This window comes from Anser cygnoides, chromosome 6 (assembly GCF_040182565.1).
Source record: "Anser cygnoides isolate HZ-2024a breed goose chromosome 6, Taihu_goose_T2T_genome, whole genome shotgun sequence".
Classification (NCBI taxonomy): domain Eukaryota; kingdom Metazoa; phylum Chordata; class Aves; order Anseriformes; family Anatidae; genus Anser; species Anser cygnoides.
Genome location: NC_089878.1, coordinates 30862202 through 31100844, shown reverse-complemented (window position 1 = coordinate 31100844; position 238643 = coordinate 30862202). Strand labels below are relative to the sequence as shown.

The 238643-nt window shown below is 44.6% G+C and overlaps 4 protein-coding genes and 1 long non-coding RNA gene across 16 annotated transcripts; 1 reads left to right on the top strand and 4 right to left on the bottom strand.

Moving 5' to 3' along the window:
- Nucleotides 1-8898: 8898 nt before the first annotated feature.
- On the bottom strand, nucleotides 8899-12280 carry RPL37A (ribosomal protein L37a). Its single transcript, XM_048046980.2, has 4 exons — nucleotides 12125-12280; nucleotides 11549-11677; nucleotides 10287-10369; nucleotides 8899-9050 (listed from the first exon to the last, which is right to left on the bottom strand). Exons 1-4 carry the CDS (start codon nucleotides 12125-12127, stop codon nucleotides 8987-8989), a joined length of 279 nt encoding a protein of 92 aa, XP_047902937.1. The 5' UTR covers nucleotides 12128-12280; the 3' UTR covers nucleotides 8899-8986.
- On the bottom strand, nucleotides 11549-51774 carry SMARCAL1 (SWI/SNF related, matrix associated, actin dependent regulator of chromatin, subfamily a like 1). 3 transcript variants are annotated; one of them, XM_048046978.2, is made up of 19 exons: nucleotides 51650-51774; nucleotides 49855-50812; nucleotides 49116-49166; nucleotides 47151-47411; nucleotides 46943-46993; nucleotides 43010-43193; nucleotides 41829-41979; nucleotides 38860-39018; nucleotides 37168-37233; nucleotides 29235-29375; nucleotides 24150-24368; nucleotides 23262-23332; nucleotides 20930-21032; nucleotides 19659-19841; nucleotides 19101-19201; nucleotides 17640-17736; nucleotides 13141-17167; nucleotides 12475-12547; nucleotides 11549-11677 (listed from the first exon to the last, which is right to left on the bottom strand). In XM_048046978.2, exons 2-17 carry the CDS (start codon nucleotides 50723-50725, stop codon nucleotides 16955-16957), a joined length of 2922 nt encoding a protein of 973 aa, XP_047902935.2. In that variant the 5' UTR covers nucleotides 50726-50812; nucleotides 51650-51774; the 3' UTR covers nucleotides 11549-11677; nucleotides 12475-12547; nucleotides 13141-16954. The 3 variants fall into 3 exon arrangements, with proteins under 3 accessions (XP_047902935.2, XP_047902936.2, XP_066855263.1); XM_048046979.2 differs by lacking the exon at nucleotides 51650-51774 and adding an exon at nucleotides 51417-51436; XM_066999162.1 differs by lacking the exons at nucleotides 11549-11677; nucleotides 12475-12547; nucleotides 13141-17167; ... (1 more) ...; nucleotides 19101-19201; nucleotides 19659-19841 and adding an exon at nucleotides 19866-20702.
- An 18737-nt stretch (nucleotides 51775-70511) lies between these two features.
- On the top strand, nucleotides 70512-158688 carry MARCHF4 (membrane associated ring-CH-type finger 4). Of its 2 annotated transcripts, none has more exons than XM_013196678.3 (4): nucleotides 70512-70962; nucleotides 129489-129644; nucleotides 137895-138087; nucleotides 157552-158688. In XM_013196678.3, the coding sequence occupies exons 1-4, from the start codon at nucleotides 70516-70518 to the stop codon at nucleotides 157911-157913; spliced, it is 1158 nt and encodes a 385-aa protein (XP_013052132.3). In that variant the 5' UTR covers nucleotides 70512-70515; the 3' UTR covers nucleotides 157914-158688. The 2 variants fall into 2 exon arrangements, with proteins under 2 accessions (XP_013052132.3, XP_047902942.2); XM_048046985.2 differs by having other exon boundaries at nucleotides 129489-129650.
- Nucleotides 110098-118810, bottom strand: LOC106045924 (uncharacterized). Of its 5 annotated transcripts, XR_010832259.1 has the most exons (4): nucleotides 118540-118810; nucleotides 116116-116246; nucleotides 114268-115985; nucleotides 110098-112658 (listed from the first exon to the last, which is right to left on the bottom strand). It is a non-coding gene; the product is annotated as an uncharacterized lncRNA (long non-coding RNA). The 5 variants fall into 5 exon arrangements; XR_010832262.1 differs by lacking the exon at nucleotides 110098-112658 and having other exon boundaries at nucleotides 113001-115151; nucleotides 118540-118806; XR_010832261.1 differs by lacking the exon at nucleotides 110098-112658 and having other exon boundaries at nucleotides 113001-115507; nucleotides 118540-118804.
- Nucleotides 158689-183606: 24918 nt separating the features above from the next.
- XRCC5 (X-ray repair cross complementing 5) lies at nucleotides 183607-238428 on the bottom strand. 5 transcript variants are annotated; one of them, XR_010832149.1, is made up of 22 exons: nucleotides 238266-238418; nucleotides 234188-234301; nucleotides 233424-233607; nucleotides 233011-233059; nucleotides 231626-231748; nucleotides 230852-231040; nucleotides 228211-228325; nucleotides 226399-226537; nucleotides 224312-224424; nucleotides 220797-220859; nucleotides 219982-220119; nucleotides 218605-218695; nucleotides 217228-217361; nucleotides 212561-212757; nucleotides 208279-208372; nucleotides 206762-206831; nucleotides 200386-200495; nucleotides 199802-199898; nucleotides 197702-197769; nucleotides 192971-193042; nucleotides 191779-192152; nucleotides 183607-190665 (listed from the first exon to the last, which is right to left on the bottom strand). XR_010832149.1 is itself a non-coding variant. In XM_013196692.3 (21 exons), exons 1-21 carry the CDS (start codon nucleotides 238302-238304, stop codon nucleotides 192138-192140), a joined length of 2214 nt encoding a protein of 737 aa, XP_013052146.2. In that variant the 5' UTR covers nucleotides 238305-238418; the 3' UTR covers nucleotides 190714-192137. The 5 variants fall into 5 exon arrangements, 4 of the variants coding, with proteins under 4 accessions (XP_013052146.2, XP_013052148.2, XP_013052145.2 ...); XM_013196692.3 differs by lacking the exon at nucleotides 183607-190665 and having other exon boundaries at nucleotides 190714-192152; XM_013196694.3 differs by lacking the exons at nucleotides 183607-190665; nucleotides 238266-238418 and adding an exon at nucleotides 235990-236049 and having other exon boundaries at nucleotides 190714-192152.
- Between the last annotated feature and the right edge of the window lie 215 nt (nucleotides 238429-238643).

The window sequence follows — 238643 nt, the reverse complement described above, 5'->3', positions numbered from 1 at the left end:
TTGGTTAGCCATAATGATGATGTGTACCCTACAAAATCAGAAGGCCATACTTGGTTTAGAGTGCTCCTGCGTGCCAAATCCTGAGTGGTTTCAGGGCTGTCATTTGGAGGCGGACCTCATCTGTCCCATGGTCATGTTGACTGTTCAAACTAATACCGAGTTTTAGGTACTAGTTTTAAAACTGGTACCTAAAACTCAGTACCTACTGAGCCAAGAGCACATCTAGAAAGCCTGGTTATCACCATGGTAAGGATACTACACCAGGAAACCAACCTTTGACAGATCTCTCTCTCCTACCTTCACTCGCCCCTACGTACTTGGCTTCTCCAGTGGCAGTTAGGTCAGAAAGGAGGAGGTAGACCATCTTTCTTTGGCCCTACATTATCCCGGGACTGTCAGCTCTGCAAATCATGTGCTCTGCACCCTCAGAGCCCTTCCTTGCTCAAAGGACATGTGGCTGGGGGAACAAGGGGGTGGTTCACTCTCCTTTCTGCATGTAAAACTCCTCATGCAGCTTCCTGCGAACCCAGAGCTTCAACCTCACGCTTGGGTCCCTCATCCTTCTACCCCCCATAACAATTCATATTTCTGTATGCCTGGAAGCGCTAGCCAAGACCAAGGGCATGGGCTTGCAAGTGGCAAGAAAAAGCTGCCGTGGGTCCCCTAGACACAGCGGCCGATCACCGCCACTCCACTGCTTGCTGAAAAAACAGAGCAGCAGGATGATACAACCCATCACATAGACCCTGTCTGGGTCAGCAGGAACAGCCAGTGCTCAGTCCCTGCCCCGAGAATCAGAAAGCCTCAGTAGTCCAGACCGAGAAACATCCCCAGGGAATCCGCTCCACTGGTTAATCACCATCGCTCTTAAAAATTAATAACAAAACAATAATAGTAGACAGCTGTGCTTTTCATGCCTTTTATAGCAACGTTCCCACAGCACAGTGAGGGACATCATTTGGGGTTCACAAACAACTTTTGGGCTGCATTTGGGCCTTCTTCTCTTTTTCCACGGCCTACCTCTCACCTGCTGGACTCTGCTGACCAGAAGGCAGCCAGCCTGCCACTTCCACTGCAATAAAATCAACCAGACAGCAGAAAAGCACACGCACACGCAGCAAGCTTGGTCCTAGCCTGAGTGAAGCTTAGCATTCCTTCACATTCTGGGTTGTGGAAAGAGTTGTTCAAACCAGGCTCATAGCAACCTTTTAGACGTCGTACTCTGAGTTATGTAAAATATTTTCCCTGCTTTGGTAGTTGGCAAACTTTGTTTTATAAGACAAATGGAATTTATTAATGCAAAATATTTATCAAGTCTTTGTATTTTTTTTCCAAGGGAGTGGAGAGGTTGACCAGGAGTCTTTCATCTTTGTTGGCTTCTGAATGTTAAAAATGCAGCTGATTTAGAGCAAGACCACAAGCCAGAGTCTCTTTCATTTCCACATAATCCCTTTTTCTGCAAGCGATAGCAAGCTCTCCCTTTGAGAAACATGTCGTCTTCCTGCGGTGACGGCGGGGAACACTCATGACACGTATTCTCAAAAGCTTGGGTGATCTCCATCATCCAGGTGAGCAACAGAGGTAAAAGACAGACAGCAGGCAGGTTCCTCTGTGCTCAGCCCTCCAAAGATGAGCAAAGTGAGATGTTCTATGCCTCGAGGACCTCGCATCCCCCAGGAGACTGTGCATAAGGTGGGAACACAGAAGAAAGGGGGAGTAGCAAAAAAAGGGAGGACAGCACGTTGGCCAAACGAAGTAGTCTGATCCCCACTTACAACCACCCTGACCACCAATGTCTACCCTTCTGAAATAAAAAAAAAAGTAAGGCAACTGGCAGCTCTACCACCATGTCTACTGCCTTGGAGTCTGCAAGCGAGCAATGTTAAATAACCCATCTCTGCCTAAGGCCCACATTGTAAAAGGCACCATCATCTTAAGCTGCCAAGCGTTGCTTCCAGGATAATCAGATCACAAAGCACTTTCTTTAGGCTTCCATATCTGCCTGATGGTTTATCATCCACCTTTTCTTTGACTGTTTTCTTCATTTTGATAGGCACCAGCATAGTCTTCACTGGAGGTTCATAAGGACTACCATGGCATATGTAACATTTTTGTCAGAGATGGGTCCACTTTGGAATAAACATCTCTGCTTGCTATAGGAACTTGTATTTATTTTCTTCTTTTTCTTCATGCACAAAGAATAACAGTTTCAGCACGCTAAGGTTAAAATCAGTTGTTTAATGCCTGGATTATTTATTTGTTCCTCTTCTTCCCTTTCATGACTTGGGTCTGCTCTGCAATTAAGGTTTTAAATGTTCCTTTTAATCTCAAGTTCAATCCATTACAGTAAAAACATTTTCAAATCCAACAGCTTGAATGGAAACAGACATAGTTGTTAGAGACCGGGTTCCTATCTTCAGGCAATCAATGTGGCCCCACAGCTGGGATCACAGAATCAGAGAACGGCTGAGGTTGGAAGGGACCTCAGGAGGCCATCTCATCCAAACCCTGCTCAAGCAGGGGCATCTAGAGCAGATTTCCCAGGACTGCGTCCATGTGGCTTTTGAAGATCTCCAAGGAGGAGCCTCCACAGCCTCTATGAGCAACCTGTGCTAGTGCTTCATCACCTGCCCAGCAAAGTGCTTCCTGGTGCTTAGACAGCACTTCTTGTGTTCCCGTTTGTGCACATTGTGTCTGGTAAATAATGGGATATCAGAGAATCCTGCTCTGTATCAAATCTTCTCCCTTCAAAGGTGAGGCCCAGTAGTAGGTGGTGGCTCAGAAGAACTTTATTGAGCAAAAAAGCCAATGGCCCTCTTAGTTCACCACTTAGCATCTCCTGTGAAATAATATTTATTTGGAAGAGTTGGGTCTTCTCTTCACACTTTCAAAGAACTGGAGCTGTTCCAAAAATGCCTGAAGGGGAGAACAAAGCAGTGACTTGAAGGACATTTGTCTCAGGGTGGCCAGGCCTGCAGAATACAATGTTCCTCTTACAATATTAGACTTAATCAAAGAAATGGAGAGAGGTCACAGAGCAAATTCCTGACTCCAAATTCACGAGTTATAAATAAGTATTCCCTGGTGTGGACAGAGGTCCCTTCGGAAAAGCCCAGTGAGTCAAGGCTGAAAATATTCCATTTTGGTGAACAAAATACAAAAGAGAAGTCATCGTTAACAAGAGAGCCAGAGGATCCATGAGAGGCAGTCCTCTTCATGCCAGGTAAACAGGAATGTTTACCCATGTTGCAGGAATGGGCCCAAATCAGAAAGCTCCAAGCAGAGAGAGCACGGAAAAGAAGCAACCGAGTGCAAAAGGGGGAAGTCACCACCTGGCCTGGACCACCCTTCCAGTCGTCTCATATATGGTGTCTTCTGTGCCAAGGTCTGTTCTTGGCTGTCCACCCTCTGCCCACCTGGCTGTGACAGGATGGACACAGGCTCTGTGGCCCCACTACTCAGCCTCCTCTGCAGCAGCTTCCCCACATCCCCTTCTTGCCATGCTCTTGCCATGAAGAGTAGGACTCTGAACATAGGGGTGTCTAACATCTTCATCCTGAGCAGAAACACACGGTCCCGAAGTATATCCATCAGATGTCTGAAGGCCAGAAGAGGACATCCGAAGCAGAGCAAATTCCAGGGCATCTTTTACATCATTCACATTTCAAAAGCGCAGCCCAAAGCCTCTGCTGGTGCAACCTAGCAAGGACGTGCCTCTAATTGCACAAAAATAAGAAACCCAGGCCAGCTCTCCCTGCACCACCACAGGGGCAAGGGGCAGCCGTGACAGTGCGCGCCACAGCAGAGCTGGGGAGGAGGCCGGCTCTGGTTTGCCTTTCCTGCTGAGAAATCAGGTGCATCCCTCGGGTTGCTGCGTGCTGCCAGCAGAGCCCTAGAGGTGCAGCCGGGTCTGAATATGCTTCTCCTTAGCTGTGCACAGGGAAGCTCAGGAGCTTTCCCAGTGATGCTGCTCATGCTCTAGGTCAGGAGAGGAACAGGGATGCATAGCAGAAGGTGATCGATACAGGACAAGAGAAGAAAAAGAGGTGGGTAAAGCTCAAGAGGAAGCCAACCCTTTGGTTTTCCAAATGCTGCTGCAAGACTGGCCCAGGTAGAGCTCAAAGGAATTTTGTGGCCTGACACTGATGGGCGCCAGAGCCCGAGGAGGTTTCTTTTAGGCAGACATTGGGGTTTGGGCGATGCTGTGCTGGCTTCTCCCCCTTTTCTTTGCTTTTGTAGTTTGAGGTGTCGTAGCAGCACTGCCCTTTGCTTGGGCAGAGGGAGATGCTCAGGCAAGGCCTGAAGCTCTGTGCTGCGGCTCTGGGCATCAGCCCGGCTGCAGGCACCAGCTCCAGCACCGCTTCTGCACCAGTAATGCACACTGGGGGGAACAAAGAGGGAGCAGGCAAGCTCTTTCACTTGCTAATAGGCTACTGAAATAAAGACATCAAATTTATGATTGCCATGCAAGGATATGGTCCGGCTTGCTAAAATCAGAGGGAAAAGCAAGACGGGGCAAGGGAGAAGAGGAAATGGATTGGGTTTTTCAGATGCACCCCAAAACCCACACAACTCATAGGAGCCCCAGGAGGCTGAGCAGGGCAGTGACACCAAGCTGCTGAACACCCAAAAAGAGTTTTTCTCAGCTCTGGTTAGAGAAACCCTTTCTTGCAGAGCTGCCACTGTTCATATGCTTGGAGCAACACTGTACAGAAAGGAGAAGGGCTGGTTTTTGGGGGGATGGGAGGGGGGAGCACAAACCCCGTGCTGGGAAAGCCACACCGATGAGCTTGTTAACATTTGAAGAGACTGCCTGGCGTGATTCCTTACACAGATCCCTGCCAAGAATTTGCAAGAGGAAAGTATATTTAGCAATCCAAGGCATGCCAAAGCCTTGTCAAGAGAAAAAAACACTTTGAATATGTGGAATAGCAATTAGACATTTTCTAAGCAGCCATTTTCAAAACGCATCCAGGCATCTAATAAGGGCACCTGAGGCATATCCACAACCCCGCCACACTCCATGCCTCAAAAGACATCCGCTAAGGATCGAATACACAGAGCAAGGGCACGTTACCGATGGCAACTGCCCACTTGCAGAGCACTGGGGCTGGTCCTAAGCTTGCGATCCTCCGCCACCCTGAGCCACTGCGTGTTATTTCATAGCATCCTTTGAGGAATCATTTCTCCTGAAGCTGTGAGCCACGCTGCACAGCCAGGGAACAGAGAGGTGCTGCCTGCCCAATTTGGTGAGAGCTGTGCCGCCAGCGCTATGACGCTTTGTGTCCCCAAAGGGAGCTGGTGAACCTCCAGGTGAGACGAGCAGCAGCTGGGAGCTGGGACAACACGTAAAAGCAGGTGGTGGCTTGCAGCCCGCTACAGCGGCCCTCACATCATACCCCAGCCCTGGTTGATTCTCCCGTTGGCCAATGTGCTGAGCTGTAAAACCAGCAACAAACTTCATCGCTAAGCTCCTTTCTTGCTAGGGAGAGACCTAGATATGTCTTCCAGGACAGGGCATGTCTGCCCCAGGAAGGTCACTCACCTGCACTCGTTGCTCCTGATTCTGGAGCAGCTGCTGTGAGTCTCCCTGGGGTGCAGCACGGAGAGAGAGACTTGGAGGAGCTCAGGAAGACAACGGGCACCTCTTGATCTCACACAGGGATGAAGGCAGCCAAGCACGCAGTGAAGCCACGACCTTTGCTGTTCATGGAAATGAGAAATCACACCAGGACGCGCTCCATAAAAATGGTGCCCATCACTTTTAGCTGCCATGCTCTCACACAAAGCCAAAAGGGAATGCCTGCCTGCGGGCTGAGTTCATCCCAGCTCCGAGTCACAGCTCGCAGGAGGGGTCACCAACACCTGTGGCTGAGGCTTATCATCCCCATGATTACCAGTCTCTAATGTGCGATACAATGCCGCAACATCCTCCTAGGACATGCAGATGGTTTCGGCAGAGCAGCTTCAGAAGCTCCTGCCCGTTGACCACACACCCCCCTTCGCAGCCTCCCCACTCCCGTTATCCCTCCTCTTGGCGCAGAGCCCAGCTTCGGTCCAAAATCCTCACCCGGCTCTGTGCGAGGAGGGCGTGAAAAGCACGGGGCCGAGCAGCTCGGGGGGGGGGGCGGACAGGTGAGCAGGGCCCCCCCCGAGGCGGGCAGGGAAGGGGGGGACGGGACGGAGGCAGGCGCAGCCCCCAGCCGCAGCGCGGCAGTGGCGCCCGCTGGCCGCTCGCAGCATCGCCCCGACCGCCGCAGCCCTCGGCTCCGTGCTCCCGGCTTCTGGCTCTCGACTTCTTGCCCTCGCCACCTTCTTCCCTGCCCTCACGTCGAGGAAAGGCGCTGAGGCGGCAGCCCGGAGGCTCAGCGGCACGGAAAGTTCCTGCTCCGGGGACTAGGAGAGAGCCACGGAGCTCCCGGGAGGCAGGACCTGCTCAAACGCCAAACCCCATCCTGACCTTGGCTTCCTATTTTCTTCCGCCCTCCGCACATACGAATCCCCAAGGGAATTGAGAGTTCTGTCAGCAGGAATAGACATCCCCTTTGGTAAGCTACCTGTGTCATCACATAGGGAGATCCAGGTAGTGAAGATGTATCCCCTGCACCTGCTATTGAGTGGCTATTTCATGTCAGGTGGGAAGGCTTTAATCAAAAGCACGTGCTTTAATCACGGTCTGGGCATTGATGAAGAGAGCACAGGCAGAAGGCAGTTGGTTGTGGCGCTGGTTGTGGCAGGAGCATCCCCACCAGCCTGCCCCTTCGTGCTGACGGTAGGGGCAGAGGAACTGCCCAAGAGCACAGGACGTGTCTAAGCCGGGGAGAGGCTGTTCCACAGGCTGCACAGTACCTTTCTGCAGCAGAGGCACAGCAGTGACTTCCCTGAGCTGAGCCACAGCCATCGCCCCCCATCAGTGCAGGCTTCCGTGGAGTTTTGCTGCAGCAGAAGCGTCTCATGCAGGCCATGGTAGAGTTTTGTGCCTCTTCCACACCCTCACAGGGAAGGAACAGAAAAGCAGCATTTCCCCCTCTTCTCAAACCCGCTGCCCACAGTGCCTCCCTGTGGAAACAGCCGCAGAGCAACCCCAGCCCCTCAGAGCCCCTCGGCGGGGCAGCGCTGTGCACCCACAGCAGGTAACCTCTCCCCACACACACCCCGCCTGTTATCAACGAAGGCTTTCATGTGATGAAGATGCAAACCAAGTCATCAGCGCACACCCATGGTTTCATCACAGTTTTCTGAGAAAAGGACTCACATTTTAAACGAAGACACCTTAAGCGTAATGGAAAGTGTCTTTATTTTGATGCAAGTTAAACCACGTTGTCCTTGCTTGCTCTCCCCAAATGCTGCGAGGCATAGCAGCGTGCAAGCCTCCCCCATGGGAACGGAGACGGCTCACACGAAAAGAAAATTCGAGCTTGGAGGTGGCATCCCTAAGAGCTGGTTGGCACAGACCAGGACCAGCAGCAGCAGCACCCAGGGCAATGAGCCTGACTCAACTGACCCAGAGAAAGCTGCTGCAGACACGTTGTGCAGAAAAGCAGCAGCAGAAATGAGTGCACCTGAGCTTTCTTAAACCCCCAGGGTTCCTTCGTAATCCTGCTACAAGATACACGAGAAGAATGGCAATGGCTTTCATCTCACATGTACAAAAATAAGCCATTTGCTCTGAGGGGGAGTCACCCATTGTCACCTCCATTTCAGCACTGGGTATCGAAACACATGATTTTCCTTTAGTAGGGGAAGCTACAGCACTGAACTTTAAAAAAAACACAGAGGAAACAGGTTCAGGGATGCCAAATTCAAACTTCTGAGTCGCATGAAGACTTTTTGCAGCTTGAGAAAGTGCTCCTATGTAAGTCCTCTTCTGAATACAACTTTCAGAGACTTCGGGCTCGTTAATGACATTGTCTTACTGCCCAAATACATTTAAAGCTTAAGTTGGAGCAAGAGGACTCAAATATTCCTTACTATTTTTCTTTCAGCCGTTATCAAGGTTATTACCAAGACCTGTATTTTCTGATGTGTACTGTGAAGGACAAGAGAAGTGCTGCAGTGACCAAAAAGCCCAGACAAAACCAAGCTCATAATCCTGAACTAAATCAAAACTCACCTGACAAATCAACTGTAAAAAAAAAAAAATGTTCCAGTATCCCAAGCTTGATCATCTGAAGAGATGATTTGGAAGCAATCATTAGCCTAAACAGTGGCTTTTCCTCCAAAATTGATGGTCCCAGGAGTTGGCTCAACATGAAAAAGCATTGTTGCAATCTAGAATGGACTCAGGAACCTGAACACACAGAGATGAGAGCCCTGCCAGAACTAGGGAGAGCAAACCAATCACAGCATTTGTGTGCGCTGCTCCCGAGATCCGCACACAGCAGCAAACACCACGGGCTGAGGTAAGCCATCATCTGCAGCTGGCTCTGGGAATCAGCAGCACCAGCCAGCAGCAGAGGATGGCAGCTGCTCTTCATTCATTTCAGTCTCTGCCCCCAAGCCACGATGCTCTTTTCTCTCCCTGCAGCACATGCACAGCTCTCCCAAGTCCTCCTCAAAGACCAACAGGAGAAGGCAGGCTGATGTTCCGCTTCCTCTCCTCTCCCTTTCCATCTGCCCGCTCCTCCACTCGTGTATTTGCTCTGTGCTATTCCTCTAGGCACCGACACCAAGGGCACATCAAGATGTGCCAGGCCTAAGTTCTCCTCGCTTTCACCTCAGCGCATTCAAGCAACAGAACCGGAGTATGCAATTAAATGGAATAGAAAATTGTTTTTTTAATGGCTTAACCAGTAATAAGAGCTTTTCCACTACTGGATAGAAATACGAACGCTTCCATAGTTATACCAATAAATACAATGCAGCAAGACAGCACCTTCCATAGAAAGATGAACATGATTCCACTCCACATCACCTTTTATTATTAAAGGGACAGATCTTGACAGTGGAGAAAAGCATGTTTCAGAAGGAGAGCAGGATGTAGCATCTACTGGTCCTTCAGTTCTTTCAGCCTTCTGATCGCAGATTTGACTGTCACTGCAGAGGTGGTGCTGAAAGAAGAAGCAGAGTCATTTGCACGCTGCAGCACAACAACCCGCACCAGTTATTTTTTGGACAAAGCACTAATCACTTCAAATAGTTCTCGCCCGACTGCATTGTCAACAGGAGGCTACCTCCACGCTGATTTTCCTGACAACAAAGCGTAGGCCCGTGCCTACAGAAGCGCACGCAGCTTCACAGCTCCATCTCAATCCAAATTATCCAGTCATCCGTCAACTACGCGCGCAAGAGCGTGGGCTGAGTCCTAGCGACTGTCGTGTGGGGTAACCGCGTCCCCTACCAGAACAGGAGGGGGCAAGGGGAGTAAAGACAGGGGGCACGCAAGGGCATCATCACAATAAAAACTGTAATGATTCAAGTATTTTAGGAAAAAAAAAAAAGGAAATTTTCTTTGGAGTAAACCTGATTTCAACTATTGCACCTGTTTCTCTGAACTGGAAAGGCTACTGGAGTAACTACAAAAAGTGCTGCTTAAACTTCAAAATAAGAGGTAAGAGTGTCTTTCCAGAACTACGCTCTTTCTACAGCCAAAAGAACCAAGGGAGGAAAAATACTCCCCAGATCAAAGACAATAATGTATTACAGGCTGTCAAAGATTATTATTATTATTATTTTTTAGAATAGATTGGAAGGAGAGCTGTCAGGTCTCAGCCATGCAGCCTATTCCACCCAGAGAACAGCTGAATGGATCAGCCTTCACCTCTGCTCCTTTCCTTCCAACATCACCAGACAACCGGCCCACTCAGAATACTTCGTACACGCAAGAATGATCGTTTGCATCTCCAGTAAGCGATGTTACTACAGCAGAGCCACAAGAGAGACTGCTTAGAAACAAACGTTTGCTTCCCCATTTGCAGATGTTTGGATTTCTTTATTTCAAGTTTGGGAAAAGATTCAGAGATTGCTTTAAAAAAAAAAAAAAACAAAACACTGCTTCGATAAAGTCCAGAGAGATTATGAAATTTTGGGAGGATATACCAAAAACAGCAGTAACTTCATGGCTGAAATGCAGTATTGGCAACAGCTGCACAACAGATACTGAAAAGAACAGCAAGTGCTTCGCAGTCTGATCAAATTTTATCAACAAAATTGAGAAAAAAACACATCACTAATTCAGTACAGATCTACTTAACGGTTAGCAGATTATAGTTAAATAAATTCTTTTTTTTAAAAATCCCTCAGTTATATGAAAATGAACACCAATAGAAACTTCTTTATTGCCTTACTTGTAAGTCCAGGCACCACCAGCAACTGTCTTCATGCAGGATCCACAGTGCCAGATACCAACAGCCTTCCTCTTCATTTTGGTCTGTAACAAAAGAGAAAAAATATGCACTCTCCAACAGCTGTAAAACCCACAAGACCTCGTGCTGCCATCCTAACAGCCAACTTCAGGTGAGTAGTGCAGCATCACACCACAGCGCTGCCTATAACGCTGTGCTAGAACACACAAGGGTCAGAGGTTTTCATCCCGATTCCTCAAGACAGAGTCCATCCAAAATATTTTTTTATTCGGGTATGGAATAGAAAGGGGTTATTTCTAAATGCACCATCAAAAATTCAGCTTTTCAAAGGAGAAAAAAATATTAAGGAGTTATAACTGGTAATAACAATTGATATTTTCACCTGGTATTATGACCAACATAGCACTGCTATTATGTGCCCTTTATGAACATCCCAGGATTGCTCTGAACCAGCTGCCCTTTGAACGGCACCTAAGGAGCAGGCGCTTAACTCTCTTCACCTGGGGAAGTCGCCATCATCTTGCAAAGATGACAATGGGTTTGCCTAGACCTACATCAGACTTCGCTATTCAGATGGAGATACCAATGTTCCCACTTCGCATATGAAAGCCATAAAGTATAAAAAGCAGATAGGAAATTTTACAGTTTTCTAGCCAAAGATACCTACTTTACAGGTATCAATAGTCTGGGCAAAGAACAAGCTGCTGGGCCTCTCAAGCTGTAAAAGCCAAATTCAAGTGAATTGTGCTCACACACATGAACGATTAAGACTCCTTATCAGTAATCATTCCCCATCCAGAGCTATAAAATATACACAGATATAAGTAACCAAGTTCAGTCGAAGTTGTAAGCAGGAAGAGTGAGGTCCCTTCCTCCCCAGGTATGCTGTAAAGTTCATGAAGGAGAAAATAAATAAAAAAAAAAGCCCAAGTCATGCCTTAATTATCAGGATAACAGATGCATTTTGTAAATTCTGCCAGGTCTTTTTATCAGATACACAGTCTGGCAATATTACCATCCTCTGTAATGAAATAAAGATTTGTTTCCATTTAACTACCAACCCCGCATTCACCTGAAATGCCTACTAAGTCCTTTTATTTTATAAAGTAACCTGATGTTCACAAAAAACTATTTATTTTCCTTAAGCTAGTCAAGCAGAAAAAATCCGGAAGCAATACGTTTCAATTCTAACATCAATAACGGGACAATTTTTAAGTACAGCCGCAGGAACCAAGGTGCCTCACCTTGCCGCAGAAGGAGCAGGTATACTTGGCGTGCTGGCTAATTTCAATCTTCTTCACCATCTTCCTGAGGGACGCACCGTACCGGGTACCATATTTACCCACAATCCCCACCTTCTTGGTGCGCTTTGCCTGTCGGGGAGGCAGAAACCACAGGATCAGGTCCAGGCTTACCCAGCTCACCGCCTGCCTCAGCGGCTCCTCTCACAAACGACACCCAAAGCGCTCAGCAGTCCCAACCACCGCGAGTCCCAGCGACCGAATCACCTCGTACCACCGCGGATACGGCGTTGTTTGGTTAAATCTCTGTGGCTTACGCTGCCACAACCCCCCCGACTCCCCCAGGGCCAGGGCCAGGGCCGCCCACCCCGGCCTATCTGGGAGCCGTGCACCGCCAGCCCCGGGCCCGGCCTCCCCCCCCCCGAGGCCTCCGCTCGCTGCTCCCCCAGCGCCTCCCCGCCCGGAGCCCGCCCCCCGCCCTCATCGTTCCCCGCGCCATCCTCTGGCCGCGCCCCGCGGCCCCAGCGCGTCGGATGGCGGCGGATGGCTGCGGATGGCAGCGGCCCCGTCCCCGCTCACCATCTTCCTGCCCGGCGCCGCCGCGGAGAGAGAGAGAGAGAGACGCAGGGCGCATGCGCGGGGTGAAGCGGCGCCGCCGGAAGTGGGGAGCGAGGGCAAGGAGGCCGGGCCCGGCGGCGGGCTTGTCTGCACCGCGTGGGGGTGTGAACTCTATGGTGTCCCCTCCTGAGGGGGCTCGGGGCGGCCGGGCCCCGGTGAGGGGTACCCCGTAGCGCCCCTGCGAGGAGCCCAGATTTGGGTTAAAAATGGGGTGCAGCAGCCCCGGCCGGACGGGGTGGGAGGGCTGGGGGTCACCTTCACCCCACAGAGGGCACAAAGGCAGCAGAGGCGCGGCGCTCGTCGCCACCCACCTCAGTTAGTGTCGTTATTTCACAAAAACAAGCAGCAGGTAGCCGTCGGAATAAAGAGGATCAGCAAGCTAAACTGCAGGTGTAGAAGGAAAAAAAATCAAGGAGAACAAATTCTGACCTTAAGACAGAGCAGCCCTAAAAAGCAGAGATTTCAAGACACCCAGGTCGCATGCCCATACACCTGTGATTCCTTCACGCGCCACCCCAAATCGGTATAAATGGCCCCAAACCTCGCTGCAGGTGGAGGGGGGGTCCCCAAACCCCAGCAGTGTCCCCCCAGCTCCACGAGACACCCACGCTGCCCGCACCGAAGCACAAAGCGCACAGCCCAGCGCAGGGAGGGATTTCTCAGCAGCCGTACGCAACGCAAACGCAGCCCGCTGCTGATCTGCGCTGCTCCTAACAGGATTAACCACCCATTAACCTCCATTAGGAAATATAATCTGGTTAGCCTGAGAGCTTTTTAATGCTCCAAGCCAGCTGCAATTCCTCACAGCCCCGAGGAGGGAGCCCAGGCGGCTGAGCCCACCTGCCGAAACCATGCCCAGGCACTTTTTGCAGGTGCATTTCTCCGCCTGCCCCCCGCCGTAGGGCTGGAGGCACAGAGGTGCAGGTGGTGCCTCTGCTGAGGGGTGAGTGCTTTGTTCTGGCAGTTTGAACACTCACATTTTTAATTCCCTTTCTCCCGTGCTGAGATCCCCGTTTGTCCCCGCATACTCTCCTCCAGTTTGCACGAGCCTTCCTGGGCAGCGGTGGGACACAGCGGTGCTCCAGATGAGGGCTCAGCGGGGCTTTAGGCAACAGCGTTTATATCTCCCTCTGCTGAGTCAAAGTCTCATTCAACACATCCTAGGAATATATTTACCCTTTTCAGAACCTCATCATAATGATGACTCACGGGATACATCTTCAGTACCAATGTATTAAAAAATATATATATAATAAAAAGTTCCTTTTGCTGCTTTGTGACTGTTTGGTTAGAAAATAAAAACAAAAGACAGCACACCCAGGACTGAAGACCGAGGACTGCTCTCTAGTCTGTATTTACAGAGTTAAGGGTGGCTGTGACAATACAGTCCACAGTCATATCCTTCACCTACAGTTATTACAGACAGCTCTGCCAACAACAAAATGCAACCCTCTCACACTACAGCCTCTTCCAGCACTGCCAAAATAAACGCATATTTCCAAGTGACTGGGAAATGGATGGGTGCAGACAGGCCGGCAGAGCTCCCAGAGCTTTGCCTTGTCAGCCTACCACCTTGCCTCTTCGGCACGTCCCAGGCTGTACAGCTTCACATACTGATGTAGTAGTTCAAACTGCTCCTTTTCATTGCGCAAGTACCCGTTGTCTCTCGTTGGGCATCCTTCCTGAAAATGTCACCCCAGTAACATGCTCCAAGTTCCAAGCTCAGCTCCACTGCAGTAGCAGAAAGGCTGCAGTTGTGAGGCTGAATCTGGAAGGGCTTTCAGTCTATCCAAATACACACAAAGTTATCAGATAATTGTGGTTGCTCTAGTAGTGTCTCTTCCTTGTCTGGAAGAGTGGTCAGCATGTTTGTCACTTCCATTTGTACTGACAGCACGAAGACGTTTGGCTACATTAGGTCAGGCAGGAAACAGTCTTCCCAAGGAAATACAGAAAACAAAACAAGCGGTAAGAACCATAGAAGACATCCTACTGAAAAGGTGAAGGCTGTAGGCCCAGAGGAAGCCCCAGGTTTCACAGACCTTGCCATGTTTCATTCCATCTACATTACTGGGATTTAAAAATCAAGGCTATAGTGTCTTTGATGGGCAAATGTAAGAGTCCCTAAAGTACTGCACACTCCTGAGCCTGCCTGTAGGTCTCACTGGCAACCTGCATACTACCTTGTACAGATTCTCATCAGCAAGCCTTGGAGGTCCTGTCGAAGCCTCCTGGCAGCATCCCAACCACCTCCTCATCATATTAATGACAGACTAATGGTATAATTGGGCTAAGGCACGCACAATTTTTCCAATCCCTTGATGTAACGACTAAAAGCACTTCGCTTCAAGATTCTTCTCCCTTTTTTCATCTAGTACAGTTAAAGTCAATCTCAAGTGTACTTGAAGAGCCTTTGTAACTCTACAGCAATCCAGCTGAGATTTTATGGGTCCTAACAAAGAAAGAGTGCACCTAGCATTCTTCTAACAGGGCTGGGACTTATCAATATATGGGTAAGATAAATTGAGTTTATGAGAAGCAGAATTCTCCAAGGGTACTCTCAGATTTCAGAAAAATACTGTTTTGAAGTAGCTATAGCTTTACGAGGAGGAAGAGAATTACTCCTATAGGAGATGACATTATGGGTACACAAATAATGTCTTCCATTTGTTTTTCAGCAGGCAGATGGCAACATTTCTCACCCCTTACTCAGAACTACCTTCTCTGCAAGTAGAAAGATCATGTGTCCTAGAAACAGATTAAATACTCCACATTCAAGAAGGAAGCCATTTAAAAGTGTTTAGAAGTGTGTATTTATCTCCTGGCCAACTGTTGGCACAAGAGAAATGATGTTTAGCTCCCACTCTCAAATCCAGAGACAAAACACTTCCCACAGCTGGCCAGTCACACGATCTCTGGTCCTATGCCTCTTCACTTGTACGCACATCAAAGCACCTTTTGCAGTCATGAATGAAAAGCGAATCTCTACCCAGCACAATTGCAAACACAGCCTGTAGGGCATTTCCATGACGACACTTGCTGAAAACGGGATAATCGAACCCTTTGAAGCAGGAAAAAAAATATCACACTTACTATCAGCTTGATCTTGTAGCACAACCCTTTTTGTCCTCAACCACGGAAGAGAGGGCTTTTGGCCACTGTCTGCTATCCATCTGTACACAGTCAAGCATGCTGCCTGCACAGCACATTAGCTCCTGGCCTCCAGAAGCTAAATGTAAGCCTTTAGTTTGCTATTTCCCCACCGTTGTCCCACAGATTATGGCTGTAAAATATATCTAACTGGTACCTCTGACATTTTATCTTCTCCTGAACTCCCTGGTCACATTTGTACAACACTAGCTCGTTTCCAAGTATCTTCCAGTATTACGATCAGAACTGGGAAAGACATGAATCTCTTGATTACGTTACGCTGCACTGGCAACAATATTCACACACAAAAAGACAACCATGCAGCAATGCCTGAAAAGACAAGTCGTGATAAACGGAAATTTGCCTTTATACCAAGCCCGCATTAAAAATGGCCTCTAGAATTTTTGTTGAGCCATCACAAACCAAAAGTATCACCACGTCAAGCAACAGTGCTGCTTTTGGCAGTCTCAATGTAACCTGCACAGAGCTGTAAGAGGAGTGAATAACAGGTCCTAACCACCCTGAATATCTCGGGCATTAGCTGTTGAGTCACCTCTAAGCAAAGTATCCTGGGAGCTTCCCTTTTGAAAGCTAATGTGTTTTGGAAGGCACAAAACAGAGCATCGCCAGACAAACCAAACCTTTTGGCCACTGTAAATTTAAAAAAAAATCCACCACACTAATATCCCCACTACATCATGTACTTTTCAAACTCAAGAACCAAATGGGAGACGAAATTGTAAAACAGAAAAGGCACCGGAAACTTGGGAAACGTGAGTTAAAACAACTTTTTATTTAAGCAATTCAACCCAGAATCAGCTTCCTACAAAAACAGAACAAAAGTCTGCACGTCCTCCTCTCCTCACTCATCTGTGGAAATGAGTCTCGAGTCTTAAAGAAAACACACACACACACGTTCCCCTGAGCAACCAGTCTTAATCCCTGACAGCGAGTGCAGGCTTCACTCTCCACTGAAATGAGGATGTGCCGTGGAGTAGGTCCTAAGATGCAGAGGACGAGGCCAGAGATCAGAGTGTTCATGCAGACTTGTGCCTAACAGGCAACACACGCTAGCAGGCAGTTACACTACTTGGTTTCAAGCTATCAACTGCTCTGCAGAGACACAAAATCTGGGTCTCTCCCTCTCCCCCACCTCCAAAAAACGTTAAGATCTGTCTAGATCCCAGTTTCTTTTCTCCTCACTACTCAAGTGAATACCAGAGACAGTTCGTGAGGGCCTGTGAAGTAACTCCTAAAAATACAGTCTAAGCTTCTTGGAGACGGAAGGCTCCGCAGTTGCTCGGGCACTAGTTTTCAGAACAGCTCTGCAATGTGGACAGCCAACAGTTACCTGCTTTATAAATGAAACGGCTATGGAAGATGACTTACTAAAACAAAGCAGCATGCTACTTGCCCATGGCCACTCAGTCATCAGCAGAGGCAGGACTGCAAGACCCGCAGGCTGCCACATACGCACTACTCATCCGTCATGCTGTCAGACTGCCTTCTCATCCTTTGAGATGAAACACGCTAGAGATACAAAAAACAGTCTTTTATTTCTGAAAATTCAAATATAATACTTGATTCCTTTTGTTTTTTTTTTATATTAAAAAAACTGCTAGCCACCTTCTCTTTTTTTTTTTATGTTACACTTTCAAAAAACTCCTCAATACGCCGCTTTTTGGGGGAACTCACTGAACACCCCTCTTCTTTTGTGTCTTGAAAGGCACTGCCGGAGTCAAACTCACAGCAAGCATCAGCTGCTTCCAAAAGCAAAAGTTCATCATCGTCATCTCTGCAATCAGAGAAGGTCCTCTGGAAAAGTTCATAGATGGTCTTCTGCTTTGGATCTGGCTGAGAAATTAGAACAGGCAGAGTCTGTATATGCATTGTCACATACAATGAAAGTAAGCAACAATCAAAGGGCAGTCCCATGGCCCTAGATACCTCACAGCTTTACCAGCCCATAAAGAATTCAAGCCCAAAGGGGATACGGCTATACTTGGGTGCTGGAATGCAGTAGGACTTCAGACCTGGCTGAATCTGAACTCTATACAAAGTCACATGCCATTACTTCTCATCAACAAAAGGCAGATATGCAAGAGGCTGTGATGTCTTTAATGAGAAGGAAAGCAGGGTTGGGAACTCTCTGGAAAGTCCAAGTCAAGTTATCGATCCAGGGAGGAGCTGGAGCATCTGACCTCTGACATTAAAGGCAGAACAGGTGCAAGGTCAGACTGCCAGTCACCTGCAAATCTAGAAATACACAATCCAAAATGCATTCAGCCTCTCCCAGGGACCTCTGCCATTCCCTCAGGTCAGTTACCTTAGGATAGTAATTGGTGGATTCAGCTGTACTGGAAAAGTTCGTTTCCGAAAGACCAGCTTCCCCCAGCACTTTTATTTTCTCTTGAATCATTGGCCTAGGAGAGAAACAGATATTATTGAAAGGAAGAAAATAACATGCCAAATTCCATGATCCATTGGGAAAGACACTGTCATTTACTATGTGTAGATGAAAAAAAAAATATAACAGGGTATAAAGATGGCTTTTCTACCAAAGTTCATTAGCTCCTTAACCTGCCCTAGTATTGTTTATGACGATTGTATACTGTTTTGGGATATCAATCAATCTAAGGAAGCATCGATCCAATTTAAACGAGAAACAAGAAGAGGATGTGATTTCAGGCTATAAATATTTGGAAGGGTCGCGTATCCAAGAGAGAAAGTAGTTGACTGTGGCAACACTAACGGTATGAAGTCAGAACAAGAAGATGCAGGTAAAGGGAGCAGTAATAGCCTGTTGTCCAAGGCAAGCAGTGGTAATCCTCATCAACAGACGCATCAGAATTTCTGGGGTACCTCCCAACGTACTGCAGGAGGAATAATCCATCACTGGCCCATGAGGTCTAGTGAGGTCCCAACTGCACCTCCACACTGGACACTTTGAAAGAGGCAAAGGCCACAGCACAACAACACGTTTACCAAATAGCCTTGTCTTTTTGTTCTTTTTCTTGCTTTTAAAACGGATGCTACTGTCCTTATTTGAAGAGCCATACTTCCCTCCAGTTAAGCATTAACGACTGCCTGGACAGCATTTCACAAATAAAGGCAGAATTACTGTCATTAAATTTCCGTGAAACGTGGGCGACACATTAGTTTCCAGATCCCTTCATTGTAGGGTTATAATTATTTGCCATCATGATATTCTGGGAACTGCACAAGTTCACTTACTCCATTCGCTCCTTTAAATGAGGTAATAAAGAAGTAATTTTGGACTTTAAATGAACCAGCTGGTAGATTATTTCTTTTCATCATTTGCAGGTCAGTTCCCTCGCAGCATTAAGGATTCCCCAGATCCTCCATTCCCCCAGGATGTCAGATTCTCCAGCCACAAGGACTGCTGCACACTGATAGCTCTTACTGCAGCCCACAAGGCTCAGACCCCATTTCCCCAGAGCTGGGTCAGTAGCACTTCTTTAATCCATCAAAGGGCTCACTGAAGAGCCAAGAGGAAAGCAACAGTGCAGTCCTCCTCTACAGCTCCCTGTCCAAGCACTCAAATGGACAGATTGCTCAGTGACTACTTTCCTTCCTCCTCGCTTATCACCCACTTAATTATATCCACTGTGGCCAGGCCATGTCACCCACTCACAACTGGTTGGCAATTGCTGCTCCTCCCCTTGCAGGCAGTGGAGATCAGCACTAACATTAAGCAACTTACATCACGTGTGACAGACCGAAAACAGGCAGTAGGAGAATCAAAGCGTCTCCCTCCACTTCCTACCATAAGAAGTCATCTGCTGTGCCTCTAGCCACCAGGTAGTGGACGTTAACAGAGCTGGTCTGTCCAATTCGATGTGCCCGATCTTCTGCTTGCATCAAAACCTTTATGTAAAAAAACATGACAAAGACAATTAATTGAGAGCTGCAATGTCTAAGAAATAACAAAAATGCTAGAGAACATATGTGGCTGTGATTAAGGGAAATAGATAATCAAGCTAGGAAAAAATCTACGCTCTTTGCTTGGAAACGAAACTGGGGGGTCAGCATTGATGATGGCCCCGTTCAGATCTTGGCTGGGTGAGGGGAGCTGTTGAGAGCTTTGTCAGGTTAAGAAACAGCATGTTTCCCTTTCACAGTCTTCTCCAGCCGGCAAGCAGTATAACCAGCCACGCTGACTGGTTACAAGCCCAGGCAGCTGGTGGTGCACTGACAACAAGCCACCAGAGAGAGAAAGAGAAGAACCCCAGCAGAAATCCCCTGCCCATCACATCTCCTCCCAAGAGCCAACATTTCTGCTCTCCAGGCAGCATCCAGCCCCTGACACTTCCAGGATACGTACCCCTGGATTCCAGAAGAGCTCTGCAAACACCACCAGGTCCGCAGCAGACAATGTCAGGCCCATGTTTGCGGCAGTGAGGGACAGAACGGCCACCGCCTGCTTCTCTGACAACTGGAACTTCTGGCACAGAGACTGCCGCTCAGCTGAAGACGTGGAGCCATCAATGCGGATATATTCAACACGCTGAGAAAAGGCAGAGAAAGAAGATAGTACTTAGCAGCCTTGTGTCCCCTTTCCTGTCTTCTCCTTCCATATTTTAGTGGATTCCGTTTCCCTTCCCCATGCCAGAACCAAGAAAGTTAAAAATGTAACTCTTGTCTTTTTAAAACCTTTCACCATTTTAAGGCACAGTGTGTCATGTACTTCCCCTCTGTCAACAACATCTGCCTTGCTCCTCTGTCCATTGCTCCCACACTGATCCTGAGCAACAGGAAGGACAGCAACCAGCTGGCAACTCAGGTACAGTGGAAAGGGAAGCAGCTTAACAAAAAGCAGAATATTATCTGCACGCTGATTTTACAACCTTTCCAGCCTCAAGTCTTCCTCTGTTTACAATAGAGGGAGATGGGATCTTACATATCGCAGTTGTTCCTCAGGAGAGGCATGATAAACTTGGATGATGCAGGACTGTAATTCTTCATGGTCAAACCTCCTTGCTTTGCTGGACAATGCTGCCACAGAGGCAAAGTCACCATTGCCACTGTGTTTATAGTTTGAAATATTAACTTAACCCATCCTTCACACTGCCCCAACGTGACCCAGAAGTCTTTAGTAACATCCACAGAAACCTGTCGTGAATAATGAGCGAAACACTTTTGAAGTCAGTGACAACTGCTCAGGTATAGCAGGTCCCCTTACAGTATGCCAGTTCAAAACCACAAGAGACCATAGACTCAAAGGAAAGAAGCCAAAGCTGGGCTTGGGTTGTTACCTTCTCCATCTCTGAGGAAAGCCAGGAGGAAAAAGTAGAGAGAGCCACACACCGTAACACTCCTCCAGGAATTCACAAGCTCCAGGGCGGATGATGGAGATCAGTAAAGAACACTGAATACAACAAAAGCCATTCAGCTAATACGAAGTGCATCCCGTGCTGCACTCCCCCTGACAGCTCAGCTCCCTTGGTGAAGGGCACATTCAGAAGCACAGCAAGTAGAAATCATCTCTGCCCCTAACTTTAATAAACTAGCTGACCAGCCATAACTCTGGGGAGCTCTTAAGCAGCTGTGAAGCTGGAATAGTGATAAAGTTGAGAAAACTCAGTCGTTACTTACTTTCTTCTCCAGCTCTTCAACTATTGCATCCAGCACTATCTTGTGATGAGCAAACACCAGGAATTTATCTTTTCCACTTTCTAGTAACTCCAAGATGTATTCTCTATATGAAAGAGGAAAAAAAAATGAATTATGTGCTGAGAGAATACAGACTTTGCCCAAAACAGATTTTAAAGAAACTTTTCATCCTACAAAAACTAGGAAATAGGTTAGCATAAAACATTGCAGTAAAATGCAAGTAGCAAGTCAAGTCTCCTACAGATTGAAAAAGATATAACACGAAAATCCACTCATTTTTCTTCATCCCAGCTGGACAGCTGCCTACATTTGTACTTGTATATCACTGAGAATCAATTTATTGTCTCCTACCTGAATCATGACACCCCAAACCAAGGAACAGGAATTGCCTGTGCTTTTTGACTAGTCCATCCACCCCTTCTGGATTTCTGACTTTTGCATGATCACGATACATTAAACTAATCTGTACACAGTGTTTACTTAGGATTGTTTTCATTTTAGAACAATAGGTGTCTAAATGCTTGCATCAGGGTATTGTAAAAACGTTTTTCTTGTAAGGGTTCATATTAATATTTACTACAGCTTAACAACCTATACACATCAGCTATTTCCAGGAACCATCCGTATGCATATAGGCTAAGGACAAACGAAAGGCAACTAGATTCATTTCAAATCCAGTTAAACAGTGTTAATTAAAATCAAAACGTCTGGCATTTGCCATGGACTAATCACATGCATACCAGCTGAGTACCAAACACATGTCTATCTAGTAACTTGTGATACAACTAGGTCAACTATAAACTAGAGCTTGAAAAACATCTAAAATCCTAAAATTTGTAAGTAAATGCAGCAACAGCCTTCAGAGTAGATTATAAAAATGCCTTCTTTTCTTTGGAATGGCAAGGTTGTTGCACGACCAGGAATACCAAGTTCTTTGCTAAATACAACACAGCTTAGGCCAGCAGCAACTGGCAGACAACACCAAGCAGGATTTCCAGCACCATATTAAGATGGATCAATGCTTTGCAGCCAGCTCCCTGGATTCTGTGATGTTCAGACCCCAATTACAGAACATAATTTAAGAAAGAAATCTCGGAGTGGGATTGCTGGGTTTTAAAGTAAAACAAATATCAAAGTGAACATTCAGTGTAGCAAGCAGATGCCAACAAATTCCAATTATTTTATAGCTCACCCCCATATATCCAGTTACAAAGTGGTTAGTCATTTCGGTGACTCCGCAGAGCGGCAATGGAAACTGTCATCAAGGGTAAGGAAGGGGAGGTGCTAATGTTCATAGGACAGCACCATTAGCTAGAGGGAACTGTACATTAGCACCTTGTAATATCTGATACTTTAAATGCTACTAAACCCTAGAAAAAAGTGGACTAGCTCCTACTCCTCAGTGACTGCAGAGTCAAGTAAACAACACTTTATGGTTTTATATTCAGTTCACACTTGCAACTGAATATAAAAGGAAGAAACTCTACTAACTGTTCACTAACACAAAAGGAAGAAAGTCCTCTACAGAAACGAGAGCTGTGACTCTGAAGTGCAGTTCTGTGCCAAACAGACGGATTTTGCAGCAAGGTCTGAGATTGTGAAATCAGCGCACATTAGCTGGTCCTTGCATTCAGAGGGCTGTGGAAAAGTAAACTGTTTTCATGTTATTAGCATGCTTATTAAAAAGTCATGTTAAATGGCCTAAAGCAATTCCTTTGCAGTCCCGGCAGAAAGGGTAAGGATGAAACAGCATGGAAAGTCACAGAAGGAAATCATTCCTATGGAAGACAGTTAAAAGCATATCTATGAGAGAACTTTTGCTACTGAGGTCCCATGTGAGCTCTGTGGAAGAGCCAACTCCAGTAGTGGCTGTGACACCCTTAGAGAACAATATAACTAAAGCTCAGACCATCTCATAAGCTTTTTGGCTCAGGGCTCTTGCTGCAGTACTACTGCAGTATTTGTTTTCTCAAATTCTGTTGATACTTTTAGTTTCATTACTCCACCCCTCCTTAAATTGAAATAGGGTCTGGAGCGGGGAGCTTGATCCAAGTCCCAAACACCAAGTAATTTCAGACAGTTCAAATGACACAGTTTAGAACCATATCTGGAATGAAATCAGAAGACTTGTTCAGCCCAGGAATTCTGAGAGAAGAAAATGTTTAGTGCATTGTAATTAAAATCAATTTTTTTTAAGCTGGCTTGAGGCTATGCTTCATGTCCCTGCACTGTTATCTCTAAGGCACCATTTTCCTGTTCTCAGCGGAAAAACACATTTTACTAGGCAAGAATGAAGCAGTGACATGCAGCTTACACGACTGAGTGGATTTTAGCTTCTGCTGTTCTGTTGTAGAAGAGGAGGAGAGCTTCTTTCTCCTGTTGTTTCTGCAGAGGGAAAGAAAAATAAATTTGAGTCCAAGAAATGGCTTTTCTACCGTCTTGCTTACAGATTTGGAATGTCTGTTGCTGCCCATATACACTTTGCTAGCAAAAAAAAAAATCAGCCTAAAAACATGAAACAAAAGGGGATTGGAGGGGGAAGTCTACACAACACTGGGCATGGCAGATACTCACACTCCTACTTCTGACACCTCCATTCCTATCTCCCACTCAACTCCTACAAGTTGAATGACAAGCATAACACAAATGCAGTTTTAGTTGATAAAGCATTTCCCAACTAAAATGGCAAGGAAAAACTCCCAGGTTATTACAGAACTGTATTAAAAATCTAGGCATCTAGAAAATGCTTTTGCCATCCATAGAAGAAAAAATTGCAAAAATCCAGTCTTCACATTTTTGGCTACTGCTGTACTCTGCAACTCAGCTTCAACAAGGCTGTGTTTGTACACGGAATGGAATTATAAGGCACGACAGAAGAGTAAATAGAGTCAAAAGAGGTACATAAGGCAATTACAGGGGACTAACAAGAAGAAAGAGAGAATAAATGGTATTTGACACAAAGGGATAAAGCAGACCACTTAAAAGGAAAAAAAAAAGCAGATCTGTTTTGAGTTGTTTAAAACTGCCTTGAAGAGTCTTCCACTGTGCCATCGCATGGGGTGTGGCTCTGACTTTCCTTGGAACACAGGACACTGTTTTTCCACTGATGTTTTTAATTTGATTTAACAAAAAACATCTCCTAATCTGAAAAATAAAGGCACCTGAAATACCAACGCTGCATCATGAAAATAGTTTGACTTACATTTCCATATCCTTTGGCCATCTTCTTTGCTTCAACTGCCAAGGCAGCTTTGGTCTTTGCATTAATGCCTTCAGGAGACACCACAACCATTTTGCGTTGCTTTGCTGGAAGCTGGGAAAGCACATCTGATTTAAGACGTCGTATCATGATGGATTCTTCCAGTAAAATTTTCAGTTCAGCTAAATTGGATGATCCAGAGTAGTCCCAACCCCACAGCATCTGGGAAAGACCAAAGCAGTTATCAGCGTCAAACTTAGAACAGACTGGCCCTCCTGGTCTGCAGGTGATTCAACAATGGAATAAACTTCCAGGGAAAATGGATAAAGAGAGAACTCAGTGATCAGTAGGACGAGAGATTTGGTAAAATCGGTGGTAAAATAGAAGGGTACAAACCCACCCAACAAGAGAAGGCTACTTATCAAATTCTTTTTCTCCTATCTAGAAGTATTCAGGGAGGTGCAGGAAAGAGGCCTACAGAAAAAGGTAGAGATGCTTACCACAGCCCTGTGCCCTGGTATTCATCCTTACCCAGCAAGGTGTTTCTGCTCTCCACCTGTAGCTTTGGGCAGGCCTGCAGAACTCACTGCAGTTCTGCGCACATGGATGTACCTCAGCTCTACGCTGAAAGACAAGCATCTGTAGCAGCATGAGGGCAGGCATCCTTAATGCAAATGCCTTCACAGAGATGTTACACTCATCTGACACACCTAGTAAATGTTGAGGCAAAATTGCCTGCTTTCCACCATGACCCGTCTCTTCATCTGCTTCCTGCCATACTCAGGTTCTGCCATCATCATCTTTGGCTCAGACTCAAGCAGATCATAAATAAATGTTGGTCTAAAATACATCATTCAAAGCATTGTCTCCTCAAAGTATTATCACTTCTAAGCTCCTCTAAACAAACCCTTCGTTTTTTCCACCTTGAAGCACTTGCCTCTGAACCTGCCCTGTTCTCCAACATCCTGCGCACGGACAATATTTAACTGTTCAATTAACCCCAGCTCATCACTTCTCCTCCTGGTAACCCCACAGCCTAGTGTTTGTTCTCTGGGAAAGAACAGCTAAGCCAGCAGCCAGTACACTTCCCAATTCTTGAAATCTCTCTCAACAACCTGGTTTTGGACAGGAGACCAATAATGTTTTTAAAATGACTTAAAGGATAAAGAGCAATCTTTTCGCTGAAGTTTCACAACTAATATATGAAATACAGCTACTATAATAGTGAAAGCCAAGTGGGGGGAAAATCTTTGTCACAGCTCTAACTCCAAGTCTTGGTAGCAGCATTACCAAAAAAAAACAAGTTCTGATCTTCAAACAATCCAAAGCAAGCAGCCCCTATACATTTATACCTATACACTCCTTGATGGCCTATAACAGAAATGTGGGGAGCCTCAGCACGAACCCCTCTGATCTGCTGCTCTGCTCTCATTGTACCACCTTAATTGCTAAAATAAATTTAACTGGAAGAAAAAAAAAAATCTGTATTTCCTTTATCCGCCTTCCCCAAGAGAAGCTTGCTACAACATGGAATTTGAAGTAAAATAGGAAAAGGCTCTCAAGTATTCACCGCACCCTCTATCCTTCTGTAGACTGGAGGAGACCAAAAAAATAAATCTTACCAGACACATGGTTAACCACTTCACTGACTGTCTGAACGGATAGTGCTTTGATGGAACAGGGATGAGAACGTGCTATGAGACAGAACGAGGAGGAATCAAACAGGTCACAGGCAATTAAGACCACTATGATATCTGGAAGCGAATAGTCCTACTTCACGCTGAGACTTAACAGGACAATCTGCAATTCTATGGCCATATTGTAGTGCTGTGAACCATCAACTAACTACAGTTTCTGGCACCTATGGTCATCATTAAAACTCATTTGACTTAATCTATTCCTACATAATGATGGTGCCTTCTGATTATCTGTAGTTGGTTCATTAAAGCTAGAAATAATTCAAAACCCTGATACAAAGCCAGACTGGGTCCCATACAGTAGAGAATTTGGCTCTGAAAACAGCACAGCGGCGTATAGCTAGAGGTAATAAACCCACCTGGATCTAAGCCAAGCCCTCAAGAAGCCAATGTGGGTATTACTGCTCTGCTTCCCTGAAACCACGAGTGCAATGCAGGTCCCTCAGGTCCACGAAAAGCTGCCTCAAGTCTAGCTGGGTTTATTAGCTTTAGGCATGTGCTGCATGAAAGCTGACAGGGCTGAGCCCCAGTCTCTTTGCCCCCTTTCCTGCCTATCTTCAGGCTTCGGACTCAGCAGAGCAGACGTGCCGAACCAGGAAGGACCTGGTGCTGCACCCGATTTGATAAGCTCCCTGGTCACACTGCTCAGCGCTCTGGCAGGGAAGGAGCAGGAACCAACGCTGAGCAGGCTGCTGAGCAAGACCAGCTATGGGACCTGGACACCTTCCGCAGGCTCATTCTACTCACGCAACCCACGTTATTCCACTTTCCCTTTCCCTACCAGACAAGCGACACGTATATTTTGCAGCCGCGTAGCACAATTCATTTCAGAAGAGTAACATCACTGTGACTGAAAGAGCAGGGCAGAAACGTAGCCAATACCCTATCTATTGTCATATTGAAGTATATCCAGGCAGAATCCCAGCAGCGTGTTCTTTTAAGGTGACCGCGTTGCTGGAACAACTTGCAAACAAGGAAACATACTAGTTCTGTACTGCATCTAGGTAACGAGAATTATTTCTTGGAATTATTAAAATATATTTTAGCATGCGCTATGATGAAAAAAAGAGAGAGAGAAAAAAGGACAATTATTTTGCCAAAATACACATCTGGCTTTGATCCATAATGTTCCAGAACAAATGCATCCAACTGTGATTTTCTTACCAAAGTGTTACAGCATCTAACATGAGTCAGTAAACTTATTACAGTGTTCGCAGAAGCTGCCAAACTCTTACAAATTCAGAGCATGTGCTGAGATAGAAATTATTTAATATTTGCCAACATCACCCAGTTTGAAAAATGAATTCACAGCATGTATTTTGGGAAACAGACGAGCTATTTTGTAAATAAGCAGGTGACATTTCACTTGCTGCATTTTTAAGAGTATAGATGCTGGGAGGTTGAATTGCAAAATGATAAACTTTTATTTTATATCCTTCCTAATCACATCTGCCAGATATCTGCAATTTTCTGTCATGAAATCTATTCTCTTCAAACAGAAAGTTGTCAGGTTTTGGTTTTAAATTGAACGGTTCAGCTTTGTCAATTTTTCATTAATCTTCTAATGCAACCAGATTTATAATTAATACCAAAATATTTTTACAGAGTACCTTTCATCCTGACAGATCTCCAAAAGCTTTGCAAAACCTCTCTGGTTTTGTGCCACTCCACCCCACTTACAACGCAGCCACTTTCAGGACAGAAGGAAAAACCTATTTGAATAATGCCAGCAAAAGTACCACAACAGTTCTTCAGAGAGCTTGTAACTCTTAACACAATCCCAGGTTAGAGCTGCAAAAACAAACATGAGGGACACGCTGCAATCATGAGGGGAACACTACAATCATCAAAACACCTTTTAGTTTACTCAGAGCTGAGTGGATTTACAGCAACCTAATACGCAGCAGTCCTACTTTTAACTTCAAATACTACCCACATCTCTTCATTTCCAGCAGTCCCACTTCTGGTCTAAATAAGCAAATTCCTTCTAGGTTCACTGTATCATTTACTGCCATTAACTGTAGCAGAGGTCCCAGGTGAGCACTGAGAAGACCAGTAATGTTCAACTGTCTAGCAGAGGTGGGTCAAACAGGAAAACAAAATTGTACTAGAAACCCTGCAGAGGCTTTGAAGGGGAGCTGATACAGACTGTGACCTCCATGCTGAGTTTCATTGTAGGCTGAAAACTCATTTATACAGAATACATTGGTACAACCTGGATCGTGCAGAACAATTTTATTTCTTTTATCCAATTCCACATCTTACCTGAGGTCCATATGCCTTGTAATTGAAGCAACAGCAAGTCATGCAGAACTTTACCCTCAAAGGGTTTATGAAACTCCAAACCTATTTACACTCACAATTCACCCTCCCTTTTACTGGAGAAAACCAACAAGATTAAACTGCATCTTTTCATTTCCCTCTGAAAAGCACACTGGACACTGCTCAGACAGGAATCTCTCAGCAAAGATAATGAAACTCAGTAGAAATTGCAGCCTTCTCCCTCCCATCCAACTCCTACTATGGATGGAGGAATTAGAAGTTCCAATCCTCTGCCATGAAAGCAGAGCTTTGCTAACATGAATGCTGTTATGTTCTCATACTCTCTCTCTATGTATATGAAGTTGGTTTGGGTTGGAAGGGACCATAAAGATCATATGTAATTCCAACTCCCCTGCTATGGACAGCGACACCTCCCACTACACCAGGTTGTTCAAAGCCCCATCCAGCCTGGCCTTGAACACTTCCAGGGATAAGAGAAGTACTCTTAGAAGTACTCCTACAAGAGGAGAACGCTTCCAGGTAAGAGAAATTAATTTATTTCCAAGGTTTGCTGGGCACCACATCCATTTCCTGAATTGGAAGAGGCGGAATACAGACTGTAAGTAATTTTTTACCTAGCTGGAGGCAAGAAATCTAAAATCCTAAGCAACAGAGGCCTCACATTGTTAAAACAGTCACTAAACCAGACCAGAGACTGTTTTTTAATCAAATAGCCCAATCCTAGAGCTGCTTAGAAGGCCCACAGCCACTCTGCCCATTTAAAGCTGTCGGCAAGTTCTTGTCAGAACAGCTCCTTTCCCTACACTATGGCCAAGTCTGTTTTTAGCTTTTTATTTCCGTGCCCTTCCAGGGCAGATTTTGACAAGAAGCTTTACTGCCTCCATATCTCAGGCCCACGATTTATTTGCAGCACCTACCGTTTCTAAGGTTGAGAGCTTTCAAAATATTACTTTGGAGTACGACCTTCTCAAGAAGAGCACATAATATCATAGAGGGAAAGGAGGGAAAGAAGAAAAGCACTCTACTTCAGTTTAAGAAAATAAAACAATAAAATAAAATGCTGCCTGAAGAGTCCCACTGTCACTTCGCCAGCGCCCCACCGAAGTACCTTCTTTGCATCACAGTAGCGGAGCCCGAAGGTGTGGAACTGCGGGAAGAAGTCTGGCTGGACAGCGGCGATCTGCGTGTAGAGCTCCATAGGCCGGGACATGGCAGGGGTTCCCGAAAGTAAGATCACTCTCCTGGCCGCCTGGGAAAGCAAAGTGGAACATCCCCTATCATACAGCTCAGAACAGAGGAAGCACCTGCTAAGAAGTCATCCCCGGCCCCAAAAGACAAGCCCAGAGCCATCGTTCAGTCACCCTAAATGGAAGGGCGTTTCACCTTCCAAAGACTCTTCTGGCCTTGCTGTCTGAAGGCACTGAAGGCTTAACGCTTCCAGGAAGCAGGACAACCTGCAACATTTCTTATTCATCACCCACATGCTGGAAGGGAAGGGGACATCAATTTTTATGACAGTACTTTCCGAATTGGCATTTACGCACAAGGCACGTTGATACCTGACGCCTGGCACAACATTTCATTTGGCACCAGACGCCACAGGAGCGTGACATACACCCCTCTCAGGTACATCCTCACCTCCAGAATAAATCCTCTTGTAATAAACCTGCCACAGCAAGCCATAAACAGACCATCTTGCTCACAAAAGCAGAAGGCATCTAGGGAAGCAGGATTTTTCATTCTTTTTTTTTTTCTTTTTAAGTTCTACTAGCAAGAAGAGATGGATGATGCTGCCTGAAGAAAGGTCAGAAGATGTCTATCTAGCAGCCATGGCAAAAGTCACATAAGAATACTGTAAAAAAACAACAAAAAGCTTTGTATCTGATACGGGAGGGGGGTAAGCAAACCAAAAAAACCCACAAATTATCTAAAGTATGTGCTCCCAAAATTGAGGGAAAATTACACCACAAACAAATGCCTCCAAGATCCATTTCTAGCCTCTTATGTCCAGTATTATCTAATTCTATTATTAGACGTGAGAGATGAATTTCTACTGCTGTAAATTCACATATAGTAGTTAAATTACAAATGCCCTGTAATTTCCTGCATGGTTTAAAGCGGGTTCATTAAAATAACAAAGGGATTCTTGAGTGACATCTGTACCAACAGCTCATTCACATTTAAATGAAAAAGAAAATGAAATTCTTTTATCGTTTCACCGAGATCTACCAGTCACCCAAATCTATTCAGCTGATTCATCCACTCGCCAACCAAATCTGGTGGAAAAAGTTCACAGATCAGCTACCGGAAATTAATTTCAGGACTCTATCAGATATATATATATATATATATAGGTTGTAATGAAGGTGGGACTTGCCTTCCCCCTCCATCCCTATTAAACATATCCGAAGGAAATGAAGTCACCAAAAGGATCAGACAATTCCCACAAACATTTTAAAAAAGCAGGATATTTACCAAACTAAATAAGAGGAGGTGTCTAACCTTTAGACGTGTCAGAAGGTAAGTGTTAGTTTACACAAGACAAAGGTCCCTGCTCTACTCAAAGGAGGTAGGGGTGAGAGAACCCAAAGATTTCAGACCCCATGAGGCAACAAAGTGATAAAACAGAAATTGGGTCAGTTTTCAAAATGAAAGTGACAGCGGAGGACAGCCAAGCAAAACCTAGACAATACCCAGCGCTTTGCAGAAGCCTTTGAGGAGTTAACTGACACCACACTGAGAAATATTCTGTAACACATGACAAGCCAGTCCCACATTTTCAGGAATACACCAAACAAAAACTTTTTCCTCCTGGAAAGCTTGCAGAAATGAACATATCGAGGTCAAGACAGAATGGGAGTGAACAGCACTGCTGGGACACTTCCAAACAACGTGCATTCAAAACAGACCCAGGACATACTAAATGTAACATAAAATCAACTGTGTTGAAAGGTCTTACACTATTCCCAAGGTTCCCCCTCCTTGGAGGGCACTCCTCAGGAGCGATGGAAGACAAGGTTGGAACACTAATTCCCCAGTAGTTCAAACAGCTGGGCTTCTTGCTCCTTCTCCAATCCCAAAATAGGTACCGGAAGAGGGAATTATAAAGTTACAGGTTATCTGATTTTTAAACTTGTCCAACTGCTGCTTTTGCGTGCAAGGTATTTTTGAACAGAAATACTGTCCAGCCACTGGAAGTGCTTACTAAGGGTTGTGATACCTAATCCATAATCAACCATTTTAAAAATCAAGATAAGTAAACAAACAAAAAACACCAAGAACAACTACCAACAACAAAAAAAAAAGAAACAAGAGAGGTACTACCTAAGCAACAGCTGCTAAGAACGTGCAGAAATTAATTCCAGAAGTAGAACATAGGTGGTCTGACTCATTATCCCAATAATTCCCTTCAGTTTTAAAATCCATGATAGAAGAAGCCTAAGAGAGGGAAAAAAAATCCTAGGCAGAAAAGGTTTCAAGCATTTAAGACTTACTTAAATTCTGGATGCAACAAATGGCTTTGATTCACATTTCTTTTGCTACTGGCAACTCATTTTGAATAGATGCCAACAAAGATTTGCTCCTGTAGAGAAGTCTCTGCCGATCACTGCTTATTCTTGTTTTCTGATGAGCCTTCTGTGGTGTCAAAAGTGAGTGCTTGCCCTCTTTCTTACAAGGTCTATCAGGACAATATGGATCAACAGCACAGAAAATACGAGCGCAGTGAGCAGCAAGGATTTTCCAGCAAAAACAGAACTGTCAGCAATTGATACGTTTCTCCATTGACACTTCAGCTACCTGTTTGCATTTAGGTATGAAGATAAATCTTTGACAGAAGCCCTCCTCTCTCTCGTGTCCCTGTAACTATTCTTACAGCTACTTTGTTATGAAACTGTTTAAAGGAACTCTGACAATGACTTGAAAAGGTGACACCTCTTCTGTAGCCCTCTTTTACCGAGTAACCTAAGATGATTGTGGCATTACAGCATTACACTTGCACACACACAAAACACCAGCAAGAATTAATTCCGCAGCCGTGATAACATTTACAAAAAATTACTTTCGAAAGTCAAAGGATAATTTATTAACCCTGATGGCACTTTCAAAACCCAGCACCCAACTGACTGGAAGGGGAGTGATTAGGGGATGTTGGGGAGCGTTGTGCCACAAAGACGTAAGTGAACATGCGAAGAGCCTCATTAACATACAATGACTGTCTCTGTTTTAAATGAATTTCACAGCATGAGCTCTGCCATATGCTAACAGGCTGACACGCCTTTTTTTTTTTTTTTTTAAAAAAAATATGGCTGGTTCTGGCTGCACAATTACTCGTGTCCCCAATTTTTGCTTACTTTGTCATTTTGAACTGCTTAGCATAAGAATGCATTATCCTGTGAAATGAAAAATCTGAGAGTGGCCATAATGTAATAGGGATAATACATAAAATAGAAGATTTGATAAAGGGAAAGGGCTGCAGCTGTTTTGGGGAGTCTATTTCTGTACTTGGGTCAGATAGCGCTCTGCATTTCATAAGATGATCCTAGAGTGGTCATTCCAAAAATACATATGCCTTTCCCTATTCTTAAGTGACACCCAGAAAGAGAATGTGTGTCAAATAGTGACAAATGACTATGACTGAAGCAAATTACACTACCTCCCTACTTCGAGATAGAAGGAAAATCGGAAGGTGAGAACAGATCTGGAGATGCCTCCACAGCTTCTCTGATCTCAAGATGAAGTTCTTCTTCTCAGCAGGTGACAACAAGGAAATGCTTTTTTATCCAGTCCACATGGATTTGTAATGCTTGAAGAGAGCAGCTATTTATTTCCTCCAGGAAGATTTTTCTGTTCCCTCCTCACCTTCTACCTTCAGCATTGATCTAATTCTCTTTATTATTGTTAGGCATCTCTTTATTAAAACAAGCACAGAGTATCATATTCCAGCTACACAATGCATTTGGACTTCCGTAATAGAAACAAAGACCTTTAACCCTCCCCAGATCAGGATGTGTATCATGCTCTCAATCTGAGCAGCAGCTCAATATGAACAATTGCATGAGTAATATTACCCAAATGTTGTGGGGGGAACGCATACGGAGAACAACACAAATAAGCCCATTTTATGCCACTGGAATCTTTGATTAAATACGACTATACGTTTCTCAGTTTCTAATGCTGTTCTTCACTAAAAACTTACTGTCATGCCTCAAAAAAAAACCCAAAAACTCATCCATATTCCAGTGGAACCTTCCCCAGTTTCCATTGCTTTCTGATACTCCATGCAATTGCAGAACAAAAACAACACAGCACTTTGGCTGGTTGAAGGATGTAGAATCCTTTTCACCCAAGTTCCCAAGAGATCCCTCTGCAGATCAGTGAAAAACTTCCATTTTGTTGTTTCTTCTTTCTCTACTTCCCTTAGGGCTTTGGTGTTTTATGGATATTGGTAGCACGTATACTCCCTCTTCAATCCTCATGTCTCTGGGCCATTGTGATCTTGAAAGGAACATAAAATGCATACAAAAGATGTAACACTATGGGAGGCAGACGTAGGACAGAGGTAAAGGGAACAAGTATTGACAGCAAGCCCAGGAGAACTTAGTCCAAAGCATGAGACTAAGGAAGAGAGCAAGGTGAGAGGCAGGCCCTGCTACTGCTTGCCTACTGTCCTCAGGCAAAAAGCTTTCCTGTATCTCCATCAGAGTAGCAACTAAGTATGTCATAAACGATACCGAATACTACACAAAGGTTTGCTTGGTGGGTTTTGTTGTTGTTGTTTGCTTTTTTAAATATTTTTAAAATGTCTAGAAGTCCCCCATTGACAGACTTAGGCCGCATGTTTAATACATGGCTCTGCTTGACAATTCCATACCATGCTTACCCTACAACATATTCAACAGAGCAGGGAAAGAAATTATAACTGAGTGGTTAAAAATACCACTTCATTTTGAAAAATAATCAATGTCAGATATTAGAAGTAAAATGAGACTTTAAATGCTGTAACCATGGGTTAAATATTTCAAAGGTAGAGATTCAGCTTGGCTGTCTAACAAGGCAGATTCAAAATTAATACCCAAGGTAAGGCATCTTTATTATGAATGTATTGATTTAATCTGGTTATTGTGCAGTTCTGTCTAAACTCCCACAACAATTTTTATATTTTACTTGTTATTCAAATGGAGAAGTCACAGGAACAGATTCTACCAAGATGAAAGTGTCCTGGTTCCAGTTAGGACAGAGTTAAGTAGCTCATAGTAGCTGGTAGGGTGCTATGTTTTGGATTAGGATGAGAAGAGCGCTGATAACATGCTGATGTTTTAATTGTTGCAGAGCAGTGTTTACACCAGGCCAAGGACTTTTCGGCTTCTTGCTCTGTCCTGCCAGCGAGCAGGCTGGGGGTGCAGCAGGAGCTGGGAGGGGACAGACCCAGGACAGCTGACCCAAACTGGCCAAAGGGGTATTCCATACCATCTGACGTCATGCTAAACAATATATAGGGGTGGCTGGCCAGGGTGGGGGGGCCGGCTGCTCGGGAATAGGCTGGGCATCGGTCAGCGGGTGGTGAGCAATTGCATTGTGCATCACTTGTTTTCTTACACATTATTATTGTTAATACTATTACCATTATCACTATTATTATTATTATTGTTATTATTATTTTCCTGTCTTAATAAACTGTCTTTATCTCAACTCACAGGCTTCACTTTCCCGTTTCTCTCCCCCATCCCAGAGAGGGAGGGGGGAGGGTGAGCGAATGGCTGTGTGGTGTTTAGCTGCCAGCCGGGTTAAACCACAACAGAAAGGAATTCATTAAGAACCAATAGAAGGGACAGACACATTTCAGGCACAGAAATGTTTTAATTTAGATCCGTCCAGTGTCATTAGGGACTCATAAATCTTTGTAGCAAGTAAGGACAAAGGATCACATTTGTTTGTTTCTTTTCTGTCCCCAAAATTCAGCTCAAGGCTAAGCTTTCATGCTTAAGGATGTTGAGGACCTCATAGAAAATAAAGGTAACTAAGAATTTAAGAAATTTTAGAGTAGTATGCTGCCAACAAAAGTTAGATTACCTAGAAGGTAGACAAGGCATGAGCTGACTCCTCAGGCTCTTGTTACAGCACTGGTATGGCTTTGAACTGAGCCCTTAAGGTAGGGACTGATGTACAAGGCGCACTGTGCCTCTAAATGGCTTGCTTATGGATACAGCTTTTTGGGTCTCTTCTAAGAGACTCACTACTGCTCCTTTTAAATGTCAGGAAAGCAGGAGCAAGAATATTATCCTTAGTTCTCAAACTTCTAGCAACAGTAAACTGCAGCAACTTCATCAATTCCTCTAATGCAACAATTTTGAAGTATCGTGTAAGATACCGAAAATAATCCCGTTTTTACCCCATTGACTATTTACTATACAAGACAACAGGATAGCTTTTAAATCCAGTATTCAGGTCATGAAGGCTTGTCATATCTTGGTTGTTCTTTCAAATAAAACGTTGCTGTCATGTGCTGTGCCAGTAGCGAGTACAGCATCACTCACTGGTAGTTGAGGACAAAGCTGCCAAATGGACTAGTTTTAGAGCAGAACACACGTTGGAAAGCAAGGAGGGCAGAGGAATGGCTATTACAGCAAATACTCACTCCAGAAGTTGTAGTCAGCAAATAGGAAAATGCAATTTATGCGAACACCTAGCAAGAAGTGCTCTCTAAAGGTTCTGGTCCTTTCTTACTGTATGCTGTTCATGGGTGAGAAAGTGCATGATGAGAACATGAAACTCGTAACGCTTTCAAAAGGGTAAAATTCAGCTTTAAGAGCACCAGCTCTCAGCGCTGTAAGGCCAGTGATGTGATAGCATAAAACTATACATTCTCAGTAAGATCATACAGACAATTAGCCATCATTTAACAGGTACCATCTTTCATATCTTATAGCCTGCAAATAATTTTGATGAGCTGATCCTTGCAAAGCTACAAGTAGGAAAGGATGAGAAAACTTTCTGAGCATTCTACAATGAGGTAAAAATTGTTATTTTTCCATCATTTTCAGACATAAAACTTAACTACTGTACTTAAAACTGCTCGTAAAATTGGACCTCCTACTTAGGTTCCAAACATTAAAAGCCTCAAGTGATTTGAAAGCTAAGAGAAGACAAGAGTCAGGCCTATAGAGAGAATGATGAAATTACCCAAGTACAACCACCTTTAGCCTGCCATTAAAAATCTTGCATATAAAAGTTGGTTGCTGTAAAGCCATCACAGATCAAACCTTCTCTTTATACACACTTACAGATAGCTGTTGAAAAAGAACTGCATTTATCTTGTTCTAACGTACAGACTGCAGTGCCTAGAAACTACGGGTAACTTTAATCTCCTAGAGGCTACCAGGGACAATTTGATTCTTTGATTCAACAATAACAGGCAGATATTAAAATTTACATTTCTCCTGCTATCACATACTTCAATATTCCTTCCCTTCTGTGGGCCACTTGTCTTGCTAACCTCCCATTCTGCTGTTTCCTGCTGGTTAAATGCAAAGAACTAGTAGGAGTGCTCTTATATGCCAGCCACACAAATACATTGGAAGCTTGCAGTAACAAAGCACAGGTCAAAACTAAAGCCAAGGACAGGACCTAGGTAACATCATTTTGATATACAGCAGCAATTTGAGTGCCAAGTAGTACGTGATTATGATTTTACACTAAACAAGCTGCATTGATAAGGCTATATTCTTTCTACTCTCTACTAATATATTCGGTAAATTTTGACATTCCCTTTTTCCCCATCACCATAAAACATATCGGTGTCAGTACCACAATTAGATCAAGGGAGTTTCTGAAGTTCTTTCGTTAGGTTTTACCATCTAACATTTGTATTGAGATTAGTGGCTAAGATAGAGACAAATTTTGCTCTTGAATCAACAGTTACTTGGACATCCACTGGTGCAACAGCAGAATTCAGCTGCTGGCTCCTAAACTGGTATAAAGAGCAGCACATGTTTTGGGAGCCTGGCCTTAGCTGCCGGATGTTTAGCACACACCATACGTACCTTGAGTAGAGGCATGGCAGCTCGACATCGTGCAGTTTTTACGTTCTTTAGGTAATGAGATTCATCCTGAAACAGAACAGGCACTGAAATGAAGACAGCTCTGACCCACAGTCCAACTGCACGATAAAGAACAAATTCCCAATATTCTCAGCTATCTAAAATATTACAAGCTTATCCTCCCAGAGGAAATTTCAAGCACTGGGATAGTCGCATCAAATTCTAAACATGAAGACAGCATGTGGAGTAGCAGGCTTCCCACGTTCAAACCCACAGTTGCACGCAAATGGAATGGAAATCAAACCTTAAAGCCACGAATTTCAAATGATCCCAGGCAAGTGACCAGAGGCGGATGGAAAGGGGAGGAGAAAGAGGAACATCATCTCCACCACTGATGCTCATTTGCCCCTGCGTGTCCTTTAAATGCAGCAAACATGGGAGGCCTACAGAGTGATACTTCCCTAACTGAAGGGTTAATGAAAACAACAAGGAAAAAAAGAAATCTAATTAGGATCCAACTGCTCTGCTGATAGGGCTCACCAGGTGGATAATAGCCTCCTACTTGAGACATCACCCCCAAACAGGCTTCATTTCTTCTGCTATAGCAAAGCAGAACCTGGACACAAAATCTAATCGGCACCCTCCAAGGTACATTCTCATCTCTCCATGTCTGGATGAGCAAGCAACCATGCGTGTAAAGACAATACAACTGCTTAGCCTCCCAGGCACAGTCCTCTCCCTCCTGATTAACAAATAAGCTACATTATTGGCCCCAGTCAGCAAAAGAATATCGGGAGTAAAAGCAGGGAAGCTCAGCACTCAGTAGAACTCCTAGCGTCTGTAAAAACTTACACAGTGTCCGTATCTGAACACATAAACACACAGAAAGAACATTTGCCAGCTCAGGGCTGGTAAAAGGTTCCAGTATAGTAGCCCTAGAGCCTGAGTCCCTTTCCTGAAAACAGCAGCCCAAATAAGATAACAATCTGCATTTCCACCCTGAGAGTGGCTTGGGGGGAAAAGGGAAAAAAAAAAATTAAAAAAATCAATTCTCTCATGAGCAGCTTGGTCTCCAATCACCTCCCCCCTCCCACCCCCCCCCCATCAACTCCCATATTCCCATCTGATGCTGAGAAACAAAAGGTCTGTTATGTTCCAAGGTTTATAATTTTGGGGACAGGTGCACCTGTTAACTGAAAGCTAGCCTGAGAACACGAAACACAGGAAGCTTTGTAGACACTTTTGGTCTTTATTTATCCAAGCTGGATTTGAAACACTACGTGTTTTGAATTTTTACTAACTGGAATCTAGAAAAATGCCTTTTACCATGACTCCTAGAAAGGTGGAAAAAACGGATTTCAAACTAATTTACAAAAGCAAAGATACTTGTGACCGAAGAAAGCTTAATGCACGCTGTCAGTGGAACCCAAACAAGGGGAGGTTTTTTGATGCTTTACCCACAATGAAACCAAAGATGTACCTTAACCATTAAAACAGAAAATACAGCCTCAGAAATCAAAAAAGTTTCATAAAATCCTACTGCTTTTGCTCATGAGGAGAGCTGTGATCACAGCCACGATTACAAGATAGTTTCAGTCCTAAAAAAGCTCTGCCTCACACTTCTCTGCAGTACCACACAAAGGATACACGACTTGCAACGTATAATTAACTTCAGAATTCCGGTGTACTACTTACAATAATGACTACTTGGAAAGCGCTCTTGAGTTGTTTGTCCATCTTGCTAAGGAGATCAAAGCTGATGATGTTAATCAAGCTTCCTGTTAGGTTGTCTTTGCCAGTCACGATGACGTTCGTGCTACCTGGACTCAAGGATGGAAGCCACCTGTGAAACGCCTGGAGGAGAAGAGAGAGTAATTTCATTCTGGTGCTCACATCCCCTGTCAGGATCACAAAACCCATCACAAATTATAACATGAATGCTTCAAACAAGGACCCACCCCACCCACCATCGGACACGAGCTGAGGGAACAGAAAGGGCCACCAGCATTCCCATGGCAGCACTGCTAGTAATGGGAACATCAAGAATGGCACCCGGGCTGTAAGGCCGAATCCACCTTCCACAGCCAGGAAGGCTCAAAATTGATTTATTCTTGCTCCTCACTGAAAACAAAGTATGATCTGCAATAGAAATGGGTGCGACCTCCTGACGATATTACTTGCTATGTTCACAGACAGAGAATGCAACGAACGCTATCGACAGGCAAGTGTCTAGTTCTCCCAACTCAACAGGAAACTTAGGCTGTGAAGCACAAACTTCTGAGAGGTAAACATCTCTTACTACAGTAATGTTTACTCCACAATGACAATAAAGTATAACACATCCAGATCAACAAAAACTCTTCTACTAGCCCTGCTTCTTAAAAAGTATACCAGAAAATAAAAAAAAAACAAAAATACAACAACAACAAAACAGAAAGAAAAGATCAAGCCAACACCACACCAGCTGCTCTATGACAGCAAATGAACTTCATGTGGTAATAGTCGCTCAAAACAACCTCTTGAAATGCTCCATACCCCATAAGGAAGACATCCTTCTGCAAACCCATCTGTTAGGTACTGAGCACCCGCCCCTTCCCTTGTAAACCTGACCCCAGGGACACCAATCTCCCTGCAACATTTGAGTCCTGATGACCTTGCTCTGCAGAGGACTGGCTGGGGCTCCAGTAATCAGGATCTGGTCCCTACAGAAATGTTTTCGAGCAGTGGTGATGGGAAACATCTCTGCCTCCAGGCCCTTCACTTGCGGAAATCCCCCGAGCCTCATTCTTCTCCTCCATTCAGCAACTACATGTTGCAGTCAGAGGAGTCAAATACCAACAGCATGTGAGAAACTAACAACTGGCTACCACGCACCACCTATAAGCACCACAAACAAAATATGCCGCCACATGGGTGAGGTTAGATTCCAACCAAAAAACGCGTGGCTGATGCGACACAGAATTGAGCCAAAGGCTGAAGCAGTGGGAAGGTATCTCGAAGCTCCTACTGTACTGTTCTCTCCTTTTGTAAAGGTCACTTGCCTCATTCACACCATAAAAGCGATCCTATACTTGATGCTGAACTTTGCCTGTAAGAAGTACTTTGAAATTCCCTGAACAGAAGATCTGAATCTTAATTGAAAAAAAAAAAAAAAAATGATGCTGAACTCCAAATGCATGCCTGCAGCACTTCTCACCGAAGAGTAACTTGCACCTTCTTGCTAGCTTCCTATTGCACCTTAAAATATTAAGGCACTCAATGCCAAGAGCCCAGATAATCTAAAAATAAATCCTGCAGCTCTGAGATGAAGACAATTTCTGGCAATTCAGCTCCAGAGGCACAACAAGAGCTTCCATGTTAAACACATCTGTGCGGAAGTGAACTGAGAAGGTTACAGACCGTAACAAACTTCACCTTCTTCCACCTTCTGCAATGCATTTTCCTTGGACTCAGGTATTTCACACACTCAAAGCAACACAGACAATTTTAAAGCAAACATCCTAGCAAATATCTCCCACAGTGGCCTCCTGAGGAGTCACGAGGGCATAGGCAGAGGAAATCAAGCACTCAAGAAGAAAACCTTTATACTGCTTAAATCTCCTGGAGCAGGATGTAGGAGTTTAGCTGCAGGTACCAAGTACTTCAAGAACCCAGGCCCCAGAACGCTCCCAGTGTCTCCAACAGGAGCCCTGAATCCAGGTTAGGTGTTGAATCACAAGTCCACAGGCCTTTGAAGTAAGTCCTTTTCTTTCCCATCTGAAACACGATGAGCATTACTCCCTCGTTCAGATCTTTTTTTCTTTGCCACCCAGTGTTTTGTTGCACTACTGGATGTGAAAACACGAGCCGAGATGCTCTAACGACCAAATTACAGAACAAGAAGAACAAAAAGAAAATGCAAGTAAATCCCCACCTTCATTTCTCATCAATGAAGCATCACAGGGAAGACTAAACTCCCATCCTCTCCGACTCAGACATAAAATTACCAACCTAAAACATCTGGCTTACATTTTTCTCCCGCAATGAGCATCTCACTAGCCTGTGGCAACCAAAGAGCCTCAGTCATGACAGTGATTTCTTCCAACAAATCACACTTCCCAACCACATGAGCTTCGCTGAGCTTCTGTTTAACAGTGATAAAGGGCTCAGAGGACTTAGCATCATACAGTGGACATGCTAAAAAACATATTAGGATAAATATTTGGTGATGATGATAATGGGACCTCTTGAAAAGAAGGAAGAATAACAAGAAGCTCAGCATCTAAGTCCTGTTATAAAGGAATTGAATACAACAGACAGTTGCTTCAATGCAACTATCATCTTCGGCACTAGTGAGTAAAATGCCTCCTTGGAGCTGGCTGACTTGCAGAAACAAAGTTAACAAAGGCTCACAGGACATATTTTCTCTAGATCTCCATCTTTTCAATAGATCAGCTGGACTGCAAAAACAATATCAGCCAGTAAAAGAAAGCAGGCTTGTATCATATGGCCAATGCCAATGCCAAGCAATTTCCCCCATCTTAAGTTTCTAAACAAGTACAGATTTTACTTTCTTACCCTTAAAATACATCATCTTAAAATTTTAACTTGTACAGGCTGCAACACCGAATAACCACCACACATGCCCTCTACTGGCCATCTACGTAATGTTAAACTCACAGTACCTCTGCCCACGTAAACCTCACAGAAGAAGGAGTCACCACCAGCAGGGGCCATTCCTTTCGGTAATAGGCAGCGATGCAGATCGCCTGGATAGTCTTGCCCAAGCCCATGTCATCCGCAAGAAGTACACGGCCATTTCGGAAAATTCCAAAACTGGGGGAAATAAGAGTCAAGAAATGGGTTACCGTCTCTCCTGGTGTCCAAGATGAGCACAACTCAACAACTGTCTATATCAGATGGGAAGCACTTTCTAGAAAAATTGAGGAAAAAAACAGAAAAAAATCCTTCTGCAGAGTGTGGACAACACTACAGTGAGCATCAACTGCAGTAAATATCTTTAGCCTGCTGCATGGTACCCAATAAACTGCAGGTGTTTTGTAGGATAAGCCTACAACGTGAATTGCCTGGAAGTAATCTGGGTTCTTCAGTAAACCTGGATCTTCTCAATTAGTTTCAACATAAGTAAGCAGCTCACAAAATTCTTCTCCCAAAGCTTGGATGGTTCAGCCCAGACCTTAGAGACGTTGATTTCATGCAAGAAGTAGATGTAAGACCTTACAATTATTTAAAGCACGTTTTCCATGCTATTATTCATGTTCTGTCTGGGCTAAGAAAATATTAACAACAATGCCATTTAAATAGCAGTAAATACAGACTTTCCTGGGTTGCATCTTGAATTCAGCAACTCATGGCTGTATACAGCACAGAGAGGGACATTTAAAAGGTTCTCTCTACATACAGTTAGTCATTCCAAGCCTTTCATGACCAGAGTCCCATTTCCTGGCACTTTCCATGTACATTAGTATTTGGAGGGAAAAAAAAAAGTCACTTGGGTAAAAAAAATGACCTTACAGAAAAATCATATGACAATTAGGCACATATTGAATCGTGGGAGAGAGATCAGAGATGTACCATTTGAACAGTTCTCTAAGACTAGCAAAATGATATTTTTGTCCTGACTCATGATGAAGAATTCTAGCTAGAAACGAACAGATGTGTCATTCAAAAAAAAAAAAATCAAACAAAACAAACCACACCAAACAACCAAGAGCCCAGAGTGCGACAACCCAAGACTCTGGAGAAATGTGGAGCCCTCTGTGGAAGAGAATGTGGCCTGGGCACCAATATAAAGCATACAATTCCAGGCAAGGACCAGCTTTAACAGCATGCAAAAAGGACCTACTTCACACCTTCCCGCTGAAAGGGCATGAGGCTTGTCACAATTTTAGAGTCCACTACTGAGAGGTCAGCATCGGGAAAGTCTGTCGCTGGTGACGTGGAGCTCTGTATTTGAGCAGCGAAGGTCTGTACTACTGCCTCGGGAAGTGGCTCCATTTGTACAGACGCGAGGCTCTGGAACATTCTCACTGCAAAGAGCAGAGCAGTTTATTATCAGACGAGGTGACATACACGTGACTTACATTATTGACACGAGAGGACATCCCTTGACCTCATCTACAACATTATTTCCTACCCTGAAACAGCTCAAGAAAGCACTGCATCATGCGCAGGTGTTGGCCTGGCCTCTTCCCTGAAGTCTATTTCAGCACCACAAGATGAATCACATCCCCTCCCCTTGTATTTAGACTTGATTATAAAAAACTGAAAGTCTGATGCCATCATTCAGAGATGATTGCTACTAATACAGCTGGAGCTGGATTATTCACATTGAGGGCAGTTTAGGGCACATTTTACTCAGGAATAAAAGTATGGATTGCAACAAAAGAGCTCTTGAAGCCTAGAAAGCAAGAGCACCTTGATCCTGACCTTGGGATTCTGCATTACATTTCTCTGAGGTCTCTACCACCCCTGAGTACACGATCAGGAGTGACCTGAGACAGTTAAAGAAGGCCATATGAATCCTCAGCTTTGAAAACTCTTCTCCTCTTACCCAAATTCACACAGGTTCAGCTCTGACTAAAATGCACATCACCCCGCTTTCAGCATATTTGGGTAAGAAAACGGGGCAGTGCCTCAAGACTCAGAGACCCTATCCTTGCACCACGCTGTCAGTGGCACTCGGCCAGCCGTCCTTTAGGGGCCAACAGCAACTCCCTGCTCAGCCGGCGCGCACCGTTCACCAGGACAGAAGTAGTCTGCAGGCCAGAACCAGCCCACAGGCAGCCACCTGAATCCCTCAATGCTACTCACGTTTGACTCACGAGGCCCCTTTCACAGCCTCCCTGTCCCATCCCAAAAGGAGAAAAGTATGTCTTTTTAATCCAGCTGTGAGTTTCTATGAAAATAAATACTGGTCTCAAACATGCAGTGAGTGGGGACCAGGAAATCAGGCTCAGTAATCAATCTTTGGCCACTGACTGAGAAACAAGACACCTGTACACTAGGAGCACAAAGGCATGTGCACGGATCCTTTCCTGTGAGGAGCCACTTTTACTTAGTGGTTTGTACAGGAAGTCAGGAAGACAGAAAAACAACCCTGTTTGCAAAAATGACCAGTGCTATGCACACTGAAATAAGAACTCACTACACCAGTAGCAAATGCACCTCCAGAACCCTGTCAGGTTTCTCATTTCAGTTATCTCCAAGAGGAAAGCAGCATTATGGACCCCTGCCACACGAAGGGGGAAAGCAATTCGAAGGAATATACATATGAAAAGATTTCCATTTGTGGTTGGGCAATGGCCAAACTTTCTAAACTCTCCAGTTTAATTTATACTTCTTCAATAGCAGGAACTCTCTCCGCCCGAAGTAGAGCACAAGCTTGTTATTACACTCACAGACTGAGCTACGTGTTAGCATAATTGCTACAATTTGCTCACTGATAATTCTGTTGCTATTGTTCTGTACATGAGCTGGGAGAGTGATTAAGATATATCTGCCACCAGCATGATTCATCCAACAGACACTTTTTACTGAAGTGACCTTTATATAAAAAGATGACTGAGCAACTAGGCAAAGAGACATTAACCTCTACAAACAGTTCCAAACTAACAGATATCACTGCTGGAAATGGCAACCAGCCTTTAAAAAACCTTTTTTTTTTTTTTTTCCCTGACGTAGGTAAATGAACAGGCACAAAGCTAATGCTGTTCCTCAGAAAAGCACATGCTACAGGAAGCCTCAAATGCCCTCACAAACGGCACTGCCCAAGAACATCTCTGGAGGTTTTGGGTTCAGGTTTTGGTTTTGCTTTCTTTAAATCTGTGGTATTCTGGATCCTTCATGCAATGTGTAAACCTGCCAGCGTAGCAAAGAGAGTGACAGACTGGGAGATGATGCATTTGTTCTCACTACCTAGCTCCTGCTACAGGATCAGGCCCTTTGCACATACAAAAGATCTAGCAAGCTGCGTGAGATCATCAGCTCTCACTGCAATCCAAGTCTGTGAACATTCCAGTCCTGGAGTTTCAGAGCCTCCAACCAGGCGCACACAACTGTTTTCATGATCTGCCATTCCTACAAGGCCTCACCATGTAGCTTCCAGCCCTACAACCATTACTAACACTCCGAAGGCATGCATCATAGACACAGAGAGAGAGTCATTAAGCACGCTTCAGTGTCCCATGGAAGCATGGGCCTGCACTGGAAGAAAAACTACATGGAGCATTCCAGCTCTGAAATGCTCAGCCCTACACAACACGCTTTCTAAGGATGAGTGCAGAGCACCTCGCTTATTATCTTTCTGAAGCCTACCCCAATCAAATTCCACAGCCACATACCCTCCCGTAAGTACCAAGGCAAACACAGCAGGCCAACTGGAATGATAAATAACAATTATAATACTTAGGACTTGCACAATGCTATTCATCTCAAAGCACTCTATAAACTTCACTAAACATAAAAAAAAACAACTAAGAAGCAGATGTGCTAGGAACATGCTGCTTAGACGGAATTGTTGTGCAGAGTGGCATCCATTAAAAAACAACAACAAAACCCACAACGACAGAGTTCTGCATTTCAGTTCAGCCAGTCACAGTTCCACCAGCATGGCATTGGTGTACTAAGGCGGGAGTCTACCAGTCAACTTCTGCCAAGAAATGAACGCTGTAGCAATACCGTGTTCTTTGATTCCACTTGAGAGAAGAATAAATGATGTTCTTGAGAAGATTTTTTTGGTAAGCTGTCTTTTAAGCATCTATCAACTAACACTGAAGCATTCTAGTAGGATATGAAATTCTGCATCAAGACGACTACTTCGAGCAGATCTGCACACTTCTGCAAGAGAAACAAGCAGCTCTTCTTGTTTGGCCAACAGTAAATACAGCTACGGGAGAAAGCTGAATTCCAACCTGCCTTGTACATCAGCTGGAAACCTAACATCGTGTGACATCTACAAAGACATTATTATTAACAGGAAAACGTATGCTGAACAAAACCAGCTAGAGTCAACACCCAGACTGTGCCCACACATGAACTGTTGTTACAGAAATCATCAGCTGACTTGAAAACCCAGTGCTCTGACCTGAAAGACAAAATTTGCCGAGTGTGAAACAAAACAGCACGACCCTGTGCACACTACTGGAATATTGTAGCTAACTAAGAGGAAGAACTGGAAGTAAAACAGCCTGGTAAGCTTTGCTCTGTGCTCTTTTCTGAGGAAGGGGTGGCTGTGCCCAGTTTACAAATTGATACGTGCACAAGAGGGAGCAAAACATCAGGGGCAGGCTGGCGCTGAGGATTAGAGGAGCACACCTAAAAAGAGTCTGTAAGACAGAATTCCTGTGAGGACAAGAAGGCCTAGCAGCCACCATGCCTACCTGTTCAAATATGGCAGGAGAAGAGAGGAATCTGTTCTCCTGCAGCTCCTCAGAGTTCAAGTAGAGCTGCTGTACATAATAAGCAGGAAGATTTTTGTGACGGCAAATACAGACATATCCTCTAAGGAGCTGTACAGAAATTCAGCACAGAATCTTATAGAACAGGGCCACCCTCCCAGCGGGCTGCCATGAATAATATACATATATGAAGTGTTGAGTCTGGGGGGAAAAAAAAAAAAAGTCTGACGAAAGGGGAAGATACCCATTTCGTGGTTCGTTAGCCATTCATCTCCCCAGAGCGGAAAGGCTCAGTCCAAGAAATGAAGTTACAATTCATTTGCCACCCCTGAAAATAGCCTTAGCCAGAAAAAAAAAAAAAAAAAAAAACTGCAACTCACTCAGTTTGGGATAGTCCTCCAGCAAGAAATTCCACTTTCTGGTCTTCGCATCTGCAATAGTTATAACAAACACTGTCACAACTCTTAAAATAGACTGAATTCTCTGTCCATAATAACATAGCTATCCATCCATGCCTCTTCATTTCAGAATTGAATCTACAGCACTCCAAAAGCGGCCCAAACAATATCAAAATAATAACAGACTCACCGTAATTTCTAGAATTCATCTGTTTGAACACTCCAATAACTTCTGCAGAATACCCAATATCAACCTCAAACCGGAAGCGAGAGATCAGCACACACTTCCCTTTGACGAGGGCTGAGGGTTTCTTCCAGTTCTTGCACATCTTCACGAGGGCCATCACATCAACCCCACCGTCACTGAAACGAGAGCCTGATGCCAAGCCAACCACATTTTCTCCTTCCAGTGGTGCCAGAATCACTGAAGAAAGTCGATTTGCTGCTTCCACTAGGAAGAAAAAACATCAGATAACACAGAAAGAACAAAGGACACAGATAAACTAGATGCACAGGATGCTTTGGAAAAAGGATGACAAGCAAGCCAGACACCTTCGCATTGAAAGGGAATGATTATGCCTTGCTTTAACTTGCAGGGACGAAGAATAGAGAGAGTGGTGGCACAGAGCGTGCAGCAGGGGCAGGGGGAGCATGTGAGAATAGGGGAACTAAGGCCCGTCCAGTATTGTCGCTGTGTTAGGCTTCTGCTATCAACAGTCCCAAAATGTGGCTCACTAGGCCAGTGCAGGCAAGCTGCAGAACTGCACTGAGCAGTAAATCGCACAGTCACTACCCAGTATTTTCACTTAAGAAGCTGAAGGGACAGGGGTATGGTGATCAATATGGATGTGCAGGGAAAGGCTGGAAGGTGCTTCTGCAAACAGCAAAGGAGAAAGATCTAAGCACATCTGCCTCATGTCTCACGTGGACCTCTGATATGCAACCTCATCTAGTAGGAATGCCCTATACTCGTAATACTCTAGGAAGGAATCTAGTCCAAAACCTCAAATCTCCTCTGTTACAATTTAAGTCCATCACCCTTTATTCTAACACATCTTGCAGCTAGACTTGTACTTCCCCCAGCCATCTGGGCTCCTATCTTACTGATTACTAGCAACCACCGCTGTCATGATGCCAGGGCATGGGGAGAGAAGGGACATATCAATTTTCCAGCTGTTAGTCAAAGACCACGGCTAACAACGCTAACTAACGGCACATTTTCCCCTCTGTCTCTCTGCCAATCTATACCCATATGTTGTCTTTATTGTTATAGCTGAACTGTGATGGTTTAAGGAAAAAAAAAGCCCGACGTGACATGATTTAAAAAAAAAAAAAATTCCCTTCATTTGCAAGCTTCTTGGTGCAGAGACTCTGCTCTCATCTGTGCTTGACAAACTTCAAGTAAACCAGCAGCACTTAAATAATGAATGTGTGGCAACCCACATGGGAAGCTAAAATACCAGCACTCATCTGTGGGTTTTTCAAAGTGCTCAACACAGGCCCAATTCTGTTCCCACTGAAATCAATAGTGATTTATCACTGGCTTCAATACAACGTGCTTTTGAAAAGCTTACCTGAACTGTTTGCCTCTGTCATCTCTCAATCTTTCCAGAACAAAATGACAGTAGAGAAAAAGATAAAATCATTCTTGCTATGTCAAAAAAGGCAACTTCATTTTCAGCCTCACTCAGAGCTTTAAAGAACTGCATTTTTTCCTTTTCTGACACCCAAAATTAACAGGAAAAAAGGTAAAAAAAATATATGTTTAAGAAGAAAATACTTGAATAGACCTAGAAATTAAGCGTTAGCCAGAGGAACATGCTCAGGTCTCCATACAGACTCATATGAAGTATCCACACAGCAGATATTTTCCCTATGATATGGCTTGTTGACTCCTAAGCAATTCAGCAAGTGCAGGATTAAGTCCATGCTTGGCATTTATACTACCTCAAAAATCAAGTTATTTCTAATATACTACACCATGTCAGAAAAATGTTATGGGCTAGAAGTCTAAAAGACAGGCATTATGTTTGAGTAGCACTGTTTCTTTTATGACTCCAGACAATAACAAAGCTAAATAACAATTATGGAAAGGTTGCAGGGGGGATGTTAAGACTTAGATCTTTTTTTATCATTCAACAGTCCATTTACTTACTGAAACTGATGTAATCTTCCAGGCTGAAATTCCATTTTTTCATAGTAGGATCTAAAATAGGGCAGAATATGAGTCATTTAGGGTAGAATAAAGCGGTGCTATAAAACGTTCATGCCAGGCAAGATAGAATTCATTCTACTCATGCAAACTTCTTGATACACATCTGAAAAACAGCACGCACAGGCTTACAGCTACCTGACACCAAAAAAAAGCCATAGGGCACATCAATACTAAAGCAAGAAGAATGCATCAATCATTCACAGGCAGCAGCAACATATGGGGGGAAACAAAAGTAGAACGTAACAAATAAAGGCAGGGAGAAAAGATCAGAAGCAAGCTGAAAAGGTGGAAACTCCACTACTCTCAATAACCCAGTTAACAGAGCCAGCCCATCAACTCTGAACTACAGCTGAAGTGACCCATTTTCCCATACTAATTCATGGATAACTTCTCTTCCTTCATTCCCAAAAGGCTCTGACGACCAACACGAAACTTATTAGAGCACTGTTCATAAAGCAAAAATTCTGATTTCCTGGCTAAATCCAAGCTCAAGATATTTACACCCAGAAATTCTTTCCAATTTCAGCTGTCTTTACTTTCGCAATCCCCCATTAATACCACACATTCCACCCCAACAGCAGCTGCACTAAGGGCACACAGCTACTGCGATTCCAGCTGATATTGAAACTTCGATCGATCCAACATAAAACAGATATAACAGCAAACAATCAATTCTTACCATAGCTTTTGCTTGGTATTTTCTTAAACACAGCAATGAGTTCAGCATTATACCCTATTTCAACCAGGAAACGGTCTTCCCCATATTTCACACATTTTCCTTTTGTAACGTTATTCGCCTTCTTGTGAGAGGCAGCTTCAAAACTAGAGCCTGCACCAGCAGAGCTGGTCAGCTTCTGCACCTTACCACTGGCCTGAAAGGCACCACCTCCCCCCTGGCTTTCTGTTGGTCTGCCTCTGTTTATCAGTGTTTCTGAATCACTCGGGGTGGCGCTGCTCGGCGCTGAAACATATTTTATGGCAGATTTGCTCCAACTTTGTAAATCTTTAATACCATCAGGGTGCCCGTTATCAATTAATTTAGGATGAGATGGTTCTGCAGGGTTTTTGGAAGCTGGGTAGCATGTGGGCTGCTGGAATGTACCATGATTAATTAAAGCCTGTTGTCCATGTTTCTGACCATCAGCATCCAAGTTTTGTTGATGGGAATAACTCAAGGAATTTGGGATCGTTGTAGGGAACTGCTTAATGCCACTTGCTTGCTTCGAGTCCTCTGAACAATTCTTTTGTTGCTCTCCATGTGAACCAGCCATCTGTTGGTTTGCAGAGTAATGATTATAATTTTTCTGAAGATAGCTCTTCTGCTCCACAGGACTGTTTGGATTCTGTTGGCCTTGGCTAATGAACCTGACATGACTGTTTTCTTGCTTCAAGTTTCCCCAATTGCCTGGACTCTGTTCTTTTACCTGAGGTCCAGCAACCCCCACCTGTCCACCTCTCTGTGCTGCTAGCCTCTCTGCTCTCCTAGCCAAAGCCTTCTGGCGGTTCTCTTCGATTCTTTTCTTTTGCTCTTCTGTAAGGCCTGATGACATCTTCAGCAATTCAGACAAACCTGAATCAAAACCGCATCAGTATTTAATCACAGAGGCACCTGCTTCTTTACAGGAGTGGAGGCCAGCCTACATAAGAAAACAGCAAAGAGAAACAGGAAGTTTCAACCCTGTCCCCAACAAAATTCTTATCGTACTGACAGCTCAGTATTATTTGTGGTTAGATATTACTGTAGCTGCTCCTACACAAAAATCTAGCTGTCAGACCAATGCTGAACCAGTATCAGTGAGCAAACGCTGATAACCACCGCTAGGGCTTTCCATACTAGTCCCACATAGACAAGAGGTATGGAAAAACGAGAAAACCTCCATTTCCTAACAGCTCTGAGCACCCTCCTCTGCAAGCCCTAGCAGTCACCAGTCCTGATAAAACTGCCAAGCATGGGGATAGCCTGCGAAGACAAATGCAGGCAAAGCAGCAAGCCTCTGTGAGGTCTTACGCAGGAAGCGTTTTATATTTCTGGTACCTAACAACAACGATGGGACTACACCCCATCTTCCCCGCCCGTCTTCCAGTTCTTGTGCATCTCACGGCGCGGAGCAGATACAAACTGAGCTGCAAAGCGGGGAGGCAGCTCCTGCCTTGAGAAAGGCCCATCCGCAGCCCAAGGGCTTTCTGCCGGCTGCACCAGGCTCCCACCACACGCCCCCTCACGCCCTGAGCCTTGCCCACCTCCTGCAGCGCCTGGCCAGGGGCTTTCTTCACCCTCTGCACAAAACGAGGCTCACTCCTTGCTCCCCCCCCTACAAGCTGGGGGTCGCCCCGACCCCCTCGAGGCCCGGCTGCCGCCCCACGGGGAGCCACCCCCGCGGCACTCCTCCATCCCCACAGCGGCCCCGCACTGCCCCGCTGCCTCCCCGCACCCGCAGGCCGCGGCCCTGCCCTCCCAGTGCCCGCACACCCACCGGCGGGCAGAGGCCGGCCGCGGCGCCAAAGGCCGCGCAGCCATGCGGACTACAACTCCCAGGAGCCCCCGCGCTCGCCGCCCAGCGGCACCAGAGAGCGAGAGGCAAGCGGCACGCCGGGAACTGAAATTAGGCGCGGGCCGCTGGGCACGCTGGGAAATGGAGTCTTCCCAGCCCGGCGCCATTTTAGGGGCGCTGGTGGGGTTCGCTGTTGGAGTAGGGACTGAAGGAGGCGTTAGTCATGCTCTCTGTCTCTGTCCTCTGCCCACATGCGGGGTGTGGGGTTCTTGCTGCCAGCCATGGGCTGGGGCTTTGTCCCCTAGTAGCACCCAGCAGGGCTCTCTTACCAGCTGCCTCGTGGGCCTGGTGCACTGAGGCACATGCCTGTTAAACGGCTGCAGAATTATAAATAGAAGTAATGCATGGGAAACAGTGATGCTACCTTCATAATAATGTAATTAGTCATATTTGCATTAAAGTTCTGAATAAAAGTGTTTCCCTGGGTTTTTATTATACACGGGGTGTAATCATACACACAAAGCCATACCTCCTGGACAGCTGTAATCCTTTCATGTGTGACCAGAGTGGCATTGGGGAAAAAAGGCGAGGAAACAGTCCTGGGAAGCGCTGTGACCCCCTTCCATCTCACGCTGTCACTGCCCTTCCCAGCAGCAGGTCTGGAGCTGCCATCCCTGTCCCCAAATGCCATTTTCTCTCACCCAACAGATCCCTCGGTTGGGGACACAGAAGCCAGCTGGCTGTTTCACAGTTTATTTATTCATTCTTCTCTCTGCTAGTTAATTAAAAAAGGTTATCCTTAAATTGCTTCCTGATTAAGCAGCAGTGACTGTCATTAGTCAGGAGCTCGTCAGCCTGAGAAAAACAAGGCAGGCGGTGAGAGCGAGGTGCGACCTAACATACAGCACAGCCCTGGGAGTGCTGTTAGTCACCACGTGTACACACAGACCCTTGAAAACACACACCTTTTTTTTTTTTTAATGGAACTGAGGATATTCAGGTCCAGGGTTTTGTCTCAGCTTCTCTTAGGAAGCAGGAAAATCTGTAAAAGTTGAATGTTTCTCCAGACTGCAGCACTGCATAGCATGGAGTGCAAGAAAAGGGTGCTCAGCCCCATTGTCTCCTCTCAAATCCTTTCTGTTTACTCTTTTCCCCCCTGCAAGCCAGCAGATTCCTGCTGGCTGTGTAGCAGAGAGAGAACAGAATGGATGAGAGACCTTTTTGTTCCTTCTTGTTACACTTTTAACTGCCCAAAGCTAAACCAAATCCCAGTGCCACATATTGGCAAGAGTGAGGACACACACAGAGCATAAGCCTGCAAGTATTTCCAGCCACCTTCTCCCTTCCAGTAGCTATACAATTCCAGGTCTCAGGTGATGGCTCCTTATACTGTAGGAGATTAGGGGGAAAAAATACACTTGGGAAAAGTGGAGAAAAGCTGTTATTGGGGTCTGTCCGCAGCTCATGAGAACAATAAGAGCAGAGCATTGTTTGCAGAAAGGAGAAGAGCTCTTGGGTTGCACGGTCAGGCAGACACACAGACAGACGTTAAAGCATTTGCTCCATATGGCACAACTTCAGCAAGGCACGAGGAACAGCTCAACCATGCAGAAAACAGGCCTACAAAATGAGAGGCTGTTTGCGAGCAGTTTGCTGGTAGCACTCCAGGTGTCCTTTCAGTCAGAACATGCTTCCAGCAGTGGCTTGGACTCACCCTCCATACACTGGGTCAGGGAGCAGGGATGCAGTAAGAAAATCCTGTGAGGACTGGTGGGTTAGCACACCGCAGCTCTGCTGGGGAAGAAATGGTTTGCTCGCTTCTGAAGAAGCAATCCCATCAGGAAAATATAAGGGACCCAAGCCCCTGGAGCTGTTCTGGAATCTTACAGATCATCCTCTGAGTGTTTTTGAGCTGTTCGTGGAGATCCTACCGCTGAATGTCCTGCTGAGCATGTCCGCTCTGCTCCACTTCTTTTCCAACACACCTTAATGGTTCTCCACATGGGCAGAGCTGTCCACCTTCTTCCTACAGTCTCTGCTGAGGCTGAACCGCACAGAGATCCACTGTGTGCAAGACGATCCAGGAGGTGATTGGAAAAGTTCAGCCCACGTGGATGGCCCTTGGATGCCCCAGCTTCTCAGAGGTGTTTGGAAGCCCACACTCAAGCTCGGAAACACCATGTCCAAACATGATAGTCTTCAAAAAGCTGGGAAGAGCTTCTAGTTGCTCCTTTTAAAAGAAATTAATTCCATGCCCATGAACGTTATCAGCTCCTTCCCAGCTAAAACCAGCCAAGTGACTGGATTGGGGACACGCAGGTCAGCTCTTCAGGGAAGGTCTTAGGGCAAGAGAGGCAGAGAAAGGCCCCTGGACTTGTAGAATTTCTTCTGGTTGGGGAAACCATTTTGTCTGGTTTGTCTGCTCTTAGCATCTGACCAGAACACTTTCTACAGCACCTGTCCTCTGGAGGCTGAGGGGATGCGTTTGGGGTCTTCAGCAGGCCCTCAGCTTCCTAGTGGGGTACCGGAGACCCAGGTTCGGAGTGCCAGAGGGTGCTCGGCCTGGTGCTTAGGTTTTGGGCTGGACTTGGGCACAGTAGCTGCCCCCACACCCACCTATACCAGTTCTCCTAGGGTTTCTGTTGTTAGACAGCTGTTGATCCCCTGTGTTTTCCCTCTGCTGCTGTACATAAAGCACCGTAGCTTGCCCATTTGACAGCCCAGCTGCTACCACAAGTTGACTCTGAATCAAGCAATTTCCCTGAGCATCTCTGTATCACCAAAGACAAAAATTTGAGTTTGCTGAATCCAGCTGCCATTAAAACCTTGATGAAATATTTCCAGAGGCTTTTCTGTGAGCTTTTCTAGCATGCAAAGGTTGCTCCCCTCCTCTGACTGCTAGCTCAGTGAAGACCACTTCTTTTTCCCCGCTCTTTGGCCACCCAGTACAAGGAAAATTAGTCGCCGTCCACTCTTTTGAAGCAGCCTCTTTTATCTATGCAGCTTGTTCTTCCCTGGCACGCTGAAGCCTTTCTGCTCTTGTTTATAGTACAGCCCCTCCAACAGATTGCAGGGTCTCTTTTCTGCCTTCTGTCCTTCTTGGCTGGATTCCTTTCCACAGCTCCAGTCCAGAGCAATGGTCTGCACAGCACATGGCCTCCACTTTGCTGCCAGGCCACTGCCACACTCACATGGCTGCTGCAGGGCTGAGACGGCTCTTGATCTTTTATGTGATACAGCCCAGGTGTGGGGGACATTTCATTGGCACTCAGAACAAAGATTTAAAAGAGGAAAAAAAAAAAAAAAAGAGGAAAAAATCCTACATAAAGATGCAAACAGTGTTTCCAAACCTACTGTGTTGCCAGCGCTTAACACAAGATGAGCTGTGATCCTGCTCAGGGAGGCACCGGCAATGTGGACTCTCTGATGTCCTATAGTATACTTGAGCTCAGGCCAGAGCATGTCCCTCTGCCCTACACAACTGCCTTATTTTTTTTCTTTATTTTTATTTTTTCCCCCAGACGCTGAACAGATCTTTATCATGGTGAAACACAGCTGAACTGGCAGAAAGGTGCAAATGTAGAAGGGGAGACCCATGTGCACACAGAGAGTTTAATTGCATAAGCTTTATTTCCTTAGGAAACCAAGCTAAAGAAACAAAAGTTGCATTCCCAGTTCTATTCTGGAGCTTAAATTACTGGCCTGGTTTTCAAGCTCAGAATAAGCAGCTAATCCTATCGCCTTAGTATTGATGTGAGGCCAACTTTTGAGATCCTGTTTGTTAAAGCTAACTGCAGTTCTCTGCCTTTTCTCTTCCTGGTGCACAACAGACCCAGAGATACAGAGAAATCCTTTAAGCAGAATCATCAGAGGTCATTAATGGTAAATAATTAACTACCAATGTAATATTAATGGTCCTTTGCCCTTGCACAAGAGCAGCACATCTCCCTGGAAGATCTCAAAGCACATTTCAGACCAAGAGGACTTGGCGAAGAGGTTCTGAACTTCTTTGGGATGCAAAGTCTGATGCCAAAGGGGTTTCCAAGAGAGACCCAGGGTTGTAGCACACTAGAGACTTTCCTAATATCCCTGATCTTACAGTGGATTCTGGTTCTGTTTACCCACATCTGCTGTGGCTTAGGAGCAACATATCACCACTGATTTACTGAGGGACATGGACTCAGCACAGGACTCTCTGCTACCTTAGTCTTCACTCAACCAATGATGCAAGAAGGTTGCTCTCAGCTTAGAAACCTCCATGAATGCTATGCATGGAAAGTGAGCCAGAATCTGGCCTTGGCAAACTGCACACTTAAGGACACACTTAACCTGAAGTGTGTAATTAAGCTTGTTATTAAGCCTCCCCCTTCAACAGAGATGATTTTCCTTTATATTGGGAGTCTCATCTGCTACAGACGGGGGGAGTCACAAAGTGATTTGTTTGTTATATTTTGTATAGCAGCCTGATCTAAAAAGAACTTGCTATCAGCTGCAGTATTTTGCTACCAGCTTGTCTCAGTGACTTCCACTGGGCTCCTTGGGATGGCAATTATTGCACAACAGAAAGTGCTCTTGAAGTGTCAGGGCAGCATGCTCACAAGGTGCTGCTGCAGTCTCTGCCTGGGTGGTGCTATACATCTCTCATTATAAATAGCAAGGGTTGTGGGCACTGGGAATGCACACGCCTTTATTTGTGGGGGTATTTCCCCATTTTGAACACAGTAAGAGTCGTGATAGCCAGATCCTGAGAAACAGCTACAAAGGTTCTGCTTAAAAGAATGTGACTACAGAAAGCAGATGCTCATCAAGTTAAATAAGGAATTTAATTAGCCTGCATTTTATCTTGTTTTCAGCAATATGATGACAAATCGCATCTTAATAAAATAACATTAGGGAGCAGCACAATTCCAGTGCTTCAGGAAATGAGAAGCAGTATAAGTTATAGGTCTGTTCCCACTGAAGAAGGCATTCTCATTCAGAAATCTGACATGATGTTAAGATGGATAATGTTTTAGCAAAATGGTCCTCTGGCATTTAGAAAGATTTACAGCCACTTCCAGCTTTAAAAGGCTGAATGTAGGGTGATAGGGGAGAAAGAAGTGGCATGAAGAACTTAAGGGACTGGTAGGGCAATTAATATTTTTTTATTCCTCTAGGAATGGAGGAATATGGCACAGGCATGCAGGGTTTCTCACAGGTAAATAAAAAGAGTTGTCCTTTCCTTTTTGGGGCTATAACTAGACATTGATATTGTACACTGTACAATGAGCAGCAGTTTTAGTTTTGTCATGTAGTCAGTATGTCCACATTCAATTACAAGCTCACGTTTGATCGAGGAAATCAGTTTTGTGTAACATCATTAGCATAAGACTCACTCTGGGAAAGGTTCGTGAAGGATCTATAGAAATTTCATTCAGGTCATGGCTTGAAGGCTGCAAAAGTTTGTCTAAGCTCAGCTGTAACTTCTGGGACACAGCAAACTAGCATTATTTGGAATATTTCTGTCAAGTAAAAAGGGTTACAAAATGCAAGAGTTACAACAATTAAAGATGATGACAATTAGTTTCATTATAAGAATACAGGAATTATGCATCCCATTCAGCATGGTTGCCTAACGAGTCCTTTCTTTTGTCTCTACCAGGGAGCAGATGCATGTTTTAAGTAATAGCTTGTGGGATTAGGTTTTTAATTGTCCACTATGAAATGCACTGTTTGATCCTGTGTGATATCTCGAGGCAATAGATTTCACTTCCTGATCATGTGTTGTGACAACATTTATTCCTGGTGGTCCATTTGACATTTTCCATCTTTCAGATTCTCTGGATGCTCCATAGATCTTGTACTAGGAAAGGAAGAGAGTGCACGTGTTGTCTGATTAGATCATGTCCTGTGAGGGTACACATATACACAGTCAGTCCATGCATTAAGTTTATATATGTATGCAAATTTGTGCATATATAAATACATATATATATATTTATTAATAGGGTCATTTTACGGTTTCTTGACTTAATCTGTTAATCTGAGTTTATGCTGCTCTTGCTGATGACGGAAATCCTTCAGAGGTCATTGATGAATTGGGAGTCTTCTGCCAGTAACTTCTTGGCCTGAATTTGGGTTAGGTTGATGAGGTCCGCAAGCCCTTGCTCTCTGACAGCTGTTCACTGATATATGTGAAATGAGTTTATGATTCTTGACACAGTTCCTAGAAAACAGATATTCATGCTGCAAAAGACACCTTTGTTATTTAGCCCCTCACCAACACTGACTGGAGGGATGTTGACGACTCTGCTCATTGGTGTTGGGCAGCCTTGTATCAGATAACTGCATAAATATGGGTTGGGAGCAGGCCTCATCCTTTAACAGGCACCAAATTCCTTTTAAAATGGTCTTGCAGGAGCTAGATTTAAGACTGAGAGTGAAATGGTAAGATTTTCCCTTCTGTCTGTCAGTGGAAAAGTTTTTGAAATGTATTGACCTGGAAAATCCAAGCTCAGAAGCAGCAGCTGGGTTTTCAGCAAGTCCCTTGCTTCTCTCCCTGTTGTCCATCTGGATTCATTATAACACAGAGAAATCAAGCATTGCCTCAGAGGTCAAGTAAAGTTTGGAAATAGCCATCATTTCCATACAATTCTGCCAGGGTGGGTGGTGCTGCCCCATGCTTTGAGAACAGTACTTGCCAGATACGAAGAAGGGCTCAAGTCTGTAAGGAGTGGTGGGGTGGACTTTTCTCATTTGCAGAATTAGACCTTAAGCCCTCCTGGAGCAAATTGTGAAGCAATGCACAAATCAAGTCAAGATGCTGACAGTGACTGCATCACAGCACAATATCATGCTGATAGAATTTGAGGCTAAAAGCACTGACATTCATGTCTAGCGATGTCTAATACATCATATGGTTGTAAAGCGACAACTGAGTCCTGGAGGACAAAGACTCACCCCCTGAAATGCCCTGCCAATGTTTTCTACTCCACAAGAAAGTTAAAGATCAAGTCTTGAAAATCATTTGATGGAGTCTGAACTTGATCTCTTAACGGCAAAACAGGTAGTTCCCTCCACATTTGCACGTGCTGTCAGGTTTTATTTACGGTCATGACACCATGTGGTATTAATGATCCCCATGGATGCAACCAACTTTTTTATAGATTTTCCAAACTTTCACTAGTTACTTAATTGGTGCACAGTAATATAATAGATGGAATGTGTTCCTATAGGACACTCATAGTTCAGACAAGCACCAGACTATTTGCAAACAGAATTAAAAACAAACAGGAGAAACATTTTCTGTTGTCTCTGCTTCATCCCCAATTTCAGCAACAAAGCTGATATATTGCCATGTACTGATCCCACTACCTGGGATTTGTCCAGGTTGAGAACTTATTAGTGCTCATTTGAGGGAAGGGAGAGAGAGAGAGAACACAGCTTGCATAAATCAGATTAAAGTATTGACAACTCCTAGGCAATGCTCATTCCAGGAACAGGCTCACTACGTGATAACGCCACTGCTATAAAAGTAGTGCATTTTGAATGCATGCCACTTTGCAAATACCTGCTGGGTCATGAGTTCCTGAGGCTTACTTCCTAGAAGAAAAAACGGGCTTCCTGGAGAAGACAAATACTCTAGATGAAGATTATCTGAATGATTTAATAGGTGAGGGACTCAACAGCAACTGGACCTTGCTTTGCCTGTAGCTGATAGTTCAGACTCATTTTGGGTCAGAGAACATTAGAAATTGTTACAGTTGTTATAGACTACATGAAAAAAGAAGGTCTCGCCCTGGGCGAGGTACACAAAAGATTCCAGTACATACCATGATTAGCTTCAGCTGGCACATTAAGCAGGAAGGGCACGGTTAAATGCAAGCCTAGAAGAGCAAACTCCCGTCTCTCTTCTCAGTGTGGTTGCTGGATGTCAGGACCATGAAATATTAATAGTCAGTGTATGTTAAGTGTCCCCCTTTCTGCCTGGTCCACAGACAATGTGCATCCGTCTCTGCTTTCAGCCACAGAGCTCGGCTCAAGCTGCAGGCGCTGGTGCTTTTCGCCTGGGAGCCCTCGATGCACTCGGCAGCACAGCAGCTTTGCCACTGGTGTTTAGTCTGGGCTTGGCAGATGGCTCCAGCTTTGTGACTACCACTCTGGCATCTTGCATCAGCACTGAAAACACTCTGTTAATTTTAATTTACATTCGTTTATTCTTTTTTTCCCACAAAGCAGAACACCAGCAAAGTGTTGGAGGTAGTGTGACATGACCAGAGCAGTGATGGAGAGCAGGGTGGTGTGAAGGAACCAGGAGAGCTACAACTGAATGTGGAGAGTGGCTCTTCCCAGTATCCCATCCCCTTTCCCTCTCCCTCCTTCACACACACAAACAGGAACACAGGAATTTGAGCAGTGGCAGCTGGGAAAAGAAAATAGATAAATAAAAGAGTCAGGAGGACGGATTGGTTTGCACTTGGTCTCCTCTCATCTCTCTGCACATATCTGCTGGTATGTAAAGATCACACAACCGAAGGACTTAGCACTGACCCAGAAAAGTTTTACCACTTAAAATAAAAATGAATCAAGAAAATCCAAAAATATAGGGAAGGGGTGGTCATGGAAGAGAACAAAAGGAGATTGATTTTTGTTTCCATGCACATCAGGACTTGGGATTTCATCGGGACAGCAATTTTGTAAGAGCGCCTATTGCCAGTGCCACTGCTGGAGCAGCTTGGCCTCAGAGAAAAGACACCAGATGGGAGGGTTCTGCAGCTGAGATCCCCCATGGTTTTAATCTTTATCAGCCTAAATGAGGGCACCTCAAAGGACATCAGAGCTGGACAGGGGCAAGCTCAGCAGCAGAATCCCAACACGTGAAGGATCCAGACAAAGACACACCATTTCCCTCTGCGAGCTCCCCCTATATCACGCACCCAAACCAGACCAGGGAGGAAGATGTACCTCAGGGTACTCTGGGCCAGTTCTGCTGTAGTTTTTCCGATTTTCCAATAAGCTCAGTGCCCGGAGGAAACTCCTCTGCACGGAACCTGAGCAGAGTCCAGCTGCTGCACCAGGGCAGGGTGACGGCTGGGAGCAGGGGAAACAACAGCCACCAGTTTCTCCAGCAGGGCCACAGCAGCCTCGAGCGCTGGTCCCCCCTCCTCCAGGGGTACGTGGGGAGATGTCAGGGCCATCTGTGGGCTGCTGGGGCTGCTCTCCAGGTCCCTAGGCATGGCATGGGAGCCTTGCCCATGGCCACAAGCAGGTGCAGGGCTGGAGAGGGGTGATGCTTAAATTTGGCCTTGCCTTCTGCATGGAAACCTTAATTTTCAGAACATGCTGGAAACTTTTTTCCTACAGCACTCTCTATCCTCCAGGGCATCCTTTCCTACTCTCATTGCTAGTTTCTACACAAATGCAGGATCTTTGGTGCTTAGTCACTCCACCGTTCCTGCTGTTTATTTCCTCCGACGGGCGTAATTCTCCGCTCGGGAGGCCTCTGCGAGTTGCTGTGGAGGAGCCATGGGCCATTGTCATCCTGTTTCCAGGGGGCAATAAACAGCAGCAGTCAAACTTCCATGTAACAAAGATCGTGTGGTTATTCAGCTGTAAAAAAAAAAAGAGGGAAGAAAAGCAGATATATATTGTGCATGGGTTTATTTGCACATCACGGAAAGATGTGCCAATTGCTCTCAGAGGAGAACCTTGCTATGAGGTAAAATAGGTCCCTACGTAGCACTTTGCTGCTGACTCAAATGAGTTTTGTTTTTTTTTTTTTTCTCTCTCTGCCTCAGTTTCTCTATAGAAATCAAAGGGTTTGTAGGTCTCCCCACATAGCTTAAGTGCTTTCAGGGCCAGGTGCTCAGTCATGCCCAGTCAGAAAGGCAGGGATGTGACTTTGCGGGTGACACGGGGAGGGAAGTGTTTCTCAGGGCAACAGCATGTGTTTTCTCCCTCATCTTGAATGAGACCAAGTGTCTGTCTGGGAGGAAGACCCAAAGAAACTACATTAGTCTTAAAGTGAAAGAGGCTGGTATTGGAGCCAGACAGCCACCACAGTGACCTGCATCTGACCTGAGGGATAAAAACCCACCAACTGAGACAGCTAAAGCCCCTTAGGAAAGAAAATCCTCTTCAACGGCAGGGCAGTGCTGCCTGCACGGAGGCACTGGCTCAGAAGGAAGCACTTTTGAGGGGCTGAGAGACTGAATACCTCAGTCCTGTGTGGCCAAGGCATCAACTGCTGCATGACCCCTAGGGCCCAAGCGGATTTCCAGCCCATCAGGAGGGAAGGTTCAGGCCTCTGCTCAGCACCTTCCCAGAGGTGTTCTGGCAACATTTATCCCTAAAATGCTCCCCCGGCCATGAAGTGTAATTATAAAACCCCTTAACTACATTAAACTTTACTCTAAATCAATTAATTATCTCAGCAAGAAAATGTATATGGTTTTGAAATCTCTCTTTAATTAACACTAAGTCCGTTTGGGAGTGGTAAATCTGGGCCATCACTTGGAGGTAACATTTTGTCGCTTGACGTGCTCCTGAAGACCTGGCAGAATGTGTGAATGCTGTGTCTGGGCCACATGCAGGGCCGAGACCCCTCCTTTCACAGTGAGGTTTCCATGCTGATGTACTCTTGTGGAGTCCCTCCTTAGAAATGTAAGGGTCAAAATTCAACTCCTGCTTCCACTGGTGTAAATCCATTAACTTTCCCCACTCACTGCTCTCTCATGTTTCTCTGCTTTCATCTCCAGCAGCACTCCATCTCCAACAGCCCTGTCTTTAAATCCACAGTCCTCTTATCCCTACCTTATCTCTTCCTGATGGAGCCCTCAGTGCTTTCATTGACACTTGTCCTTTGTGCAAAGGTGTGGGAGAAATCACCAGGGTGAGTGATACCAGCCTGTGAAATCATCACACACTTATTAGTGACAGTTCTGAGCTTTCCTGTATTTCTGGTGCACGTTGGAGCATATTCAGGGCAAAGCAGGGAGGCAACACAGTACCTTGGCAGGCTGTGGGTTAGCCCAGTATTTAGTACCTGGCATTTCCAAGCAGATCTGGAAACCTACTGACTGCTCCCGCTGTGAAAATGAGGTAGATTGGTGCATGCAGTGGGTGCTTCTTCTGCACTGGAAAAAACTAGCATGTCCTCCTACAATATTCTCCACTGTGTGCCTTTCTCTGACCTCCAGTGTCTCCCCCCTTCTCAAGACCCTATATGCAATAAGGTCACTTAGGGGAGACCTAAAACAGTCCCCATGTCTGGATCTTGGCCTCTGCCAACACAGAAACTCATCTGCTATTGATGAAACTAATAAGATTATCTGGCTTGTAAGTGACTTCGCTGCCTTGCATTTATGCAGCATACATGCATTTGCCTGCTGATCCAGAAACAAGCTGCTCTAGCTGAGGAAGTTATCTGGGCAGCCTAAGATGTTAAATCCTAAGATATGGATTTGTAAGACCTTGGGGAAACGGTGTCTGATGTTCAACCTGTTCATTGTACTGAGGCAGAGCTGCAGCTCAAGAGGGGTCCTGCCTCAGTACAGGATTCGTCTCCAGGACATCCCAGCACCGTGTCACCACGTGTGACACTTCGGTGCCAGGAATGGGTGCTTCCATCTGCCCACCTGATTGTGCAGGGCGCAGAGGGACCCCCCATGGGAGAGATGCTGGGGAGCAGGCTGCGTCCCAGACCTGGATGTAAATTTTACATCCAGCGGTTCTCCAGCATCCTGTGGGGAAGCAAACATGTAGCGCCATGCAAAGCAGTTCCCCTTTTTTGGTGGGAAGCTGAGACATCAGCAGGCTGGATGAGGCCTCTCCTCCTAGCCAAGCAGCAGTCGAGCTCTGGCTGCTTCCTCCAGGAGAGAGGCTCTGACCAGCAGAAATCCCCTGAGCCCCTGGCAGAGGTGAGACCTCAGGATTAAGCTTTGCTCTGTTCTTCCCCAGTGCACCTGGGGCTGGGGCTTCTTCAAGCTGTGGAGTGCAAACGGCCCAACAGCTTCTTCAGTTTCTCCCCAAAGGTTAAAGCCTCTCTGAGATGGATCTTTTGCTGAAAGACCCTCCTGAGGATAGACATTCAGTCTTCCCATACAAAGTTGCTTCTATTTCCTTAAGCTGAGTACGGCAGTTTTGTGCCACAGTAAAATCGTGATGATCCTGTGGGGAATATCCTCAGTGTTACTGTGATCGCGAATCCCAGTAGCTGAGCAAGCATCTGATGACATGCTAGAACCTATCAGTTCACCTTAATTTGGGGAGCACCATGTATCTCTCAGGATCAGTCCCTAATGGACCTGTTTAACAACATTATTTTCTCTCTTAATCCCATGACAGACAAGCGAGAGCTAGTTCTAGGACTGTTGCATGTCACCAAAATAACTGATACATCTGAGAATGCAATTAGAGACTTGCAACAAATTTGAGTTGACTCAGGAGAGAGAGTAGTTGGAATACCCAAGGGACTTGTGATTCCTGTGATTATATGCTTTCTCTCTTTTTTTCTCCTTTTTTTTTTTAATGTCTAAAATTCCAGGTCCCTTTAGGTTTGGGATTTCATGACAATCAGTGCATTCCTAGATAGTTAAAACCACCCAGCATCCGGCTAAATGCCTTCTGAAGCTATCCTGAAATGCAGCATCTATTGCAACTGCTCTGTTCAAGTTCTGACTAGTCATCCACAGGGACAAGAAATTCCCTTGGTAGTTGTTACCGTAGGACTTGATACCAGGAAAGCCCCGTGCTTGCTGTTGCCTAGTCCTGAAGAGTAGTGCTCTGCCTTTTGCAGGTTTGAATTTGAAATCCTAAAGGAGGAAAAGTGGGGTCTGTCCCCATCAGCCTTTGTGTTGTGTCCTCACATACTCGTGCACTATGACTAGCCTCAAGACTGCTTGCAGAGGAAACAAAGACCTAAACCCAAGGAAAACGAGATGTGCAGTTGTGCTTCTTTGCTTGGGCTCCTATTGCAGGGCACGGCTGATGTAAAAATAAATAAATAAATAAAATTCCTCCTCTTCCCACAGCAGAGAGCAAGCTGCTGTGGAAGTAGAAAAATTTGCTGTGTATCAGCTCAGAGGCAGACCACGATCCTCACAGGAAGAGAACAAATGCAAGTTCAGTCACTGCCTGGGGAGAAAGCAACAGCACAGGGACTCTCCGAGAGCAGAGTGCCATGCTTTTTGCTGCAGCCCAAGGCAGCAGAGAGACCAAGGCACAGCACTCCAGAAATTATTTCTGATCTCCTTTGCGAAGATCATTCCAATCAATACATGGATTATTTCTGGATGCTTGGAGGATGCATAACCCCCCGCCTGCTGAGCTCTGCTTCCCAGCAGCAGCATCCTTTGCGTCGGCATATTTGCAACTGCCCAGCAAGAAAGAAAGACCAAAGAAAATGTGACAGAGCCCCCTCCAGCCCCCATCTGTATCTGCCCACAAGCTTCGTCAACTGAGTTATGGTAATTACATCACTTGAGATCTATTTAATATCTCCATCTAGGAAAAAGAACCGGGAAGTCTGGCTGTGACAAGCAATCAGAGGGTACTCAGCTGATGAGCAGCTCCCCATCACTGAGAGAGCAGTAGGAACCTTCGATGGATTGGGTTTAAGTAATGGTGTGCCAGAGGGATGGGGCCCACACCACGGCAATCAAAGCTCCCCTGCACCATTAAGGAGCTGTAAGTGGAGCAGGAAGCGCAGTGCAGCTATTGACCGAGTAGGTGGGCATGAAAATGGGTTTAGGTAACTGTTTGCTTCCCGAGAGATGGAAAACACAAAGGGATGTTTCTCTGGCAGCTCTCTGATCCTGGCTGTCCACATCAGCATTTGTACTGTTTGTCTCTCACGTAGTCACACACGATGACTGGTGTGCTGTGTTCAGGCTGTAACGCTGCAGTCCACACAGAGTTTTCCTGCTTGCATTTGCCCTCTCAGTCTCTGCCATTTTTTTTTTTTTAATCTCTGACCTGACAACATTAAAACAAACAAACAAACCAAAAAAAATTTCCGATACGATTTGATATCAGACTGCCACACAGGCAGATAACTATCGCTGCTTGTTCCAGCCACCCTCTTCCTTCCTTTCTCCACCCCTCTGCACTGAGCAATGACTCGCACGGAGAGGTAAGGAGAACACATAACCAGCGACACGTCTTTTTTCCGTGATGGGACAGTAGCTAAGGGCCAATGGGCCCACGCTCTGCTCCAGAAGATAAGAGTTGGGATATCTGCCGTGAGACCAACCTGCAGCCTGACCCCCAAACTCATCCTGGCATGGGATCTGTAGCAAACTCACCTCCAGGTCTGTGCTGAGTTGCCCGGGTGTCTCCGCTCCTGGAGAGCACCAGGTCTGCACAGAGACCACCTCGTAACACGGCCTTGAGAGCGCACGGTGTGGATGTGGCAGCAGATGTGGTGCTGAGGCCCGGCCTGGATGGGTGTTTGATGGGTGCATCCCCTTTCCCAAGCCCTCTGCCCTATGCAGCTTAGAGGATGAAAATACACTATGGGTTATTTATGCTACTGCTGTTATTAGCAATAATTAAGGGGGAAAGAGAGAGTATCATGCCAGGGTCCTGGCCTAATTTGAAGGAAGGAAGGAAGAAAAGCATAGGAGAGGTCTCATTGAAGGGAAGATCTGTCAGTGACACAGAGAGCTAAAGGTCTGCAAAAGCTGTCTGGGCCACGCTTCTCAGTGCTCCGCAATGCCCTGACCTACTCGAGAGTTACATGGCCAGAGGGGGACGCTCACCCCAGCAGTCCTCACTGTCTGGTTCCTCTTCATCAGCTACAGAGCACGATCATTTCTCATTCCCAGACTTTGCAGAGCTCAGACGTCTCAGACTTTTGTTCTTTCTGTACCCGAGGACGGCAGGCTACTCTGTGCCAGCACTCGTGCCCCCTCCCAGCGTTACCCTCACAACTATTGGCGGGCTCAAGAGACACAGGGTCAAAACTCCCAGAGACAGGTTCTTTTGCAAGAGGAGAAGGTGTTGCCTATTTTCTGCTCCACGTTGCTTTACGTGGAGCAAAGTTAGGCAGCCTGCATTGGCCCCCTGCTCTTCTGGGATCTCACCAAGGAGGCTCGGGCCAGCTCCTTCTGGTGCGAGCATTCTGAGCAAGGCACCTCCATCCATATCAAAGGACCTGAATGCAGCATCCAAGTGTGAAAACATTGGCCACTGTCCCATTTACTGAAAGGAATAATAGTACCCACTCACCTCTGGGAAGCATATGGAGCACCTCCGATTTATTATTTGTTTTATTTATTTTGTCACATTTATCAGCCATTCAACTCTCTGGGCACACAGCCCATACATTAAAACCCTGAGTATAATACAAAGATCTCCTCCATCCTGAGCACATCCTTTCTGAAAAACCAGGCATGGGCAGGAGGGAAGGATGAAAGATGCTTTGCACATGCAAAGGATGACAACAATATATTTGCCTCAGATTCTGCTTATTGATGGAACCACTCTGAAAACGCTAGCGACATCAGGACAATAGGATGAGGGTAAAAACAAGTGGGAGGGGGGGATGGATGGAAAGCCATGCTGGAGGTTGGGCACCGAGACAGCCTCTAGCCAGCCTGTCTCATGCTCAGGAAGTTCCTAAAATGCTCTTTCCATTATTATTCCTCTAATGACCCCATTAGACACATGTGAAATTCTGAGAAGCCTTAAATATGTTGTAGAGATCCACACTGGCGAATCTGCCCAGCTTTTCTGAGAAACAGCAAGCTGCAATGAGGAATGTTTTAACATTGCAGCATCCCGATGTGTAATTTATTTGCTGGAAATTAATTGCATGTGCTGGTTTCATTTTCCTGTAGCGAATAATCAGTTTTGCTCCCTTTTTAATTAGGTAGCAACGTAGATTCCTCTGCTGATCATGGCACAGCGGTTTTTGCATGTCTCATCTTATACTAAAGGAGATTTCAAATCATTGTCTAGGGCCCAACGCAACTTTTGAGTGGGATCAGATTCTCCGTCAGCTGCACCTCCTGGGTCGCCACTGGTGAAGACCCGAAGCATGCCCCAGCTTGAGAATCCAGCCTGGGTTTTGGTGACCCTTACACCCTGCCAATTAGGAGTTTGAAGAAACTCTGTGGAGAAACCAGACGAAGGAGCCTGCAGTTCCAGTGGTGTTGACGTGACGTCAGGCCCAGGCCCCGCTCTGCTCCACCAAAAAGCGTGTCCCGTCTGGAGGCTGTCCGCTGGCCCACGAGCCGAGGCACTGCACTGATGCTCGCAGGACCTCATAGCCTAGAAGCCTTCAGATCACCTGTGCCGTTAATAGGTTTGGTCCACAGCACACCCGGCACCTCTGTCAGCTCTTCCAGCTGGAGCAGCAGCACAGAGTGCCGTCGGCAGCCTCGTGTTCGGCAGCCGGACGGGGCCGTGCGGGCACACACGGAGCACGTGAAGGCTGAGAAAGCCTCCTCTGCTGGCGTGTGCAGGGGAAAGCTTAATGGACTCCAGCAGCTGCTACTTAAAATGTTCGAATGGGCCGAGGAGAGTAAAAACTATCAGCTCCGGCTGCCCTTGGTTGCTTCCAGCAAATGTCGAATTAAGCGGCAGCGGTCAGCTGGATTTAGCTTCCGTCGGGGTACAAGGCACCCGCACTCCTGAAATATTCTCTCCTGAAGCAAAACAAACCTACCGGCGAACAAGCGCTGCCGGGGCGAAACGAAAACTATCGCTCATCATCGCTGCCAAACCGTGAGATCCTCGGCAACTAATTAACCTGCAAGGGGCAAGTTAGTTAGCGGGGATTCCTGCTGCCTGCCGGGGGCCTGCCGGGCGGCCCCCAACCCCGGGGGCACCCCCGAACGCCCGATTTCCTCATCCCCTGCGGCTCCCGGGGGCGAGCGGCCCGCGTGCCCCGCTGCCTCCCGGTGGCGCCGGCGGGAGCGCGCAGCGCGGGGGCGCGCCCAGGCGCCGTGCCCGCGCCCGGCGGAGCTGTCCGCGGCTCGTGGTGCTGAAGCCGCAGCGGCCGCCCAGCCCCTGCCTCCGCCCCCCCGCTTTCCTCCCCGGCGGGGGCTCCTGCAGCCAGCCCGGGGCATCAAAGGCTGGGGAGGGCCCCGGTCCTCCCTTTGATTCTTTCCCCCCCCCCCTTCCTCATCGTCACCCCGCCTTTTCGCTTTTTTTTTTTTTTTTAAAAAAAAAAAAGCCGGGGGAGGGAGGAGAGCGCGGCCACGTTCCACCCCTCCCTTCCTGCGAATCCCCGCTTGCACTGCAAACAATCTGCCTTCCCCATTGCATCCAAGGGAGATAGCAACAGCAACATCATCACCGCAAGCCGGATGGGAGAGCGGAGAGGAGGCTGCTGAGGGAGGAAGGCACACACGCACACGCCGGCTCGATGTTGCCGAAGCGGTAGGAGCCGCACGAAAAATAAGCCATGCTGCCCCGTGTGTCTGGCGCATTGTGCTCCATCAGAGCCTTTTAGGAGGAAGAAGAGAATTATCTGCTCCGATTTTTTATTTTTTTTTTCCTGCCAGCGAGAGTGCGACAGACTTGCGATGGTTGAATGTCAATGCCTGTGAGAGAGAACAACAGTCAGAGGAGGAGGAGGACAGAAGGGGAGGAAAATGAAGGTGGGGACGGTGGTGGAGAGAAAGAAGGAGCCTCGTCCAATGCATCAAAAGGAGGTCCCTGCAATCGCCGATAGAGCCCTGGCCGCCTTGCCATCCACAATGGTCTGTACAAGCTGCCAATGCGTTTGATGACGTTCCTGTTTTGTGAAAGGAGGAAAGGAAACGTGACCATGTAAGATCCACGTTTCTCCGGTCAATTACATGCGAAGAATAGATCCGATTTCGACGGGTTTTTCGGTCCAGGATGGTAACAGCTTAGGGAATAATACAGCCGCCTTCCCTCACCAATTTTGCTCTGATTATTTTTGGTGTGGTCCAGACAGCTGCTGGAAGAGAGAAGGTCAGAATATATAAATAAATATAAAAATATATATGATATATATAATATATATTATATATATATAATATATTTATCTCAGTACCTCTGGGATTAAGATCATTGAATGCTAATTATTTCTTTCAGGACTTTTAATATTTACAATGAAATCTTTTAAAGGCAACGGTAAAATCTGAAGCCAGCTGGGAGTACAGTGTTGGAAACGTAGGGTGTTTTCCCACAAACAATGTGAAGGTCTTTTTGTCAAAGAGGCAATTTTGATAATAACGACAACTACCAGTTTTGCATTTTGCTAGCCAGACTGGCTGCTATTTTGTCTGGGTGCACACCGGGTCTCGCGTGATCGAGTTTGATTTTTTTTATTTGCAAAAAAAAAAAAGAAGAAGAAAAAGGAAAATTACTTGAGATGCCAAATACTGTCGACAGAACCACGGCCTCCCTCTTCCCCACACCCACCGGAGACGCGGACCCTTCTTTTTTCCAGGCTTAGGAGTTGCCGGAGCAGAGCCGGGGCTGTCTCCCGGGAGCGCCGCACCCCGCGGTGCCCGCCGCCGCCCCTCGCCCCCGGACCCTTGGGCGTGGGAGCTGCCTGGGCGCCCCCCGCCGCTGCCAAACAAACTTGAGGAATCCACCCCGCCGGAGGGGGAGGGCGATAAAAATCCCCCGGGAGCCTGGAGTCGGTCGGTTTCTTTCTTTCTTTATTTTTTTTTTTATTATTATTCCTACCGCTGTTGCTAGCCTCGCACGGTTGCTGCCGGGGATTTTCCCCCCTCCCCGCCCTCCGGCCCCTCTTTTGTCGTCTCCCAACCTGCGAGCGCATCCCCCCCCCGCGGCACTGAGACCCCAGCAGAGCCCCCCGACCTCGGGGCTCCCGGCTCCTGCCCTTTCTTTTCCCCCCCCCGTCTCCTCCGGCCCAGGAAAGGCACATGTTAATACCACCCGGCGCTCTCCTTTTCTGCTACTGCTGCTGCGGGCTCCTCCGTCCGAGACAGATGTTGCGAAACCAAGGCCTCCTCAAGTGCCGCTGCCGCATGCTCTTCAATGACCTGAAGGTCTTCCTGCTGCGGAGACCCCCCGCCCCTCCGCCGCCCTCGCCGCCGCCGCCGCTCCCCATGCCCGGCGGCGCAGAGGCGGGGGCCGGCGGCACCGCTCCGCCCGGGGGGCGCGGGGCCGGCTGGCGGGGGGCGGCGGGCAGCCCGGGAGCCGAGGAGTGGGGGAGCCCCGCCGGGGAGCCCCCGGCCTCCCTGCCCAGCAGCACCTCTTCGGATGACTTCGGCAAGGGCAAGGCCGAGGACCGCTACTCGCTGGGCAGCAGCGTCGACAGCGGCATCCGCACCCCGCTCTGTAGGATCTGCTTCCAGGGGCCCGAGCAGGTGAGGCCGCGTAGGGCGGTGGGTTGGGGTCGGGGTTAGGGCGCCGGGTGGGTTCTTCAAGGGAGCGTGGGGCGGGGGAAGGCTACGTGGCCCCCTCGCTGCAGCCCGTCCCCAGTCTCAGGGCCGTGGCGGGGACTCGCGGACTCGGTGTTGGGGGCTCTTTGTCCCCAGGTGGGGCCCTGGACGTGACGATCCCAGGAATGATGCGAAGGTTGTGTTTAACGTGCTGTTTGCTTTGAAAAATGTGACTTGGGTCTGTATAAACACGTGGCGGGAGGCAAGCCCGCCTCAGCAGCAGTGCCTGGGAATGGCCAGCAAGAGCTCTGCAGGTTGGCCAACGCTGCCATGCTCCCAGCTGCACTACCTGGGGGAGGAAACTGCTGGCCGCAAGTGTGCCTGTGGAGCTGCAGCCTGGAAATGCCCCTTGGTACAGCCCGAGGTTGGGCCGGGGAAGTTTCCTTCCACCAAACAGGAGAATGACACAAATGCAACCTCACCATAACATTAGGTGCCAACCTGGGGCGTTATTCTCCCCATTTAATGACAGTTACAAGAGGTTCGTGTATTTTCAGGCTGGCAGTAATATACACAGCAACATTTGTGCTTAACGTGTCACAACTGCAGGCAGCAGGGAAGGCTGCAGACCTCTGCGTGCAGGATCAAGCCCGGATAATATGCAGATAACCCTTATTGCCCAGGGTAGCTCTGTTACCTCTGGTGGTAAGGGATCCTTGCACGAGCATGGGCTGTGAGGTTGGACTTGGCTGACACCCAGTCCCATTTTAGGCACGGATCCTGGCACAGAAGGTAATGCCTTGAGACCTTGAGCAAAACAGGCTTCGCTCCAAGTCTTCTTTCCCCTTGGTGGACCTGTGTGCTCTGCTAAGGAAAGCCAGCACACAACTTACAGGGGCCACACTTGGGCACACGTCCTGCCAGTCCTGAGGGCAATGCCCACGTCTGCTGGGCAGTCATCGTGTTTTCCGTTGTGCCAGCCCAAGGATGGGAGGGAGATTAGGGAAAGTGGGGAGTGGGCTCACATTCATCTTTGGAAGAAGCAGGGCCAGCCACCGACTCATCCTAACACCCCGAGGTCTCGCCCATCAGAGCTAGGTGCTCAGTGGACTGTAGCCTTCTCTAAGCTTCTGCAGCTGACCGATAGCTGTGAGAGATGGTTTCCACCATAGGCTTTTAGATGTGGGTAGGGGAAATCATTCTTTTTCAGAGATGCTCTATGCCTTCCTCACTTGACTGTCTCCTCCCTGTCTCTTCTGAAAGTTGGAAGCTGTGCAACTCCCTGACTGGGAATTTGCATTATTCCACGTTTCTAGTACTCGTCCCTGGCTTACCATTCTGCTGTGTACACGAGACGTAGCGCCCGCAAGATTGGCTTGCGTGTGTGAACAAATAGAGCCTAAGCAGAATTAAAATAGAGGCAACTCGCATCCTTGGCGAACATCAATGCTTGAAAATAATTGGATGCTAATTTTCACACTTAAAACCTGTGTAGGTTGCATTGTAAAAGCGGGACTATTTGCTGACCATCTGCCAGCCTACCTGAGTGAGAAGCTGAGCAGACGTGACTGGCATCTAATAGAGTTTCAGCAGGATTTCTCTTCTTTGCTTCTCACAGTTCCTGACTGATATAATAAGACACTTACAGCTGGATTCTGCCAGTCGTCCTTGACTAGTACCTCATTCTGCAAGTAATTTCTTCCTCACCAACACGTCTTGAGGAGCGCCTGAAACCCTTTGCCCTGCAGCAGCTGGGAAGTGCCAGTCATAATGTGGGCCCAAGGCGTGGGGCTTTAAAGCGTGGTCAGATCCTGACACAGCTCCCTAGAAGTACAGTTCAGAACAACCGAGAGCTGAATCAGTGCTACTCGAGACCTGCAGTTTGGTTTATTTGTCCCTTACATCCGACAGGGATAACTCCTGAATTCCATGTTCTCTCTTGTTATGGTAGTTACTGCTGCTTTAGCCTTTATTTCCCATTCGTTTTCCAGCTGAACAGCTGAGCACAGACCTTCATGTTTCAGACCCTTGCAGCCATAGATGTCATAAATGCACATAATTCCATACCACCCTTGCCAAGATTGTCATGAAAATATATCCACTTGGAAACAAAATGTAATTGCTAGTTCTTTACTGTGCAGATTAATAACAATGACAGAAATAAACAGTGTTTTATTTACCTGTCAAAAACATCTGAAACTGCTGCAGCTGTGGGCAAATTTGCAGGGCTGCATCACAGTACCAAGAACAAAAGCCTTCATTATAAATTGACTGTTAGGCGCTCTAAGCTTATTTACCCAGATAAAATGACAGTGAGTCTCCAAAAGATGTTTTAATCTTTTTTTTTTTTTTTTTTAAATACAACAGCCAAAAAGGTTTCTTACTAATCTGGCTTCACAAGTGGATTTTATTTAATATCTAATGCAAACCAAAATCTGTAGGGATTTTCACTTTAAATTTATGATTGCCCAACATGCATAATACTTCGGGCTACTGAATTGCTTATATCTTAAGCTCCTCGTGTTTGTTTGCAGCTGTTATGGGTAAACTGATTCTTTCATTTAGAAATGTGCTGAGGGCTGTAGGAAGGAGTAAAGCTCATTATTGTAAAACTGCTCCAATCCTTTCATGTTACTCGGGAGAAATCAGTAATGCAGACGAGAAAGAGTGGATCTGATGACCAGGTGAACGCAATGCCTGGGCTCCCATTTTAAGGGCACGAAGAGCAAGCTCTGCTTAGGTCTGGCAGTTGAAAGAGGCCAATTGCTTTTATTGAAGACTAGGGCATGAGAACTGGTGGGGTGGACTCTGCACTTGGTAATGGCATTGCCTGTCAGGGACTTGCTTGGCATTTTCAAATGTTTCACTCAGTAAATGTCCTGCACTGTTGTGTCAGCTAATTCTGAGACCGTGGATGGAAAGGCGAAGCTTGGGGGAGAAAGTGAGAAAGCAAGATGCTGGAATATTTTCTCCTGTTTTGGTTAATGCTCTGTGTTTGCAGAATTTTGTCTGCTTTCCTGGATCTTTGACAATGTTCTGCAAGAGAAGGAAACTAAGATGAGCTCTGCTCTCACAGATGTTTCCTAGTGCTTGGTATAGATCCAAGTTCAAAGCAAATCATGGTGAGTAGCAGGAAAAGACATGGGTGAAAAGTCCCTTCACATCAGCAGATAAAGTGTTTGCCCATGTCGCAAGGAGTTAGCAGTGTGGCGGGGTTTGGGATCTCTGAGTTGGTGCTAGCTGTGCCAAAAAAAATAGAAAAGCTTTCTTAGATGAAACTGAGATCATTTGGAAATCAGTGTCTCAAGGACTGCTTGTCAGTCAGAGTGTGCATGCATCTTTTCTTACCTGTCGGTTTCTGTCTGTGTTTCTCTACTTCTCTGTTCTGAGGAAAAATACCATGAAGATGGGGATTTGAAAAGTCAGTGTGGATAGGATTGGTTGGCTGAGGAGGATCAGAGAGAACAGACTGTGACTCTTTTGCCAGCAGGCTGCTAGCTTGGACGTAGCTCAGTACTCAAAAGAAATGTTTGAAAATAGACTATTCTTCTTACCAAAGTCCCCTCCAGACTTTAGGGAAATCAGCTCATTAGTATGTGAACATGAAGACCTACAAGGAAATTGGAAGGGAAGACAACTTACATGGATAGTAGGACATGCATTTCTATGTGATACGTCATTAGGCAGTGGAGCTCCTTGCTGCAGGACATTAGCAGGACAAAGTGCTTAACTAACTTTAATAATGGTTGTAAAGCCATGTGGATACCAAAGGATATCTGGAGTCATCGGAATTAATGATAACACATCTGAAAGTAAAATTCGTGCTTTAGGTCTGAATCTCGAGATCAGGATAATACTGAAGAGGAGCAGAGCCCCAGGGCTGGTCTCTAGCCCCAGGGCTCACCAGCCCCTTGTGCACAGCTGGTGAGATCTGCCTCTCCAGGTGCATGTCTGGGTTTCATGCCTGTGCACGTTAATGTAGGTACCTGCCACACTCAGGGTGTCTTTGGAGCTAAGATGGCCCCATATGTGAAGAGTCCCTTCCCCTGCACCAGGACTGCGCCAGGATACGTGCAAAGCAGCTCTGCCCCCAGCTGGAAATTCCTGACTTGTTCCTGCTCCTAATTCCTCAGTCTGGATGAAAATGCTATTCTTGGTGGTCCCAAGTAGGAGCAATGCCTGCTTAATACCACTGAGTCAGGATGTGCCACTGGAAATAGCAAGCGAGAACCTCAACCCCGTTCCTGTTGCAAATACAGGGACACGCAAAATCCATCATTTGCTTGCTACCTGGTAGTGTCTGAAGTCATGAACTAAGCCAGGAAATATTGCCACTCTACAGACTGGGTATCTCAGCAGCACAGAGGAATGCAGTAAATCACTGGGATGCTTGATTTCTGATTTACAACATTGTAAGACAGGGCAGAATTAGGTACCTCCTTCCTAGAGTGAGATAAAGAGGAAAAGAGGTAACCTGTGGCAGAATTTAGGGCACGAGGGTAGTAATGAATGAGAGGAAGAAGAAACAACTGCACAAGTAGCATTACAAGCAAGTGGAAAGCTGGGCAAGCTCAGCAAAGGAGATGCAGGTGTTTGGTGGGATCTGTCTAAACTGGCTAGAACATCAGCACACTGTTTTCGAACATGTTGAATCACATAATGACAGTGCAGGCGTCCCATCCGAGTCCTTTTCATAGGTGTGTTCCCACATGATTCATTTACATGGTGTTAGAAGGAGAATTATTCACTGGAAAACAGCCAGTCCTGCTAAAAATGAAGTCTAAGAGATCCTGGGATGCAGCCCTTTAGATTTCAATCTGTATATTGAAATATGTGGCAGAAAGGAGAAGAAAAAGCTTCCTGTGACATTCAATCCACCTGTCTGCTTTCCCATCTTTGACTTTCAACACCTCTATGGCTAGTGTTCCTCTTTCAGCTGTCCCCGGATCAAATCTCTACTGTGCAGGCAGAACTTTTTTGGCTTCAGCAAAAGCTTTGCTTGAGCCATCAACTGAACGGAGCCCAGGATGTCATCTATTTTAGATTTAGACTCTGTTGCCACAGAGTTGATTGGCAAAGCTCCCATTAACTTCAACAGCAAAAGGGTAGGCATCCAGTAGCAGGGATTTGACCCCTGTATTTCAATAATGTTGTGCACACAGCGGGGTTTCTATAAATAATAGTGAAGGCCACTAATCCCATTGACTTTTAATTGCTCCAGGAGACAGGGTTTTCACCTTTTGTGCCTCCTGAAACTCTGATGCCTGACCCATTTATTTCAGTGCCACCAGCTAGCCTGAGGAACAGTTTTTCTTTTCTTTCACTTTCACCCATATAAAAGGCTTCGTGAAGGAACTTGTCTGTGTTTGTGTCACTGTTTCTTAAATACACATTTCAGGCCATGATTAACAGTGGCTGATGTCAGTTAGTGACAGAACAAGCAATGCAAAAGCATGTAGCTTCTTTGTTTGCATCTGTAAAGTCACTGTTATTCCCACAAAGGCAACACTTGCTCCTGGAAGGGCTCTGTTTGTACAAAACCGACTTGCATTCAGGTTGTCTTTCAAGCAAATATTCATTCACAGCAAGGGCCTCCTCTGTGGCAGCCTTTTCCTCACATTGGTGTTTTTCCATTCAAGGATGGTCCAGAAGTCAGAAATACGGTTGTGCCAGAATCTGGATGATTGATAGTGTCTGTGATGCTGTGTGTCCTACGTGTCCACTGCGCACGCAGCTCCAAGTCAATGAAAGGTGAATGCATCTGTAAAGCTTCCAACTCTGACTGCACTCCCAGAAACAGGCCTTGGTCCAAGGCTTCTGGATGGAAGCTGTCCTTGAATCACTTCACGAGGAGCTGAAAGTGCTCAGCAGCCCTTCAGGTTATGCCCGCAGAGATCCATTGCCGAGGGGAGGAGTAAACCAACTGGAGATCATGCTATATGAGTTTATTTTTATGCAAGAGACAGCAGCTGAATTACTAGCCCCACACCTAAACCCCTCCTTTTGCTGGGCAGAGAAGGAGGACACACCAGTCTCCATGCTAAAGAGGCATTTCAATCTCCACAGGCAGTTTACTACACCCTAGCTCCCAGCAGAATACCTGCCATGGGGAGGGCTGATTTAATGATGTGGACTGAATTAAAATAATCTGAACTGAAAAATGGGTTATGTTTTCCTCACTCCTAGTCCTGAAGTAAGAAAATAAGATAGACCACAATCAGTATTGGTCCATATCTGTGGCCAACCCGTCTCTCTAATTGCTGATTACTAAAGTCAAAAAGCCAAGTGAAGGTGTTAGCTGCTAGACTATATGCTCATCACTTCTCCTCTACACCTACTGGCTGATTTCAGTCAGGTTTAGCAGGGAGTGGAGATCTGAAAGGTGTTAAATTCCTGCAAGTTTCGTGACAATCAGCTGGATGAAGAAGAAAACTAGTAGTGTCCTGTTATGGGAAAGGTTGAGCTATTGGCTCAGATGCACTACACACTGTAGAGTCCATGCGGCAGGACAGAGCTTCAGATGGAGCCAAAGCTTTAACAGGATCATGTACCCCATTAGACAAGGAAAAAAAAAAGAAAAAAGGGTATGGTTTCCATGGAAAACCAGACTCAAATAATACAGAATAGCTTGTTAACTTTTTATCTTTTTCCTTTTCCTTTGTTGATCAGGGTTACTTGCCTAAAATGTGTTGCTTGATGTTGAAGACTTACTTAGCTTCCCCCATCCTTTAACAACTGACCTTTTATCCTTTTCTGCTTTATCAGTGGTTAAAGTAGAACAGATTAGTTTGTTAGCAATGAAGAGTGATGAGTGATGGCTTTCCTCTGGTGAGGAAAATAAGAGCAAGACCTGGAAACCTATGCGTGTAATAAATCTGCTGTTGCCGTCCCCTCTGTGAAAAGTGATGAGATAAGGCAAAATGTTGGTGTGCAGACCGGCTCCAATGACAAGGCCCAGGTCCTGAAATCCTCACGCATCAGTTCTTCTGTCATGGTTTTAAGTTCTTTGGTGGTTCTCTCTCAATTCCTTCTCTTCATCTTGGTCAAAGTCCAAAGATACACCAGACCTTGGTGTATCTCACCAGACCACCCATCCCATCTGGCTCTACTCTGCACAGGTTCTCCAGCGGTCTATGTTACTGTCTTATCCAAGCACCCTGTATCTGCAGCTCAAACACTGGTGGCACACTAAGTGTCATCTCCCATAACAGTCACATAAGTTTAACCTGCTTCCCTGGGTGGGAATGAAGGAAGGGATGGTGCAGAATGGAAGAAGGGTAACCAAAAATATGTTTTGCAATTTGTTTTATTCTTTTGTACGGAGGCCAAAGACTGCTACTGTCTTTGTGGTGTCCCATTGTGACATGTCACTCTTAGCAGAAGTTCACCAGGAGTTGGTTGACATTATGTTTATGTTAAAGGTAAGGCCAAGAGGTCACCTTTGCAGAAAATACAAATCATTTGGAATCATCTTTAAAGTTTGTAGTGCACTGAGCATTTTGGGGTGTCTGCCGTCATGTGATGGAGGCAGCCCGGAAGCTGTAGCCTCTGTGAAGTCTCTTCCTGTGACTACCGGAATAACCTCTGCTGCTATGTGGGTTTAGCTTCTGTTACTTAATCCATGCACTGATCCTGCCCAAGCACTAGGCAATGCCCAGGTCTCAAGAGATCAATTAGTCCACCTATCCAAAATCCTGACAGAGGCTGTTCTATCCAGTTCTTAAGGGTAAGCATGGCTGGAGACTCCAGTTGTCCCTAGGCACTCTGTTCTAGGACTTCACGATCCTTCTTGTTAGCAAATTTTATATAAAGTCTGACCTGAATCTTTCCTGCTGCAGCCCATTTCTTCTCGCACTGCCCATTAGGAGGGCAGCAGATTACTTTTGCCTTTTGCTTTTTTTTTTTCCAAGTGGCAAGTAATTGAAGGTGTTATCCAGTAGTTGGATGTAAATATAGCAAAAATTGATCTGCTGAGGACTTTACAAGTTGAAGTGACACCTAAAGTCATGACGCTCCTTGTTCATTTGTAGGCCAAACAATCCAAAATCTACCTTTGCTCTTATGGCGTGTTTTCTAAACCTCTGATCATCCTAGGTATTCTCCTCTGGATTTTCACCAGATGGTCCATATTTTGCTTTAAATGCACCGTCTAAAGTAAGAGACAATTATCCCTTTGAGTCCTTGTCAGTGCTGAGCCGTGCAGAAAGGTTTTGAGTCCTCTTTAACAGATAACATACGCCATCCATTTCAGGGTGATGTTTGCCCTCTCTTTTAATTAATTTATTTTTTGAGCAGCAAAAGGTTATTGATTGTTTCCAACTCATGAACCCATATAATCTCCATGTCCTTCAGAACTGCTCCCTGGTCAGTCCTCCATCCTGGATCTGTGCAGTTGAAATTGCTGCCTTGGTGGAGGAGCTATATGTGGCCCTGCTGAATTGCATCCTCTTTTTCAGTCTTCTCCATAGCAGCAGCCCCTTCCAGGTAGGCCTGCAGATGCAGTACACACTCACTCTATTGAATCTTCCATGTCATTAATGACTTGAGCTCTTCTCCCCTGAGTCTTGGAGAGAGCTGGGAGGAAGAGGCTGGGGGAGCAGCTTTAAGGATCCCCTGTCTGTCTGAGATGGATGGGACTGTTCCTGTCACTTCTCACATATAGCCATGTGTAGGATGGGAGAAGGGATCCCCATTATTTCATTTCAGGTGTCTATGCTCTGCCCCCAACTAAAGTCACTCCCACTAAAGCTGAATATGATCTTTCTTGGCAGATCCAGGCCTCCAGCCAGTCCTGCCTGAAATGTTGATCCACCTACCTATTTCTCTCCTGCTTCTGCAGTCACTCTGTCACTGGTGGGATGGCTAACATTTCCTCCACAGTCCCTTAATGAATCCCACAAAGCTCCTTTCTCTTTGTCCTTCCCATTTTTCTCCAGCTTGTCTACTTCCTCCATTATGCCAGCCCTTAAGGCCAGCTCTGCAGGTTTCATTCGTTTCAGTCCAACCCCAGATGTCTTTCTATCTCCCAGACTTCTCTTGCTGAACGATCTGGCATCACCTCAGATTTCTTTTATCCGGCATTTTCCTCTGTGTCCAGCTTTTTTCTGCCTTTCTCTTGGGCCAGCACTGTCACTCAGGGCATTAACCTTACCCTCAGCTTAAGCTTCTTTCATTTCCCAGCTATGTATACAGGTTGTGCTCAGATCCTTTGGTGCTTTCTTTTGTGTCACACAAACACTTGCTCAGATCCTCATCTCTTGACTTCATTTCTGTGATCTTTTTTTCTCCAACCTTCCCAGCGCAGACATTGCCTTCCTTTAGTTGAGTCAAGACCAAGATGTGAAGATCATTTTCTTTGATTGGTACTTTGATAGAGGAAGAGGTTCCCCTGAGAACCGCCATGTGCACCTCCCCTCCCAACAGCGCTCACTGTGATTACCCAGGTGGATCCTGTCCAGTTTTTACTCCAGTTCCCAGTCACTGGGAGAGCCAAGAAAACCCTGTGAATGGAACCAATGAAGACACATTATGCAGCATTGGCACTCAGACATCCTGCTGGTATTTCACCCATGTCACATCAGCATCTACCCTGGCAATTTCATGTGGGTGATGAACTAAAAGTTCAAGGGTGGTTTGTGTTTTCCACAAGTACAGAGCCATGAGCTAAACCTGCTCCTCCAAACATCCCAGAACTTTTAGTTATGTCAGGCCTTCTTCTCAGTCTTGCATGACCTTGCCCTGTTCAGTGGATGAAGTTCTTTCCGTCTCCTTTTCCCCTTGTTAAGCGCAGTAGGACCTGTCAGGATTAAAGGTGCTGGGGAAGTACAAGCTGATTATTATCCCATTCCAAGTGATATTAAAAGAACATTAAGATGGATCAGATGAGCATTCAAGAAGAGTAGGTAATAATAAAGTATTATATCAGCAGAGAAATAGCAGTTAAGTAATTAAAGAGAAGGGTTTGCACAAGAGGCAGAAGTAAAGTTATGGGTGCTTCTGGCCTCTAGACCATTCTTTATTTTAATACTGTTGTAACCTTTAGAGGATGTCAGTATGTCAAGCACTGTACCAAGAAGGGAAGCAAGGCTTTTCTTGTCCTAGAGAGTACACAATTTAGCACATAGAAAAAAAAAAAAAAAAGAAAAGAAAAAAAGACAACATTTCCTTAACATTGAAGAGGGGTGAATTCTGACAAGATTTAGGGCTGGAGGGGTGTTATTGGACTAGTATAGCCTGAACCTCCTTATAATTGCAGTGAAAGAAGTTCAACCAGTGAAATTCATGCTTGAAGGTTAATAGCTGAGCAAGGACTAGAGGAGAAATACCCCATCTTGATTTCAAAATCTCTAACAATGGGAAGTTGTTGCAGTGCCCAAGGAGAAAATCTGGGGAAACAGAGAACTGAAATTGTCTTTGCATATGAACTTTTGTCTTTTCTGTCACAGAAAGGACCAGATACTTTGTGCAACCTTAGAAGCCAGCTTCTGTAACCCTTGGGCTGCCTGGGAAAGGTTTCCCTCATGGAGAAGTTTTGTGTTTGAAGACAGTTTTAGTCCACATCAGATTAAAAGCAAGAAAGTTTCAGACTGGGCAAACATGCATGGGATTCAGCAAGTTAGGAAAAATCAGTTCATAGCCTCCTCTGACATATGAGAGCAGAAATGTTGTCACCTACATTTAACCCACATTTGGAAAATTTTCTTCATAGATAGGATAGCTACATCATTTCTAAGAAAAAGCTTTCTACAGCCCCCATAGCCTGCAGGGAGGACTCCCGCATAAAATCCAGCTTACTAAACTGCCATGACCTGACCCAGCTGCCATCAGCTTTCTCTTTCCCAGTCTTCACGGGTTTCTTTCTTGCCCTTCTTGCAAACATGAAAATCTGCAGAAGATCCACTGGCCATGCTGTCCTGCAGCTGTTCAAGAGATTTCCTCTCTCACCTTTTACTTTACGTTGCCAGGCAAGAAGAGTTTCACCTCTTCAGAGGTGTGCTCAAGCATATGATGCAAACATAAGGGAACGGTGGCAATTCTGAGTGTTATAGCTCAGGTCAAAAAAAATCACACGACCACAGAATTATTTAGGGTGCAGGAATCTCTGGAGGCCATCGTCTCCAACCTCCTGCTCAAGCAATTCCTCCTAGGTCAGGTTGCACAGGGCATTGTCAGGCCGAGAGCTGGGTACCTCCAAGGATGGTTGTTGCACTTCCCTCTCTGGGCCCCTGGTCCAGTGTTTGAATTCCCTTCTGGTGATTTTTTTTTCTGATTTCTAATCAGAATGTCTTATGTTCCAAATTGCATCTGTTGTCTCTTGTCTTATAACCATGTACCTTCGAGAAGAGTCTAGCTCTGTCTTCGCTCTGCCTTTCCATGAGAAGGCTGAAGACAGCAATAAGATCTCCCCTTAGCCTTTACAGCGAATTTAGGAGGAGGTATACAAAAGATAGGATTAAATGTCTGCTCTGGCTCCCCAGGGTGGGTTTGGACAAGGGTTGAAATTTCTGTAATGGTAGTCAGATAAATATCAAGGGAAACTAGCTGCCCAGCCACAGGTTGAAGAACGAGAACAAACATTGCTAATAATAGCTAAGGCTCAGATATTTCTGTTTGTCATAGCCAAGACATTTCTTGATCCAATAATCACTAAACCTCCAAGAGGTGATACTATTTCAAATGCAAGTCACAGGAAAACAGGTCAGAGAAAAGCTTGATTGAGCAAGAACTATTTCTGTTTAAATTGAACAGAAGGATAAGCAAAAAGAGATTTGTAACTAAGGTTTTCAACTTTGCAAAAGCAGATTTTGAAAAATTAGGAATCTTTAAAAATATGCAATATAGCAGAAATTTATTATACATTGTCTAATGACTACCAAAACAGCCATTAGTCTCTTTATAACAAACAAAAGCATTCTGTTACAATTGCTGCTTTCTGGCAGCTCACAGTCATTCTCCCTTCTACGGGCTATTTTTGTTTTCTGCTTTCACTTAATTTGACTGGAAAGCTGGAAAGCTTCAAAGCCTGTCCCAAGATGTATTTTAATAAAAATGAAAAAAAATATACTTCTCTCCCTCTAGCTTGCTTTTCTAAGCATCAGTGCTTATCCATGTAAATTCTGTTTATAAGTCCATTAGATGCACTCAGTAACATTTAAACTTCTTTGCCAAAGTCAGCCACCTTTGACAAATAAAGGGTGCAGAATTCTCAAGCTCTTATGAATTTCACGAAAACATGTGGCCAAGTGGGACATACCCCCATGTTGGGTTTGTGATGCCATGGAGGAGAACCGTCGTAAGAGTTGCACCCCTACTAGACATCAAAGAAGCCATCCTACTCCCAGGTACAAATGTGAGAGAACCTACACGTCCTTTGGCTCCGTTGCCCATTGCTCTCAGATTTTTTTTTTCTCTGTTCTGCTAGAAGAGACAAGAAAAAGATCCATCTGCCAACAGAGGCTGAGCATAGTAAGTTTGAATACCTACATATTTCAGAAAATTATACATTTAGGAAAACCAAGGAGCCGCACAGTAAAAGTTTTGGACCTTCTCCACTGATCATAGTCCAGGATCTGTTATTTCAATCGTTCTCTTCCAAGAGCACTTCACGGCAGGGTGGTCGCACCCACCCAAAACAGTTACCCCTCAGACAGTGCAGACACGAAGGAGGTTAGTGTATTGTCACACAGGAAGCCCTGAAAGCCTGAACCAGCATCTTTGGTACTTGGCTGATGCCAGCACCTCTTCCCCAAGCCTGCAGAGCCGTGTGTGTCACTCAATGGCTGTAGCAAACCCAACTGGGGTGGAGAGCCAGGTGCTGGAGTGGGGGGCAATTGCAGACCAGTTAAGTGAGTATGCACCGTGGGTAGAACATCAGAAATAATTCTGTCCTACTTGGTGAGAGGAGGAACTTTGATAAGAGGCAGCCAAAGTGCCTCTGTAAGTGGGAAAGTGAGCTGCTGGAACTCTTCAGAAGTTGTTACTGTTGTGGTAAACCAAGGGCAGCGCAGAGACGGCTACAGCCTTGCGGATTTCCACGGAGCAGTCCAAGAGGCTCCACATCAGAGATTATTTGCAAACGCAAGGCATACAAATGTGTGTGTGTGTAACCGAGCTGCTCTGTGTGTGTTCAGGAGGATCAGAAACATACGGGGTGAATGTTGCAATCTCCTCAGAAGCTGGCAGGAGGTTTGCTACCATATCAGGGCTCCATTTTCTGTTTGGGTTGGATCCAGTTATTTTTCCCTTTAGTGGATGTGAGGAGGCCACTGAGATCAAGTTTCTCTGGTGAAACGGAAAGTGCAGGCGGATGATCGTGGCGGAGTGGAAGCCGGAAAATGTGTGCTCTGCTTCTCCGACCAGCACTAGGCTGTGTTGTACCTGCTGGAGCTTCACTCGTGTGTTCCTGAGGGGACCCCACCACCACCAGGAGAGCCTAGTGACACTCACCTTCCACAGCCCTTGCTTCTTTGTGTCGCTCGCAGTTCTCCCATCCCTGTTTGTGTAACTCCTTCCGTAGGATTTATCACTTCATCTCTCTCCAGATAATGTCCCTCTGACAAACCAGGGGAATGTAGCTCACTGTCTTTTTTCACCAGACAATCCTCTGCCCCTAAGCACTATGATCAGAGCAGCAGTGCCAGCCCTGCAAGGCTACAAGGGAGTTTTTTACCTTCTCTAACTACATCCTGAATGTTCCCAGTTTTTCAGCGTGCTCTGCATTTCAGCCTGATTAGGCTATTTGTTCTGTTGTATTGCAGAAACAAGGAGTGGTACTTAGGCACAGGAGAGTATGTTCCCTCTGTATCCTGTAAAATAAGATAAAATTTGCTCAGCTGGAAATGAAACAACCTGGAGTTCAAAATTCACTTCCACGGACAGCTGTTCTGCATTTTCCATATGCTTACCAGCCATCATCGCTGGCCAAGGTCTCTCCCCCAGAGTAAATGCCCCCAAGGCACTTAGCCATTTGTATGCTGGAGATGCCGATGAGGCAACAAGAGGCTGTACAAGCACATGGAGATGGGGAAAAGCATCCAGATCTCTGCCATTCAGCCTGCCTTAACTACATCGGGGCAAGTCTGGATCCATTGAGTCACCTGTCTCAGGCTGCCCTGTTGTTTTCTGTTCCCAGAGGTGAAATAAAATCTATGAGTCCTCCTTGCCGACACTCTGCAGCTAGAGTTCGGTAACCCTCTGACACAGCCTCGGATGATGTACCAGGTCCCTCAGTTATGGGTGGGTGGCAGCATGAATAATAGCCCTTCCCAAGATTTATTTGCTGTGGGGGGAGAGGGAGGGATCTTTGCCATATATATATCTACCTATAAATGCATATGGCATAACTGCTGGGACCCAGCTGCACTCACATGACTGTCTTTAATCTGTTTCCTTTTAAATCACTGTGTCTACATTGCCTTGAGCTGTTTTTCTTCCATCCTGAAATGCACACACAGCATTTGAGGTAGGTACCTTCAGTGCACTGCTCCCTCCCGGACTATAAAACCCTCCAGGGTTTTCATGAGATGCTCTGCAGGATGCTGGAGGTCGGGGACTTGGGTTCCCACTAACACACTCCCGGACACCTCTGTATTTCAAGGATCAGTGTGATTTCCAAGCAGCAACCACACACTGTCGCAGTGTGCGCTGAGCCCAGGGCTCATTATTAGGCAGGGATTTGCTGTGCACAGATTTGCGGCAGTGCAGTGGAAGGCAGATGCCACGTGGCTGAGCCAAATTGGATAGAGAAGGAGATTAAATGGTCACTTGTGGGTCAGCTTTTCCTGCAGAGGGTGGCCTGGGGCTATGGTGCACGTCTGGGCTGTTAAGCAGAAGCAGCAGTTTCAGGCTATTGCAAGGCACTTTCCTGGAGGTCTCCCTGGAGCTCACCACAGGATTGGAGACACAACACACCAACCAAGAGCTCCCCATCCAGGGATGTTCCCCTGCAGAAAGCAGTCATTTTGGAAGGTGACTACTCCTCGCTGTTGCTGGTGCGCTTGTGCTCAGAGATCAGCACCTCGGCTGTTTCTCCCAGTACTGTATGCATGGCACGTCCAGTGCAGCTCGTGGTGATTTGCAGTTTGTCACAACTGGGCTGAATCACACCAGCCCACGGGCCAGGCCTGTGTGTCTTTTGTTGTTTTTTCAATCCCTATACTGGCGCCCTGTGTCCATCCACTGAAAAATATCTTCCCATCCGGCTGGTCAGCCTTCAGGTTCACCAGGTCATGTGTACAGGCTGGCCTGGACATATTTAAGACATTATGACTTGGAGACCAGGAGCTAAGAGGCTCAGGTGAACATTCGGGATACCTACATCTGATGTGCTGTGCAGAGCTAAGCACATTCTGACACTGGGATGGATGTCAGGGCTTGACTGTGAAACAGCAGTGAGCCCTTGCTGGACAATACAAATGGTACAGAAAACTTCTCGATCGGGACAGTTTTTAACCCATGTGGGGAGACCTCTAAGCAAACAGCACCTCATGAAATGGAGGAAAAGCACACAGCCTGCCCCCGGGAGTGCCCAGAGAAAGGCAACTCTGCTTTGTGAGGAGCCAGGCTTTGCCTTTCTTCTGGAGAAAAAAAAAAAAAAACGGTACAACAAAGGGTGAGGGGAACTGAGCAGCAAACACGGCCCTGTAAGTTGACAGTTACCCTAGAAATCAGTATTAGCAAAGACCAGGTATTAGGGTCAAGGTGGCTGCTCGGTCACTGGTTACTAAACAAACCCCAGCCCAGGTGCAGGGAGGACATATTTAGAGTAGTTTCACAGTGACGGCCTGACTGGAGGTTCCTCTTCCAGTTCAAGTGGATGAAGGAAGATGAGCAACAACCCAAGAATCTCAGCGTCTCCTCTGAGCTCTGTAAACAATCCCTGATCCTGGGCACATCATCAATGCGGGATGCAGCGCCAGACTGCAGACACCTCAACGTGAGTGTCGCAACGTAGGTGTTTGCATGTGGACTGGGTGTCTAGGCAGTGAAAATCAAGAGGTTGACTCATGCCCACACAATGATTTCTTAGTGGAAAACATCTCAAGGTAGGTAATTGAATCGTGCCCCTAGTCAATACAGTCAGTGGAGCTGGAGAGCTAGACACCTACATTTGCTCAGCTGACTCACTCGTGGGGCTGCACTGTCAGCATTGACTAGACCTCCATCGATTATACTGAGCACAGATACCCACTGCGCATATAGCTACTGCTTCTAGATATAGTCTGTCTGGACCTGGATTCACCTGTGGTGATATATACAGCCATTTCATCCCGTCATAAAATGAAACTAGGAGTCTTCAGTTCCTCCTAGGAAAGCTGTAAGGATCCTTCCTCACCTGTACCACACCTAAACCCCTTCAAAGCTAGGTGCTCTATGAGTGCAGAGTGTTTGCATTATTATAAGTAAGCAGTAATTTGGAAATGCATGCAAAACATTGAAGAGTAGTAAACAGATGGGAGACGCTGCCAAGTAAGGCCACGCGGAAGCGGTGAGCGAAAATAAGTGTTAGAGACGGTCTGACATCTTTATAAGGAGACAGACGTGGCCAGGATTTGAAGCATATAGCAATGAAATGGGGTCAGGGAGGTGAGCTGCTTTTTCTTGGCCAAGTTCTCCTCCTGTGGGGCAGTCCCTTCTGCACTCTGACCAGCAAGTGCTCCTCTCTGCTGGCCTGACTGGGAGTTTTCGAGATGATCCCAGCCTGACCCAGCTCCAGTGGCCAAGGCAGGAAAAATGATCCTGTTTATGATGAGCTGCTGTGTGGGAGAGAAGAGATTTTAGACACATCCTTGAAGTCACCAGGTTACACCAGCTCTGGGCTGAGCTGAACTGACAGGTACTAATTACTGAGAGAAAAATGACTCACTAAAAACCAATAATAATTGTCTTACATCTAATTAAAATGGATGATTTACAGTCAAATAGAAGACTACAGTCTAGGCACAGGGGACATGCGGGATGTGATGGACAACCTGCAGCCCCGCATATCTCTTGCAGAAAGAAAAGTTCAGAAGTTGTGTGAGGCATACTCTATTTCGATTAACCGGAGCCCAGAAAAGCTGTTCTGCAAACCTAGGCAGAAACTGCACGTCAGGACTTCCCGGCACAACACTGAACGTCCAGCCCGATGCTGCTAGCAGCAAAACTTCCCTGGCTTCTGAGGAGTCAGTATATTCCCTTTTCTGGAATATATATTCAATATATATTCAATATATTCCAGTTCTGGAACTGCTGCTGGAAACTCTCCCGTGGCGAGGGGAGGACATCGGCATCTCATAGAGAAATGGTGGGGGGGGGACAGTTCTTGGGGGCGGATGTAGTAAGCGTGTGACAGGCATTTCTGAAGATTCATGTGCCAGTTGAAGGCATTAAAACTATTTCCTGTTGGTGTGATAAGAATGTATGAAATATCTGGAGGGATTTACACGTGTGTGGATTATAAGGAAAGCTCTTGTATTTTAAAGGATTACATACTTTATTAGAGCATACGCTGCATAAGTAGTACTGAGAAGAGTTCGTGTGTATGTGTGTGCTGTGAAGGAATAGTAAGCAAAAGACAAGTGGTTGTCCATAGTTGTAGGTGTAATTTGGATGAACGGGCAGAGTTTTCCTCTTTTTGGCGTACAAAATCATCTTCTCAGCTCTGCAAAATGACCTGCAGCCTGTACGAAGTCTGAGCTGGCAGTGTTGAGTCTCTCCCTGTTTGGGTGTAAATGCCTCCACCACACTTCATGGGCGTCAGAGCTCAGGGGACCTGTCTCTGGATCCCAACTCACTTTTTAACCTTGGGCAGGTCATTTCCGATCTCTCTTTTGGGAGAGATTGCTCAGCAGACCTCGGTGCTGAATTTCAAGCTGCTGGGCCCACTCAGCAACCAGAGATGTCTGCTGGGGAGCAAGGCACTCAACACCTCTGGAAACTGCACCGTCAGTTCAACGTCATTTTCTTCCAGAAAAAAAAAGTTGGCTTGGCCTTTTAGTTACCGCTACCTTTCCATGCGTATGTTGGTAATTCCTTGTTATTGGGTCATTTCTGTTGGTAAAGATCCCTCTGTACAGTTCAAGACCAGTGTGGGACATGCACTTTCCTGAGACAGAGATGTCCTCCTGTTTGCCTCCTCTCCTCTTTCTTTCTCTCTTGCAATCGCTTGAAAGTTCCCTTGGGATCTTAGTTTTATGGTTTAGCCCTGGACTCAGAATAGTAACAGCCTTAATCCTGGGGACTTCTCTAATCCTGGGGTCTGAGTGGGAGGCAAGTGATTGCACTGAGCAGCAAGCCCATTTCTGCAAAGTGTTTCATTCTCTCGGCATCACCGTTGAGGAAGGACGAGATTAGAAGGATATCACTGGCAAAGTGACTAAGAGATTTATATTATTCATAGGCTTGGCTCATATTTAAGGAATTTACATTATTGGGATTTTTCAAAATCTGAGCTGGCTGAATCTGTCCTTCTTCCAGCAGCATCACAGATATTCAAGGGCTGTTTTTCTGTTTCTAGTTCATACCTTCCAGCACAGATGCATTGCTCTCATTTCTTTCTCTGTTGTTTTTCCACAATTGTTCCCAAATAGCAGGAGTTGCACAGCCTCCGCCAAGTCCCTAAGAGATTACCATAAGGCGATTCAGTGTCAAGATATTTTCCCAGATATTCAGCCTGGTTTTTTTTCTTTTTTCTTTTGCTTAATTAATTTCTTCTTGATTTGTCTGGTTAATACTGTAGGGAAGGATTAAGAGGGGTGCATCTCCCTCTGACACTGACATGTCTGGATATTTATAACAAAGAAGAGTTGGATCTCCTTGAAATTTCTGGGTTGGAGAACTCCTCTAGAAAGGGAGCTGGGCCTGATCACAGGATGGAGGAAGATGTTTTGGGGCATCTGTCCTGAGTGGAAATCCTCAGGAGGGGATCTCAGGGAGCCCTGTGGTGGGATGCCAGCACTAGCTCCAAGCTTGTAACACTAAGGGAAGTCCTGGAGTGCCTTTTCTCTGCTAGGAGCCTGTATTCAGCCAGCCTACTTCTGAAATTGTAACAGGAAAAAAAAACAAAAAAAAACATACTCCTCTGCTGATAAAGGCTGACACCTTGTTGGTGGCTTCAGAGAGGTGACAGGCTGGGTTGGGTGAGGGGTGGGGATGGCAGGGCTGGGCTGACACAGACGAGTTGCTCTGAGGAAAGACTGCACGGAACGAGACGTGCAGTGCTGGAAGGAAAATGTCCGTGGTGAACAAAGTCAGACTGAAGTCAGTTCAGAAACTGTGCCCTCCCAGCGTGGTGTCTCCCTGCTCAGCGACTGAACCAGGAGCCGCAGGGACATGCCCATGGTAAATAATGGAGTTACTGAAGTTAAGTGAGAGAAGATGGGTGTCACTGAAAGGAGGCAAAATCTACAGCCCTTTCCTCAGCATATCAGTGACTTTCTGGTCTCTTGGTGGGGTGCGTTCACGAGCAAGCTGAGCCCGTCTAAACCCATGCTGCTACAGCGAGCAGCAACCTCAGCATTGCATCTCCACCCTTTCCGAGGTTTAGCACCACTGACCATGCAGCCAGGGACTTGATCCAACAAGAATCCAATTTTTTTTTCTTTTGAATTTTGATTAGCTTTTGGTTGGACCGGCTCCTGGATCTGATGGACACCCCAGCCGCCAAGCACCAGCATGGAGGGGCAGGGCAGTACATCAGTGGGCGAGGGGAAGGGAGAGAAGGCAGCACGGACTTAGGCTGAGTGTGGAATTGCATCTTAATAGCAAGTATTTAGCTACTCCTTTGTAACGATGATGAAATAGAAGTATATTTGAAGATACACCACAGCAATTTCAAAGAGATTATTGTAAATTCAGACCAGTGAGAAAGAGCAAGTTTGGGCTCAGCTCTTCTAGAAAACAAGCTCCCTGCCTGGCCTGATATCTGTGAAACTACCCCAGGAGGGTGTCCCTTTCTAACTCTGTAAAAGGGGGAAGAAAACCAGTGGCACTGGGGGCATGGAGCCATGCCGTTTGGGCTCTCTCACACACCTTGTAGTTTTTACCCAAGTGACCCTGAAGTTGTTCCCAGATCAGAGGTGCAATGCCTTCTGGCCAGCCTGGGTAGAAGTGCTACACTAGGGCCATGTGAGATGTTTGCAGGCTGTAATTTCAGAGATCAGCACCCAAAGAACCCCAGAACAAAAGAGAGAGTGACAGTCTGGGGCCAGTCTGTGGTGTGATCTCAGCCCTTGGGGATCTACAAGGGTCAGCTGAACAAAGCCCTTGAGGCAAGCCCTGCTTTGAGCAGAAGGTTGGACTAAGGAAAACCAGAGACCCTTCCCAACCTAAGCTCTGACCATACAAAAGCCACAGGAGCACCACAATTTGGCCGTTTCCCCTCAGCTTGGCCCTAAAACAGCGCCTTGACACAGAGAAACACAGAGTCTTGAGTTCTGCCCTTTGCAGGCAGCTGGTCTCTCTCCACATCTCGCAGAGCAGGAACCCAGGGCCCAGGACAGACACGCGGACACCTGCACCAGCACACTTGCCTGCCTTCAGATGTGGCGGTGCCTGCAGCTTTCCCACTGGTGTCCCAGCTCCTGTCTTACCGACCTTTGAACGCCTCACCTGGCCCAGCGTGAGAGCCTGCCGTAACGAGCACAGCAAAGGCACGGCCTCCCCGCTGCTTCCCCCCAGCAGCAGAGCGGGGCTGGTGATGGAGCCATGCGCTGAGCTCCACATGGGGATGCAACCCTTGTGGTGGCTCTCTGCCAGAGATGGGGGTGGTTTCCTCCGAGCCTGTCTCACTTACGGGACCCTAGAGTGCCTGGATGAATTCTGTCCCCGTGCCTTTCCCAGCACTGCTGCCCTTTCTTCGTCAGGGAGCCAGGAGGGAAAAGCAGCCTTTCTTTGTCCAGCCTGGTTTTCCACAGGTTATCCCCGATCCCTCCTGTGTAACATCAGGCCCCTGTTCCCCAGCCCAGCAAGCCCTTTTCCCTCAGCATCACTCCTCAGCATCCCCAGTGACTGTCACCTCACCGCCAGGTGTAGCAGCACCCCTCGTACACCTACGTTCCCCGGAGCCCTCCCAAGCTCGGCGCTGCCATCTCGTCATACTTGTGGCAGTCCTCAAGCAGAGATCTTTCCCTCTGATAAACATTCTTTAAAACTGTTACTAATTTCCTCTTTTTGAATTTTCTCCCATGCTGATTTGGATCAGGTTCCTGCCCCAGATCCTCGATTCATGGAGGAGCTGTCCTCCTGGTGTCGGCTTGGGGCTGGGCTCGTGCTCAGGCTGCCCTGAAAGGAGAGGCACCAGGGAATGGGTACGAGGTCCCCGGGGAGCTAGACCCAAGCAGAAGTGTGAAATGTCACTGTGCTGGTGGGGAAGGAGTTAGAAAGTGTGCTAATGCTTTCGAGAAGCACGGTCAGGCCGCAGACTTCATTTCTCAGCCATCCACCTCGCTGTGCTGCTCGGCAAACCGCAAATAGTAACACCTCCCTCCCGCCCGCCCTCCGGAGAGTAGGGAAGCAAAATTAACTATTGCAAAGCCCGCCAGGCATATGAAACAAAGAGCCCAGAGCCTTTCCACGGTGTAAATTCTCACCTGTGACCTATTTCAGGCTTTTCATTTAAAAACCAAAAAAAAAGTAAAAGGAGAGACAAGCCGACTGCCGGCGTGCAGAGCTGGGCGCGTGTGCGGGGCGGATTTTGGCTCAAAGCAGGCTTTGCTCCTCGACTTGCAGAAAGGAGCCCGGCCTCGCGTTGTGCTGTAAGAGACAGAGCACAAAAGGACGCGTTCTGCAAAGAAGCGGCGCTGCCTTTCTCTGCCACCATTGTTCCACCTTCGTTAGGGCAGCGCGCCGCCGGCAGCAATTAGGCAGAACGAGTTTTGTTCTCGCCGAGAGCACGGGCGTCAGCGCGGCTCTCGTGGAAGGGTTGCTTTTTGCTGCGAAAACGTGGCTTGGCTCAGGAATTTGCTTTGTGAAGCGGTGCTGCCACGCAGGGCAGGGCTGGCAGGTTTTGTTAGGAAGGCGCTGAATGCGAAGCCGCGGGGAGGGGTATGGTCCGGTTAAAAGGCAGCGTGGTGGGAAGGACGGATGCTGGCACTTGGAAGCTCATGGTGTAAACCCCAGCTCCACCAGAGGCACCTCCCACGTGTCCTCCAGTGCATCCCTGCCCATGCGCCAGCACCCGGGGACACCGTGCTGTCCCTTCTCCCTGGGGAGACCACAAAGGTAAAGGCATCGACCATCGCACATCCCCCAGACAGCAAGAAAAAGGGAGACACGCACATGCTCCAGATAGCCACTATTAACCTTGCCTTATTTTATATATTTTTACAGCTGCAGCAGATGTCTGTGTGCCTCCCTGGAGGGACATTAGGTACTTAGAGCCCTTTCAGAGCTGCCTAGAGGAGCTGATGGCTTCTGCCCTGGCTCCGCGAGGCTCCCTGCTCACGGGCAGGCTGATTGAAGCCAGTTGAAATGTCCCTGCCTTGAAAGGGAATCGCCTGCGAGAGCACGGCTGGATTGCAGCAGCCAGGTCAGTGCTGGCAGCCACTCACCCAGCTCTAATTGCAAGCTGGGGACATAAATAAGACAAAGGATAAATAAGGAAGGATACGCTGGGAAGCCTCACAAGAGGAAATAAGGATATTATTATTGATTAATAAAGATAATAACGATAGTTGTTATCGACTCAGTGTTGCAGTGTCGGGCACACCAGCCATGTTGTGCTAGTGCAGGAGAAGGGAGAGGTGCAGCAACCCCTGCACACCAATCACGCAGCTCATTTGCTCTCGCTGAGTGGAGCTGGAGGGAGCACATTTGTAAAATGCAGCCTGAATATCACAAGCTAAAGTGACCTGTAGGATTTTCCCACTACAGCTGGCAGCAGTAGTCCAGAAATATTTTTCCATGGCATCAGAGCAGAGGGCTGCGGGGACCAGCCGTGCTGCCTGTGCCCATACATCCACCCCACAATTGCCTGGCCCTGCCTGGGCTCCCCCTAGCAGAGCACAGATGATGCCCACGCCTGAGCCTTGCTCCTCCAGGCACCCCAGACTGAGCAGGGTCTCAAAGCAGCCAGGAGTGGGACGCCCTGGTGGGCAGCTCCGCCACCCCCTAACCCAGCTCCCCACCCCATTCATGGCCCCAGCACGGGCTTCTCCAGTCCCAGTCCTGCCTCCCTCTTTCTTCACTGGCTCGGCTTGCAAAATGCCAGTAGCTACATGGAAATCCCCTTGTCAGAGCAAAGGAATTTCCCAGCCTCTGGAGTTGTTTTGTAGGGCAGGTTTGGATGCAGGAGAGCCAGAGCCCTGGCACATCCCATCCCTGCAGTTTGCAGCTGCTCCGTTTGCCCTGCTGGTGCCTCATCTTCCATCGTATGTGAGGTACAAATGAGAGTAGCCAGCTTTGAGAGGTGCTTAGATGCTTAATGCATTAAAGATCGCACGGTATTTAGGTAGCCTTGTATGAAAGCAAATGGAAAATTGCTCCACATGTCTATTAACACCTGCATTTCTTACCCTTCGCTGTGTGCTGCCTCCCCAGTGCTACCAAGTCTCTCGCGGACCCGGTACAGGTCTCCTAGCAAGCAGTGCAGGGATGCTGCGGGACCAGTTACAGGGCCCTGCTGTGAAATGGGGGGCTCAATGCTGGCACGGCTGTCCCTGGAAATGCTGTGTTGCAGGTCACATCCTTCCCACTATGACTCCCACATCCTGCCCCCTTCCTATGGTGGGACTCAGCCCCTTCTGTGGGGCAGGGAGAGCACCCAGCTGCCCACACAGCGTCGCAGGAGCCGCAGGAAACATCTTTGCTTTCCTCCGCTTCATCGATCCCCCAGGCGCCTCCTCACCTGGCCCGTTTGTAAGGCAGGTAGCTTATAATTGAGGAAAGGGCTGCTGGGAAGCTGCCGCAGCTGCTGGCTTGGAAAACAAGTTACAAACAACCTGTGAGGGGGGGAGAAAGGGCGCAGCTGAGTTGGCAGGTGACCCTGGTGCACAGGGATGGCAGCGGCCGTGACCCCGGGTACCAGGCTCACAAGTGTTACGGTGAGCATGTGTCAGGCTGCGTGGGATCAACCCCGGCTTGCTTTGTCCTCCCGCTCCCTAAATCTGATGCAGGATGGCCTCATCTAATTGGAAAATCGCTTTATTTCCCGTTCCTTCAGTGTTTTGGCACATCCCCTCGGCCACCCTGCTAGCGCGTGGATACGCGTGTGCGCGGAGGGGTGGTAAGCCCTTTGGAGCACGAAATGTGCTCGGTCTCCCCGCACGCGGTGAACTTGCGCTGCAAAGGGAGGTTGAATTAATTGCACGAACCGTAGAAGCTGCCTGACAGCATCACAGCGGTGGGGAGGTAAATCTGCAAAGGGGCGAACTTTATCAAAAAGCTGAGAATCGGCTTAATCGGGAGGGTTTTTCTTCAGCCCTGAGTGGGTAGCTGGAGAGCAAACGCATCTGAGGGCATTGGTGCCTGAAGGCACTTAGGGAAGGGGGCCACAGATAAATCCCTGGGAATGCGGGCTGCAAATGAGGGCTTGAGATGGATCTGAAGTACCGGATTTAAGAGGGAATTTTGCAGGTGGCAGTTCTTGGAGGTATCTGACCCAGGCAGCTGGGTCAGAGGATGAAGGGCCCTTAGCTGCCAATTCCACGTGAGATTCAGGCTGGTGTTTCTGGTCCTAGAGCATGGAGCTACTGCTCCAGGGTAAGGCACAGTGCCAGCACAATGCCAGCTGGAGTTGTTTTTACCATGCCATAGGCAACACGGACCGTAATCTGCCCTCTGACCCTCTAGCCCACTGCAGGAGGCTTTATCAAACATCACCGTAAACCCCAACCATTTTGCAAAACGTACCAATTTGGGTTCCCCATTAGGGCCCATTCCTCTGTGTCCCCAACCTGGAGCCTGTCCCTCCTCAGTGGCGCCACGGAGAGGTTTCATCGCGTACACTGGAGATGCGACCACTCAGACTGATCGCTCCGAGGCACACCATAATGACAAACTGCCCCGTGGCTCTGCCTTTTGTTGCAGGGCTATCACCACCTTGCCTGTGACACGCACATGAATCATTCTGCCCAGTGGTAGCGAACAGCCTCCTCCAGAATTGCTGCTGGTTGCTCATGCACAGCGATGCTACGTGCTGGCTTAGTGCTCCAGGAGTTTCCCCTCCAGCTGTGGCTTCGAAATGCAATTTGGAGGGGATTTAGACCTGCCCCATGCCGTAGCTGACGGGGCCAAAGCCTTAGATGGGCAGAAAGAGGGATAGCAAATTGCCCATCTCTCCATGGAGAGCAGTGCTGCTCAGGGGTTCTGCTGAGCATAAGGACTAACCAAAATTTCCATCCTTGCGTAAAATCCTCCAGGCTGACCTCAGCAGGGGCAGGACTGGGCAGCAGGACCCTCAGCCCCAGTTCAGCTCAGAGCTGCTTCACCACCTGACACAGGAAAATGAACTCGGGTTTGTTGTCACCGGAGACTTTCTCCCCACACTAATCTGGTCTGGCAGGGGAGGCAGAGCGAGGTGCCAAAATGGGGCTTTTTTCGTTTCTTTTCCATCCTCATTTGAAATGGCAGTTCAGCTGATGGGCAAAACACGGCCTAGAGTAGCATTTCAGGCAGCAGAAAATTAGTTCAGCTTTTACCCTCATTAGCTGATTGCCAGTAATTAACATTTTGTCATTAACTACAGATGTTTATGGCCTAGAAGAGAAGTTTGGGTGTCTCCACATTAGCTCTCAGAAATGCACTGATTATCTCCATTTAATTGGCTGGCTGTGCCTCAGTTTCCTTATCTGTAAGGGAAAAAAAGATTATCATGACTCATCCCCATCCTCTACTTCACATCCCAGCCTATAAGGGCTGTCAAAGGAGAACCTGCTGCCTTTGGATATGGGTCTTTTTAGGAAGTTCAGCTTCAGGAAATGGATTTTTTCACTCTCTCTAGCTTGCCAGCCCTCGCCTTTAATGAGCCTCATTGTCCAATAGATCATAATCTCCTTGGCATTAACTATCTTTCCATTGAGTTCCTGGGGCTTTATTCAAACTATTATCTTCAAATGAGTGTAGATGCCCACAGGTTCATTAATGCCTGTTTTTTTCACAGCACCAGTCTCTTTTGCAACTGGTAATACTGAGGTGCTTTAATGAACCATAGCTGTGGCCCAGGTGGACCATCTCACCCTGAAGACCCCACTCCTGCTCTGGAAACACACGTGCAGCCCAGCACGTGGGTCCCAAACCCAGTGGGATACTGCTCGGAGGTGGTGGCAGGCTCGGGTACGAGGGGACCGCGAGGTTTCTGGTTCAGAGGAGCTTGGCCGTTTGCAGCACAGGCAGGGCAATTTTGCCTGTGCCAGCGAAATGGCACATCAATTCAGCCTCACACACCTGCAAAGCTGCTTTGGCTGCCGAGGCTGTATTTATATCACAGCGGCACCCAAGCCGCGCTGTTAATAGGTGTCAGCATCAGCACAAGCAGATCTGACAGCCCCCGGGGAGAGCGTGTCGGATGGATCAAGACGTGAGGGCATGAGAGGTGTCCGGGCTGGGGCTATTCAAAGGCAGGATGGAAATGTTGGTGTGGGAGGCCAGGCACAGGCTGTCATGTGGAGGGCAGGAGCAGTGGGCTTCCTGTGATGACGCCCAGTCCTTGGGTTTTCTTGCCCCATTTACTTCCCTCGGGCAAGGGGCATGGTGTGGTCACGCCTGACCTGGGTTGTGCTGGTTGTCCCACGGGAGCTTTCTCTCATTATTTTATTTTTCTAATAAAAAATTTAGCTCCGTCCATTGATTTTCCTACATTGGTGGTTTTTAATAAGCTTTGTCTCTTCTATGTAGTCCCCTATTTTCAAGAAATAACAGCAAATTTATTATCTTGAAGACCTCTAGTTCTTGACAAATTTGGTCATACATGGCCAAAGACTTAAAAAGGAGTTAGTGGGTGGTATACAAACATTACCAGCAATGTAATTAACCCCATTAACATTATTTTTATTAACCAATGTAGTAAACCCCATTAACATTACAAATTGTGCTAAAAAAGGGACGAGCAAAACCTGGTGGGACTCCATGACATCTGATGAAATGAAGGAAGTGGTGATGGAGGAAGATGGGACCCTATACAGTTGGCAGTGATAAGAGAGCAGAGGTGTGGTAGTCCTGACCGTGCAGGAGAGATGGAAGAATTAAATTTGGCAGTGCATGAGGCCACTTGAACTTGTGGGATGTGTCTGGTGTATGCAGGCCAGAGCGTGTGCTGGGATAACCAAAAAGACTCTGCAGTTCTGGCCGAAGGTTGATAGTTCAGGAGTGGCTGAGCACTAGTTTGAAAGCCTCCATGCTAAGATCCTGTGGTTGTCCTGGAGTTCAAGCTGCAGACCCGGACAGACCGTTGGCAGGCACTGGGACTGTCAGAGCAGGGCACAAAGTGGCGCACACATTTCTGCACACATTATTGCACAAGCGCATTATGCCCTGGGGAGGGGCTTCAGGGTTGGACTGCCAGGGTGTCTCAAAGAGTTTGGACACGAAGGTCTCTGGCAGGTGCTCAGTGTGCCAATGAGAATGGAAAATGCCTGTGGGACATCTCATTGCATAACTATGAAAGAATTGCCTTGATTCTCTTGACAGCACTCCCGTGTCCCTTTGGTCACCAGATGGATACCAGCAGGACCATTTTGCTTCTGAGAAGTGTTTCAGTTATTCAGAGCATAACGACTTATCCAGAACAACCATTTCCAGGTGGGGCTGGAGAGGCATCTGGGACTTGACCGTGAGCCTGTGCAGCACACGGAGATCCTCGCCATGCACCAGCAAGCATGAAAACAGGGATCGCAATGTGAAAACACATTGTGAATGGGGATCCAGATGTTCTGGCTGGCTCAAGGCACATTCACAGCCTCTGAGCAGATCCAGGGGGGAGGCAGAAATGTAAGCACCAAAGAGATTTGGGGAGAAAACAATGCGAGAAGAGCGTGGGAACAGACTAAAAGAGGAGGCAGGTTATTCTGGTCGTGTACGGGTGTGGACCAGAGGTCACAGTTACTGTAGGGCCCTTGAAAACTGAAGCAGGAGAGGAGGAGTATGTGCAGGTGATTAAGAGCCTGATTAACATCCTCCCATGGAGAATATGTGTAACCACACGATGCACAACTCATGGCTGGAAGGCAACAGCTATTATACCGAAATTCAGAAGCCTTTAGGAAGCAAAGGTAAATTCACACGTTTTTAAGTGGGTCTTTTATAAACCAGCTATAGTGATTTCTTTGTGAAATTGTAGCAGGTCCCCTCACTTCAGACCCGGTGACATCTATCATTTCAAACATAATGAGGTTTTGTTTAAGACTTAAGGAGCTGGGGGACCTGGTGCATCTCTCCATAGGTTCTTTAATGGCTAATTGCTTTCACTGTTTCAAACAAAAATGCACCTTATTTCTAGACTGTATCTGCCCACCTTCATCTTCCATCCACGGGATCTCATTCTGCCTGTCTGCCGGATTAAAAAGCCCTCCACTGTTAAAAGCCTTCTCCCAGTGGTAGTACTTAACAGATTGCAGTCGCGTCACGTCTTCACCTTCTCTTCATTAAGCTAAGCAGATTAAGCTTCTCTCTCCACTCACCAGAGAGGCAGGTTTTCACGAACATGGACACACAGCTCTGCTTTACACTGCTGAAACTGGAGCAGGGCTGTGGGAAGTCAGGGTATGCTCCAGATGGCCCAGATGACCAGACTAACCTTAAGACTTGAGGATAAGGTGCTAACTGTGTATGAGAGCCTGAGCATGCTCTGAGATGCTGATTTTTCCAGAGTCTGGTCCATGGAGACGAAGTATCATGGAGTATGGTCATGGAGACCTTTCCTCTCCACTGTATCCTCTTCCAGGATGTTTTTATAGGAATTGGAGGTTCAAAGAACATTTTTTAACTTTCCTGACTTACAGTGGGTCCTCCCCATGTCTGGCACTCCTTGGGTTAATCTTGCACTTGGAAGTTTACTGATTTGCAGAAATCTCCTGTTTATTTCTTGTGTACACTTTGTTAAGGAGAGGCCCATATGTCCTGTCTGCTCAGCTAGCATGAAGAGGATTGACACAAATGAATGGTGCCATCCACAGCCTGATCATACTTGGCATCCTTGCATTTGGCAGAGGCTATGGATCTAGTTTTAAAAAAGAAGAAAGAAGAAAAAAATGTAAGACGCTGTCAGCTCAGCTTTCCTAAAGGGCTTATTAGAAAGTATGTTGTAAGAATCTGCTCAGCATTTTTGTGATTTGATCAAGAGTACCCAGGAGGGATGAGTGAAGCAATCTGGAAGGAATAAGAATTGATCTGAGGCTCAGCCTGAAACTTATTGGAAGTCTGTAAGTTTGAGCAGATTCACGTAACTGTTCCCATCACTGGTTTTGTGAGCTCCTGCCTTGCTAACACTGGGACCAGGGTCCCGAATAACAGGAGAGCTGCTTTAAAACCAGGAGATGTCCTGCCTGACCAGGCATGCCAAGACTTGAAAAGGATCTCTGGCTGTGGGATTTCCGGCCAAGCCACACTCCTAGACCACCTGTTCCTCCCCCGGTGTAAATGCACATTTTCTCATCCTGGCAGTCGGAGAACATGCTGTCACTGCTGCCACCCGGAGCAGTGGGTGGGATAGGCCTCTGAGCTGGGGACTGAAAGGTGTCCAATCCTCCATCTTTGCATATTGTTTGTGACGTTGTCTTTGAAACACGAATCCCTTTTTAGCTCACTTGATGAATTAAATCACTCAGATTATTTTTGTCTGAGGTCCCTAAAGCCCTTCTGGTCCTCTTCTCTCTGAGGAGACTGGAAAGGGATGTCTGACCAAAACTTTGGAGACTGACCAAAATTTGCGAAGGACTGAAGTGTCCTTAGGAGGGATGACCAGGAAAGATGTAGTGAGGGAGAAGACTAAGAAGAAAAGAACTCCAATCTTCAGGGGAGGGGAAAGGAGAGCTGTGGTTGGAAGTGATCCCAGTGTCACTGTAACAAGCCTGCCTGCTGCTTGGGGACCCCCTCAAAACAGACCAACAGACTGCCTGAAGCAGCGTTACTGAGTTAAACGGTTATCCCCCACCTGCCTCCAGTACCCAGGGTGGTGTTAGGGCTTGTGTTTGTCTCAAGAAACCTGCTTTTGGTCAGAGTGGAAGTGCCTGGTCACACTGGCAGGAGTGAAAACCCTCATGATGCTTTTGGAAAGGACATCCAAAGAACAGTGTCCTGGTGAAAGGGCATCCAAACAGCAATGTGCTGGCCACTCGCCAGGCTGGGGAAATCACTGCTCTTGCAGTCTGCCTACATCTCTCCTTAGAGATTTTAAATTGTTGGAGGCCTACCAACACTGGTAGCACTGAGGGTAAATTACTACTTTTAGTAGCAGTCTGTCGCCTCTCTGCTTTGGGCCCTAATCTACCATGTTTCTAGGTACCTACTGACATACGGACACCTCCTATCCAAGTGTCGTGTAGGTAAGATATACAATGAGCAGAAAATTCAGTGCCTTCAGGTGGCATTGGACCTTGCAGAACAATTCATCTCCTTTCCCAGGGGGTGATATGGTAACAGTTGGGCAGCAGCCCAGGGAATGCCTCCTGTGTGTCACACCATGTGATGGAGAAGTGGTTGCAGGTTTTTACGCCTAGTGTGTGAAGCTCAGCAGATACAAGGCTACATGTTAATTGTGGGGTTGTGCAAATACCACCTGCAAAAACAGGGCCCAATTCCCTTTCTGTCCTGTTAGCACAGCAGAAGTGAAATGTATTAGGTATGTTACCCACTGAGCTGAAGTGCAGATACACTCAGTTATGGACAATGTTCAGACTAAAAATAATTAATCCTTATGAATGCTGAGAAGGAGTTTAAGGAGCCGCCTGTCTGTTTGATTATAAATCCCAACTAAATGTATTTACCACAGTCAATCAAATATGTAACTTAACACATGGTATATTTCTTAATAAGCAATGAGATAATTAGGTGTCTGGGCAGGAAGAGTGGATCAGTGTCGGTCCTTAGAAGTCAGCACTCCTGTGGTGGTTAAAATGCCCCCTCCATGCCCTGCTGGGCTTCTACAAAACACACAGGATAGGAAGTTCAGCCACTCCTAACTTCAAGCCTGAGGAGGCCTGCAAATGCTATACCTACTAAGACTACAGAAAGGACTGCTCAGCTTTGAGGAAATCTTCTGCCACTACCTTTTCCACAGAGAGATCAGGGGCATTCACAGTATATACGTGTATGGAATCATATTCCTTTTTGCACCTTAAAATCATAGAATGTGAGAAGGCTGGGAAAACACAAGGTGTAAAAATAAAAGGGTTTCTTTGCAGAGTCAAAGAAATAGTGACCATGGCATGGGCAAGCTCTTCTGGGGGAGCCTGGGCAGAGGATGGCTTCTGAAGTAGCCATGGGCATGAAGACCACATGATGAGAGGAAGTCATCAGTGACATGTTTAGCCTAAGAAAACGAAGTCTGAAGGAGAGAAGCTAGGTTATTCTGGCTCTGCTGGGGGTGGCAAACCACAGCATGAAAGAGAGATATAAGCTGGGTATTCAGTGAATAGGAGAAATTGCTTGTGGTTGGAAGAGAGCTTCTAACCAGCAAAGGGGAGTCCAAAGTAGAGCCTCTCAGTAAGAATAATAACGAACAGCAAACTACTTTTGTGAGGAGCCTGACTCCTTTATTCAGGATTCAGGCTTTTTTTGTGTGTCGTGTGACTTGATCTATTCAAGTTCAAAGTCTCTTCTATATAAATGGTCATTTCAGAAAAGTCGTATGTATCAGCCTCCCAGAGCGTATACCCCAGAGCCTGTAATCCTGTTGTTCACACACCCAGCACCCATCTGCCAAAGATAACACATAAGCTGGCTACAGGTAGGAAGAAGGTAAGATAAGGTTTTACTTGAGAGAAGAAGATTTGAGATCCCAACATTAAGTACATATTTCTTTATATACAGCTGATAAATTCCAGCTGGGTTTGTTTGTTTTAGTCATTCAAGTCATCCACTAGCAAAAATAAAAATAACTTCAAACTTATGACTATTTCATCATCTCTGGTTTCTTCTTCCTGATCAAAAACTAGAGCTATAAATTAGTTCGTCTTTGAAATCTACATCCAGATAAAGAAATGTTCCTTTGAATACAGAGCATTAAATATGGGAAAGGTCTAGGTCTCCACACATGCTCTTCATCACACCAAAATAGCCTGGTCTGCTGTCAGGAGGTGTAGAGAGGAGCTGAGAGTTGTTCTGGTCCAGCTCCTGCTCTTGCAAACAATGGCAAGTGCCACATCCTGGCTTTGCCTCAGCTCTCACAGCAAGAAGAAAAACAAGACACAAGTCATTCAGGTCCATATTTAAACTTCCACTCACTGCGCAACTGGTGGTCTGCCAAGATATGGCTATCTAAGGACAACCCCAGGTAATCGGCAGACAAGTGGGTTTTGTCTTAGCTGTAGCTAATTACCTCTAACTAGTGCAGGCTCTTCAGAGGTAGCCTCGAGTGACAGTCCCATTGTCCCTCAGCCATCTGTGCAAGGCAGTGAGACCTCTCCAGTACCTGAAGTTAAGAACGTACCTAAAGCCCTCCGCTAGAAAATAAGCAAAACACTCCCAGGAAGCGCACCTGGGAATCAAGCTCTCCGCACAGGCCTAATGAAGGGGCACCAGATGCTATTTCTCAAGCTCTCATTCTCTCTTTGTTCCACGCAGGCCTCAGCATCACACTCTTTGCTGAGTATCAGCCAGCTGTGTAAGGGCCCACTGCCCAGCTCTGCTGTAGGTTCATTGCAGGACACAACCCACCGCCATGTCACCCTCCACTAAGTGAAGGTAATATTGCTCCTCCACAGCCACAGTGCTTTGTGTCATGTAAATGTTGCCTTTCCAGTAATTCTGGGGAGGCTGATGGTTGAACTCTCAGCAGCACAGCTGGTTTCTTTGGGAAGCAGTCCTCTGTTGCCCCACAGGATGCAGCAGATCTCTCCGTCTAGGAGCATCTCCAGCCACCTCACAGCTCAACACAGGGAGCCATGCTGGTCCACCTCGGAGCGGCCATTTTGTGTCCCTCCTTTCTTCAGAGGGCACTGCTGGCCTTCATCAGGCTCAGAGCCAACTTGGCATGCAATTATCCCCTCAGGCATGGTTAGAGATCACATGGACTCTTTGAGCCCACTTTACCCAGTGTTCTCCTGCAACATCGCTTCCCGTGGGCCTCCTGACACCCTGTGCATGAGGCTCCCAGCTCCTGCCCAGCTGGCACAGCCTTCCCAGGGCACGATGGACCCATTGCACAGGCTGCTTTGTCCACCACCAAAAACACATTCCCAGCCAGCTTTGTCACAGCTACAGCGCAGGTAACAAACGTCTCCTCAGCCCCAGCATGGAGTTGGGAAAGAGCCCTCAGGTCTTCCCAGCTGAACACTTAATGGCTTGAGTGCGCCCTGCCCTCAGCCTGTGCTGTGGAGAGGTATAAATTACCCAGCCCCTGCCAGCTGCATGGAGAGCATTAAATGACTCACTAGGCTTTTCTGCTAATTTGGGTTTTTTTTTTTTTAATCTTTTTTATTATTATTTAGCCTGAAAAAGCATTTTTTTGTATCCTCTTGTCTGCTTTTAATGGAATGCATTTAGATTTCCTTTTTTTTTTTTTTTTTAACTAAAGATTAAGGCAGGATTTTCTGTTTTTAAACTTGGGCTGGTCATTATCTCTGTCAAAATTTTTGGTATGTCTGTGGTTTCTTTTCTGTGTATGTTAGAGAGAGATGGACTTGAAGCAAGAACAGGCGTCTTACATTTAGACACTGTGCCTGCCATGAAAACCATTCCTTTTTGAGACGAAATCTTGTTATCTCAAAGATGCCTCTTATTTCTGCTGTGGCAGCTGCCAGAGAAAAAACATTACCCTTCCAGCTTATGCAGTGTGGTTGTGGTGGTGTGTGTAGGAAGGGAGGAGCGTTTTTCTGGAAGGACCCTTTCCTCGGCTGCAGATGCCCTTCCAGCAGAAAATCCTTGCAACTGGGACAAGGGACATCACGAGCAGAGAAGGTGGTGTTTGCTCCTCAGGAAAACATCGGAAGAGTAATTGAGATGAGTGGTGTGAGCATGTTGCATTTTTAGCAAGTCTTTACTTTCACTCGGCGCTGGCTAAGGCTGCCATGCCTGTCTGGTGGGGCAGAGGGCCTCTCAATGCCTCCAAGAGGAGCAGCACAGCGCTCACTGCCCACCTACACAACAGCACATCAAGGTCTCATTCCCAGCCTTTCCCGAAGCCTTCGCCAGCCCTGGAGATGGAGGCGTGTGTGGATGAGACGGGTGCCTCTCAGAGCAGCTCTCTAAATTACATCACTGGAAAAAAAAAAAAAAAAAAAAAAAAAAAACAAGGAATGCAGGCAGGGCGCAGGGGAGGCAAATTGGAAGGATGAACCCAGGAGAAGGCAGGGGAGAGGAGATCAGCAGGATGCCAGAAGCAGAGGCTGAAAGATTGCTCAGTGCTGTTGCCACCAGCCTGCACACAGCCCAGGAGGATCAGACATGGAGCTTGGGGGTCCCGAGGACTGTGTGTGGCTGCGCTGGGACGTGTGGGTGTATTTGTTATCTGGCAGAGACTGTGCAGCAGCAGTAGCATCTCTATCTAATATATTGATTGTGATTAATGCTATTACATGGCGTATCCAATTAATTTACAATGGCTTCCCAGTTGTGGCTGCTCCTAGCCCAGCAAGTACATCAGCTCCTGCCTGGCAGGTGCTAGCACTGGTGTTGCTGGTCCCAACAACAGAGCTCCCCGCTGTGGTAACACGGTAGCTGGGGCACTAACAAAAGGGCTGGAGGAGGTGTGCAAAAGGCCCATGTTGGTGGCAAACCAAGCACTGTCACAGGACGAGCAGGATGGCCCATTGTGCCAGCAGAAATGATAGCAAAGGAACAGCTTGCTGGTTGAATGGAGCAGAAGGCTTGGAGAAGGACGAGTTGCCCATCAGGATCAGGAGCCTGCATGCCTGCATCTCCCCTCTTCTGCTCTCAAAAGCCTTCCTGGTCCTTTGCCCACTGGCAGCCACATGGGAATAAAGGAGGGTGGTGGATTAACAGCCGTCAGTGCCTCCCGTTGCAGGGGATGGGCCTCCCTCTGCCTTTCCCCTCACCCAGGGACAAAGCCACCCTTTGGCATCCCCTTCCCTGCTGCCCCCCCATTGCCATCACTCCATGTGATGTCTATTTTTTGTGGATGGTTTTTGATAGCTGATAACCTGTTACCATGACAACCAGCCTCTGTTGTGACATCGGTCTCGAAGCGAGCCCAGTCCCACGGTTTTCAAAGTTCCTGCATGTCTCGAGCAGTCAGAGGGCTGCCTTTGTGCCCTCGTACATCCCTGGCATGGCTCCGAGGCCGAGGGGAGGAGGCTAAAGTTTCCCTTTAATGAGGGCAGTGGGTGCCTGGCTACATTTTCATGTATTAGTGACTCAGAGAAAGATTAAAAGAAAGAGGCTCCACTGAAGGATTAGCAGATTTGGGTATTCAACTATCTGTTTAAATTATTATCCCCCTAATTATGAGTATGATGAAAGTCCACTTGGTGAGGGATTAGAAAAGTCAGATGCAGCACTTGGGGCTCTTGTGCTAGTGCCTGGCTCTGGAGAAGATCTCCATGTCGTGCTTTTGTCTGCTCCGCTCTGCTCTTTCTCATATGGGGTGGAGAACAACTCACTTAAATGTGGGGCTGAGGCCTGGAGTTCGATTTTTTTTTCTGCTCTGAACCCAGTGAGATCTCCCATGTGTAGGCAAGCAGGGGGAAAACAAAGGTGGGCAGGACCCCCATCCCCTTCCTGGCTCCCTGTCATCTCCCTTTGCTTCCATCTCTGTTTGAACAGTTTCTTTGTCTTCCCACCTCACAACATGATCAGAGCCTCACCATCATTTGCAAAAACCCCTCGGAGTCCTCACATATGCTCCAGACACAAAAATTATTAGTATTTTAAACCCATTCAATCTTTGCTACGTGTAGTTCTTTTGCATCTGCTGCATTATTTTCCGCTTAAAGGGCTTCAAGGGCAGGGCTCAGGTTCCTGCAGCTGATGGTGCTGGTGGTGGGAGGGAAGCAGAAGGTGACTGCCACCAAAGACACAACAGGTCAAACAGGCCAGACACTGGCAGTGTTCAGGAAATGAGTGAACAGAAGGACAGGGATTTGCTCCTAGGAAGAAAGCTGAAATTTGGGCAGGAGATAGGGACCAACCCACCTGTGCCTGCAAAGTACATGCAGAGAGGCTGTAGTTTGGGGTGCTGTTACCCATTTTCCTGGCACGCTAGCATGCTCCTTCCTGGCAGTCCGTGGGGGCTGGAGTGGGAGTGGGGAATCAATCAAGAGGCAGAGCTGAGCACTGGGGACCAGAAACAGGTCTCAGCTCGTGGCTTGTTCTAGTTAAGCTGCCAGACACCTGCGCGGAGGACTCATGCACCCTGCAGAGGCTGAGGAGGGCTGGGAAGAGGAGGAAACATCTATCTGGGGTCAGTGAGGCTGGGTTTTGTCAGAGCCCCATCCCACAGGACAGGCAGACCTTGCTGACAGCTGGGAGGAGGACCCTACAGCCCTATGTGAATTATGCCTGCCTTAGAGGTCTAGGGACAGCATATCAGGAGCCCCAAACCCAGCCAGTGCAGTGTGAGTTCTCGTGTGCCACGCGACACGTTTGACTGAATAAATTCTTTTTTTGGCTTTGGGTTTTTGGGGGTGGGGGAGGGAAGGGTAAATAACTGGCAAGAAATGGAAACGCAGCAATTAATAGGATTAAAGTGTCATGTTTTACAGGACTGCATACATGATTTACTATAATGGGAGTTGTAATTATAAGCACTCCCAACTGACGGGGAAGGCGCAGCTCCGCGAGTCAGAGCGCCTTATCCAGCACGCCACAGCATCCCTTTGGGACGGGGAGGAAATGAGCAGCACTGCCTGGGAGCGGTGTCGTTTTGGGAGAGGAGCTGTTACATCAGCTCGTAGGTGAAAGCTTAGTGGTCCCAGGTGGGGGGAACGGAAACCCCATCCAAAGCAGCATGGGCAGCTGAGCATCATCATCATTATCAGACTACCAGGCTCCAGGTTATGTCACAGTGACCACAGCAGTATTGCTCCCAAACGGTGATAAACGTGGTGCTGCTGAGCTTTTATCAGAGGACAGGGGAGAAGATCAGAGAGGAGGTGAGAAACCATGCTTAGATCACTGCTTTGGCTCAGCAGAGATGCATGATCTTCTGGTTTCTCTACAGCAATGACTTTAGGTTTGTGCATCTGGTGGAATGAGAGTGGATGGCGTGCAAGGAGCACTACAGCCAGAGGGGATGGCAGCTTAGTGGACTGAAAGGGCTCCTTGGGCAGGACTAAAACCCAGTGCCCTGTGCCCTTTGCACAGGCATCTTCCCACCCATGTCTCTGCATTCTCCCTGGTGCAAGGTGGCTCCATGCTCAAAGGGAAGGCCCATGGGATTTGCTTAAACCATTAGCAAAAGCTGAATTTTACCTGCTAGTTTGCAGTCCTGGCACTGGTTTTGTGCTTCTGTTGTGCTGTGGCAGGTCCAGAGTCAACTGGGACTGAACCAAGACCCTGTGCTCCTCAGCCCCGCAGTGATTTACACCTGCTCCCACGGCAGCACTGTAGGAGCAAGGATATTCAGGCAGGATCTGCCCCTTTTGTTTGTCTGCCAGAAAGCAGTGGAGCTTCCCATAAATTGTTCCCTCAGTACCACACGAGCACAGTCCATAAAGGTCTCGTATTTCCAGAAAGGAGGCCAGGATCAAGTTCCCCATAAAGATCAGCCTTGGCATCAGCAAGTCTCCAGCTGCAAATAGGGTCAGGCTGCTCTCTACATTGTCTAGAACACCAGAGCTGGGACCTCTGGATCAGTAGGTCCCAAATTAGGGTTTTCTTAGACAGTGGGGTCATGAGCCCCTTGGAAATACATTCATAAAGCTATGAAATGAAGCCAGAAATGGTCTAGGAAGTGGATCATTCATATGCAAGTCCAGAGGCTGGGCTAGGTTTCCTCAAATCCAATTTAGCAGAGATTTTTATATGTGTTTACTCTGAAATTCACAGCAAGGACTGAATGGAGCTCATGCAACACAGGCCTCACAGCAAAAATAAGTGAGCGACTCCGCCCTGGGGGGCTAATTCCCTATGGACAAGGAGAGCAGGAAAGCAAACCTTCTCCAGGAGGTGACGTGCAGGCTGCTCTGCAAAATCAGGCCCCTCCTAGCTCCGCGCAGGTGTTGCCCCTGGTCCAGTTCTCTTCCAGGCTGGTTTTCTGACGTCCAGCACGAAGCAGAGCAACTGCAAGCTCCCTGCCTCTTCAGGCAAAGGCTTTTCCACCGTGTTTCAGTCGCAGCATTCAAAGTCACACTCTGCACGGATTTAAAGTCTCCCTCTCACTGATTTAAGTGTTTCACAGCTTGCAGAGCCTTAAATGAGTTGTGTATTATGAACAACAAATTACATCACAGCATGTGCAATTGGGCTCAGCCTAAACATGAAGCACTCCTTTTCCTGAGTCAGCGAGTTTTCCTGGATAACTTTTAAGGCCATTTGTGTTTAAATGTCATCCACACAGAGGATTTGGGACTTGTCTCATCAAATGCTGAGGCCAGTAGCTGCCTGCTGAATGCCGGCAAGAGCAGAAAGGATGCCAGTTATCCACACTCCTTTTGCCAAGCAGCTTATTGCTTTGTTCACAGAGGTTCTGTGTGCTGGGGCTATTATATGGGATACAATATTATACATTATAAAATACTACAGGAGACTGCAGTGTTTGGTGGCTGGAGATCTGCTCTGTGTTTTGGGTTTGACTCTCAAGTCCATATTTAGTCCCGAGGCATCTACTCCTCCCATGACTCGGTTTCCCCATTGGGAAATTGGAAACAGTGTTAGACCCTCCATATAAACTGCAATGATGCAGTTCTGGAAAACATTTCAAAAAAGAGGGGTTATATTTTTCAATACAGTGTTAATAAATACTGCAATAGGAATCATTCGGTAGCCTTCCATATAATTATATACCCTCCTTAATTATTGAACAGATGTTTTAATAAAACATGAATCAAATAAAATCTATTCAAGGAAAATAGATGTGAAAAAATTCTTCCTGTAAATACGTACAAAAAATAATTTGTGTATTATTTAAAAATCAGAGCTGTCCCTTGCTCTATCTATAGAGAATAATTGAATAGAAAAATATTGAAATTAGTAAACAGCAAATTAATAATTCACACAGTATTTACAGTCACCGTAGACCGTATTTTCTACCAAGTGCACGCTCTCTTTTCACCAGTCGACCGAAGAGATGCTGCAGTCGAAGGCACCGGTGGCCAGGCACTTCCGTGAGCTGTTCTGTGGCCAGGGGATGCTGCAGTGAGGGACTTGTCAAGTTGTCCGTCTGGCATCGCGGCCGATGGAAACTTGCCAACATGGAAAGCCAAACGCTGACCAGAGATCTGCAATGTTTCAGCTGCAGCATCTGGAGCATAGCATATGCCCTGCTTCATGTGAGGACTAATGATCTCATTTGCATACTCCGCATCCTGGTGCCGGTATCACAGACTGGGCCCAGTTTACGGCACACAGAGAAATTGATTTTAAATGATTTTCTTCACTCCTGGCTCTGCGACGGTCAATGTTGGAGGTGACTGTCCCGTGTTAACGTTATAAGAAGTAATTTAAGGTGCTCATTTGAAGAGGAAACAAGGGTAGGAACCCAACTGTCCCCTAACCACCTGTGGGATTTTGGTGGATCACTCAGAGCCAGCTGGAAACCATCACTGCAATGTATGAGTTCAGGGGGAAAAGGCCTAATTTTGGGTCACCTGCTCTCCTGAGAGGCCTGCACCCTCCATACCTAGGTATGTGGTGCAGAGGTCTTCTAAGTGCTGAAACAGGGCTGTAAAGGGGGTGGTCGGAAAGCCCTTGCTCATTGTAGCAAGACAAGAAAGCGTCTGTGGAGCACCTTGTGGACAATCACCTCATATCCCCCAAATCCATCAGCCTGGGCATTGTGTCCCCATCCTTGTCCCCAGCCGTGAAAGGAGGAAGCCGTCCTCTCTCCCCTTGCACGCTCGGCAGTGCAGGAGGAGCTGTGCAAGGAGCCCCTGGAGGGTCTCAGGCGCAGCAGGGAGGTTCGGCCCGCACCCACTGCAGCCCCACATCGAGTCAAACCCCGCAGCACCAGCCGGGGGCTGTGCTCTGGGCCTGACCTTTGCTGTGAGCTCCAGAGCCTGCCGGGGCTGCAGCTGAAGCCCAAGTCAGACGTTTAATGTGGGCAGCCCTTTGGGGGGGGCTTCAGACTTGAACTCAGCAGCTTTTGGACTCCTTCTGTTAGGATCTTCTCCAACTTCTGTTTTTTTTTTTTTTTCTAACAACACTACCCAGGGCAGGTCTCTAGAGTTCAGTGTGTTTAAAAGCCATTCTTTTCTGGTGCTAAATCTTGGGGCTGTAAGCCTTTTTAGAGGCTCTTTGAACAGGTTTTTCTAAGATCTAGGCTTCCATTGTGTTCCTTCCCTTTCTTCAGATCCGAAAATTAAGCGCTGCCTGACTTTTCCAGGAATTTATCCCCTGAGCGCTCAGGTTTTGCTTCCTTTCTGAAAACCCAGGACATTCACAGCATCGGTGAACTCAGGGGTCTGAAAACGGGAAAAAAAATAAAGGTTTTTCCTTTCCAGCTCACTGTTTTAAACCTTGGTCAGCCACTGCCCACGTGGAGAGGCCCCGTCAGGAGAAGAACTGAACCTTCAGCCAGGAGTTAGGAGAGGGCTCAGCCCGCAGGGGTGGAGGTGTCTGCGCCGAGCAGGGAGAGGCAGAAACGTGCTCCCGGCCACACGAGTCCAGGCCGCGAGCCCTCAGCGGGAGCGTCTGCATCTGCTGACGAGGGTGGGGAGGTGAATCACCAGAGACCGGCATCGGGGGTTATTTCTTCAATCAGGTTCCTCTCGTGTTTCCTCCCGAGAGCCCCTGAGTGGCAGCTCTCCGGCAGGGATTCGTGCGGTGCTGTCAGTCATTCATTACCGCCGGAGACGTTACGTGCTGACGGCAGCCGCCGATGGAGCCGCATAGGAGCGGGGGGGTGTCTAAGGGACAGGAGGTAAATTTAACTCCATCTATCATTTCCCCCTCCTTGCCGGGGCTCGCGTGACTTTGTATCCACCTCACAAAGACAGGGCTATTATCTTCGTTTCTGTGACCAGATTTTAATGAGGCAACTCTTATTTCTGCTTTACATTCACTGAATGCCTGGATGCAGAGAAGAGGCATTGCTCAAGCACTAAACTGTTATCAAATCTGCCAGAAGTGGCAAGCCAGAGCTGCCATCTGCACTCCCCATCCCAAATCTCCCACAGGGAGATCTCCCACCTGGCTCCAACCCACAGTCTGGGATTGGGGCAGGGGATGGTCAGGTGCCTTTGGGGTGAAAGCTGTCCTTGAAAACCAACTTCTTACCCCTTCAGGATTAAGGCTGTAAGACCACAGAGCATAAAAGGCAGCCATGGTTTTCACAAATGTTGCTTTGCCACCCCTGCAGATGAAGGACCTGGGTATAGATAACAAGGGGAGATTCCACTTGTGCTATGTGGTGAGAGCTGGTAGTGCTGAGACTAGAGATAAGTTGGTTCCTGGTGAAAATGAGCCCTTTGGTTCCTCTCTTCTTGTGCATTTGCCTAGACACGCAGAACCACATGAGATAAAGCAGAGGAAAGTGAAATGATGTGAGCCATACGGCAGCACCCGCTATTTCCCAACCCTCCAGGCTCTCCCACATTTTTGGTTCCCATCATCTGTAACCTTTTGCTTGGTCAAAGTCCTCGTTACAAGCCTTGCCTTGGTCAGAGCAGGATCTGGAGAGAGATGCTGTGGGTTCTACATGGCTTGCATCTCCTGGCACTGCTGTAATCGTCCAGTCATGGGGACAGCCCTGGTACTGTCCCACTCTTCGTGCAGGTGTCTGAATTTAGGGGTTGGCTGTTCCTGGCAGCAGTCTCTCTTCTAACATCCATGTGGAACCTTCCCTTTTTTAAGGGGATGCTCTAACCCTTTATAGTTTTATCACTGCAAATACTTCACATTGCTACCATAAGAACATTTTCTGGGCCTTTGGCATGTATTTAATGTATTCGGCATCTGCTTCATGCTAATGCTGCTGTTTTTGTTTGCTCATGTGAGAGCAGCAAAAGAACTGGTGAGATGCAGATGATTTTCTTCTTTGTTCTCCCAGAAATATAAAGGGCATTATTCGCAGTAAAGATATATTGAATCAACTGCTACAGAAAGTTCATCTCCCACTTTATATACATATAATGTAATTTCAGCTACAATCTAAAAATGAGGAAATTTATCCCTATGAAAGCTAATTATATTCAAAGACAATTAGTATAAATGAGATGTCAACTGATCAAAAATATTTTTGCATTTATAAAAAATTTAAATTCTACTCACCCTGATTGTGCAGGGAAAAAAAAACTGAAAACATCACATTTCAGATTTCTTGATCAAATTTCTGCCATTGAGATCCAAGAAGAAAAATTTCCAGGCGCACAGGGGAAGGCGACCATGCTGCATCCTGTATACTTCCAGAAATGTCCAGAAACCAAGCAGAGTTGGCCCAGGGCACTATTCTCAGTGATTACTCAGGGATTAATAACAGATATGGCACAGTGAGGGAGCATCAAGACTAATTCGTTGGCCATGGCTACTTAATGGTTACTGCTACAGCTCACAGCCTGAGTCTTATTTGAGTATCATCACATCAAAAAGCAGGTGCCTGCATCTGCCTCAGCCTCCATTAGGGCTGCAGGGCAGGAATCATCTCACCAAAAATAAGTCAAACCAACCCTGCCCCCTCTCACCTGTCTTGGCTAGCCCCTAAATCAGGGACACGGGGAGACAGCCTCAGATAGAGATGTCTGCACAGGAACAGTGCATGTTAGATGTGATAAATCTCACCCTCTATATCTCCCAATTGAAGCATTTCTCTTGCTGTCAGTGCCTTTCTCAATATTCCTCTCTATTTCAGGTTTTTAAAAAAGGCTGATGTTGTTGCTATCTATAGGTTATGCAAATGAAACTTTTCCCCAAAATACACTACCTTCCTTTGCTATGTTTCTAGACAGAAGGCAGCTAAATAACTAGATCACCTTGACTTGGCAAAGGAATAATAATGGGGGACTATAGGATATAAATATAAAATTAAGGGTAGAGTGGAAGAAGAGAACTGGTAACAATTAATTATTCACTGCTTCTTCAAATCTAAACCAAAGGATGTCCAGATACCTGGTCTGAACACAGTAACAGGAAAGTGATCCCACAGTGCATCAGCTAGGCAACTCGTTTCCTCAGGATGTTGCAGGAGTGAAAAAGAATAAAACACCTGAAAAATGGATTGGGAGTTATTAAACTCAGTAGTTCAGAAGTGACCTCTGTGAGCTTTTGGTATGGCCCTGTTCTTACAAAGATTGCTGGTGTGAAACATCAGCTCCAACCACTACTGCAACCCCAAGAGGGATGCTAATTAAAATGCAGTTTTCCAGTCCAGGGCAGAAGGTGCCTGGTGGTGATGGGAGGAGATTCAACAGATATTAGCAGCTTTAGAGGCAACATGGTCTTCTGTCAAAAAGACAAGGAACCCAGCTGGACTCTAGGAAATGGGAGGCTGATCTGCTGCATGGCCTCAGGCAAACCATTTCCTTGGTATTGTTCTTGACCCTGGTCTGTTTTATTAATACGATGGTAACCCCTGTAGGGCAGGAGCAATATTTTACCACTTGTGTGTTCATTTCTTAGGAGAAAACAACCCATCTCTCAGGCAGGGCCTCTCATTGTGCTTGCAATATAGATGCTAATTGATAATAATTATGTCTTTTAAGGAAAAAATACATTCCAATGTGTATTTTACCCTGCATATTTGAAGCTGTTCCATTTACAGACACCCTCCATGTGTCACTCCACTTACAGACTCTGATGCAGATGGTTCAATTATTTATTAATTTGGTTTTTAAAATATCCTCAGAGCATTTCAGCAGGAGATAGATACTTTCTTCAAGGTCCCATTTCCAGCAGTCACTAAGAGTTTTGCTGTTGAATTTGATGGAGATCAGAAAGGATGGAAAAAGTTTTGATCCTAACATTTCCTTTCACACACAACCAGCATCTTGGACCTGGAAAGGTCAGTTACTCTTGTGATGCACTGATATTTTTAAGATGTCTAAAACTGTGAGGATTACAGCTTAAATTTCTACTTCCATCCCTAGAGTGTCCTCACACTCTCATAAGCCATGGCAGCATGGACAAGAAAAAGCATGAAAAATTATGTAAATTATGTGCTGAAAAGCTGGTTTTCTTTCTGCAGTCCATCCCAGAAGACTCAGGACATCTGGGATGTTGGCCACAGGTGCTGGTTTTAGTGGCAGCTCTTTGGATTTTGCCCCGCTCTTTGCCAGAACATGAAGCTGACCGGGCAGTTCATCCAACTACAGCTGGATTGGGCATGCCCATGACTCAGGGTTTTTCCTTGCTGTAACATGAAGGACATCTTACTGAAGAATAAGCGCGGCCCATCTCCATTAACTAGCCATGGAGCAGACCACCAGACGCATTGATGTGCTAGGACAGAGCACGGAAACCCGAAGGCCAAATTCATCCAAACCATGGGGGATTCAATCATCAGCTTGGGTATTATGCCCTTGCTCTGGGAGGGGGGGGGCAGGAGGGAAAGAAGTTCTAGGAAACACATTCACCATCCACTTTTTTTTTCCAGCACCAATAGTTGAGCACCTTTGCTGATGTGTTTGGGGGAGCGATGCACAAAAGGGTCCAGAAGGCACTTGGAAATTTGTGTCAGCAAGCTCAGTGCCCTGCCCCACATGCACAAGCAGCTGGAGAGGTATGGAGGACATGGACAGGTCCTTGTTTGGCCCCATGCCCTGACCCGCCTCTCAGAGTGCCTGTCATCCAAATTCAGCCACAGCCAGGTTAAGCTCCCTTTTGTTGCACTGAGTAAATTCAGAAGCAGTTAGTTAATTGGTACATTTGTCTCACACACATTGAATTACAGCACAGCAAAAAAAAAAGATTTACCAGGAATAAAATAATTGTGGAAAATGAAAGGAACTGTTTAATTACCTTCTGCAATGAATTATTTGGACGATCCAACATTTGAACCAACGAGCAGCAAACAAAGGAATTCTGCTGTTCAGAAGTGCAGGTTCCCCTGGCACTGGTCCCCCACCTCCTGGGTATGAGCATCACTACACCTTAGGAGGAAACAGACCATATAATGCCACAGAGGCATAACGCAGGGCTTTGTTGAAGGAAATCTTCAGCTCACCTGGGCTTTTGCTGCTGTGCCACTTCATACTTTTCCTCTTGTTTTTAAACCTCCTTGTAACCAGGGGTTTCTGCCATATAAAGACACTTCGTGCTTTAGGAATAGCTCAGATCCTTGCTCTGCCACTAAAGGAGGCAGCATGCAAGGGAACAGCTCAGGGTTCAGTCCCAGATGGGACTTTGGCTGATCTACTGGCGAGCAATGCCAGAGGTGTGGTACCCTCTCATAAAACCTAAGTCCCTAATGCACAAATATTAGAAATTTGATAAACATGAGAGATTTCCCGAGATAAGTTCTGAAGTAGGCTGGTCTCACAGGGCTCTGATACACAAGGTACAGTACAAATAATATTCCTACACTTGCTACTGTAAAGTCCTGCAACACATCATAGGAAGAAAGATGTTCATTTCCTTGTGTCAGACATTTCCGCCCCCAGAAAATTGAGAACAGCAGAGAAAAGGTAACTGAGCTCCTTGAAGAAGCCTGGTATCAGCTCACTTGTAACACAGAGAAAGACCCTGGTGGAATAGGTGAACATCAAGGTATTTTTGAATGACCACAGTGCTTATGGGCTAAAAAAACACAAGTATGGTACTGCAACACGGTGAAAAAACAGTCCCCTGCATCATCTGGGCAGTATTAATGTCTCTGTCTGGCAGCTGGGAGGGCTGGGCAAGGATAGTACAAGGCACAGATCACCCATGCCTAAAAGAGTGCTTCAGCCCAGGAGCAGACTACAGACAAACACAGCAAGGTCTAAGCTCATGAGCAGTGGGTCCAAGGACAAGTAAATGCTGACAGGGGACCCAATTTCCTAACAGGGAGCTCTGGAAGGAAGAGAGCTGTTCGAGCCCCCCAAAATATTTTGCAACAGGAATACAGTGGGTAGAGGTACAACTGGAATGAATTTAAGTTGGAAACTTATAAGCAAGTTTCTAAGTGACAAAGTAGAGAGGTTTCCAGAAGAAGTTGGGGCATCAAATAGAACTGATTTTATAGCAAGCAGAGCACATTTGCAAGCAAATTTATATGACATGCAATAACAGTAGGCTGGAGCTGACTGCTGAAGCAGTCTCTTCAATCTTTTATCTGCCTGTTCAAAGCAGACTCCAAGCTCTTAAAGTACAGGTGATTTCTCAGTTAGCAAGGGGAGATGTGTGGCTGTCCACCTGCTCCAGGGCCTCTTCCTACAGCCCAGATCTGCTCCCCACCATCTGGGATCTCTGTGGATAGGACTGGAGGATGACAGGGCTATGGAGATACAGTCAAGGTACAGGGCAAAACAACAAAAACCTCTAAAGAAACACCTTCCCTCTAAAGCCAAGCCAGCTGTGCTCTTTCCAGAGGAGCCTTCCTCAAATGCTTTTGGGCCTGTTTCTCTGGCTACAGGGATAGAGCTGTTATTTCTAATACAGAAGCAGTTCAGAAAAGGCATTATGGCTCATGATACATGAAGGTGGGCCAGAGTCAGAGCAAGGAGACAACCCTGCCCAGAAGAGCATCACCCAGGTTAAAGTGGCCTCATTTCTTCACTTTCTCACATTGCTTTTCCTTGATCTTTGCTAAATAATTTGTCTCCCTCCCTGGTCCTGCAGCCCTCAGAAGGCCACATTCACACTGGGGCTACCTGTTCCTCTCCAGCCTTTTGAAGGACTTCTAGCACAGGCATTCTCCTCTGCTAAATCCTCCAAGTTTTGTAAACTTGAGTCAGGGCAAGCAATACTCAGGTAACCACTGAAAGCAACCAGCTCTAAATTTGCACACTTGTGAGGACCCAAGTGAACTTCAAACTGGTAAACAGCTTATTGCTGTTATTATCATTCAGCAAAGCTCCTAGTTCAGTAATACAACTGGGTGATTTAATTCCAATTACCATTGAATTGACGAGAAACAATTGCTGAGGAGCATCCTCCAAAATCATTCTAGGTAGATGGCACTTGCCTGGCAGACAGCTCCTAGCATCCCCAAAGTGAAACAAGTTCTGTTTCCACCCAAATAGGATCTAACAAGCCATTTGGGAGAATAGGAAGAGAGTCTAGGAAATTGCCCTGTCAGTCATTGCCCTGAGGAAAACATCCCAAAGAACAAAACAGCCTCTCCAGCCTGCTGCTGGCAGAACTTGTCCCTTGGATAATACAGGTCAAGAAGTAGTTCTGTGAAAGTGTGAGAACTGGTTGCTTGGTCTCCTCAAAGAGTACTATTACAGCCCCAAAGCTTACCTTGAATAATCCACCTGTTCTGATATAGACCCATCCCAAGCAGTTGCTGAGCAGCAAGACCTTGGAGAAGATCTGAAGAACAAGATGTTTCAGCCAAACCCTAATGCACCCTGCTTTCTGCTCTTAAAGGGTATACATGGGATGCTCAGGTTCATCTAATAATGAGGGACCAGGCTGGGGAAATGAGACCAATGACATGACACAAGTGTCTTTAATAACTAAATTAAGGAGAAGTCTTTGGTGGCAGTCCTAAGACCCATTTTGGATGTGTATGGTGTTGCAGCAGCTGCAGGCTGGCACTTCGTGAAAGCTTGCATGGCATCAGGGAAGATATTATTTTGGAAACAAAATTTTTAAAAATCATTTGCTACTGCCCATCCCCTTCAATGAGGACACAGAAATCAGACTAAGGATTTGTGTGTGAATGTATTGAACAAGAAAAGACCCTGACTACATGGATATGCAATACTATGATAGCTTCTTTTCCCTCAGAGGATCATTTCCCTTCCATACAACGTTGGCAGGGCTCTGAAGGACTTTACACGTAAACAGGTGGACAGGGCTGCCCAAAGGGACAGAGCAGACATGGGCTGCCCCATTACTCAAGGCCAGGACATGCTCTGACTGCCGTGGCAGCAAATGCATGCCAGCAGAGCTCATTTTCCCCACAGTCTGGTGGCTGGCCACATTTAATCACCTGCACTTCAACAGCCTCGCTTATTCAAGATTTCAAAGCCCCCGACAAATGCTGATAAATGAAGCCTCCGATCGGCTGTGTGCAGTGGATAAGCATCATTATCCCTGGATAAAGCCAGGATCAGGGCATGGAAATTGCCCCAAACCCAACGCCACTGGAGCTGCAGGGGGGGCTGGGGCCTGCCCATGTTGGGCCCTGCCCATGTTGGCGTGGGGGCACCGCAGGCCATGAGGAGAGCTCATGGCTGCCAAAGCTCTTTCCCATTCCCACGGCATCGCTGTGGAGGGTGATGGCTGGTAATGAGTTTCTTTAGTCTTGCCTGAGTGCTTTCAGCTCTGCAGACACAACTTCTCAGTGTTCAGCACCAAAGAGCAGATGAGTAGCTGATTACACACTACCTTGCCCTGAACACAAATCTTCACAATTAGTGGGACTTCTCTAGGTAATACACATCTGTGAATAGCGATCATTTCTCTGCTCATCTCTTTACCAATTCCAGTTCTGCGAAGGCTGGTGAAAAAGATACAGTAACTTGCAAAAACCTCTTAAAATCCTTCTAGAATAACAAAGTGCAGGAGTGCTGCACTGGCAGACCTCAGGGCCCTGTCAGGGCCCACCTCTCAAGCCTGTCAGCTGGGCCCATGTCAACCTCATGAAGTGCAACAAGGCCTAGTACAAGGTCCTGCACAATGGTCGGGGATATCTCAAATGTGAATACAGGCTGGGCGATGAGTGGACTGAGAGCAGTCCTGAGGAGAAGGACTTGGGGGTACTGGTGGATGGAAATCTCAACATGAGGCGGCAGCGTGCGCTTGCGGCCCAGAAAGCCAACCGTATCCTGGGTTGCACCAAAAGCAGCGTGGCCAGCAGTGCAAGGGAGGTGATTGTCCCCCTCTGCTCTGCTCTCGTGAGACACCTTCTGGAGCCCTGCGTTCAGCTCTGGGGCCCTGAGCGCACGAAGGACATGGAAGTATTGGAAGAAGTCCAGAGGAGGGCCACAAGGATGATCAACGGGCTGGAGCGTCCTATGAAGACAGGCTGAGGGAGCTGGGGGTGTTCAGCGTGGAGAAGAGAGCGCTCCAGGGAGACCTTACAATGGCCTTCCGTTACCTAAAGGGGCTACAGAAAAGCTGAGGAGGGACCCTTTGTCAGGGGGTGTAGTGATAGGACAAAGGGTCTTTAAAAAGTCTTTAAAATGAAAGAGGGAAGGTTTCGATTAGATGTAAGGAAGAAGTTCTTTACTATGAGGGTGGTGAGGCACTGGAACAGGTTGTCCAGAGACTTTGTGGATGTCCCATCCCTGGAAGTGTTCAAGGTTGGATGGGGTTTGAGCAACCTGATCTTGTGAGAGGTGTCCCTGCTCTTGGCAAGGGGGTTTGAACTACACAATCTTTCAGGAGCCTTCTAACCCAAACCATTCTGTGATTCTATGATTTCAGTGCTTGGGACTTCCAGCCCTGGCTTTCCAGGCCAACTAACTCAGAAAAAAAAAAAATAAACGTTGAATTTCTACGTATTTCTTGTTCATCTTTCCCAGCCGTTTCACCCCATGGCCATTTTGCTCCCAGGGAAAAGTGATGAGAACAGCATCCGTCTTCCCTCTTCTCTCTCTGACGGGCCAGCTAGCGACCTGCTTGCAGACCAGCAGCAGCCTGAGATGCTGGTGTTGTGCGGGAAGCAGCCACAGCTCTCACTGTCACCCATCTTTAACACCTGGTAGCTGGGATGAGACTTTTGGGTAAGAGTGTTAAATGTGGGAAGAAAGGAAAAAAAGTGTTGCTTTTAGCTCAGTGCCCCAAGAAGTGGGGTAGGGTGGCTGGGAAGGATGATGCCGGACATTGCCAAGGCAAAAGAAAAGCCCAACCAGGATGAGGCACTTGGACATTCCCTGTGCAGGGACACAACTTGCTAAGGTAACTGCAAGTTTTTATGGAGCAGATGTGTTGCTCTGGAGGAAAGCAGTCTAATTCCTAGCAAAGGAATATGTGGGAAGGCCCTTCGCAGCCCAGAGACTGAATTGAATAATCTAATCCAGGTGTGGCAGGAGAAACCTCACATGGCAGAAAAGGGTTCCATATCTGATAGAGCAAAACCTATGGGGAGGGAGCAGGAGGAGTGATCTGATAGTGTACAATAAAGACCAACAACAGAGAGGCTAATAATTCATATTTCAATAGGGCATCTTTCACGCTGAAGGATACAAATGAGTTTTTCCTTTTGGCCACTGTTTGAAATTCAGCCACCTCTGGAGCGGAACATAGCCATGCATAACATCTGACACTGCCTCAATGTTGATGTATCTGCTAATATGCAAATTGCCAATCAGTATATCTTCAAAAGGTTATTGCAGAGTCAGATAATAAATCAGCCCTATGTAATGCTTATTATCTGTATGCTGACAGTGCCAAAACCTCGGAGTCCTGGCATTGTTTATGTATACACACGTCTCTGTGTGTCATTCAGTATGCCTGATATTGTTCTTCTGCAAAAGGAGGACCAAAAGAAAGAAATAGAAAATGGCCTTTGTAGCTCCAGGTGGAGGAGGAAAACACAAGGCTTTCCACCAGAAGGCATATGGAGGCAAAGGCTAAAACATGTAGATTCACATAGCTTTGGATACAGGAGGTCTTTGGCCAGGGCAGCATCAGAAAACCAGAATTAGTGTAGTGCAGCTTCTCCCAGCACAGCACATCTGGCACCTTCATTCGGTCCCCTTGAGCTTCTCTCAGCTGGAAAGTTGTCAAGTGAGGCAAGGGGATTTGGGGATTGAGCCTCCCGTCCTCCTTTCCCATGGTCTATTTTTGCTGTCGTCACCACAGACAACTCCCACGCTGTCCTACAGCTCCTTCCCCCGACCCCACCAGGAGGTGTGACCAACGCTGGTTGGTGTGGCCCACTCTGCTTCTTGTGGGGCATCCACCACCAGTGAACGGGTGCATCCCGTGTACAGCAGCTGACCACATCGGCGGGTACCTGGTGGGGAACTGGCTGGTTTCTAGCCCACTGCCAGGAAAGGCAGCTCGGCCTCGTGCAGTAGCTACAGCGTTTCCAAAAGAGCTGCCTCTGCCTCTGGTGCATATTCATGCCAGCAAGTGTTTTGACTTTTCTCCAAACATTTAAGTGACCTTCTGGCAAGATCTGAAGGCTGGGCTCTACAGCTCCATCACCTACAGTCCCCAAGAGCCAGGATCCTCCCTCCCACTACTTTCCTGGTGTATTTTAGTTCAGCATCTCTGCTTGCAGGGCTGCCTGGGACTTTAAAAAGAAATGCCTTCCCCACTAAGATACTCTGTAGTAATAAGGAACTTGATCTCACACAAATTGGGATGTTCTGAGAACTGTTTTAATTTCTGCTAATCGGCAGATGAAAAATGAATTACTTCAGATGTCATGTACTGCCGCGTGAACCTCGTAACGTTTGGAAAAGCTGTAACAGAGTTACCCAGTAATTGAAGGGCTTTACATGAGTGAACTTTGTAATTGCGTATTCTTCTCCTTGGCTCTGGAAGGCAGAAAGGAAAAGCAGATCAGGCCTTGTTTTAATGAAACAGTTGAGTCCCAGAGTGCTACCAAAGCTAAAAGTAACTAAACTGCTCGCGTTATTAGGTATTGCAGCTCCCTACACCAGGGCATGTTGGGCCCCAGCACCCCTGGGTGCACCCCAGACCAGCTCCCAGCTGGGATATGCTGGGAGCACTGGGAAGATCCTCTGTGCTTTTGTCTTCACACTGTTAGTGGGTTCCTCTTATTTAACATGCATGCAGATCCATTGGTCCCCTGCTCTTTGTCCGGGCTGGGGGCCACTTGAGGTTGCAATGTCAAGCAAGGACTAATATCGCAGAATAGGGATTCTCTCAGCTGTTATGGTAAAAGGTTTTTCAGCTTTCTTAGGAAAAAAAAAATCTATTGCTGTTTATTTCTCTATCTTTGAAAGCGGGGTCTATCATCTGAAGAATCCAAGCAGCATCTATTTCTGTGGATACTCCACGGCTGCTCCTTAGTGGCTGATGGCATAACGTTGTCTGAGATGGCCATTAGCTGAGTATCTTTATGAACAGCTTCCCGGGGAAGTAGCTGCAAAGTTCAATTTGCTGAATTATGAGCACATCTCTGAGAAGAATTGCATTATATGGTACTTGCATGCTGAAAGCATTAACTTTATACTTTGAACTTTTAAAATACTCATTGATGGATCTGATGAGGATTGAAGAAGTAGAAAGGTGAAGGTCTCAATGGATTAGAGATAATAAGGAATAATTGCTATCGTTTTTTCCAAGAAAAAGAAGGGGTATTCTTAGTAGAATTCTATTTTCCTGAGGCTTTTTCACTACAGAAAAAAAAAAAAAGCCATTTGTATAAAAAAATTAATGGAAAATCTCTGTAATTGGTACAAACCATAACTTAAGGGCACTTGATTTGTGCTGAAGAGCTATTTGGCTTCATGGAGTCACATCAGATTTACCCCAGCATCCTTGGGAGGTACACTCTTGTATCTCATGCAGAATAAATCTAAGTGTTGTCTAAAATACTTTATTTTTTAATTAAGAAGAAGCAGAGTGAAACAACAGTGAATTTCTCTTTCAGAAGAGACTAGATCATTCTGTCTCACAAAATGGATGTGGTCCACAAAAAAAACCTCCGGAAGCTTAAAACCTGGGTGAAAGCCCAGGAGCTATAGACGAGGACACTTCTTCTCGGTGCTGAGACAGCTCCCGCTCTGTATTCAGCACGAGTCTGCAGCTGAACTCGCTCCAACATCCAGGAGCTCAGGGGTGTTCAGGTAGCTTGATTTCACATGCGCTGCACCGTGATTTCTGTGCACCGAAGGCACTTCACTTAATCGGTGCTATTATCACACCTGATGAGGCACAGCAGGTGATATTTGAGATGCTTGCCTTTTGATTCCTTGCAACTGAGCAACATTTAGTAAGAATTACTTAAATCAGCTAATCAAAAACAAGTTCAATGACATTAGGATGAAGTGGGCTTCAGAACACCTAAGCAAAGTTATTTATCTTGTGGAAATCCTTCTTTAGAAGGAAAAGCAAATAATTCCCAATGTGATCTATAAGCTCTCTGCTCTTTGGGCAATGGATAAGCAGATGTAGTTCCTGAAAATCCTTTTGTTATTCCATATTTCAGGCAGTGTTTGAGTTTGTTCTTGTGGAACAGATCTTATAACCCTGTACAGCCTGGAGCCTGCCTCTTGGAGCCAGGGAAGCGAGGTGGTGGGGCTGCTAGCGGGTGGGATTTTGGTGCTGGTGCATGCAGTCGGCAGTAAGGCACAGGGCTGCCCTGGGGGTGACAGCAGCTTGCCCAGAAATCCCCATTCGACCCCCCTTCACAGCAACGGGGGTGGCCCAAAGGGACCCTTAGGGACTGTCCTCCCCTCTCCCTCCTTCAGCAGGGGCTGTCCTGGAGCAGAACCAGCCCCCCGCATCCCCACTGCCCCCCTTTCACAGCTGGGTGGGGTTTGCATCGCTCTCTGCCCTTCACCTTCACCAGCCTGAAACCAGGGTGTCAAAACCCTCCAGAGCCCACTGAATGAAAAACACCCTGTGATTCTCTGCAGCTTGGAAAAATGTGTGTTTTCTGCTGCTTTAAAGTGCTTCTCCTTAAAGGAAATTGATGTTAAGCCATGAGACACCTGGTCCCACCTCCCTCTGGCCTTTCCCAGAGGAGGCAGGGATGTGCCCAGAGCTGGTGCGCTGTGCCTGCCTGCAGGCAAACGCATCGGCAAGTTACTGTCAGCTGAATATTGAAACAGCTAGGCCGAGCTCTTTTTCTTTGTTTGTTTCCTTTTTTTTTTTTTTTTTAATGGTAAGGGATAGGACCATGTCCAGATATTTCACACTAAACTCCACGACGCTCCCGCTTCATTTTCCTATTTCTGAGGCATTGCAGAATGGCCCCCAGCCCCCTGACAGCTGGCTCGGGGCTCCCGGGAGCTGCCTCCAGCTGCCTTCTGTGAAAAGCCAGCGAGGGAGCGAGGGCAGAGCACCAACGTACTGGGCTTTCTGCACCAAGCACTGCATCTGCTTTAACCACGAAAAAGCAGAGCTGTGCCCCCCTGCCCCCGCTGCAGCTCCCTAGGCTGCTGTACCCCCTTGTGTCTGCTCCCTTGCACTGTCACGGGGATGAGGAGCCCCAGGAGGGCACCTACATATTTCTGTGCCAGAGCCCTGTATGGGTGCCGCTCCTGGCAGCATCAGTACTCCCAGGCCAAAATCCCACACCAAAACCTTCAGCTGGGCAGCCACAGGCTGAAAACCTTTCCTCTGAGGCTGTGCGCGCCCTTTTGGCCTCCCAAAACCTTTCACCCCCATCCAGCCCCAAGCTGGAGGGCAATGGTTGTCCTTCAGAGCAAGGCTCCCATGGCTTACAGACCCGGCCGCAAGGCTGGGAACTATGTAGGGGTCCTGGAGAGGTGCCACCCATCTGCCACCCATGTGGCTGTGCTTGGTGATGTCCCGGCAATGTGGGAGACATCAGCATTGCTGGGTCCACACTTAGCATCAATCTCTGACAACACCAGAGAATTTCATTCAACACACACACACACACATATATATCCTTTAACAGCTGAGGGAGAAAGCACAATGGAAACATGTGGCTCCAGGTTTTCGGAGGTAGTTATTAAGTGTCCCCTGTTGTCTGTTGCTGGCTGGCACAGCGCTCGCACACGGGAGGGGACACACAGGAAGCATTTGAGATGCTGGTAGCAATGCGTGTGTTTAGGTTTAAAAGGATGGAGGGGCAGTTCCTGTAAGTGAGCGTGAAGACAGAGCGATTATTAGCACATATTTATTGGAGTTTACCAGCTCTGTAACAATGGGTTTCTCTTTGCCATCAGACTTAATTCCTCTGTAATTATGTTCCTAATATAGAAATCATTTGGCATTTATTTGCCATAATAAAACTTCCCATTGCATTTAAATTCAATGTGAAGTTAAGTGTGTTTAGGAGACTCAGCCGAAGACCTGAAATTAAATATTCTTGGTTTCCTTTTCCAAATGAGACAAACTCAGACGAACGCTAGCAGTCAGGTCCACGTGTGCAGCTGCTCCTGCGAGCAGCGGGTGCTGCGTGCGCATACCCAACGGGAGGTGGTAGCCCTGCTTCCCCCTGCCCTGCTCTTCCCTGGGGCACTCATCCTGCAGGCGATGCTAACAACCGATGCTGTTCTTCAGAGCTGAGCAGGGAAAAGGCTCAGCCGAGGAAACACTGCAGGTGTTAGGACCACCACCAGCCGTCCCAGTTAGCAGTACGGCTTGCACTGGTTTTCAAACTGCTGGCTGCAGTAGCCGGGGTAGCAGGAGGGTGTGAACAGGGCTCTTCCCAGCCGAGTTGGCACGAGGTTGACTCTGATGTAGGTCAGCACGGCTGGGGCTGGAAGAGCCCAGAAGGCTATGTCCTTCCCCAATGCCACCACCGGCCCCAACCCACAACCGCTGGCTGGTGGGCGAGCAGCCGCAGCTTTGGCAGCAGCCTGCGGGTGTGCTCCCAGCACTGGTAAATGACAAATAAAATGGCCAGGGCAACACACTGCCATCAGCATGCAGGAGGGCTGACGCTGGTCCTGACGTCAGTATTTTCTCCCTGGATATATCGAGCGTCAGAAGCGCGCGCGCTGGCAGCAATGTTTTTCCCATCCTTTCTCAGAATTCCTCCCAACAGGCTGAGAACAGCAGGGCCCAGGCGATCCTTAACCACTCTGGTGTGCTGCAACGGGCTCAGAGCGGGGTTTTGTAGGGAGAGGGCAGAGCTGGGACAGCCCCGGTTCATCTCCAGCACTATGCTCCTCCCCGGGGTGAAGCCAGGTCAGCCTGGCCTCGCCTTGCTGCTCCTGAAGGCAAGCTCCCGTCTTGGATAACAAAAAGCAAGGCAGGCGAATTCAAAGCCTGCTCGGTTGTTTCCGGGGGACAAGACGGTACTGAGCAAGCTGAGGATGGATGAGCCAGGGAGCATTTCTCCACCAGCTGCTGGCAAAGCCAACATGCTGCTTAGGCTGATCCGAGCGACAGGATGTAACTCTACAAAAGGAAAACTGCCAAAATAATTTAAAAAAAAAGTGTTGGGAACGATTTTCTCCCTTCAAAGGGTCTTTGGAGAACAGTCTTCAAACGGGGTTGGTGGGAATGCCATTGTCGGAAGCACCGGAGGGAGCATTGTGCAGAGCCGTCTTCTGTAAACCTGCAGGAACGGACGTGGGGTTTGATTCCCACCTCTCGGGGCTGCGATCCTGCCTCCCTTTGCGCTTGCTTTTGTGCCCGCGTTCTTCTTAGCAGAGGTCCCTGCGCAGTGATTCCTCCGTGCCAGTCACAGCCAATGGACCGTTCCTAAGCTGGCTGTGCAGCCAGCGACAAGGCTCCTTCCCCTCTGCTGTACAAAGGATTTATTCCTTTAATATGCCCCCGGTGTTTATTCTTCCGCTGGTACATGAGCGCCTGTGCATGCGTGTGCATGCGGCGGTGCTTTATGAACGCCTGCTGTGGACAGAATTGGGCTTCACAGTATGCAAAAATAGCTGTGCGCCACACGCGAGGATATAATACTTCACACGGCTGGGGAAAATGTGATAAATCAGGTTTTTGCTGGATTGGCAAAAATCAAGAAATTGGGGGTTTCGTCTCCACGGTCAGCCCCGAGCTCCTGCGGGAGGCGGCGGGGCTGTCTGGGATGCAGCATCCCGGTTAGGGGAGGGGGACAAGGTCCTCACCGCGGTGTGGGATGTTTATGGGCATCTCTTGGCTCTGAAGACCTCAGATTTCTTCGTCTCGTTTACTACAGAGACCAGTAAGACACAGCAAGTCTCCCCTGTGCGCCCCCACAGCCTTCACCTGCAGGCTGGGTGTTTGTTTCTGCTCCACCCCACCCCGCTCCTGACCCCTCACCACCACTGCCTCCGGCTGCTCATTAGACAGCACCCGGGTCATTCACTCGCTCCGTGGAGCCCCACAGGAGACCCCGGTGTGTGGCGTGGTGTCCTGGAAAAGGTTCACGGATCCTAAAGCCCTCCTTGCTCGCCCCTCTTTCAGTCTCCTCCAGGGTGTGATGGAAATCAGTGACAGGTAGAGCTGAGCCTGGTTTGGTAATGTAAACAGTTATTTACAGTTGTGCTGAAATTTCATGGAAGATGACATTTTTAGGTCACCTCGCTGAAGCAAATGAAATGATTAATGTGTTTGCATTAGGTTTCATAAAAAAAAGTATCACTCTTGCCCAGCATGACTCTCGGTTCCTCGGGCCCTCAGACCTGACGTGGTGCCCTGAAAGCTAAGGCAGTTTTCCACCGGGTTTAGCAGGAGCAGGATCTGGCCTCCTAGCCTCAGGCAGCTGGGGTGGTGGGCATCCTTTGCTGCATCCAGCAGCCTCAGGTGCCAGGCTTTTATCCCGGTTCGCTACCGGTGGTCACAGTGGGGAGGACTACGGGGCTGATCAGGGTGTGTAAGAAGAAAAATCCTCTCTCTGACACCAGAAGTATGACGCCAGCCTTCCCCATCCTATTGACATTCTCATCCTGCCTTTCAAAGCTTTTAAACCTTGGAGCCCAGCTACACACACAACTAGGGGCTCTGCTGTGGCTTCTGAACGCGGAGAGGCGGGGGGTAAAACTCTATTTAGGTTCTTCCCTAAATAAGCAACAGCAAATGACTGCGAAATGAGCTCTGAGCTTGTGTGTGCAGAGGGGAACGCAGTCCTGCGGTGAAAGGGATGACAGCACCTGGTCAGAGGAATATCGGGGTTTGCTGGGTACCCCTGCTTAGAGCTATACCAGGAGCAAGGGAGCGAGGCAGGAGGTCAGGGCTTCGGTCACTGCTCATAAACCAGCAGCCTTGCTCTGGTAGCAGAGAGCCAGAGGCCTGAGCATCGGCATCCAGTTTCCAGCAGAGCCGCATCCACTTGTTGAGGTCTAGTGTGGATGCTCTGGTGTCTAGTAAGAGCCGTGCTCTCGGAGCTTTTCCGCTAGCAGTGATATTAGGAGTCTCTCACCTATCCAGGTGTTTCTTTGCACAGAAACCGTAAAGTGTGAGTATCTCAGACCTTTACATCTCTGTCAAACTGTGTTCACATCACCCAAGAATTATTGGAGGTAAAACTGACGAAAGCAGCCCTATTACCGAAGCCAAACCAGGGGAAACGGGACCAAGGGCGAATGGGTGGCTGAAGGAGCACCTTGGCCAGCTTCTGTGCACGGCCTCCTTGCCGTGTGGGAGGAGGGAGCCCCGCTGATGCCATCTCTCTTTTGCAGGGGGAGTTGCTGAGCCCGTGTCGATGCGACGGATCGGTGAAATGCACGCACCAGCCATGTCTGATCAAATGGATTAGTGAGAGAGGCTGCTGGAGCTGCGAGCTGTGTTACTACAAGTATCACGTCATTGCCATAAGCACAAAGAACCCTCTGCAGGTAAAGGTACTAGAGACATTTCAAAGTCTATTTATTCTTGTTCCTCTTTTTGTTTCTGGGAGCAACTAGGTTTTGCTGGCATGGGTTTTGTCTCCTTGCGCTGTGATCCGCACGTCTGAGCCGTGTAGGAAGGGCTGTGGGGGCTGCTCCAACAAAGCCCCACGTCCTGCCTGGTGGTACCGGGGGCATCCCTCAGGGGTCTGCTCTCTCTGACCTTTGACAGCTCTCACGTCCATTTTCTTCCTGCTTAAAACACCGGTGTGACCATGGTAGTGCTGGAACACCTCACAGCCCTTCAAATGTGTTTATTTTTTGGAGACCACAGGTATGCCACCATCTCCCAGCACAGATGGGGACACGAATTTGAAAGAGTTATGGGATTTGCTACAACAGGGCACACAGCCTGTGGCAGAGCAGTAGCTTGAGACCCCGTGTGTCCAGAGCTGTGCCACTAGCCCCGACATCCTCCTCCTGGGCCACCTCTGTGTTGGCGCGAGGGACAGAGGGGGTGGAGGGAGGGCTCTTCCAGCTCTCCTCCTGCCACCCTTTTCACTTCACTGCTCCCCGGGATCAAATATGTCCCAGCACAGTGCTAGAGGCGCTGGCTCTGGTGCTCTGGTTTCTCCAGGCCTGATTCTCAGGTGTGCACACAGCAGGTAAAGCGCACCTTGATGTACGTGTCTGCGAAAGGCAGCGGAGGACCCGCCTCCTCTCTCGTGTGAGTTCAAAAGCACTGCAGCTTATTAAATCCCACTGCAGGCTAGTAATTCAAAATCAAGATTCAGAATGGGGGAAAACTGTGTGACTGTTAAAAATGGGATAATTTATCCGTAATAGCTATTGATTTATTGCTGGAGCAACACCTGAAGATGGACTAATTGCTGCATGCCTTCGCTGAGCACCATTAGTGCCTCAGACGTAAGGAAGCATATTAGACTCAGGCACTACCGCTTAATTAGCATCATCTGGACTGGAGAGACATTACAGCAGCATGCTGTGCTTTAGACACCAGGGCAGTGTCTGTACGGATGTCGGTCCCTCCAGCACCTGGTTGCATTGGCTCTCTGGTCTTCTCTTTCTCCAACAGCCTTTGCCAGTGATGGTGCCTAGTTTTATGGGCTGGGGGACACACAAATCCCTGCTCTCTCCTCCAAACTGCCCTCTCTGTGTGTCTTTCTCCAGGCCTGAGGTCACTGAACAAAGTGAAGAAAGAGGCACAGCCCTCCAGGGCTCCAGACTGAAATGAAGTAGCAAAATTAGTGGGACGTCATGGGGCAATTTTGCTGGGGGGAAGGAAAAGCCTCCCTGCTCTCTGCAAGTTCCTGCAGCTTCTGATTCAATTTTCCCTGTGCCGTGGCCTGGAGAGATCAGTAGTTTCATCCCGAGCCCCAGACCCAGGGTGCTTTAGTTTCTTGGCTCCAGTAACTCAGAGCAGATTGAAACACAGGGTGGGAGATGTGGACACAGCAGCATTTGTTTATTTCTGGAAACCTGGTCCATGAGTGCCCTAATGCTTCATGCATCTCAGGCTGGGGGAGCGATGCTGAGCAGTGCTGAAGGCTCGTGGCTGCAGGTTTGTGAGCGTGTGTGTGGCCAGCACTGCCTTTGACCTCCGAATGCTCTACGTCCTCACACGGCTCAGGGCAACTCAGGACTTTCCTCCTGCTCCCCACTAAAATTTGCTGGAGCAATTCGCAGACCGGCTCCAATCCTACAAATGCATTTCAAAAGCCTGCCCGAAAGATGGCTTTTCCTGGGCTCCCCTGTTAGAAAGTGGTCTGATCTGCTGGCTTTTGCCACGAACATGAAGACTGACTGGCAGGACGATCCGAGCTAGGGAGCTCAGCTCCGGGAGCGAGACTCCCAGCGGACCGTGCACACGTCCTGCTCTGAGGGCTTCCCGCTGCTGGCTGAGACTTCACAGCGCTTCTCGCAGCAACGCTGGGAGATTTGGCTCAGCAGAGGGTAGGAAGAAGCAACTGGAGTGAAAAGCCACTCGCTCTGGGTTAAATGCAGCATGTGTGGAGCTGCAGCTGTGTGCCCAGGCACCCTATCTGGTGTCAGCACAAAGGCAATGCTGCGAAGCAGGTGCTCCACCAGCACCAGCACGTGAAATCCTGTGGGAACTGGTTCGTGTATGAGACCCGGACTTCCCAAGAGGACTAAGGGGCTTGGGACCCCGTAACCCATCACCACGCACATCACCGTGCTCCTCAGTGGCTCTCACCATCCTCCAGTGCTGCAGCACGGGTGGGTGGGAAGTGTGTCCTTTCTGCTCAGCCTTCTCCCCACGTGTGGACACCAGGACACACTGGCATGTCTCTAAGCAAAGCAATAATCCCCGGCCTTTCTTCTTGGGGTCCGTTGGAATTTCTACCCAGCTTTATTCCTCTCTGAAAGCTCTGAATTTCTCAAGCACATGTTTTGGAAGGTAAATGCTGTAGGAATTTAGGGTCATCTGTTTATTCCAGACCAGCTGTGATACAGGCAAGGCCCACAGAAAACTCACCTTTGAGTCAGCTTGGCAAAAGTCAAACAAAGCAGGCTCAGATGATGCTCTGAGCCTGGCTAGATTTTGCCCAGCAAGGTGGCCTGCCTGCCCCCTGTGACTGTCCCTGTGTCCTCTCGTGGGACAGACCACAGGCAGCTGGCAGGCCCTGGGCTCCCTGGGCCATGTCCAACTGGTCAGAGCAGAGCAGCACACCCAACCCCCCCCGTGTTTCCTGGGATGCGCATGGATGTACATAATTCTCTGCTCTTTTTGACATGTGCTGCACATTTTCTGGAGAGCCTAGGAGCACGGCATGGGCCAGGTGTGCACGGCGTGGGCAGAGAAGTTACAGCCAGGGGAGCATGGTTCATACATAATTAACATGGATTCCTTCCAGCCTCCAGGCTTTTCTGCTGTCTCATACCAGAGAGGGGCCTCCAGTCCGGTATTTTGACAGAACAAATCTCTATAAATTAACCCCCCAGCCCTGGATTGCTGGGATTTAAGAGCAAAAGTCTTAAAGCAGCAACACTGCAAAACTGCTGAGACTGGAGGATTAAAGTTGTTTGAGAATCTGGCAAGTGTCTTGCCAAGCTGTGGTCAGTCAGCAAGTGAGAAAACACCTCCCGCTGGCTGTGGGCAATCAGAAGGTCCAGAGCCTTCATCTGTCCGCCCATCTGTCTGTCCATCCGTCCGTCCGTCCGTCCATCCATCCATCCATTCATTCCCCCTGTCTTCCAGTCCCTGAGACAGAAGATATGGGCATGGAGGCTCTATACACTCCTCTCCACTGCAGTATTTGTGCAAAGCCCATGACTTTAATAACACCCTGAAGGCACAGGGTTTTGGAAGCACGGGATAGCACTGCAGGCATCCTGGTGCAGGTACCTGCTGCAGCAGGACTCCGCAGTGGATCTCATTCATACAGCTCCTTTGCAGCCACTCCCGAGCCACGTTCATTCTGATGCTCTGATTTTAGCAAATACAAGATCAGTTTGAACCAACTTCCCAGACCTACTGCTGTCTGCAGCCTTGGGGAGTTCAACACTGCTTCACAGTTGTTATCTCTGACTTTTCCTGTTTTGTGGGTAATTTCAGCTCCAAAGGTCCTCAGTTATGGAATGTTGGGGCTGGGATCCCATCCCAGTTCTCCTCTGGCTCTGTTTTGACTTTGGAGATGCTCTGTTAAGAGCTGATGAGTGTTCGTTTATATGTCCTCTTCATCAGGACCCCCACATCTGCAAGAAATGTGGCCGAGGTTCCAAAGTGTTTGAACTTCAGCCTGAACTCCTGAGCTAAAAAGCTTGAGATGGGTTCACTGGGGTCCTGCTTGTCCCAGCTTGCTGGGTCACTCGTCATGAGTATGAGCCCTGGCTGGTACCTGCGGAGCTCATCCCTCCAGCTGCAGCCTGCAAGCAAGAGATACCATGAGCTGTGGCTCACAACAGGAGCTTTCTAGGACGTCAGTACTGTAGCCTGAATCTTACTGGATGCTCTGGCACACAGAGAAGAGGGAATTTCATCACAGCCCTGGTGCTTTGGTAATGGACCCTCCTTTCTCCCTGCTCTCTTTCCTGCACCTGAATAAGCCAAAGCACCTGTAAATGTACAGCAATGAAGCTACCACACTTTTAGGATAAATTTGTTCGGTGAATTCACAAAAAAGCAAAGCCATGCTCCTAAAGATAATTGAGGAGGCTAGCCAGGGCCTCGGGACAGCATGGAAGAGAGAGCCAGACCTAAGCCGTGATGGGAATGGGCCACTCCATCCTTCCAGGAAAACCTCTGCTTGCTTGTGATCCTGGGTCTGAAGTGAAATCGCTGACTAGCAGAGCTCAGGATGTTAATGATACGTACTAAGGGGACGTGTCAGATACAGCAATAAAAATAAACCGAACTGCCTGAGGCAGGCATGGAGGAGCTCTCAGAGGAGTGTAAGAAGGCTTTTCTAGCAAGCAAGGCTTCTAAGCAAGCTGCTGCAGTAAGACATAGATATCTTCTGCAGGCAAATATGTGCCTTGGATCTGCTCGTGCTGGCGCTTGGAGTCTTTGGAGATTGCTGGTGACAAAGAAAGGGAAATATGGATTAGGCCCTACATACTACATTAATGACATTATTAATTGGCGTTACATTAGCAGTGGGGGTTTTTGGTCACAAGGCTCTGAGCAGAAGCACTGAAGCAAACAGGGGAACAGGCTTGTCCCAAGTACAAGCCGTCAAGTATGAAACAGTGCAAGAGATCAAGCGTGACATGACAGCCAGGTACCAGTCCTACCCTGGCCTCTAGCTAAGGTTGTCACAGGCCTGGGATCCTAAGAAACCTTTTCTGAGGCATGTGGGACACAGAGGCTTGTAATCCGACCACCTGTAGGGCTTTCCACCTGCCTAAAATCACCGTCTTGATCGACAACATGGGTGAGCTGCCAGTTGGTAAAGGTGTGCTTCAGCAGAGCCCAGCAGCTATCAGCTGAGAAAGGCAGCGCTCATTTTAGGTCTCTCCCCTGCAGGGTGGGATTGCTTGACACCGTGACATTGCTAGGACTTGAACTTTCAGCTGGAGATTTTGGAGGGAGGGGACTGTGTCTGCAGCCAGGCATTTGAATAAACAGCCTTGAGGGTTTCAGACGTGCTGCTGAAGGGACTCTGTGGTGTTACTGAGCCCTTTCTTGGCAGCTCTAGCAGTGTCCCACTAAATCCCTGTCTGCTGGCTGTGCTAATTGTGGAGTGGGGTTAGGAGAACGGGTGACTTCTACAGCCTGCTATGGAATCTGAAAGGCCCAGTGCTGTGATAGAGATGGGCTCCTAAGGTTGCTGGTGCAGGCATGCATCAGGCCCAGCTCCTGCAGCTAAAACTCATCGTGTTCCACCTCTGAGCAGCTCTTGGACTTTGTCTTGCTCCTTTCTTTCTCTCTGTACAAACCTCTTACCGTGGGATGTGTAACAAAATGGAAATAAAAGATGAAAAATAATGACCCCCAGTTATTGGTAGCTTGAGCTAGATGTGTGACACTAAATTGCAGTACTCAGAATTGCCAGAGAGGAAATACAACATTTATTATGTCGGGGCTTGGGGTTGTTTTTTTTTTTCTTTTTTTTTTTTTTTTTTTTTTTTGGTTATTTTCCCCAGCGTTCAGCTCTGACCCATTTACCTCTTTGCCAGAGGGTAATCACCTCCCGAACAGAGTGCCACCTCCTGAACAGAGTCAGGACTGCTGCTGTGCGTGTCGCTGCCACTTTAGTGCCAGCTGCCGGGGGAGAGCCCCTTTCATTACCAGCGCCGGGCAGCACCAGGCAGCAGCCCTGCCTGTGTTCCAGCATCTCTATTCCCATCTGAAGGGAGGTTTGAAGCTGGTGTTCAGGTACAGCTTCTCTGTGCCCAGACCCACATCCCCTTTGAAAGTATAATATATTTAATACCTTATTGATGCCTCTCTGTAAAAGAGTGATGCCAGTTGTACACAGGTGCTAGCTGTAGAAAATATCTCCTTCTTCTTCTTCTCTCTTTAATTGCTACCTTGGAAGGACCTGTTGCTGCCACAGGCCTTGCAGTGTGCCAGACAGATGGTGAGGAGCCAGTCCATTACCTCCTCTCGAGAGAGAAATGATGCAGAATGATTTGGCTGGCACAGGCGCACGCAGGTCAGCATGAGGGACCTGCAGCAAAACCATGGCAGGCAGCACTAGGAAAGGCTCCCTGCGCTCTCATCCCCTCAGCATTTGCCAGAGTTAGTGGAAGGGGAAAGGAGGTCTGGGGAGAGCTGCAAGAGTGAGAGTGCAACCCCACGCACATACCCAACGCAACGCCTCCTCATGCCTCTCGTCCTGGAGCTCTGAGCTGATGGCACCATTGCGGATTTGCCCTGCCTCTGCTTACGGTGCTGTTGAAGATGATGCTGAAGAGCTGATGGGAGGGCTGTGCAGCTGCTGGTGCCACCCTCAGAATCCTGGTTTGGGGGGGGTGGATGCTGGATCACCCCCTCTTAGTGCCAGTGCAGCCTTCACTCCACCTGGTGATGGGAGGGGAGCTGCACGGCTGTGCACCTCTGTGGGCTCCAGCTCGCCTGAACCTCGCCTTCACCCTGCTGTTGGGAACGGCACTGCTGAGCTGCCAGCCCTCAGAGGAGAGCTGTTCGCTACCTCCACTTCTTCACAGCATGAAGGGGCCACTGGTGTGGGTGGCTATGGTGGAAGGATGGAGCAGGCTGGGCTTTTGGCAGAGTGGGAATGGGTTGTTAAAGAGATCACCATGTGTCCTCAGTGCTGGGCAAGCAATCACCTTCCAGTTGCAACTTGCAGCCCTCAGCGTAAGGCTGAAGCTCTCATCTGTTCCTCTTCAAAAGCAGCCCTTTGCAGGGACTGCATTCAGTTCAAGGGTCTGGTAGCAATGCCATGCATGCCCTTCCCAGCACAACTCACCTTCTTGTCCTTCAAGCAGGGTTCAAAGTCCTCTCTACTTCCCAAAAATACGGGTGACTCCTGGCTGGCCTGGGCATTAAAGAGCAACGCAGTAACTGAACTGCTTTCTTGCCCTCAAAATGAGGGGATGGGGCTTGACAGGTGACCCTGGAGTCCCAGGATGTGTTTGACAAATGGGCAGGGTGCTCAGGGCTCTCCAGAGCTGCCACCTCACAAGCACAATGAATTTGACCTGAATCCAGGCGAAACATTTTCATTTCCTCTGAATCCTCTCCACCTGTATGACGTTGAAGTCTACTTTTATTTATCCTACTACCAGTACTACTGAGATTTCAAGGGCATGTATCTCACTGCTAAAGGTGGCCTATATACTTTAATGCCAGGAGACGCTCCCTCTCCACGGCCTGTTTACGCATTTGATTTCTGATTTGCAGGAGGCATTGTGGATGATGTCCCCAAGTCTTGTCAGAGAAAGCAATTTCAGCTCTTGGTTTTTACTGGGCAGTTCTCTCAGAAGTGTAAATCTGAGTAAGGAGGTTTTATTCTAGATGACACAGAAAAGTCCGGGCTTAGGATATTTATACTGTAGCTTATACAAAGCTATTTGACATATTGAATGGATTTGGGGAAGTTACTTCTATTTTTTTTTCTTCTTCTGAGGAAGAAGCATTGCCGTTTACCTTGGAAAACAGCCTGAATGTGTCATCACCTAAAGGCAGGGAGCCTTGGTGGCAGCAACATGCGTTGTTTTTAACATGTTTTGTGGGGTGTGTGTTGCCTCCACAAGATCCTACCTAGTGTTGTGATCCTGTCACATTTCAAAGTGGCACGGAGCCAGCTCATGGCTTAAATGGGAGGCCTCCAGCGGAAAGCATGGCTATCTGAGACACTTCTCATGGTAACAGGATACCCTAGCCAAAGCTGGTGTCTGGCCTCCATTTGAGGTAGCAACTGAATGTCCTGGCTTATGATGGCCATCGCAGATCCACTGTTCTGGAGATGTTATTTTCAGGGTCTTTCCCTCAGTCCTTCCTGACTCCTACTGGTCTTTGTGGTTTCCTGGTGAGATGCAGGATTCCTCCCTATTTGCTTTTCAGCAGTGGTGCCAAGAAACATGGGGCCGTGCACTGTCAAACAACTGCCATGCTCCACCCTAGAGGTGGACCAGGTGAAAGCATCTATGTGTAGGATGCACATATAAGTTGCAGGTGATCTTTGGGATCTCCAGAACCACCACCATGAAAAAAAAACAGCAGTGTCTATCATGTAACTACTTTCTCCTCTTTTTTCCCTCCTCCCTCCCCCTTGTGCCCCCTCCTCTCCCTGTTGCTGTCCCTTGCAGTGGCAAGCCATCTCTCTGACGGTCATTGAGAAGGTTCAGATAGCAGCGGCCATCCTGGGTTCCCTCTTCCTCATCGCCAGTATCTCGTGGCTCATCTGGTCGACCTTCAGTCCTTCAGCCAAATGGCAGCGCCAGGACCTGCTCTTCCAGATCTGCTATGGAATGTATGGCTTCATGGACATTGTCTGTATAGGTGGGTGAATGCATCTCACGGCACAGCTGAGGGCACCTGCCCACCCGCTCACCGGCAGAGAGGAGTGGGAGATGGTGTGGAGAGCCGGCTGGTACAGCTCTGCTCCCGGATTGAACCTCCCCTACTTTCCCCTCACCCTTTTTTTTTTTTTAACACCTTTTTTACAGAGCTCTCTGCTTATATCTGCAGCCCTGGGCTATCTCCTTGGCTGGGCTGGCAGAGGGACCTGCAGCAACCCCAGAGGGAAACAAATCTCTCTTCATTGGGCAGGGGAGTGGGGACAGGCTGGGGAGTATTGATTAACGGTGGGAAGGAAACTCCTTCCTTTCTGGAACAGCTAATTTAGGGACTGCCCTGTGTGAGGGTATGGCAGGGTCCGGCCTGCACCTCACAGCCAGCACCACGCTCTCTCCACATGAAGTCCCAGCTCCTCAGTCTCGTCTCTCAGCCCGGCAGGGGTGGCTGCCCCTTCTTTGGCCCATCCTGCTGCAAGTCCCCACCAGCCCAGGTCACGGCCCTGCCTGGATCATTACCAGGACAAAAAAACTTCTGGCACAGAGCAGCTCTGACAGGAAAGCTGCTCCACTCTGGGCAAGCCCAGACAGAAAAGCAGATGCAGGCACAGGCAGTACCTTCATGTAGGAGGCAGAGCAGCAGAAAGCAGAGCCGGAGGCTGTTTCAGACACTCCTGCTGACTTGAGCAGGGGGCTCAGGGCCCCACAGGACCCCATGTCTGTGTGTTGGCCCACACTGGGAGGGAGACAGATGGCTGTGAAGGCAGGTGTGGGAGGAGGAGGATGGGCTGAGGGCAAGACCTCTGCCCACCCCAAGCAGCCTGGGCCTAGCAGGGTCTTTGAGCTGTAGGCCCAGTGCAGGCCTGCAGGGTTGGGGAGGAGATAGCTGGTGATACCTGAGGGCAGAGGAACCCACCAGCCAGGCCACTGACAGAGCAGTGGTTACCAAAATAATCAAGTGAACACCAACCACCTCCAAACATGCCACTGAGTAATATCCACCTAAGCACAGGCCACCAGATAACGGCAATTCAAGTGACCCTGCCAGGAAGATAAGTGGGTTCCAGAGAGCTCCTTGTGTCTGGTTTCTTCCGTTGTTAGTATACATACAGAAGGAGCTTCCCCCACCAAAAAAAAAAAAAATAAAATAAAATAAAATAATATTTTTAAAAAAGTGGGACAAGACAGTGCTCTTGCCTTGGTGGATTTGTGTTTGTATAGGTAGAGCCACTCCTGAAGAAAGGAGCACAGCCCCCAGGTCAACCCTCAGGAAGAGCAGTACAGACTATCCCAGAGTAGCAGTTGGTGAAATTGGAGTACAGAAGCAAAACAAATGAAGCTTCAGGGAGAGAGGTCTGGACAGCACATCCCAGGTCTGGGTTTAAATGGCTCTTGGCTTCAGCATCCTTCCAGCACAAGACTTAGGCCTCCTGAAACCTAGATGAGTGCTTCCCACTGTTGCCATCATTGCACTGACGAGAGCTGAGCTTGGCCTGCTCCTCCATGAGGTGCTGGTGCAGCTAGCACAGCTCTACAGGAACAAGGGGTGGCCAAGGAGGGTGAAAGAGAGGCAGGTAGCACCCACATGCTGGCATAGTAGCCACTAGTGACATCCTCTTATTGGTGGGATTGGGACTAGAAAAAAAAATGATCCCTCTGTGTGTGTGTTGCCTTGTTGGCAGAAGACAGCACTGGAGAGCTCTGGCCTGGGCAGACATCAGTAACATGATTAACTGGCTTTGATAAAGCTTCAAGAGCTGAGGGGAACTGATTAGCTCATCTGTCAATAGACGCTAAATCCTCCCACATGGCAGAGAATAAACCATGCCAGCTATGAACTGAAGGGGAACTGGGCAGACAGATTCAGATTTGAGTTTTTCTGCTGCTTCTTTCTTTACTTTTTTAAGGATCTGGCTTCTGTTTCTCCTATCCACCTTCTATAGGGAGGTAGGAGCCCCTTTGCATCTCCAGTGATATCACCAGTAAGCACATTGGCCTAAGCTGTGAGCTTTGATTTTTCCAGCCAAAGTGCAAGGGGCCGTCCCATTCCCAGGAATATTTCAGAGTTGTGGCTGAGGAGAGCCCTTTGCTTTACAGTCCTCCCTGCACAGCTGGCAGCCCTTGTGGGCCAGACATAACTGTTTTTCCCACAAAAACAAAAGCAAGTGGAAAGCACTGCAGATGAAGCAACTTAGTGTGTCTGTATGTGGCTTCTCTTGCCCAGCACCTCAGAGCAGTGTCCACCCATAGCTGGCTCCAGTTGTATTGTGTGCAGCATGTCTGCTGGTGCTGCCAGGCAGCCCACCCATGGTCAACCAGAAGAGATGATGTTTTGGACCATGAGAGCCTTTGTACACATTTCATACATTTCCCTAGAAAAGCTGATATGTGCATGCAGCCAGCCCTCTGCCCCTACCATACTCCAGTGTAAAACTTGCTTGTATTGTGCCCTTAGTGCTAGCTGAGATCTGCTGTTCACTCTCCTCCCCGCCTCCTCCTCTTTCTCTGCCCAGGTTGAAGCAAGTGACAAATGAGGGCTCCACTGAGAGCTGTGACTCCCTGGCTGTCGACACAGTCAGGTCTCTCCTCTAAGTGACATCTCTCCAGCTCTGCTGATTCCAGGGGACCAGTGCTAGCCAAAAGGCCAGTCTGTCTGTAGAGAGGCCAGGCCAGGTCAGGTCAGCAGAAAGAGCTGACCAAAGGGAAGTCCATGACTGAGTTTAATTTCTCATTCATTATAGCTTTCCTTGACTGTGATAGATGCAGCAGTAGCAGCTCCCTAGAAGACTCACAGTGAGTTCCTCTCTGCAGAACAGCTATTTTCCCTCTCTTTATCCTTCTTCCAAATCTTGCAGCCTTGTGCAATGTCTTTGATCACTGCTGGGCAAAGCTGGCTCTGGAGATTCAGAGTTCTGCTCCCGACTGCCAGCATGGCCTGAAGCCTGTTGTTACACCTCCCTGGGCTTTAGTTCCACTTCTGCAAGTTCAGGATAAAACCTCTCACAGATAATTGTAGTGACAAGGATTCTTGAAATACCAGGGTGCTGTCTATGCATTTCAGTGACCCTTCCTCCACAGTCCAGCCCTCTTCCCCTTTTGCTTTCCAGCCTGTGGGTGGATAGGAAAAATTTAGGAACTAAGAAGTGCTCAGTAATGAGGAAACAGCAGGACATTAGATGCACTCAGTTCTGTTATGCTTGTGGTTGTTTTTTTTTCAGCTAACGTCACACACACGTTGTTTGTGCATTGTTTGGTAACAGGCTGCACAGCCTTAGCTTGCAGATGTTAAACTGCAGGACCTACACTAATTGTGTGAATTCCGATTGCTCTTTCCACAAGTTTGACCCCAAGTTTTGCTTTCACTGGCAGAGAATTGGAGGTTTGAAAGACAAGGTATTTACTAAAGGGCAGACGTGCTAAAGCAGAGCTCCTCAGCAGTTCCTGCCAGTTCGCACTTTGGTTGTTCTTGGATCTCTCAAGTCCATTGAGTAGCCAGTGCAATGTGTCCAGGAGAACAGTTTACTGTCACTGGAGGTGATCAGCAGGGCACCTCCTTTGGCACCACAGAGTCTCCAAGCTGGAGAAGACGACAAACTTGCAGAAATCTTGACTATCACCAGAGAGGGAATGCACTCAGCAACTGCCCAGCCATTTTGTGTGATCTCCTCTCCACTGAGACATTAAAGGGATTTAGGTGGCAATTTGCATGGGCAATCCCACAGAGCACTAATCTTTCCAATGTTGTGTCAAAAGTGAGGGCACAAGCGCTCCCTCACATTTAACCCCTTCAGATGCATGTGCAAACTGGGATTCACACAGATCATTTGATTGTTGTTATCCTCACTCGAGCTGCATTTGCTCTGAAACAGTCTGATCTGCTCCAAACTGAGCTTTCAAAATACAGCTGTTAACTCAGAGACTACTGAACCATGCATCAAAATCCAGAGACCGTGGGTTTGACCCTCAGCCACTCACATGCAGTAATACACTACTTTTCTTTGGACTTTCTGGATCCTAGCACGCTCAGCAAAGACAGCTGTAATGGGCAGACACCATTTGCTATCCCTTCACCCGCCACGGAAACAAAACCACAACCAAAATAGAATGAATCTGCTCCTCACAACCAGCAAGACAGACGGCATGGCTCCAAGTGCCAGAAGTTATATCCATCTGGGCAAGATGTGCGAGATGGTCTTTCAACATTGTTCTCCCCCTTGCTCTCAGATACCAAACGGGAGGGCAGGATGCACTGGGAAGGTTTGCTTAGGATTTGTGGGAGTCTCCAACACTGGAATTTTATAAGAACCTGATAGAAAAACATATGTCAAGAACAGGTTGCTGAACGATGATCCCAGTTTGTGAAGGAAGAACACTCTAAATGCTTCTTGATATCCAGCCAGCCCTGATGTCTTTGATTCCGATCTCTCTCTCATGTATGCTACTTCTGGTCGTGTCTATAGGACAGGTATGAGAGCTGTATTAAACTACAAACTGGCAGTGGTGCCAGCACAGGTATTGCTGTGCTACGAAGTCATCTACAACATAGGCACTTGAGATCAGTAGCCAGGAGGTGAATGAGAAGTGAGATGGGGACAGTTCATTTGATTAACTGCTTTCCCATGGGTTCCTGAGAAGTAAATCCAGAAATCTGGCATAGAGAGGGATTAGCAGAAATGCAGGTATTGAAATGTAAAGATAAGTGGAGTGAGCCTGAGTTACTGAGTAGACAGAGTGGCAGCTTAGAGCTGGGCTGTAAATCCTGAGAGATACCTGCCTGTTAATTAAATGACAGTCCTTGGAGGGAGGAGGAGGGGGTTGTCTCTCTCTCTCTCTGTCAAGGTGCAATTAGGGAAAGTCAGCGTTTGTAGATTAAAGTGTCATTTGGGGTCAGAAGGACAGGAAACAATCTCCTGTTAAACAAGGAGTAACTGCCAGCTAATGAGAGCATGTCACAGACTAAGCTTCGGAAATCACCGGGTCTGCTCCAAGGGGGAAATGCAGCTCAGGAAGGCCATTAGCAGGCTGGTGCATGCAGAGCTGTCACTGTCATGGTGTGTGTGCACAGTCCCACTTGTGCTTACACGTATGATATCCCCATGATTGGCATGTAGGGGGCTTACCCCACTGATGCAAAAGCAACCTGGTCAGCCTCTCCTTGGATCACTGCTGGGGCCTGATGCTTCGTCCATGCCCAACCACTCCTTGCACTCTGACTCACCCTGCCTTGGTGCTGACAGCCGCTCACTTTTGCAGGCACTAAATCCTTATGTTCTTTGAAGCTTTTCCCTCGCTTTCCTTGGCAGCCAGTCCCTGAGGGTATTTGCCTTCACAACAATAACTGCACTGCAGCTCGATAGCACAAGAGACAGGCGAAGCAGGACCATTCATCCTGCCAACGATTTTTGTTGGCACACCATGGTAATCCATTACAGATCAGGAAGTGTGTGCCCGCTGTTTTTAATCCCAGCTGCCAGCAAGTATAATCAAAAGCATCCAGTACGTCTGACGGCATCTCAGCACAACCGTAGGTAATAACATAAGAAATCAATAGCCAATTAAAACTGATCCACAGCATTTGATCTTTCATAGTGCAATGGGAACAGTAATTAATGGAGCTTCCTTGAGACGGTCACAATTCAAGCTTCCTGCCAAGACTAATGTGGTTTTGTTTTAAATGAGCTTTCCTTCCCAGAGGAAATGCCAGGCTGAGGTAGCCTCGGGGTGTTTTCTAGCTAGGTCACTTGGGCCCTGATCATTCAAAGGACTTAGGAGCTAAAGTCCCAATAAAAATAAGGAGAAACTGAGAAGTTAAGTGTCTTCAGAGTCTTGGTCTTCATCTGTATTGACGATCTGATTCTCAAAAGGAAAGATGTTTTCATTCAGGTCTGCATAGTCCCCCAAAGTACAAAGTAGGAAGAATTGCTTCAGCAATAGCAAATAAGTTTTGGGGAAGCCCATGTGTTCTTGATGACACTCTATACATGGAGCACAATGCAGAGAAACTCAGCAGATGTCTTCAAAGGAGAAAACTGAGTCCAACCCAGACAGCAAACGTGTCTGGCTTCAACATACCTGGAAGAGACCCATGTGAGTTTGAAGAAGTCTTCCACTCCCTTCAGGTTAATGCACTGCTTGCCACGCTGTTCACACTCTTTTTGACCAGTTTGACAGGTGCAGGACAATCTGGGAGCATGGTCCCAGATTAGCCAGTCCCAAGAGGTCTTTTTAAAAGCAGATATAGCCAAGATGTCCCTGCAGTCTGAGAGGTCTCTCTCAGCTAGCATTCAAAATGCAGCCAACGGGCCAGGAGACGGAAAGGCAGTCCCAAGAGGTGGAGGATAGACAGACCAGCTTTGTGTGCCAGCGTGACTGAAAGGGGATGTTCGCCTGTTAGACATCTCCCTGCCTGTTGCAGAGCAGTTGTGGAGCCTATGGTCATGCGTCAGTAGTTCTGTAGAAGCAAGGTGTAGAGAACACGGCACTTTCCCTCTCACAACAAACTCCTAACTGACCTTTCCCTGCTTTTGTTATTTCTCCTCACTCTGAACTAACTCTCTGTGTCTGAGCTCTCTGTTCTTGCTGTGGAAACCATGGGGAGGAGACGGTCCTTCCACGGCAGTGTGATCTGAGGAATCCACATCCTAATGCTTCTCCCTCGGGTTATGGGATCTGGCAGCTCACGGGGTCTTGCTGGCTGGACAGTCAGGGATAAGCAACACGCCTGTTTGGGAAACGTGGATGGAAGCTGCCCCTCAAATTTTGTAACCAGGTTCTTCTTCCTCATCACCTTCTACCCCACACTTTTTCCCGCTCTCATTCCCCAGATTAACATCCTCCCTCCAGTTTTCCTTGGAGCTACAAGGAGCTAACTGGAGTGACCAGATCCAGGCCCTGTCAGCAGAGCAGGCGGTTGGGAAAAAGACAAGCAGCTCGCTCCCCTTTTTATACCGTGAATCTTGGGTTTGCGTACATTTGGCCACAATGTGCATGCTCAAAAAAACCTCTCAGCAAATCATTGATTTATCAGCTGTAAAGGGGAGTGTGGAGACAGGAGCAGTCCCCACGGGGCGTGTGGTGGGGCTCTCGATCCAGATGGGCAGGGACCGTCCCTCAACACCAGTCAGCCAGGGCCCTGTACCTGGGCCAGCAGCACCAGAAGCGGAGCCGCACAGCTGATCTGTGCCGACCGACTTCTTGGCCGCTATCCAGGAACAGAGGATGCTCGGCAAAGCCGAGACATGCCACCCCTCCGTTCCTGAAAGATGGGACCTATTTTTATCTAATGCTGCATTGATTATTCAATAAGAGAGCAGAGCGGGCCAGCCAGCGTGCGTGCATGTGTGCTGCTTTCACCAGGGGGCATTTCTGCAGAGGCTCAACGCTCGTCCTAAACTCCAGTGCAGCTCTGGCAGCCCTCTGTAAAGCGAGCGTGTCACTGCTGAGCAAAGAGCCACGGGGCTTGGACCTGGTTCTGAGCTCCCTCCTCTTTTTCAGGGCAGGGCCTTGGCCTCCAGCACCATCATAGCAGCACCTGGCCTTTCACCTGTGTCCTTTCAGCTCCACAGTCCTTCACCACATCTATCTTCATACAGTTCTCCACTGTTGCAACAGGGCTCTGGAGATGTATTTTGTCACAAATAACCATATGGTGCTCTCTGCTCCAGTGGATCAATGTGTTTAGCATTTAGCGAGGGCAACATAATTAACATTTTTCTAAGGGGGAAAAGAAGTCCTTCTGCCTCGTGAACTGCATCCTGTGCTTCAGAGGGTGATATGTTATAATCAGAATGTCGCTGCCCTCTCACTGGATCGTTTGCTGGCATCAAGTGCCTGATGTCACTGGGTTAAGTTCCCATCCGTGGGCAGAGGCAGAAGCACACACCTGCCTGCCATAGCTTCTACACCACAGCAGGAGATTCCCTCACAGGCAGCTGGCAGGACCTCCTGCACCAGCTGCATGAATTGTGCTGTGTAGTAAGGATGGAAGAAGTCCTCAGATCTGTGCCAGACTATGCTTTTCTGGCTGTTTTCTGCTCCTACCACAGCCTCCATCCCAGCATACATGTTACTCCTGGAGGTGAGAGGCTGTAGTCCATGGCAGGCCATTGTAGCCACAGCAAGTCAACTCTGTAGTCAAAGATGGGGGACCGTAGTGGGGTCAACCCTTGTGCAGAATGGATGAGGTCTGTCCCCAGCTCTTTAGGGAGCCAAAACAGAGGTAAGAAGAGATCAACATGAAGCCGCATTAACCCAGCCCTGGGATCACTTCTTAAAGTAGTGACTAATTAGTTCTTCTCCTGAGGGTTGGGTACCTTACCAACATAGCCATCTTTCAGACCCAGACACAGCAGCTCAGTGACAAAAATACTGCAAACAGGCCCACAGGTGATTTCAGGTCAAGCACTGCTGGTTTTCCTTACTAATAGGAAAAAGTCTTGGGTTTGCTAAGCTTATTCAGCCTGGAAGTTGCTCCCTGAAGCAGTGCTTTTCTTCCCGAAGCAAAACCCACTGGTGACAGTCACAGCCTGAGTCTGTCTGCCCAGAGGCAGAGCTGGATCCACAATAACCGTATGACAATGCAATGAAATAATAGACCTGGCCCTTGCCCTCTTGGCTCCTATCTCCTTCCTTAGTTCCAAATAGTTAGTGGAAGAGTGCTTTGGTGGCTGAAGTAGTCGCAAGAGATCTTGATCGTGCATCCCTTAGAAAAAAAAAAAAAAAAAAAACACAGTGAAATCATACCCACTTTCCCTTACAGAATTTCATTTCCTATTAAAAATAGAGAGGGAGGCATTAGTTCTGCCTTCAATAAGCAAATGTCCTATTTTGATCATTACCGAACAAAGCGTTTTGATTTGGTATTTAGAGATGACTGCTCATGCTGAGTATTTTAAATTCAGCATCAGAATTGGAATACATAACAAAAAAAAAAAAATCAAGTCTAAATGAAACATTCTCATCTGTCTGAAAACATGTATGTATACTTCCATTCTGGGGGACAGCATGACTTTTTCTCTTGCAAGCTGGTGTGAAGCCAGATTTCAGAGCCCTACGCAAAACAGTGCTGTTGCTCAGGTTTGCCATTAAAGAAATGTCCCAGGAATGTCTAAGGATACACCATGACTGCAAAGGCAACACCTTGGTCAAAGCAACTTTAGCTATAGGATAAAAAGGTTCAAGACCCTGACCTGGAGGACTGACCACTGTGGCACAAATGTAGCATCCACCTCCTTGGACTTCTGTTAAGGGAATGTCTGGAAACCTGAAGATGTAAGAGACCCATAAAATCACCAGGAGACCAGGGTGTGCATTTGGCCAGCGCTCTGTTCGATTAAGTTTGAAATAATTTTCTACTCCCCTCTTTTAAAGATCTAATAGTATCTGTCGTGTGCACAATGTCCTTTCAAGATGTGGGGTATTGCTATCCGCTCCATTTTAAATCTGGGAAGAAAAAAGGTACCAAAAGGGTCCATAAAATCCTAGCTATGAAGCAAGGAGGAGAAATTTTAAGAGAGCAGGGGGATATATGGGTAATGCCTCTAAGCTCCATCCCTCCTGTACTGGCACAGTTATGGGTAGACTCACAAGTGAGGAATGCTGCTGGAGATGTATGATTTAGGAGCAGGAGTGTTCTGCTGGTGGAGCTCCAGTCTTTATTTATTTATTTGCTTTTTCCTAGAAGAGTCACAGTGTTTTGGGGGTTTTTTTTGCTGCCTGCATAGCTAGAGACTGCCCTTTAATCCCCTGCTTTATCGTGTGCTGTGAATTAAATACCACAGGAGTACAAGAGCCCTTAAGGGCACAACATCCATTTTGCTGTAGCTGTCCACAGCCAGCTGAGCTTACGGGAGTGCTTTTGTTTATGGTTTGTCTATTTCCTAAGTGAGGATTATGTAGAGTTTTATTTTCCCCATTTTTTGCTGTTATTTCTTGTTTTGTTGGTTTGTTTTGTCCAGGTTTTGAGGCAGGGATTAAAAGTGCTAGTCTGGGCAGGGCAGGAGAAAGTTGTGGAGATTGGTAGCTCATTTACTTAGAGCTGAAAATGCTGTGGCATTTCTAGAGCGACAGTGCTGCTGTGTGTGGTTCCCGGGGTCAGCCCAGCTCCTCTGCCACAGATGGCATCCTGCAGACAACCGATGTTGTTTTCCCATTGCAAACAAACCATGTGGGGAGTGCTAAGTGAAAAGGAATTTCCTGTCCTTTGGACACCTTCCACTAGCTCCTAAATTTTGCCAGCGTTTCCTCATTTTGGGCCTTACCAGCTCAGCCCAAGAGGGACCAGCCCACGTGTTGCAGAGGAACACAAGGCTGGGCAGTGGACATGACGGAGGATGGCTGCCTGGGATGGAGGTAGTACCTCTCAGAGAAGCTGGCGTCTACCTGGCAGCCATAAAAGCTCTGTGCTGCTCCTACAACATATTGACCTCAGCTCCCACCAGGTCCACAAGCCCCACAACAGGCAGTCCCTACCTGTTCTCTCCGTTCGTCCCAATGGATAAAGTGTTCCTCCTGCAGCTACAAAGGCTGTGCGCGTGGGACGGGTTGCTCCTGCTTCTGAGGGGAACCTGTAGCATCCCCTGTGCATAGGACTCGCTGCTGCGTACATGTCCGAAAGGCGCCACACAAACACGACGCGTTGCAGTGTCACGACCTGGAAATTGTCTCTTGCTGTACAGCTCGGCAGCATCCTGCAAAATCACAGTGCTGCCTGGAGGAGAAACTCTCCCAGCTGTCATGCCGAGCCCTCCCATCAGTGCCTCGGGCGGATTTAATAAAAGAGCTGCCTCCTCTCCAGGAGGGAAGGAGGAAATGGCTCTGCCCCAGCACGGCATGGGGCCAGGTCTGCCACGATCGCTCACCTGGTGCAACAGCAACTGCGGTGACCTTCTGAGATGCCAGCGTGCTGGATCCTTCTCCCACCCAGCAGGGCTCTTGCTGAGTCTGGGGGTGGCGTTAATGGCTGTGCAGAGCCTGGGGCCTAGCGTAACCACCCGCTCAGATGGGGCCTGCTGCTCCTGTTGCTCTGCCAGATGGAGCGGAGGAGGCAGGGAAGGAGAAGGGCTCCTGCTGCCTTTGCGGGGTGTCCTGGCCCACCTGGGGATGAGGAAGCGTTGAGGCAGAGCTGTCCTTGAACCCCAGCTTGCGTGAGAGGAGCCAAGCCGTACCAAGCACAAGGTTTGCTGGTTCCTCAGCAACTGAAGGCTTGGGGGGCAGCCTGGTTGTGCTGCCAGTGACTGGAAAGGGAAGAGTCCCTACCTGCAGAAAATACCTCACCGAGAGAGCTGCGAGCAGCTTGTCTGCATACACTGGTGGAGCAACACATGCCACATACCATACTATGCCCAGAAACAGTTCTGGCCACGGGGGCCTCACTCCTTGAGGGGCTCTGGTTCAGTTTTGCCAGAGTCGTGGCCTACGTGACCTGCAGGGAGCCAAGCATGAGACGCGCAGTACAGCAAATACACTTAAAGGGTGATGGGGAGAAGAAGGAGAATTTTTTTCCCCAGGCCCACGGGCTCCGTGATGTCGAGTGACTGACAGCAGCAAACAGGGCCTGGCCATGCAGCCACCCCCAGTTCTGCTCAGCCAAAGCACAGCTCAGCCTTGTGCATATTTAATCAGTTCTCTAGGTATTAAAAAATGTGCATGGAGAATGACTGATAATAAAATGCCTGATTATAATCAGTTATTTTTTTTCCCATATGGTAAGCATTCACCCAGCCTCGAATCTTTATGAATACGTTTTCAGTGTATGCTGTGTATCTTTCAATACCGGACATTCCCCAGCTTGCACACCCTCCTTACGTAGTTCCAGCAATATTCAAAGCACACCTTTGCTAGACATCCTGTGGACTAGAAGTATTCTGCTCACTGGGCCGGTGCCTTGCAACTACCAGAAATGTCTAAAACATGGCACCAGAGGTCCCAGGTCATCCATTACCTGGACATCTCCTGTATTCAGAGTAGAATGTCCACTAAGCTCTTGAAACATGCTGTGGACAAAATTTACGTTTTGGAAAACAGAGGTGAGAGTTATGAAGGAATCTATCCTTCATACTGGATTTTGCCTGAAAGCAAAGAATCCCTGAAAATCTGAATGTAGCAGCAGTTTGTGCGAAAAGTGACTGTGCGATGAAAGCATTCCTGAGCTGAAGAAATCTATGATGTGAGGATAATGGACTCCAGAAAAGCAGCGGCAGCAGCCTCAGGGGACCAGAGCAGGGAGTGTCTCTTGGGAAGAGAATCTGAAGGATAAAAGAGCTGTGAACAGCTCGCAGTTGCCAAAAGGGATGATACTAAAGGCACAACAGCAAACTGTGCCTGTGCAGGGGAAAGCTCAGAAGCGTGGGAAGAGAGCACTGAGGCTGCATCAGGAGCTCTTTGAGGACCCAAAATCAGAAGCTGAAAACACAAAAAGGCAGAGAGAGAGAGAAGAGCCTGCAACTAATGGCGAGTCTCTAGGAATCACATAGCCACGGGGAGCAGTCAGACCTGAGCCTCAGGATGACCGTTCAGAGAGAGAAACAACGGCAAGAAATGGGTCCGTAAGCTTATGCTAAGACAAATCTAAGAGCTCAAATAATATTTGATATAAAAAAGGCCAAACATTAAATGTTGCCTTTGTCTCAGTCTTCAAAACTTAACTAAAATAATTTTAATGAGGAGAAAGGAGCCCAGGGCAGAATCAGAAAAGAACAGACTCAAAAACATTTAGATGAGTTTGCTGTGTCCTTGTCAGCTCGTCCTAATGAACTTCAGAGGAAGCCGCAGGAGCAATCTTTGACCTGTGAGCATTTTATCCTCACGAACTCAGTGAGAATGCAGGAGGTGCCAGGCAGCTGGGGAAATGCAAGCAAAGTACCTAGCTTTAAATATAATCTCTATCATTAAAGAAGGTGTGAACAGAAAATCATGGAAGTAAAGGGCAAATCGGTTTAACTGATTCATAGAAAGATACTGGAAGAAATCATTAACTGATCAGTTGATGAGGAAGAGAGTATAACCACATCTAATTTGGGAGGATAACTCTCCTGGTGGCTAAGGGGGAAGCAGTGGTTTGATATCCCATGACCTGAGCAACACTTTAGATGTTTTCCCTTCAGATTCCCCTAAATAAAACAGAGAAATGTGATTTAAAATGAAAAACTGTAAAGCAGATGTACAACCAATTGAAAAACTGCTTTTATAGTAGTTGTCAGTGTACTATAAACTGGAAACACATTTCAATTAGGACTGTTTTGGACTCTGCTCTCTTCATTATTTTTATTAATGGCTTAGATAATGAAATAGAAAGTGCTGTTATAAAATTTGCAGATGACACCAGGCTTGGAAAGGCTGCAAGCACTCTGGAGGATCAGATCAGAATTTGAAATGATCTTGCCAAATTGGAGAAATCAACAAGATGAAATTTAATAAAGAGAAGTGCAAAGCGCTACCCTTAGGAAGGAGAAATCAAAATCCCAAACACAAGCTGGGCCAGGCAGTCACACTGCCAAGGACAGTGATGCTGTGACAAGACATCAGTTTGTCTTGTCAGGGTACTGAAAGGAAGGCAGGGTTACGTTATTATTCTGCACCTTTGCTCTGAGGACTGCACCCTCTTCGGGACCTTGCTTGCAGAAAAGGGGGGACGAACTGAAGAGATTCTGGAGACGATGAACAGGAATGAGGAGAGGGCAGAAATGACTTGATTCCCCACATGGTGAACTCTGATACTTACATCTCCCATCCCAAATCCACCCAAGTGCAGAGTCCCACTGATGCCATGACATGACTTTCAAGGATAAATGTACCTCTCCCCACTCTCTGGGTTGCCCGCTTCCCCACTGCCTGCTGAGCACAGCTCTGCAGCTTTGAGTCTTGGCCCTTGGGGCTTTAAGGATGTTAGGTTGTTTAAAGAATTTGTCAGATTCAGCTGGAACAGTCCCTGACTCAATGTAGATAACAGATACTAGATGCCCCTTTCCCAGCCCGTATTTCCAGGGAAAGGTCCCTCTGGCTCTTTTTTCCAGGTTTATCACCAAGGGCTCTCTTGCACCATTAATGAGGGATAAAATACAGGGGATTGCACTGAAAAGTAATAGGGACTGGAAGGGTCCACTGGGAGCTTGGTGACTCATCTCCCGTGTACCACGAACTTGTGAAGTTGACAGGAGGCAGAGATTCATTGCAATTTCTAAAGCGCTTTTTAGAATGGAGCTATCTCATGGAGACTACGAGAATTTGGGGGGTGGGGGGCCAGCCTAACTTGAGCAAATGCAGAGCTCAGAGCAAAAGTCAGTGCACTTTACTGTAGCACACTAGAAACCTATAACGAGGGAACATAACTGAGCCTAAAGAGACCATGTGGCTGGGCATGTCCCCACAGAGCCCATCAGGGAAAAGTCACTCTCCTGGCTTTGTTTTTACACCACTCCTTGTGTGGTTGGCCACCGCTGGAGGCAGGATGCTACCAGCTGGAGGCAGGATGCTACCATCGCCAGACCCCTTCTCTGAACTAGTACAGCCACTTTACTGCTATTAGGGGAAGATAAAAGGAGGATAAGGATGGAGCGTGTAGGATGAGATAAAGGCAAAGAGAAAAGTGAAGGCTGAGCTGCAGGAGCTTTGGAAACAAAGGTGGGGGAATTCGAAATTGCCACGAAAGATGAAAGAACGCAGGGAAAGGGAGTGAAGGGTTAGTGTATGCAATGATGTCAACAGAGGGAAAGCCCGGCAATAAAAGCTTTATCTCCCAGGAGGATTGGTTTGCCTTGGCCTGAGCCGTCGCTGCTGTGGATGCAAATATTAACCTTTGATCACAGCTGCCATAATCTTCCCCTGACACCCAGCAATGAAAGGAACTGAAACAGGCAAAAGCATGGCAGCTCTCTGGCTGAGGTGAAACCGCATTTTGTAAAGAAACCGAAGGGCAGAAGAGCTGCTGATGGTGGAAACGGGGTTTCCACCTTTTCATAAAGCCCATGCCCTATGCTCACACCGCAGGGCAGGGGCTTTATGAGAAGCAGGAGAGAGAAACTGGCTAGAACAAGCTGTGATTTTTGTTCCTGTAGATGAGTGACAGCACAAGGGTAAAGTACGGCACCGTCTGCAGAAACCTTGTCTTCGTGGTTTCTCAGTGGCAAACAGGAGAAACAGTTCCTGCCCCAAGAATTTACCTGTCTTTCAAGAAAATGCACAGCGAGCGTTGAAATGAGAGGAAGGTTAATTAGAAGCTGAACGTCCTGGAGAAAAGATTGCTTGGTGGTAGAGGCCGACAATGTGCACAGGGTGACTGCTTGTCATTTCTGGGAAGCTGCTGCTCCAAGGCTCTTTTAAATTGAAGGCTCACAGCCACTCAGGTTAATCTCACGGGATGGTGGTACCTGAGCTGACGCCCCCTTGCCCATCCGGAGGCACTAACCCAGGTCTCTTCACATCTATTTTGTGCCCGTGCTCTGCCAGCAGCCCCTCTGGCTACTGAGGGCCTCTCTCTTGACCAGTCTTGTCACAGGCCCACTGATGGCCATGCTCCTCTGTCCCAACTAACCCCAGAAGACAAAGGGCCACCTGCACACAGTTCGTGTGCCCTCCCTCAGCACCATGATTTTTCTTACTTGCACGAAGGCTGCCCCCATGGATCATGACGTGGGCAGGTATTGCAAGGCTCAGAGAAACCCTACAGTGATCAGCCTTACCTCTGGGCCACGGTACTCACCATGGTCACATTCCCCTTCTCAAATCTTGCATGTTAAGCATGCAGAAGCTCAGGGTTAGCTGTGGCGATCAGTAGAACATGGAAATTGAATTGCTTTCACCAGTACTAGCCCTGTTCCAGACTGCAACTTGATCATCTGGGGAAAAAAAAAATGCGGAGACACCAGTCAGGTCTCTGCATGAGAAAATGGGAATGAGAACAGCACATCTTCAGTGCCCATGTTCGCTAGAAGCTTCATTCCACCACCACCACAAAAAGGGATTTCATGCACCAGGCAACAATCTGGACCAACATGGATTTGTGTGAAACTCACAGAGATTTTCCTTCTGAAGAGGCCGTCTTTCGCATAGGATGTGTTGAGAACAGATTTTGTGGAGCAGAAAAGGGAAAGATAAACTTGGGAGGAGTGGAAAAGGATTAGGATGCTACTGGCAATACCTCTAAAATTCTCATATAGACATTTCTGAGTTCATAGAATTATAGAATTGTTGGGTTGGAAGGGACTTTAAAGATCATCCAATTCCAACCCCCTGCCATGGGCAGGGACACCTCCCCAGCTTTCCTGTAGGTCCCCTTTAGGTACAGGATTAGGAGTGGGATGGACTGAGGTTTCCCTCCTCCATCAACTATAGTTTAAAGCCCTAGTTGAAAGAAGGGAAGTTCAGAAAGGGAGAAGTTCACACCAACCTGCTATTTTCCCTACAGATAGAGGATTTGGCTTACGGAAAAATTGCTTCTAGCTGGTTGCTTCCAGTTGCATACAGTTCTTCCTGAAGGATTTTCCACTTACGTCTGGCCTTAAATTGAAAAGATTCAGCTCTGTTAACCAGATTGAACCTTGAGGGAGGGGTGTTTCTGGAAGGGAGTACACACAGCTGAACATAGGAATTCCAATCCTAATTTAACTCAGGCAGACAAAATTTGTTTCAATGGGAGCATTAAGCTTCCTGCAGGTTGATATAAACTGATGGACTCTTGTTTAATCTTAGCATTCACTGTTGCAAATGAATCACTGTTACTTCCACCTCCCTGCCCACCCCTCTGCTTGGTTCCTTTTTAATTTTACAGCTTTCTGAGCTTGACACTGGGAAATCGATAAGTAATTTAGAGCCCCGTAAATACAGAGGGAAACAAGTTATTTTGTACTTTTATAAATATTTTGAAACCAAAATTATCTAAGAAAACAGGTGCTCAGTTGACTCAGCAACCCATCCATCAGCATCACACAGTTAATTGCATAAGATCATAAACATTTATAATTAGAAGGCAAACAAACAAGAATTTTATAAACAGCCCTCTTGAATCAGGCTGTGCATTAAATATTTGTGATAAGGTAATTAAGAATAGATTTACAATCCTGGCTCAGTGTTTAATACTTCGGAGAATGGATTTGATTCTATGGAGGATGTTCTACAGCCAAGGAGAAAATATTTGATTTTGGTTCTTTTATCCAAGGCTTAAAGAGGTCTCAAAGAAACATTGGCTCTGTCATTGATCAGACTGGAATTTCATTCATTACAGATCAGACAGCTCATTTAAATATGTGTCTAATGTCCCTTGCCTTGGACCAATCCACTTTAGGCCTGCTTCAAAGCTGTCTCCTTGGCTGGATCTGTAGGCTTTCCCTAAGTCCCGCTTTTTATGGTCATGCTTTGATCAGATGTCAGATGGATCAGATGGAACGTGTCAACCACGTTCCAAAGCTGGGAGGAAAAAACAAATTTTTCTGTGATGACATCAGGCTATTTTGCTGTGACAAACTGACATCACTACAGGACTACACCTGCATATAGACTACACCTGCAATAGATCACCTGCAGTGATCTATTGGAACCAGAACAGAAATCTCTCTTGTACTATAAGCCTGTTTTAGTACCTACCTATATTCCCTGTCCCAGAATAGCCAGGCTTGAATACTTCAACTCATGGAATTTCTTCAGCAGCCAGTAAGGAGACTCAGCACCATATTAAGATGAATGTGAGAGTCTCCCTGAAGCTAATCTGTGATCAAGTCAGCAAGGTTTTTAATTATGCTTAGAATCAGAAAAGCTAGAAACTTGGATTTTAGTGAACCTGGAACTTATGTCCAGTAAAATCAAATATAGAAACTAGGTGGCTGAGAAACTAGGTGGCTGCACTCCATCAGTGAGTAAAGGGGAGGTCAGCCCTAAGTGTAGGATGACTTTCAGATTATTTTTTTTATTATTTTTTTATACAGAACAGGTTTACTCCAGTAGTCAGCTGTCATCAGAAACTAGAACAGTCTGGAAAAGTTGGGTGGAGGGTAAAGCCCTAGCATTTGATTCATCAGAAATAGCAGTAAACCACTTTATTCTGTGCTGATCATCATCACCCCTCACTGGTCAAGGCAACCTCCCCATTTTCACATTTGTATTTATACTCCTGGAACAAGTAGGCAAGAGAGCTGCTCTTCCTGGAAATGTTTCTAATAATCCTGATGCTGACCAAGAATGGTGAAGCCATCACTATTAAGAAAAAATAAATTATTTGTGTGCTAACTCAACAAGTACATGCCCTTTCTGCTGGTCTGGCTTCAGTTACGTGGGACTCAAAGACACTTTCCTAACAGACAGACTGCTGCAAAACCAGGGCACCCAGACCCTCTCATTCTGCATAAATCCCATTCTCCATTAAAGCTTATTAATTATATTACAGTGTGTCAGCTAAGCCAGTCTACATGAGAAGTAGCAGCTTCGCTCAGCCTCAGCGGGTAAGAACAACACAGCGCTGCAGGTGCTGCTGTTTCCATTGCATTCAAAGGGCCAAAGCCTGGTAGCTTGAAAATAACAAAGCTTAATAGTCAAATAATGTCATCTTCAAAACAACTTTGACCATTATCTAGTCCTTCCAGCCCTCTTTCAAGTGTGGGGAGGATGACAGAGAGCTCTGGGAGGTGAGCTAACTGCTAGGTGGAAGGCCCTGAGCTGCTCATTCTCTTCCAAATGCGAAGACCACTAGAAGGCAAGTGTCCCAAAGCCTGGCTGCCTCCCCAGCGATATCAGCTCTGCTAGATGCAGACGGGTGACAGGACAGACGCATTCTCTGCGTACTCAGAGCAGACACTCTGTGAGCTCATCCGCACTTTCTTTCAAGCGTGCTGTTTTCTCCCCTTGGAAGCAATAACCTACGATGAGGTACCTGGTTTGCCAACGAGCAAACGTTTGCACAGGATGACAAACCGCTTACAGGTACAGGCTGCCCCTTGTTGTGTTTCATTGCCGTCTCGGGCCCCCATGTGCGTGCCTGCTCTGCTGCTGCTGCGCGTGTGGGGAGATGTGGTCTGTGTCCGCTCATGACGTTGGTGCAGCAGACGTCACCGGCACGTCAGCTCCAGCTACACCCCCTCCAAGCACACGCCGCTAGCTCGGTGAATCATGCCTACGCAGCGTGCAAAACTAGCCCAGCGATAGATAAACCTCGGGCGTTTATTGGTAAACAGACACTGGTTTTGCTGTAGGAGCATAACTCACTCTGCTGCATTTAAGACCTGTTTATTGATTGCTGAGATAAAGCTGTAATCCTTTTAATTCAAGGGAAAAGGGATCCAGCCGAGCAGGAGCACCGGTGCTCTGCCAGTCAGTAATTAAAAACATGATTTATCACTGAATATACACTGGCGAAGGGAGAACTGAGCTAACCAGCTAGCTAGAGGGCACGATGCTGGGGTAGGCTTATGGTTCTTTCTAAAGTTTTGTTCTGTTTTATGTTTATTTCTTTCCCCCTTCCCTCCAGGTCTAATAATACACGAAGGGCCCTCGGTTTACCGGATTTTTAAACGGTGGCAGGCGGTCAATCAGCAGTGGAAAGTGCTGAACTATGACAAAACAAAGGACATGGAGGAGCAAAAAACAGGGACCAGGACAAATCAGCGCCCCTCCTCCCAAACCACCCACTCGTCCTCCACTGGTGGTACAGCCACTAACTCCGCTCCAGCCGACAGCGGGGCCCGGGCTGCCGGCCAAGCCACAGGCACCCTCTCTGACCACCACTGTGCTTACACCATCCTGCATATACTCAGCCACCTGAGGCCTCACGAACAGAGGAGTCAGTCTAGTAGTAACAGAGAGCTCGTCATGAGGGTCACGACGGTCTGAGCCGAGGAATTCAGGAGGCCTTAACACGGAGCGGAGGAGACAAAGAACTCATAACGCAGAGGAGCATGGTGTGCCTTTTTCTTTCTCTTCCTTTTTTTTTTTTTTTTTTCTTTCTTCTTCTTCTTCTGTTCCTTCTTTTCTTTTTCGGTAACTGCACAAGATATAAGAGGCGGCACCTGGCCAGCTGAGGAGAAAGCAGGTGGAGGGAAAGCTGCACACTCATGCTAAAGAGGTTAATGTTTTCCAGCCAGTTTTAAAAAAAATACAAAAACAAAACAAACAAACAAACAAAAAAACACAAATCACAAAAAAAAAAGAAAAAAGAAAAAAAAAAACAACAACAAAACAAGTGCAATACAGACTAAAAACTGAGTAGGCAGAGTTCTGGGGAAGCAGAGGAACAGACGGTTTAGCATGTCTTACAAACCCTATTACCTGGAATAGGTAACGCTCTGTACACACACCCCATGCACACACACACGCACACACACACACACGTGTGAGATTTACAAAAACAAGGAAGGGAATGAAATATTTGGAGTAGTTTTTTTCCAGACTGTGATTAACCAGGGCTATGAGTCGTTTTGTTCATGAGTCACTATGGAACCTTGTTTGATTTACCATAGGATTTCTGAAGTGAAATGGCTGGGAACGTTTCAGTAGTGATTTACAGATTGAATCATCTCGCCAAGAAAATGTAACAAAACCAAGGTGTGCCCAAATTTCACCAAAACAAAAATCCTGATTTTTCATAACGTTCCTGACAAAGGGTTTGTGGGGGTGGAGTTGGGCGGGGGGGGAGGGCGTTCCATGACCTTTATTCGACGTATAGGCGTTTCTGGCAAATTTTGTACAAACTCTCCACAGGTGTTTCAAGCACAAGTACTAGTGTGATTTATGCCTTCATAACCCCAAATCCAGCATCCAAATCGTCCCACTCACGCACATCATTTTCCATGCAGACATCCCGGGTTAATTTCCTTCCATTTCACTCCAGTCACAAGAAGCTGACCCACCTCCGGGGGTTTCTACTACTTTGCTGATTCAGACACTCATACATCTGAGATGTACATTTTTTTCCAGTGTCTTTATCCCTGCTGCTCAATTTGTAACAGTCTCACTCAGTCATGTAGGCTGAGCCTTTCACATCCAGTTTGTTTATTACAGAGTCTATTCCGTTCAATCGTTCAACAGAGAGTTAGTCTGAAGAGGGAGCACAGTTGCCGATTGAATATGTAACACTTCTAATAAGTCTCCTTCTCTGGGATATATCCACGAAGGTACTGGTTGCTCTTCAGGAACATTCTCTTTCAATGCACAATGGCTGAATCATTTGTGGATATTAAAGGGACACTGTCAAGTACTTTTTAAATAGTTTTTAGGGTTTGGGCTTTTTTTACTCTCCATTGTTTGTAATATTCTCTTACAATCTTGAAAATAAAATTTCTTTCCCTACTGATATTGTTCTTTTCCATTTGGGCATGTAGCGTTCTCTCTACTCACCCCATTCCTTTCACCATCCCTGTCCTTCTCTCCACCTTTCATCTGCAACAGGAAGAAATCCATGTTACTGATTTCCTGCTCACTGTCCTCACTCCATGGAGGGTAACTCCCAGCTCTACGGGGTTGAGCCGGTTTGCCACAAATCAAGTGTAAGAGTAGGAAACCTAAAAATACAGAGATCAGCTAATTGAGGAGCAACGGTTCAGCAATCCCAAAACAATGAGCCTGCAGCAATCAAGCCTGGATCCAGCCCTCCCCAAAATTACTATAAGGACTTCAGCCAAGCTGCATCTGTTCTGCAGAAGCGCTGGGCAACGTTGCGCAATGGCTGTGTCTGACTGCCCTTCGTCGTAGTACCAGCACCTCTCACAGCTTTTACTGGAGCCATGGCAAATGCAAGTCACCGGCTCCTTCGGCAGCTAGGCTGTCATGGGCCAGGTGTTTCTGGACTGGGGAAGGTCTCAAACTTTAACCTCCAGGTTTGAACATACCAGCCATTCTGCAACGTTGAAGATGGAGGTTAACGTCTTAAGGGAGGTCATTTTTTTCTTCTAGATTACTTGACAGTGTCCCTTTGAATATCAGAATGCAACAGAACAGGTACTTCTCTGGCAGAAAGTGTGGGAGGTGAAACACCAGCCAAGAAAGCTGACTTACTGAGGACCAATGTGAACAGCATGGTTTCTGAGGCCACTGTACCTTTATCTGACCAACCTTATTTATTATCTACCAAAGAGTGCTTTTGGCTGAGGTGAGGGAAGAGATGTTGGTGGGAGAAGGGAGAGGGAAGGGGCAATTCTGATCATCTGTACAAGCAACTACCCCTAGACTGAAAGTGTTGCAGTGAATGGTCTCTGGAAGAACCGCTTCTGATCCACAGTAGAGAGAAACCTGGTCAAAGGAAGCAAACTTAACAGCCTCTCACCCCCATGCCTGTCCTGGAAACTGTGCTCATTCCCAGAGACAGGTAATTGTGGTGGTTTTGGGAAGGGGGAGGCATACACCAATGAAGAGAAGGCTGTCAGACATAATGTTGTTTCCCTCCCTGTCCTCCACTTGTTTAATATGGAGAAGTCAAATTCCTTTAATTTGGCAAAAGGCTAAAAGTTTATAAAGTCAGAAGCACAACTGCCGTGAAGGAGTGGTGTGACCTAGTGATCTGATCACACAGGACTCTGCATACTCTCGCTCCAGCTCTGCCACCGACTCTGTAGCCTTGGGCTGTTTGGCTCAGTCCCCCACCCACACAAAGGGGGAATAACAATACGTACCTACCTCACAGGGGTGTTGTGAGAATCCACGTTCGTAAAGCCTGCTGAAGTGCTAAGTCTCGTGCGTGCGTGCCACAGGTAGTCCCCGAGGCGCGTGGTTGGGGGTGAGCAGCACTGCCCTTTTGCTGGTTACAGCCTGAATCGCTCAGCAGGAGTCCCACGGGCCCTCTCCTGCTTGGAGATCCTCCTTGATCCGAAGCAGAGGGTGTCGTCCGAGTGCCCTCTCCTCCATTGCATGACATTTTAAGCAGCTGTGAGGTGCAGGGTAGTGACCAACATGAAGTCCTACTTGACCAGGGATTTGCTACAACGTTTTCTATATCTGTGGGGTTTGTTGGTTTGGTTTTTCCATATATTGTGCTTAGAAATAAACTTTCCACTTAGGGCTGGCGGTTCGGGGTCTCTTCTGTTGCATGGCAATGTATACAAGTCTTATTGTCTGTCTTACTGTGCAAATGATCCCGCAGCCCGATTTCAAAGATGGGTATGGTCTGAGCCTTTTCATAGCGGCAGAAGACTCAAAAGCCTGTCTAGATTGTTTAATATTTAAACACCACTATGAACTTGTCAATTGTATGTGTTCTGTGCAATACGAAGCATGTCATTACCTGGCTTGATGGGCAGAGGGGCTAAAGGAAGGTCAAAACTTGTTCAAAGAGCTTCATACACATGCCAGCTTGGAGCCGAAGGGCTGCCACCAGCAAAGCAAACTCGGTGAAGCCATTGCAAACTGTTTTCAGGACAGTTTATTCCAGAACAAGGTCATTCTGAGTTTATGAACTTCTAGGCTGCCGGCCTGAGAGAACAAGTGCAAATTTAGTGTAGGGTTTGGGCTTTGGGATTTTCTTTTTTATAACTCCCCAAAGAATTGATGGCAGAAATATCGATGAGGATCTCTTCCTTCCATAGCACAGTTCTCTTGACTCCTACAACTTCCTTTTGCCATTCCCTTTGTGCTACTATGCAGGACTTTAAAAGGTGCAAATAGAGATAGTACACTCCTGAGACATGAAAATACATTGTGTATCAGAGGATTCTAGCAGACAGAAGAGATGAGGTGGGCCTATGTTACAGGTCTCTATTCTTCCTCCACATCTTTGCTCCAGTCTTGCCTGCTAGGTTCCTAAAGAAATTTTATCTGTATTTCGTTACAGAGCAGCCACATCAGCTTCCACCGACAAACAAAGCTTGCTGAGTTTGGCAGCTGTTTCTCCCACTGGAGAAAAATTCCAGGTCCTATCACTGTGGAGACCCCTCAGTTCTTGGGCTTTGTGGTCCTCCAACACCACTTGGGATGGAGGACTATGTTCAGCCATCATCAGAAGTTGTGTGTGTGTGGTCCTGCTCATTCTTGTGATTTCTGCTAGTCTCCTGATTTTATATCTATTTTGACAGGTCTTTCTGGTAATGCTCTTCTAGTTACGCTCTTCTCAGATATTTTGCTCTACGTCAGTTCTCACTGCTGTTCTCACCTGTTACATCAGTGCTGGCCTCCAGCTTCCACAGCTTTCCCATTCTTGCCATGCCCTTTCTTGCTAGATATCTGCTGCCAAGTCCTGACCCTCTTCCTCTGTGCCTGCAACGGCTCAAGCATATGCACCAAGGGTGATCAGAAAACATTAGGACCATTAAGATTCTGTATCAACAGTCAGGTTCAATAAAAGTCACTCAGTCCTCTTTGATATATATTCACTTTGCCAATCTTAGTACTTGCTGTTAATTGGCTGCCACAGAAGACCATAATACCAGCAAAATCTATACACCCAGCTAACTCTTGGTTTCTGATTTCAAATATCAGAAGTGATATGGGCTGTTTTTCAGGTAAATCAGGTGTGTTCCCTGTTGTGGTCCCCTGAACAAGGTGCTGTAGAAGTTAACGTCCTTCCTGACCATGATGGATGACCCAAGGAAAGAACAAGTCAGCAGCGTAGTTTTGAGTAAATGGATGTGTCGAATGCCCACTGCATTTTCACTTGGGGAGACAAGGAAAATACTGGTCATGTTTGCCAGTTCCGAACACTGCACAAAGCATTTATATCTGGCAGCAGTAAAACATCAGAACCAACACCTGTACATGGAGGAAATCCTGAAGACTTTCCAGCTCTGAAGGCTACCCTGCCCACATCTGGTGGGCAGTCATTCAAACTTCTTTTTATTTGTTTTCCTCAAGAGAAAAACGTTCATTTTGACTAAGCAAAGCACTGCTACTCTTCAGTGAAGGAGCAGGCTGCATCATTAGCATTTCCAACCTGAGGATCATCCACCAGGACTCCTATACATCTCCTTGTGAGAACGCAAAGCCAGAAAACCTATTCCTTTCCCTTACTATTATCTGTCAGTCAAGCAAGTAGAGGGAAAATGCCTGCAGTAATTGACTCGATAGCAGTACAGTTGCCTTAGTGGCAGGGTATCCTAACCTTCTCTTCGCTATTCACCTAGCTTATAACTCCTCCTTCTCATTCTTGAGCCAACAGACTCCTCACTCCCTCAGTTATCCCTAAACTCCAGCCCTGGAGATCCCCAATCAGACACAGGCACAGGATTCCGTACAGACTCGCTTTAAAGTCTTGCTTCATCCTTCATGCATTCAGACAAGCAAATTAATTTCATTGATAGACAATGACAAATTTGATTCCTGAGAGGAGAAATCAGTGCAGGAACTTATTGCGTTGACCTTCACCTCCCCTTCCACATTGAGGGAAATACAGTGAAAATATCAATTGGCTTTCATACGACAGCAATGAGCTGATAGCTCTAGGAACATTTCCCTCAATAATGCAAGTCTGACATGCTGCCGTTACTGAAGGCAGTCTTTGATCTCACATCTATCATGTTGGATACAAGGAGAACAGAATCTGACACTTCTGTGCTGTTTACACAAACATCAAAAACTAGCTTAGTTCATTATTCAAATTACCTCCAGGTCAGTGGGTGAATTTCTCCTTTGATGAAAGAATGATGTTTTCTCTTCCAGAGATGGAATTGCAAGATAAAATATATGTACACATATACATATATATTTATAAACGTTATGCTGCAAACAGAAAGAAAAGAAAGAGGAAAACAAATAAACCTGAAAGAATGCTTAACTGTATTGAAAAAGTCTTGACAGGAGCTAGGGAGTTACTGTCTGGAAAGTACTACGTATGACTTGACTTCAGGCAAAGAGAATAGAGAAGAGTGAAATGCTTTTATGGGATCTCTGGCCTGCCTCTGGTTCATCTTCATTACTGTATAGCATTTAATTAGCGCAGAAGTATGTGGAAAACAGATGCTCAGCTCCAGCAGTGGGAAACAGACTGAAGACTCCTCAAACTTATCTGAGCCATACTCAAACAAGCACAATGATGCAAAAGCACAAGCGCCTGTCATTAAAAATGTTTGACAAGAGGTGGATTTCCAGACAGATACCAGGACCCAGAGAGAAATTATTTTCCAAGCTACATTGACCACATTGTTCTTAATTTGCTTACTTCCTATTGTTACCCCATTTTTTCAAGCACCTTGGGTAAAAGAAAAAAAAAAAAAAAGAAAGAAAACAAAAAAGATTCTGATACCCATGATATAAAGAATTAAATAACAGCAGAAAAGAGGTACTAAGGTGAGATGCTTCTTTATATATTATGTTGTGCATCAAGATGTGCTTTGCCACACAGAATTAGTTTCTTGCTTGCTAAAAGAAAGTCTGAGTGATTGAGTCTGCTCATAACCAAGGAGCCTTCCTAGAGCATAACCTTCTATAGGGGACCACAGGTTCCCTCTGGATAGGATAGCCAGCATCATTCAGAGGTGTTTTGCTTCCTCTTGTTCCCTTCTTTGGCAGGATGACAACCTGCTTGCTACTACATCATATCTACACCACGTGAGCTGGCGTCTGTGGGCTCAAACATTGCATGAAGGTCAGGCATATCATTTGTGCATGGTCACTAGCAACTGGTCAAGAAGAAAGCTTTTTTTCCAAGAGGGAGAACGCTGCTGTTAGCAGGTCACTGTTGGGCAGCAGGAACATTTATCAGTTTTGATATCAACAGTAACAAGAATGGCAAATGCCCAGCATACCCTCGCAAGTGACCTGTCTCATCCTTTCACAGTTCAAGGCGGTGGCTCTCTTTATTGCTCTTCCTTACAAGACAGCTTTCCTTTAAAATCTAGCTTACCACATTTCTCTGGAAGTTTTTCCACTGCACGTTACAGAGGTTCAGTTTAGTCCTTTTTCCTAGAAGGACAGACTTCTACCTAACCCACCTGATCTTATTTCTTAACTACAGAGACAAAAAATTGATGTTCTATAACAGTTGGTCTCAGTATCTGTGTTCCCTTTCCCTAATCTTTGCTTTCCCTTGGAAAGGGGCGATTCATTGCTACTAAATGGCACAGCATCTCTTTGAGATGGGAGCATGGACAGCCCTTCTCCTCCTTGCTGAGCTAAGAGGCACAGAAACCTTCCTCCACCTCCCTCTATGCTGGTGCTGCCAGCAGAACCCTTATTCAGAGCTTAGCTTCTTGACCCAGAAGAGCAAACGCTTTCAAACATCTCCTTCACTGGTGTAGAGCTGTGGAATAATGGCGCGGGGAATCTTTTGTTTCTTAGCCTCAGGGTAACTAGAGTGGATGATGTACCTGAGCCAAAAACACAGTGAAGACAAAGCACTTGTATTTTGGATGGTGATAAAACTGGGTGAGGTTCGCCCAGATGAGAGAGGAGCAAGAATCTTTGTCAGATTTATATGGCAGCAAAAGAAAATGGCCTTGTCCCTACTGTTTTTAGCTCATACACATCAGCTCTCCATTATAAACAAACCCTCTGCAGGCAAAGCAGGCCAGGCTTAGGGAGAAAATCTTCCTCATACCAGAAGCACAACCAGCCCATAGCTATGCATCAACCCCTTCAGGACTTTTGCCCCAGTGAGGCTGAGAGTAAAAAGGGAGATAGATAATGGGGGTGGCAAGAACACTTCCCTGGATCGTCATCCCCAATGGGCACAGTCCCCAGTAGGCTAATTCGACATCTCATCACACGAGCCCCCTTTGAAATCACTCCCAAGGACTATGGACTGATCCTTCACTACTGCAGGGTCTGCCCAGGAGAGAGAGCAGTGTTTCTGCATGGATCTCCAAGGTCTTGGTAGGGTCCCGAGCTGGGCCTGGAACAAATCCCCGTGCCCACTGAGGGATGAGACGGGTCAGTGGTGTAACCACGCAGAAATGCTCTCGTTGAGATTTTCCACAAAGATGTCTGTGGGGTTGGGGGGGGGGGGGGGTGCTTTTGTTCAGGGCAGGAAGCACGGGGAAGGGAAGGCTGCAGTGTCCGAAACAATCAGCCACAAGGGAGGGGTTGACTGAGAGGAATGACCATGTCAACTGTGTTACTGTCCCGTCATTCTCCTGAACGCAGAATGGAAACTTCCAAGTGCTCTTCATGAGCTTACGTTTATTAGAAAACTATTCCTGGGTGTTTAAGGTTGTTTTCTAATGAAAATATACATAATAAAAAAAAAAAAAGGCAAATGAAAGACTCTTGTTAATCTTTTCCTCTCCTTCTCTGTTAACCTGTAACACACTGTGAAACTTACCTCCTCCTTTGTTTACTGCCATTCCTGGTCAATAAAACCTCCTTCTGTCTGGTCACGATCTGCACAGGGCCCTATACTGTAAGCTTTCATCTTCTGCCTACACATCAGAGATCAAGACTTCATGTAAACAAATCTGGAAAAAAAAATAATAACAACTGTGGCTTGGCATACACGGCACAACGTTAGCACTTTGATTTACTATTTGTTTACAGCATTAAACAGCCAAAAATGTTTACCCAACATTACTATAAGGTTCACGTGTAGTGCCTTCCCTACGTGCAAGGGAAAAGCTCAAGACAAGTGGGGTAAGTACATGCAGCACTGAAGGAAATGCTGCTGTTTTCTGAATACCTGCTCTAGTGTGCTAAGTCCTTCCCGGGGACAATACAGGATGGCCCTTGACAATAAGCATCTCCCATCTAAACAGTACTGCAGGCAGCCCTTACTCCACAGCTGTATCATCTACAATTTTTTGTGTGAGCTTCAACACACAGGGAAGGTTTTGGCATTGTCTACTAAAAGCTTTGAGCATCATTTTTTTTCAGCTGATGTGCCCAGAAGCCCTTTGCAACCAGCTGCACGCTCTTCCCCGTGGCAGGAGAAAGGCAGGGGCAGCTTTTCATCAGTCAGACACAGGGCTCACAAAAGACACACACACAAGAAGCTCTGAAAACTCTTCTTCTGCTGAAGGGCCACAGAGCTTTCTCATGGTTGGACACGTGGGGTTTCTGCCCGGGAGAGGCTGACAGACTCTCTTCCTTGTCCTTTTCCTGGAAACCAGATAAGCTCATTTTTCCTATTTTTTTTTTGATATATATATATATATACACACACACGTCTGTCCCCATTAAGTGTATAGAAATACACAGAGACACAGAGAGAAGGGAATAAATAGAGAAAAAGAAATGGACAAGACAAAGAGCTGACTGAAACAGCTGTACTAATCAGAAAGTAGAAACATATGGAGGACAGAAGGAACAAGGGGAGGGGATACGACAACAGGAGCAGGCACTGGGGGAGAAGATAGGGAGCAGGGACAGGACTGGCAGAGAGAAGGGAGGACTGTGGTGTGAAGAGGCTGGTGGCAACTATTGATTACTGCAGCAACAATACAGATGGTTTGGAGAAAAGAGGGCATGACAGGCTCTAGAGGATCCTTGAGGAAAGGAAGAAGGAGCTATAAAACACTGGTAGACTGGACTTCGAGTTCTGTCCTGACAGCATTTCTATGAGTTCAGGACCAAAGCTGTGTCTTTTACACATTGCAGCCTGGTTTGTTTTATTCTGTGCACACGGATGCATTGTTTAAAAAAATAAATATATTTATGTGGCCTGCACCTGCTGAGACCAAAATTAATTTTCTACACCAGCCAGCTAGAGATATGCTGAATTGTAGTAGTTGTAACACACTGTGGATTTCAGAAGAACTGGGATACTGAAATGCCGTTTCGCTCTAAAGAAGGTTTTCTGTAAAAGAAGGTTTTAGTGACACTGCAGCCTGGATTCTCTCACACACAGACAGGAGTGTTGCCAAAACATTGGAATCTGATCTCAAGCTGCAAAATTCACAGCAGAATTGTAAAAATCACAGGCTTGAGAGTAAAAAGAATTTCAGGCAAGGTGGTAGCAGGAAGAGGTTTTAACCGCAGGGAATATGAAACTATTTTGGTTTGGATATGGGTGAAAGTTTCCAAGTCTATCCTACAGTGAACGTAGGTGCAAGGAGGATATATTTGCCTGAATCTTAAAGAGAAAATAATTTGTTTTGGGAATTTCAAGCAGTGAACAACGGTGTCTCCCCTGCAGAAATTACTGGTCAGTTCCAGATGTGATACAACCGCCTTCTGCTCCATGTCCAGAAGAGGATGGCGAACTGGAGATCTGCAATCTCAATGATAAAACTCCAAAAGTAATGTAGGTCTATGAGACATCTAATGTATTAATTTTGAAAGATCACAACTTCATTATGTCACTAAAATCTTGTCACCCTTTGGAGCAGTCTCAGACTTGAGCACAATGGATCATTTTCAGGGTTACAAGCAAAGGGAGGCTAAATCACTTCACTAGATTCCCACTGTCACATACAATCCACACGCTTGTCCTTTCCATTCGGATTAGTTTTAGGTGAAAGATGCCAGATGTGGAATAGTTTATGATCACAGCATGTGGAGTGACCCTGGAACCTACATCTGTCCTCAATCTCCAGAAACCACCCCTGTGAGTTGAGTAATGCTTGGGTTGTACACACACGGAATATATTTCGACCTACCTCCAGAGGTATGCAACCTAGGTATCTACAGCTACATCTCAACCAACTTTATATTCATCTAAAGGCCACTTGTCAAATTCTAAGCTGTTTTTGTAATCTTCAGAGAAAAATAGGAACCTCCTAGGAATTATTCATCCCAATTGTACTCAGCACCAAACTGCCTACACAGTTGTCTAGTATGATTTGAGATGCTCGACTGGCCTCCAGTGTTTCAATTTTAAATTGACACCCATCTCTAAAGTTAGGAAATAAGCATCCACCCCTCTTTTGCATGGACTGGGGAGCCAGCAGTCAAATTAGTTGTCTTTTCCCTTGACTTTATTAATCCTAGGAGATAAGTTATTAATCACATTAATCATGGACCAACTTAGCAGGTTAGGCTGCCCAGGCTGAATACAAGATGTGGTCCCTGAAACACTGGTTTATTCAATCATCTTACTTAAAAAAGGAGAAGGAAGGCTAAGGGATTTGTGAGGTGCTCTTACCATCCACAGATTCCAACCACCAAATATCTTAGCCATGCAATTAATTGTGCTTGCAGCTCCAGAAATGTTTTCTGGAGGGAAAAGAAAAATAAAAAACACACACACACAAGCCAACAGAAACCCTCTGTAGGCATGGGTTAGGGCCCTCAAATTACTGCTACCTTCTAGGCCTGAATTCCTAAACACAAAGGGGAAAACCAGCATTTCTTAAACAGCAAACTCTGCAAGACTGTGAAGGAGACCTGGCAAAAAGCTGTTCTCTAAACAGCCAGGCAGCTGGTTTTGTGACTGCCACAATTTGTGGCTCGTGATACTGCGGAGAGCTCTAATCATTACAGTGCATCTTGTATCAGAAGCATCTTTCAGAGCTTTGGGGAACTGATTGTTTGCTTGTTTAAAGACTGCAGTACAGGAAAAATAAAAAAAAAAATGACAAAACAGAGAAGGGATCATTGAGAGAGGGTGAACACTCAGTCAGAACGGAATAAGTACAGCCACAGCCACCCTATTCAACTAACTGGCCTGATGGAAAACATGGCCTCGTGGAAAGGAGAGCCCCTGGATTAGAAACCATCCCTGGAAATGTTTAACTAAAGCATTTGCCTGGTAGTCAAAGCAAACAAGAAGCATACAGGGATGCATTGAGGCTTTAAAACACTGTTTGCAAGGTTGAAGGGGATCAGGGGATAAACACACCAAAACTATCAATGCCCATTTTATTCTCCAGAGTAACCAGTCTATAAAAGGCAAGTGGCCCATGTCCCCACACAACAAGCAATGATGATTACTGACCACACTGAACTAGTAAGCAACGTCCCTTAAACAAGGAAAAAGACCTTCATGTTTTGCAGGGACAGCCTCACAGCCAGAAGACATTCCTTGTATTGCCTCTCTTATCTATGCAAGCAGCAGGGCTCCTCTCCTATCACTTGACCTGCAGTCTCAGTGTCCCCTTGTGGAGAGCCAAGGCTCCCTGTTCTTCTGCAGAGCAGGGGCAGACCTCACAAGCTCCCAATTAGCGCTCCATCCCCACCACAAATGGGCCTCAGGGCCTGCGCTCATAAGCACTGGCACCAGTGCTGGCATCACATTTGCACTTCAGTTGGGCACCAAAGGGGACCAGCAATCGTGTTGCTTTTCCTGGGCTTGATTTGAACCCATCATGTTAGGGTAAGAGTACAGCCCGTGGGGTACTTGAAACATTCACTGTACATCTCTAAGCATGCTGTTCCAGAGCATGTTTTTAAAAAAAAAAAAACAAAAAACATTACCTCTCCAGAAAAAAAGTTTCTTTGGTATCTGTCTCCACAGTTCTACCACGCTTTTCTCTGGGCTTGTGGTGGCATTTGCTGCTGTTACCAAGATGCACATGATTATGTAATGCAACTGTCTAGCATTTTGATTTAATCAGCTAGGGGAAAAAAACTGTTCCAAATTCTATTAATAACTGGCAGTCAGCTCCCTCCCTCCCCAAATTCCCACAGAAAGAGGATCACAGACAGATCCCTGCAAGCACAAACTAGCAGCCTAACTGGATCAATACCAACCGTGGATCCAATTTTGCAATGAATTCTGGATAATTAATCTGCCAAGGGAAGGGAATCTTAATTAAGGAAAGCCAGGCTGTTCTTTTCCCAAATCTTTTGATTAACAAAGCCACAGGATTGGTTTGGCTGAGGATTTTTGTCTAAATTTTAATAGTTTGTTGTTGTTGTTGTTCCTACTAAATGGTTTTGAAAACAACTATGCAGGCAGTGGGAGAGTCTTCAAGCAGCAGAGGTATAAATTCTTCACTTTGGCTTCTTGACATCATACTAAAGGCAAATGTTCTCGTTATTTAGAATATGGCATCAGTGCTAGGGAGAAGCACCGGCATCACATCTTGGATGGACAGTGTCATGGAGAGGCTGCCCCACCGTCATGTAAAGTGGCCTCAGCTGGGCTAAGGCTGGGGCCCTCCCTCCCTTTCTTCTCAGGAAGGGCATCCAGGACAAAAAGCTTCCTCAGAAGGCCAAAGCTCCTGCTTGCACATCTCATTCAGGTAATCCTGGAGATACCATTTGGAAGCAAACGCAACCTGCCAGCACCCACGCTAGGTTGCAAGCAGCCATTTGGGGATGAACCGTTACACAGGTCGCTTCCAAGTTCCTGAAGCAGCTGTCATGAGGCAGTCATGAGTGTTCCCAGGCAACATGTGAAGATTTAGGAGGAGTATGGGATGTATTTCAGAGACATAGGATTTAAGTTCTCACTTCTTTTACTTCTGGTTCTACTTCAAATTCCTCATTTCATCACGTGTAGTAAGTAGCTACAACAACACATATCTTAGTGCGCTTAATGTGCTCAGGACCTTCCTCTGGTGCTAATGCTAACAGGCACAACCTCACCTGAGTCCAAACTACGTTTATTGTTGCCTCAGGGCAACAGAGGCCAAAGGGTGCCACATCAAAACTGCCTATTGCTTCTGACCTGGGTTAACTCTTGAAGCACGTTGAGTATTCTTTGGGAGATAGCCTGGGCCAAAAAAAAAAAAAAACATGGCAAAAATTAAGCTAACAACTTATCAAGATAGCTCCAACTTCTGAGACTGTTCCCTAGCACTAATTCACTGGTCCGGGCAGAGCCTGTTTACCTTAGCCTGTTTGTAAAATGGGAATCAAATGCCTTTATCTCATGGTGATATTAAAATATTCACCATGAATCTTTAGTGTTCACCATGAACATCCATTCATGGCAGAGGGCATGTCTCAAACCACTTTGGCACAGCACATTCAGAAAGACCCAGGAAACTCCCCCCAAAGGAGGGTTATTCCCCAGCAAGGGCTTTGTCAGCTGCAAGCAAAACTCTCCTGCAGCAATTTGCACATCCAGTTCTGACAGCGTAAGAACGTGTCTTCTTTTTATTTCCCCTAAGATGAGAAGGCTCATCTGTGAAAAATGTGACAATTGATCATGTTTCTATCCTGACATGGTGCAAAGAGCCAGGAGACCAGACAGCTCAAGGCACAGGACGTTTCTGGAGGTCCTAGGAGAGCTGGGTGAGTGGCAATGAAATGCCAGAGATTTTCAAAGGGAACTCAGCTTTCACCAGCCCTGTTTATCTTCACAGGTCAAACCCCACTCACCTGTCTGAAGCCAAGGAGGGCCTCACATATTTATTGCCAAAAATTAGCATTTTCCCTGATGGTATCCTGGATACAGGGTAATTATGGTAAAGACTGATTAAAATCATTTAACTCCTGCTATGGGGACAGCATGATGGCAGCTAGATTAAAGATGTCCTTTATAAACCGTCACAGAGCAAGAGAACACGATAATGAATGAGTTAATTACACCAGCATTCGAGGTTGATACTACCCATCTGCTGCTTTGATTAATTAAAACTCTGACAGACGACAATGAGGCCTTCTCAGGTCTGAAAGTAATTAATTGCTGAAGTCCTCAATAAATCTAACAGCATCACTGACTGAACTGGCGGAAGGGACCACTCTGAGCAGCTCCTGAACAGAGGCAGCAAAGCAGATTACAGAGCCCAAAGTATCCTCAGCACGACGCATTAATGTATTGGTGTAACACTGAGAGCTGCGGCCTAGCAATTCCAACTTTCTGTTTGAACTCCTCCCCCCTCTCTCTCTTTCCTCTCAAGATCAGATGAAGGAGTCTCACTAATGGATATGAACTGCTAAAGGGGTTGGTAAGAAGACACCGGCCCTTTTTGGCCTTTGTCCAGGCTTCCAAGCTATAGCGAACTGGTTCAATTTGTTTCTCCTGAATGTCTGCTCTCCTCTGACCAGTGGAAACCAGTTCTGACAGAGGGGCGTTTGGGAAATGCAATGGAGAGCTGAACTCTTCCAGTGCTTTCCCTGTTCATCATTCAAAGAATGACAAAATGCAGCAGCAGTTGCCCAGACACAAGCAGCAAAACAAGTCCCCCTATGAGCAGGTCAAGGCGAGACTCAGCACAGAGCAGGAACCTGAGGAGCCATATACAGGCTGGGGGGAGCAGGAGCAAAGGCAGGGCAAAAGGAACAGGAGATGAACCCGGTCAAAGGACTTTCTATTGTGAGAAATACCAGACTCCAGGACCACTTTCCAAGGTAGGTAGACGTGGAAAGCACTGGTACACAACCACTTAAGAGCAAAAAAGTCAGTCAACTGCAGAGAAAACTGGTCACAACCAGCAGAGAGGGAAGGAAATCACGCTTTTCACTTCTCACTCTTTGTCTACACTGAACGTGAGTCTTGCAAAATAAGCCCAGCTAGGACACGGTGGGATTTAGAGGCAACACCATGAAAGATCGCTTCCTTTAGCAGCAAACAGTGCTAGAAGACAACAAAACCATCTTCAGTCAGTACAGTTCAGACATGTAGTTTTGAGACCTTTCACTACTAGGTGCTGCTTTTTCAGAGAGATGGAAGGGGAAAAAAATATTTCATATTACCTTCCATTTTTATCTTAGCTTATACATTGTTAAGCAGCTCTTGCATTTCACCTCGAACAGTTACAACTGAAGAACTAAAGCTTCTTCACAACACAGATCCAAGACAATGATTAATAACAATTATCAGCAGTGATTAGCTAATGCGACCATAATACAACAATCCCACTGCCTGCCAGTCATTTGCAGGCATCAGCACACTGACGCACGACAGCTGTTCTTATTAAATCCTGCCTCAGTCCCGAGGCCACAAGGAGAATCCTCTTTGCAGCAGCACCCTCAGCTGAATGTGATGCAGGCTGCAGCTTCCTGTGATGGAATGGGACAGGAAAGAGTGAGTTTAGAAATGCTGAATTCAACACAGAAATCTTTATAACCCTGTTAAAGAGAGAGGTAAGTATGTCCTGGGTACGTGGCTTTCCTGCTTTGTGCATTATTGCTGGCTCTTTGGTTGAGTGACTGAAAAAGAACCACATATAATAGGGTTATCAGGGGCAACTAAGCAGAGGACAAAAAAAAAAGGGTTTACTTACAGTGTGCCTGTTTTAATTTACAGAAGCTGATACTCAGATCCTTGCAAAAGGGTTCCCTAGGGAAAGGAACTTGTAATGTGCAAGTGTAGGAAACAACAGACCAACTTTCCAGTTACAGAATGGGAAACTAGTTCAGGAAAGAAATCCCTGAAAGGGGTAGTAGGAAGGCACTTTCCACCAGATGAAGTAGACATTTGCAAATACTACTAAATCTTTGTCTCCATATAAACAAAGGAGGCTGAGACAGATGTCACATACGTACCTAGGTTTCCCAGGAGAATAACGGAAGAGAAATTAGGACAGACCAGATGTTCCAGGAATTAAAATTTTGAAGGGTAACCCAAAAACACAAGGAGCTGTTGCTGCTCAGGTGAGCTCCAGCTGCCTCAAGGCATGCCTGTATCACGCGGTACAGAAGCTTACAGATGCGCCCTACGCATCTCAGAAAAGCCCGCTAGGTTGGGGTCATGCAAGTATCTCTTCAGAGCACTGCGCCCTGAGCCCAAAGGGCAAGAGAAGGCTAATGTTCTGCCAGGCCATTTTAAGCCATCTTCAGGAAGCAGATAAGAAGGCGCTTCTCTGCAGATCATTTGATGACAGATATGTACAGACGTGTGCATCCACTGCAGAGTGAATCCATCACTTAGCCTGAGATTTGGGTCAGGTTTTCTGGCTCAACCTGAAACTCAACTGATGACCACTCAAAAACAAAACAAAACAAAAAAAAAAAAGAAAGAGGGACAAGAACAGGGGTGGGGAGCAAGATGTGGTTGTTTTCACACATTTTTGCTTCCTGTCCTTTCTAAATGTCACACATTTAACTCACGTTACTTGGAAGTCCCTTCTTTGTAGACAGCAAAAGAACACACTTTCAGGAAGGGAACGGAGAAACCATTCAAGGGCAGGGATCTTTTGTCCAAGTTTCAGGCTGAAACCCATTTTACATATGACCTTTAACATTAAAGACATGACAACTCCCTCCAAAACCCACACAATTTAGAAGAAAACTTTTTTTTTTCTTTTTAGCAGCATTGAAATCTTACAGCATACCATGTGACAAACAATTGTTCTAAGCTCCCTGCCATATCTGGCCATTGCAAGTTAAGATGATGATGTGGGTATAACTTTATCTTTGAATTTCTTTCCGATCACTGTCAATTCAAGACAAGCTCTGATGCTGTTTTTTCTCCACTGAATAGACCAGGTGCTACAGAAGCACTTGGTGTAACCTGACACACTGCAAAACAAGTGTCATATTGAATTAGCAATTCTCTACTACACTTCTATCCTCTTCCTCCACATGCAGGCACATAGTAGAAGCATAATCAAAAAAAAGAAAAAAAAAAAGCATGCCACTTTCTAACTCCCATTTTATAGGGCAATGAATACCTTCACTTGCATAGCATTATTATCATGGACTGTAAAGAGAAGCATTAATTAGACTAGCACATTAGACACTTGTTAATTACAATCTCAGTTCTCAATGTCAGGAGAGTTTCATTTGTGCCTTCAGAAGCTGTGAAAGGAGGAAGGATCTATCTTTGGGGGAAAAAGAAAAACAACTGTTCTCTGATGCGTAGTTTTTGAGTTGGCTAACCAGCTACTCAGTGTAGCTGTCTTATTTTTGTCACAGGCATCTGGATATTTGGGTGGACTGATTTTATCCAGGAGAATACACAAGCTTAGCATCTCTGAGCTGAAGTCAACGAAACTGTATTGGTATGTAAAGCACCAAAACTAAAATCAAACCACAACACTCATTACTCCTAACGTTTTAATCTTGATCTGAGATTTGCATTCACAGATGAAGTTTCAAAGTATCCATACATGTCTCAAATTGAGCAGTCGCTTCAGACAACTTCACCTGATAAGAACTCAGTTCAAGAGATAAAAACGCAACCTAGGTTTGAAGGAATTAGTTCTAGTGGTTTTGATTCAGACTTAACTCTGACTTGAACAGATTTCCCCCTCACCCATGCATACTAATACCTTCCTCTCCAACAAATTTTTATTCTATTCCCACACCTCTTCAACTTCTGTATGAAATGCAATATACTGCATTTTCACAGCTCTTTCACAGGTGGTCTCTGAGCCAGATATCCGTTCTGAAATTCTCTGAAGCATAGAAAGAAGGATGGCTGCCCAGATACGTTGAATGTACCAAAGGACTCAAGAACTGGCTGGTAGGTTGCACTCAAACAAAGGAGCACTGAAAGAAGGGAAAATCTAGGATTAAAGTCAACGTCCATCTTGCACAAAAACTGAACAAAGCGATGGGTGTACCAGCAGCAATGGCAGGCAAGCTCACACACAGAGTAGCACTGCAAATGGTCCAGTTAAATTTCTGCTCAAAGCTCTGCTCACGCAATTGACCAGAACCACTTGCCTCTGGGGGCAGACAGATAACTCACAGCAAAACGAGTAGAACTCAGAAGTCCCAACCACAAATCTCACCAGTTAACTACATGCACATAAAGTCCGTCTGTAAGTACATACGGCCTTTGAACTGCTTTTGTATGCTTTGGCTCACCAGGTATAGAAACACCACCTTCAGTGACGCATTCTCATACTGCCTTCTCCATCAGCCAAGCTGAACTGGCAGCGAAGAGTACACGAACAATTGAACTCTTGCAATGAAGTACTTGTGTCTGGAGCCCTTTTGCAAGCTCTCACAGAATTATGTGCAAATAGATTATTAGACTTCTCTGATAGGTTTGGAAATGTTCTTTGAGACGTTTTTTAAAAGCAATCAAGGGAGTGCAGACCTAGCTGAAAGGGAGTATGTTTGTTCCCTTTGGAGTGAGGACTGCAGGCAGCTGCATCAGACAACAAGCCCCTGTGCACTGGGCTTCAGCAAAATGCCCAGGGAACAGCCTCATATTGAAATGTGCTGTGCATAAAGCAATACAGGCTTTCTGTACCTCTTGCTTTTTAACCGTTGCATTTTTCCTGATGGAAAAGGGCCACACGTGTTGGCTTCTACTAACATGGCTACCTGCTTAAGATGCTTTACAAAGGATCAGTGAACCTACCTCGAACAAAAATGAGACGTTTGTTCTTCCTCCATTGATTACATGGGAGAAAAGTTGCCTTTTCAATAGCTTGCATTAGCTGCTACCAATCTATGCCATTGTTCTATCTTACAGGAGGGATCTCAGGCAAAATAAACTGCTTAGCACCTCCCAGCTGCCTTCTTCCCTGTTCAAGCATGCAAGGGAAAGCTTGCGCAGAGTCTTGGATTTCTAGGATGAGAAGCAACAATTGGATTATATGTTCTGACTTCTTCCAAGCCCCTTAGCTCTTTTAGCTAGTAATGCATTTCCCATAAAACCATCCAAAGCACTGATGTGAAGGCTTCAGAATGTGTAAAAATCCATCAGTTTCCTCCGTATTTTGATCTAAACTATCAGCCAGGAATCTGGTCCCTCCAGTTCTGCTGCCTTTGCTGCTTTTAATTATGGGACCTGCAGCAAATCACTTAACTACATATTACAAACTTCAAACAGAGAGCCAAAAGGTGGCCCTCTACCAGCCCACCAAAGTGCAGTGGGATCACCACAAGCAACACACGTCCAATTAAATGCAGATTGTCTAGAATTCAAGCACTGTCTGCAAAGTGAATCAAAAATTAAAGGTGTTACTACAGACAAATACATGTGCTTAGAAACAACATTTCTTTGGCTACATCAACTGTCTCTCACAGTTGCATCCTATATTTAACAAGGGAAGCAGCAAGACATGCTTACTTTCAAAGTGCATTTCATGAGAGAGAATTTGCTACACCATGCCCACAACAGAGGCTCAGATAGCAGCAAGAAGATGAGTTGGTAGAAAAGTCTGGCTTATATTAGGCTCAGTAACATTTGATTAGAGAGCTATCGAAGGCTGGATTTTGACAGATGACAGGAGAATGCTAGACTCAACACAGGCACATTTTGAACCCACAGACACACAGTCTGTTACCAGGAACAGCAAGGGTATTTTTGGAGTCACTCAGAATCTGCCTTGTAGCAATGTCTTGTCGCCCTTCTCTTCACCCTCACATGCTTTCTCCACCTCTTCTCCAAATGTGCAGTGCAGGGAAAGTTTGGATTTTTGTATTATTTACATCCCTAAGGGCACATGACCTTCCAGTTGCCACTTTCTGTATCTTTATACTGGCAACCCAGCGCTGAAAAGGATTTGCTGGTAGAGCAAAGCCCAGTACTAAACACCTTAACCACAGAGAAAGGATTCCAAAGGCATACCAGTTGCTTATCTTTTACAATCATAATGGACCTCAAGAAGTCACTTAAGGCTTTTGTTGCCACACTTGAGGTTGGGCAAGGTGTGATTCTGTATAAATGGCACACAGAAGACTAGCATCACTTCCCACCTGCTTTGACTTGCCCAGGTCTACCATGCAGAGCCAGCCCACAAAGGTCTGTGGGAAAGACATGACTTCTCTTTGTCAGCCTAGAGCCCTAGCTGAGGAATGAACACACCTCCCTTCCTTTAACAGGCACAGCTGGAGAAACGGGTGCATGGGGTGACAGTGCTGAAGTTGTGTTTAGACCTGGGTTTTACAGATCCCCAATTTTTGCTTCTACCAGAGTTGTGCACAAGCCAACTGGATGCCAACAAATAAGGAGAGTCCTACATAAAGTTTTCTTTAACCAGACCACCACCCTGCTCACTGCTTGATGGACCAAGGGCAGGTGCTGTCTTATTTCCATTACATAAATTCAGACACGGCTGATCCAGGCAACACAGTGACCCCAAAAGCCTCAGTGACACGGGCTCAGCTCAATGCCATCTACTCTGCAGAGTAGGTGGAGCCAGCATCACATGAACTGGCTGGAGCTGTTGCTTTAGGATCAAGATCCTAACTTGGCTCTTTTAAAGCCTGTACTACCTCTTGGTCTTGAAAGCTGACTTAGGTGATGCTCTTTCTTTCCTCCTGCTGATGTACAGATCAATATGAACCTCTTCATTCATCTAATTATAGCTGCAGGGGGCTCTTCGCAGCTCGAGTGCATTTGTCTCCCTGTGCTGCTAATACAATCAGGCACAAAGATCACTTCATTAAAAGATCATCTACGCTTGATCTTATTTGAGCTATAAAAATCACTCTTTCATCATACAAACCGGACGGCAAAAAGTGCAAAACTTGATGACTCGAGTTAGCCCAAAGAGCTGAGTTCAGCTCCAAAGGGCAGCTGGAGGAGGAACTGTCACCAAGTAAATGCAGCACTTCCACCGTGATTCAGATGGAGCTATGGGCACCACCCTCCAAACCCCAGTTAGTCTTCTACCAAAGCCTCTACTCAGCCTCTAACTTGGCACTGTTCAAGCACCAGTTTAAGACACTGCTGCCTGCCTTATGCTTGAGCTGGTGGAATGGAAACATAAGCACTGTCCAAAGCCAGCCAGCTTAGCTCGTCACCAGCAGAGGTGCCTGCACCAGCCTAGCTGAGTTTGCAAAGCAAGGATTTAGGCTGCACCTCCTTCTTCACAGAGCTGCTGATGAGAAGGACAAGCCTCCAGCAAATTAGCAGTGCCGCAACAAAGCCACAGCAGCAGTCTTCAGCCACCTCTGCTGGACTCCAGCAAGGACACTCATCTCTGCACAACAGGACTCAGCTATTGCACAGATAAATCAGCGCTCTGCAATCAGGTATGGGGGGGGAAATGAGGAGTACGTTGAATGTAAGGTGCAGATTATCTGCGTCAGAACACCAAACTGACTCTGGCTCTCCTGTATTGTATATTGATGTCCTCTTTTATTCCTCAGCCCACCCGTGCTCCTCTGCTTTCCTGATGCATACCCCTCCTGAAATGCAAATTGCAGGGCTTGTGCAATCAGGCAGACACTGTCCTCAGAACAAAAGAGGTTCTCTTCTGAGTAGCTGCTGGCCTAAAGAGGATGTTGTCTAAAAAGGAGGCTGGGAATGCCCCAGCAAACACATCTGCAGGTTTGTACTTAACACTCACCTGACAGATGTAGCTTCCGGCTTGTTACCCAGAGGATATTACTTATAAGAAAGAGCACATCTTTAGCAGTAAAGATTATCATCCAAAAGAAAACAGGTAGAGGATTTGAATTTGAGACTCCAATATCGCTAGAAAATGCTTTAACCTCTTGGCTAGAGGAGGCATTACAGAGGTAAAGGAGCAGCACAACCAGCCTGTCTTCACTAATTTGTTTTCAGATCTAACCTATTTCTGCAGACATCATCTGAGGACACCTACCCCTCAGGCCTGTGAGTTAAGAACACTTCCTTTGTGAATTCTGCAAAGAAAGCAATGCACCCTTGAGACACGGATGGTAGAGCATGTGCACAGAATATGCAGGCAAAGCACAGCCTTTGCTGCTGTGTCCCAGTCTGAAAAGGACATCTTCAAAATCCTCCAAAAAAACATCTTGCCCTGCCAACACTGACCTATTTGTGTGGATATTACCTATGCTGTAATTCACTCAGCTGAAAAATAGGAGGAGCAAATTAACCTTTTAAAAACCTCAGGATGAAAGGAAGCTATTACTGTACTATTAGGTTTATTAATAAAATACAGAGAAAGCCCTGAAACCTTTTTAACCAGTTGTCACCAGGGAAAAAAAAAAAAACAAAACACCTTTACATGCTCACAGGAAAACCTAAACCCTTGGTTCATTGTTCATAGAAATTTCTGGACATGAATTAAATACACATGCTTGACACCAGGAGTGCTTATATAGAGGCACCCTAGTGCAAGATAATCTCACCTGATCAGCTAGAACGATATTCAGGAACTAGTGATCAGAAGAAAATTCAGGGACAGATAATTATAGGCCACCAGGTTGATGCTGGTCCCAGAAAGCAGAGATTAGAAACAAGATAGAGCTGTAATGGAGCATCCTAGCACTATGAAGCCAAATTGTCAAGAACTCTACCATGCAGCACTGGAGAGAGATATAGATGGTTTGAAGCCTCCTGGGTACCCTTCTGGAGAATTGAATTTTGAAAAGCCATTGAGTCAGAAGGACTTGAGAGGTCTCATTCCAGCCCCGAGGGTTCAGAATCACATGGCAATTCCCTGCAGCCAGTAGTTTTGCCTCCCAAATCTGGAACTGTAGCAGACACTGCTGATTTCAGCTGAAGTTAAGAGATGGGAATGAAGCACATCTGCAAAATGTTGGAGGGAGCAGTCAGAGGGGTAGAACTGCAAGGGGCCAAAAAGGAAAAGTCAGAGCAAGTAAGCAAAGCTGGATAGAGGGAGGCCAATACAGTACTTCCTTGTGAGGTCACCTCTGCAGAAAGCATCATGTCGTTGCTTCCTGCTGACCAGCAAGGCAGTGATGTTTACAGTATACATCCATGCTCTCAGTCTATAGTAATTCATAAACGACTCACTGTTTCTAATCCCAAATTACAGCAGCAACCCTCACAGCCAGGTCCTGTACTGTGAGGAGGAACAGTACTGAACAAAATCATGTTCCTTACCATACAGGATTTGCTGTCAAAGCCACTTTGATTTTTATATAGGCACCTTCCACCAAACACTTGCTCTGTCATTCTTTCTACCTGATCTCTTTCAGCATCTCTAAAAATTAGGGCTAGCACCACTTCTCCCCCAGACCGGGGCTTAGTGGAGCTCTGCATTCTCAGAGGCAAGAGATTCACATACAGGTAAAAGCAGCGTGACAGCTACCGTGCAAGGGGCCTAACACGCTGACCATAGCAAATATATAGCAGGCACAGGGCAACGGCAAGGGAGGACGGAGAAGACATCAGAGACTCCCAGCGAACAGGGCTGGACCAGGTTACTCCCAGCCCACCTCTGACAGCCCACAGTGATGGTATTTCCCTGTCTCTTCACATTAAAGCCCAGAGCTGTTCAAACACCAACCAGCAAAGCCACTGTCACTCAAAACATGGTCTTTCCTTTAAAATCTCACAGAGAAATAACATCAAGCTGAATATCAATCATGTGCAAGAGGCTAAGTCTGTGAGCACATTTTGTGCCCAAAGGTACACTGAGCTTGAGAGAAGTAAGAATGCATCTCCGAGCTCTGTTAGCAAATATAAAATATGCGTTTAATTCCTTGGTGTCAACAGTCAACTGGTCAGCAAACCAGCCTGTTAACGATCTCAGGACACCAGCAAAAAAATAAAAAAAAAAAATTAAAAATCATACACTTAAGCCTATGGCACCTCATAAACCACTCACTGCTTCTTACCCCCAAATTAGAGGAAGACACAAAGATAGGGAAAGGGTATAACCCATCTATTTTACATTTTAAAAATTAATTTTGGAGATGTCAGTTTCTGTTGTGTGCTGCTTTGGAGCTGTGTGCTGCCATGGGAACACCTGCCACATGTGCATGTGCATTCGCATGTCCACAGACATCACCGCCACAGAGGCAACCCTTCCCAAAGGAAACGAAGAGGAAACGGAATCTGACTCTGGGTTGTCAAAAAAGTTCCCACCCTTTTGAACTCAGAAAAAACAACTGTATGGAGAGCCAAGGCTGTTTACATCATCATTCCATAAGCACTTGCTACGTTAGTCTTGTCTCGCTGTAGGTGTAGCTCCCCACACGTGGCTGCATAGGCAGAACAACCATGCTGGGGGCAGCAGGACAGCAGCACGACACAAAGCTAGAGGACTCCTCAGCTCCGATACCCTGACCGTGGATCCCCATACCTGCGTACAGACAGGCCATCTACACCTTTTAAGGTTTCTACAGCAATAGAAGCAGAAGTGACAATCTTGGCTTGAATTAGCCAAGTGGACAAATGCAAGAGAATGGAGCCGTCTGGCCCATTTATGAAAAGACTGATGGGTTACAGAAACTGTGGAGCTTTATGTCGTCACTTCTTTGCAAAATGCCCTTAGCAAGCAATCCAAGCTGGGTAATCGTTGTTAAAAGCATGCCATTAAAGGACTGCAGCTCTAGGACAGATGGGTGTTATCTACAAACAGCTAATGTGCATTAATACAGACTGGTATATACATTACAAATATTGACAAGCTCCATGCATAGCAGCTACAAGACTTCTCTATGACCAAGTAGTATTTTGAGTTGATGACACACAGCTAAATCTTGAAAGCCACACAAAGTCCAAGAAAGAATACTTTTTTTTTTTTTCTTTTCCCTGCAGTACTGCACTCCCTAGGGCCTGAGTGCATCCATTTAAATGAATCCTAAGGGGAATGTACTTGCTCAAACGATTTGCCTACTTATAGTAAATATTATGCCCTCATCTATTCAATTTCTTCCCTTATCAATTTCTTCCCTCCTAGTCCTGAAACACTATTTTTCAGTTAATTTGTGATCCCTGCGTGTATGTGTTTGAAGTTACTTTTCACTTTTCCTCCTTTCCCAATCCCCTTGCATGTAGGAGAGGGACTGTGCTCCACATACACAGTTGGACTGCTGGGTACCCCCCAAATGCCCAAACAAGTGCAGAGGAATAGAATTCAACACAGTTGCCCAAGCTTCCCTGAACACTGATGCCAGAGCATTTTGAACGGGAGCAACCGGAGTGCAAATTCTGGGCATAGCTGGTGATACTGCCTTCGTACCTTTCTCCGTCTTCTCCTCTGTGAAGACAATGCTACGTAGAGGGAAAAAAAAAAAAAGTGATGCCCAAGATAACTGTGGTGCAATGAAGTTGTAACCTGTGCCCTGACAGAGGGTTTCATGTCACCTCTGAGGGCACACAGGAAATCTTCAGAGACGTTTTTTGTACAATGAAGACTACAAATATGGATAAATTATTTTCAGATTCATCTGCTCTTCTAGGATATGGGAGGTGGAGTTGGTTGTTTCTCTAAAACCAAGCAAAAACAGAATTGCACCCATCAATTCTGGTTATTCTGTAGCAAGCAAGAGAATCAAAATTGCTTATTTTCTTTCGTTCCACTGCTTCCACAGTTTTCATACCAGTCTGGAACCATTCACAGTCTGGCCTAGAGTCATTTTTAGGAATGCATACTGGAAACCTAAAGACCAGATCCCATCACAGTGAATTCCTTAACAAAAACTTCAGCAGTTAAACTTAAGAGAAAGAGACGATTACCTCTGAGGACCCAACACAGGCTTTTTCATGTAGCTGGAACCTGCTTTTTAATTTTCTTTACCCCACAGAAAATCTCTGCAACTGTGTACAGCTCTTCCATAGAGAACTAGGTTCTGCAAAGTGATCGTCCCACAAAGAATTTACAGCTGTCCAGAAGGTGAAGTTGGTCCTGCTTGCAGCACACACTCACTCCATCATATATATGAAATGATTCAGTTCCCTTGGTTCCAGTGGTCCCCCTGGGTATGCATCACACCTCTTGTCTTTCAAGTTACAGAGACCTGTTGTAGAAAATGGTCATTCCCGCATGCTTTTCTCTCTTCACATTTGTTCTTTCACATATCCTCCATTGCACAGCAGTTCTGATATCTGAGTCACCATCAGCATTGGGTTAATGGGGATTATACACAATCTCATGGGTAAACCTAGAGCTGAGAATCATTCAAATGTTAAAGCCTCTATCACTCCCATCTTCTGAGGATTGCAGAGAAATCTCTCCTGGACAAGCTACAACCCAATTACATTACATCGTATTTCTGGGTTAACTCTATTCCTTCTACAATGATTTTGTCACTGCCTGAAGGGAACTTTGTAACTATTTGCATTTTTAAATAGGTCAATGTGTGTCCGGGAGAAGACTAAGTAGATGTTCATTGTGTAAAACAGCTCACTCTTTCTGGATTGTGAAAGAGATATAGAAAGCCTATCCTTTCTCATAATAAGCTTTGAAACCTCATCTGTTTTCTCTCCTTGCTCTTCAAAGTCATTAAGGGAAATAACTGATTGTTATTTCTCAATAATACCTTGGTCTTGTCTGTTTAATGTCTGCCTCGCATATATTCCTGCTGCCTGCGAGACACTTACTGGAATTCCCTCTGCTCCACTTCTCAAGACTAATGATCATGTTCTCCTCATCTCCCAGGGAGCACCACGATAACTTGCTTTTTGTCTTCATTTCCTTCCCCCCCAACTCTTTCTCCACTAACCTTTTGCACTCACGTATCCTCTCTATATGAAGTTTTTATTCAACCCAAGTCTCTCAAAACTCTTTCAACTACCTTCTCTGCAAGACAGCATGAGTAATCAACTTCCCCATTTGAAAAGAAAAGATAATCAAGAGGCAGATAGGTTGAATAAGAGGCCCCAAATGGGCCTTTGGCAGTTATCCTGCTGTTGCTGTCCTCCAAGAGTGAACCAGAAGAGTAGCTGTCATGCTTTCTTATGAAGGCGTTTTTTTGTTTTTGTTCAAGGTGTTTTTTTGTTTTGTTTTGTTTTTACCAAAGCTAATGGACACACAACCTGTTTCTCTGATTCTTCAACCTTCAGGCTGATTAAGTATTGCCTACATCACTCAAAGATTCCGCCTGTTACAGAAAATACCCTGCGTAGAGTACCTTCTTTATCTTCCAAGGAGCCTGACCACCAAATCTCACTAAATTGCAAATCATCCATTTTGATATGTCTTAATAGATCCACAGACTTCTTTAAAACACTGGTTATCTTTGATAAAATCTCCAACAAGAAATGAAGTGAAGCAGCAAGCCTAGCTTCTAGAGAATCAGAATGTTGATCCAAGGTGAGACTCTAGTGATACGTACATTTTTACACTACCCAGCACAATTTGGTAAAAGATGCATCAATATTGCTTACGTTACATTCTTCTTGGACAGCAAACAGCCTTCTAAACCTTGGGGCTGGGCTGAAACACAGAATTATTACACTTGATAACAGCTGGAAACCACTCCTTAAGAAAAAAAAAATAATCAAGGTGGACACCCAATAACAGAAACTCTCCAAATCACAATTACCATTTCCACTGTGGTTCTGTTTGTCCCAAGATCTAAGTCAGTCAAGTAGGTTTACAGTGTACAGAAGGGACTGCAAAACGAGGAATATCCATTAAAAATTGGCAAAGAGTACTAAAGGACTCGTTGTGAGAGTACAGTAGGGTGAATAACCTACATCCCAAATCACTTACAAAGAGGGTCATGTAATTTTTCATCTCAGCTTTGCTGAGCCATTTTTTATCCTCTGTAGGCAGAGAAGTGTCACTCCATGACAATTCAGGGAGACTAAGGACTAGAAGATGAAATTCACATAGGATTCACACACAGCATTAAGGGATGAGAGGGAAAAGCTTTTGGTCAACTCATGCATTCAGATTAGGGCTTTCCATGCTGGCCCGCTTTGGACCAAATTAAAAAACCCTTTCCCCTCTTTTTCAGTAAGTAAAGGGTCCCTAAGCACTCTGATATAGCTGCTATAATTCTTGGGAAAATCCACCATAGTGCAGAGGTCTATATGCTATTTCTTTGCATTGTGGATGTACCTTACTCCATGGGGAGAGAGTATTTATCATTTGACTACCTACATTAGCAAGCTGGCAAAGGAATTCTTACACATCCAACCTATATAAAACTCCCAACAAACAGGTGCTTACAGCTACTTTACCTTATTTTACCTAGCATTATTTTTGATCCACATGCTTCAGGTAAAAGTATCTGCATCACAGTTGGTCTCCTCAGGGGCTTGTGTTCCCTTTATGCGTTGTCTCAGACAGCAGATAGAAAATGTTTCTAGCTATAGCCCACACTGGAGATATTTCTGCTTTCTGTTATATCTTGAAAGCTGCAACATTCACTCCCTTCTGAAGGAAGAGGAAATGACAGTTATTACTAGCTATTACTGCCCATCAAAATAGGAAGAAAGCGTGAGACAGGATTTGAATTGAGTAAAAATAAGAAGAAAAAATCCTTTGGTTTGATACATTGAAAACAACATCAAAAGTATTTCTATGGTCAACCTACCAATTCTATCACAGTCTTCCGAAACTTTCCGTTATATGAGTTCATACAGCTGACTTGGTGTATACACGGGGTCCTAAGAATTAGTACCCCCAGCAAATGTACATATGACCAAATTTAAGTACAGTTCAGTGCCGTGAAATAATTCCTGATTCGGTAACAGCAAAAAGCAGATTCTCTTATTCACGTAGAGCACGTGTGTTTAGGTTACTAGGAGTGGAGCTATTCCTTTTGTTTTGTAAAGCTACTTGTTTGTCAGCATGCCTCTGAGCATGCAGCCAAGCTCAGCTCATCTCTACCTTGAGCAACATACCACTGGGAACAAAAAAAAAAAAGAGGTTCTTTCTGACAGCTCTTCTGTGAGTACTCTACACTGCTGGTAAAGGAGATACTTTCGACAGTCAAAAGCTGAGAATTGTATGGTGAGGCACAGAAGGAACAGGATTCATTTCACTGTCTTAGTTCCATTGGCTTCACAAAGTTACTGAGAAGAAGCAGCAGATTAATTTCTGTCCAACTGAAGCACTGTAAGTATACGCTGAAAAAGTCAGATGAGCGAAGGAACTATTTTAAGACATTCAGCTCAAAGATGCACTGAAATTACGTCTGGTCTGTAAAAACTAGAGAAAGGGACAGTTTTTCTAGCTCTTGTTTAGTTCTCTTATTTTCATAAATGTAAGTACTATTCCAAAACAGTAAACATGGGGGTGAGGGCAGGACAGAGAACTGATTTTTCAACTTAAAGCTTGCTACATGGAAAAATAGCTTAGTGATATGGTTTAGTGGAGGACTTGTTGGTGTCAGGTCTGAGGTTGGACTAGATGATCTTGGAGGTCCCCTCCAACCTAGATGATTCTGTGAATATGGTTAAACTTTAACCTAACATGTATTCAAATGTTTTCTAAGTTCCTTGTACAGTAAGGACAAAGTACCTCTGCCTCTATACCAAATTTTTATGTGGAGTTCAGAGTTTGTTCATCCTTTGTGAAGGGTAACAGGTTAAAAAACAATGCTTTGACTTCTTAATATATGTATTTTAGTTCTTCATATGTGACTATGACAGTATTACAAAAGAAAATTTCAGCTATTTTGGTTTTCTTTATTTTTCTTATTATACGGTAATCTATTCCTCTAAAGTTTCAGGTTCAATAGCTACAAAAAAAAATAAATAGCCCAAGCTTATACAGAGCTTCTCCCAAAGCTGCTTGGCAGGACATTTAGCTCACCCAAGGGAAAACTCGGCCTTTCAAACAGTGCACAGAAATACACATACATAAACACCATCTAAAAGGACAAGCAACCTCTTGCAGAAGTCAGTATCTTCACTGACCAGCACCTTGCCATTGGTGGGGCTTACAAAGACAACCGCTCTTTTCTAGGCAGTAGTTCTTCAAAGAATTTAGAAACACAGGCCTAGATGGGACCCTACAGCCCCCTGCCAGTGCTGGGAATTTGGGTATTTTAATCATCTTTTTAACCTGAATCTCAAAAACAGGATGAACTTGGAGATTTTTGATGACTGATATTTATTCTGGTTCATGTTGCTATACACTGCATTCCACGTCTTATGCTGTACTGGTACCAAGAGAAGAAGAAATGAAGAATAAAGTGGAAAGGAATCAAAGCTGAAAGCTTGGTGGAAATGAGTTTTCCTCTGTCACACACAAACAGCCTAGGAAAAAAAAAAAAAAAAGAATCTAAAACCCCACGTTGCTTATAGGCACAATGGGAATATCCACTGGTATATTTGTCAGCTTAAGAAAATACCAACCCAGTCTTCCTCTTTCCAAACTGCTCCCAACCCAGCTGAGCCCATTATATTATCTGTCTTGCAATAGTCCCCCAGTCTCAGGCAAAAGCAGGATCTACTATCGCAAATGTAAAATGTAAAGATGGGCCCTGGCTAAAGAATTCACAGCCTGAATAACTTCTCCAGTCTCCCACAGACATCTGTGAATTTCCTTCCTAATTATCTAATTCCAAAAAATCTGCCCCAACACCGAAGAGACCATTCTGTCAAAAACAAAGCATCACAGAAGTCATCAAGAAGAAAATCTACCCCTGCAACTAAGTGACCACAGTGCAGTAGTATAGGATCTCCTCCCATCGGAGGTGCTTTGATAGCATGTGTCACACTTCTTTTTTGTGAAATTTTCACAACTGTCAGTGAGTACAAAATGGATTTCTGAGCATTGAATAAAGAAAGCAAGACTTGAGAAGTACCTTACAGAGTCAGCAGACCCCACTCCTCAGTGAGAGAGCAACCTGTTTCATTAACAGCAGAACTAATATAAGGCTGGCTGCTAACAGATTCATGTCCCATTCCTCCTACACTGCTACTGGAAGAGCCTCGCTCTGCCTCTGTGGCTCCCCAAAACACTCTCTTGTCCTTTCTGTATTCACAGTTCCAGGCTGCACCCCCAGCTCCCTCCCATACTCGTTACACCTCCTGGTTTAATACCTCTGAATACTTTCCACTTCCCAAAGTCCACCCTGCAAAATATCTTTTCTAGTCCAAGTTCCTCATCTAATTGGGGAAAAGAAGGAGGAGAGGACCTGCAGAGTAGGCAACATATGATACTGCTGATGCAACGTGATGATTAGCCTGCTAGCTGATACTCTCAGCTGTAAGGCCAGCCAAACACGGAGTAAGGGAATAAAGGCTGAGAATTTCATTCCTTTCCCTTCCACCTCTTCATAGCATTAGCTTTCATAAAACCGTTTTTAGTTATATAATACTGAAATCACTGCCTCTCCGTCGAAGCTGACTGATACTGTCCATTAAGTTAAAGTAATATCGGAGTGGTAGATAACAAAGACACAAACAACACAATCACAAGCTCTGATCTTTCGGCAAAAAAAAAGCTAACCAAGGTTATTGTCCCATATTGTTATTACTAGAAGAACTTTCCAGAAGTACTCCTTCCACTAAAAAAATAATTCAGTAACATAAAACAAAAGTCACAGCCATTATCTCTTTTTTCGAAAGACGCCTTGGTAATTCCTACAGCTATGAAGTACAGGACAGGGAATGTCACACTGCTTGCAAGAGATTTGCATGGTGTTTTCTGCATGTTTGGTTTTGAAGTGGATGACTAACAGCTCTATTGCTTTTGAAGTTTTGAAGACTGGTCAGTATTGTAACTCAGAATGAGCATCTTCAGTGTAAAATGGTAAGTAACTATGTCAGAATTCATAACTGAAAATGTGAGTGTAGACTGAGTGAAAGATCTCTTCCAGTCATTTAACTTTTTCAGTTGAAAGCTGATTCTTTGGCACAGAGCAAGTATAAAATAAGGTTGCTATCTGATAAACTCTCACTAATGCATATCACAAGCTTCTGATGACTGATGCCTGGAAAGCTGGGCAGAATTAAAGATATTTTGCTTGCCTTCTGAGAATTCACTTTCACTTAATTTAACTACAATTCACACTCCCATTGCCCTCTTCAGTCCTATCAACTCAGTTACTATACTGAGCCTAAATGTGCTTTATAGGCATTGAGAAGACATATGAAATACTCTGCGCACTCCTAAATGTTTATTGCTTGACAGAAACAATACACTCTAAAAATGTGGCCAACTAGTTCAGAAGAAACTGAAAGCTGTAATCCTGATTTTGATTTGCAAAGTAAGTCTACGTCTTGTCTGGTCCTGACCAAGACTTCTCTCTGCAAAATAATAAAAATGATTTTATTGGGGTGTTGTGAAGTTTCGCGTTTGTAAAATATAGAAAAAGTAATTACACTCAACTTCTGTGGAAGGCTTTCAATGTTCAATGTTTTCACTGTATGCCTGGAAAAGGGTTTTTCAGTAGATTACCTATGCAGTACCTAGGTGAGACATCTGACTTTAGCAAACATGGTTACAAAGAAAACAAAAGCAATCCATTAAGTATTTTATTAATCAAACTAATTAAGAAAATTAAAAAAAACAACAGTGTTACACTCCATAAATCAGCCTAAAAATAGACGGTCAAAATCATGGAGTTACCAACAATTTCTTATTTACAATTCAGAAAAATAACTTTGCATGACACAAATGATCTAAAGGCCTGGAAACATTACCTACTGCCTGCCTTCTGCACTTGAGAGATCTCTTCAAAGTCTGCATGAACTCAATCAAGGTAAGACAAAAGAAAGGAGAGAGCAGGTCTCTGCGTAGGGAGATGTGGGGAAAAGCAATTGCTGTTTCACACACAGGAGCTGTTCAGTATAAAGGGCAGATATTCCAAAACATCTTTTAATTTTGCTCATGATTTTTTTTTATGATGCTACCACCACTTTGCACAGTATATTTATACATTTGCAATAACAAAGAACAGCTTTTAAAGGAATTAATCTGGCTGTAACAAGCATCTGGGAAGCTGTCATTAGTTTCTCTTCAGATCTGTAAATAAAATTTGAGTATCTCTTTCTAAGCAGTATTTGACAACTTTGGATTGCTTTGTGTAGACGGTACACCATTTCGGCTACCAGCGTTAACTATCATCAGTTATCTATCACAAGTGTCAGTGTACAGCTTTCACGTATTCCTCTGCTCTGCATTACCAGCATTGTATTAAATAGGCATATAACTGAGTCTTTTATCCTTTTAGCACCAGGAATACTACAGTAATCACAAAAGCCTTTAAAAAAAATAATAATTTTGAGGATATTTAACTCTGCTGTTGAGCTGACATGAAAGAGAACTTGGAGCACAGAAAGATGACCGCAATTGTTGATTTGGGTACAGCGTCACAAGATCAGTACACTTGGCTCTGTTGTACGTTTTAGATTCTGCTGTTCATTTCAAACCATTACTTTGTGAATCCCTGGCCTAGAATTTTTTCAATAAACCCTCCCCCCCGTTTTTTTTCTCTGCAGGGAAAAAGCATGAAAATACAACCTTTCTCCTTCTGCAACAATAATGCTATGGAGTTACATCCACTAAAGATTCTATATTACCTGGTAACCTCACTGTGACATTTATGTCTTCCTTCTCAGGGAATATAACAAGAATTTCAGGCACAAACACAGGCTCTCATTAAATTTAGCGGTGTTTAACTGGAAGCAGTTCCACGGATAAACCAGATTCGCTGTGCTAAAGAAAAAAAGAGAGACCCCTTAAACATATCAATCCTCTGTTCTAGTTTTAAGAAGTCAGATGACATTTATACCAACTGAAAATGTTTTGGACTTCTGCTCTCTCATTTGAGAAAATAAAGAGGGATATACAGTCTTCTCATTAGCATCCTATTTGTGCGCCATCTTACAGGGAGCTCTCTTCCATAACTTGGCTTATTCAATCCCAGTGTATCATGCAGTCACATCATGTCCAGCTGCAAACAGAAGCAACAGATTTAGAAGAAAAGGTATTGAATTCAAGTAATTTCTTGTGTTTAGTGCTTATAAAATAAAGCAAATTCAGAAATCCTTATAAGGATTCCAACATAAGAAATAAGAAATCCAACATAAGTGGACTACATGGAACTTAATACTAAACTGTTATAAAGTACAAAAACAAACCTTAAATCTCATCTTCGCATAATCATATGTGCAATTTGGAGACTTAAAAAAAAAAGTACAGCCCAAAAGTAAAAATATGCCTGCTATTGAAACTTCATTGGAACTGTCTACACCATAAATTTAAGCTTTGGAGACAGATTTGTAATGACTCAGCCTGTAAAGAAATGGCTAAAATGTTTTTTAATAAACTCTTGAAATTCTTGAATTTAAGCAAGTTAGTATAAAAGAAGGTTAATTGAGAAGATTAAAGCATGTTTTAATTTTAAATGACTTTTAGGTTTCAACCCACATAAATAGCTGTTCTAGATCTACAAGCTTTGTTAAATGCTATTGCAGTAAATTATAATAATCTGCTATCAAACCTGCAGCCTCATTGGCTCTTTGAAATACACAAGAGGACAGGACTAATCTATGTAAACATCCATGTTACTATACAGCATTCTATTTGCCACCATAAAATTACCCATCTGGTTGTGTTTTACAATAGCAAACAAATCATTTCACATGGCTCTTTTCTGACTCAGTTCCTTAGGTGTTTTCTAAGACGTGATCTACTGCTTTAAGAAGCTCTTACTGCAACTTTCAGCTACAACTGAATTCTACAGCCACATCATGTCTTTATTGTACTCACCAAGTCATCAACATCACCACCTTCATCTGTAGCAGGCAGAGGTTCATTTTTCTTTTCTTTCGGAGCCAAGAACTGAAAATACAAGTTTTCTTACATTTTACTGACGAAACTCTGACTCAATGTCAAATGAACAGAACTTGTCCTTTGCATATCAAAACTAATCTGGCTGTTAATGAAAAATCATCAAGAAGTCCATTCTGGTTTCCACCCTCCAAAACCACACAAAAATACAGGGAATTTCCTAAGCCTTGCTTTTAAATGATTTTATAGCAGATTGTTAAAAAAATTGACAAAGAATGTGGTTCTTCAGACAATGCACAGTTAAGCTGCAGAATGCCACTTAATAAGGATGCTGCAAATATTAGTACTTAGTCTCAGAGGAGATGGGGAAAGTTCATGGAAGAGAAACACTCTGAAGCCCAAAGAAACAGCCTCAAGCACAGGAAGTACTTGAGATGTCAGTGGCTGGAGCCATGGGCTAGATGGAAATTTTGTTCATCAGAGTATGGCCATTTTTACGTTCTTAAAAAGGTAATTTTAAAGGTAATATCATGAGTAGCTACAAGCTGCCAGAGGACAGGGACAAAAAAAATGTCCCTATTAATATTAATACATATGTAAGTTGACTAACATCTTGTTTAGTAAAGATCTTAAGTATGACAATCTAGTTCTGTGTGGAACTCAGTAGAAGCTTTTCACTTAATACAATGAACATTTATTAGATGAACAAAGACATGAATTAAAAAAACACTCTCAAACATGCAAGATGGTTCGAATGCTGGTCTTTAAAAATAGAACAGTCATTATGTAAAATTCTCTTTCAGTAGCTGCTGATACAAACACACCATATGCCCTTCATTTAAAGCACAGCATCAATAAACAGAAGATAAAGCTAACTTGCTTAGATACTGTAACTACTGAAATCAAACATACAGACAATATCTGGAGTACAACCACCTACGAATTATTTTTATTTTAACTTAACAGTAAAAAAAATAGTAACTTAGTTATAATAGTAGAAAAAATACAAATACGTGACTCTTGAAGTGTCCAGTTGTCCACAAGTTTTAGTTATAGTCTCTTTAGCAGGATAGAAATTAGAAAATTTCTGGTTAGAAAATAATGATATTAAACAGATTATGAATATCGGTTTTCGGTTTTGAGTTCAGGTAACATTTTTCTTTTTTGTGGAAACAACTGGTTTCTGAAAGCGAATTACTGTTTATCTGTGGACTTAACTTTTACAGACATGGAGGTCATGTAAAAGGCCATGGGATCCCTATCAGTGCTCCCCATCTCCAAGACAATGTACTTGGACTGTAAAAAGCTTAAACGTTATTTTACTTGAACGGTGCTGATCCTGCTCTAGAACAGTGTCAGCTTTAGACATGGGGTAAAACACCGAGAAGCTGCCTGCTGCATTCTCCCACCATATCAAGATGTGATCTAATGTTTTAATGTCTGAGTTCGCAATTTGAATCACTGGAAAAGGCATTCTCTCCAGCTCCCTCTACTAGGTAGAATATCAATAAATTAATGTTGTAGGAAAGAACGAAATATACAATAGCAAAAGCAAATATATTGCATTTGGTTAACACCAAAGATAAAGGATGTAGACAATGTCTGCCTAGTTGTCTCATTAGCCAAAGGTCAAATCTTTTCTACATCCTGTAGAGCAATAATCTAGAGCACTGCAGAAGACTTGCTGCACAGACACCACTCATGTTTTAACGTTAACTTCATCTTATCTTACAAATTTTGTAGCTGCAGTAACAGGGATGGAACAAATTAGAATTTTAAGTTGTCGCACGCTTGTCTATCTTTTTTGCTGGAAAAGTTCTCAATCTAGTAGTAATACAAAGCACGCATTATGAAACTAAAAGCTAATGACATTGTCAGCTCTGAAAGGCATTTTGTGCCAAACCAAATTTCATTTTACGCAGTTAAGAGTCAAATGATATTTCCAAAAGTAGCACATTTTTGAAGCTTTCAAAATTAGCTTTCTAGCACTAAATTAGGTAAAGAAAGTCAAAAGCTAAAGGAATGTAGGATGAAAATTTGTAACCTGCAGTTTCCATCAAATTCTATATATTCAAAAATTTTTTTTTTTTTACAAACTCTGTTTTGCATTAACACAAAAACAGATTGTATGTACTAGTTGTGTTGAAATCCATTATCTTCCCCAAATTAATCACCCAAAGCACTTGACATTGCTGCTTTTTTTAACCTATCATCCTTACACTCTAAAAAGAGTGTACTACTATTACAGGGTTAAAAAAAAGCCTACACAGAACCATTTTTCTCAATGATAGGAAGAAAGGAAAACATGCACGGATAACCTAGCTCAACCAAAACAAAAAAAAGAATTTTTTACGTTACCTCTCTAATAAACAGCCTGTAAAGTTTTTCTTACCCCTTCAAATTCTATGAACTATGAATCTTATATCCAAAACAGTCCTGAAAAAGCTACCAGCTAGTGATCTTCACATAAGAGAAAAGGCTTCAAGGCTTCTGTGTCACACAAGACCACACTGACAGCCAATCCCTGGACCTACACACTTGCAATTATGAGCATTTGGCCTATTACAGAGGTGAAGAAAAATTGAATCTTATATGTGATATTTTAAAAGATCCAGTATAACCCTTTAATGAAGGGTATGGCCTTCATTATAGAAAACAAATGAACCTTTTTAGCAATCTGCTATAGATCTAGGAAAATGCTGCCTTCACACACCACAGGAAACTTGCAGCACAGTTTAACTGGACCAAGACTAGATTTTATATCAGCCTCACAAACTGAAGACAAAATTTCAGTCTCTCTGGATCTTATTCCAACACCACAGAGTCTTCCAGTTTCGTATGTTAGAAAGTCAAACAAACCCTTGACAGAAAATGACAGTTCCTTAAGGGTTCTGGTTTTGGCTCTGGAGAGTGGGGAGGTTATCTAGTAAATAACTGGGACTGCCAACAGCCTAGTTAAGCAGAGGGATGCAAGCCATTTATTCTGAAATGCAAGGTTATCTGTCACATTAGCGAACTCTTGCACTCTCAGCAGCCCAGAGCTGATTCCATGCAGTCTTTGTTATTCCCTTACTTTAAAGGGAAGTTATGGCTGTCACAAGACCTTCAATCAATCACAAAAGAATTTCTTCCTTTATTGCAACACCTGGCTGACTGCAGGATGATGTTAAAAAGTCCTTCTAAAGTCAGTCTACAATGTTTTGTTCCACCTTAGCCTGACCGCTGTAACTCTGCTCCTTGCTACTCTTCATAATTTCTGCTGCATTCCTATGCACAGTATTTCTCAGCCACCATAAGATCATAGTTCAGAGATCTGTGGATCTGTGCTCTGTAAGGTCTTTATGGCCAGTAGAGATTTCCTTAAGGAATAGAGGCTATTTCATGCAGCTTTATCACATTTTGAACAGCAACGACAGTTTCAGACTAAAGAGTGAAGTTCAAGAAACAAATGGTCTTGTGAAGTTTCAAAGTAAATTCATAGCACTCAGAATATGTAACAAAACCTGATATTCTTTAAAACTGCTGGTTTTAAAGAACAAAAGATTGTTCTATACAGTTATGCATGATGAGAAACAACCAGTAGGTCCTTCATGTGTACAACAAAAAGTCACTGTCATTTGCACTCTGTACACGAGTTTAGATAAACAAGCTCTTAGGAGCTTGTTTAGATTTTCACTTGTCTTCTTTACTTTGAGATAAATTGTTACAGATTAAAAAACAGTTTCTAAAATAAAACTTCATGCCTACTCATTAATTCATTCATGGAGAACCTACTTCAACCCCCTTCTTGTTATTGCTAATGTAAGGCCCAGAAGTTGTAAAAATCAATATGGCATCTTTTAGCCAAGCTGCTTCTTTGCAAAGTAGAGCAATTTTACCTACGTTTACCTTGAGGGGTCTGTAATACAGAGACCTTCCTTCTTCTAAACTCTTCAAAGTCATATGGCAAGCAGCAGCCTGATACAAAAATGCCCATCTTATCCTCTCTATGCAAACACAATTTCTGACAGCAAACCTGAATTATATCTTCTTTCAAACAGGCACCATTCTGTCCTTTATAATTCACTCCTTTGTAACTGTAGCATGCTTCATTCATCACTGCAGTTACTAAAGTGCTTTATTCCTGTAGGAAGAATACCTGCAAATACCCCAAATTTCTTTTTCTGAAAGGAGCCAATATGATGACCAATAGTACTAGCATAATCTATGGTGTCCAATCCACAAGACCTCAATAAAGTAGAAATTACTGCTTTCACTGCATATATGATGAAAACGAGCTATGACAGCTTTATATTGCTAGAGTTAGCAAAGCTTTTAGACCAAAAAAGTATCCTGATTTTTGAACTAGCATGTTAACAACGAGATCACAGCTCTTTATACAAAGTTCAAATAGCAATCTTGCATATAAAATTTATTGCTGTTCCATTAAACTGAGCTCCTGAAATTCCTGTTCTTCAGAGAGGATATTTTCAGATAATGATGTCAATACATGCTACTTTCTAAAGACCAATTAAAATATAATGCTGTAGCACATGCTAGGGAATTATTTTTGCTCTGGAATGGGGCATTATTAATTCTACAGCAAAAGGACAATATTATTCCTTCATAAGGATCCTATTTCATTCACCTAAAGATTTATACACATCATAAAGAATTTTCTGTTCCACAGCAAGAGCTCTACACAAATAGATGCTCATTAAAAAATGATACCTTTTCAGCTTCTTCACTAGTCACAGAACTTCCCTCTGCTTCATCTTTAGTGATCAAAGAAATTCTGTCTAAAAAAATAAAAGATATAGAAGTATCATTAGAAGGCTTCCCAAAAACAGACTTAACGTTAGAAATGAAATAAGTCCTCCAAATTCCAACTTCTCAATGTGTCATCATCACCACCACCAAAAATAAAAAAATATTGCTCAAAGGAAGATGTGACTTGCATAAATGAGTCAACTATGATATAAAAATAAATTAATGAGAATATTCATAAGCTTGTGGAAGTATCCATTTAGAAAACTGTTAATATTATGACAATCAAACTAATGAGACACTGAAATCATAGATCACAGATGAAATGCTGAAAATCTATCAGAAATTACACTTTTAGTCATTCACAGCATGCTCTTCAGTCCTTAAAAGCCTTACAAAAATTAACTCCTACCATACAAACACTGATGCTGTGGTTCTACAGTATGACTACACCAAAGTGCTGGTCCTGCCCTGGTTGTGTTTGCACCACCATCCTGTGCAGTAACCCACAAAAACAAAAGAGAAACACTCAATTACTTTTCCCCCCAATTATTTTCCCAATCTAGCCATCACTTGGCTACACAAACGCTTGCTGCCGAATTAAGAATCTGTGGGTGTGAGAAGAAAGAACAGTAGGTTCAGAAAGGTTTCAGCAGCATCACAAGTTTAATGCCACCTTAACATGCCCACAGAGCTACACAGCAGGGTTTCACGAGATGAGTGAGCTTATCAAATAGATCTGCCTTGCTTCTGCTCCAAGAATCACTAACTCATTAACTCACATCCATCCTCTTGGTGATTGCAGTGGCTCATAACAAGGCCCAATGCCACATTTGGTGGAAAAAAAGGGCATGTGTTATGTCACAAGAAGCAGGGAAAACAGGACTTCTGCTTTTGGTAGCAGCAAATGAAAAGCAATTTCAGCTACTCAGCAAGACCAGCTAGTTGGATTATGCATAAAGCACCATGATTTTATCATCTTCTCAGAAGATAATCTATTTTGTATGAAAATATGATCCCTGTTTGTATTTGTAAATTATTTTCTCAGAAATATAGTCCAGTTTGTTGAAAACTCTGGTTTGAACCAACTACAAATATTAAAACAGTACTCTAAGCACGACTTTCAAAGATCCAAGATTCCTACTTCCAAAGGGTTTTTTGTGTGGTTTTTTTTTTCCTCTTCAGATTTGTTCAGAGACAGTACCCTACAATAGCCTTTGAGAGTTGCCTTGTGCTGTTGGTTTTGGTTAATAAACAAATTCCCATTCTATATTTTGAAACAGCTGGATAAAGCAGGCATTAAACACAGTCTGAAGTCCTTCATTTTGAAAGGTGCTATATAAAAGCATATAATTGCATTTTTATAGCATGCACCCTTAAATACACAGTTGGGCATTTAACAGATTTTCCTAGCACTGATTCCAATTAAAAACAAGAGTATGATGTAAAAGATGTTTTTTATAGCCCACCACGTTTCATATTTGTGAAAATGTTCCTTTATTTATCACTTGCGTAGTCTCTGAAGCTCTTTTGGAATTGCATTGCCCTGTATCTCCCAGTTTAATCATAGGTAGGTGTCATATTACCACATATTCCGTTCTTCAAGTTGCTTAAATACAAAACGATCAGTGACATATTTCAATGTTATTCATGCCTTTTTTGAGGCTTAATTTGGAAGAATCTTTTTATATATAAGCTGCACAAGTTTTTTCATTTATCTTAAAATTCACCTGAAATCCTATCTTGTTCTCCTTACCTTGTAACATTTAATTTGTCTCTTTTCTTACACAACTCGTTTACCATTTCAACAAGACTTGGCAAGACATCACGAAATCTTACTGGCAGGAAACTATTAGCACAAAAAAAGGAAGCTGTAATGTGAAAGCAATGGTTGTTGCTGTTGTGGTTGTTTAGATTTTTTCCTTTTACACAAGCTGAAGGAATGACCTGGATCAAAATGCTGCTCTAGCTTTAGTTTAATTGTCCCATTGCTAACATAAGGTTTTCTCCTACATAATGAATATTAAAAGTAGAAATACTCTAAAAAGTGAAATGCCATCATACCTTGTACCACAATCTCCCAGAAATCAACTAAGGCTTTGTCTTCCACCTTTGATTTCAGGGCCTGCAGAAAATCATTAAAGCACCGCACCTTGGACAGCTGAAAAAATAACAGCAACGATTACAAGAAAATAAGGAAGTAGCTACAAATATTAATTCTTCATGAAGTCATCTAAAATGGTGAGCATAAGTCATTACACATTTTAATTCTACTAAAACCAAGGGTTCTAAGGAAAAGTGAGCCACAAAAAAACAGAACTAGAAATCTCTGTAGCTTTTTGAAACTTGTTTTAATAGAAATTTGTAGAATAGCATATTTTTCTTTTATAAACATCAGGCCACAGGCCTTGTGGTTTTATGTTTCAAAGAACAAAACCAACAGTGCACAACACCACAGAATCTAGTCCTTATTCAAGTTAGGAATAAAGAAACACAAATGGAAATATATTTCTAAACTTTCAAACAGTATAAGTGATTAAAATCTTTTTAATCTACTTCTCCTGTAGAAATAAATTACCACGTTTTCAATATAGCAAATAGGCCCATCATATCTTCAATTTGAAAGGGTTTTCACATATTAACATTACCTTCATGGCCTCCTCTCTGAAAACTCTGATACAATTGATCCCTTTCATGTAGTACTGTGAACTTTTATGTTCCAGAAACTGATCAATGCGGTTTATCAGCTGCTGACTCACTGAAAGACAAGGAGGAATAAATAAGTAAACCAAAGAATGCACAATTCCTCGGCAAAATAAATAAATAAAGTTATTTGCATCTCTTTCTATTCCACCTTGGCACACATCAAGAGAGTTAATCATACCCATACTGCCTCAAACAACTCAATTTGGTAATTGTCAGTATCTAAGCTACTGACAATTACTCCAGCCTCCTTGAAAAAGCTAGGTATACTGGGAAGAAACTCAAGCACAGCCAAGGTAAAATTCCAAACCTAAAAGCCAAGAGAAAAGCACTGGCCTAACTTTTTCACAGAAAGTAAAACCAGAATATTTGGGATCCTAAGGCTGAGCAATGTTATATTTTACAACTCTAAAAAACATAGCCCAAAAAGATCCTTTGAAATACATGCTTATTTCAATGAAAGGGTTAAATTTACAGTGAAGATGTAATAACATCAAAGCAATAGCTGTATTCCACCATGCTTACCATAATCATGGATATAACAGCCAGTGCTTACTGTTTTCTATTAAATGCCTAACTGAACTGGATCTGAAGGATACCACCTCTGAGGAGATGAGTGAAACAAGAAGCGTTTGATATTCTCCCACTAGCTTTTGACTCTAGTGAGTTGCTAGAAAAGGAGGCAGATAGCGGTTCTGTCCAACAGCAGCTATCACACAAGAAAGTGTGCTAAATTGCCTACTGCTCCAGAGGTGATCAACTCACTCTTTATTTATATTACCAGTAGCTGACAAACTAAATTGAAGTCTCACTACTTAAGCTCCTCAAGTTAAGCCGGTCCATTTTTTTCATGGTTAACGATTTTCTCATTAAATGTTCTAATTTCTTACGAATTGCACTAATAAAAGCAAGTCCTGCTGGTGGTGGTGGGTTGTTGGTTTGTTTTTGGTTTGTTTTTTTAAATGCTGCCTTTTCATTGATGTGTTAAATTAAAACCCCAGGCGCTACGAGGGTGCAATAAAAGTCTTTATTGTCAGAATGATTCCAGCGCACTGCTTGGAATTATCAGATCCTCTACTTCTTTTGCATTACTTTTTTTTTTTTGTAAGAAACCTTTTCTATTTGATTGCCCTGGCAGGCATCAGAGGAACACTGTTTCTTGCTACTGCCTGTGAGCTCCTTCTTTTTGAAATCTGTTTCCAAATCTGAAACAAAAATAAAAAGCCCTGCAGTATTTTAATAGGCAATGAAACATCAAAATTATGCAGAAAACATGGCAACAATACATGAAGTCAGATTCTTTTAAGTCTTGAAACAGCTTGGCTAAAATTGGGTCTGTCCACTGGGTCTGCATTAAATGACAGACCAAATGACTGACAAATACAAAACAGATAGAATTTGTGCTCTAACTGGACTATCAAATTACTGCAGGGGGACAAAAACAACACTGGAGACAGCAGAACAGGATTATAACTCAAAGTTCTCCAAAGTGGACTTTGTGCCATTACACCTGAAGGTCTGAGAATTTTGTTTATTTTTCTTCCCTTTCTTCTGTTACCTACCATCTGCCTTTCCATTAGTGTATTTGCTTTTGGGTGATGCAAAAAGTGAGTACAGACTGAAGAACTAGAAGTAAAAATGCTTCAGTAGAAGATCTTAATTCATACAGGAATTAATCACTGCCCACTGGCACTGAGGCACATCTCCTACTCTAAAATACATTCACCAGTGCTGTTACTTCTTGTGAAATATGTCATGAATGATTACGTTCACTTGTTATCTGAATAGTTACAGTACAAAAGTGTAGTTATATTCTCATGTTTGTTCAATTCGTGGTCTTGATTACTAGGCCAAACAGATTACAGCTTAATAATAGTTGAGACTGTATTATTGTCCAGGTTCAATTCCTTGTTGATACCTTTAATTCCAAGGTGATTCCTTGTTAAAAACGTAGCTCCTTCTGTAGACAAATGACTCCTATTATTAACAAGCTTTTGACTTACCCAGTGGTGGTGATAATGATTTGTATTAATGGACGGTGTTTAAAGTAAAAGTCACTGACAAATGAGTTAAACTACCTGATAATGGCCTTTAAACAGCTGCTCTGTGAGGATGATCTTTTTGTAACTGACAAGAAGAAACAGTTTCTAAACTGAAAAGTGTCCTAATTTTTAAGGACTTCCTTCATCTTTAAGTCAAGAAATAAGGCCCTTACCAAGAGCTGCTGAACTACTCCAGTGTGCTGTAAGGTACTGCTTAGTTTTGGGATGGTCTCTCTAAATTGCCATTAACTGTGGGTATGGATTAGGATTATTTAAGACTGGACATCCAAAGGACATTTGGCCCAAACCCCACTCAGACCAGGGTCACGGTGAACCAGGTGGTTCAGTGCTTCAAGCAATTTAGTTTCAAGTAGCTCCAAAGATGGAGTCTCCAAGTTGCCCAGGCCCCTCTTTCCATGTTTGACTACCATCACTGTGATTTTTTCCCCCCATATCCAATCCAAATTCTGTTTGTTGCAACTCAGAGCTTTGAGTCTCACCCAATTGCTATGCCCTTCAAAGAAAAGTCTGGCTTCACCTTCTCTGTGAAGCAGACATACAGAAAACTTCAGTGTTTTTTTTTATACTCAAGTATTTGGTCACATTCTTCTAACGACTGAATTGCTTCCATTAAACCAGTCATTGCATTTGGCCTAACCAGCAATAACATATGAATAATCTGATATATACAAATATATCCTGTCAGATAAAAATAGAGACAAACAGCAAAGACATACGCCAATAAAAAGCAAAAAGTAAACACTAGTGTTTTGTTTTGTTTTTAAATATATCTTTGGTAGAAGAAATTTAGTACTACTAAATTGGTACTAGACATTTAGTAGCTAACTAAACACCTTCCTAGAGAAAATCTGTAAATAAAATATCTGTCTAATAAGTTTCCATTGCAAATCTGTCATACACGATTCTTTTCTGCACATGAAGCATCCAGGTTGAAATGCTCTTGTTGCAAATTTTACTAAGAAATGATCTACATGCCATGGCGGGAGTGTCACCTCAGGCAAGACAGAATATTTACCAAAATCTACACATGAAATTGCTGACTCTCTTAACCTTATTTTGCCCAAAACGCCTAAGAAAAATATTGACAAACTTACTACAAACATAAAAACAGAGTCAGGTGCAATTTCCCTCTGGACACTTTTTCTAACATCCATAAACTGTACAGTTATCACTGCAGATTTACCTCTGGCAATCAGTTAAAACAAAAAAAGCTCTTTCAGCTACAGACACCATGTTCTCAGACAGTAGTCCTGTAAGTACCAATGAAATCTGACCTATAACGTCCACATAAAATTTAGAAACCAAAGAAAATGCTACATGTGTGCCAGTATCTCTTTACTTAAAGCCATCCTATCCTCTACAGGATTGTATGAAAACACTGTCTGCTTCCCAGAAATACAGACATGAATGGAAACCCATGAATAGGCCAACAGGATGACATAGTAGTCTTGTGGCTATTTCTTCGGCACTATGAAGGTGGCAAACAGTCACTGTATTTCAGAGTCTTCTCTGCAGGCACAGCAATGAAGAAGTTCATCGTACAGCTGTGAGAATAAAGATTCTACTCAGGCAAACTCATCTATTTTATTTGCATTCATTGATAAAAACGTCAGAAGCTGTTATCAGAAGACTACTCTTTGTGATGACTGCGCACTTGTAACCTGTTCAAAAGAAGACCTGCATAAAATGACAAATCTGTGGCCATGCATGCCAACAAGGAAGTAAAGACATCTAGAGAGGAAGCTCAATGCTACTTATCTGAGCAATGAACACGAACCTGTACGTTGGCACCCTCACACACAACTCATCACGTGAACTTTAAGTGCCTCCCTACTATAATATACACAGATGTCAATTAAAAATGAAGTTTATAACTGGTTCAGAATTTGAGCTGCTAGTCTCCAAAAACCTATCCCTGAGACCCTTGCCGATATGAAATTTTTCAATTTTCTAAAGAATGTATTTACACATTACCAAGTCAGACATTACTCTACTTGCTAGGAACAAATACACCGTCTCTCCAACTCTGGTCTGCTGTGGAACACAGCACGTAGACACACTGTCCAAGCTACACTTACTTAGGCTTCTCCTATGAATGGCAGAAACCCTGACCATCAAATACCAGTGAGGCCACTGCAACAGATGGTAACTCACAGCTTAATTAAGATCCTTGCTGACAGTCTTTAAACTACAATTCTTCCTATTGCTACAACTTCTCTGTCTACCAAAAAAAAAACAAAAACCCACAACCCTCATCCACCTCCATGCAAACAGTTGAAAGGCCTCTGTCTTCTGAATAAATCTATTTAAAAATTTTGAAGTCAACTTTTTCCCCATATCCCCCAATTTTATTGGCTTCCTCTGTTCTATGGAGGGATTTTGCGGCTGTTTTTCAGGGAGGGAAGGAAGAAGGAACTGCTGCCTTTTTTTGAAGGAGAATGTAGGCTCTAACCAGTTTGAAGACTACATTGGGTCATCTTTTTATATTGCAAAGAAAACAGGGTACAACCTGTCTGCATCTTGACACATAAAACATTATTCTTCCCCCCAATAAACTACTAGAATGCCTGCAATAGATTATCCTTTCCTGAAAGGACATTTTAATTTTTACGTGCTCTAGCAGGGTTAAAAAAAAAAGCTTCCTCATTAAATATGATATAAAACTATATTTAAGAAAAACCCCGTTGGAACCACTGAATAGTTTTAAAACAGAATTTACTATTTACATAACCAGAATGTCATACAGCAAGCCATTAAAAACATGCCTGCAATGTTTTATGTACTAAGCCAACTAAAAAGCTCTAAAGAAGAAAAAGGATTATGCAGAAGAGAAAAATAATATGCAGAGCATGTTTTTATTTATATTTACTTCTCTCTCCTTTAAATGGGTGACTGCACTACATTTCGTCTAGTTATATCTAATAGATCTTATATATAAAAGCAGATTTCTCAAAATTTCAGAAGCTATCTCAACACGTACTGCAGTTATGTCCAGAACAGCTACTGAGTGGACATATTTAAGCACTCTTCACTTAAATGATCTTCACTGGTAATCACTACATTTATTTATGTCTTAAAACTTTCCTATGTGATAAAACTAATTACCATAAAAGAGTAGTCATTTTCTTCAGTTTCAGTATTCTAGTGTCTTGTACAATGCTTTTTACTACATCTTAATATATCTGAGACACAAGAACACAATTCCCAACATTTTTTCCAATAAACATAATTGGTTCTGTATCTAAAGATACAAAGCTGGCTACCTGCCTGATAGTTCTGGAAAATCTGAAGAGAAATAACTACATAAGCTTTACAAGACTATTGTAAAATAATATATTACTTAACATACTCCTCAAACTAAGCCCAAAAGGAGCAAAGGCATAGCTGAAATAACCAGCACCCGTCTTCTTCAGAACCCCTTCAAATATTTCCTTTGAAAAGAAGTTGTACATTAGTGGCTATTGGGCAGATGAGATTTACCTTGCAACAACCTTCAAATCAGCATTTAAGAGGAAAAAGGACCCTACTCATCTTGTGCACCCTTTTTAAGATAGCTTTGGATTACATACATCTCTGTATAGATGTTCCACTAAGAAAATACTAGGCAAACAATAATTCCTCTGCACTGTCAGACTTAGAGCGTGCTAGACCAATGAGACCGTGGCTGACCCGAGCTTTTTATTCTTCCTTGCCTCTGCATCAAAACCCCATCTTTCTGTGTGCTAAGCGATAGATTCAGTGCGTATAGAGCCTGCTCACACCTCTTGAGGTGCTACCTGGTTGTTACATCCCTTCTACACATTTTACTTTGCTCACAAGCAGTAACAAATGATTTTTGCATGTAAATATTTAAATCCCAGGCATCTGATTCTTATTTCTCCATAAAACAAGATTAAGTAGGCAGAAGACAGGTCTGTCACACAGTGCCCATTCTACAAGCCTCCACTTCAAGCTAGAAAGATCACATATAGTCAGACGAGAAGCTGATAAACAGTTCGAATAAGGTACTCAGTGTGAAGGGATCTTCTGTTTGCAACAGCTAAGTTGTTACTCAGATGCCTCAGTGTAGCTGTCTAGTGCCATCTTACACAAACGAGGGTATCTGAGACTTACAAGTGCTACCCCTCATGGCTGAGCAGCACTGGAAGCTAGGCAGTATAGTCCAAAGTATCTCACATAGCACTAAAAACCTGTTTTTAGGAAAATGGATTACTAACTCTGAAGATGCTGCTAAATATAGTTAAGATAGATAATTTACCATCTTTGAAGTCAGCATTTTTCTGCCTCACCAGAATTCGGAAGTCTTCTGCTGGGTTAACACTGCCAACCTACAAAAGGTCCAAAACCAACAGAATTGTCTGTCAATATCCTTCTCTTTCTTCTTGTAAGGCAACAGGAACCTTTACATTTCTCTTTAACATGGAAACAGAACCTCTACACTTCTCCGCATGCAGACACAAAAAACACGATGTGTGTTAAACATGCACTACTCCTAGCAAAGGTTAGTTATGACTCTAGCCAGATGAACTTACACTTACTACACCGCGCTCTTATAGGCCAGCTATATTCTCTGGGGTTTAGAGGTCAGAGGCACAGTAATTCAGGCTTTTAGTTCAGCTCTGAAACAGACCTCTCACTAATCTTGATAGTCACTTAATGAGGAATGGGACACTTAATGGGAGCCCCCAGGCATGTGGGTACAGAATCTTTGGCTTGTCAAGCCAACAGGAAGCTCAAAATTAAAAGCTCATACTCGGTTCATTTACCTCTTCTGGCCCACTCTAACATCTTAAAGATGAAGTTCTAAATGGGCATACAAGTACAGAAACCTTACAGAAGAACTAAAACCAGATCAAACATAAATGTTTACTGAAAATTGGATGCAATAACCTTAGAATGAAAATTTACCGTGTTTACCATTTCCTGTCAGAAATCAAAACTCTCTTAAGTGTGTTTGAAATTTTTATGCTTTGTTGTCAATGTAATTCTTAGATTTCTCAGTAAACTTGCTTGGCCTCAGTGTTTCTTTTAAATTTGGTAGTGCCACTTTTCAGCTAATATCAATAATTGATTATTAGGAGTAGAGTATCTGGCACAGCTGTACACCTTTCTTCAATCTCAATTATTCATTTAAAAATGAACTTTAAAGGATAGTACGTTTGAAAACATGGGGAGTTATCTCCATTAATATTAAATCACTTATCCTGTGATTTGAAAAAACAAATAAAGGAAGGTGTATAGTTATGATGCAGACTTCACCTACTCATTTATACAACACCTAAAGTTAAGTTAGACATTTAACCTAGCAGCAAGATGAAGACAAACATATCATTTATTCGAAACCCCAACCAATGCAGAGAACAGTCTCTAACACCCCAGCAAGACCTTTGATTAAATATGAACAAGCAACTTCTATGCTGCAGAATATATGAAAGAAAGGAAGAACAAAGTTCAGCTACTGAACCCCCAATTTTGTGATTCTGTTTTCATCAGATCCACAGGCTCACCCTTTGCAGTTCTAGACACCAGGGGAGAATTTTGTCCTAAAATATCCAAGATTAATGGAAACTTGTGCTAATATGTATCTAAGAACAGAGAAAGTTCTCCTTACGATCTCTAAGTAGACAAAATTTCAGTCACGAATATCAGCTAGAAATCATTTCATCATTTCAGCTAGAATCCCACCCTTTATCAGGAATTCTGTATATTCACTACAATATGTTTAGAGAAATTAATCTTTCCCTTTGATAACCAGAGTTGTGAAAATATACTTACAGAGGTGACATTGCCTTCAGCAAGTTTTATGATGCTAAAGCTATCTTCCTCATCTTCAATTTTTTGTTTCTTAGGGTTGGGTCCATCTTCATTGCTGGAAACGAGGAGGACAAAAATGAACAGAAACACTAAATCAAAGTAAACTGCTCTGCCTACTCAGTATGAAGTCAGTAAATTTGCAAAGTATACACTGAACACTGGACAAAAATTCGTTATACAGCTGTTCCCAAATTAACAATAAAGCACACTTCATTTCTCCCACAGTCTTCACAAAGCAGACAGTAGAGACAGATCAAATTTTATCTTAGCGTAAATGAAAGGTACTGCTTGTTGAAAGTACAAGATTATTGATACTTATTTTCAAGAGTGAATTTACTCATACACCTCTTTACCACGTTTCAGAATACAGGCTGGCTCTCTCTAGTTGCTTTATTTGGAACCTGTATATTGAGTTGACCTTGCTGATTCACTGTACACTGTAAATCAATAATCACATATGACATTTGGTATTCTCACCAGATTCCTTTTAACCATAAAATGGCAATAAAAACTTAAATATTAAGTAAGAAATCCATTTACTCTTTAAAAATTACCTGCAAGTTCCCGTCTTGGAATTGACAGCTACTACCTATCTGTTCACACAGTGACTTTTGAGTCTCATAACTCACATTCTCCATCAGCACACAAGCGCTTTATAAACTTCCACTTCCAGCAGTCCAAACTTGCTAGACAAACCCCAAATAAGAATTTTCTCAGAACAATCTTATGCTACACCTCAAAATGCTTTCAAAACACGTTTTTAAAAAGCTACTTGTGTTTTAGGCTACTTTCTACCTTTGCCCTCACAGGTATCACGGTGTATGCAACCAATGCTTCAAATGAGAAGCTTAAAATTAAGTTCCAAACTTACAAAACTTTGGATCACGTTCTGGCAACACAAGAAACTCTAATTTATCACAAAAGGGGAAAGAAATTGGACACTATGTTTTGTGTTGTTTAATGTAACAGGCTGACACAGAAGAATAGATTTCGGTTTAAGAATGACTGAAAGTTATGATCTAAATGATCTAAACTGCAGTATTTACCTTCAAGCAATCCCAAAACAAAAATAAAAAGTTACTCTAAAAAATTCTGCTACTGCAATAAAAAGAAGAAACTGCTTCATAAATCAGGGATAAAAACAGAGATCATGGACTAGGTGCCATGCTGCATTCTTTGAAGTTACAACTCATCTTAAAAGTTGTTGCCTGCTACTGAAGCAAGCAGCTATTAAATAGAAATTGCACAGACTTCCTTTTTACTTTCTACAGCATACTCCTCCCCTGCTTTGCAATCAACGTCTATCCCACTTCATTTCTGTAGTCTCATCGTTCCTTTTACTTAATTTTGTCACTACTGAAATGAAAGCCCTTCTCCTCAGCAACTCCTGTCATCCAACATAACCCTACTTATCACTCTAGAAGTGATGACTTTGGTGATGCCTTAGGACAAGGAGACTAGGATACCCTGCTTTGTTCCCAGCTCTGCTGACTTTCTGGCTGACCTTGAACAAGTTGCTTAGTTGCTTTATTGTTTTGGACAGCCATTATCCCTGTCTGTAAAATGGAAAAACTTATCTAACACCACAGAGTTCAGAACTTCTGCTTGAACAGAAATTCTTGCGTGCATTGAGATGCTTCGCTGGTAAGTGCGAAAACAATGGAAATTCTCATTTTTTCCTCACAAGTTGGTTTGTAATTCATTGCAATGCCTTGAAATATTTTTTCTCCTGCATTATTTTAGCTGATTTCAAATGCTTTGGGACTGGAGGTAGGAGGAGAACATAAATGAAAATAACTGAATTTAACTGCCTAGGACCAAACCTATAGCCATCATTAATTAGCGCAGTACAGCTGAAACTAAAGAATCTATACCTATTAATACCAGCCAATGATCTGACATTTAAAATCTGTTACTGATAACGCCCTGATTAGCAAAATTTTTTAACTACAAAATGTGTAACTACTCTGAGACAAATTAATAAAATACAAGATTAATTTAAAACACTTCTACATTTAGACAGAGGCCTCTCACATATTGCAAAACTAGATGAAGTAACAGCCTCTCGAAAGCCGTCCTAAGAAGGAAAACACAAAATACTTTCAATTTTAGTGGACTTTTTTAAAACTACACAGAGCTTAAGAAAAATGAAACAAAACATATTTTTTTTTAATCTTTAGCATTAATAAGATATGCCTCTATTTATGCTGCCTTAGTCCCAGCTAGACCTTAATAATTAGGCAGAGAGAAATCAGGTCAACGTCAAGATAGAGATATCAAATGCAAAAGACCAAAACAGTATAAATCAGTTTTAGAAAACGAAAATAATAGTCAAGAGAGCTTCTAGCAAACTTTTTCAGTAATTTTCAGTGCAAATTGTCTAGATCTGTCAGTTTTTAAAAGGTGAATGTTACCTGCTGTTTAACGTTTTCCTTATCCTATTGTAGTGACACATTTTTTTCTCAAGTGATTTAACTGTATCATTCAGCTTGTCCCTGACACAGAACAATATCACTACTGTTCCCATTCATTACTACATTTAGTCCATTTTTTATTTAAATATTTTCATTATTCATTACATAATTCATTCTTTTTTGCATAGTTGAGTTTCTATTCTTCTGCCTCCCTTACATACCCCTTTTTCCCCAAATCATTTTATAATGCCCCCCACCAATTTCTATCTCCATTATTTTTATAGTTGCTTTCATCTCCCCTCTAAAGCCAACCAGTTTTTAATGAAAATAGCTTTCCTTCTTGCTTACCAAATTGAAGCCTTTGGGACATACGTTTTTCAGCAACTACCAGTAACGTGTCACAGCTTTTTGTTTAAATTCTCTTCCTGGCTTGCTTGAGCCCAAGTTTTGTAGGCTGTTTTTTCTTGTTTGTTTGTTTTATTTTGTTTTTGTTTTTTTTTGAAACTGGTTCTATAGTTTTATTCTCCCTAATTTTTAAAATACTTATATAAATATTTGTATGTATACATATACACAGGGCACATGATTAGGGCACAGAGCAAGGACAAGTTAATTTTATCAGTGTGAATTGAGACACACCAAGGCAAGACAGGCACACACAGCAGCGAACAAAACAAAAAGCAACGTGCTTCCCAATCTGATATAGAAATGTGGCCATTTTCCCAGAGCAGCAGCCTGAGAAGTCCAATGCCATGTCTTTCCAAAGATAACATCAGGAGGCTCCATCCAAACAAAAGTAAAGGATTCGTGACATCTCAGCTTAGTAGGGCCCTAAAGCGGCCCAAAGACATTGCTCCTAGTGGTGAAAGAACAGCTAAAAATAACAAAAAGGGAAGGAACTGAGATCTGTCCAACATGCCAGGGGACCAGCCAGTTATATTATAGGCATTCTATAAATTTGATTTTGTTTGAACAAAATTGACTTGGCTGGGAAAACAGTACCAGTGCAGTACCAATTAAGCATTTATTTTTCATATTTATAGCAAAGATAATGTAAACAGAGCATATGTACTACCAAAAGACAAGAATTTTAAAAACAGTTGAGAAGATAGATGTTCCAGAAATAGTCTACAATATTTTTCAAGACATCCACATTTACTGCACAGCGTATAATAATTAAGCTGCCTTTCTTTTGATTTGGTATTCAAAATGAAAGCTGTAGCACACAGAGTATGCTGGGATGGAATTTTCATCCTGACAGGTAGTGTAAAGCTTCTAGGTATTTCATGTAAACTGAAATAAGTTTGGAACTGAATTTACTTCTGTTATTCTTATTCAAACCATTTTATAAATGCTGGTAGGACAAACTGTTTGGTCACTAGGCAGTCAAGCACTGCAATAGGTTGCCCAGAGAGGCCATGCAGCCTCCATCCTTGGATATTTCCAAGACCAGACAGGATGGAGTCCTGAGTTGCCTGTTACGATCTATAACCCTGTTGACCTATAACCCAGGTTGAACTAGAGAGCCCTCCTGAGGTCCCCTCCAACCTGATGGATTCTGCAATTCTGTATTAGCATGCAAGGACATCAGAGAGGTGCAGACCTAATCCTAGCATGACTTCCACAGTAGTAAGACCACTACTCTCAAAATAGCCCAGACAGTGCAGTTTCACAACATTCTCAACCCATCTGTACTTTTTAAGTATGTTAACTCATTGACTAAAATGCTCCTGAGCCTGCTACATTCACCAAAATTAATCTGAAGTGCTAAAAAAGTTTTGTTTTGTTTTGTTTTTTTTTTTTAAATCCATATTAAATCTCTAACTTACTCATCTTTAAAGATGTCTTGAGCAGTCTTCTCTTCTTTTTTCTTGCCAACATCCTTTAGAGGGAAGAGTGCTTTTACTTTCTCAAGAGGAACCTGACACCTTTCTTTTACCATGCAGGGCATCTCCAGCATCTCTAAAAGGTGCTGTTCAATTGGCGGCAGTGGCTCATTGGGGTGAAAAGCCTTATGTTGCAAACACTGCAAGAAACAATTTTAGCAAAGAAAAACCATAAGGTTACGTACTTTTAAAGTAATATGCCTGTATATGTAACATCATATGGTACATGAAAAATACCTTCCATATTAAAGAAGCTACCTTAATATTGCTGAGAAATATTCCAGCTCACGAGTGGATGAGTGGAGTCATATGATCAGCTGTTTAAGGAGGTTAATAATTATATTAAACAAGAATACTGATGCATACGAGTGCACCCACACTCACTGTAATGAGTTCTATGAAAATTATTAAGAAAATGATAAGAATAAAGTAGTCATCAGCATCTATTCAGCTTTCTAACTTCAATTTACCTTTAAAAAGCAGTTCTCTTATAAAAGACAGTGATATGGGAGAGATTTTTTGACATTCTAAAATCAGGGAGCAAGATATGTACCGCAACCTTATATTCCATTTACCATCGTGATTTATTGACCCTCAAAGAAAGTCTCCCTTCTTGGTCAAAAAAGCTCAGTTTGCATAACCCGAGAAATCTTCACCCATTTAAGAGCAAGTAATAAGAGAGAAGTTAAAAGTGCATAGGTGAGGCACAGAATATAGGTATGTTTGCATATGAACTTTGGAAAACGCAATGAAGACCTCTGACAGATGAACATAAAGGTTGGAGTAGATGGCAGGAGCTACAGAGAGGGAGCTTTCACACAGGCAGGCAGCCAAGGACGGAGAGAGATCAGGTTAATGAGGCAGGTCACAGAAAGTCCATTGAGAGTTCTAAAAACAAAATACCTTTTAAATGCTATGAAGTGTGGGGTAGCAGCAGAGACTTACGTGCTTGTTCCTATATACAGTTACCAATGCATGCAAACGCATACATAAGAACACGTTATACATGGAAAAACATTTTTCCAAGTCCACCGTACTGAGTGAATTAGATACAAGCGTGGAGGTAGCTTCCCAAAAAAACAGGAAAACAGGAGAGTTGCTCCCTTGTCGGCTGTCAGACATGACCTTAATTAAAAAAACAAACCTCTATTCGTGCTGAAAAGCTGCCAATAAAGAACATCCAGGCCATATGCTACACATCAATACTGATGTGCTTTCATGCTGCCATTAAGATTCCAATCTATATTAGAACATACTTTCAAAAGGAGGCAGTCATACAAGGCTACTGATTTGGAAACACTTGTAATGATTTAAGGTATAATTATTCTGAAAGAGACTAAAAATGTTGCTGGAAGCTGCAGTAATGGCTTTTGTGATACAAAAAAGAATATCAAAACAGCATTAGCGGATTGAATTAAAAAAAAATCTAAGTTTCCTGTTGTGAATGCGTTTTTCAGGCTTTTGTATCCGAAATCTCTACATGAGTTGCAAGAGCTGAGCAGACTGCAGCAACAGCCATCACTTGCTCCTGTTTTTCAGAGCAGATGACCAGCTCTGAGATTGCAGGTACCTTCAGAACTCAGGTGTTAAATGAAGATGAAGTTGAACAGATTTAGCCTGAAGCTTCTGACGCCGAACAGGAATTGACTACATAATAAGTAATGGCATAAATGCCTGAACAGACAAGAACTTACTGCAAGAAAGCATTCTGTCTTGTTCCCTTCCACACAATATCTATGAACACACTTTTATAAGAAAATATTTTAGCAAATCTATAAAGCCTATGGGAACCAGACAGTCTTTAAAGCCTCAGAACATCGGACAGAGATTCATTTGTCTAAAAGATAAGCACTGAGTCCAAGCCAGTCACCTACTCATTCTCCACAACCATTTTGTGCTTATGATGTCCAAAACATGAAGGACCACTCATTTTCCCAAGGCTTTTTTTTTTTTTTTTTTTTTATGTATTATGAAGCAGGCTTGGACAACTCAGCTTACATTAGCTGTCTAGCTTTTGGGTAACTAAACATATGAACTGAATCCCAACACAAGTGTCTTAGAGTTCAGTTTACACTTAGTTTGTGACAAATTCAAAATGATGTTCCAGCAGATAAATCCACTACATTCAACTGAAGATAAGATTACTTGTTGCTGAAAGCCCTTACAGACTTACTCCAAGGTACCTCCTGTCCCCCTGCAGCTCTGCTTTAGGTCCAACAACTTACAGATTAGCCCAGCCCAACAGAGTCACTTACACGTGGTCTAAAAAGTGTTATGACACATTTAGTTGTGGACTTCACAGCTGGATCCCATGAACTATTAAATGCTGCAGGCCACTGTCCCCACAAAGCTTCCCCTCGGGTCTGTTTCAGTATCGAACAATCTCTGGTAAGCCATTTGTTTGTATGAACAAAACACATTGCATTCGCCAAGTGTCTTATCTGCTTCAAATCCCCGTACTGAAGAGGAACAACTTAAATAACAAGGTTGGAAGTCTGCCACCATGAAAGCTATGGAAGTTTGTTTAGGCTTTTCTGGAAGCAAGAAATAAGAGCTCCGGATATAGGATGTTCCTCATCTTCTACCCCAGCAAGCATTAGCAACTCCATTCCACCCACTCTGTCATCTTCTGATGCCTACCACTACTTCCAGAGTTATAATTTGACTTGATGTTTCTGTTTAAATTCTGTTTAAATTCCAAACACCCTCAAGAGACAAAAGAGAGAGGAAATGAAGGGGAAGCTCATCCTTTCTTCAGGACTGCTTTTCTAAAACATCTATAGGTCCTGTTCAACCCAATCAATTTCCGGGCTACATTCAAAAGATGAAGTATATTTTTTGGTTGTAAATTTTAAGAAACAGAAAGTGCCACTTGTTCTACAAGCAAAATATTACGAACCTGGAACACATTTGCAGCAAATTAAAGGAAAGAACAGTCTTGCTGCAATTTGTATGGGTTAATAAGCAGCACCGTAAACAAGACAAAACATAGGGGCTGCACAAGGGTAAAAGAAAGTACTAAAAGGACCAGTAATTTAAGGCTTTGTAAACAGCAAGCACTGTGGACAGAACAGCATACTACCTAGTATTGAAACAGTAAATAAATACATTTTCTACCAGCAGCAATCACCCTTAAAAAGTCTTATTATTCTCCAATAAAATTGTGTGAGTGAGGTGGTTACTCTCTTCTGGCAGCACTTGACTCAACCGTTAGGACAATACCATCATATTATTTCAGAAGACAGATGTAAGGCCTGAAGAAACACCTTTTGGTAATAGGCAAAATCCCCTGAATTAAAAGAGTGCAAAAGTGTACCCAGCAGTGTGGCAGGAAATACTATCTCCTGCATGTTTCATTTGCAAGCAAAACTGTATTTGTTTCATACTACCCAAACGTTATGATCCTTCCTAAAATACAAGTAATGCAGAAGTCAATCCATTTTAAGCTCTTCCCTAGCAATAACTTTCTGCTGACCAAATCTTGCATTAAGTTATATGCTGTCTTGTCAATGTGACTGGCAGAATCTGGAGGGAACATTGAGTTCTTTAGGTGTCAAACAGGGTAGGATTTGAAGACATTGGGATTGTGTGTTTCCTGAAACATAAATATGACCTTCAGATTCTTTGTTACTTCTGACAACACTGAGGCAGTGTGGCCTTCGGAATCTAGGGTAAGTTTTCTTTATTTAAAAAAACATCATTCTACTTGTGAAATGAAAAAAATAATTTTGAATTGCTGAGACATGATAAACATGTAATACCATTTTTGGTCAATTTTCAGAGTGGAATCACGCACTCAATATATCTCCACGGTCCTGTATACAACATATTTCAGCAGCTGCGTAAATTACATCATAATTTTCCTTATTTTTGAATTTGCTGTGTCATTTTTTTTGAACACTTGAATTCCAAAGCATAATTAAGTCTCTCATCCTGACAGTTGCAAATAAAATCTTCACGATATGAAAGGAATGTGAATCAAAATGTAGACAGTTTGAAATGATAACTGCAAGAAGTGTGAACTCTTCTGCTTGCCCATAAAATGCATTAACTCAGACACCCAAATGGAGTTCTTTAAATGTCAACCATGTTAACCATTTACTACTGATCAAGCTTACCTCAGACTGATTTGTTTTGGTACCACCGCTAGATTAAACAATGAATAAAGAAGTGACTCTGCTCAGGATTTGATGAGACCTAGAATGAGGAGCTAAAACCCTCCATGACTGTCAGGTAATTTCTCTCTCTGCGCAGAAACTGAAGTCTGAGTCTGTCTGCATCATGATCATTGCAATACAGCATAGAGATGAGATACCCAAGCAAGTTTTAACTTATCTAGCCTTGGCACCCCTAAGTATCAGTGATGCTGTTGCAGACTTCTCAGCACAGATGTGATTTCCCTTTCTTCCTGGAAACCAGAAATTTTAGGAATAAAATTTGTGTCAGAAAACATGGAAATTGCCAGCTACCCCATACTTACTTCAATACAAAACATTTTTATTGGACTCATCACAATGCAGATCACTCCAAGGTGAATCAGAGAGACAGAAAGGTGAAAGGTTTCAAGAAAAGAAATGTTTCTTAAAATGTCATATAGTTCATCATCTCACCTGATATAACCTCTGAAAATGAGGGTTTGGGATTTTGCTGGGCTTAAACAGGTCCTCAAAAGTTTCTCCATCATCATCTTCATAAACCAAATTCATAGAATCAATCAAAGAGTCGACTGCAGATAACTGATCCGCTAAGGCAGCGATTGCATACAAAGAAAGATTAAATACACTTGCAGATAAATGCATTTCTTGAAACAATTTACAGATGAAGATTCACTTCATAATGGGAGACTCTGACTAAATCATTAAGTGTCACAGAATACACTGCATATACAGATGTGCCAAAAATGAATATGGGTAGTGGACACAGAGATAAAAACCCTGCTTTGTTTACGGACTACAATGTAAAGTCAAAGAGGTTTTTTTTGTTGTTATTTAAGACCTCATTTATTGCTGTCTTCCTGCTTCCATTTGTCTTCTTTTCAAGATGTTTTTATTTGCAACAGAAGGTTTATATGCCACTTCGAAAATGAGAAGAACAGTTGATTTGATAAACTAAACTGATTAAAATAAATTTTAAAAGTTAGGATTGCGAAATAACTCAGTTCACAATAGTCAACTATTGTTTTGGTAAAAACAAGTTTCAGATTTGTTCTCAAACTGCTAGTTATAGGTAAGAAAACACAAACTATTTCAGAAACAACCCAGCATGCTTTATATACCCTGATGTGCAGATAGATCACGCAACAAATCAAAGAATTGGGAGTGGATTTCAAACTACATTCATTTATGCTCATTACTGTGAAAATTCACAGAACAGTGAATCAAGCTTTATATGGCTGCATGTTCTATGGCTCTCCAAAGACACCATCCCTTGAACCTGGACACCATTAAGTGCGTGCTTCAAAAAAAATCACACCACATAAAATACACTTCAGCCTTTTTGTCTTTGTACATTACATCACAACACAACACAACACAAGTGGCTGCAGAACCTGCTTGTTTGGAGCTGTTTCCTCTATTCTAATCCTAGCTAACTCATCGCATATTGCAAATCCCATACAGTTTGGCCATCTCCTAGAAATGAGTTCAAAGATCAAGGGTTATGGAGGACTAACTCTCAGACGTGTGACTTAAAATCAGATAGAATCTGAGCCAGAAGACATTCAACAAGACAGCTTTAAAGGACTGCCTGCAAACCCCTCAGGTCTGCTCAGCCTGCAACTAAACTGCTGAAGTTTTGTTACAGCCTTCATGCTTCAAGATGACATCACCATAACTTATTTCCATAGGGCTGTTTTTTTTTTTCTAAACCCAAATACTGACAAGGTGTATGTTTTCATTGGAAGGCCAAATATCCTAGTTATTTTAGAATGTCTTAAAAGAATAGCAACGAGGTACTTTGTCAAGTTGTCCGGGCAAGGACTATCTTACCTGTAGGAGTGAATTTTTTATTGTTTTTCAGGGATGAAAACACATATTGTCTTACATCTTCCGTGTACGGTAATTGCACATAGATGAGACACTGAGCAAAACGAAAGTAAGAAAAAAAATCAAGAAAGAAGCACCTGAGCCTAAAGAAATACAAAGTATCCCCAAGTGCCCCGTCAGGACAATATAAACAATAAAAATTAAAAGATCTAATATCAGTGCATATCAAAGTAATTCCATAAAATATTTATAAAGCAACACTGTTTTAAGTAGTATAAAACAAAAGATGATTTATGAATACAGCGATGGCTACACTTCTCATTTTTCTATAGGCTGAATGAAGACCTCTGAGGTCATCCAATCCTTTTTCTTATGTAGATTTCCATCCAGCCGCACTTTAAACATCCCATACATTGGAGCTCTGGGAGGTTTTATCACTGCTTACTGCATTTCAAAGTCATTTTTTTCCTAACATTCTCATGCTAATTTTCTCTTTATTCAAATACCTCCTCCAGTTCATGCCACCCTAAATAATTCCTTTCCATCCTTTATGTTTATAACCTTCAAAAGCCTGAAGACTTATGTCCACCCCCACCTTAGTCATTGCTTAGCCATGCTATATATATTCATCTCTTTCAATAGTCTCATAAGAAAGATCGGTGGAAACATGCAGCAAAAAATCTTACAAACTACGTTACTTTTGGGTCCCAGAACTTTTAAAGAAATTATTTCAATTGTGATTGTGGGTTACTTTTTTAAGAAAAAGACTAGAGGTTTTGTACATTTTTTTAAATAACGTTTTCAAGTAAATGAATATACTACTATCTTCCTGACTCTCCATATGAATTTAATCAGTAGCTCTAAATGCTGTTAGCTCCTTCCCTCATTCCCTGTTGACTCAGAAACCTAATGACAACAATGTAGTTGGATGTGCCTGAAATGCCAGTTATAAATTCAAATTTTGCACTACCAAGCAACCCGGAGGTAATTATGCAGTTAAAGACAATGAAAGAATCTACCACAATTTTGGATTGTACTCTGAAAGGTAGTTAGTAATACAAACAAGTTACCATTGTTTTCTTGCTAAGTACCTTTCTTAGATGCCAACAGAATCAGATTTCCAGGATTACAAAATTAAATTATTATTATTAAAATATAAATTATTTAAATCTCTAATATAGAGGACAGTATAATTATTTACTATTTCCGTGTCCTAAGACTTGGTATTATTTCATAAAATTACTACAACAATCACATTGGTTTCCTCTGGTATTATGCAACACCACCAATTCATATCGTTCAGTTATGATCATTTATTAATTAGCATTTGCAAAGTAACAATAAGGAAGCTCTCTAAACAAGGAAAAAGTGAAAAATTACCTCATACGCATCCTTAATATACGGAAAAGCCACGCCAATTTGTGGGTTACATCTTCTATCATAAACATAACGCACTATAGCTACTACTTTCAACTCATCCAATGCATGAACAAGGGCAGAAAAAGCAACTGCTGCATTCTGTAAGGAAAATAAATCTGTAGTCATGCAAGTTCTCATTAGTCTGCTGAAATACACCTTTCACAGCGAATTCAACAGCACTGACTTAGTCAAAATTACTTGCCATTTCAGCTATAAATGACACAAGCATTTTCATGTTCAAGAAAAAAATAAAAAGAAGTTCAAATCCCAACATAATAGCTCATCCATTGAAAGCTAAGGATAAACTTTAGATCCTGCACATACCATCTTTTCCGCTAGGTGTGAAAAACTCAGAAATCTTATGAGACAGAGAGAAAGGACAAGCAGTCAGACCCTTAAAGGGAAGGCATCTCAGCTCTCCAGTGAAGCTTTTACTTCTTACGTTTAAAATAATTTGGAGGTGTGGTCTAAACAATAGGTACAGGGTACACTCTTGGTCTATATGAAAATGGATTTAAGTACCAATTCCAGGTTCCCCATGTCCTTGCACAAATATAATTATTTACCAGTTTATCATTGTCCATGAGATATGGCATTCATGTGGGGTCTAATCCAAAGTCTTTTCATATTAATGGGTAATGGAACAACACTGTAAACTGCATTAAGAATCTTTCTGTTTCATTAACATGGAAAGAAGGAATAATCTCAAGCACCACTACTATTCTTTTATGTTCCACGGTAAATTGCTTTCAGCGTTAAACTTGAATTCACCTTACCTCATCATCTTTCGCTGCAAAGACCTTGAGAACCTGGTTGCCCATGTAACAGTGCCTCTGAATCTACAGATTCAAATGGTCAGGGGTTAGCTTGATCTAAAACAAATGTTGTTAATGTACCTGGACCAATTAAATTATTAAACAACCAAAGCATTAATCAAATGAGAAGCCACAAACTTTAATTACTGTGCATATAAGCTGAAGCCCTGTATGTGTTTTATAACTCCATTTATCACTCAATATGGATACTCAGTCATATTCTGCGGGACATTCCCTTGTCTGTCCCACTGATGGGCAGGAATGAAAGACTACGGTACTTGCAGCTATTACGAGTCTGGATACCACTGCAATAATTCAACAGTAAGTGTGAAAAGCTGCAGTAGTTAACAGAACACCTAAACTTAACCGACATTATGCTGTGTCTATATTATCAAATTTTGCTAGCAAAAATAGATGAAAAAGGAACTGAAGAAAGTCACATCCTTAATTAATAAAGCTACTTCAACAGCAACAGGTAGTATATACAGCTGTGCTAGCAAAGTACCTCTGTTAGCAGAGTTTAGTCACTGTCCTTGGAGGTTTAAGGAAAGGTTGGACCTGGTGCTTAGGGACATGGTTTAGTGGGTGACATTGGTAGTAGGGTGATGGTTGGACCAGATGGTCTTGGAGGTCTTTTCCAACCTTAATGATTCTATGGCTGACAAAAAAAAAAAGTTTCATTAATGGGCACTGCTCCAACAGCTGGAGCTGCAGAGGCTGAGACACACCCAGAGAATCACTGCAACAGCAGAAAAGTGGGGTTGGAACTAGATGGTCTTTGAGGTCCCTTCTAAGCCAAGCCATTCTATGACTATGAAAAGATGTCACAAAAGACTGCACATTACTAAGAACGCTACTTAAAATGACCTTTCTTTGTTAAAGAAAATCTCTTCAAATTACACCAACTCCAAACTACCTGGAGTTTCATTATGTAGCAAATTACCATAATGCTGTTGAAGTCGGTGACAACTTACACCTGAGCAGACCACTTTTATGTATTACAGAACAATTCTTGAACTCAAATTACTCTACCTGCAATTATTCTTTGCTCTTCTGTCTTAAAAAGCTGAGGCATTTTATGCTCAGTATAAATACCCAGATATGTGTATCACTGCACCTTTTCTGTTTGCCAGAGAAATTGATCTTTTGTAATATTTTCAAGTATTATTTCTTGATTTACACAGCATTGCTTATAAATTAAAAATCAAAGTTTAAGAGGCCTCTGATCTTTTTTCCTGAGGGATATGAATAACTAAGAAAATAATACGAGGCGGTTCTACTCCTTTAATTATGCATTTGGAGCTGCTCCAGTTAAATCATCTTTTCTCCAAAGTTTTAAAAAAAAATAAAACCAAGCATACATTTGGATAGTGTTAGCATTATGACTCCAAACAATAAAGTTCAGGAGCCAAATCATAAGGAAAGCACACAACTTGAAAATTCTAGTTGTATATTCTCCTGATATCATTATCTGTACAAAGTAATTTTAAACCTGGCATCACACCTCAATAACTTCATTCCACTGAGGTATCTGCAACCACTATTAGGCTTAATTACTCCCACTCCCAGTTAGAGGACCAGCGCACACACTGTTTAAGACGTAGTTCCATTCCTGTTTGTTATGAAATCCAGACAGGAGAAGCATATCATAAAAATTGTCAAAAGCAATATTTTGTGAATTGAAAAATACAAAAACGATTTCTTAATTCTTTGAGGCATATTTATGTGGATCAAAACATTATTCCTACACTAAATTATATACAGGCAATCTGAAAGTGTTACCACACTCCCGACCAATGGTGGAAAAACATGCAAATGAAAAGACTGCTCACTTACAGGAGCACGACACTTCTCATCTGCTTTCAACTCAGTTTCTCTTTTCAATAAAAGTCAGACTTCAAGCTGAAATAGGAGGCAAGCCTCCAGCTGAGAAAGCACCACACAGAGTGAAACAGATCTTAAAGAACGAAATGAAGACAATGAGACTCAGCTGTAAACTAACAAAATGTGAAAAGATAAAAAACAAAACAAAAAACACCTGTCTCATTAAAACCCTGAGTTCAGACACAAAGTTTCGTATGTTAGACCCAGTTCCTGGTACAGGGTTTAGCAGCCCCTGCCATCTCTCTGCCCTGGCCAATTCAGGGCATATAAACTCAAGCATGATGTGTTTCCTTGATCAATTATTTTCAGTACATAAGTTACTGTGTTACTTCAATTTAAATCCTGAATGTCCTCAAGGAGCAGTAAGGTTACAGGTCTCATTTAGGCTGGCTTCTAATTTTAAGTAATCAAATGTAACTTCCTAGCTCCTCGGGCAATAATACGCTTTAGGTCATCACACTGCAATCGTTAAACAACCCTGTGTATTGCTAGATATGTTATCTGTGCCACTTGCACTGCAGAGAAGAAATATGTTTAGTTAAAGAAATATATTTAGTTAAAAACAGTTGGGAGTTATCTTATACAGATACTTCCTATTTCATCAGCACCTTTCCTTCCTGGCAAAGGTAATGATTCCTCAGCCTTTTATCAAGCATTCTATTCTGTAGACACAGTGAGACATTTCAAAGAAGAGCAGGAGGTCTGGGAGCCTTTAGAACAGAAGGCAGAGTTACCCTATGATTTTGTTTAAGCTTCGGGTGGTGAACTTTATTCTAAGATGGAGTAAAGTTTCAGACACCCTGTGCAACGTCTTGGAAAAGAAAGAGTGGAGGCAGCTTACGATTTCTAGAAATTACTGGCACTCACATTTCTGTATTTTCTCCTCATATATCCCATTTCAGGAAGGATTTTTTTTTTTTTAAGCCTCCAGGTAAAACGGATGACAAAATTAATGCCACAAGTACAGCTAAGTGCATACATTCACAAAAAAAATGTAGATTTCATTGGGATATGGAGAGTTTTTGAGTGATGCTACCTTCATCTAAGTTCTCTCTTATGTAGAGAGAACGTAGAACAGAGTTCTACACTTAATTTTTGTTATAGTAGAAGCAAAAGGAAAGGCACAGTTCATCAACTAATACTTATGGAAACAAAAATGAATGGAGTTAGCTCTCAAGCTTTAACATTTCTCTAACGCTGAGGAAGAGATTTCTTCTGTTAGAAAGTAAAAAGAACACACTCACGGCTGGACAAGGCCCAAGAAGGTTTCTGCATAACCTGAACAGAAGAAAGACCACCTCCTGTTGCAGATTTGTCAACACTATTTACTCAGATGAAATGAGACTATAGTACATCTGCAGCCACTTTGTAGAGATCTGAGATCAGTGGCTCTTGCTTTCCTTGAACACCTCATGTCCATATTTATTAATGTCTCTTCTTCACAAGACTACATACATGTAAAGTCACTCCTGTCACACCCGACAGCAGATGCCCCATTCCCAGTACAATAAAACAACTTCAGCAAATTCACATGGAAGTCACATGTCTCTAACAACTCAGCAAGTTGAATGGAAATAAGTTTAGTAATGTACCTGAGAGGATCTGCTGAATCCCAAAACAGAAAAACATTTTGCTTCAGTTTTGTATTTCATTTGCTCTTCATCTTCTTTGGAAAAAGGAATGATATCACTCCCATAGCGAAACCCTGGAGAACAAGAGAGGAGCATCTGGTAAGCATATGGGCCTACCATTCTAACACTGAAATTAGCTCTCTGAATATTTTAACAATGCACGCATGCCCTACAGCTACACTCCACACACTCAAATTACTTTCCCTGTTAACAAAAAAAGCACACACCCCACAGACACATTTTGTACTTTATGAACAGCACTTGCACCCCCTGTACATCATTTTATGTAACATAACTGCCCTCACAGAGAGCAGGAAAGCAAATAAGGGAACTGAACATCTTGCCTAACAAAGTTATGCTCACAGAATAGATTTAAGCAAATAAACTACAACACTCCGCACAAGTGTAGTAGAAAAAGCATACCACAAATTATGGAAAGGAAATGGCACCACAAGGGATTCATAGAACAAATGTGTTAACAGTGGAAGTGAGATACACCATCACACAAGGGAAAATCAAAACACCCTTGCAGGGAAAAGCGGTCTTTCTATATATTTGTTTTACTTTCCTCACCTTACATTGCAGGGATACCCGCATGAATTAGGAACCTGTTAGTTTTTCAGCTATCACCTGTTCCAGCTGCTTATTCCCCCACCCTAAGCTATACTACTCCCCCAGTAACATTATCACTTTATTACACTGTCACTGACGTATCTTCAGGTGAGGGAAGGAACAGAAGTAAATCCCTGAATGAAAAGCCTATATGCAAACCATTTTTCCTGGAAACTGAAAAGCAAAGAAGCAGGCAGACCAAAAGATACTTTAGTATGTGTACTTCAAATGCAAAATATTGTCTAATTATGCCAATTCTCAAAATGTCCACAGAAGCCCATGACGCATCATCTGCTCTTTACCTATAAAAAATATTACGCCACTGACACAGAAATTCATGGTCTCTTTTGTTTACATGGGACTGTTCACTGCTTCTGTTTACTAGCATCCCACAGCCATTTACCAGCTGGGGCATTCAAGGACATCAGCAAAGAACAGTCACAAAGGCTTTGAAATATTCATTATTAAAAGTGGATTTTTTTTCTAGATTTACCAGAAGTTTTGAAATTATAAGTCAAAGGGTGCTAGCTTTTACCCATTATTTCTGTTTAAAAAGAAAACAAAAAAATTGCACTGATGTTGGTACATTTTTATTTGCTATTACTATAAAACACCTCTGCTAAAGTGGAAAGAGGTTAAATAAAAACCACAGTATTTGTCTTCATTTTCCAATTTGTTTTATTCTTTAACAGCAATTTCTATACTGTTATCTGAATAGTTCTGCCCTTTGTAGCTAATACGTTTGCCCTACTTGTGTGGGACTCAAGGAGTAAACGGGATAGAAAAAAAATCAGTAACAAAATATAGTCACAAAAGAATACACAATTGATTAACTCCACTTTTAAAAAGTAGATTATTTCATAATGCTTCTGGGACCTTTAGTCTTCCCATGAACTTCATCTACTCAGCAAGAAACTAATGGTTACAGAAGTACTCCGCATACCACTACTTCAAATCAGACCTCTCATGAAATTGAAAGGTAAGTTAATAATTTAAAGGTAAGGCTCTTCAACATTACCCCTTCCTTCAATGGTTTTATCTCTCATCTGCAGAATATCTAGAACAGTTGCCTATCTGGAAACAAAAACAGTGCTATGAAAGTATTCATGTTACCAGTACAACTGAAGATTTGAAGAGTAAAGGTAGCATGAATACTGACTACAGAATTGAGATGGTCTTCCAGAGTACAGTTTAGTAAGCTGTAAGTCCCTTCCAAGTTCCACCTGGTGGGATTATTACTGCTAGTCCTATTAGTAGGAAAAATAAGAATTTTTAGAATATGCAAAGACTCATTATCTCTGTATTCCAATGGCTTACAGAGTTTGCAGTCTAATATCACAGACTTCTAACTATACAACTAAAAAGCACTTAGATGATTTAAAAGAACAATCTATTATCTTTGGTTTGCCTCCAGGGTGCACATAAAGGAGCCATACCTTGAATAGTATCATCTTTCTGAACCTCTGTTTCGTCGTCATCATTCAAGCAGTAAACAGTTTCCTTTTGTACATCTTCTTTTTTGAGGGTTTTAGCATCTACAACTGTCCACATTTTTTTCACCTTCTCTTCTGTAAGCTTTATATGAGAACGTAAAGGAATATTAACATTTCAGTTGGATACAGAGTGCTTACTACAACACAAAAAAAAATTCTTAGACCAAGTGCTACATTATTTTGCCAGTAAGGGAGGAATAATTAGAGCCAAAACAAACATCCCTGACTGCTACCGTAGTGCTTTCAGCACACTGTTTTATCTGTATGAGAGCTGTCAAACATTAAGCTGTATCATACTGACTGCATTCTTGCCTTGGTTGTTTATTAAAGTCATGGCTAGGTCATTTGTGAAAGTCTTTTAGTCACAGGCTAACATGCAACTTGCTCGCTAGGTATTTCACTTCCTACACAAATACACGTGCGCTTTTTTACAAAGCATTAAGGTATATGTTAATGATAGAAGAAGACTCAACACTCAATAAGTACATTTGTCCAAGTTTTGCGTCGCATTACCATACTACAGCATAAAAATGTTACTGCAACTTCCCCAAACAGCACAAAAAGATACAAGCTGTATTACAGGACTGAGAACGAAAAGAAGGAAAAATATATCTGCAATGAGCAAATGTTTCCTAACTACAGGGAAAGAAATAAGCTTTCTTCTCTATTTAAGTGAAATTGATGGAGAAGTAAACGAATGAGAACAAAAATGGAGAACTGGGCAGAAAACAGAAAAAGACAGAATGGATTACGGCAGTAGACATCAGAAGTCTATTGCTATCCCTCATCCAACTGCTATGTGACCTCATACTAGCCACTTGGTTCATGTTGCTCCTTCACAAGCTTCATTTATTTTGTGTGTGAACACCTTTGGGAAGGGACTCTGGATTTGTACATGTCTAGAAGAATATCCTGATCAAACATATTTATGAATAAGTATAAAAAGAAAGCTGGCAGCAGAGAGCTCTTCAAAGGCTAGTACACCTATATTTCAAAATCAAATATATGTCTGCTTCTAAATACATCTTAAAACCTTACAATGTTGGTCAGACTCCTAGTCTTGGATTCAAGTAACAAACCAACCAATCTCCATCTCACAACATTAATCAGTACTGCCACACTACACAGTTACCTAATAATTCTTCAGTTACTGGAATTTTGCACATTTTTTCTGCTTAAATACACTTCTTCCTAGCACCGTGTGAAGGAACCAAAAAAACTACAAGCGAAACAGATGACACATAAGCTCTGTCAAACAGTATAAGGCAAACAAGCTGAAAAAAATAAACTTTTTTCAAATCTGAAATAGCAATAGATGTGACTTGGAACAATAGCTGTTAAAACTTACCTGTTTTACACACACACACAATTCCTCTCATGCCTAGGAGTTAAGAAATGTATATTAAGTCCCACTGAGCTGCAGACATTTCATTTGTGCTGAATGGAAAGCTTCACACAAGAGCAGGTTCACCAACTTAAACACCATTAAGCTTCACAGTGTAGACAGCAATTACTTCTATTTCTATACATCGTGAATTTTTGTTCTTTAACATAGTGTACAATGTGGTGCAGCTAAGAGTTGCTGTGGGAACCACAGTTTCAGATGCACTAACTTCTAAACACAAGGTCTCTGCCGTTATTATTTTGGATGTTTAAGGTCTCTTTCCTTAAACGTTAAAAAAATTTAAAATAAAAATGCAGCTGCACCTAACTGCTTGCTAAAGTACACTAAAACATACGATTTTAAGAACTTACTGATTTGTAGGCCACAATCCTTATGGACAAATTGGAACCAATAGTTAACTGGCAGGACCAAGCTGCAGGTCTTCTTTCTATTTTCTTAAACATTGAAAGACGCTCCAGGCTCTCTCTAAACAATGGAATCAAGAAAACAGAAATGAACTCTTTGGTGAACTGTAATAAAACATTGCAGATAATACACTCTCTTCAAGGAGATGCAGGAGCCCAATTGTTTCAACTTAAACTGCATGAAGCATTATAAAATAAACTGTGTGAATAATCTTGTCATTAACCATTGTCAGAAAAGAGAAGGAACAAAAGAGGTGGCACAATAGATTATTCCCATCTTGAGCCTTTATGACGGTATGACATTAGGGCTTTAAGACAGCACTATAGGTCTTGTGAGGAAACTACACAACTGCTTATTAAGCATTTTACATTTATCTGTGCTCACCCAATTAGGGCATGTAGTTAGCTGAACAACCTAAATTAGAAAAGGCTTCTCCAGGTGGTGAAATGTTTTCTGCAGTGGAGGTGAAGAAATAAAGAATCCAGTTTCAATTAACGTGATTTTGTTTGTGTGGTAATTAACATTTGACTTTTTTTTTTAATACAGCGCTAATGAACTCATTATTTCCAGAGCATTCAGTCAGAATGAAACAAGTTACTCTGAATATTTCTCGCCTAAAGAGCATATGTGCAAGTTCATAAAATAAAAAAAGGGAACTTCAATGAACTTATACCAAGAAGTGTTTATTCAATTGCTCAAATTTAAGCACTGTAGTCCAAAATTTAAAAGCTGGAAATAAAAGTGATTTATATTCTATTATAGTAAAGTCAAACAGACTTAACTGTTGCACTCTAGAATAGCAAACTGTATTAGCTATTTTGCTATATAATTTCAGTGCAAAGTGCTCAATGTCATTTTTATTGCATGACGAAGCAAAACAGCATTGACCTCACCTTTTTCACATCATGATAAAACCCAAAACATACATCTCATCATTGAAAGAGTTTGTCTAGCAGATATTAAGATCAGCTCTTAAAAACATTAGTAGAGAGTTTCACCTGCTCTTCTACTTTTCAACTTTCTTAGCATAAGCAGCGTTGTTTGGTTTGGTTTTTTAAATTCTAACAGAAGCACTACGAAAGGAAAAAACACATTGGGATTTTATAATGACAAACATTAAATTTCCCTTTTCTTTTCCCTGGAAGGAAGGAAGGGAGGGAAGAAAAAAAAAATACTTTTTCTGACAACAGAAACATCAATATAAGAGTTTTAAAAAGAATTTGTGAGTACATTATTAAAATTACTGCAACACATGTTCAAGGAGGGATGTGAAAATCAAATACCTGAAAGTGACAAATGCCTAAAAAAGTCATCCAAGCTTAATTTATTAATTCTATCTTTTAATTTCTTGTATTTATAGAAGAAAAACACTCCCTATTATGGAAGGCTATTCAGACAACAGAACACTAGTAAATGCACACTAGTACTTTAAAAACTTTTTTCCTCTGCTTTCCTTACACTTCCTCCAAAAAAATGAGGCAACAGAAGGAACTCTTGCCTGATAGCCAGAATATCAAACCCTAAAACAACACAAGAAAATTATCTTGCTTACTTTCCTTGCATGACTAATTTATTTCCATAAGACTGATTTTTTTTTTTTAATTTTTTAATTTATTTTTTTTTTTTACCAGCAGGAATAATTAATATAGGAAAACAGAGTGTATCTGAGCTGGTAAATTATCATGACAGCTTTGCAAGGCTGACTTCTTAAAGCTTGATAAGCAACTTAACTGCATCTGAAACCTCACATATTCTTAAACAACTAAAGCTTGCATCTATTAGCCAAATGCCTATTTAACCAAAGATTTTGGATTACCCCTCAAAGCATGGCACAAATACAGCTTACACAGTAGCAGGAGCCTGCAGTGGAAAAAAAAAAGGGGGGGGGGGGGGGGGGGGGGGCAAGCCACATCATAGCTTAATGCATATGGATTATTCTAAAGGATAAACGGGCCCAGAAAGATACTGCTTCTCTAGACAATATTTTGATGCAATGACAAAACCTGCTTTTTTCTACGGACTCAGGCTGCCCTGCAGAGTAGTATAACACTACTGCTCAAGCAACAGTTTAGTTGACTGCTGTTATACAAACCAGATCAGCTGGGCAGGGTGAGCAAAGGAAACTTCACAAATAAAATGATTAATAACAAACAACAACAATGAAAACAGTTGCGGGAGCTTGACAAACAAGCAAGTTACAAGAAGTCTCAGACCAAGAAACAAAGGCTATCATTAAATGCAAATGCACCATATCACAAATTCCTTATTTATTTCAAAAACATGCTTTAAAAATCTCATTTACAGAAGCCTTCCCTCAAAGATGCTCAGACATTGAAGATGAAGGAAAATCAGTTTTCTTCTTTAAATATAGATATGTAAGACAAATAATTTTCCACTGAAATCTGTAAGCTTTTCTATCTATTTTAGAGCTACATACAAAGCTGTTTGAAAGGGACTGAAGGTACCAAGTTATAAAATTCACTGACTTCAGTGAAACTGGAAGTGGCTATTTAATTCATTTAATCTTTTGGGGGAGAAAACAGAAAGTAAGTTTAGAGCATGATAAAGAGGACTAACCAAGTTTACCTGTAAGTATAAATTTCTTCCAGCCCTCCTCCTTCATCCAAAGTATGCATCAATTTGGTCACCACATCAACTCCTTCCTTCTGCTGCTCAGTTAGCCCCTTTCTTGGGAAAGGGTTTTGGTGCAAATGAGAACGTACGCTGGCACTTGTATCTCCATCTCCATCATCATCATTCACTGGAAACGGCAGACTAAGAACACAAAGAGTAGTAATCAGAAAATTGATTATTCTAATTCAGACCAAAACTAACAAAACAAAAATTGCATCAAGATTCACATTTTCTACCTAGTTGCAGTCAGAAGTACAAAGAGCCGCATGGCTTGCGAAACACATGAATTAATACTTCAGGTCTACTTGGCTTTGGTATTGTCTTAACTAGAGTGCTGCACCAATTCTGGGCATCATACTTCAGTAAAGATGTCTACCAAGAAGGAGGGATAAGAGAGTAAAGACAGGGCAGATCAAAAAACAAGATGTATTAAGAAATTGAACTGAAGAAAGCCCATAGAGGAGGGTGTCTGAGGGCAACAGTCCTAAATATGAGAGACTGCTGCAGAAAGGAAAGAAACAATCTGATCAAAAGGATTTGGTTCATAACTGGAATTCATGGTACGTGTAATTCATATAAGTACTTATAACAAACATATTACATATTGGTACTCCTCTTTAGAAACAATATACCAAATGATCACCAGGTCCTTCAAGGTCATTATTAAAAAGAATAACTAGTTCCCTTTAAAATGGCATTCTGTACAACAGCTAAATCCATACTTACAAAAACTGAAGTGAAATTCCTGTTTTCTTCAAGTTAGCAACGATAATTTCCAGCTGATCCTCACTGACAGGACTATTAAGGTCTGTAAACAGTTCAATGTGTCTCTTCTCAAATTTCTTTCCTCTTAAAATACAAAAAGAACATTTACATATGTTGGAAATATCATCTAGAAGGCCTTTTTTAATTCTTTGCTTACAAAAAATGAAACTATAATAATATATTTGTAACAGCAACAAAAAAATACTAGGAAGAAGCTGCTCTTTCATTGTTCTAATCATTTAGGGTAAGTTTACATCTTTATATTATTCCCCCAGAACACTCCTACCCCCCAAAACTGAGGACTCTTGCACTATGACTTTGCAAATCACTAACTACTTCTAAGTGAGTGAATTCTACCAATTTTCAACAATTAAGGTACAATGCTAATAAAATACATTAGAGTGTTTATTGATTTTATTGGGTATTTCCTTTGCAGCTGTGAATCTGTCCTTGTAAAAATGGAACAGGCTTGCTTAACTTACCCACAAGGTAACAAAAGCAGTTGTTCCATAGGTATTCAAGGTTACACTGCTATAAATACCATCATTTTAATTTACGGCTCAACTTTAACTGTTAGATTGATACAGCTTTCCACGCAGATTAACTTTATTCATAAAAATACAAACTTGCATCACAGAGTATAGTCCTCTGCATTCACAATTAGATCATTTAATATTATTAGCAATCTTCAATCTCTTTTTTAAGAGGAAGTAAGGTTCTCTTCCCTTCCCTGCACTCCTACTGGAACACTCGTCCGCTGATAGTTACAGTCACACTTCCAGTCTAAGTACATTTGCTGACAATTCTGTAACACTTGTTCTTGTGCCAACGTTTTCCTACAGGTTAAACAATGTTTACCTCCCACATTTATCTTCTACATGCTGGGTATTTACAAACAGTCACATTATCTCCAACAGCCTTTATTTTGCTAGGCTGAACGCACCGTTCTAGTTTTGTTTTTTCTTTGTAAGATTTGCCACCACCTCTATAAATTTGGTAGGCCTTTTCTGTGCTTTTTAACATCTGAATTACCATTTTTTTTTAAACACATCACAAGAAAAGTAACACTATTTAAGTGAAGCATCAGTGCTGTGTATAATGTCATTAGTTATCTCATGAATCTTACTGAGAAGTTCCCAATTGAATCAAAGTTTACAGATTACCCAGAGAAGCTATGTGTCTCCTGGGAATTCTTCAAGGACAGAATCATGTAGTGTGTTGTTTGGTTGGTTAATTTAAAACAAAACAAATTTTCCATATTTACACAATGCTGTAATACAAGAAATCAGATCAACTCCAAAGTGCAAGTTCAGAATTCTGTAAAGGGCTTTACGCTACATACTTACACTGTTTCCTTCTGAAGCAAGTCCATACACACAATAATTGCATCCAGAACTAAGCAAAATTAAGAAAAATCTCATTCAGAACATGAATCATGTCACAGAAGTGTTTCATCTATGAAATGATCTTCTGCTTTCACCCTTCCCTCCCCCAGCACTGACAAACATGCATTTTAGGTAACAAGCAATGCTTTGAGCTCAGCAGTCTTCAAACATCTACTGTGCAAGAGGTTCCTATATGACCTGTCTGGTTTGCAACCTTGTCTCTTCCCCATTTATCTGATGAAACAGTAAAAAGACTGATTCAGGGCCCGAGTTTAACTGACAGTGAGGAGGCAAACCTGAACCCAATTTACAGCACTGACTTCCAGTCTCCTACTTAGCTGAGCCAGTTCAAGTGCTCTTCAACAAAAGGATACAGTCTGCTTGTTGAGAGCCTGGTTGAATCACAGTTTGAATGTCTTCCAGCAAATCAAAATCTGGTAGCATTAGTGACCTATGTACAGTAATGTTTTGGTATTGATCTCCACTGGCAAGGCCATTCCTAGTACCATCTGTGCCAAATAAAACTACAGCAACTTCATCTTTACTCTCAGCAAAAACCTGGAAGGAGAGAAAATACAATACAGATATAAAAACACAGGTAGATTCATACACATCTATTTTAGACAGACAGCAAGCTGAACTGATTTTAAAATAACAGCAAGTACAGTGGATTTACCTTTCAGTTCCATCCTACCAAAATGCAATCCTACAGGGAGATCACTAATTTAGATAAAATTAAACTAACAGACTGACATGAGCATGTCTGGGATAAAACAAGTAAAAATCGGTTGACTCATTTCTTGAGATGAGTCTTCACTGTGGTAAATCTTAAGAATGCTGAAATATTTTGGACAAACAGCTGTTTTTTTTCCCCGACCTGAAAAAGAAGAGTGGCCAATTCAACTGCCATATCTCACCCATAAAACAGCTGAAAGAGCACTGTTAGTTCTACATGAAAAACGAGTAATTCTTGCTCATTTCTCATTTATTTCAATTATTAGTAAATGAGAAAAATAACTTCACAGATGTCATTGTTTCATCTCCCTTTTTACCAGGTTTTTTTTTTTTTTTGGTTGGTTGGTTGTGGGTCCCCCCCCCCCTTTTTTTTTTTTTTACACCACTGCAAAGTCACAAATACCTGTCGCTGCACAAATTTTGTCATAACCTTCTTGGCTTGTTCAAGTGAAGACTCCTCGCCAGGATAAGAATTACTCATCGTACAGCCTACATCCAGACACAGCACTATGGCCGCCTAGAAAGGAAACACAATACCAAGTAAGAACGTAAGAGGGCCACTATAAGCATAGAGGGGTTAGTTCAGATCCTTGAATATATAAAACCTAAAAACGATCAAACTACTTCACTACTGGTTCCTTTTACAATAACTGTTAACATGGCCCAATGGTGGAGGACAGAACCAATACAACTGCATTGAAATGCAAATCATTTAATCTTGTACCACGTTCCAGGTATATCAGCGGAAAACACAAAAAATCCTATCTTACACAATAATCTGTCAATAAGAGCAAATTCTATTCAACTCCATGAACACATAACAGATTCTAAAGGCTCTTCTACACCAGCAAATAAATCAGAGATGCTTCATTTGACTGTTACCAGCACAATACAGTACATCCACACAACACAATACAAACTTGCTTGATCTAATTCAAGAACACAAAAATGACTGCACTCCTAGGGTTTCCAGCAAGAGCCAGGACACTCATTGCTACTGGAGGTGTCTCTACAGTGAGCACCAGTGCCTGCAGCACACAGCGGTACTCTTAACGCATTAGAGGAACAAATTCCCATTTCAACTTAGGGGTTTAAATCCCACCAGCTAGCATACGTGTTTGCATTTCTAATCACTGCTTTAACTGAACTATATGCAACAATGCCTAAGTCTTCTCCTTAACTGATTTATAAACTAGCATACAAATAAAATCAAATTGCTTCTTGTGAGTTATGTTGTTAAACAGTTATTAATATTATCTGCAGTGTATTGTCCACTCAGCTAGCTTTGTTAATTTCCCCTAAAGTTTTAACAGACTCTACTTACCTTGTTTAATTTAAGCAATTTTACAATCCAACTAAATGAAGCTACGAGAGGAATTCAGTAAAATTATGCCCTGCATCTCCAAAGATACTGACAACAGGCCAGCTCGTATCTGTTGTCACTGGTTAAACCATGGTTCTTTAAAAACACGCCAAAATCTTACCAAGTAGACAGCAAATAGCTTAAATTACACCACTTATAAAAAATTATCTGGAATAACGGAAATTTACATAGTACCTAGTATTTTAAAATAAGGAACTGGCTTCAAACAAAATGCATACAAATCTCTACGAAGTGAAGCTGCCAAAAAGGATGGGGACAATAAAGCAGAAAACTGAGAATCAAGAGGTATGAAGTGTATAGAGCGCTTTTGGAGACGGGATGAATAGACACGAAAGATGGTAAGGGTTGGCCTCACCTAGTTTGCATGGCCCCACAAGTACCTTTTAAACATTTAGCCCTGATTATTTATGTCCCCTAAAGGAATATATTTTTAAGATACTAACTTTGTAGCAACAGTTTGCCCAGTTTAACTGTTTAATAATTTGCATTAGCAGCTCTCAAACTATTTTATCTTTCTCCTTTTCCCCAAAATATACCACGTACATCTCCTGTCATTTTATTAAGCATTGCTTTAGCTCCCTTCACATACACTGCACAAGCCAAGGGGAGGAAGGAAAGAAGGCTCAGCAGCAGGTCTCCACATGTCGTATAGCAGGTTAGACCTGTCTCAATACCCCATTGCTCGCTCTGCCTTCACTGGGAGCTTGCCTGGGAGCCAGGAATTAATGGCTGAGGCGGCCAGGCCTGCAGAGGCCAAGAGCAGAATAGGGGCAGTAACCGAGGCTACGCTGGCTTCTCCTAAGAGCCTTGTTACTGCTCACCTGGCTGCTTGAAGAATGACTCCACCAGCTTCAGTAACTGCACACACACTGCTTGTTGCTGTCCTGCCGTAAGACACAGGTGAATTAACCCTGTTGTCCAAAGCGTAACATGCTTTTTACAGCTAGCAAGATGAAAGCAAAGAAGCCGAGCAGGTGCTGGTGAGCTACGGTTTTGCAGGACAGGAAATGCTCAGGCACCAACCGCCTGCATGCTTTTCTAGCAGGCAGCGAACACCGAGCCCTGCCCCAACAGGGAATCCTTCTTCGGGAAGGGGACAGGGCTCTTGGTCACATGAAATTTTCAGTAATCCTCCCCTATATGTCTCTTCATCTGTTATTTATCTGTCTCTGGGCATCTTATCTCTGAGCATCCAGGACTGCCATTTTCAGGTGTAGGATACTAAGGTACCATGGTAAGATGCTCAGGATGTACAACTGTAGGGCCACACTGATGCTAGCTCAGGTGTACCAGCCTGCTTCACTCAGGGTGAAAGTGACAGAAGCCCTGCTTTGCCTCCAACCTCTCAGCGCTACATCAGTTTTAGCACCACCAACTGAGATACCAGGCTGCTGCTACAAGAGAGACCACGGCACAGCTTTCTCCAACAGATCTCTCTCGCGTTCGTAATACGGCAGAACCATCCCTGTTATTTCAGGAAGAGCACCGGCAGCTGCTACAGCCACATCTGCACTCCGAAGGCAGGAGCACCGCAGTCGCCCCGAATTAACGTTGTACCGCCAGCAGCGGCCAAGCGGCAGCCGCAGTTTCGGAGGCGAGTGGCGCAGCCCTGCCTCCTGTGCCGTAACACAGCGTCCTATGGCTGCTGCCTCAAGGCAAGGCGAGGCCAGGCAGACACCCGCAGGCACCCACCGAAAACCCCGCAGGCAGCTCACAGCCACGGCCCCGCGGCACGGCCCCGCGGCACGGCTCCCTGCCCGCCCCCCCCCGCTCCCCTCACCTTGCTGCGCGCCATCTTGTCCCCGCCGCCCCGCGCCGCGCCCGGCAGCGCCACCCAGCTGCGGGCGGGGACCGGGACGGGGCTGAGGGGACAGACGGGGACGGGTGGCTCCGTCCCCGCAAGGGGCACAGGAGGGGCCGTGGTCCTTTTTCTCCTCAGGAAATCCCCGGTGTCTCGCAAAATGTCCCAGTGGGGCTGGCCGCTGCGCGTAGCCGAGACCAAGCCCGCTTCGGGCCGCTGAGGAGAGGCGACGGCAGCGCGGGGCTGTGGGGCCGGGCACTGACTGTGACGGTATCGTAATCAGTGTATTTAGAAAAAAAGTCCTACATTGTCTAAAATTATTCTCAAAACAGCGTGCGAAGCAATAATATGAATATAGCTACAAAAGAGTAAATCTCACACAAACACATTAAAAACCTTGTACCAGAACACTGACCCTACAAAGGCAAGCACTTCCTTTTCATATTGAATGGTATCTGGAGTAAAAAATAATAATAATAATAAAAAAAATCACACCTCACCTTCCGACAGCAGCATGTTTTAGAAATACTGCTGGTTATTGAGAGATTTTCTCTTCAAAGCACTTTGCATACAAAGAAACAGAGAAGCTTGGCAATGTGACAAACATTTTATGGGAAACCTGTAGACAGAAAAACAGCCAGCAACTCCAAGAGAATGCTGTCCATGGTCTTCCTGAATGTCTCTAAAGAGATTTCAGATTAATCCGAGGAAATCAGGTCTGCCTACTACTACTATTATTATTATTATCTATTATTATTATCTTAGTCCCTAGGAGTACTCACCACAGACTAAAAGCCCCATGGGCTAGCGATTAGACAATCTCCCACCTCAGATGATTTCCAACAGGGAGAGCTTGCAGTCTAACGTAAGGCAGATGTGCGTACACACACAAAGAACAGATGAACAAGGATTAATCAACTCTCTTAGCAATGGCTTTTCACAAACCAACAAGAAAGCATTTTTCAAGGCATCACAGAGAACAAACATTTTATGCCAGGTTTGGGAAGTAAAACGCCCAGCCCTGACTGATGACACAGAATATTGACACAAAACCCTTCACAGTCATCCCTGAATCCGAGCACTGACACAAAAGCTGAATCCTGGGCTTTGGTCCAAGCTCTCAAAGCTAGAGCAGTAATTGCAAACATTACCCAAAGAAACTTAATTTGAGCATGAACTAGGAATTTTTTTTTATTTTTTTTTTGCAAATGCTTTTCAGGAAGGTTGAAGCGCCTGGCTCAGGTACAGCATTCTGTTCCCTTATAAAATCTGAATAAAACTAAGGTAAACATGAACCTGTAACCACGAAACTCCATCTGTGATCTGCTCATGCATTAGCTCTCAATCTAGCATAAATGGGGTCTTACAACCCTCTTGATAAAATATACAAACAATAAAACCAAACATTCCCCCTTTACACCTCCATACTGCTAAACTTCTTCAGATATATTTCCAACATTCGAAGGAAAATTGGCTAATCATTTCTGAGGCAAATTTTAATCCCCATTTCCCTTTCCTTTGCAAGTCTGCAAAGTGCTCCCTTATAGGTAATTATCAGATTTGATTAATGAACTCCATCTGGGGACAGTGGGGCTTTGTTAGCCTGGATTAAGACTTGAAGATCTTTGCTTGTAAATGCTTGCCAAAAGATGCTTGTGATTAATTGGCTATTTC

Bases quoted from the DNA above. Each gene is read 5' to 3' on its own strand.
- RPL37A (XM_048046980.2), bottom strand. The intron at 10,370-11,548 runs GTGAGGCACCTT...CTTTTGTTACAG, and splicing joins CCTGCTCCTTCTGCGGCAAG to ACCAAAATGAAGAGGAAGGC. The intron at 9,051-10,286 runs GTAAGGCAATAA...TTCTTCTTTCAG, and splicing joins GGTGGTGCCTGGACTTACAA to CACCACCTCTGCAGTGACAG.
- MARCHF4 (XM_048046985.2), top strand. From the start codon at position 70,516: ATGTTAATACCACCCGGCGCTCTCCTTTTCTGCTACTGCTGCTGCGGG. The intron at 70,963-129,488 runs GTGAGGCCGCGT...TCTCTTTTGCAG, and splicing joins GCTTCCAGGGGCCCGAGCAG to GGGGAGTTGCTGAGCCCGTG. The intron at 138,088-157,551 runs GTGGGTGAATGC...CCTTCCCTCCAG, and splicing joins CATGGACATTGTCTGTATAG to GTCTAATAATACACGAAGGG.
- XRCC5 (XM_013196691.3), bottom strand. From the start codon at position 238,304: ATGCATGAGCAGATCACAGATGGAGTTTCGTGGTTACAG. The intron at 233,060-233,423 runs GTATCCTTTTGT...AATTTTGCTTAG, and splicing joins AGGCTCTCAACAAGCAGACT to TTCTGGATGCAATTATTGTG. The intron at 193,043-197,701 runs GTATCATTTTTT...TTGTATTTTCAG, and splicing joins CTAGTGAAGAAGCTGAAAAG to TTCTTGGCTCCGAAAGAAAA.
- SMARCAL1 (XM_048046978.2), bottom strand. From the start codon at position 50,725: ATGTCATCAGGCCTTACAGAAGAGCAAAAGAAAAGAATCGAAGAGAAC. The intron at 24,369-29,234 runs GTACTTCGGTGG...GGTCTTTCCCAG, and splicing joins GCTACTGTGATGCAAAGAAG to ATGCTGTGGGGTTGGGACTA. The intron at 23,333-24,149 runs GTAAGTCAAACT...TTCCCTCTGCAG, and splicing joins TGGCCAAAGGATATGGAAAT to AAACAACAGGAGAAAGAAGC.